Below are 288,358 nucleotides of genomic sequence, written 5' to 3'. Positions count from 1 at the left end.
TGGCGAGATCTGGCCTGTCTCCCTTAAATACATGAAATTAAGAACAGCAGTATTTTAGCTCTGTAAAAATAACTATCAATAAGGACTCTGTATTTAAAATCTTCGACAAAATTTCAGAGAGACTGAAAAAAATTTTAGGCAAAAAAAAAATCAACCCTTCCAGTACCGTTAGGCAGACCATCAACACATCAAGGGACACGAAAAGCACTGGATGGTTCACAACTGTACCAAGTACAGCTTGATAGAAAAAACCCTAGAAAGCAACAGTAGAACCACTAGCCACAGTTCCTTCAAGCACAGCCAGCTGCAAGTTTCATCAGTTCCCTAGGGAGAAGAATTCAAAGTAAATACCAAAATTATTTGTAAATATTATTTTGTTCAAATTATCTGTTTGGTAAACTGCATAGAGTTCTCATAACTTTATGCATATTCAACCCTTTTTCAAAAGCTCTGTTATGAAAGACCTGCATTAGTACTATTTATTTTTGCTAACTGAAAGAAATTTGAAGAGGGTTTTCACTTTTACCAAAAAAACAAAACAAAAACAAAAAACAGAGAGAAAGCATTGTTTGAAAGCAAAGTTAGAAAGAGCCACTGGTGCTCCTTCTCCATTTTTTTTTCCTATGGCTCCAGGCTGTGAATGGCCATGGCCCTGAATACCCTTCAGGTAACCATTAAAAAAGTTGATTCTGCTGCTTGGGAAAGTCCTTCATAATAAGATATACGAAGACACCCAAGAGAAACAGTAGTAACACAAGAAGAGCAGTCACTCTAAAAATCACTGTTATACACTTGACACTAACCTATTGTATGTTAACTATAATTCAAAATAAAAATTTTTGAAGGGGAAAATTCCTTCAACAAGCATTTGTTGAGTTCCTGACATTAAAGAAACAAAGATAAAAAACATGGTATCAGTGAGCATGGAATGAAACACGCGGGGGGACCCCTCCCAAAATAAAATTATCTTCTGGAGGGAGGGCCCCTTGTAATGCAGGCTTCCACCACTAAGTGAGTGTTCCAGGAACCAATCCATATCGGTGTAATGGCTGGCATTGTTGTGAGAGGCTGTGTTCAGTTTCAGAGAATTTTTTTTGAACAGTCTTTCAATGCATTTGCCATTTCATGATGGGTGAATTATGCATGCACCTGCCCACACTGTGCTGAGGTTTTGGCAGTTTTTGACCAAAAACAACATGACCCCTGTACCCCACCCTCCCTATTCACCCAATCTCACCCTGAGCGACATTTTTTTTGTTTCTCCAGATGAAAAAATGTCCTCAAAGGGAAAGGTTTTGCTGATGTGGAAGAGGTGAAACAAAAAAATGGCCGAAGCACTAAAAGGCATCAAAATCGATGAATTCAAAAACTGTTTTGAGCCGTGGAAGAAACGTCTTGATAAGTGTGCTACATCAGATGTAGAGTGCTTTGAAGGTGATGAAGTTTAAACATGTAAGAATACACAAGTTTTTAATAAGTAGATTCTTGTTTTAGGGGTCCCCCCTCATATATCTCAGTGATAAACAACCACCCACTTTCCAGTGACTTCAAACTGGGAGTTTCTGGTGCTGTCACTACATATCTACTGTGGTTTGATTGGGTCTCTGTTTAAGAAACCCTCACTCTGGAAACCGGGCTAACGAAACACCTCTCTCTGGAATGTGGCCGGTCACTGAGGTGGACAAAATGAGAGGAGCCAACAAATTGCATACTGCTCTTAAAGAGCCCACTTGGGTGAAACACATATCCTTCTCTTTAATGTTATTTTCCAAAACAACAAATAGCCACAGCACATGACCACTCCAACACCAGAGAAACAGAGAAGTACAAATGTGCTGGGAAGGAAAACTGGAAACATTTGTTGAACAAGACTAAATGACTCCCGAACATCTGCATACTCCTACAGTAGATTCCAGGGGCAGAGACACATGGGTCTCCCCAACTATTCTACATAGCTCTTCATGTCCCTCGGCCTCCTTTACGATTGGGTTAGAGCCAGATGACTAGTTAAGGCAAATGAGCCGTGAACAGAAGTAACATTTGTAACTTCTGGGCCCGAGGAGTTGACAACTGGTCTGCCATTCCATCCTTTTCTTCCTATGCCAGGGAAATCTCAAAAGCCAAGTGTTCCAGGTGGTGTTAAAAGACCAGTGGAGCCTCCATTAGCCCAGTTCCCTGAGTGATTGCGTGGAGGAGCTCATTCCCTCTCTACCAACTCCTTCTGGGCATATAATACAAACACGATTACCCTTAGGTTGTATCAGCACTGAGATTTCAGAATGTTTGTTGTGGCAACTAGCATTGATTATTCCAATAAAGAAACATCTGAATGCAGGGTGTTGGTGTAACAAAAAAACCAAAGTATGGGAATCTGTTTAGGAGGTAATGAACATCAAGGAAACTGATGTCAGAGGTTGAAAATATGTTTCGCCATGGTAAAATATTTGGTGTAATTATTGTATGCAGTGACTTAGAAGTCACTTTACATGGGTATTTTATGCAGGAGTTTGAGAGTAAGATTGTGGGAAACAAAGCATTTGCACTATTGGTGGCATTTTATCTCATTTAGCAAAAAGAAGTAAGCTCAGAAAAAAACCACTTGAAAGCAGGCTTAAAGAGTATTATAGGGACAGACCAGAAATCTGGGCCTTCCAGGTTGGAAAGCCAAATGCTTCTACATCTCAAAAGTGAGTAAGAAACAGGACTAAAAACACTTTTAATGACAAATACCAAATAAAAAATCCTTAGTTGATTAAAGTAGTCACAGGCAAAGTCAGATTAAAGGTGTCATCTTTCCATTTGAGCTCAGCAGCCCCAGCGTCAACTAGAGAAAGCAAGGTGTGGAGGAGCGCAATGCCCATTTTAGGTGCACTGAAGAATAACGAGAAAAGGACACATCCTGCAAAGGTCTATGCCCTAAGAGGTTCCTCAAAAGAATGGGGTCATAGCCCAATGAATGAAGGAAGCTTTCTGCACCACACAGTGTCCACTCAGTGGGATTTCAGAACTTCCACAGCTCAGTGATTGCTGCTGACTGTCTCGCCCCAAATCAGTGTGTATACTGCTGTTCCCTGTCCTTTTTCCATTGTTATATATTGGGGGGTAGGGAGAAAAAACTCTTCTGGGATTCTTAAGTCTCCAAACAAGTGGAGCCACACATGGGCCTACAGGCAGACTTCACTGTAACGGCACACACTCTGAATCACCACTGACATGATACAAAAGAATAGCAAAATTCTTCTTTGTAATTTAAAGACAGCATTTTGAGCCTTTCCACTGTTAGAATTTAAAACACCTGTATTTTGACTTTTTAATGGGTTTTGTTGAATTTTGAGAAAAATTTGGAGATGATTGGGAACCAATATGGATTATCTCTGCTTAGTCTCCCTGATCAAGAATGATGGAGCCCTGGCTGGTGGCTCAGTTGGTTGGAGCATTGCCCCACATGCCAAAAGGTTACAGGTTGGATGCCAGTGGGCGTGCATACAGGAGGCAACTTGTCAGTTCTTTCCCTCCTCTCTCTCTCTCTGTCTTCCCTTGTTTCTCATTTCCTCTCTCTCTAAACATATCCTCAGATGATGATTAGAAAAAAAGAATGAGGTAAATCTCCTTAACAATAAGAGCTGATACTTCAGATCCCAGACTGCTGTTCAACATTTCCCCATATTGTTACACCATTAGGCAAAGGATAACTCAATGAGTTAAGACTTTTTTTGTTACATATGACCACAATCCAACAAAAATTAACATAAGCAAAAGCAGAAATGAGTTGATTCCTCTCATTAGGAAGCAAATTGAGATAAGGTCATGAACTTGGAAGAGAAGCCACAGAAACCAGTCATTCCGAGACCAGGTCAGGGGCCTCAGTGCCACCACAGTGTTTCCTGAATCCAGTTCTTATTTCTTTTGGTCCATGTTTCTCTTTATATGCTGGCTTCTCTATTTTCTATTCCATGCATAGTCTCTCCATGTATCAGAGTGGATGGCCACTGGCAATCCTGCTCCATGTCCTTATAGTTTACTAAGTAAAAGAAAAGACCCCTCTCTACTTCCAACTGCAGAGTTCTGGAGAAGAATTCTGATTGACCTAATTTGGTTGTTAAATACACCCCTGTGATTAATTGTCCAGGTAGATGTGGTAGTACTATGATTGACTCAGCCTGAGTTATGTGTTCAAACATGTGCCTTGGATGGTAGAACATAGGAGGGCACTGATCAGTATATACACCAGGACAGAGTAGAAAGAGAGTTTCCCCCAAGGACAGAAAAACCTGTGGCTATAAAAAGAAAGATGGAAAAGATAAGTGAGCAGAAACAAGAGCTACCAGATTCCTCTATGATAATCTAGATACCAATAGCAATGCCCACCATGAAATACACTGAGAAAATGTACCTATGAGGAGGGGCCCAGACACTTTCCTGCAGGGCATACCCAGCTTTGGTCAGTTCTGTTGGCTACCCAGAATCCCTGTCATGGTTTCCCCACATTGATCCACTCCCCATCTTCTGTAGAATAAACAGGTCCCTTGGGACAAGTAGTGTGATTATAGCGGTGTTCTACTGCCTCCCTCTCATTATTCTTACAGTCTTGGGAGTGACCTCAGATTAGGTTCACGTGCTCTCTTCAGCACTGAAAACCATAGTATTTACCTAAGTCTCATATACAATATGATTAAATGGTTAAGTGTTTTATAATTACCAAATGCTTTCTTTTTTTAAAAATTTGTACATTTTTTTGTTTATTTATCTTTAGAGGGGAAGGGAAAGAGAGAGGGAGAGAAATATCAATGTATGGTTGCCTCTTGTGTGTCCCCTGCTGGGAACTGGCCTGCAACCCAGGCATGTGCCCTAACGGGAAATTGAACTGCAATACTCTGGTTTGCAGGCCCACACTCAATCCGCTGAGCTACACCAGCCAGGGACCAAATGCTTTCTAATACTTCTACCAGATTAATGTTTCTACAGTGCCACTTTGTATCACTTCTTAATTTTTTAAAAAAATTGTAGTTTCTCTAAATCTTCCCAAATAAACAATTAACTCAGGCCTCTAAAGCTATAATCTAAGCCCCAAGTATTTTTGCAATCTGACCTTTTACTACTCCTTCACTCATGCCTTCCTTTCCAAAGTAGAATATTCACTGTTTCTGACGCACATATAACTTTTCCATTCCTCCTCATTTATTTACTAAATCAGCATATATTGGGTTATTTCTATCTTCCAGGCACTGTGATGAGTACCAACGATGCAAAGATGAATGAAACATGAACCCTGTCTTCAAAAAACTTACTCTAATGATAGAAGAAATATACATTATAAATAACTATAATTCTCTTTTGAGCATGTGGTAGGTGAGGATATGAGGAAATGGCTAAACCAATGGACTGTATAAAGAAGTAGGAGAAATTTCCCCTTGAATATTCTATTTAGGCTGAGACTTGAAAGATAAGTAAGTCTGCCAGGTGAAGGAGTAATAAAGAGAATTACAAGCAGAGAGAAAATTGTGTGCAGAAGTCTTGCATTAGGATGACATGTAGCTTGCTCAGGATTCACAAGTAAAAGCTTCCTTAAAACTAATGTCCACTAACACAACACAGGAGACTAAACAGTGCACTGTACTGACTGTGTTAACACTGGCTGATGTATAGGACATGCTAAATGCTTATAAGCTAATAATTGGCTTACATTTATATTCTCCTTATCCATAGAATTCTATAATTGCTGGTTGAGTTTACATTTATTAAGAATAAGTGGTCTCTCACAGAACTGAATTAAATTATGTAAAGCAGAGTTTTTCAATTTCTGCACCATTGACATTTTGGAGCAGACAATTCTTTGTTATGGGAAGCTATCCTGTGCTTTGTAGGATATTTGGGAGCAGCATCTTTGTCCTCTCCCACCAGATGTGAGGAGCGCGCTCTCTTGAATTATGATACTCATTGTTGAGTATCATAGCCACTCATTGTTAAATGTCCCCTGGAGGGTGCAAAATCTTAACTGGTAGAATTGAGCCAGATTATCAAAGACCCTGTATACAGACTTTGTTTTTTAAATATGCAGTGAAAAACATTTAATGATCTTTAGTAGTAGAGTAACATATGTGGCAATATATTTCAGAGGATAAATTGGAAGAGGCAAGAGTGGAAACAAGGAGACCTATTAGTAAGGTGATTGTCATGGGCAAGCAAGAAGAAACATGAGTACTGATGAACACAGTAGCAGTGGTGTTAAAAGGCAAATCAGAAAGATTTTTGGAGGTAAACAGATGCCATTCACTCTATTTGTGATTCCCCTCCACTTTCTCTTCTGCCCTGTGCTTCACCCATTCAATCCAACTCAACCTCAAGGTTCAGCTCAAATTTTATGTCCCCAAATCAAGCCACAGGAAAAAAACACTTCCTCCTGTGAACCCTGTAACTCATTATTACTTCAGTTTCTTTTAGGGCACTTTGTGACATTGTTAATTCAATGACCAGATTACAAACTAGGTTTTAATTCTAGATTATAAAATACTTAAATAGAGGACCCTAATGTCTTCATATTTGCCTTTACTCAGTGCCCAATATCATACTTTCCACATAGCAGATAATGGATATTATTCACTAAGTAAATTATGAAACTCTAGTCTAAATTACTCCAATAGATTTATGTGTCTCTTAAATTCTCCTAGCTGTTAGCATTGGGAGAATCTGGGCTTAAGTTAACCAGTACTGCATTCTTTATAGATCTGTTTCCCACAGTTCCTATCTACTCACATTACTGGAGGAAGTTTATAGTCATTAATCTTACAGCTTTTTTTATAAACCACTCCTTGGAGAAACAGCAAAATAACATTCACACATACCCTTAAAAATAAACAGTACCTGGAGACTAGCTGGTTTTGAAGTAGTGAAAAGGATATTGAACTGTGGTGAACAAGATACGAATGAGTGCAAAGTATAAATATCCACCTGGATTTTCCCGAGGAGTTAAGTGTTTTTCCTGTCCGAATGAGTCACCAAGACCATTACTCATCCTTTCAGCTACGTTCTTATCTGGTTGCCCATACCTATCCTATTAGTTTCCATGAACAAGTGGCAGGAAATTTTAATGGTGATCAAAGCTTTCATTATATTTTGGGAAATCAGGTACCTGAGGGATACATCTCTGCTGATAAAGATTAGGACAGACATATACAATCAAACCAGACCTCAGCCACTCTTTGTATAAGAATCATTTTTCTGCATCAATGAAAATGTCCTTGTTGTTCAAATAGATATTTTTGAACATGTATTATGAGCTTCATAGTATATTGGTGAAGCAGGAAGTACAAAAGGAATAAAAGTAAAAATCTCTGCTAACGAGGACATCACAAGGGCCCAAAGAAAACATATACAACTTATAATGGCAGCACAAGTGAGGGTGTAATGGTTTTCCTGGTTACATCTGCTCCGAGCTCTTTGTACTATTTCAACTTGTGAACTATCTTGAGGTTTTACATATGTTGTCTCTATCCCACACCAGGCAACCCACGCATCCTATCTATGTGATTTTTACCAAGTTAACCTCAGTCACACAGTGTGTGTTACTAGTTGTAGAGTATACTAGTGAGTTAAGGTAACACCAATGCTAAAAAACATATATAATATCAGATACACTAGTGTTTTCAAGTCCCTGGGTATTTCCATCCGTTTTGCTTCAATCTCTCACATCTAGCCTTCCCTTCAGCCTCTTGCTTAGCTGCTCTACCTTTACTTCTTCTTTCTCAAAGGCCAAAAAAAAGTCACTGTTTAAACAGTGACTGTTACTGTTACTGTTTAAACAGTCACTGTTTAAACAGTAACAGAGCATTTCCACCTTCTTTTTATTGTCTTTTTCTTCCCAACTCTGCTCGAGGGCCTCTCTGTCCACATTCATGAGGACATTTTTCTTAAACACATACACATCTTCAATAGGTGAAGTTCTGGTACCAGCTGTTAAGATAATTACTGTTTTTCATCTGGTTACATTGTAATAAGCACTACCAAGTGAAAAACTAGTGTTAATCAAATGTGAGAATTCAGAACTGAGAGGAGAGAAGAATAGATAGGATATCATTCCAGATGAAAGGCAGAGATCAGCTAAAACAAACAAAAAAATAGCTTGGAGGAAGTGAGTTTATATGATCAGGAAAAATAAAAAACTGAACTAAAGACTTTAAATATGAATTTGAAATAATAGTGTTTATTTGTCATCAATTAATATTTACTTAGTAAGTGAACAATATTATAATCAAAAAGTAATAATGAAGCAAATAGTAAAATATACTATGTAATAGGCACTAGGCTAATTTCTAGAGTTACAAATGAAGGAAGTACCATATTCTTTTCATTCTTCAATACATGTTGCCCCCCAAATTTTAATATCTCTGAAATTGGAATTAGAATTAGCATTTATCTTACTTTTAAGTTATATCCTTTTTTCCCCCAGAACAACTGTTATTATACAGATTCCTTAGACAAATGGAAATACGTCTGTTCCTCAACTCAGCAGGCTTGCTTGCCGTCTAAAGGGTATATCACTGAAGGCAAGTGAGGAAAAATAATATAATAATGAGCTAAGGAAAATGTATCTGCAAATGAAAGCTTAAGACGAGGGGGAGTCAGTGGCAGGAAGTAATAGAGAGTTAAATAGATAGGAAGTGGGATACGCCGGGCCTAGAGTTGTGATGTAGCAAAGGAAAGGCGGAAATTGACATAATGGTTAGACGTGTGTTATTTCAAAGAATGAATAACTAGCTATCACATAATTTTTGGATAATTTGAATCAAAATTGAGAAATAGGTCTAAGATATTTCTGAGTCTTCAAATATGGCTGAGCAGGAGGATGATAGTTCATTAAAACATTCAGAGATTTCAGATTCAGCATGTGGGCATGGAGGTTTGCTCAGATGTGTTCAATAACCAAATGAAACAGTTCAATAAGTAGTTGAAAATATATTTGTGAACAAAAATTAAGAAATACATTTAAAGGTCTTGGCTGTTCCTTTGCACTTTGCATTATCCTAACATGTGAATGAATTCCCAGAAAATTGCTGTTTTTCTTTCCTAACATTCAAAATGATGGTGTTTCTGGTATACTTCACCATTGGAGAAAATATCTTTTTCCCAAATAAACAAAAAGTATATGACACTTTCCCACAGTAGTATGGCATTATAAATATAATAATAATAATTCACTGAAAACTTCTAAGTGCCAGACATGGGTTAGGTATTTGGGATAGAATCCTAATACTAAGTCTTCCAAAATCACTAATTGATACTTAGAAAAAGTAAGGTGTTTTTTATAGAAGGATATTACATGCCAAAACCAACTGGGCTCACCATGGGCCATTTGTAACCACAAACTCTGGCAGTTCCATTAGCCTGGCAATAGCAAACCGTTAGAGAGGGGTTTCTTACAAGTGTATTTGGTTGCCAAAAAAATCATCTTAATTCTGTAAATACCAACATTAGCAGTTTTACTAGGAAATTCATTTTGACGATCACAGCTCAGCAGATGAAACCAAGCTAAACAAGTTAAGTAACTCAAGTCCTCCCATGAAATGTTTTCTGAAGAGAAGCAAACCTATTTGTAATTTGCCACTGCTTCTTAACCTAATCACAGCATTTTGGCTTTGAATTTTTCTGGAAGCCTAGAGGACACAGGTTGATGTACAAATTCTACCACTTCTTAGTATATTGACACAGTAGATATACACAGTGATATCTCCAAATACAGTCACACTAGGTATTGAGGTTTCAACATATGCATTGAAGTGCAGAGGGGAAGGCGGGCAACATAATTAAGTCCGTAGTAGTCTCTTTCCACCAATTCTTGAAATGAATGAAATCCTCTAGTTCAGGTGCTCCTACTGGTCTACTCTTCAAAATATTTTTTTTTCATTTTAATCATTTACATCACCTATGCACTACTCCCAACTTCCAAGTTTTTCACTGTGTATTTCACTTAGTATATTGACACAGTAGATTAATCTTTTCAGGAATTGTAATACCAGGATTCCAGTAAGGCTGAACTGAGTGAGTCCTAAAGAGAAGGCAAGAATGACCCCTTTGGGATGATCCCATGACAGCTGGCCAGTACTTTTCTAAGTCCACCCCAGCTTGGGGGCATCAAAGCAGGTTCTTTTCCCTGATATTGATTTATCCAAATTACTGTTTTATTAGGACACAAAGTTTTATGTCATTGAAACAAAAGGAATTGTAATATTAGGAATAAGGCATCCTCCAGAATTTAAACAATAAAACTGAGTGGTAATTCACAGGGAATATAAAAATCACTATATCTGGAGTCTCTTGATGGTTATCTAGGGAGCGAATCTTTTGAATATTTTTATTTGAAAACAAAAGCAAATGTCTTTTCGGTGTATGAAAACCCAATTGGAGGATTTCCAGTTTATTAAATGAAAGTGAGAATCATGTGATTTAGAGGCTAAGTGCTTTCTAGGGTAGTTAGTGCTTATCACTCTAATGGTCAGACTTTGAAAAGAGGAAAGCTCTGAAAAGAAAAAAATATTTTATTCTTATTAACAACCAATGCTGATAGTGCTCAGGAATTAATTTAAGCACTTTACATGTATTAACATAGCTATTCCTTTCAATAAACCTTCATAGTAGGTAGATTATAATTATCCCATCTTACAGATGAAAAAAGTGCAAGTTTAAATAATTTGTCCAAGGTCATACAACTAGCAGATGTCAGTGGCAAGCTTTGAACCCAGACATTCTGGGGCCAGATCCCATCCTACTATGCTTGGCAGCCTCTCTACTCCAATAATACTTTTGCTGCTGCTACTTCTGCCTCCATGATTTGTCAAAGCCTTGAATTACCATGCTCCACTTCTTCAACTCTATCCACTATTCCAGTAATATTTAAGCAGGGACTCTCAGGTATACTGCTTCCCATTTGGCCATGATTGCCATAAATGGGTATTGGTACCATCCAAACAGGAAGGCCTCTGTATTAGTCTCTTGTATTTCTATAATGAAATTCCATGGATTGAGTGGCTCAAATAGAAATTAATTTTCTTCCATTTCTGAAGGTTAAAAGTCTAAGATCTGAAGGTGCCCTTAAGGTTGGAGTCTGATGAGGCTTCTCTTCCTCTGTCTTCGCCATGTCCTCATGTGGCCTTTCTTTTGTGCAGGCACAAAGACAAAGAGAGCTCTGATCGCTCAGATGTCTCTTCCACTCTTGTAAATACACCAGTCTTATTGGATTAGGAGCCCACTCCTATGATCTTATTTAACCTTAAATACCTCCTGAAAGTCCCTGTCTCCAAATACAGTCACACTAGGTATTGAGGTTTCAACATATGAATTGAAGTAGGGTGGGGAAGGCGGGCAACATAACTAAGTCCATAGTAGTCTCTTTCCACCAATTCTTGAAATGAATGAAATCCTCTAGTTCAGCTGCTCCTACTGGTCTACCCTTCAAAATATTTTTTTTCATTTTAATCATTTACATCATCTATGCACTACTCCCAACTTCCAAGTTTTTCACCTGTTGGGCTAATAGAGTCAAAGGAGTTTTTGCTTCGGGATTTCCAAAGCTCAATGCTCATATGTACACACACAACACATACATACTATTTTGAAATACAAAGTGGGAATATTAACTACACTTAAATATTCAAATAAAATGATTCTGAGGTCCCATCCCTCTTGTTGCAAGAGTGTTCCTTTTCTCTTCTCCAGATCTCCCTTCTAGTGTTCACACTTCTGCAATTTTTTATAAGAACTGAAGCAACTTTTTTTACTAACCCCTAAAGGAGAGCAATCAGGAAATATGATCAGATAACTGAGGGGTTCCACTGTTTTCTACTATTGCTGTTGGAACACAGGTTTCTCCAGGTTTGGAGTGGAAGAAGTCTGTGTTGAGCATCATTTATGATTAGGCTAACATTACTATAGGTTGGGACTCTTCAGTATTTCAGCAGTTTAGTTTCTGTAGCTCTTTCAAATAATTCTCACAGATATGTTCCTTAATGCTAACAGTGCCAGAGTTTTGGGCTCCAGAGGGGCCTTTATTGCATAGACCCAGCTCCACCTACTTTCTCTCTGCTTCCACAATCTAACTCCAAAAGTAGAGAGATTCCTTCTTTTTTCATGTTTCAACGTCCCCCCCTTTTTGTCTCAAGATGAGTGACATTTATTTCCAGGGAGAACCCTCTCTTATTAGGTTCCATTATACCATAAGTAGGAAGCATCTTTTATTATCATTTATACTGAAGAAATAAGTAAATTGGAGGTCACAGAAGTTAAATGACTCCCATGAGGCCACAACACCAGTAAATGACAACCTAGCCTCAGACTTAGGACTTCTGATACTACGCATGCTGCTCTCTTTACTACCAACTTCATGTTCTCTCTGTTCATCGTAGGGTGATGTCACCCTAATGGCAGTGAATCCTTCTGGTAAGTCCTGTCTTTTCTCAACAACATATCTTTTTTTCCCTTGATACTATCCAAATACTCCCAATAATACCTACTAGCTTATCAAATGCCTCTTATACATTAACAAATAACTCTTCTATATGCAGTCATTGTTAATCTTGTAAATGTAAATGGTCAAATTGGAAATTTCAAGTAAAAATTAACTTCTAACAAAATAAAACTAGCTAGCAAGCTAATATAACTGTGTTTAAGAATACTACATTTGATGTTATTGTTATGTAAGGTCTTCTGGTAAAACAGCCCTCAAGCCAAAGGTTCCTAAAGGACTAGGTCTAATAGCCCCATACAGCATCACCTACCAAAGCACCATTCATTTTACCCATGGAGAGAAAAGATTCTGCATGCCACAATTTTTGTCAGGGAAAGAGCATTCCCAACAATTCATGTTGGCAATATGAAATGCTTCTGCATATTTCTGGGACATGCTGCCTCTAACTCAAGGGGTCTGTTATCAATCCTAAGGAGAGACACATTCTCTGCAATCACAGTGAGCATCTTTTACCAAAGTCTAAACAAGAGCTTTTATAGTTTCTAAATTTTTAGGTCATAAAAGGTCTTACAAAGAAATACACACTACTCAACTTTTGATAAGTACCCTAGATAATTTAGCTACAATTAGTTTTTGCCCAAACAATTAAGGTAAAAGCAAGTTGGTCAACATAATTTTAAAATTCTTTTTTATTTTAAAAAACATTATAATTTAATTTTAATCATGACTTATAAAAATAGATATCTTCAGTGTTTGGCATCTTGTTCAAATTTCAGCAAATTTGCCCTTCTTTAATAATTTTGGTATGATTTTCAGAATTTGGCAGGAATAGGGTGTTGTGAAGCTCTCACCTTTTTGCTTTTTAATTTCTAATTGACTTCCTTACAATTATTCCTGCTGTGAACTGTTTTTAGTAATGGAAAGTTGGAATGTCAAAGAACCACACTGCAAAACTGCAATAAATATTTGTTTAATGTAGAGGTGATCCAAACATCCACCTGACCAAAGGCATTTACTGTGGGTCTTTCCAGAAATACCTTCTACACGCTTATTTTAATTTAATTCCACAAAATAATATGAAAGTATACTGTTTGGTAATTTTTCATAATTAAAGTCACCTATAAAATATTTGTATTATGACTTTATAGATGAAGAATTCAGAGACTCAGAAAACTTGGTACTTCCCACCCATTTGACTTTTAGCAGCTTAACTTCAGTAACTTGTTTCCAGTTTTAAAAAGCTGATGCTATTTCCAGTCTACCTATTTACATGACTTATTTCTTGCTAAAGCCATAGTATTTAGTAAGCTATTTCAGTCTTATATCTGTATTCCCTTTAGGTTCTTGTGTGGTGTCCAACTAAAATTAACACATAATTCAAACTTTAAAATTTTTTCTTCAATTTACAAGGTCTAGTGTATATAAAAATTAATCTATTGCCTGATTTAATTCAATTTAATTACATTCAGCAAGTATTTACTGAATGCTTAATGTGTACTTAATATGTACTTAAGTCTGTATTAGATGCTGTTACCATAGTACCTAATACAGAAAAAAAGGAAATATCTACTACCGAAAGAAAGGAATTACTTTTCTTTCCTCTAGACATCTTATGTGCTTTTTTCCTCTTTTTTTCCCTTTTCATTCCCATTTCACTGGCATTAATCTTTGCTCATTTATTGTTGATATTGCTGTGGTGGATCATTCTCTCCAATTTGATTCCTATTTTTCAGTATTATTTACAAATTTTTTAAAAACCCATACTTAATTCTTTGTTTTCTTACTCCATTTTGCTTTCTGTCTTACCCTTTTTATTATGATGTAAACTCCACTTTCTTCCTTTCTTCACCTTGTTTCTATTCCCTACTCTTAATATTTTCCTCCCTCTACACTCTGAAAATCACTTTTCTTTCAGTTAGTCATCTCATATTTGTTTTTCCTTTCTTATGATAGTCTTATTCTCTTTACAACTTTATTAACTTTTGCTCATTTGCTGTTGATAGTGTGGTTGTGGGTGGGGATTATTACTGCAGGTATGGCTTTTGTCTTCTGGGTTGTTTTGTTTTTTTCTGGTAACACCTGTACAACAGCATGGAAGATATGATGGGTTGTGTGACTCAGTCAACCAGAGGAAAGAACCCACCAAAGAATAACCCAACAACAACAAAAACCCAATTACAACAAGAAAGCCCAAATAAATGGCACGAAGGGCATCCCAAGAATATCCAGCTCAGGAGATCAAGGAGACTGCACCACTGAGTCCCACAGGTCTCCTACCACAGGTCACACAGTGAAGATAGGAGGTGAGAGCAGATCAATCTAACATGTAGAAACACACAAGAAAAGTCACTTAAAATGGGGACACAAAGAAACAACCCACAATCAAAAGGAAAGGAGGAATCCCCAAAAGGAGTGCTAAATGAAATTAAGACAAGCAATCTATCAGACATTGAGTTCAAAATAATGCTTATAAGGATGCTCAAAGAGCTCAGTAAGAACTATGAGAAACTCTATGGAAGCCACAAGGAACTTACTTGAAACTACATCAGCATGAAAAAAAGACATAGAAACTATCAATAAGAGCCAGGAGCAAATTCAGAATACAATATCTGAAATGAAGACTACACTAGAAGCAATTAAAAGCAAGCTAAATGAAGCAGAGGATCAAACCAGCGAGTTGGAGGACAAGATAGGAAAAAACTCCCAGATAGAGCAACAAAATAAAAAAAGACTCCAAAAGAACAAAGAGGGCTTAAAGGAGCTGCAGGACAACATGAAACATAATAATATTCATATCACAGGAATACCAGAAGGAGAAGAGGAGCAAGAGATACAAAACCTGTTGGAAAAAGTAATGACAGAAAACTTCCCTAACTTGATGAGGGTAAAAGTCACTCAATTCCAGGAAGCATAGAAGGTCCCAACCAAGATGAACCCAAAGAGGCCCACCACAAGACACATCATAATTAAAATGGCAAAATTTAAAGACAAAGAGAGAAATCTTAAAGGCAGCAAGGGACAAACAGGAAATAGCATACAAGGGAGCCCTGAAAAGGCTATCAGCTGATTTCTCAACAGAAACACTAAAAATTAGAAGGCAATGACAAGAAGTATTCCAAGTAATGAAAAGCAAAGGCCTGCAACCAAGACTACTCTACACAACATGGCTCTCATTTAAAATGGAAGGCCAGATAAGGAGCTTCTCAGATGAAAAAAAAAAAGAGCTAAAGGAATACACCTCCACCAAACCAGCAAGAGATGCTAAAAGGGCAGCTTTAAGAAGATGATGAAAAAGAGAGCAAGATAGAGTAACACAGGAATAAAGGGGGGAAATGGCGATGAACAAGTACCTATCGATAATTACCTTCAATATAAATGGATTAAAGGTCCAATCAAAAGATATAGGGTAGCTGAATGGATAAGAAAATATGACCTGCACATATGCTGCCTAGAAGACCCACCTCAGAACAAAAGATCTACACAGTCTGTAAGTGAAGGTATGGAAAAAATATTCCAAGCAAACAGACATGAAAAAAAAGCCAGGGTAGCAATATTTAGCAATATTTATTTATCAGACAATATTTGTCTGATATTTATATCAGACAAAACAGATTTCAAAACAAAAGCTATAAAAAAGACAAAGAAGGCCACCACGTAACACTTAAAGGAGTAGTCCATTAAGAAGATATTACCCTTAAAAACATATATGGACCCAAAATAGGAGCATCCAAATATATAAGGAAAATCTTGGAGAACTTCAAGAAAGATATTGACAGCAACACATCATTGTAAAAGATTTTAACACCCAATTGTCAACAGTAGACAGATCTTTGGAGCAAAGAATCAAGAAGGATATTGTGGCACTGAACAACACTCTAGATCATATGGACTAATTGATATATACAGAACCCCCCATGGAAAAGAAGCAAAATACATTCTTTGCAAATGCACATAGGATATTTTCAAAGATAAACCATATGGTAGAACACAAAACAAGCCTCAATAAATTCAAGAATATCGAAATATTAACCATCTTCTCAGATCACAATGGCTTGAAACTAGAAACTGACCTCAAGGAAAAAACTCAAAAACATTCAAATACATTGAGACTGAATAATATGATATTAAATAATGAATGGATTAACAATGAGATTTAGGAAGAAATCAAATCTAGGAAAATTTCTGGAAAAAAATGAAAATGAACAAACAATAGTCCAAAACCTATGGGACACAGTGAAGGCAGTCCTGAGACTGAAGTTCATAGCAATACAGGCCTACCTAAAAAAGATAGAAAAGACACAAATAAACAACCTGACATTACATCTATAAGAACTAGAGGAATAACAACAAACAAAGCCAAAAGCGATCAGAGGAAAGGAATAATCATATCAGAGAAGATTTAAATGATACAAAGACTTAAAAAAAGCAATTCAAAGGATTAATAAATCCAATAACTGGTTCTCTGAAAAGATAAACAAAATTGACAAGCCTCTAACCAGGATCATCAGGAAAAAAAAAGAAGACCCAAACAACTAAAATAAGAAATGAAACAGAAGTTACAACTGACACCACAGAAATACAAAGGATTGTAAGAATTACTACAAACACCTACATGCCAAGAAATTGGACAACCTGCATGAAATGGACAAATTCCTAGAAACATAAAATCCTCCAAAACTGAATCAAGAAGAAGCAGAAAGCCTAAATAGACCAATAACAACTAGAAAAATTGAAGCAATAATCAAAAAAATTTCCCAGTGAACCCTAGTGTACTGTTGGTGGGAATGCAGACTAGTTCAGCCACCATGGAAAACAGTATGGAATTTCCTCAGAAAACTAAAAATGGAACTGCCTTTTGACCCAGCAATTCCACTGCTGGAATTTTATCTTAAGAACCCCAAAATGCCAATCCAAAAGAACCTATGCACCCCAATGTTCATAGCAGTGTTATTTACAATAAATAGCCAAATGCTAGAAATAGCCTGAGTAAATGAATGGATCAAAAAGCTGTGGTACATTTACAAAATGTAATATTATGTAGCAGAAAGAAAGAAGGAGCTCCTACCCTTTGCAACAGCATGTATGGAACTGGAGAGCCTTATGCTAAGTGAAATAAGCCAGGCAGTAAAAGAGAAATGCTATATGACTTCCCCTATAAGTGGAACGCATTCAGTAAAACAAACAAGTAGATAAAATATAACCAGAGACAAGAACAAACTGAAAGTAACCAGAGGGGAAATGGGAGGGTATAATGGAGGCAAAGGGAGAAGGGTTTTCAGGAACATCTACAAAGGACATATGGACAAAACTAAGGGATGGGGAGTGGAATCAGGGGTGGGAGGTGGGGATGGCTGGGGTGGGGGGAGTGGTGGAGGAAAAATGAAGACAACTTTACTTGAACAACAATAAAAAAGTTAAATAAATAAATAGACATACAATTACCTGGTTCCCACCTTTCCCCTACATACTCAACTTTCGAACACAGTGGTGGGAACCACTAGGCCACAGAGGTTCACCTCATGCCTAAGGCAGAGGTGAAGAGCAGGTTTTTGAGACAGGCAAACATTTTATAATTAAGGGAAACATTTACAATAAGGCTATCATTTATTTGTTTAGATGACAAATAAAAAAACTCTGGAGAAAAAAAAGTTCCCAACATACAAGAGCCCTGGACCATATGGCTTCCCAGGCAAATTTTACCAAATATTTAAAGAAGAACTAACTCCTATCCTTCTCAAACTATTCCAAAATAGTCCAAGTAGAGGGAAAACTCCCAAACTCTTTTTATGAGGCCAATACTATCCTAACTCTAAAACCTGGTAAAGACACAACAAAGACAGAAAACCACAGGCCAATATCTCTGCTGAACATAGATGCTAAAATCCTCAGAAAAATATGGGCAATCTGGATTCAGACATATAGTAAAAAGATCATACTCCACGACTGAGTGAAATTCATTCCAAGGATGCAAGGATGGTACAATATTTTCAAATCATTAAATGTAATGCATCACACAAACAAAGTAAAAGAAAAAATCACATGATCATAAAAAGAGATGCTAAAAGCATTTGAAAAAGTCCAGCCCCATTCATGATAAAAACAATCAGTAAAGTGGGAGTAAAGGGAGAATACCTCAACATAATAGAGGTCATGTATGAGAAACCTACAGCCAACATCATACTCAATGGGCAAAAACTAAAATCTTTTCCCTTAAGATCAGGAACAAAACAAGGGTGTCCACTTTCCCCCCTTTTATTCAACAAAGTATTGGAAGTTTTAGGCACAGTGATCAGACAAGAAAAAGAAACAAAAGGCATCCAAATTGGAAAGGAGGAAGTAAAACTCATTATTTGCAGATAACATGATAGTGTGCTTATAAAATTCTAAGCCTCCACCAAAAAACTACTTGATCTAATAAGTGAATTTGGAGGACTTCCGCCAAGATGGAGGCATAGGTGGAAACACTGTGCCTTCTCCCACAACCAAGTTTGAATACAACAAAGGTTTGGAGACCAAAGACACAGCAAAAAACAGAAAACTGAGTTATACGGAAGTCCGACAACCACTAACCATTCAACGGGGACGGTAAGAGGGGCGGAGCCAGCAGCGAGCAGGGTTGGGCAGGACAGATCCCCCGACCTAGGTGCACAGGCAGCCCGGAACCAGTTGGGGTGTGGGGCAGACTGACCGCGGTCTCACATTCACGCACAGTGAGACGGACCACGCAGGCCCCAGGGGGTGAGGGCTGACGGCAGTGGCACACTCACGTGCAGTAGGACGAAACGCATGGGCCCGGTGACGGTGGCAGCTGCAGCACCTGTGGGGGCCATGGTGGAGGCAGCAGATGGGACGGCATAGTTCCTCATTGACCCCGCCCCCACATACAACGTCACAACCCAGCGACTGAGTTGCCCTGCTCTGGTGAACACTTTAGGGCTCCTGCTATGGAACAGGCATGAACAGCCCAAAAGATGGTGCAAGAAGAACTCAAAGTCCCAAAGCCAATAACTCTCATCGACTGAGAAATTGCCAGCCTCTCAGAAGCACAATTCAAAACACTGTTTATCAGGATGCTAACAGAACTGGTTGATTCTAGTCACAAATTAGAGGAACATATGAAGGCTAAACTAATTGAAATGAAGGGAGATGTCCAGGAAACCAATAGCGATGGAAAGGAAACAGGGACTCAAATCAATGGAATGGTCCAGAAGGCAGAATGAAACATCCAACCAGAAAGGAATGAAGAAATGAGAATTCAAAAAAATGAGGAGAGGCTTAGGAACCTCCAGGACATCTTTAAACATTCCAACATCTGGATTATAGGGGTACCAGAAGGGGGAAAGAAACAGCCATGAGTGGAAAACTTATTTGAACAAATAATAAAGGAGAACTTCCCCAATCTGGCAAAGGAAATAGACTTCCAGGAAATCCAGGACGCTCAGAGAGTGCCAAAGAAGTTGGACCCAAGAAGGAACACACCAAGGCACATCATAATTACATTAGCCAAGATTAAAATGAAGGAGAGAATCCTAGAAGCAGCAAGAGATAAGGGGACAGTCACCTATAAAGGAGTACCCATCAGACTGCCAGCGGATTTCTCAAAAGAGACCTTACAGGCAAGAAGGGGCTGGAAAGAAGTATTCCAAGTCATGAAATCCAAAGACCTACAGCCAAGATTGCTTTATCCAGCAAAACTTTCATTTAGAATGGAAGGACAGATAAAGTGCTTCTCAGATAAGGTCAAGTTCAAGGAGTTCATCATCACCAAGCCCTTATTATATGAAATGCTAAAGGGACTTATCTAAGAAAAAGATGATGAAAAATGTTAACAGTGAAAGGACAGCAAACTCACAGTTATTAACAACCACACCTAAAACAAAAGCAAACCAAGAGGACAGCTAGATCAGGAGTGGAACCATAGAAATGAAGAACACATGGAGAGTTAGCAACAGGGGAGTGGGAGGAGGAGAAGGGGGGAGAAGGCACAGAAAATAGCATAGAGGGTAGGTAGACAATAGATAGGGGGGAGGGCAAGAATAGTGGGGGAAATATAGAATCTAAAGAACTTGAGACATGTGGTTATAAACTAAGGGAGGGAGAATGGTGGGGGAGGGAGTGTGCGGGTGAAGGGGAATGAAGGGGGGGAATAGAACAACTGTAATGGTATAATCAATAAAATATATGAAAAAATAAAAAATAAATAAAAATAAATAGAAAAATCCAAAAAAAGTGAATTTGGCAAAATGGTAGGAAACAAAGTCAATATTCAGAAATTGAAGGCATTTTTGTACATCAGCAATGAATATCAGAAACAGAAATTAGGAAAAAGATCCCATGTACCACAGCAACAAGAAAAATAAATGCAAAAAATTAAATGTAACCAAGGAAGTAAAAGACCTGTAATCAGAAAACTATAGAAACTGAAGAAAGAAATTAAGGAAAATACAAATAAGCAAAAGCACATGCCATGTTCATGGATTGGAAGAATTAACATCATCGAAGTGTTCATACTACCCAAAAAAATCTATAGATTCAATACAATCCCTATTAAAATACCAGTGGCATATAAAAGATCTAGAACAAATATTTCAAAAATTTATTTGGAACCACAACAACCCCAAATAGCTTCAGCAATCATGAGAAAAAGGAACAAAGTAGGAGGGGTAAAAATACTTGATATCAAACTATACTACAAGGCCACTGTAATCAAAACAGTCTGGTACTGGCATAAGAATAGATACACAGACCAATGGAGCAGAATAGAGAGCCCAGAAATAAACCCAAGTCTCTATGGTCAATTAATGTGGGAGCAACTTTTCCCGTGAGTCCCCCTGTCTATCATGGATGAAAGTAAACAAGACATGATCTGCTTGGACAGGAGAATTGCCCGATCCCTCAAAGGAGAAGGGTCTCAAGCCCCTTCCTCCAGGGGCTTTTATTGGATTGTAATACACAGGAATACAGGGTGGCCAGGATCAAACGGTAGATAAGGAATTTCAAAGAAATCTGAGGGCTTAGTCTGAGTCAGTGTCTTTCAGGAAGGGGGTTTTGCAGAAACTTTTAGGGTTTCCTGCTCGGACTCTCAACATATGAATGAAAGCACTCTTAGCAGAGCAGGTTTCACAGGTTTATCAGGAAGTCTTTGTGATGCCAGATTTTTCCCTTGGGATCTGCTCTGGAAAGGCAAGGAGCTGAACCCCTCCCCATCAGGTATTCAGGCTTAAGTGGATTAGAGCCAGGAAGCCCTTCTCCCAGAGAACATGGGGACTCAGGCTATGTCACATAGCCAGGGGGCACGGGTCTATTGCTTACTTTTTGTTGCAGTCCCCCAAGTCCTTCCATGATGGCCTCCCAAGTGATCATTTCTGGCTTACGTTGTTCCTCCTCTGAGGGGACTTACCTGTCAACAACATAGACCATGCTTGGGGGGGCAGGGAGAGGAAAATGAGGCAGCATTTGCTACCAAAGACAAGCTTTGTCTCCTGAGGCTTGCATTCCAGATGTCGTTCACTCATCCTTAGCCATGGGGGGTAGTTACAATTTCTAAAGCCAGGTGGAGTGGTCTACAACAAATTAGTATGTCACAAATGGGCAGGAGCATAGAATGGAGTAAAAATAGCCTGTTCAACAAATGGTGTTGGGAGATCTGGACAGGTACCCATAAAAAAATTGAAACTAGATCACCAACTTCGACCATACACCAAAATAAACTCAAGATGGATAAAGACTTAAATATAAGTCTAAATATAAGTCTTTTGTGGTAATGACACCACAAAAGTCATAGAGGAAAACATAGGCAGCAAAATGTCAGATATCCCACACAGCAGTATTTTACCAATATATCTTCTAGGGCAAGGGAAATAAAGTAAAAAAATAAATAAATGAGACTACATCAAATTAAAAATCTCCTACACAGCTAAAGACACTGTCATCAAAATGACAAGGGAACAGATGGTATGGGAAAACATTTGCCAATGATACCTTGGATATGGGTCTAATCTCCAAAATGTACTAAAAAAACTCATACAATTCAATACCAAGAAGACAAACAATCTAATTAAAAACTGGGCAAAGAACCTGAATACACACTTCTCCAAGGAGGACACACAGAAGGCCATAGACATCTGAAAGGATGCTCAACATCTGTAGCCATCAGAGAGATGCAAATTAAAACCACAATGAGATACCACTTCACACCAGTCAAAATGGCCATCATAAACAAATCAACAAACCACAAGTGCTGGCAGGGATGTGGACAAAAGGGAACCCCAGCGCTCTGTTGGTGGGAATGCAGACTGGTGCAGTCACCATGGAAAACAATAGGGAATTTCCTAAAAATCTATAAATGAAACTGCTTTTTGACTGTGATTCCACTGCTGGGATTATACCCTATGAATCCTAAAACACCAATTCAAAAGAACCTGTAAACCCCAATGTTTATAATAGCACAATTTAGAATAACCAAGTGCTCAAAACAGCCTAAATGCCCATCAGTAAATGAATGGATTAAAAAACTGTGGTGTGTTTACACAAGAGAATATTACACAGCAGAAAGAAAGAAGGAGCTCCTACCCTCCACAACAGCATGGCTGGAACTGGATAGCACCATGCTAAGTGAAATAAGTCAGGCAGTGAAAGACAAATACCATATGATCTCGCCTATAAAAGGAACCTAATGAACAAAACAAACAAAGGAGCAAAATAGAACCAGGGGCATGGAAACAAGAAAGAGATTGACAGCAAGCAGATGAGGGGGTGTGGATAAGTGTGGAAAGAAGGGGGAGGCACCAATCTAGGAACATATATGAATGACCCATGGAGAGGGGCAACAGTGCAGGGATTGACTGAGGAAGTGAGGTGGGAGGTGTGAAGGAGAGCAAAGAAAAAAAATTGGAACAATCATAATAGAACAATAAAATATTTGATTTAAAAATAAAAATAAACAATTTTATAAAATTCATGTTTGCTTTCAATAAATAAGATGTTATATTGCTCCAATTTCTAGCATTGCATGGTCATACATGATTTGGAGCTAGGCAAATGCACATGCAAATCATTGCTCTGTGACTTTAGGCAAGTTATTTAGATATTTATGCACCTACCTCAGAATGTCACTACAATCATTAAATGATAAACATTTAGAGCAGAGCACATAAAACACTTAGTACAGTGCCTGGCACATAGAAAACATGTCATAAAGGATGTGTAATATTAACTTTTTAAGTTAATATACAAAAACTACTTTCCATACTTGGATTTCTTCAGAAGGTCATTCCTTTCCAATCTTCTGTCATTTGGGAATTTTCATAATGAAACCATGAACTCATACAGGGCTGTTTTACTAAACTATTTCCACTGCAGGATAGATTATTCATATAATAGTCTGTAGCTTCATTAAGGGATGTCTGTTTTTCTAGATTTGCTACTGGTCACTGATTAGTTTCCAAAGTACTTATTAACTTTTTTATTTAAAAACAGAATCATATTTTCTTCTGAGCAATCTTCATATAACATCAAATCAAAAATAGAATTTCCACAAACTCCAAACTTTTGCCAAGTAGACAGTAAAGATAGTCAATACAGTATTGAGATTTCCAGAACATTTCCAGATTATTATTAGAAAAATAATCATTACAGTGCCATTCATTCAGATTGTACAGAAACATTTCACATCTCCCTTTCCTCTTCTTCTGTGCATGTATGGTGGAGGTGTTTGTGTTTCAGGCACCAGTTTTTCTCACCTCAGTCATTGTAATCAGATGGATGCACCCAAGTTCAAGGAGTCGCTACTGGAAGAGTGTGAACACTGTCGACATAAAAAAATTCAGTCTATTTTGTTGGAGATGGGGAACACTTTATTTCCAGGCTTAATGTATTTTTCTCATAGAGGTTTGACTTATATTGGAGGTAACTAATAACTTCCCTTTTACCAATTTTAATAAATTGCAGAGGCAAGAAGACCAAATGTTCCCAGCGTGCATCTCATTTATCAGAAGACACCCTCCCCTGCATATCTCTTATTCACCACTAATTTTTAGCCTGGGTAATTTTTTCTCATTCCTACAAGTCATAAATGATCCATAGACATTGCCTACTAGAGTTCATCTTGACTAATTATTGCATGTGATTCAGGCCTCAGGTCTGAGGGCACAAACCTGGGTCTGTGGCTAAATTGTTCAATAAATGAGAATTTCTAATGAGAAAACATTTCATTAGTCACCCAACCTCCACGTATACACTGTAATCTGCAGCTCTCATTCTAACCAGCAAGGCACAAATGTTTTCATTCATCTCATGTAAAATCTGCCTTGAATAGTTGCAAGATGAGAGGGGCAGGCTCCACTTTCGTCGAAATGATTCATATACTTCTGTCATCTTGAGTATGCATGTTACTCATCTGACTCTCTGGAGCCATTGCCCTAAATTAGCTAATTCATCAAAAAAGACACATCCAGATCGAGAGTTTTAATTTTTTAAGGAAATTTCTTACATCAGCTTTGCGCCTGACTAACTAGTTGGTCAGTAATGTCAACACAGTTTAAATATGTCATTCTATTTGTGCACTGAGCAGATGATTCATAAACTTACTTATGATTCATAAACTTAATATATTTTTATTATTAAAAAGAACAATCCTACTATAAATCTATAATATATGAGGGATTATATGCACATTTGAAATTACCCAATAGTATCTAAAAAAGGAAACAAAGAATGACTTAATAGCATTGAAGTTGCTGTTGGCTACCTCCAAAGGAACCACAAGAGTCACATATTAAACAAGGAAGGACAAACTGACATTTACCGCCATGTGCTCCAAAGCTGTTTAGTATGATGACAGGGTACACTGGCATGTAACATTCTTTTCACAGTTCATTATTTGACTTAAAGTCTAACAAGAACAAGATGGGATGTACAGCTATTTTGTGAGCAGAAAATTTATTTTCAAGGAAAACAAATTAGTTAGGATATGTTGATATTGTTTTAGTCTTTTTCATGTAGGGAAAAATATATTATTTTATTGCAGATTATGTCTCTGTGATTGATTCCATAATATGGTTTTAAGAATATTCCTCATGTTCAAGTTGATGAGAAAAAAACAGTGAGGCAAATGAGCTGGGAGGAACTCAACTGGCTGAACAAAAGTCTGTTACAAATTAATCCACTCTCTTCAGCTCAAAGTTCTACTTTTCTCAATTAAAATGAGATTAGGAGAATGAGATTATAATTCTGTTAATTTATAGACAAATACTACATATGCACAAACTAAAAATACTATTCAATAGGTTTATTTGGTCCTGGTGTTAGGGTTACTTCCCCTCTAGAGAGCTGATAAAAAAAGCTGAGCCAGGTGAAGCCAAAGAAAATATATCCTGATCCTTACTAATCTGTCTCTTATCACCTTAATTTTTATGGTTGTTTATTTTCTTATGCTAAACTGAAAATCTAGCAGCAGAATATCCTTGTTCTTCTCTGCACATGATCAATATTCAAATATGAAGTAAAAATATGTTTTTCTATGCCTTCTGAAAATGTCTCCCTACGGGCATAGGCATCCTGGCTTTATGTGACTTCTTGTAGCCCCATCAGCTATACTCCCTGGGCGCAGCAGATGAGATGTTACTTTTTAAATTTCTCATGTCTATTTACATGTAGGGTACAACTTTATAACAGTATTATTAGCTAGGCTAGAAATTTCCTATTGGAGTTCTTAAAGACATCACTTAAAACAACTTTTCATATATTTTGGCAAGAGATCTAGATATTTTTTAAAAACTGTCATCTACATCAAAATGTCCCAATATAATTTGTCCCTTAATAAATGTAGTCACAGGAAAAGGTTTTATAATAATGTGTATAATAGGTTATTCTTGTAAACTTTAATGTTTTTCTGTAAGTCCAGTCTATTGTTTAAAAATTTGGGAAGGATTTAAATACTACAAAATATATAAAAACATTCTTGAAGATACAAAAACACTTTTAAGATAATAAGTGAGCCCTGACTGTTGTGGCTCAGTTATTTGGGCATATTGCCATGAAGCAAAAGTTTCACCAGTTTGATTCCTGGTCAGGCCATGTGCCTGTGTTGTGGGTTCTGTCCTGGTCAAGGCATGTACGTAAGGCAGCCAGTCAATGTTTCTGTCCCCCTCTTTCTTTACCCCTTCCCCTCTCTCTAAAAATAAATAAATAAATAAATAACTTTAAAAGATAATAATGAATTTTATTTTTTGAGAATCCAGCTTAGCTCCTTAAGTGTAAAACTATCAAAAATTTCTGACTTCCGCCAAGATGGAGGCATAGGTGGAAACACTGTGCCTTCTCCCACAACCAAGTCTGGATACAACAAAAGTTTTGGAGAACTAACACACACCCAGAGACCAGAAAACGGAATTATACGGAAGTCTACGAACCGTTCAACGAGGATGGTAAGAGGTGGAGCCAGCAGCGGAGCTGGGTTGGGCAGGACAGACCTAGGAGCACAGGCAGCCCAGAACTAGTCCGGGTGCGGAACAGACTGACCAAGGTCCCACATTCGCGTGCAGTGAGACAGACCACGCAGGCCCCAGGGGACGAACCCAGTGGTGGAGGGCCGACAGCGGTGGCACACTCGAGTGCAGTGGAACGAAACACGTGGGCCCAGTGACAGTGGTGGCTGCAGTGCAGGTGGGGGTCTCGGCAGCAGGCGGCAGAGGGAAGCCATTGTCCCTCTTTGACCCCGCCCCCACATACAACGTCACAACCCAGCGACTGAGTTGCCCTGCTCTGGTGAAAACCTACGGCTCCATTCCTGCTACTTAACAGGCAGGAACAGCCCAAAAGATGGCACAAGAAGAACTCAAAGTCCCAGAGCCAATAACTCTAAGCGACCAACAGATTGCCAGGCTCTCAGAAGCCCAATTTAAGACACTATTTATCAGGATGCTCACAGAATTGGTAGACTACAGTCACAAATTGGAGGAACATATGAAGGCTAAACTAATTGAAATGAAGGGAGATGTCCAGGAAACCAATAGCGATGGAAAGGAAAATGGGACTCAAATCAATGGAATGGTCCAGAAGGAAGAATGAAACATCCAACCAGAAAGGAATGAAGAAATGAGAATTCAAAAAAATGAGGAGAGGCTTAGGAACCTCCAGGACATCTTTAAACATTCCAACATCCGGATTATAGGGGTACCAGAAGGGGGAAAGAAACAGCCACGAGTGGAAAATGTATTTGAACAAATAATAAAGGAGAACTTCCCCAGTCTGGCAAAGGAAATAGACTTCCAGGAAATCCAGGAAGCTCAGAGAGTGCCAAAGAAGTTGGACCCAAGAAGGAACACACCAAGGCACATCATAATTACATTAGCCAAGACCAAAATGAAGGAGAGAATCCTAGAAGCAGCGAGGGATAAGGGGATAGTCACCTACAAAGGAGTACCCATCAGACTGTCAGCGGATTTCTCAAAAGAGACCTTACAGGCAAGAAGGGGCTGGAAAGAAGTATTCCAAGTCATGAAATCCAAAGACCTACAGCCAAGATTGCTTTATCCAGCAAAACTTTCATTTAGAATGGAAGGACAGATAAAGTGCTTCTCAGATAAGGTCAAGTTCAAGGAGTTCATCATCACCGAGCCCTTATTATATGAAATGCTAAAGGGACTTATCTAAGAAAAAGATGATGAAAAATATTAACAGTGAAAGAACAGCAAACACACAGTTATTAACAACCACACCTGAAACAAAAGCAAACCAAGAGGACAGCTAGATCAGGAGTGGAACCATAGAAATGAGGAACACATGGAGGGTTAGAAACAGGGGGGTGGGAGGGGGAGAAGGGGGGAGAAGGCATAGAAAATAGCATAGATGGTAGGTAGAAAATAGATAGGGGGAGGGCGAGAATAGTGGGGGAAATATAGAATCCAAAGAACTTGAGACACGTGGTTATAAACTAAGGGGGGGAGAATGGTGGGGGAGGGAAGGTGCGGGTGGAGGGGAATGAAGGGGGGCAATAGAACAACTGTAATGGTATAATCAATAAAATATATTTTAAAAATTTCTAAAAGTCTCTTTTTGCTCTAAAATTATATGATTCTAACTTCACATTTTATTTCACTTTTTAAAAAGATTTCATTTATTTATTTTTAGAGAGAGGCTAAGGGAGGGAGGTAGAGGGGGAAAGAAATATTGTGTGGTTTGCCTCTCCCGTAACCCCCACTGGGGACCTGGCCTGCAACCCAGGCATGTGCCCTGACTGGGAATTGAACTGGTGACCCTTTGGTTTTCAGCTCATGCTCAATTTACTGAGCTACACTAGCCAGGGTGGTTTTACTCCTTTTTTTTTTTTTAAATATTGATTTAGCTTTGCAAGTTTCTTAAATTCATTCTTATCTTGCAATCTTCTTCGAGTTTCAAAATCTGGATCATGAAAAGCTGGTCATCCACAACATTTTTTCATTTCAGAGAAAAGTGAATTCCTGAGAAAGCCCCTAGAACTAATTAATCTAAGTTTACCAAGGTCCTCATATTGGCGACTGGTCAGGGCCCAACAGGATTACCACCAACTGCAGCAGACTTCCTAATGCTTCATAAGCCAGAGTGAGGGTTATTTTTCCATCTTCCACTTAGAATGCCTAACTGATAAACATAGGACTGGTACCCCCTAAAAGGAGCTTTAAACAACCTTCCTATAGAAAGATTATAGCCCTTATCACAACCTTCTACTTTGCCCCTGTTCCTCTGTATATATCTCCTCACCTCCTGGTTAGATCTGGTCTTTACCCAGCTTTTTAAAACTTTATCTCTAGTACTCAGCTTCCTACTTTCCCCTATACTCTGAAAATAGATTTAGTTTCTTGAATTTTCAGCTCTGGAGCTCTTAATACCTTCTGATAGTTTGTTTTGGCTCTATCTCATTTTACTATCCCAGGGAATAGCGCTGACATCAGTTAGCTTGACTGGCATCCCTTTAGGAGGCAAAAATGGTCCATCCTGTGTTACATCTGCTCCATTCTAGGAATTGTGCTTCAGCCTTTTAACCATTCTCCTAAATTTGGGGTGTCTCTTTTCAATCCATTCTCCATGTTTTTGCTAATATCATCCTAAAACATTTTAACATATCTTTAAAATCACTCATAATTCCATGTTGCCTTAAGAGATCATCTAAACTTCTAAGCCTAAAGGTACCCCGCTACCTACCTAACTCTTCTCTACACTCATTTTTTCCAGCCACAGCTGTCTCCTCACTGTCTCCAGAACATACTGAACTGTTCCCACTTATATGTCTGCTCCACCCAGCTTTCAGGTCCTACCTCAAGCTAACCTCCTTTATGAAACTTCTCTTCAATGGCCCATGTTTTTCTACCCCTGCTTTAATATATCTAGCAAAGGAATTAAAAGGGTATGTGTCTATAGTATTCACTGTGATACTGAACCAAATAGAATTTTATGTTGTTATGTATAGTTATCTAATGTATAATGTGAATGACAAGTTTTCCTAAGAAAGATTCCATTAAGGTAAGAATTATATCTTAAAATTATTTAAACTTTTCATTATGCTAACAAGTAAATGCTGGTTGATAAAAACCTAAAAATTCAAATGACTCTCAATATTATCATTCTAGTCATCCTTGGTTTAGGACAAAGAATGGACTAGATTATCTTACAAAATATCTTCTCTCCCTGTATTTCTCAGATACTAGACTCTCAGGTTTTTGGTTAGGTAAGCTATAATTATAATTCTTACTTGCAAACAACCAAATGGACTGATATCTCAATATATCTGCTAAGTGTGCCTACCAACTATGAGTTGTATATCTTAAGCAAGTACCTTAAGCTTGCTCTGCTTTTATCTTCATCCATAATGGAAATATTAGTAAGTGGAACTACCTTATTAGGTGGTGTTAAGGATTATATGACAAGTACCTTCAGAAGCAATTATACATAGTAACCACGGAGATACATGTTTGGTCTTACTGTTACTAATCATTTTCACTACAGGCTAAAAATCAAACATGGAGGAAACACACAGGCCTTGATATAATTCTTTTTCTGGACCAGACAGCTGCTATCCATATTTTTCATAGCCTGATCTGATTCACACTTTTGGAGCAGACTAAAGATAATTAGCTTTAGTCGCAGAAAGGGAAAGAAGTGAATTCCCCTCATCCACGTGGCTCCAAAGCACAGAGACAAGGGGGCAAAGCGAACAGACCGGGTGAGAGTGGAGAATACGGTTTTCTGGCATTCTGGGGAGGGAGGGGTACCCACCCAGAGATATGTTGAAGCCTATACAGTCAAGTATTGAGTGAGTAAAACATCAGTAGTTCATACTCCAGCCATCTGATTTCACTGGGCTTTGTTTCAGTGAACTGGCATGTTGGTTAGCTGAATTGAATGAATTCAGCACAACCAACTAGCTGCTTTTGCCCTAAGTCCAATCAACCCTACATCAGTATGGCCACAGAACTTCTCAAGATAAAAACTGGGCATTTAAAGTCAAATCTCATGCAAAATCCCCCTTGTTTTAGCAACCCAGTGATTCTTTATACCTCAGGTAAATAAATAAGAATCAATATTTAAATGTCTTTCAAAGTCAAGTTAATTATTATTAATTCTATTCAATTAAAATAAGATTAAGTTGCCATGAAAATATATTGTCTTCAGTACCAATATTTCTCCATTTGTGTCTTAAGCTGCAGTGGAAATGATATAGAGTGAAGAAAATATAATTCTGGACAAGAAATGTGGATGTTGAGATACTGAGACTGTTAAATGTTGAGAAAATCATTAAAGAAAAAGTTTATTCCAAACACATTCCAACTGGGCCATTTTACTTCCTTTGTGGCTTTTCTTTTACATCTTCATCCCTTCTCTGAGGTTCTCCCTGTACCACTTAGAGAGCCTCATAAATCAGTGGGAATACATCATTAATGATCAGTTTTATGTGGTTTAACTCAAACATGTTAATAAACTACTTGGAATGACAAAGGAATCTAAATATTGCAGTGCTTTCCCCCCCTAAAAGATATCTGAATGGTGGGGTTCATAAAATCTTCATCAAATAGATCTAAAAGAATTATAATAATTTAAACATCCTTTGAAATGCTAGGATTCAGTTCCCTTCATTTAATATTGACTTTACAAAACACAGGAGGCTCATTTCTAGAATGGGCTCAGTCACTATCTTAGTTGTGTGAACTTGCACAAGTTAAACCAAATTTCTTTGGATCTTGGATGTGTTTTATTTTTTAATCTGCAAAACTAATGGGTAACTCAAATAATTTTTAAATTGCCTTCGGAGTTTATTTCCCTACCTATTTTAATAGGATATGTAAGATTTCCAACCTACGTAATAAAATACACCACATCTGTAAGTTGCAATTGTGTTATCTATCCTTTTGGTGTTGTCCTTACTGCAGAATCTGAGGTGGGAAAATAAAAACTTTCCACTGAGATATCTTTTACTTTATAAAAAGGTACTTAATTCAAATGACAACCAGTATAACAACTTGATTGTTTCTAATAAAATACTCAGAATGGATAAACACAAAGTTTGATATTAACAATATGCTATGCCTTTTCTAAAGAAAACTGAACTGTAACGAAACCTTATCCATAACTGTGTCCTATAGCTGAACATTTTCAAGCATCTGCATTCTAATTCAGAGTCAATGTTGAATAGAGTAAAGAGCAAGAGATTGATGAAGTTAGGAATAGAAGTTAAAGCAATTCTCATGGAACTGAAATGTGGCCAAGAAAAATACCAGTAATAGTGGCTGAGTGCTCTCCAGGAACACTGACATCAATTCAGTCGCATCATTTAATCTGCAAAGGGCTGAGAGGGCACGTGGCTCTGCTCCCTGATGCTGAAAGGAGAGAATTCTCTAGATACATTGAAGTAGAAACTGGGTCTCACATGATGCTTCTACCATAGCAGTAAGTAAAAGTTTAAATTTGACAAAAATCAGTCTGGTTGGTGAAAATCACTCGGAGGGCCTAAAGAAAACTAAGCAGTGACCGTGAAAGAGTGCAATGAACTGCTTTCTGCCCTTCCACCCCAAATGGTGGTGCAATACCTGAAACCACAATTCTGGTGTACAGCAGGATGGTTCATTCTGTCTGTCCGAAGTTCTGTCTGTCCAAAGGGAGTGTGGTCAGTCAATCTTGGGGACATGGAGCCCAGAAGTCTGTGTGTGTTTGTTTGTTTGTTTGTTTGTTTTAAAAAGCTCTCATGTGATTGTGATGTACCCTCAGCTTCCAAAGCCACAACACAGAGCCTATAGAGTTTCTCCATGCTTAACCCCACCTCTACCCACCAAGAGTAACAAGGCTTAAAATGAACAGAGATGTTAGATTAAGTTTCTAACTTCATGGGTTCTATTTCATTAGAAGAATCACAAAAAAAGATATGATACTTGGTTTTTAAATCATTATTAAAACTCTCTAAAATATCACTATTAAAATCTAAGCATTCTCTCCAATCAATCAAATATTTCAATAACCGTTGATTTCAGCAACTTTATCTTCCAGACAATTTTGAATTAAAGGTAGAGTTAATGATAATGAATTTATCCTTTTCTGTTGAAAAGAACCCTAGCAATACGCTGCCCCAGATGAGGAGAGAAGACAAAAAAACACAACAACAAAGAAACCTCCCTCTCTTCTCTGCTTTGCTTTTCTAAAAGTAGCAATAATTCTCCAGAAATGTTAACTTTTAGACAGTGGACAAAAGAGTTATGTATACAATAATACATTTCCTGCTATATGGTAAGGATTAAAATGAATGATGCATCAGTAAAGATAAATTGTCCTGCAAGTAGATTAAACTACTTAGAGACGTATTTGCCTCCCATGTAACAGGGTGGAGGCAGGCCGCCCGGGGCTCATAGTGCACCCCCTTTCTTGCCCTATTGCTACCCTATGGGCGGATTTCAAACTGTGGCAATCATGGTTTCAAAATAGCCACTGATTTGGTTTAAATCAAATACACCTACCTGCCACACCTACATTCTGAGCAGCAGGTGTGAAAACATTCCAGAAACTGCACATAGCATTACACTTAGAGCCTATTAATTTTTTATACATACCATTGCTTTTAGATCCCATTTTTAGAACTCAGTTATAGTGCCACGTCTAGCTGTACAAGATGTTGGAAGAATAAAGCACTACCCCAAGCAGCCTTGTGTCCAGCTAAAAGGAAATGCAAGGGAACTGTCTATCGAGACTGAGCCACAAATGATAGTAACTACAGCTGACAAAGGTGTCGGGAAGTAGGCTTTTTTTTTTAAGCATTTCTAGTAGGAGTGTAAATTGGTACACTGTTTCTGTGAACGGTTTGGTGATATGAAACAAACACTTTAAACGGGACCCCATCACTTTAAGGAAGTTGTTCTAAAATATGGATATTTATTACTACGATATTTACTATAGTGCTTTTTTCTGGTTGTGGTAAAATGCACAAAAGATTACCATCTTACTCATTTTATGTGGGCAGTTTAGTACAATTAATAATAATTTCCAGTGGCTCTGCAACCAATCGCCAGAATGCTTTTCACTTTGCAAAACTAAAACTCTATACCTGTTAAACAACTCCTCGTTCCCTGCCTCCACCTCCCCTCCATCTCCCGTCCCTGACAACCACCAACCACCATTCTACTTCTGCCTGTGTTAATCTGATTACTCTAGGTGCCTCCTGTGGGTGGAATCACGCAATCTTTGTCCTTTCATGTTTGGCTCACTTCACCTGGCATGGTGTCCTTAAGGTTCATACAATGGCATGTCATTCCATCGTATGTATATACTACATTTTGTTTGTCCATCCATCTGGTGATGATCACTTGGGTTGCTTCCATCCTGTGGGCTCTTTGTTAAAGTATCTGTTCAAATGGTTTGCCTGTTTTCTCATTGTTGACTTTGGAGGGTTCTTTGTATATTCTCAGTGTTGGATATGTTATTTGCAATTATTTTCACCAAGACTATAGCTTTTTTCATTCTCTAAACAGGGACTTTCACAAGTCAAAAAGTGTTTGATTTTGTGAAGTTTAATTTATCAATATTTTCTTTTAGGGATCATGCTTTTTGTGTCATATCTGAAAATTCTTGACCTAATTCAAGGTCATGAAGATTTTTCTCTAGTGGTTTTTTTTTTCAGAAAGATTTAGGAGTTTTTTAAATTGTATATTTAAATATATGATTCCTTTTGAGTTAATTCTTGCATAAAGTATGAAACTTAGGTCAAAGTTCAATTCTTAGCTTATAGCTTTCTAATTAGTCTAACACCAATTATTGAAAAGATTCTGCTTACTCATTAAATTACTTTTACACCTTTATTTTTAAGATGTTACTTATTTATTTTTAGAGAGGGGAAGGGAGGGACAGAGGGAGAGAAACATCAATGTGTGGTTGCTTCTCATGTGCCTGCTACTGAGGACCTGGCCCACAGCCCAGGCATGTGCCCTGACTGGGAATAGAACCAGCAACCCTTTGGTTCATAGGCCAGCACTCAATGCACTGAGCCACACCAGTGGCTTTTGCACCTTTACTTTTGCACCTTTATTAAAATCAATTAACCATGTATGTGTGGATCAATTTTTGGACTTTCTGTGCCAGGGTGTGTATTCCATTGCTAATATCACACTATTTTTATTGTTGTAAATTCATTGTAAGTCTTAATATTAGGTAGTGTGAGTCTTCCACTTAATTTTTTTGAAATTGTTTAAAATATTCTACTTTCTTTGCCTTTCATATGAAACTTAAACCAGCTTTTTGAAGTCTACAAAAATTCTGCTGGAAGTGTTATCAGAATTGTGCTAAATCTGTAGCTCAATTTGAGGTGAATGGACTTCTTAACTATATTGAGTCTTTCAATCTACAAACACAATGTATTTCCATCTACTTAGTTTTAAGAAATGCTTATCTCCTCTTGTGGTTTTCAGTATCTAGATCCTGATCATTTTGTTAGATTTATACACAAGCAGTTCTTTTTTTAATAGGGCTGTCATGTATGGTGTTGCTTTATAATGTTATTTCCAATTACTCATCGGTGGTATATAAAAATACAATTTATATATTTATGTTGTCTTTTTAACTTGTAACTTGCTAAAGTCACTTCTTATATCCTAAGTCTTTTTTAGTAATTTTCATAGAATTTTCTATGCAGATAATCATGTCATGTAAACAGGGTGATTTTTATATCTTTATTTCCATTTACACGTTTTTCCTTTCTTTTACTTGTCTAATGGCACTGGCCAGAACTGTTAGTACATTGTTGAATAGAAGAGTTAAGGGTAAACATTGTTACCTTGTTTTTGAAACATTCAGTCTTTCACCACTAATTATTCAATTAGCTGTGGCATTTGTATAGATGCCTTTTACCTGGTGGGTAAGTTGCTTTCTATTCTGAGGTTGATGAGTTTTATAATAAATTAATGGTAAATTTATCAAATGCTTTTTCTGTGCCAGTTGATATGAACATGTGATTTTCCTTCTGTAGTCTGTGAATATAATGGAATTCATTATTTAATTTTCAAAAATTGAACCAACATTGCATTCTTATAATTAATCCCACTTTATTGTTATTATCCTCTTTTGATTATTGCTGGATTTGCTAATATTTTATTACGTATTTTTGTGTATATTTTCATGAAACCTACTGGTCATTAGTTGTTTTTGTTTGTTTGTTTGTTTGTTTTTAATCTTGTAATGTCTTTACTGGGTTTGGGTTTCAGGTTAGTCCTGACCACATGTAATAAATTGGAAAGTATTTCCTATTCTATTTTGTGGAAAGGATTGTGTAGAATTGGCAATCATTCTTCAACTGTTTAGAAGAACTTAATAATAAAAGTATCTGGACCTGGAGATTTTTTTGGGGGGTGAGAGGTTTTGGGGCAGGGAGAAGTTTAAATTATTAATTCTATTTTTAACAGCTATAAGATTATTATAGGATTATTGAAATATCTATTTCATATTTGGTTGTTTGTGCTTTTCGAAGAATTGGTCCATTTTAACAAAGCTGTTTATGTGTGTAGAGTTGTTTGTAATATTTCCATACTACCCTCTGTGTCTGTGGGGTCTCTAGTGATATCCTTTGTTTCATTCCCAATACATATAGGTTAGTTTTCTCTCTCTTTGTAGTTCTGTTAGTTGTATTAGCAGTTTATCAATTTTATTGATCTGTTCAGGGAACAAGCGTTTTGTTTTACTGACTTTATTATTTTTCTCTTTTCAAGTTTATTGATTTCTGTTCTTATCTTTATTATTTCCTTCCTCTGCTTTTTGGGGGGATCATCTTGCTATTTTTTTCTACTTTAAGATGGGAAGTTAGATTTGGATTTGAACTTTTCTACAATAGGTATTTAATGCTAAAAATTTACTCTCAGCTCTGCTTTAGCTGCATCCCACAAATTTACATCTACTGTATTTTCATTTTCATGGAAGTCTATGAAATTTTCAGTTTCCTTTGAGATTTAGCAGCATGGCAGATATTAGCTTCCAGGGCTGCTTGCTTTATAATGATTTGTACAAGAACTAGAATTACATAAAACATACAGACAATATAATTTCTTGGTAATAAGATTACGTTTTCTTTAAAATTTAGTCTTCTGTTATAATTATTTCTGTATAAATTATGAAAATAAAAATGGGGATTATATAATTTATGTGCTGTTGACCCATATTAAATTGTAGTATCTCACTTATTTAACCTACAAAAATAGTTGCATATGGTTCAACTTAATAATTATTATAATGAGATACATATACTTCTCCTTTAATAATTGACTCTCAATATTCCATTTCAGGATTTAGGATAACAAATAAAGAAAAAATATTGGGGGCAGACCAGAGTCATCAATATGACTTATGACAACGTGAAGTCATAGGTCTCCTAAGTTTCTCAGAGAAGAGAATAAATTTTTGAGAATGAATGAAAAGAAAAAGATGAAGCTTTGACTGGCTAGTTCTAGTTTTCTAGAGGCTTCATGGTGTCGGAAGTAGCTTGAAGACAACGTCAAACATGAGGCCTTAGGTAAAGGCTATGTACTCCATTTCCAGTTACAGATAAATGTGTTTCTATGCTTACAGTATAACATTATGCAAGTTTTTACAATTTGTCTGTAAAGTAGGGACGATAATGCCTAACCTGTAGTGTTGTTGCAGAGATCTAAGTAACACATGTTGACTTCCTGAAAAAATTAGGGGCCCAGTATCTATTAGCTTCTTCTTCCTCAGACTGTAAAAAAGTCAGTGCTTTAGAAAATCCTACCATGGGTCTCCAACCTGCGGTCCACAGGCTTCTTGTGGCCCAGGATGGCTACAAATGTAGCCCAATACAAAATCATAAATTTACTTAAAACATATTTTTTTTGCTCATCAGTTTGTGTTAGTGTTTGCGTATTTCATGGGTGGCCCAGGACAACTCTTCTTTTTTCAGTGTGGCCCAGAGATACCAAAAGCTTGGACACCCCTAGCAGAGGAGGAGTATATGGTTCAAGCATGGACTTTGGCACCACAGTGCCTATGTTCAAATGCTATTAACCACTGAGAGTGTTGGCAAATTATATAACCCCTCCATGCCTCGGTTGTCTTTCTGTGAAAGGATGTAACAGTACTGTGTACATTCTAGGGTCATTGAGAATATTAAATGAGCCAATATATGAAATGAGCTTAGAACACTGCCTGGCATATAGCAAGTACTATATAAGTGGTGTTTTATTAGTAGTATGAGAAAATGAATTGGGATTGAAGGAAATTTTATTTTCAAGTTCTAGAGGTGCAAAAGAAAGGAAAAGGAAAAGGAGAGAGAAAGAGGGAGACGAGTGGGGGAGAGGAGAGAAGGATAGAAAGAAAAAGAAGGGAAGGGAGAGAAAAGGAAGGGAAGGGAGGTGAGGGGTGAAAACAGAAAGATGAAAGAGAAAAATATTTTAAGACATTCCCTTTCTTTTTAAAAAAAAATGGGGAGAATCATACTAGCATTAGCTTGCTACATGACATGTCTCTGGTAACGAAATCTTAGAGTACTTTTATTGTTTGTTTTTGGAAAAAAAAAAGCAGGTAATGAGGAAAGCCGAGAGCAAAAAAGGCTTCCACAATGAATGAATGAGAATGTGGGTAAAATTGAGAGCACAAGGAGAGGGGAAAGCTGCTATGCAGCAATGTCGCAGCTATTGTGGATTCTGTTTCAGAGAAGAGAAATCGTGAGTGACAGATAATCACTTCATTTACTTCTTAGGTCTCTGGAGAGAGTCCTTGATGCAAGAGTGTCTTGGAGGAGCTCCTTACTGATTTTCCCCTTAATGGATTGATGTATTCGTAGTGCACATTGTGAAGACTGGTTTTGCTTTGTCTCCCAAATGTATAGCAGTTTGGTTTTCTTTTTAATAATTGTTGGCAACCAGCTTTGCATGACAGCATTGAACACAAATACCACTGATGATGATGAATGGATGGAGGTATGTGGGAGGCACCGCACTGAATGGGTAACACATTATGTCCATGTAATTGCTTCATCTCCCTTAGGGCCAAGTTCAAAGAAATGCGAACATAGATGACTCACAGACATGTTCTTTGGAGCTACCCAGAATTCATTTCTCTAATTACATTAACCTTTTCTCCATTCCTCACTCATCACATGTGCACTCGCTGTACAGGGCATCTTGACGGGGTGTTCAGCCACTCAGCCACTTAACTTACAGATTTTTATGTATCGCGGCATCTTCCTGAAGACAGCACTTAAAAATACCACAGTGACTGGAAGCATACATTGTAAACCGGGTTTCCACATTTTTGCAAGCACACAATAAGCAGTTTAGAAGTTTTATTTTAAGTGGTATTCTTTCAAATTTCATGGCAATATTGCCCATCATCATGTGCTAATATGAATTTTGAAAAGCCTACACTAATATGACATTTTCTAGTTAACAACTGTGTGGGGAACTGTGTTCTGGCTAAAAACTACCTTTGAAAAGTCAGATTCCTAAAATAGGTTTTTTGGAATTGTATTTCAATTATTATTTCCAAACAAATGAGACATTCAACAAATGGTCATTCAAAAAGTTTCTGAAATGTTTTCCTGTTTATGTTCTCCTCTAGAACTTTTATGGTGTTACAATTTATATTTAAGTCTTTTATCCATCTTGAGTTTATTTTTGTGTGTGGTGTAAGTTGGTGGTCAAGTTTCATTTTTTTTGCATGTAGCTGTCTAGGTCTCCCAACACCATTTGTTGAAGAGGCTATTTTTCTCCATTTTATGCTTCAGTCCCTTTGTAAAATATTAGTTGACTATAGAGACATGGGTTTATTTCTGGGCTCTCTATTCTGTTCCACTGATCTATGTGTCTGTTCTTATGCCAGTACCAGGCTGTTTTGATTACCATGGCCTTATAATATAGTTTGATAATCAGCCACTGTGGAAAACAGTATGGAATTTCCTCAGAAAACCAAAAATGGAACTGCCTTTTGACCCAGCAATTCCACTGCTGGGATTATACCCTAAGAATCCTGAAACACCAATTCATAAGAACCTATGCACCCCAATGTTCATAGCAGCACAATTCACAATAGCCGAGGGTCGGGAGCAACCTAAGTGCCCATCAGTAAATGTGTGGATAAAAACCTATGGTACATTTACATAAAGGAATACAATGAAGCAGAAAGAAAGGAAATCCTACCCTCCACAATAGCATGGATGGATCTGGAGAGCATTATGCTAAGTGATAAGTCAGATGGTAAAAGAGAAATACCATATGACCTCACCTATAACTGGAACCTAATCAACAAAACAAACAAGCAAGCAGTATATAACCAGAGACATTGAAATAAAGAACAAACTGACAATAACCAGAGGGGAAAGAGGAGGGGATGACAGTAGGGAAAGAGGAAGGGTCATCAAAGAATGTGTATAAGAAACACATGGACAAAGCCAAATGGGGGTAGGATTAAGGGAGGGAGGTAGGGATGGGTGAGGTGGGAGAAGTAGTGGAGGGGAATTCACTGCATAATTTAGCTGTTTCTCTCAGCATTGGGGGGCAGGGAATGGAGACAATTTCATTGGAGACAATTTTATTGGAATAATAATAATGATGATGATAATAAACAATACAGAGAAGAAAAAAGTTTTTGAAATTTCTGTTGCCTCAACCTCAATGCATAATAAGGCAGTCCTGATGGTTATATAAGGATTTAAACATTTAGATGGCTCATCTTGGTCTTGAGATAATAACCTGGTAATCTCATAGGCCATACCTTTTCCTTAGAATAGCTTGAAACTGCTATTGCATTACCCTTTTTGACAAGCTTCTACTTCACTTCATAAGAAGTGGTCACTGGACATGAAAAAATGCTCAATATCACTAGCTATCAGAGAGATACAGATTAAAACCACAATGAGATATCACTTTACACCTGTCAGAATGGCCATCATAAACAAAGCAACAAACAACAAGTGTTGGAGAGGTTGTGGGGAAAAGGGAACCCTAGTTCATTGTTGGTGGGATTGCAGGTTGGTACAAGCATTATGGAAAACAGTATGGAATTTTCTCAGAAAACTAAAAATGAATATGCCTTTTAACCTAGCAATTCCACTGCTGGGACTATACCCTAAGAACCCCAAAACACCAATCCAAGAGAACCTATGCACCCCAATGTTCATAGCAGCACAATTTACAATAGCCAAGAGTTGGAAGCAACCTAGGTGCCCACCAGTAAATGAATAGATAAAAAAAAACTATGGTACATTTACACAAAGGAATTCTATGCAGCAGAAAGGAAGAAGGAGCTCCTGCCCTTTGCAACAGCATGGATGGAACTGGAAAGCATTATGCTGAGTGAAATAAGCCAGGCGGTAAAAGACAAATACCTTATGATCTCACCTTTCACAGAAACCTAACAACAAAACAAACAAGCAAGCAAAATATAACCAAAGACATTGAAATAGAGTATAGGCTGACAGTGACCAGAGGAAGAGGGAAGGGAATTTCAGGAGAAAAGGGGAAGGATTTACAGGAACTAGTATAAAGGACACATGGATAAAAACTAAGGGGATGGAAATGGGAGAGAGGTGGGGAGCACTGGGGTGGTCGGCTGGGATGGAAGTAAAAGACAGAAAACTGTACTTGAACAACAGTTAAATAAATTTTTTAAAAAGTGGTCACTGGACTGAACATCATTTTGGCTAATATCCTAGACATCTTAGGTTCGGTAACATTGCTCGTGAACTCTGACACCAGACTTAGATGAAATATTCCAGCATAATCTATTGGTCAGAGTAGTTAAACTTTAGTGGGACATTTACCACCTCTCTGCTGAATCATGTTTTTCTTTGTCAGAAGTCTAAGGTTATATTGACCTTTATAGAACAGCTTGTTCCTGTTCAAATCCAGATTACGACCAACTAAAACCCTGTGTCATATAAACTATTATAAAGCCAGTCTTTTCCCTATCTTTTGTTTTCTGCCCCATATCTTAGTAAATCTAAAGAATGTATTCTAGCCTGGCTGGTGTGGCTCAGTTGGTTGGAGCATCATTCCATAAACCGAAGGGGTCGTAGTTTGGATTTCTGGTCAGGTACAAGCCTGGGCTGTGGGTTTGGTTCCTGGGCAGGATGTATATGAGGTACAACTCATCACTGTCTGTCTTTCCTATTGATGTTTCTCTCCCTTCCTTGCCCAAGAGTGAGGATAAAAAAAGAATCCATTCTATTGGCTTAATTATTATTATGCCATGTTGAGGACATCAAAACATGTACTTAAGAGCCAGTCTAGGGCCCTGGCTGGTGTAGCTCAGTGGATTGAGCACAGGCCTGCAAACCAGATGATCGCGGTTCAATTCCCAGTCAGGGCACATGCCTGGGTTGCAGGCAGGTTCCCTGCAGGCCAACTCCCAGCAGGGGACGCATGAAAGGCAACCATACATTGATGTTTCTCTCCCTCTCCTTCCCCTCTAAAGATAAATAAATAAATCTTAAAAAAAAAGAGCCAGTCTACTTGAGTTCAAACCTTAACTTGCTGTGGTTCTGAGCGAGTAACTTAATACCCCCATACCTCAAGTGTCCCTTATTTAACTCTCTCTGAAATAAGAGTTAAATAAGCCAATATACGTAAAGTACATAGAAAAATGCATACAATAAACACTAGATAAATGTTTATAGCTATTATGTTCAGCAGTTTCTCTCAGCATGGGTCATCTGCAGACTAGAATACCATGATTTCTGTACATTAACCCAAGTCATTGATAAAAATGCAAAGATGAGACCTAGTTAGAGCATTGTCCTGATACACCAAGGTTCAGGGTTTGATTCCCAGTAAGAGCACATACAAGAACCAACCAATGAATTCATAAATAAGTAAAACAACAAATTGATGTTTCTCTGTCTCTCTCTCCCTTCCTCCTTCTGTCTCTAAAATCAATAAATAAAACAATTTTTAAAAAAATGCAAGGAGGATACTAATAAGAGCAGACCCACAGAATTTTCCTCAGACTTTACGTTTCATTCCCAAGAGTAGAGTAGATATTTGCCTAGCTTTCTGTCTGGAATTTCGGGAGAAGCAGTTTTACAAATTAACATGGAGGGCTATAGAGTTAGCACCATAGCAGATCTTGTCACAAGAGGGCCATAGGTTTCCCTCCTCACCCTCCCAAATCTTCCATAACTTAAAGTAGTATAGAGAGCCTTTGAAAGTTCCCCTGTGCTCTGAACAAAACATGGGGTTTAGATGATAGTACTCTGGAGAGAAAGCAAGATAATGTGCCTATCCAGAATTCTACAGTTCAGATAAGGGGGGTGCATGTCGGAATGATGCATGGTGGATAGTCTACCACTAAAGTTTGGATTAGGACGCAGCTGTGTCTTTGCAGGTTGTAAAGGCAGGGGCAGAGCACAAGTGGTTTGATGCCTACCTACAGACCATCCAATTGTCAGTGAGGTGAGGAGAGTACTATGATCACCCATGCCAAGCACCAAACCAGAGAGTTATTTCTGGAGCTAAATGCTACCTTCTAGCACCTTAGATCAAAGCCTAAAAGCAGTCAGCTCCCTCCCAGTGATGCCTCAAAGCAGCTGCACTATAGAGCCGTCTAATCCCATTTCTTGTACACCTGAATTTTTCTGAACAATTGTAATTCCATAAAATTAATACACTGCATAATTAAAGACTTCTCTCACACACTCCCTTTGCATCACCTTTTTTTATATCTCACCACTATAAAAGGGTTCAAGGGCACTTGTACAATGGGATCAGAGTGAAAAACACAAATTATTTAACCTCTGTAGGTAAGACAAGGTATAAAAATATATTGTTATCCAGTTACACTGAGATAACCTTAAAATATTAAACCATTCATTTAAGTATTGCCTATCATTCCTCTCCTTTTAATGTAGTACAAAGCACTGGTTCTCAGACTTTGAGGGTCACTGTGTATGTTCATAGATAATTGGTTAAAAATAACAGAAAAATCTATTTGAGCTCCTTCAAATGAACATATTTATTAGTTACAAGAAAGGAAGTCCAAATATAGGCCAAGCTTCAGGACATTGTTGAACTAGTGGGTCAACCATGTCATGAGGACTCGGTTCTTTCTCTCTCTGCTCTTTCTTCAAGAGTGTCAGATCCATCCTCTCGTGGTTGGAGGCTGGTTCCCCAGCTGGGCCACTTGCTTCCTCTGAGGTGAGTTTAGAGGAGGAACAACTTTTTTCTCTCAGGAGTCAAAAAAGCTGAGTGATGGGTACATCAAGTATATTTTTCCACTCTTTCTAATTTTAAACCAATTATTATAAAAAGGCATGCAGTTATTCTTAGATCAAGCAAACCTCTCTAGAACTGATATTAATCCCCAAAACTATATTGCTGCGACACAATGAGGAAGCCATAGAGTTAATGTTTTGGAGTTAACTACCAGGGCCACTCTGTTCTGTCTGAAAAAAGCAATGAAGCCTGTTCCCAGAAAACACAAATGTAGCAAACTTTTCACACAATTTCAAGGGGTATACAGGGCCTTGAAGCGATATTTACAGCTTCTTTAGGAATTCATGAACCTGGAGGCTATAAACTTCTCACTGACCCATGGGATGCATTGTTGTACTGGTAGGCCTTTTGTCTTCTGGGGACAGAAATTGCCACAAGCCCCCTTTTGATCCCCAGAGAAACAAGGACTTCATGTATATGCCAGGATGCTCTTCGGCCTTAACCCAATATCTGAAATCAACTCCTCCAGGAGTGGCCAGCTTTACTCCTTCTTCTTCCTTCTTTCTCCCAGCTCTGCACACACTCCATAGAACCCCACACCTGGAGACCCAGACACTCGCCGGGTCACATTGACGCTGCTTTTCTTTTTGCCGTAGGCTCTTTCTTAAAAATTAATTACTAGTTCCTACACTCAGCATACAAATATCCCAGATTCTACAATACAAGTTTCTTAAGCATTTACTGTGGAGTATACATAAAATTTTTAAATCTTGACAACAACTTCAGAAGGAGAGTATTATTTACCTTGTTTTAACATGACAAAGTCAATGTACAGAGAGGTTAGTTAACAAGGGGCAGAGTGGGGATTTGAACCCAGGTTGACTCTAGACCATATGCTCTTTCCACAGCCCCACCATATTTCTAGACTTGCTCTCTTAATGCTTTTCTCAATTGCAATTCTGGGTATGACAAGAAAGGCATAATCACCCTGGTAGGATAGCTCAGTTGGTTAGAGGATAATCCCAGTACTCCACGGTTGTGGGTTTGATTCCTGGTCAGGGCACATATAAGAATTAACCAATGAAATCATTAATAAGTGAAACAGCAAACAGATCTTTCTCCCTGTCTCTTTCTCTCTCCCCCCACTCCCTCCTCTCTTTCTAGATAAATCAAAAAGTTTTAAAAATTAAATTTAAAAAATGAAAGATACAATCTTCCAACAGAAGTCCTTGTTAAAACCTCTTGGCATTTTAAATATTTCTGACCCCACATTTATATAAAGTCATAAAAATATCAGCTCTTGATCCAGAGCTCACCATAGGAGAGTAAAGAATTTCATCCTAGTTTATTATTTGATGGTCTCAAAAAAGAAAGACTTCCCCCTCAATCACAAAGTTTTAATTCTCTACTGCTTCTGGAAAGGTCTTAATGTGAGACAGAAATCTGAAGTATTTGGCATGTGATTTTTAAGCAAAAGATACAGTAGTCTTCTATCCTCTTTTAGTCATTTCTCACTTTGAACTTCTCCTTTAATTTTCCTATTGTTATTCATGTAGACCAGTCATCTCCTCCACATTCCAGTCAGAGGAGTGGATTCACAGAAAGAAACAATCTCTCTACAGTGCTGTGATTATGAAGAGAGACAGAGCTCTCCTTTCAAAGCTGTTGCTCAAAGTAGTCATAATTACACTGTAGTTCTCTGATGTTGATAAGAAGACCAAATACCTTCCTCTCCTTGAAGCAGAAAAATATCTTGCTATTTATGATGTGTATAAATAGCATCTATAAAGTTGAATAGGAGACATATTACATAGGGATGAATTAGGAAACTGAAATGGGTATCTTCACAGTCCTGGAACTGGACTCACAGAATGACAAAGTAAGAAAGAAAAAGGACTTTGTGATGAATAGGGAGCGTGTTTAGGAACTGGTATGGCACAGGCCTCTGTCAGAGCAGAGCCCTAGAGACCTCTGGGTTGCCGGTTTGGATGATGGAGAGTAGGGAGGTCTGTAGAGTCCTGAGGGCAGTGCCATGATGGTGAGGACACACTGAGGGGCAGTAGGATGATGGCTACTTACTTACTAAGCAGAAACATTTCAAATGATGGCTTTATTTTTTAAAGTGTGAACCTACTGTATATTGCCTTAGAGAAAGTAAAGGGTAGGTGATCAGACAACCCAGGGTGCCCGGGACAGTCCACATTTATATCTGTTACTCCAGTGTCATTATCAATAGCTTCTTCTTAGAGGATCATGTTAGGTCTTTGTGTCCTTCTATCAGGATGATCATATAATACATCTTAAACTGCCCCTGATTGAACAATATATAATATAATCACCCTAATAAAAGGACACAAAAATAAAATACCATTCTATTTGAAGCAAAAAGTCATAGTCAGGGGAAGACCTTGGCATCAAGAAGGAGAAAAAAATGGTAACACAGAGGAAACATCTCCATTAATTATCCAGTGAAGACTGTTGGTATGTGAATCCCAGTATTCAGGGCAATCTGGGGAGTTAAGGACATAGCCAAAGACACCCCAGGATAACAGACCTACTAAGAGATCCCATTGCCAAGGCCCCAGGAAACACTGAAGCTAGAGGAAAGGCAGAATACACAGGGACATTTGGCAAGGGAGACCCCCTTCAGCCACAGTAAGAAAAATAAAAGAAAATCCAAAGAATGACCAAGTCTACCTTGTATAGCCTTGGAGGCTGTGCACCACCCAGCTACATGGCTGCCTTTCCATGGACCATGATGTAAATGCCACTCTCTAGGGTGGAATGATGCACAGTCTACGTGAGACTATCTCAAAAGTGGCATTATTCCGGCTTCTCTGTGTCCAAATATTGGCCTAATTTTTGATATATACACATATGTATTAATTAAATTTCTTTTCTGAAACCCTTAGACTCTGCTCAATCATTTGAATGATATCTTCAGGTTATGTGCAAAAAGCCACATGGTGTTAAGTACCCGGCAACCCTGAAGAAAGGTAATCTTTCTGTCCCATTGTGAAGGAATGATGTCATAGACTGCATTTAAAAAATAGGGGGAGAGACTTCCAGCAAAGATGGAGGCATAGGCAGATACATTTTGCCTCCTTGCACAACCAAAACAAAGACAACAACAAATTTAAAAATAAAAAATAACCAGAACTGCCAGAAATCAAACTGTATGGAAGTCCGACAACCAAGGAGTTAAAGAAGAAACATTCATCCAGACTGGGAGGAGGGGCAGAGACAGGCAGCCAGGTTGGAGAGGACTCATGGCAAGCCAGCAGCTGGAGGACAAGAGTGGGCAAGGCAGCAGCTAGCTAATGGGGTGAGGCAGTGGCTGGTGGAGCAGGTGTTCCCACATTTGTGTGCAGATAAACCGAGAGTAACAACTGCGGAGCAAGACAGACCATGAAACCCAGGGTTCCAGCATGGGGAAATAGAGCCTCAAAACCTCTGACTGAAAAAACCTGTAGAGGCTGCAGTGGCAGGAGAAACTCCCAGCCTCATAGGAGAGCTGAAGAGACCCACAGGGTCCTAGGATGCACCCAAACCCACCCACCTTGGAATCATCACCAGAAGGACCCAATTTGCCTGTGGGTAGTGGGGGAAGTGACTGAAAGCCAGCCAATAGCCTAATAAGTGGTATTGTTCACTCTCGGACCACTCCTCCATGTACAGGACCACAACACAGCAACATGGGTTGCCCCACTCAGAAGAATACCTAAGGTTCTGCCCCTTACTATGTAACAGGTATGCCTAGGCAAAAAAAAAAAATATGGCCCAAATGAAAGGACAGATCAAAGCTCCAGAAAAAATACAACTAAGTGATGAAGAGATAGCCAACCTATCAGATGCACAGTTCAAAACACTGGTAATTAAGATGCTCACAGAAATGGTGGATTGTGGTCACACAAAAAAAAGAGGAAAAAGTGAAGGCTATGAAAAGTGAAATAAAGGAAAATGTACAGAGGACTAACAGTGGGAGGAAGGAAATCAGAATTCAGATCAACAGTTTGGACCAGAAGGAAGAAATAAACATTCAGCCAGAACAGAATGAAGAAACAAGAATTCAAAAAAATGAGGAGAGATTTAGGAACCTCCAGGACATCTTTAAATGTTCCAAAATCTGAATCATAGGGATGCCAGAAGAAGAGGAAGAGAAAGAAATTGAAAACTTGTTTGAAAACATAATGAAGGAGAACTTCCCCAATCTGGCAAAGGAAATAGACTTTCAGGAAGTCCAGGAAGCTCAGAGAATCCCAAAGAAGTTGGACCCTAGGAAGAACATACCAAGATATACCACAATTATAGTACCCAAGATTAAAGATAAGAAGAGAATTTTAAAAGCAGCGAGAGAAAAGGAGATAATTACCTACAAAGGAGTTCCCATAAGACTATCTGTTGATTTCTCAAAAGAAACCTTGCAGGCAAGAAGGGGCTGGAAAGAAATATTCAAAGTCATGAAACACCTCCATTCAAGTACCTCCATCCAAGATGACTCTATCCAGCAAAGCTTTCATTTAGAATGGAAGGGCAGATGAAGTGCTTCCCAGATAAGGTCAAGTTAAAGGAGGTCATCATCACCAAGCCCTTTTTATATAAAATGTTAAAGGAATTTATCTAAGAAAAAGAAACTGATCAAAACTATGAACAGTAAAATGACAACAAACTCACAACTACCAAGAACTGAACCTAAAAAACAAAACAAAGACAAAAACAAACTAAGCAAACAAGTAGAACAGAAAAAGAATCACAGAAATCCAGATCACATGGAGGGTTATCAGTGGGGAGGGGGGAGGAAGGAGAATGGGGGAAAAGGTACATGGAATAAAAAGCATAAATGGTAGGCACAAAATAGACAGGAGAAGGTTAGGAATGGTTTGGGAAATAGAGAAGCCAAAGAACTTACATATACGACCCATGGACATAAACTAAGGTGGGGGAATAATGGTGAGGGGGTGGGTACAGGAGTGAGTGGAATAAAAGGGAGAAAAAATGGGACAACTGTAATAGTATAATCAATAAAATGTATTTTTAAAATAAAATATATAATTTGTAAAAAAAAGAAAACATTTTAATTTTCAATGTTTGTAATGTTATAAATTACACTGTACTAAATAAATACTGGTTTTACTATAAAGAAAATAGAGAGAGAAAGTAGCAAGCAAAGATTCATTAGTGATTCTCCCATGCTGTGGAACCATTCACCAATTGCACACTCTTACTAGTTCACAGGATCTATCCTTTTTATAATATTCTTTTCTTGATGAGAAGAGCCATTAAACAGCATCACACATTATAAAGTGGGCAAGGATAGTCAAGGAGATTATACTTATTATAGTCTTGATATTATTCAAATAGGCACCTTTCAAATCACCATGGAGAATAAAGATGTATTTATATATTCCAAACTGTTCCATAGACTGTGGGTGGAGGTAAGGAATTCATTTACATTAATACCCTCAAATTGCAATCTCTTCAAATCCCTACTTTCAATGCTAGAACTAAATGGAGAAACAAAAATTTTCTGTGACAAAGGGGCCAGAGGTGGCTGAATTAAAATGAAGGATCTCAATGATCTAAATGATATTGTAACAGTTGTCAGAAGCTGGGGGAAAAATAGAATAGCTTATATGGTAGTTAGTAACTCTGAAGATCATACTTTGCGTGTCCTCATCTTCATGTCTTTGTTATACCATTCTATTGTTTGATAGTGTCCTAACCTTTCAACCTACAGAAATCCTGTCTATTCCTTAAGGCCTTCTCAATGAAGCTCTCCAGATTCCTCCAACAAAGTGCAATGTCTATATGTGTTACATCTACAGCCATTGCACAGTGTGCAGGTATGGTATGCACTAGACACTGGACTACACTTTGTATCATACATATGTGTGTGCGTATCCAGTCATCCTAACAAGCTTCTTGAGCTTATTAGACTTTCCTAATTCATATTTATCTATGATATAGAGGACAATATGTTTGACATGTTAGAAATTAATACATATTTAATCAGATTAGGGAATAGGAAATGACAGTCTCACTATATAATTTTATACTCAGCATTAATAAAAGAGACTGTTATACCAATTTATAACAAATTCTTTTCAACACAAAGTACCCTTAGGGTTCTGTTGAATGTGAATATGCCTTATATTGTGTTTCATCAGATTTAGGTACATCCCTCTTTTATAAATACATGTTAGGATTGCATTTGGCTCCAAATAACAGAAACCTAAGCATGTAGACTTAACTAAACAGAGGTTTATTTTTTGTTTTTATCCTGTAACATGGGCCTTAGGACATAAGCTAGTGGAATTTAAACAATAAGATAATTTATCTGAGTCCCAAAGACTCACAATTCTTTCATCCATACATTATTCATTCACCAAGCCTTTATTGTAAACCTACTATGGTGCTTTCTATGGTCAAGAGACACTATTTTACAACATTATGTAAAACAGTCCATGGTGTCTAACCAGTAAATAATTTAGTAATTTAGGATGTAAGCATGTATGTAGGATAACATTCACAGTTAAGATGAGCTTGGCTCTTAAGATGCCCTGATCTTAAAGGAATGGTCTATGAATCACTTCACAACAAGATTTAAAAACAAACAAACAAAAATCAAACTCTTTGAAGGGATTCTCTAAAGCCTTACACATATGCTAAGACAATCTAACAGTATAAAGTGATATTTGTAATTTCTAGGAACTCTTCATAGTTTGTGCCATGCCCCTCGCTCAAACTGTGAAGTGTAAGTAGGCTTCATGGAGTTGGATGTAGCAAACAAACCATGTTGAAAGCATGGAGGAGGAGGAGCTGGGGCAAAGGAGAGAGAGACACAAGCATGACTTTTGACAGAAAATTGCTCCCTTTGGGGGTTTTGGTGGTAAAGGGCTATGCCAAGATCCACCAATCATTGAGAAAATATGCCATCAGGACTCTGTTAATTTAGTCACAAAATTCTTGTATGCTTCATTAGAAAATTTTATGTTTTTATGTTGCCAAACTGGCTCAGTAGGAATCTCAGGTTAGCTTGGTACCAAGTCAATACATGCTCTTGCCACCTAGTAAGTAGCTATTAAAATGCAAACAGGGCTTTGAGACTCCAGAGATCTGGGTTGAAAGTGTTCACTGACTACACCTGGCACACTGTGACTCACGGCAGGCCCAAGACAAAATCGAAGCAGCGTGGATAGTGATAGCATGCCAGGCTACTCCAGAATCTCAGTGAAGTTTCGGAACATCCCATTTTTTTAATCCTCACAGAGATCATTTTTTTTTTGCATTGTTCCTAGAGAGGAAGGGGAAGGATGGGGAGAGAGAGAGATGTGAAAAACTTTGATTGGTTGCCTTCTCCTACACACGCCAACCAAGGATCTAACCGGCACCCTGGGCATGTGCCCTGACTGGGAATTAAACCTTTAATCTTTCAGTCCATGGAATGACGCTCCAACCAACAGAGCCACACTGGCCAGGGCCCATTAATTTTTTAGATACACATTGTAACCTCGTCTTTGGGACTGTGAATGCTGGATGGTAAAAAGTTTGACATACAGGCATTCACTTATTGTCACCCCCCAACTCCATTTTCAACTTTGATTCTTAAATTCCAGCCCTTCTGCCTTAATTTATAAAATTCTAGTCCTTGTCAATATTGGTACACGCCTTCCAAATTCTAATGTTATTTTAACATCATTTTCAGGACTGGAGGAGGGAATAAATATTTGTGGTCAATCCATATACTTTTATTTGGAAATTTATCTCTCAGATTCTTTAAGCCTTTGCAAGACTACATTTGGCAAACATTAGGAATGTCAATACATTCTGTGTACACTAAATACAATTTTACACAACTCTAACATCTGGGCCTGTGCACCTTTCAAAATATTCAAAGCTTGATTTTTTGATGAAATTTCAAAAATGCAAGCTATAATGCACATTTACTAGCACAGTTTTCAAAATAGCCATTTGTACCAAATAAAAATTTATTGACAAAAAATGTACTTTTATTAGGTACTTGTCATCTGTTGGTAGCAGGGTTTGGAAAGAATCCAGGTCACTGAGTAATATAAGCAAAATTTCTAGAATAACATTGAGGCAGTGTGGTCAAGTGGAAAAAACACAAGCTCTCACATTAGATTGGCCTGGAGTCTCCACCCAGCTGAGTCCTGGCCTACTCAGTGAACCACTGTGCCCATGTGTGAATAACTATACTAACCTCACCAAGATGCCATGAGACATTAATATGGCATGTGTCAAATGCCTAGCAGAGGTGGAAGTTCACTAACCATGAAACCCCTGCCATTTTTCTCCAGGCCAGGGTCCTTGAGCATGGGAGGTGACCGATATTAGAGCTCACAATTCTTTAGTTGTTCTAGGAGAGTACCTCATGCTGGTCACAAACAGCCTTCTGAGGAATCTTGGTGACAGGAATTGTATGCAACTAATTCCTACAATGAGAAAGCTGTACCCTCTGTGACAGGCGATCTGCTTGCAGAAGACAGAGGGGCCCATTAAGCAAGCACCACATTTGACCTGCTGATGGGATTTAGACCATCCATAGCCTGGCTGGCTGCCCATTGCTCTCTGGGGCTGTGAATCAACATTATGAGAGAGAGGGCACTGGGTCAATAGCATTCCATTAAAATATCAAAGTGTTTCATTTAGACTCTTACAGCAAAAGAGAAGCAATATGGAAAATATACAGCTTAGAATGGGCATAAACTTGGCAGAAACAGACACATAAGGATTTTAAAATATAAATCTGAAAAAGTCAAGGATACAAATAAACTCACACAGTCTGGTCATCAGAATTAAATCTTCTCACTCAATGGTTCTCAATATTTTTCCCTCCACTACTGAAAGGAGGTCACAGATTTCCATAGGAACTCTCAGAACTTGTAAATCCCCATCAGGAGATTCTTTTGGTAATTACCACCTAAACACAGTAGCTCATCTTATTCTACAGTCCATAAAATTATGTCATAATTTTTATGGAGCTTGTTTTTAAATCAATATGGAGAGCTGATAGAGAAAAATTAACATTCATTGGGTAAGATGTAGATTTCTGAGGTTCCCTGAATTTTTTTCCAAGGACATTTTATGTTCTTGAGATATTTTCAGTGAGAATTCATATTGCCTTTTCCTAAATACAGTTTTCTTATCATTTATTAGCTACATTATCTATGAAGATGGTTTTTGAAGAAAGCTATTTAGAAGCTATCTACTCTGCCTTTCATAAAAGTTAGGCACCTCATATTCATTTGGGGTGGGAAAATTAAGGTGTTATTTAATATGACAGAATTGAATGAGATCCACAATTGTAAAAATGATGCCAGAACCAGAAAAATGGTTTGTTGATAGGTCAAGAAGAATTTAAATTCTCTACACACAGAATATTCAGACATAAAGTTTGGGAAGCAACTTTTAGAAGCAAGCATATGATTACAGATGAGGTTTGATTATAATATTTTAACATATCATCAAACATGGCTCATTTGTTTCATTTTATTTTCTATTAGGGCACAGATGGTGTTAAAATTTTAATTCTGGGACATGTATAACTATAATTCCTTTAAGTGGGTGGCTGCCATATGTATGCATGAATGGCTGTATGAGTCTCTGTTCACTTGGAGAGATTTTTAATTTACTTATACCCACTATTGTAGTTATTCAAATAAAATCTAGGGACTGCCTTTTGACCTGGCAATTCCACTGCTGGGATTATACCCTAAGACTCCTGACACACCAATTCAAAAGAACCTATGCACCCCAATGTTCATAGCAGCATTATTTACAATAGCCAAGTGCTAAAAACAGCCTCAGTGCCCATCAGTAAATGAATGGATCAAAAAGCTGTGGTGCATTTACACAATGTAATATTATGCAGCAGAAAGAAAGAAGGAACTCCTACCCTTCGTGACAGCATGAATGGAACTGGAGAGCATTATGCTGAGTGAAATAAGCCAGGCTGTGTAAGACAAATACCATATGATCTCACCTATAAGTGGGACCTAATCAACAAAACAAACAAGTGAGCAAAATAGAACCAGAGACATGGAAATAAAGAACAGACTGAAAAAATAGATTTCCAGCCAAGATGGAGGCATAGGTGGATATACTTTGTATCCTCTCACACTCAAAAGAAGGACTACAAATTTAAAAACAAAAACAACCAGAACTGCCAGAAAACCAAACTGCATGGAACTCCTACAGTAAAGGAGTTAAAGAAGAAACATTCATCCAGATCAGTCAGAGGGGTGGAGATGGGAAGCCAGGGCAGAGAAGATACACAGCAAGGCTGTGGAGCATGCAGGTAAGGCAGGGGCTGGCAGACCAGGAAGTCTCACATTCATGCACACATAAGCCAGGAGGAACATCTGGGGAATGAGACAGACCACGAAATCCAGGGTTTCAGCACAGAAAACTGAAGACTTAAAACCTCTGGCTATAAAAAACCTGTGGGGGCTTAGTAGTGGGAGAAACTCCCGGCCTCACAGGAGAGTCCATTGGAGATACCCACAGGGTTCTAGAACGTACACAAACCCACCCACCTGGGAATCAATACCTGAAAGGGCACAATCTACTTGTGGAAAGTGAGGGAAATAACAGAAAGTGGGGCAAGAGACAAGCAAGTGGCGCTGTTTCCTCTCAGAGCCCTTCCCTACAGACAGCGCCACAACGCAGCAATGTGGGTTGCTCTACCCTCGTGAATACCTAAGGCTCCTCCCATTACAATGTGACAGGTACACCAAGACAAAGAAATATGACCAAATGAAAGAACAGACCAAAACTCCAGAAAAAGAACTAAGTGATGAAGAGATAACCAACCTATGAGATGCGGAGTTCAAAACACTGGTAATCAGGGAACTCACAGAGGATTGAGTTTGGTTGCAAAATGAAGGAAGAAATGAAGGCTATACAAAGTGAAATAAGGGAAAATATATGGGAATCAACAGTGAAGGGAAGGAAACCGGGACTCAAATCAACCATTTGGAAGAAAAGAAAGGAATACCCATCCAACCAAAACAGAATGAAGAAACAAGAATTCCAAAAAATGAGAAAAGGAAGAAGAACCTCTGGGACAATTTTAAACACTCCAACATCTGAATCATAGGGGTGCCAGAAGGAGAACAGGAGCAAAAAATTGAAAACTTACTTAAACAAATGATGAAGGAAAACTTCCCCAACCTGTTTAAGGAAATAGACATACAAGTCCAGGATGCTCAGAGAATCCCAAAGAAATTGAATCCAAGAATAAACACACAAGACATATCATAATTTAGTTACCCAAGATTAAAGATAAGGAGAGAATCTTAAAAGCAGCAAGAAAAAAAGGAGACAGTTACCTACAAAGGAGTTCCCATAAGACTGTCAGTGATTTCCCAAAAGAAACCTTACAGGCAAGAAGGAGCTGGAAAGAAGTATTTGAAGTCATGAAAGGCAAAGGACCTCCATCCAAGATTACTATCCAGCAAAGCTTTCATTTAGAATGGAAGGGCAGATAAAGTGCTTCCCAGATAAGGTCAAGTTTAAGGAGTTCATCATAACCAACCCCTTATTCTATGAAATGTTAAAGGGACTTATTTAAGAAAAATAAGATAAAGAACTATGGACAATAAAATGACAATAAACTCATAACAGTCAACAACTTAACCTGAAACACTAAAACTAAGCAAAGAACTAGAATAGGAACAGAATCACAGAAATGTAGATCATACAGAGGGTTATCAGTGGTGAGGAGGAGGGCCAGAATGGGGGAAAAGGCACAGGGAATAAGAAGCGTAAGTGGTAGGCATAGGAGGCATAAAATAGACAGGGGGAGGTTAAGAATAGTATAGGAAATGGAGAAACCAAAGAATGTATATGTACAACCCATGGACATGAACCAAGGCAGTTGGGGGGAATGCTGGAGTGTGGGGAAGTGCAGGGCAGAGGAGGATAAAAGGAAGAATAAGGTGGGACAATTGTAATAGCATAATCAATAAAATATACTTAAAATTAAAAAAAATGAAAATCTAAGGTATTACAAGCAAAAAACAACAACAAAAAAAACCCTACACTGACAGTGACCAGAGAAGCGGGGGAGGAGTATAACCAGGAAAGAAGGGGAAGGATCAAATCAAAGAACATGTATGAAGGACCCACCATGGACAAAGACAATGGGGGGAAGATTGAATGGAGCAGGTGGGGATTGGGTAGGGCAGGAGAGAGTAATGTGGGGGGAGGGTGGAGGGGACAACTGTAATTGAACAACAATAAAAAAAAAAGAAAAGAAAAAGGAAAAAATCACTAATGGTGAAATACATGCAGTTCCATTCTCAAGGCCTGTAATCTTCAGGGCACTACAGGAGGGGATATTTTGTCTGAAGTTATCTTGTCTTGTTTGTTTGTTTGTTTGTTTGTGTGTGAGACGTAGAAGGGAAAATATGGAAATACCAAAAATTTAAAGTTGCTACTAAGAATTTAACCATTCATGTTTGAAAACCAACTGGGACACTTGGCCGTGAAGTAAACAAATTTTGTAAAGAAATTTGAGAGCTAGAAAGTCCTGTAAAAAGAAATCCTGAAATTATCCAATAGACTTTATTTTGGAGGGGGGAAAAATCTAGGGGCTGATTCGGCATGGTGCTGTGGTGTGAATACAGTTTTGTAGGTGATTTAATTAATTGCATGCATATGCAAATAATAGTACCTAGAGTGAATGGCTACATTTATGTTGTGTTAATGAAGTACTTTATTAAATTAGTTATTTGTCAATAAGAGAAAAATAGCAAATAACAAAAAGACTAAAGTCAATCCTGAATTACCTTATACCTGGTCATTGATTTGGGGGAAATAAAACAACTTTCATTGTTTCAAATCAAGCTGCTAAACGAATAATTAAATTTTGTCATTAGATGAGGCTATTAATATCTGAGTGTCTTCCAAATGAGTCTTAAATAAATAGAAAATCCATGAACGTTTTGACTTAATAATTTACGTCTTTTATTAAGATCTGCTTTCTCCCTCTGTTTTAGCCAAGTCAGCAGTATCAAACAAATATAATGATTATATTCACCAAAAATAAATGGACAGATTTTCAGATCTACAAATGAGAGCTAAATATTAATTTATAGATATCACCAGTAAACAATGCCAGACAAATAATAACTCATCCTATTTGTTCAAAATTCTATGAGTCCTAGGCATGTACAGTCAGTCCAAGATTAAAAAAAAAAGCTAGGTCATGGAAATTATATTCTCCTTTGTTTGTCTCCTTAGGAGTTATCTTGGTCTGCAATCAGTCCTTCAGAAAAATCTCTCAGTATGTTAACTATGAACAAAATGATAGAGTATGTTGGCCAAATGTAAAGTATTATTTATATTGACATTAAAGCCTGGATATTAATGCAGAAGCTCATGCAAAGTCAGATTAATCTGAACTACGTATTATTTCCTTTCGGTCTACAATCTGTTGTTCTGCAAACCATGGTAAATGGAACGCCAAAAATAAAAGGATCTGTTTAAATTAAATGTATAATATATTTTGCATCTCACTAATGTTTTATTGTGTTAAAAGGCCGACTAACATCAGGTATTCTATGACAGTAATATAAAGGAGATGATATTGCTTTTTGTTTTAAAAACTTATCTATTCCTTTTAAACACTGTATTTTCAAAGGTTTGCTATTATTTAAAATACTAGTTATTATTTTGACTTATTAAATTTAAAGGCTCTAAACTAACACTTAATTAAACAATTGAAAAGGAATCATTGAAAGATGTGATCTGCACATTAAGAAAATCCCAATGTCTGTTCTCTTGGTTCTTAGAAAATTAAAAGTAGAACTATTGTTTGCTTGTCTTAGTGTAATAATGGCAGCTGCCTGAATGATTGCAAATCTGGGGATGGAAATCTAGTCTCTTGTCAAGAGGACAATGAGTGGCAAGGCCGTTTACATTTGCCACAACCTCTGGTTCAGGAATCTCCTATTTTGTCTAAATTTTTGATTTCCGCTTTCATTTCACTTCCCGAGGATGCTCTCTTTCCACATAGAATCAAGAAGCTGAATACCAAGCTGATTGTCCCTCCCCCACTCGTATGCTCCTTTTTCCCCAAAGTTTCACTGGATCAAGCCTGTTACTAAGGTAAACTTAATGCAGAGTTTGGGAGGAAGATGGGGGGAAGGGTGCGAGGGTAGGGAGTGGCTACAATATAGCGCATACAGCAAACAGCTAGAATTTATTTATTATCTATCTTTATCAAAACATCTTTGCATTCCAACCACTGGGGAATGTTCACTACTTCTCCCCTCTCCTCTTCTCCAGCTTCCAGCCACAGTGCTGGCCAGCTTCATCTCCTCTGACCTCCCCATCTCCTTCCTGATAAAGTCACCCTCCTACTCTCAGGCACTGTTTACTTCTTTCACAGAGCAGAACTGGGGCTCTTCATGGAGCTCCCGTTCATCAAGGCTGTGCTGGGCTGGGGCTAGGGATGTGAAGCACAGCCTTTAAGGTGCACTGCTGTTCATCGCAGACACTGCACTCCCAGAGAGGAATTCTGGGGTCATCAGCTTTTGTGTCCTCTTCCTCCATGAGGTAGCAGTCTAGGAATGAAGGACTTTGAATGTGTCTGTGAGATGAAAGGGAGCAGTGGATAATGGGAACTTGGAAGAAATGTCAAACTCAAAACCTATAACAAGATCCAACCATCCTCTGTTGTAGACAAAGAAGCAGAGGCCTCGAGAGGTTAGGAGACTTACTGTAGGATATACAGCACTTCCAAGTGGAAGCTGCATACCAGAGTCTGGTCCAGGGCTGTTTTCATGGTCTCATGAAACAACTCAACTTCAGAAACCAAACAGCATTTCACTCTGTATATTTAATTCTCGACTATGTCGCCTGCTTACGTCCCACAGGAAAGAACACAGGTGCATAGCAGGAGAGGCACGCAGACACTGTACACCTAAATCATATTATCTCAGATACTCTGGTGTGTTCACTATTCATGAATAATTAATTCTCTAGTTTCTGCGTGTGATGTTGGTGTTATGAAGGGCGCCTTTCACGTTTTTAGTAAAATATTTTGCAGCCTCCAATCAGAGATAAAAAATATCAAGCTGAAGCTTTCTTATTCTGACCCACGAGAGAGTGATTTAGTTCAAATTATTTTATTAAGTTCCTAGAAAACACAAAGGAAGGGAGGAGAGATATAAAAAGGAAAAAAAAGATGGTTGTAGAAGGCAAATGGAAAATGATCACAGTCAGTCATGTTGTTGAAATATGCCAAGAAAATACGTGTAATGTCACTATTCACTAGTAGAAATGAAATATTTCTAAATATTCTAAAATATACTAGTTCCTCACACTTGTCTTGAATTTGCTGTAACAGATACCTAAAGAAATAGTTTATAAATGTCAAGAAAATATGAGCAATAAACCTGAAAGCTGGATTTGACTGAAATGACTAACTGAAAGAAATGTGCAAGATAAAGAGAAAAATGTATCCAAATGCGTTCTGTTCACAGAAAGGAAGAAAGTCTCCTCAGCAGAATTCAGACATTCAGCCACAAACTTGGCTGTAAACACTTGTCCAAACAGTCAACAGGACAATGCTCCTGCAAGAACAGTAACCAGATCTTAAGGTCCTAGACCTTGAAGTTTGAAATATTTCCCCAGAAATGCCACATTCTTCTTTCTCTCGCACCCCACTGGAAGATCACAAAAATAAATTCTTGCTTCTTCCCTCTTTTTGTTATCCTGCCAAAAATATACAGTCACTGATAAAGCCCACCAATGATTCATCACATACCATCATCCCAAGGTTTCCGGTATAACTGCTATATTAAATGAGCTTCTTCTGTTTTATTAATGCTTAACAGACATTTAACAGTGATGATGCTGCCAAAGATTTGTACTTTATCATACCATTAAAACTCAGATATTTCTGTATGAAGCAAAGGCACCAGCCCCCAGGTTTTTCTCTGTCATTCTCATTTCTTCAGAAATGGCTAAGCTGAGATTCATTTGGAAGCAGATATAGTGGGATGGAGCAATTCTTTTCATAATTCCATTTTCTCAACTGCTCTACTCTTTATCAATGGAAGAAAGAAGAAAGAAAGCAAGAAAATGAGGGAAAAATGGAGACAGAAGTGGGACAGGGGTAAAAGTTCTGGTAAATCGAAATTTAGATTGAGAACCTATATTTATGTTTAGCATGGAGTAAACAAATACATTACAATAATACACAGTTTATATACTTCATATATAACTATTCTATGTGTCCCTTTCCTGAAGCCCCAGTCTTTCCCAGAGCCTTTATCAAAGCATAAATTCATTTACCAGTCAAGGAATGGAGTCAACCACAGCTGCTACAAGTCCTAGCACAAGTAGCTCCATCACCACCATTCCCCTGTAACCCAGCGTCCTTTGCCTCTGACCTGAGATCGTCTTCCTTACTTTGTTGTCTTATTCAAGATGGCTGGTTTCATCCTTGCCATAATGGGTTCCTTAAAATCCTCCCAATGTGGCATTGTGGCATCAGTCCATATTTCCAACATGACATAGGTATCAATGGATTTATTTACATGGTTGCCTCCTCTGATTAAACTTTGCATGCCCATTGCCTACATTAGGACTAAAGGATAGCAGGGTTTGATAGGCATCCAATAAATGCTTATTAAGTAAATTTGGTAGAAGGGTTTAAAGCATGAGGGGTCTGCAGGGGAGCTGAAAAAGATGACTTCCAAAGTCCTTTACAATTTTCACAGTTTCATTTGAAGATATCAGTCTCCTCCATAGTTTTGAATGTTACCTCTATTCACGACTCCCCCCTCCCCCCCATAACTTCAAGGCACTCACTCCTCATCCTAAGCTTTAGATCAAAATGTCCACCTGTTAAATAGCTTCACATTTTAGCCAGGTGGACAGCTGAAATGCAGTATGTCCCAAATTAACTCACTTTCCCACACACCCTGCCCCACCTTCCAGCTTCCTGTATTTATTAACAAAACCGTCCTCCTTAGAAGCCCATGTGGAAAACATCCAGGATAGCACCTCTCTCCCCTCTAAAACCAGTCATCTAGTCCTATGGATCCCGATTTCCCGACAACCAGTTGTTGGGTTTTGTTTTTTTTTTGTCAATCTATCTCCTGACAGTCTCCATCAAATTGTTTGTGACTCTAATTAGCATTTTTTATTTTGCCTTTCATGATGTATTTCCATCTCTGCCCTTACATTAGATCCTAGAAGACGTCTGTGGATTATAGCTGCAACTCCTGCACCTCATAACACAGGGTTTACAGGTGCTCAACTCTAGAACGGCTGAGTGAATAATTTACATTACTTTGGGGCATAGCATAGATCTTGTTATTTTTTGTACCCCCGCCCCTGTTTAATAAATATAGTAAAAGACATTGGAAACAGCAAATACATACATCTTTTTAATTGAACACTGATCTGTGGTCACTCGGAGTGGCCGCAATAATTGTCAGTAGCTTTTATTTAAGAAAAAAAACGCTCTGCTATTTTTTTTACAAAGAAAGCAAAAAAAGTCCTTCAGACTCAGTTCCCAGCTAAAACCATCCATGATCCAGGTTTCCCACCCCTTCCAGTGGCCTGATGCGCGGTGGGGGAGGAGCAATAAGCAAGCACAGCCTGAGGAGCGGAGAAAGCGGGATGGGGGAAGTCCCGGAAGTCATTGACCAAAGCGAGCTTGCCTCCGCGGGATCAGCTTGGGCTGAGGTCCCAACAATAACAAATCTCGGGGCCAGGCGGGGGCTGCCAGGGGCCGGAGCTTGGGGGAGGAACCCAGATTGGGGAAGGCGGGTGGGACGCTTCTCAAGACCTCAAGGGATTGGAGGAGAGAGATGAGCTCGAGTAGCGGGGCAGCAGAGCTAACTGGTCGACCGAGGGGAGAGAGTGTTGATTGGGTGATGAGGGGAGGAGATACACCGGAGCTGACGGGGGATTGGCGGCGGCGGCCGAGGAGGCGTGGCCAGAGCGCCTTAGAGGGAGAGCGAGGGAGCCGGCCTGCCAGCTAGCCAGAGCAGCGGGAGAGCTAGGCGAGCAGAAGTCGGGTTGAGGGACAGGGTGCGAGACTCTAGTTTTTCGTCTCCGCCGCAGCCATCCTCCGCGTCTCTAGCACCGCGGTCCCTCCGCCCAGCACTACGGCCTGGGGTCTCGGGCCGAGAACCCAGGGAAGGGACGAAGGAGGAGGCAAAAGCGGAGTGAGGGACAGAGGGGGTCCCGGCGCGGGGCGAGGCGCGTGCTGCCTCTTGCTCTCTCGCTTCAGCCGCCGCCTCCTTGCTCCGTACCGCGGCCCCTGAGCGCGCGGGACCCACGGGGTGCTCGCACTATGCAGGCGGACTGCCGGCCGCCGCGATGGCGAGCGGGACGGTGGTGAGATCAGGGCGCAGCCCCCACAGTCCCCAAGTCCGGGCCGTGGCCGCCGCCTCCGCCCGGGCCGCGCTCCCTGATTTTCACTCCTGCCTCCTCCCACCCCGCTCCAACTGCCCCTCCTTCCCTATGCCTCTGTACCTTCTGCTCTTACTTACCCTTCTCTTGCTGCTTAAGAACGCTGGAGCCCAGCAAGGTGAGTGGTCCCCAGGGAATGCGCCGGTGCGTGGAGCCCCATAGGCGGCGGCGGGGGGGGGGGCGCCGGGAGAGCCTGCGGGGAGCCAGGTCTGCAGGCCATTAGCAGACACGCCAAGAAGGCGCGGTGCGCTTCCGTGCGTGGGCAGACCTGGCGGGGCAGTCAGAAGGTTGAGTTGCAAAGGTGAGATCAGCCTGTGGTCCTCCAGCTTGGCGCGGATTTACTTTTTGGCAAGGCCATTCATTTTCCTGAAAAGAAGGAAGTGAGACCCTGCTATCAAGGCCTCCTTTTTGGTATTTGATTCTTTTATTGGAGAAAAGAATTGGGAGGAGAAAGAGAAGTTTTGAAGATGTTACGCCTAAAGTAAAGCTAAAGGGATGGGTAGACAGGAGGAAGGCAAGGTAATTAAATAGCATCTTAAATCTGTTAAAGGCAAATTGCGATAATTGTCTTTTGTGAAATTGCTCAGGTTCAAAAGCAAACGAAATTCATTCTAGTTACCTGAGTCTTGGGTTCAGAATGTCCCCTTTATAACCCCTCCCTACCTGTTGGTCAGGATAGTGGTTTAGGTTGCCTGGGTCAGGCGCTGGCTCTGATCCACTGAAACCTCCTATGTTGCCTGAATGGGACGTTCCACGTTAAAAGGGTAAAGCCCAACCAGAAAGGGACAAAAGTTCGTTGGTGTTTTTTCTCCCATCAACAATCCTTGGAAAACCTTTTCCAGTAGCAAGCAAAACTGTTTATTGAATACGCACTGTGATGGAGAGAGAAAGCAAAGCTGATTCCTCCTCCACCTCCCACCTTTTAGTTCAGGCAGTGACCAGAATTTTTGAATGAGTTTGGTGTCAGTTATTGAATACATTTGCTACCTTATTGCAGTGAGGATTGTTACTTTTTCTGGGAAGAGTTTTTTTTTTTATTGATCTCCACGTTCTCAGTAAAGAATGGAATCATGACCACAAGCCTGTCAGTATAATGCTGAAACTTTAACAAGCATATGGAAATACAGTATCTCCTCTAAGAAAAAAACGTATTTGGTAAACCGACCTCTTTTAGATCTAGACTAAGTTCTGTGCAATGTAGGTGTTTAGCATTATGGTTTCAGTTAGATAATCTCCACTGAATTTTTTAACATCAGCCCTTTATTAATTACAATGGGAAATCCTTCCCTGCATTGACATTTTAGAGCCTGTGCTTATATTGGGTTGGCCAAAAAGTTGGCTTAGTTTTTCCCTTAGGACGCTTGGGGTAGTGCTTAGTTGTTTTTAACTTCATTTGAAATAATTTTGTTAGACTGTATTGTGACAGCTGTCATATCAGTGTACATTTTAAAAAAAACATCAAAATCTGTGAATTTTTGTGCAGCCATTTTAATATCGAAGATGGAAGAGAATACACAACATTTTGGAGTATTATGCTTTATTACTTCAAGAAAGGTAAAAACGCAACTGAAATGCAAAAAAGATTTGTGCTGTGTATGGAGAAGGTGCTGTGACTGATGGAATGTGTCAGAAGTGGTTTGCAAAGTTTCTTGGTACTATAGACATTTTGGCCAAATAGTTCTTTGCTGTGGGACTGTCTTATGCAGGGTGGTTGGCAGCACCCTGTCCTCTGCCCAGTAAGAGCCAATAACGGGAGAAAGTCAACGTACTTAAAGTGTCCAAATCAATAAAGTAACTGGTGAAAATGAAAAATGTGTCTTTTATTTTATGGAAAAAAACCCAGACTTTTTGACCAGCCCAATATTTTCCTCCTAGTAGAAAAAAAGAAAAGACAGGCTTATATATGGCTCACAGCTATTGGGGCTTATTTTGTGGCATGCACAGTACCAGTGGTATACACGTATTAGCTCAATCCTCACCACAGCCATTTGAGATAGATATTGTTCCATTTCAAATACAGGAAACTGAGACAAAAAATGGAAGGTCACTTGATGCAGAGAGGAATATAACCACCTACACGGAACACTCTATTTTGCTTATTTCCATATCCGAAAGTGTTTATATCATGTTTTTAAAAAAATCTTTCAGCAGTATAGAATCTGTTATCTGTCTCCCTCCCAAGTGAGACAATTGTCTTGTTTTTAGAATTTCTCAAGCCTGGTCTAATTAAACTTGCAACATTATGGGTTGTTTTTTTTTTTTAGATTTCATATATTTATCTTTAGAGGGGAAGGGAAAGAGAGAGGGAAAGAAATATCAATGTATGGTTGCCTCTCATGCTTCCACTGCTGGGAACCGGGAACTGGCCTGCAACCCAGGCATGTGCCCTGACTGGGAATCGAACCGCGATCATGTGGTTCGCAGGCCTGTGCTCAGTCCACTGAGTTACACCAGCCAGGGCCAACATTATGTTTTTTAAAAGATTAAATTTTAGTTTTTACAAGAGTATTTTAACGAATATACATTTGTCTTTCACAGTGTCATCTTAATATAACACCAGTGTTGATTAAACACAAATAGAAATGCTGGTAATTTAAAAGGCCTGATTTCTAGTTCTAAGTTGATTGGGTGAATATTGTTAAGTTGTTTAAATTCTTCATACCTCAGTTTTCTACATCTTTGATACAAGAATATATACATATCTTTTAAATTTTATTTTTAATTGCAGTTGACATTCAGTATTATTTTGAATAACATAAAGTGATCCCCACCCCATTTCAAGTACCCACCTTGCACCATACATAGTTATTACAATATAATTGACTATATTCCCCATACTGTACTTCATATCCCTGTGACTATAACTACCCATATGTATTTCTTAATTCCTTCATACCTATTTTATAACATAATGAAAATGAAATGATAGTACATAGGAGTTTTGCAAAGCGGAAAACTATATAGCTGTAACTGATTGTCATTGTTGATCTTATTATCTTGAGCTCTTATCTTGAGCTTATTAAATTATCTGATAAAGTAAGGCCCAGTTAGGTACTATCACCTGAAAACTCAGGAATTGTGTGAGATTTAAACTCCTCGATTTTTATTTTTACTAAAAATATTTTTTTCTTTGTTGATTTTAGAGAGAGGGGAAGGGAGGGGTAGAGAGAGGGAAAGAAACATGTGAAAGAGAAACATTAACTGGTTGCCTTTTGTAGGCACCCTGACTGGACCAAACTGTGAACCCAGGCATGTGCCCTGACTGGGAATCAAACCAACAACCTTTTGGTTTGTGGAGACACCCAACCAACCGAGCTACACCAGCCAGAGCAAACTCCCTGATTTTTAAAAATTATAAATTTTTTTACCCAAAGACCCTGATGCAGTCTGTGGTGGAATTTCTTTTAAAAAGAGTCTTCCGAGGCTAGCGGATGTGCTTCAAGGGTCCACTGGTGGGTTTCCTTACAGAACCCGAAAAGAGGTGTAATTTCAGAGTGAGAAGCAGTGCTTTAAAACACCAATAAAATTTTTGATAATGGCAATGTCTAAATGTTACAAAGTTAAGTTACAAACAGGAGTTTTTACTTTACAGTAAGTATTAGAAAAAAGACTGCAAAGAAGTGAAAAGAAAACAGTTGTCTTTCGCTAGTATGGTTGTGGGTAATTTATGCTTTTTCAAATTGCCTGCAGTGTGCACATAGAATAAAAAATAAGCTGTGTAAAATGTTTTGTGTACATTTTTCTTCTCAGCCAGCCTAGATAGGCAGATTGCATCTAATATATAGAGTGGGGGAAACGTGGGTTTACAGTTGTTCATGTGGAAAATAATAATACAAGAATAAACTGTTTCACATACTCACAGCTGTGAATGTACTTTTGCCCCAGCCTATAAATGTTGAGGTATATTGGTGATTTGGGTTTTTTTTTCTAATCTTTCAGACATCATTTTGAAATAGGAGATACTACCCTCATTCCAATGAATGCCATGCATACTATTCTTCAGCAGGTTTTGTGCTGACAGAGTGATTTTTCTTTTTATTTGGCTCAGAATAAAAGTTATCATTGGTCTGAAAACTTATCAGCCTTTCACAGCACAGATATATTTTGACCAATTTCATAGGATTAATCTACTTATAAATTCATTCTGTTTATTCACATCTATTGTACTGTTGTGGTATTTTAGATATGGCTTAAATTTGTATATTTTTGATTTATAAATTTAATATTAAGTTCATCTTCAAAATCTTTATTAAAAGCATTTTTTCTGTAAAATGTACATCTTTCAAAAAACTTAAATTGGTGAAACTTAGGCTGATTGCATATTAGCTACTGTAATAAATTTACTTAGCAGGAAGTTGAGGGTCTCCTACGAATGACATTATGTCTTTGGTTTACAGTGTGACTAGGAATTTATGTCACTGCAGTAATTTATGTCACCTCATTTCAGGAGCTCAGCCCACTTGTGTCATGGATGCTTTGCCTACCTTTCGGGTTAGAATTGTATTTGAATGTGAAGTGAATTTTAAAGTCCATTAGGACTGACTTGTTTGTGACTATTAGTGTAAAACATTTGTGAAGATAGAGATTTTTGTTTGCTAATTTAATAAACCTATAAAATAAGTCAGGTTCTTTTGTAAAAAGATTTCAGTTCCACAATGGTATTTGGAACTAATGTGTGGGGAAAAAATTATATTCTGTCAAGTCATGCTTTTATTTTCTAGTGATGTAGGAAAAATTTTTGAACAATATTTGTAAATAGTCAAAATTGGAGAGCACATTACTCTCTCTCTGCAAAGAACATTTGTAGTGTTACCATTAAGTTAATTTAGAGTTTTCCATTGTCTTTCTTGGTGTGATAAAACATTAAGATTCTTTATGTAGTTTTGTTCAGAGACAAAAATCAAAGCATCTTATTTCTGCTGTATTTCTGATTAATTTTGCACAATAGAAATTAGAAATATAACATATTTCATGTATGCTAATGATCAGATTAAAGTGCACATTTGAAAACCTTAGAAATGAAAAACTAATTGTGAAATTACACGTTCATGATTTTTACATAGTTTCCTACAGTTATAAACAAAATGGAAACATTTTTTTTGGAGATAGTTAATATGTTTGAACATCTGAGCTTCATTCTAGAAGCTTAACATGAAATCTTAAAATAGTGAAATTGGTATAAATGAGAGTAGCAGTACTAGAAATAAAATGACAAGTGAATTAATTAATTTCTAGAAAGCAGGATGGAATTTCAATATGATGAGGAAAGCTAGATATACATAGAGGTAAATTTTAAATTTAGGACTACACTTAATAAAATGAACCTGGGATATGAAAGCTCAGGTGGTAATATTGAACATTCATTAAATGCTTGCAAATAGTTTTTTAATTTCCATCTTTAATTTTATTTTTAATATGTTTTATTGATTATGTTATTACAGTTGTACCATTTTCCCATCTTTATTCCCCTCCACCCTGCACACTGCCCCCACCCGCATCCTCCCCCTTTAGTTCATGTCCATGAGTTGTACATTCAAGTTCTTTGGCTTCTCCATTTCTTATACTGTTCTTAACCTCCTCCTGTCTATTTTGTACCTACCATTTATGCTTCTTATTCCCTGTACCTTTTTCCCCATTCTGCCCTCTTCCCTCTCCCCACTGATAACCCTCTATGTGATCTCCATTTTTGTGATTCTGTTCCTATTCTAGTTATTTGCTTAGTTAACTTTTGTTTTTAGTTTAGTCATTGATAGTTGTGAGTTTATTGACATTTTACTGTTAATTTTTTAAATTTCTTTAGATAAGTCCCTTTAACATTTCATATAAGAAGCCTTGGTGATGATGAACTCCTTTAACTTGACCTTATTTGGGAAACACTTAATCTGCCCTTCCATTCTAAGTGATCGCTTTGCTGGATAGAGTAATCTTGAATGGAGGTCCTTGCTTTTCATGACTTCAAATACTTCTTTTCAGCCCCTTCTTGCCTGTAAGGTCTCTTTTGAGACATTAGCTGACAGTCTGATCGGCACTCCTTTGTAGGTAACTCTTTTTCTCTTGCTGCTTTTAAGATTCTCTGTTTATCTTTAATCTTGGGTAATGTGATTATGATGTGCTTTGGTGTGTGCTTCCTTGGGTCCAACTTCTTTGTGACTCTCTGAGCTTCCTGGACTTTCTGGAAGCCTATTTCCTCCTGCAGATTAGGGAATTTCTCCCTCGTTATGTTTTCAAGTTCTTGGTCCTGATCTTCTCCTTCTGACACCACTATGATTCAGATGCTTAGTTGTATTTTTTTCTGGAACTTGGATCTCTTCTTTCCTTTTGGCCATTTTATTTTGTCTCGGTGTGCATGTAGTAAGGGGTATAACCTTGGGTGTGTTCACCAGGATGGGGCAACCCACATTACTGTCGTGATGCTGTATGTGGGGAGGGGTCTGATGGAGGGGTGCTGCTTGCTCAGCTCTTGGCTGTCTTTCATTCTCTTCCCCGGCTTCCCACTGGTGCTGATTCCCGGGTGGGTGGTTTTGTGTACATTCTAGGACTCTGGTCTCTCCAATGCACTCCTGTGAGGCTGGGAGTTTCTCCCACTGCCTCAACCCTCACAGGTTTTTTCAGTCAGAGGTTTTCAAGCTTTATTTCCCCACACTGGAACCCTGGGTTGCACAGTCTGTCTTGCTCCCTAGTTATTCCTCCCAGTTTATCTGCACTCAAAATCAGGACTGCCCACTCTGCCAGCCGCCACTTTGCCAGCCTGGGTCCTCCAGCCACCATCTTGCCCGGAGTCCTCCCTACCCATCTCCACCCCTCCTACCAGTCTGGATGAATGTTTATTCTTTGACTCCTTGGTTGTCAGACTTCCATACGGTTCAGTTTTCTGTCAGTTTTGGTTGGTTTTTTGTTTTTAAATTTGTCTGTATTCTGGTTGTGCGAGGAGGCACAGTGTGTCTACCTACGCCTCCATTTTGGCTGGAAGTCCAAATAGATCAAGGGTGTCAAACTCTTTTTCACTGGTTGCCACATCAACCTTGAGATTGCCTTCAGAGGGCCCATTGTAATTTTAGGGCTGTGTAAATGTGACTACTCCTTACCAGTTAAGCGAGAGCTTAAAATTCCTTGTGAGACATTTATTATTTATGAAATAATTACTATGTTGTTCAGAACTGCTATTATTTATTTCATTGGATTAGATTTTTCAGGATAAGATCTTTGAGAAAGTACAGTAAGTGCTCAATTACATTGATAGATTATGCGATTTTAAGCAAGATGATGTATTAATGAAACCAGTTTTACCATAGACTAATTACTATAGACAGTATTAAGTTCCTGTGACACCTCATCATTGTTAAAATGTTGAATGAAAAAACGTTATTCAATGACCTGTATTCAGTTAAAAATAATTAGTTTAGAAACTTACCATGCTAATTATCCCGATTTGTAGATTAAATCAATATAATCCATGAGGACAGAAAATGTATGTAAATACTTGAATAAACTAGTATTTAATTGATACCAGGGTCCATGAAGTAGATGAAATAATGGGGTGATATTAAAGGCTGCTAAAACATCACCTGTTAGGGTACACTCTGAAGGGTATCTAGTTGGAGAAAAACTTTAATATGCTACTGGAATTGTAGGGGAGACCCCCAAGGTGCAAACTCTCCACTGCTTTCTAAGGGAGTGGGGCCACAGTTACCTGGGAAACTTTTGCTGAGTACAGTGTGCGCAAGTTTGTGGTCCAGATGGAATTCCTTGGGCTCAGAGAGAAGATGCTGGTACTGTATCATTCTGTCATGAAGAACTATCAGCATGAAGGGGTGTCATCAATTATGAGCTCCCAGAATAGTGCTCATGTATGTCTGTACAGACCAAGGCTATTTAGAGAAGAGTTGAAACAATGTCATTGTTTTCAAAGAACCTATAGTTTAGGAAATAATCTCCAAGTTGGAATAGATACAAAAATAACCAAGGAAGACTACACAGAGTTGTGGGTTTATAATAGAAGGAGAACTCACAACAGGTAGGAAAGTAGAAGCTTTGCTGATAAAAGAGTTTTTAATGTATGAGTTCTAAAGAATCCCTAGATTTATAGTCCACAGCAATGGCATACATTTGAATAAGGAACGCAGCTTCAGAATAGCAAGGAGTCGGGAAACAATGGAAGTTTAAGTCCTGCCCTGTTGCAATGAGTAGCAAGCCTCTGGTCTTGGGCCACTGCTTTTTCCTTGAGCCCCATGCTCTGCACCATTGCCTAGTCAATCATTAGGTAAGTGTTGAACATTTGTGGGCTATGGTTCTATGCGCTGGGGTACTGCCTTCCTGGGGCTAAGTTAATACTACCATAATGTGGCCAACAGCCTCTTTGTCACCTATTAGATAAAATCCAGACTCCTTTGCATGTTATATATATGGGGTGGGAAAAGTAGGTTTACAGTTGTTTGTATGGAAAATAATATAATAATAATAATACAAGAATAAACTTTTGCATGCTCACAACTGTAAACCTACTTTTGCCCACACCTCTATAATTTTTGGACAGTCTGGTCCCTCTCTTCCTCTCTGATTTATTAATACCATGCCAGCACCCCTCATTCTTTATAGTTCAGGTGTAAGACTGAACTACTTTTTTATTCTTCTGATATGTAATTTTATGCTTTCTTTTCTTGTTCCCTATACTGACCTCTTTACCTGTGCTGCTTTCTCTACTTGAAATGTCCTTAATTTATTTCCTTGTCTGCTTGGTAAACCCTTTTCTGTTTGTTTGGGGGGTTTTTTTGCAATTTATTTTTATTGTATTATTTTCTATTATCATTTGTCCCCCTTATACCTCCCTGCCCCCCTGAAAATCACCACACTATGTTCTATGAGTCCTTTTTCCTTTTTGCTTGATCCCTCCACCCCCTAACTCTTCCCCAAAGTTGTCAGCCACCTCTCTATAAGTCTGTTTCTGTTTTGTTATTTCAGTTTGTTCATTAGATGCCACATATAAGTGAAATTATATGGCATTTGTCTTTCTCTGACTAGTTGGTTAATTTCACTTAGCACAGAGGTGTCAAACTCATTTTCCTGGGGGCCACATCAGCCTTGCGATTGCCTTCAAAGGGCTGAAATAATTTTAGGACTATATAAATGTAACTACTTACTAACTGTTGAGGAGTTGAAATTATGTTTGGCCCTTTGAAGGCAACTGTGAGGCTGATAATGACCCCTGGTGAAAATGAGTTTGACACCCCTGATCAGCAAAATGTTCTCCAGGTCCTATCAGTACTGTTGCAAAGGGTAAAACTTTCTTTCTTCTCATTTTTTTTACAGCCTAATCATCTCCGTTGCATAAATGTCCCATTTTATCCACTCACCTATGGAGGGATGCTTGGGCTGCTTCCATATCTTGGTGATTGTAAATAACACTGCAAGGAACTTAGGGGGGCTTATGTTCTTTTGAATTAGTGTTTTATGTTCCTTTGGATATATTCCCAGAAGTGGGACTGCTGGGTCAAAGGGCAGATCCATTTTTAATTTTTTGAGGTACCTCCATATGGCTTTCCACAGTGGCTCCACCCATTTGTATTCTCACCAACAGTTCAAAAGACTTCCCCTTTCTCCACATCCTCGCCAGCATTTGTTGTTTATGGATTTATTGATGACAGCCATTCTGACAGGTGTGGGATGGTATCTCATTGTGGTTTTAATTTGTATTTCTCTGATGATTAGTGACATTGAGCATCTTCTCATCTGTCTATTGGCCACCTGTAGGTCCTCTTTGGAGAAGTGTCTATTCAGGTCCTTTGCCCATTTTTTCATTGGGTTGTTTTTTCGTGTTGAATTTTATGTTTTTTATAATTTTGAATATTTTAACGCCTTTACAAGACATACCAGTGAATATGTTCGCCTATTCTGTGGGTTGTCTTTTTATTTTGTTGATGATTTCCTTTGCTGTGCAAAAACTTTTAAGTTATGTGTAGTCCCATTTGTTTATTTTTTCTTTTGTTTTCCTTGCCTGAGGAGATATATCAGAGAAAATACTGCTTATGAGCAGTGCCCAAGATTTTGCTTTCTATCTTTTCTTCTAGGATTTTTATGGTTTCGGGTCTAACATTTAAGTCTTTAATCCACTTTGAATTTATTCTTGTGTATGGTGTAAGAAGGTGGTCTAGTTTCATTTTCCTGCATGTATCTGTCTAATTTTCCCAGCACCTTTTATTGAATAAACTATCTTTAGCCCATTGTATGTTGTAGGTTTATTTCTGGGTTCTCTATTCTGTTCCATTGATCTGCGTGTCTGTTTTTATGCCAATACCATGCTGTTTTGATTACTATGGCCTTATACTATAGATTGACATTAGGTAGTGTGATTTCTCCAATTTTATTCTTCTTTCTCAATATCACTGTTGCTGTTCAGGGCCTTTCATGGTCTCATATATACATGATACATTCTTAGTCATCCTTGAACGACCCTTTTTGGGTCTTTTCTAACCATCATCAAACATTCATTCTTGGTGTTAGTTGCTAGGCACCCGCATACCCTTCACGCCATCGTCCTTTGTCTAATCTCCACAGTAGTGTGCAGTCCTAGCGTCTGGGCTTCTCAGTCCCGTGGGAATAGAGCCATTTCTTCAGGCTACTTGCTCAGAATCTGACATCTACCCCGTGTTTCTCAGCCACTCTGTAGAGGCTACACCTCTTTGCTGCACCCCCTTAATAACGAGTCCTCCTTGACTAGGAGCTCTGGACATAGCCAGGGCTACTTAGAAAACACTACTGGGCCCACTTGTCTGAGCAGTGACAGCCTAAATTAATGTATGCACGTTGGGTGCGTTCCTTTTTTCTCTTAAGTTCTCATTTGAAGAGTCACCTCCACCATTATGAGTCCCCCAGTTTTGATTCCAGTCGTTGCCTGCCTTCATTTCAGTCACCAGCTGAAATGCCTGGAGAGCACTCAGGTAGCTTTAATAATCTGGTGCCAGGAAAATAATGAAAAACAAAGCAAAGTTTAGTGGGAACATTATTTTGGAGGGCTTTCCATTACGGGGCAGAATGAGGAGTTTGTACCTGGTATATTAGGCATGGCCTCAGCCTTATGTTCCTCCATCTTTATTAGGCCCATTTGTCCATCTGCTGGTTCAGTTGTCTCTTACCAAGCCCTGGCACCCTGGTCTGTCCTCTCAGTGATGTGCTGCCCCTGTCCATGACAGACTCCACACAGGCTCATGTGCCAGTCCCCAACGTCTGCTTCCTCAGGTTCTGGATATCTCAGGATTACTGAAGCAAGTCATGTGTCCATTGTGATTAGATCTGTCACAAATGAGGACTACTAATCAAATCTCAAATGGGGATTACCTCTCAACAGCAACATTATGACTGGCCCACTTTGTACAGCCGAACTCCTGCCCTTGTGTTCATTCATGCACAATATAAATTTGCCTCCTGCCTCACCCTTCCTTCTTCCTGAAACTGTCCACCTTGTCCGGAGCATAGCTCCATCAGGGAATATAAATTGTGCTTTAATGTAATTTAAACTTATGTAGTGCTTCTTAGTCCATCCTTGGAAATATGCTCACAACACCACTGGCTTTTAATACATCTTTCTTTTGACCAATTTGCCTTTCAGGTACCTTTTATCTCAGCTTTTTTCAGTGACATACTTTTTAAAAAGTAGGCTACACTTGTGCTGTACATTTCTTAGTGTCTGGCACACAGCAGGCATTTGTTACTGATAATTTTCTTTTTAACCCTTGTAGTCTAGCCTCTGCTATACTGAAACTGTCATTTGGTTTTGTTTTGTTTTGTTTTGTTTTTGTTTCACTTTCCAAAACCTGAGAGCTTTGTCTTCACTATTTTTTACCCTCGTGGACTTCGAAAGTATGGAGACTTTGGACTCAAACGTGCCTGGATTTAAATACTAGCCATGGTGACTTTGGGATTCATTTACCATTCTCGGTGTAATTAAATATATAATAGCTCTCTTTCTAGAATGTATGAGGACTGGGACCAAATCTGTTTGGGTAGCCGGTAAATTTTGTTCAGTGAGTGAATCAGTATATGAATGAACATTTTGTTTCCCTTTTTCCTGCTCTGCAGTTAAAATATCTATCTTCAAATGTTTGCTTTCTACTGAGATCCAGTGTTTTCCCATCATTCTGCCCCTTACTGCCATCCCAGTTGCTGTTTAGGAAACTTGTACCTCTAGCTCACAGAAAGGGGCCAGACTGCAGTAGAGGAACATGACAACAAGGTGGTGGTGTTCACGATGGATATTTTTACCTGGCATCTAGCCCACGTAGACCTTAGTGCTGATTTTGATCCTTCCTTTTGACCTCTGCTTTCTCTCTGCAGCCTCTGTTGATGTTTCGACTATCTTTGATCTTCGTCCTCTCAGATCATTTTCAGGTTAAATGGTTCATCTCTTTCTGTTGTACCCTTGTTTCTAGTTATTCTTTGGATTCTAGAAGCAAATTTTACATGTTTAAGACAGATGGTCTGAGAGGTGGGGGGGAAGGCAGATAATTGTACTTGAACAAAAAATAAAAATAAAAACAAATGAACAAAATCATTAAAAAGGACACGTTCTATTGCATGGGAGGAGGAAAAGTATTTTAGTTAGGACTCCAGAGGTTGTAGGAAACGTAAGTCTAAATCTGCTTATGGTAGAAGGGAAAAGTATTTGGAGGGTTCTAAGATTACTTGTGGAGTCTTGGGAAGAATGGAACCAACCTAAGCCAAGAGGGAAGCAGGAATGCAGGTGGACCTCAGGCACTAAGGATTCAGCTTAATTTTTCTCTCTTGATTCAGTGGAGTCATGGAATCATGGCTTTTGGCAGTCCTCGAGGCTGGTAACCTAAACACTGGGAAGAATTCTGAGATATTCCCTAATGTACAAGGTCCAGAAATTGGAGGGAAGGGGAAGTTGGCCTCACATCGGCGCTGTGTAAGTCAGACCCACACTTGAGCCTGTCAGAGAGCCAAGGGGCTTGACATACAGAGAAACTTGGAAATTCAGGGCAGTTCCCGGAAGGATAAGGGGGGCACTAGATAGACAGAGGCATGCATCATCTTCAAGGAGGAAGAGGCTCACATTTATAGAGTCCACTGTATTTTACATAAGTTATTAACCTCCCAAGTACCTTGGGAGGTGGGTGGTGAGGATATGGAGGCTTTTAATGGTCATGTGCTCAGGATCTCAAAAGTTGGCGTGGCTAGAGTTTAAATCCAAGTCTGTCTGGCTCCAAAGCCTATGTATTGTGTACTTTCTACTAAATCACTTGCCTATCAAGTGCCTACCACTAGCTAATTTGTATTTGTTACTCGTTCATTCATTTGTTCATTCATTCATTTATATTTTAATTGTTGTTCAAGTACACTTTTCTGTCTTCTAGTCCCATCCCAGCCCACCCACCCATTCCTCCCCCCTCCCTCCCATTTCCACCCCCCTAGTTTTTGTCCATGTGTCTTTTATACTTGTTCCTGTAATTTTTTTGAAATTCAACAGCATGTGTTAAGAGCCTATAGTATGCCCTATTTCTCTGTGTGTGCCTGTCTTACAATATTACAGCTTGGTATAGTAAACTGACAAATGTGTATATAAAATTAGGCACATTAAGCAAAGATATTTTGATAATAGAAATGAAGAGAAAGACCAGGACTCTCAGCATATTTCACAAAGGACGTAAACATAAGGAGGCAGACGAATTTTCTAGGTGGATGAGAGGAGGAAGCAGAGTGGAATAGCATGTGCAGTGGCCCAGAGGAGAGAATGTGGAGCACGGGGGGAGGCAGCTATAGTTCGACAGCTGGAGCAGAAAGGCTGTGGGAAAAGTCCGAAAATTAGACTGAAAGGGGATTCGAGGAGAGGTTATAATAGATTTTGTATCCTTGCTGAAGAATACGACTTTCGTTGTATCATCAATGGGAAACAGTGGAAGGAATTTTAAATATGGGACAGGACCCAGTGGGTGTTTCAGAAGCACCGACGAGTGTGGACAGTGGATCGGGGGGGAGGACAGTTGTGGGAACAAGGGCCTGCACTTGCTCAGAGGGACTAAATGTAGGGATATTGAGGAGATAGAAAGTGTAGAGCATAATGACCAGTTAAATTTGAGAGAGCAAAGGTCAAAGTGCTCTTCTAAAAAAACCTCTGGAATCCTGTTCTCCCTGCTTCCCCAACCAGGATTTCTGTCTGGTCGACTACAAATAGTTAACTACAGTTTATCCTACACCCACATACACACAGCCGTAAAGTTCCCATTACTTCCCCGTAGTGTTCATCATCCATGAAATGACTTGCTGCATCTATTTTACTGTGTGGTAAACTACAAGGGCAGGGGCCTTGTCTGTCATTTTTGCTGTTTTTTTTTGTAGCAGTTGGTACAGTGCCTGGCATATGGAAGATGTTCCTTGAATACTTGGGTCACATTGAATTTGAATGCAGTGGAACTTCTTAGCAGAGGTGCTTAATATATAAGTATATAAGTAGGGGACAAGTTTGAGGATTAGGAGAATGGTTGGTGGCTTTGGAGCTTTCTCCATTTCACTGAAATCATAGGAGTAGATGAAATTGCTCAGGTAGAATAGAGTGGGAAAACAGTGCTGAAGACCAGCAGCATTAGCAGGAAGAAACCAAGTCAGTTAAGATGCCAGAGAAGTTGCATTTAGAGAGTTGAAGAGCTAAGACAGGGAAGGAGAGTTTTAAAAATGAGTGAGGGAAGATATGAAGGAAGATAGAAAAATGGGAGGGCAGGAAGGCCTAGCAATACCAGTTGCTGTAGAAAGGTCCCAAATGATAAGGATAGAAAAGTATCCACTGTATTTGGCAGCTCAGAAATTGACTGCTTGAGTGAATAGAGTAAATGTTGAGAACCACTGAATAAAACACTCCTGAGGAGCTTTGGGTACCCATCAGATTAGAACTCATTACTCTAATGACACATATCCCCGGATTTTGTGATTTTTTTTTTTTTCAGTAGTGCTTAGCTCCTTGGCAAAAAGAGATAATGATTGGGGGGGAGGGAGGACGTTGCCAGGATACTTAGAAGAACACAGTAGCTAGGAAGTGAATGTACCAGAGAGTGTAGTTAATCTAGTGTACATGAGGTCCGGCCTGGGTAGAGAAAGAAATGGGGCCAAGACACAATACATAGGGAGAAGAGAGAGATGTCAGGTTCACAGAAAGTATGTGGTATCCAGGGGGTAAGGGAGCTGAAAGGCCAGAAGACTGACCAGTAGAGTAAGATGTTAAAGTTCTGGGTATTTTGGAGGTGGGAGCAGTCGATAACAGTAAAAACCAAGTCCAGGTTGTGGTCCTGAGAGTAACTGAAGTGAAGTAGAGGTCATAGGGTAGAAGATTAGTGAGAATTATTGTCTAATGGATTTATACTTTTCACAAGACACCCTTGAGGCTTTAAAGCCACTATAAATTTTCTAATGGGCCGCTGTTCTTTTACTTCAGTTAGGTTGTGGTCAAGCGCGCTGGATTGACATATGATGGGCCAAGTGTTTCTGGCCTTTTATGTTGGTGATAGTACCCTCAAACATTTATTGAGCACTTTCTCATGGATTAGGCTCTCCATACTAGGTCTTCTCATTCGATTCTTACCCTATGTGGTTTGAATTTTTAGTCTCCCCATTTTATAAAACTGAGGTTCAGCAACAGTAAATCACCTTCTCCAGGTCATAGTGCCTGGTAGCTAGGGCATTTAAATTCATTGTATGAAACCAAAATCCATTTGCTTCACATTATGTTCTAAGCAGAGTATGTGCTTGGCAGGGGTTGAAGAGGCTTTATACATCTCACATTACTTACTTTTGTAAATTATCACATATGCAGAGATGAAGTTGGGCTTAAAAAAGAATGAAGCTGGGAGCTACTATTTTTTTCTAAAAAAAATATCCACAGTGACCCTCTCAAGGCCCCCAGTTGCATATCCATCCTATGCAGTATTGGACAACCTGTACAATATGGATAAATTCCTAGAAACATACAATCTTCCTAAACCAAATCAAGAAGAATCAGAGAATCTGAAAAGACAGATTACACCTAATGAATTTGAAGCAGTTATAAAATAAAAAATAAAAAAAACTACCAACAAATAGAAGCCCCGGACTGGATGGCTTTACAGGTCAATTTTACCAAATGTTCTGAGAAGAACTAACATCTTTCCTTCTCAAACTATTTCATAAAATTCTAGAGGAGGGAATTTTATGAGGCCAGCATTATCCTCATTCTAAAACCAGAAAAAGACACTACAAAGAAAGAAAATTACAAACCATTAACCCTGATAAACATAGATGCTAAAATCCTCAACAAACCATTAGCAAACTGAATACAGCAACGCAGCAAAAAGATCATACACCATAATCAAGTGGGATTTATTCCAGGAATGCATGGTTGGTACAACATTCACATATCAATATATATGATATGCCAATAAACAAAACAAAGGATAGAAATCTTATGAATATGTCAGTAGATGCAGGAAAAGCTTTTGATAAATCCATCATATAATAAAAACTCTCAGTAAAGTGGGATTGGAGGGAGCTTACCTCTATGTAAAAAAGGCCATATATGACAAACCCACTACCAGGATCATACTCAACTGGCAAAAACTATAAGCGTTCCCCTTAAGGTGGGGAAAAAGACAGGGATATCTGCTTTCACCTCTCTTATTCAACATAGTACTGGAAATCCTAGCCACAGCAATCAGACAAGAAGAAATAATAAAAGGCATCCAAATTGGAAAGGAAGAAATAAAACTCACTATTCGCAGATGACATGATATTGTACTTAGAGAACCGCAAAGATTCTGCTAAGAAACTGCTAGAACTGATAATGAATTCAGCAAAGTACACAGGATACAAAATTAATATCCAAAAATCAGTTGCATTTTTATATGCCAATAACAAACTAACAGAAAGGGAAATGAAGAAAATAATACCATTTACAATTGCTACAAAAAGAATAAAATGCCTAGGAATAAACCTAACCAAGGATATAAAATACCTGTACTTGGAAAATTATAAGTCACTGAAGAAAAAAGTAGAAGAAAATACAAATGAATGGAAGTACATATCATATTCATGGATAGGAAGAATTAACATAATTAAAATGCCCATACTACCCAAAGCAATCTATAGATTCAACACAATTCCTATCAAGATTCCAATGATGTGTTTTGTAGTAGAACAAAGATTTCAAAAATATAAATTCTCTACAGAATAGAGAGCCCAGAATTAACCCCCCCACACACCTTTAGAGTCAACATTTGACAGAGGAAGCAGGCACATACAATGAGTTAAAGATAGTTAAATGGTGTTGGGAAAATTAGACAGATATGTGCAGAAAAGTGAAAGTAGACCATCTTCTTATACCACACACAAAAAATGAATTCAAAATGGAGCAAAGACATAATGTTAGATATGAAGGCATAACAATCCTAGGAGGAAACATAGGAAGCAAAATCTTGGATGTTGCTCCTAGCAATATTTTATTGGTTATAGCTTCCCAGGCAAGGGAAACAAAAGAAGAAAAAAAAACAAATGGGACTACATCAAACTAAAAGGATTTTGCACAGCAAAGGAAATCATCAACAAAACAAAAAGACAACCCACAGAACAGGCGAACATATTCACTGGTATGTCTTGTAAAGGCAGTAAAATATTCAAAATTATAAAAAACGTAAAATTCAACACGAGAAAACAACCCAATGAAAAAATGGGCAAAGGACCTGAATAGACACTTCTCCAAAGAGGACCTACAGGTGGCCAATAGACAGATGAGAAGATGCTCAATGTCACTAATCATCAGAGAAATACAAATTAAAACCACTATGAGATACCATCCCACACCTGTCAGAATGGCTGTCATCAATAAATCCATAAACAACAAATGCTGGTGAGGATGTGGAGAAAGGGGAAGTCTTTTGAACTGTTGGTGAGAATGCAAATGGGTGGAGCCACTGTGGAAAGCAATATGGAGGTACCTCAAAAAATTAAAAATGGATCTGCCCTTTGACCCAGCAGTCCCACTTCTGGGAATATATCCAAAGGAACACAAAACACTAATTCAAAAGAACATAAGCACCCCTATATTCATTGCAGTGTTATTTACAATCACCAAGGTATGAAAGCATCCAAAGTGTCCCTCAATAGGTGAGTGGGTGTAATTAATAGGGGACATGTACACAGTGGAATATTATTTGGCTGTAAGAAAAAACGAGAAGAAAGAAAGTTTTACCCTTTGCAACAGTATTGATAGGACCTGGAGAACATTATGGTAAGTAAAATTAGCCAACTAGTCAGAGAAAAACAAATGCCATATGATTTCACTCATATGTGGAATCTGTTCAACAAACTGAGCTAACAAGGAAAGTGTGGACAAACTTTTAGATGGAGAACAGGATGACAGCTATTGGGGGTATTTGAGGTGGTGGAGGGATTGAGAAAAGAAAACTCGTGGACATGGACAACAGTGTGGAGATTGGTGGGGGTGGGGATATAAAGGGGGTAAATGGTGATGGAAAATATACAATAAAGATGAAGTTTTTAAAAAGTGAAAATATTGAATGAAATTAAAGTGCATTGAATTGTCTATTTAAGATTTGTAGTGTTAATAATACTTCTGGTCTGAAGATTTGTAGTGCTAAATAGTACATTAAAAATATTTATTGTAGCCTTGGCCAATGTGGCTCTGTTGGTTGGGCATTGTCTAGCAAACCAAAAGGTCACAGGTTTCATTCCGGATCAGGGCACATGCCTGAGTTGAAGATTCTGTTCCCAGTTGGGGCTTGTGGAAGAGCATCTGATGGATGTTTCTCACATTGATTTTTCTTTCTCCCATCTAAACTTAGCATGTCCTTAGGTGCAGATTAAAAAAAAAAAAAAACCTCATTGTAGCNAAAGTGAAAATATTGAATGAAATTAAAGTGCATTGAATTGTCTATTTAAGATTTGTAGTGTTAATAATACTTCTGGTCTGAAGATTTGTAGTGCTAAATAGTACATTAAAAATATTTATTGTAGCCTTGGCCAATGTGGCTCTGTTGGTTGGGCATTGTCTAGCAAACCAAAAGGTCACAGGTTTCATTCTGGATCAGGGCACATACCTGAGTTGAAGATTCTATTCCCAGTTGGGGCGTGTGGAAGAGCATCTGATGGATGTTTCTCACATTGATTTTTCTTTCCCCCATCTAAACTTAGCATGTCCTTGGGTGCAGAGTAAAAAAAGAAAAACCTCATTGTAGCCAAATAAAATATAGAACGTAATAGGTAAGACTCAGAAATTATTCTTTTAAATGCTTTTCTACACCCTTAATTGTCTGTTTTCCAGTTGAGTATAAGATCTCACAGGTGTATTATAAGATATGACAAGAAGTGACACTTAATTTAGAGGAAGTTGTCAGATGCACCAGTTCACAGTGATAAGTAATCCTTGAAATCTCACAGAAAAAGTATAAACCTTTCATGGCTTATAATGACTGGTGAAAGCTACATTGCTCTACAGTTTTGACGTATTTGTGCAACTTTCTGTGTTTGTGTTTCCTGTTAAAGTTTTTTAAGAAGGTGCACCATGTCCATAGTACTATAATTCAACAAGTAGGAATTTTGTTATTTATTAGTTGTAATGTGATTAATATCTGGGGTGACTAGAGGGTCATATGAAATCAGCAGCGCAAGCACATATTTATTTTTTAAAAACCCAGTTGATTTAAGTTTAGAGCATCCTAAAATAAGCCATGCATCTTCTGTTGTATTAAATTCATTGTCATTCAGATGTTTAATATTCCTTTTACTTTCTCTGGGGATAAGGAGTAAAAGAAATTACTCAGTTATTTTCCTGGAACAATATCAAAATTTGTGTCTGGCTTAACACATCTGACCTTACACTCCTCAGAGGAAGTGAACACATGTTCTGTGAGCAATCCCCTAGATAAACCTGCAGCCAAGCAAAGGAACAATGAGGTCAAATTCCAGTGTTTTTTCTCCACTGAAATAAAATTTAGAAATTACATGAAAAGGCCTCTACCCTTCGTGGTCAGTTATAGTCTGGTGGAGACCATCTAGGGAGAAGTTGACAGTGGAGATGGTGGTGACTGAGTTGGAGAAAGAGTTGGTGGTGTTGTAATTCCTGATGAGAATGTCTGGATCGCTCCTGTGATATCCATTTTGAAACTTGTGTTTCCTGTAGTAGTTACGCTCTTTCTGTCAGTCCACCGTTTGAATGGACGTGCCTTTTGACCCAGCAATTCCACTCTTAGGAGTATATCCTAAGAATCCTGAAACACCAATCCAAAAGAACCTATGCACCCCAATGTTCATAGCAGCACAATTCACGATAGCCAAGAGTTGGAAGCAACCTAGATGCCCATCGGTCAATGACTGGATCAAAAAACTATGGTACATTTACACAATGGAATTCTATGCTGCAGAAAGGAAGAAGGAACTACTGCCCTTTGCAACATCATGGATGGAACTGGAAAGCATTATGCTGAGCGAAATAAGCCAGGCGGTGAAAGACAAAAATACCATACGATATCACCGTTAACAGGGATCTAAACAAAACAAACAAGCAAGCAAAATATGACCAAAGACACTGAAATAGGGAACAGGCTGACAGGGTCCAGAGGGGACAGGGGAGAGAATCATAGGGGAAAAGGGAATGGACTCACATGAACAAGTATAAAGGACACATGGACAATAACTAGGGGTGGGGGGTGGAAATGGGAGGGAGGTGGGGAGCATGGGGTGGGGGGCGGGCAGGGTTGGGAATATAAGACAGAAAGCTGTACTTGAACAAGAATTAAATTAAAAAATTATTAAAAAAATAAACTGAATCAATGTAATTTTACAGAGACATGTCTATTACAAGCTGTACAGGCCAGCGATCATAAATAAAAGGCACGTGTTTGGAAAAAAAAAAAAAGAAAGTGAGTAATAGTAGGTAATACAGACTGGCCTTGTATCATTATTCTTCTTTCCAGTGCACAAAGCTAAGTAGAAGATTTAGGGGCTGTTACTCATGACCCTATTAGTAACATTTTCCCCTTAATGTTAAGAGCTCCTGAGTGAGAAAAAAATCATTTGAGGGCTGTAGACAAATAAAAAGGAATTATTTTCTTTAACTTAAAGGAAAAATAAAACATTCCATTTACTTGTTTTAAAAATTGCGAATTGGAAACAAGATTCTTTAGTGTGACTGCTGACCTTTGAAGGGAAACTATTCCCTGGGTTGTACCCATAACAAGTAGACTAGCATTACCCTTGGGCCAGATGAAACCCAGCCGAGAACTAACCAGGATCTTCTGTCTGAGATAGCCTAGCCTTTGCTCTCGCTACTTCTCGACCTTGACATTGTTGACATTATCATGCATCAGCCTATGGGGTGGGGGTTAGGGGCCTGCTCTGTGCATTGTGAGATGTTTTACCAGCATCTCTGGCCTCTATGCACCAGATGCCAGTAGCATCCCACCTCCTCGAGTTGTGACAACCAAAAATGTCTTCTTCAGACATTTCTAGCCGGGAGGTAAAATCAGGCCTGTGGGGCCCTTCCCCTACTCCATTGTACATTTGTGAGCGTGTGAAACAGTTACTCTTGCATTATTATGTATCAATTATTGTATTATTTCACATGAACAACCATAGGCCTAGCTTTGCCCCACCCTGTGTATTAGGTGATTTGTTGATCAAGAATATTTTCTAGATTTTTGCTTTACTTTGTAATATTTTGTCACATTCTAAGTATTTTGGTGTAGAATAGGCTTCATTGTTAAGAACTATAAAAATGAATGAGGAGCACGTTTTCTAATTGGGGAGTAAAAGTGAGGAGACAGTCTTTCTTTGATTTGAGAATTGAACATCATGACCTTTGGGTGCCTAGTAGTTCTTTTCAGACTGTATTAGGTCGGGGCTCTTTAGTATGTCAGGAATGTAGAGCCAAGACCTATACATGTTGGAGTGTAGAGGGTTACAATGTAAAAACTGGCCTACTGCATATATGTAAGCCCAGCTTTCCCTTTTGCACCGGAATATTCTAAACACACCTCATAGCAGTAGGTGTTAGGCCAGTCCAGCTAAACTATTTAGCTAGTTAGGTTCAGTGCAGTTAGGTTCAAACTTGTTCAGTGCAGTAGATTTGAGATTTTCTTTTAACTTTGATTTTCGGTGTGTATCATACTGTTTGCGAGAGGAGGAAGCTCTGAACTCCATCACATATTTTAAAACATTCTTGGCACGTTACTTGTGGGCTACTCGTGCCCTCCCCCTACACAAAATGCTGTTAGAAAGACAACCCCATTTTGTTTCCTTCATCAGTGTGCACATTCAATTCCTGATTTTCATCAGTTAGTATTTATTGTGTTAACTTCTGTAGAAATGCTTTATGGAGGAAAGGGCAAGAAATATTTTGTGTATTTGTTGAGACTCAAACATAATATGAACATAAAGACATCTAGAAAATTACTACTAACACTCTGCTTCTACTTTCTATGATAATCATTTTAAAATCACAACCTTAAGTAACACCCTTGGGGAATACATTAAACGTGACAACCTGCCATTATTTAGTCAAGAATTCAGCTGTTAATGGGAAATTCTGGGCTTTCTGAAATCCATCAACACTTCCAATCATTTAAAAAGCTGCCTTAGTTTCTGTTTACTAAAGAAAATGCATTTGTATTCTGAGTTATTTCATATATTTAATGGCTACTTTTTAAAGATTGAAACACAGAAAGCATTTTTTATGTTCTCATTGGTAAAAGAACATCTTAGACTAATTTCATGATTTTAGAAACTCTATCTTAGGATATCTGGTTTTTTTTTCCCTTGAAAAAATGTTAATGGTTGTTTAAAAGTTATTTAAATTGCAGTTCATTTATTTTCACAGTGAAGGTTGTGTACCCCTATGTTTTCAATGTAGTTGACATCCAACAGAGATATCCAAGGTATTTTTGTCATAGTTTCAGGGAAGATTTGGGGTTTTTTTCCCCTCTGAGTTGTATAACATTCTAAGTTCTATATTTGTAGACTGTCAGTGGGTGTATCACAAAAATCATGTGTTTATTTGATGGCGCCCTTGCATGTTATATTTTTGAGCTGCTTTGCCTAATTCTTGTGTGTGGGATGAAAGCAGGTGTAGAAGATAGGTCAAGTTTCATGTTCATTAAAAAGCTGAGCTTTACATGAGAGAGATATGTTTATAAAGCCAGGTTGCTGGTACTGACCTTTAAAAGTAGACTAAGTAACAGTACTCACATGGATCTGAGAAGTAAAATTTTTATCAACAAAGGATTTGAAGTATTGTCACCAGAATCTAGGTATAGTTGTTTTTCATTAAAGTTACTTTTGAGAAGAGTTTGAATTTTTTTGTGGGTTAATAAATATTTATTTTGCAAGTACTACTTGCTAGATGCCAGGTTAGGTTCTTATTCATAGGCCTTTAAAGCTTTCATCTGTTGTAGTAGATGATACCAGCACTACATTGTTCTTAAAAATAATTCAAGATAATAGGAAATTCTTTTACCGCCCTCTGTAATAGAAGGTTAAACCATAGCAATGTCCCTTTCAATACTGCTTTTTGTGTAAGTACAGAATTATTGCAAATGATGATTATCGATCATTCTTTTGAAGGGGAAAATACTGTCATTTTAAAAGGCTGTCTTAATCTTCCTATTAGAAAGAATTTATTTAAATCCTGTCATCAAAGAATGTTCAACTGTACGATTGGAGCAGTGGCTGGAACCTCTTAATCAATATTACACACCTCCCACTCAGTACAATAAATTTTATGATAAAGGGAAGGATGCACATTTCTTTGTTTTTACAAATAATATGTTATCTGAGTTTCCATATCTAGTTTCTGGAAAAAATTTCTAGAGCAAATAATGCTGCTACAAACACATTTTTCCTAATCTTTAATAAGCATTTAATTTAATTTTTTCTTACCATTTTGTAGGGAAACAATGGGGCTTTGGAGAAGGATTACTAAAAAAGTCAAATTTCAGTAGAATATAAAATTAAACTTCAATAACTATTATTCAGTGCCTCCAAGGAGTACCTTGCATGTGTAATGTGGTCAGTAATTGCGTAATTGTTAGTATAAAGTACTTTTAGAAATCATTCATCTCACAGATTTTAGAAGGGGTTTGTGATATTTGTAAATAATAGGTGAATCCAATCACATACTTTCATTTTTATAGTTTACATTTACTTTAAACAATTACTGTGAATTGATACTTTTAAAGATTGGATTTAAGACTTGTATATATATCATTTCTTTTGAAAAATCATGTGTACTTCTATTCCAGTTCAGATTGAAAGGTTTTTTGAACTCATAAATTATAAAGATAATCATTGAGTATTTTGGCCTAGCCTGGCTTCTTTCGGCTCCTGTGCATCGATATACTAAGCACTGTGTCCTCTGCTTTTTATCTTGTATGAGGAGGATTAGTGGTATAAAGTATCTAATATCATACATATTTTAAAATCTTCACATAAATCCTAAGTCTATATGGTATACTTAAAGAGTAAGAATAATTTATTGTTCTTTTGACTCTTTTTAAAGGTGATGGATGCGGGCATACTGTACTAGGCCCTGAAAGTGGAACTCTCACGTCCATAAACTACCCACAGACCTATCCCAACAGCACCGTTTGTGAATGGGAGATTCGTGTGAAGATGGGAGAGAAAGTGCGCATCAAATTTGGTGACTTTGACATTGAAGATTCTGATTCTTGTCATCTTAATTACTTGAGAATTTATAATGGAATTGGAGTTAGCAGGACTGAAATAGGTAGGAAATTTTCTTGTGAATGTACATGTAATATATTATTGCCCCAAGTTTTAAAACTAAAGCAGTTTTTGGTACTTAACGTTGAATAACTATGCTGTGTGGATGATACATGGGAAATTATTGAAAGCATGTGTGAAAATCTCAAATTTGAATCTTTTGGGAAGAGAAGATTCTTGTCTCTTCATTTACTTTTCTTATAAGCCTATATTCGTACCTTGGCAACAAAATATCACTTAATTTATTTCTAAGAAGGAAAAGTTAATTATCTCACTTTTTTGTTTTTCTTTGATTGTTTTATTTGCAGTTAAAGAATATAATTATAATTCACACTTAAGAAGCAGTATATCACTATCATTAAGGGATGGGCTTTTTATCCAAACCTCTTGGTATTTAATCCTAACTTTGCTGTTTCCTTGCTCTGTGGCCCTATACAAGTTATGTGACCTCTCTGTTTCCTCACTTGTAAAATGGGAAATGAACTCATACGTGCTTAGAACAGTGTATAACATACAACACATACGCTTAGTAAATATTAGCTGTTACTGGTTTTACCCTTAGCCAGGAGCTATGGTTCTCAATTACGGCTACATATTGGAGTCACCTGGGAAGACTTTTAAATAATACTCCCTGTATACCTGATCCTTACCTTAGACCAGATGAATCAAAATTGTTTGGGTGGGACCCAGGCCTCAGTATTTTAAAAGGATCCCAGGATCATCTACTTTGACCTTTGGCTTAGAGAGCAGCCCTTTTCTCTTAAGCAAGAAATGTCAAAAATTTTGTAAGGTAGTTTTGGTGAACTATTGAATTCTTTGAGTTTGTTTGGAAACGTTTATTCGTACAAGTGTTTAAAGTGTCTTTTTAGAACTATAATTGGAACCTTGTGTCTTATTCTTTATGCATCTTGTTCATCCTCTGTGGCTTCCTCTACATGTACAATCAAATACTTTATCTCCTCTACTTTTTGGCCTCTTACCTACCAGAGGTACAATTTCTGTCCTGCTTCTCTGACTGTTAATTGATAACCTCTGTTGTCTCTGAGTCAACTCTTGATTAACCTGGTACCTTGATCACCACGTTTGCATTGCCAAGAATATGTGGTGTCAGATAAGCTTTTAGGACCTAGAAACCTGAGGTCCTAAATACCTGAGGACCTAGAAACACCAGTAATGTAACACTAATCGAAGAAGACAAGTGGATATCAGATGCCTCCTGAGGTGACTCAGTAGAGAGTAAATAGGTTTACTGCAGTAGATGAGCTATCTTGAAACAACAATGAAAAAAGGTGAAACACAATGTGATCAAACATGTAACAGTTTACAGGAAATAAAGGAGCTAGAGAAACACATTATATCAATCCTAAAGCCTATATAGGCATGCTTTGGTTTATTGCACCTCACAGGTGTTGCATTTTTTTACAAATTGAAGATAAGAGTCGCTATTAGCAAAAAGCTTACTTTAGGGCAATACTTGTTTATTGCACTCGTCTGGAACCAAACTTGCAATATTTCTGAAGTATACCTGTATATAAATGGAATTTAAAAGAAAAAGAAAGGGGAGGAAGTAGAAAGAACTGTCAGACATTGAGATACATCTTCCAAAAGTAATGTGTGCACCTGGTTTGTATCTTAATTTAAGCTAACCCAATGAAAGGAGACATTTTAAAGATAATTAGAGAAATTCTAAGAGGAATTGTATATTCAGTGATTGTCGAGAATGATTGCTTTTGGTGTGGTAAATGTTATTATTTTTTTTAAGATCTAATTTGTTAGAGACAGTCTGAGGTGAAATATCTTGGATTTGTTTTTAAATATTTCAGGGAGAAGAAAGGTAGGAAGAAGGATAGATGAAACAAGAATGACAGGTAGATGGAGCTGATCTGTGGGTGCACACACAGTTGTTACACTCTCTGCCTTCACATGCTGCATTTGGCCGGGTATAATGCACACCCACATTTTTGTGCACATAACCATTGTTTTACTCATGGTCTGTAATCATTACACCCAGTATAATGCACATTCTTATTTTCCTCTCAAAAGTTTGGTCAAAAGAGTGTGCATGATACAGTGCAAAATGCTGTCATTTTGAAAATTTCCATAATGAAAGGGTTTTTTTTAAATAAAAGAAGAGGATTATACATGTATATTTGGACAATAATTAATGTTACTGGAAAGATTGAGTGTCATGAGAAAAATCTAAGTGTTACTGGAAAAATCTGAGCACAGCCTTGGCTGGTGTAGCTCAGTGGATTGAGCACAGGCCTGCGAACCAAAGGATCGTGGTTCGATTCCCAGTCTGGGCCCATGCCTGTGGCAGGCCAGTTCACAGCAGGGGACGCACGAGAGGCAACCATACATTAATACATTGCTCTCCCTCTCCTCTCTCTCCTTCCCTTCCCCTCCCCTCTAAAGAAATAAAATCTTAAAAAAAAATCTGAGCACAGGTTTTAAATCGCTCACTGGGTTCTCATCACAGCTCCAGTACATACCAGGGTACTGGCTAAAAGCCCTTTCTGCACGTCATTGGCCCTGTCTGTAAATTCAAAGGCATCATCTGTATTGTAGGAAGATTAAATGCAATAATACTTTGAAGTACTTGGGATATAGTAGGTGTACAGTAAATCTCCGCTTTCTCTCATTTCCATTGTTTTTTGGTTTTCCTTAGTCTCTCTTCACCTGGGCTAATGAAAAGCCGCAGAAAGGTGAGGGGCACTAAGTAATGATGGTTCCTGTTGGATTCAGTTTGCCCCCTTCCCCTCACTTCCTCCTGTAGACCCCTGGTCCTCCATTTGGGTAGCAATGTATGGTCAGTGGGAGAAAGAGTTTAACGTTGATGTTATACTAGCCTGCAGACATTATGCAGATTTCTCCAATTGTCTAAAATGCCCTTTATAGCGAAATTAATTCTCAGATCATACATTGCATTCAAACTTCCCTTGCATTCAGTTGTCACGTCGTCTTTTAGTCTCCATTGGTTTTGGAAATTAAATGCAAGGGCAGTTTCTGTGTTTCTCCTTGATTTCATGATTTTTACATTTTTGAAGTTTATGGGCCAGTTTAAATTCCTAATTTGGTTTGCTTGATGTTTCCTCATGATTTGATTCATGTTAAGTGACTTGGCAGGAAAACACCGGAAGTGATACCTTCAGTGTGTTGTATCAGGAGGCACACAGGGTCAGTTTGTGCCATTACTGGTGATGTTTTGGATCTCTTGGCTGAGACGGCATCTCCCAGATTTCTACACTGTAGCCGCTTCCTTTCATCAGTACTCATCTTGTGGGAAAGTCTCCCTGAAATGATGTAAATATTCTGTTACTCATCAAACTTGTACCCATTACTTTTGGCATCCGTTAATGATTCTTGTCTGAATCAGCTGTATTACAATTCTCATCAAGTGGTGATTTTCTAATTTCATCATTCCTTCTGTGTCTATCAGTGTTTTTCTGCTGAAGGGATGAGCTTTTTCTTTTATATAAGTGTGGACTCATGGATTCTTATGTTACTCCATGGTTTATAATCCTTTACTTACTATTTATTTTGATTCTCAGATTGTCCTAATTTTCCAGTGGGAGCCTCTTTAAAGCTTTTATGATGTCCTCATAATTTTTTGAGTACTCCCTTCTGGTCTGGCATAGGACATTCTAGATGTATTGTGTACTTGCCCTACCCCAGCTCCGAAATCAGCCATTTCTTCAAGGAATCCTTGTTCTTTTAGTGGAAAATTGTTATTAGAAATCTGATCTCTAAGTTTAGACCAGTGAGCTGTTATGCCCTATCAGCAAACAAATTTATTAAATAGATGTGTATATACAAAATATATAGTGCCCAGCACAAATAATGCCCTTTTTTATACAAAATCTTGTATTACAAAATTATAAGCATGTAATTCTGTAACATAACAATATCACACTCAAGCACACCATATGACATTTTAGGTGAAATGTTCAAATTAAAACTCTAAATTATTGCACCCATATTATTACCCTACTAACCACACTCAGGTGGGCGTTACTTCTACCAGACCCTGTATACATTACCCATAGTATATCTGTTTTTATAATTACCAATATTTATTAAAAAGCATATATTCTTACTGAGAATGTTTAATTCTAATCCAACATCACAGGGTTAGAATTAAAGGTATTGGTACCTTTTTATATCGGTAACCACTATGTTGATGAGATATCTAGCTCCTGTTTATCTACAATATAAGTACTTATTTTATTTACTTGTTTCGTGCTGTAATACACAGAAAATAGTTTCAGGATAGCTAGCCTATGCTTCTTAGTCAGGGAAGCCTGCTACCTGTAACTGAGGAGTCTAAATAATGTTCAGAATTGCCTGGGCTACTCTTTCCCCACCACCTCCCACCCTCCAGTGTGCTTATGTTACCCATTCCTAATAAGTTTTGGTTCATTTACTTTTGTGCATGTTCCATTTTAGTTTTGTTCCTCTATTCTTGTTGGTTTTCTTCTGCTTTTGTTGAGTTTCACATTAACATGGTTCTCAGAGTTAGAACTATACAATAAGATAGTGACATCACTACACTATTTTTTTAATCTTTATTTGAAGACATGCTTACTGATTTTAGAGAGGGGGAAAAGGAGGAAGAGAGAGAGGGAAAGGAACATTGATGTGACAGAAAGATTGATTGATTGCCTCTCACCATGCGTACTGACTGGGAACTGAACCTATATAGCCCAGGCAAGTGCCCTGAAATTGAACCTGTCGTCTTTTGGTTTACTGGTCAGTGCTTCAGCCAACTGAGCCACACTGGCCAGGGCTGCACTACATTACCTCCATCCAACCCTTCTAGGTAACCAGTTCCATTAGTTTTTGTTTTTTCCTTTTCCACGTTTCTTTTTTTTTGTATAAATGATGCATTTATATGATTTTATTTTTCCCTTCTTATTCAAAATGTAACATACTATTGATATTCCTTTGTACTTCCTTTCCCCTACCCTTCAACAACATATCTACTAGCAATCATTACAGTTCATAGAGATGGTCCTCATTTTTTTCACAGCTGCATAGAACTGCAGAGTGTGGATGTACTACTACAGTTTATTTAACCACTCTTGTATATATGGGTATATAGGTTGCTTCCAATATTTTACAATTACAATAACTCTGCAGTAAGTAACATTATACATATATGTTTTTTGTATTTTTGGAGATGTATCTTCAGAGTAAATTCCTGAAGTAGACTTAGTGGTTCAAAAGGTTTGGCAGTTTGTAGATATTGCCAGATTCCCTCATACAATGGTTGTGCCGATTGCATTTTCACCACAATGCATTAAAATGCCTGTTTCCCACAGCCTTGCCAATAGAGTATATGGTGATGATTTGCCGATTGATAGGTAAGAAATGGTATCCCAGTATAATTATATTCCTCTTCACTATGAGTCAAGTTGAGCTTTTTAAAAAAATATGTTGAAGGTCCATTTTTCCCCCTCTTTTTGTCTGTTCTTATCATTTCCCATTTTTCTGTCAAGTTTTTTTGTTTCGCTGGTGTATTCAGAACTTCCTTACTGTCTTTCAGTGATGTTAGCCTTTATGTGATCTGTGCTGCAGTTTCTCTTAGTTTATTTCCTAGTGTTTCAATTTCGTTAATGGAGCTTGTTTATAAGTGGGATTTTTTGTTATGCAAACTTTTAAAAATGTAGTAACTGTATCAGTCTTTTACTGCATCTGTATTCTAAGTCATAATTGAAAATTGAAAAGCTTTTTTGTACATCCTAATTAAAAATAAATTTATCCATATATTCTTTTAGTACATTTACATGGTATATTTAGATCCCTGGTTCATTTGAAGATATTCTTTTAAATCGTATTGGTGTGTAGATCTAATACTATGTTTTCCAAATGGCTAATTACTTATCCTAGCATCATGTGTTTAAAAGTCTGTCTTTGCCTCAATGATACCTATGTGTTACTTTTATCATATACTTCAGTTTTATATGTACTTGGTTCTATTTCTGGGTTTTCTGTTGTATTCCAGTGGTGTATCTATTCATGTATCAGGATCTCACAGTTTTAATTATAAAGGCTCTGTACTGTTTTAATGTCTGATTGGGCTAGCTGCGTCTTCACAGATGTCCATTTTTAGTGTTTTCTTGGCTCTCCTTGCTGTTCATCTATAAGAAGTTTAATATCAACCTGTCCAACTTCATTTAAAAAGTTTGTTGGTATTTTTATTGGGATTATGTTTATAAACTATTTTTATAATGTTGAGCCGTTCTGTTCAAGAATAACAGCTGCTTTTTTCCATTTTTCAAATCTAGTTTTGTTTTTCTGGAGTGTGTTAAGTGTTTTCTCATATAGCTTTTACACATTTTTGTTAAAATTATTTCAAAATATCTTCTTTGCTGCTGTAATGAGTGGTGGTGTTTTTGTTTTGTTTTGCCATATGTCCTCTAATTAGTGTGTACTAATGATCATTGGTGTCAGTTCAATGCCAACGGGAATCCCCTATTTGGGGTGCAGTGAAGAAGGAAACTTGATTCAGTGCACACAGCTCACTTGTATTAAAGCATGGCTGTGTCATCAGTACTGCTCTTAGGTGGCCCTGGGGCAAAGCAGACTTGAGGCCATGCCGTCTTTGGTTAGACAGCTCTGCTCCCCTCTGCCCTGCTCTGTGCCCGGACAGCCCTGCTTCACTGTACTCTGGTGAGACAGACATCTTTGGTGTTTAGGTTCTAGCCAGGGTAACACTGTCTTCACTGTTTGGTGGAAAGAGAGTGTGCTCCCAGAGCAAGAGGGGAGCTGGCGTGTATAGACAGAAGTCCTTGCCCCTGGTCCCTGATTGGTCCATCCTCATGTAAATGAGGACTCCAAATCCTTATAGCTTGAATGGTCCAAAGCCACTGTCCCGATTAGTCGGAATAGAGGCACTCTCATTGGTCGCTGAAGATGTTGCTAGGGTTTTAGCTACAGGGTTCCAGTTGGCGGGGAGAGAGTCTCAGTCCTGTTGGTTGAAATAGGATTCCAGGAACTATTTTATAAGGGCTGGTTCAGATGGCAGGAACAGAGTGCTGGCAGGCAGTTCGATGCAGAGGAAGGTAGTTTAGTGCAGATTTCCCCAGAAGTGCAGTTTGCATGAGGCCCCTGTGAGAAATGGCTGCTAGGTTGTTTATTACATGTGACCCAGTTAAGCTACCAGGAGTCCTTCCCAGTAGGTGTCTTCTTCAGAGTCCACATTGGTTACTAAGGTTATGAAAATTTGATTTACATGTCTTGATTTTATATTCTGCAACTTTACTGAGTTTATTGTTTCAGTTTGATTGTTAACTTTCTAGGGATTCCCAGGTACACAATCTTATCTGCAAATGGGGGTAGTTTTATTTTTCCATTTCTTACACCTGTGATTGATTTCTTTTCTCTAATTACATCAGCTAAATCACCAGGGAGTACTCTGTGTAATAGTAGTGTACGTAATGGGCACCCTTCCTTTGTTCTTAATTGTTTAGTGATTAGTTTAGGCTACCATAACAATATATTATAGACTAGACAGCTTATACAACAGACATTTATTTTTTTCTCAGCTCTAGAAGTCCCAGATCAAGGTGCCAGATTTAGTTCCTGGTGAGGGCTCTCTTGTAGGCAGACACCTGTCTGTGTCCTCACATGGTAGAGAAGGGGAGGGAGAGGAGCAGGGGACAGGAGAGAGAGAGAGAGAGGGAGGGGGCAAGGGAGGGAGAAGGAAAGAGAAAGAGAGGAGCGAGTTTTTTTCATATTTCTTCTTTTAAGAACACGAATCCTGTCAGAGTAGGATCTACCCTTATGGCCTCATTTAATCTTAATTGCCTCCATAAAGGCTCTGTCTCTAAATACAGTCATATCTGGGATTGAGGCTTCAACATAATGAATTTTGGGGAGGATACATTTAGTCCATAACAGGAAGTATCTCTTGATTTCAATTTTATTGAATTGGTTTTATTAGAAAAATGTTGAATTTTGTTGGAAAGTCTTTTTTATCACCTCTGGTGAAAACTATTATTTTTCATTAACTCTGTTAGTATAGTGTGTTATGTTAATGGATTCCCAGATACTGAACCAACTTCACATTCCTAGAATAAATAGCATTTGATCCTGGTGGGTTATTCTTTTAATGTGGCATTAGATTTGGTTTCCTAATATTATATCCTATTGCCTAAATATTTATAAGTTACAATTAGTTAATAATCAGTTTGCATTGTCTTTATTAGGTTTATGTATAGATGTTACGTACCTAAATAAAAAGAATTAGGAAGTTTGTCTTCCTTTTCACTTTTCCAGAAAACTTTATAGAACATTTAAACAAGCTAGACTTTGAAGGCTTCAGTTTGTGAAACCATCTGGTCCACGTGCTTTCTTGGTAAAGTAGTCACTGAATGACTTTTATTTCTTCTAAGGAAAATGGTCTGTTTCAACTTTATTGCTAAGGAGTTCAGTTTTAATAAACTTTATTTGATAAATTACCCATTTTGCGTAGGTTTTTAAATTTATTTGCAGTGGTGTCTACAAAATATTATGATTTTTCTCTGTAGTGGTTATTTCCCTCATACCTTTTCTTGTTTTGTATATTTGTGCTTTTTCTTTCTTTTTATTTTCCCTTTGGTTAGCTAGTGGTTTGCCTGGTAATTTATTCCAAAACATAGATTTTAATTTATTAATTATATTTAGATCTATTTTTTCTTCTTCTCTAATCTCAGTTTCTATTTTCTTTTTCTCATGTATGTTTTCTTTTGGTTTATTTTGTTGTTTGTTTCCTAGCTAAATGCTTTAGCATTTGCAATTAGCAATTTCCTTTAGCAATTTCCTTTAACTAGGAATTTAATTCATTTATATTTATCCTTTTATTTTATTGACTTTTTTCTCTTTTATTAAATTTATTCCTAGATATTTTATGCTTTTTGATGTAATTATAAATGAGATTGTTTTCTTAATTCCTTCATAATTAGTTATAAAAATGAATCAGATCTCTGCACATTTATTCTATATCCTACAACTTCACTAAATTCATTTATTCATGGTAGTTTTTTAGTGGAAGTCTTCAGAGTTTTCTATATATATGGTATCATGTCATCTGTAAATACTTAGAGTTTTACCTCTTCGGTTCTGATTTCAATGCCTTTTATTTCTTCCCCCTTTCTGGCTGCTATGAGTAGGACTTTCAGTACAGTGGTGAATGGAAGTTACAGTGGGAATCCTTGTCTTGTTCCTGGTTGTAGAGGAAAAGCTTCCAGGTATCACCATTCACTGTGTTATTAGCTGTGGGTTTTTCGTGTATGCCCTTTATTACACAGAAATGTGTTCCTTCTGTATCTACTTTGTTGAGAATTTTTTATCATAAAGGGATTTTAAATTTTGTCAAATTTCTTTTTCTGCATCTATTGAGATGATCATATGGTTTTTATCTTTTATTTTGTTAATGTGGTGTATGGAATTGATTCACAGATGTTGAGACATCCTTGTATCTGTGGGATGAATCCCATTTGATCATAGTAATTCTTTTAATGTATTATGTAATCCAGTTTGCTAATATTTTTTTGCAGAAATTAAAAAAGTTTTGATCTGTATATTGCATTGTGTGTCCACCACCCAAAATCAAGTGATTTCCCATCACCATATATTTGGCACCCAGGTATGCTAATATTTTGTTGAGAATATTTTCATCTATGCTCACCAAGGATATTGGCCTATAATTTAATTTTTCATTTTTATTTTTTGTAATGTCTTTTTTGGTTTTGGTATCTAAGTAATGTGGCCTTCATAGAATGCATTTGGAAGTATTCCTGTCTCTTCAGTTTCTTGAAAAAAACCTAAGAACAAAAGGTGTTAATTCTTCTTTGAATGTTTGGCATAGTTCACCTGTGAAGCTCTCCACAGAGGAACTCTGGTCCTGGACTTTTGTTTGTTGGGAAATTTTTTTACTGTATGGAATCTGCTGCTGTTCTCTTTGTAACCTAATATACAGTCATTTTTGTAAATGTCCCCGTGTATGCTTGAGGAGGTTTATTATCTCAAATTAAGGTGTAAAGTTTGATAGGCATCCAAAAGATCTATCTTATTTACTGTGCTATTTAACTTTTCTATATCCGTATTTTTATCCATTTGATCTCTTATTAGTGTTTCTCTTTTTGCTTTACTGCATTTTCTTGGGTGTTTGCTTTTCTAAGGGGGATGCCGTATTATTGCATGGATATTATTTTAATGTCTTCAATTCAAATTGTGACTTCTAGCATTAGAAAGTTTCTCCATTGTCAAATGTGGTACTTTTAAGTTTGAATTCTTATTTGTCTGGCATCAAGATTATACACACACAGTGTTCTTATTTTGCCTTATATACCTGTTTTTACTCATCCCTTTATTTTTAGTTTTTCTGAATCATTTTGTTTGGGGTATATTTCTCAGATATAACATATTTTTGGATATTTTATGAACCAAGTTCATTGAGTTTTTTAAATAAACATTTTATTTATGTATTTTTAGACAGAGGGGAAGGGAGGGAGGAAAAAAGGGAAAGAAACATGAATGTGTGGTTGCCTCTCATGTGCCCCCTACTGATGACCTGGCAGGCAACCCAGGCATGTGCCCTGACTGGGAATCAAACAGGCAACCCTTTGGTTCACAGGCTGGTGCTCAGTCCACTGAGCCACATCAGCCAGGGTGTGGGGTTTTTTTATAATAGCTAAATTAATCCCATTGCATTTATTTATGGTTCAATTCCAAGTTAGGGCACATGCCTGGCTTGCAGGCTAGGTCATGTGAGAGGCAACCACATATTAATATTTCTCTCTTGAGACTTCCAGCCAAGATGGAGGCGTAGGTGGGAACACTGTGCCCCCTCCCACAACTAAATTTAAAGACAGCGAAGTTTTAGAAACAAAAACGCAGGCAAAACAGTGAAAATTGAACTGTACGGAAGTCCAACAACAACGAACCACTCAGACCGGTAAGAGGGACAGAGTCAGCGGTGGAGTGGGGTTGGACTGGAATGGTCATTTGGTCCATTCTGACCCAGGAGTGGAGGCAGCGACAGGAGGACCCAGTGAGGGTGCAGGTCAGCTGGCTGACTGCAGTCACACATTCGCACGCAGATAAACCAAGCAAAGGAGCGAACAGTGAGACAGACCGCTCAGGCTAGGGCCCCAGCAACAGGAATTAGAGCTGGAAAGCACCAACTGGAAAGACTTTCTTGGGGTCTAGGGGCCGGGAGAGGCTCCCAGGCCCACAGAGAGTACGTTGGAGAGACCCACAGGGTCCTGGAGAGTACACAGGCCCACACACCAGGAACCAGCAGCAGAGGGGCCAAATTTGCTTGTGGGAAGCCTCAGAGGGGACAGAAATCTGAGAGCAGAGTGGAGCAAAGTGCCATTTTTTTCCCCTCTCTAACCCCGCCCCCACATACAGTTTTGCAACCCAGTGACTGGGTTGCCCTGCCCTGGTGAACACCTAAGGCTCTGCCCCTCAAACATAACAGGTGCAAACAGACCAAGCATTATGACTCAAGAACAGCTCAAAGCCCCAGAGCCTGTAAGTCTAAGTGACCAAGAAATAGCTAGCCTTTCAGATGCACAGTTCAAAATACTGGTGATCAGGATGCTCACAGAATTGGTTGATTTTAGCCACAAATTAGAAGAACATATGAAGGCTAAACTGATTGAAATGAAGGGAAATGCACAGGAAACCAATAGTGATGGAAAGGAAACTGGGACTGAAATCAAGGGAGTGGACCAGAAGGAAGAAAGAAACAACCAAACAGAAAAGAAGGAAGAAACAAGAATTTAAAAAAATGAGAGGAGGCTTAGAAACCTCCAGGACATCTTTGAACATCCCAACATCCGAATTATAGGGATACCAGAAGGGGAAGAGGAACAGCAACAAGCAGAAAACTTATTTGAACAAATAATAAAGGAGAACTTCCCCAAGTTGGCAAAGGAAATAGACTTCCAGGAAATCCAGGAAGCTCAGAGAGTCCCAAAGAAGGTAGGCCCAAGGAGGAACACACCAAGGCACATCATAATTACATTAGCCAAGATTAAAGACAAGGAGAGAATTCTAGAAGCAGCAAGAGATAAGGGGACAGTTACCTACAAAGGAATTCCCATCAGACTGTCAGCGGATTTCTCAAAAGAGACCTTACAGACAAGAAGGGGCTGGAAAGAAGTATTCCAAGTCATGAAATCCAAAGTCCTACAACCAAGATTGCTCTATCCATCAGAGCTTTCATTTAGAATGGAAGGGCAGATAAAGTGCTTCTCAGATAAGATCAAATTCAAGGAGTTCATCATCACCAAGCCCTTATTATATGAAATGTTAAAGGGACTTATCTAAGAAAAAGAAGATAAAAAATATGAACAGTGAAAGGACAGAAAACTGACAGTTATTAACAACCACACCTAAAACAAAAGCCAACTAAGAGGACAGCTAGATCGAGAGAGGAAACAGAAATGGAGATCACATGGAGGGTTAGCAACAGGGGAGTGGGAGGAGAAGAGGGGGGGAAAAGGTACAGAGAATAAGTAGCATAGAGGATAGGTAGAAAATAGCAAGGAGAGCAGGAATACTATAGGAAATACAGAATCTAAAGAACTTGTGACACATGGACATGAACGCAAGGGGGGAATGGTGGGGGAGGGGTGTGCAGGGTGGAGGGGAGTAAAGGAATGGGACAACTAATGGCATAATCAATAAAATATATTTTAAAAAATATCTCTCTCTTTGTCCTTTCCTTTTCCTATCTCCAAAAATAAATAAGCCAAATCTTTTTTAAAAATTGGTTTTGTGAGGCTGAACGGGGCAGAAATAGCAGGAGCATGGAATGGGAACAAGTTGTAGCAAGAGAGGAAACAAAATTTAAAACGAAAATAATGAGAAGAAGGTAAAATGGGATGAGAGAAGGGAGGGGCAAAATAAGTGAATTGAAATAAACTGTAGCATAAAATCTAGTGACAATATGCACAGACTTGATGGACAAGAAATGAATGTTAAAAAGCTATGCAGGAAAGAAAGTATCACAAATCATGGAGAAGACCACAGTGGACTTTGTCTCAGTAGCTTCTAGTATTTATCACTGTTTTTTCTTCCTGGATCTGCCTCTGGTGATGTCAGATGTTGACCCTGTCTGACTTTAGGCAGCCTGTTCGAAACTTCCAGGGATCTATTGTCCATGGCTGTCTCCTTCAGTTGTTAATCTAGTCATTCTGTGTTCAGCACCATAGGGTGGGGCAGAATCCCTCTCGGAGTTGGGGTCATTGTTTCCCCTCAGGCTGCAGCCACTCATAGGGGAGTGGTCTCCCTGAGCAGGGTGGCTGCTGTGTAAGGGGGGTGACTCCACTTATCACACAGCTACTCTCAGCTCTCTCTCCAAAGCCTCTGTCCCCAGTCTCTCCCCAGGTGTCTGGAACCCACTCTGCCCCCACCTTTGCTGGAACCCCAGGTGAGTGGTTGCAAATGAAAGTTTGTGCATTGGCCCTTTAAATGGCTCTTTTTGTCTCTGGCAGAGAACAACCCTTCCACTTTTCCTCGATGGTTGTTTCTGTACTTTTTGGTCTCAGGTGCTCTAGACTGTGGATCCCAGCTTTGGGTTTAGACCCCACTCTTCTCTGGGGCGTCCAACCATCCACTTCACTATCCCTCCAGTGCTGCCACCTGTTGGTACCCAGCCTGCCTTCTTGAGTCTCCACCACACTTCTTATCAGTCAGGTTGGGCTGAAGCTGATTCTTCTGTCTGTCCAAGGATCTAAGGCTTCTCTCTCACTGTGGTTTAGTTGTTTGTTCTGGGTGATTTCTCCATAATTTAGTTGTGATTCCTGGTTGGTGCTGGGAGGAGTTTAGTGAGACTTCCATTCACTCCTCCACCATTTGCACCATCCTGCTCCTTGTTGTTTTTCTGTCTGGAAGACATATCCATTGAAGTCAGTGGGGTGTCAAAGTCTCCTGCTATGTCTTTGTTTCTGTCCATCTCTCCCTTTATGTCCATCAAGAGTTTCTTTACATGTTCAGGAGCTCGTATATTGCGTGTGTAATTGTTTACTATGGTTATATCCTCTTGTTGGATTGTTCCCTTTATTATTATGTAGTGTCCTTCTTTGTCTTTATTATAGCCTTGGTTTTAATATCTATTTTGTTGGGTGTAATTATTGTTACCCCAGCTTTTTTTTTCTTTTCCATTTGCGTGAAGTATCTTGTACCATCCCTTTACTTTTAGTCTGTGTGTAGCTTTTAATCTGTGGTGGGTCTCTTAAAGGCAGCATATATATGGGTCTTGTTTTCTTATCCATTCAGCTACCCTATGTCTTTTGGTTGGAGCATTTAAGGCATTTACATTTAAGGTAATTATTGACAGATATATATTAAGTATCAGTTTTTTGTTAGACTCTTTTCCTCTGGTTTCTTCCTCCCCCTCCTCCTTCTCGTCCTCCTCCTCCTTCTTTTTCAAGTAAGCCTTTTAACATTTGTTGCAATATTGGTTTGGTGTTAATAAACTCCTTTAGCTTTTTCTTATCTAGGAATCTCCTTACTTGTCCTTCAATTTTAAATGATAGCCTTGCTGGGTAAAATAACCTTGGTTGTAGGTCCAGGATTTTCATCATCTTAATTATTTCATGCTACTCCCTTCTGGCCTGAAATGTTTCTGATGAGAAATCAGGTGGCAGTCTAGTTGGAGTTTCCTTGTATGTAACCACCTGCTTTTCTTTGGGGGCTTTTAGGATTCTCTCCTTATCTTTAGGCCTTGCCAATTTAGTAATGATGTGTCTTGGAGTGGGCTTCTTTGGATCCAACTTGTTTGGGACTCTGAGCTTCAGGACTTGTGTGTCTTTTTCCTTCACCAAATTAGGGAAGTTTTAGTCATTATTTCTAAATAGGTTCTCAGTCCCTTGCTCTTTTTTCCTTCTAGTATTCCAGTGATGTGGATGTTGTTATGCTTCATGTTGTCCCAAAAGTTTAAGCTCTCCTCATTTAAAATTTTTTTTTCTTTTGCTGCTCTGTTTGGGTGTTTCTTTCTACCTTGTCTTCCAAATCACTGATTCAGTTCTCTGCTTCATCTAAGCTACTGTTTATTCTTGCCAGTGTATTACTTATTTGAGACATTGCATTCTTTTTTACTGACTGGTCCTTTTTTATGGTTTATATGTCTTTTTTCGTGCTGTTAAGTATCTTTATAATCATAATTGCTTGCCTCCATGTCATCTAGGTCTTCTGGGGAATTCTCTTGTTCTTTCGTTTGGGGCTTGTTTCTTTGTCTTTCTGTTTTGGCCTCTCTTTGTGTTTGTTTCTCTGGATTAGGTAGATCTACAAGACCTTGGTATGTGTCTAAGTCAAACCCTGACTGCGCCTGGCCCTGGGCAACCAGTTTAGATATATCAGCGACCCACAGCATGTGGCTCCCTTTGCTGGGCCTGTTCGTGTGCAGAAAGAACCAAGGTGTGCACCAAGGCTGGTTTATTTCAGCACTGGGCCTGTGGGAGGGTCAGCTAAGTCTCAGAGCTCCCTGAAATCAGACTCCGCCTGCAGGCTTTCTGTAGGGTTAATCAGTGAATGTCTTCCAGCTGTGCTCCTCAGCAGTCAGGCTTAAACACCATAGGGTGGGGTGGAGTATTTCTTGTGGGTAGGGCTATTGCTTCCCCTCAGGCTGCTGCCATTCAGAGAGGAGTGCGGTGCCTGAGAAGGATGGCTTCTGCAGTATGGAGAATGACTCAGCCCAGGGATCTTGGCAGCTGATCCTTCAGCTCTCTCCCCAGAGCTACCAGCCCCAGACTCTCCTCAAGAATCTCTAGTCCACTCTGCCTTCCCTTGGCAATGGATGCAAACAGAAGTTTTCTGTATTGGCCCTTTAAGAGGCTCTCAGCCTCTCCAGCTGTTTCTTCCCGGTGGACGCAAAGTCTGCCACTTTTTCACAGCTGAATGTTGTTTGCATTCCTTTCCTGGTTCTGGTGTTGTAGGCTAGGGAGCCTGGCTTGGGGTTTAGACCCCGCATTTCTCATGGGGAACCCCCTTGGCCACTGGAATATCCCTTTGTGGAACTTCAGCTGCTCCAGTGGGAGCCCAGCCAAGCCTCTTGTGCCTCCTCCCCACTCCCTACCAGTAACATTGTGGTAAAGTGGTTTCTACTGTCTGTCCATGGTTATATGTCTTCTCTCCAGCTATTCAGGATGATTTTTCTATAATTTAGTTGTAATTCCAGTTTGTCCTAGGAGGATGTTAGTGTAACTTCCACTTACTCTTCCGCCACCTTTAAGCCATCTTTGACTTTTCTAAAACCACAGTGAAACATATTAAATGCTCTCTGTCAGTCTTGCTGCTCAAGTTCACCTAGGCAGTCTTGAATGAAGTTCATTTTTGAATAGATTGATTCCTTAAGACTGTCTTATGAGTGCAAAGTCCCTTGCATGTTTAAAATTGTTTAAAGTTTTTTATGATTTTGAGAGCTTGATTACATATATCCATGATTCACATCTTCCTTTGATGTTCTGAAAAATACTTTCATTATTGTCTTGCTTTTACATTTATCTTTGAGAAGTGGATAGCAGTTCACTTCTGTTCCCCTTAAAGGTATTTGATCTTTACATAGAGGCTGTGAGACTTCACAGTTTACCTTTAATGAAGTCTGACAGTTTTACAGGTATATATGTTGAAACCGATCACTGTGGGCTAGTTTTCATTGGTTTCCAGCGAGCGCTTTCAGTATGCAGATTCATATCTTTTATTGGAGACCATTTGCTTGAATAATAGTTTTAATATTATTTCTGTTCTGTTATATATCTTTTTTGGACACCTTAATTATTAGAAAATTGTGTGTGTGTTTGGCAAGGTACTATTTCTCCTTCTAGCTTTATTTTTAACCCCTTTACCATGCAATTTCCAAAGTATGTATACATACTTCTTTCACTAAAGTGTTTCCTTTCCAAAATTGCCTGGTCAGGATTTCTGCATTCTTAAGTTCCTTTCCTGAAGTCATTATTCTCATCTATCAATGTATTTTTAAAAATATTTTCTGATTGTCTACAGGAGTATTTTGGTCATCTTTTCTCCCCCAAAAGAGTCTTTCATTAACTGTGCCACATAAGTTACTCTTAGACTCCATGAATTCCATTGATATACTTCAGGGACCTATGAACCTAAGAAGAACAAAATATTTTCTGTTCTCTACTTTCTTCTCTTTTTTTAAACTTTGTGAAAAATTATGTTGTAGTGTTCAGTATTCTTTCATTTGAAAGAAGTGAGACGATTCACAATATTATTAGCATTCTTAACATTGCACATTTAGAGTAGTTCCCCATGGTCAGAAATTAAAGAAGTAATCATTATAGGTATCTATCTATAGGTATCTCATCTTAATCATTATAGGTATCTTGCACATTCGATATGAGCCACAGAGGTTCATGTGAGATACAGTCCTAACCTATGAAAACATGACGTTAAGAGGATAAAGGATCTCATATCTACTTATCATGAAAACACAGTGATTACTGTGAATGTTTTTTCATGACAAGACTTGGTAGGAACTTAAACTTACCTTGGATTTGACCCTAATGCAGAAGCATCAGATGAGGTCGTTTTTTGCATTGCCATATACAATTCAAAAGATGTTAGTGAATCTTTGTGCCCTGGAATAGTTAAGTTGGTTTGTGGACTGGAACAGAGAAGAAATACTGAAGCTTTGTCTTTATAAATGATAAAGTCATCACTTTATCATTGATAGAGTCATCACTTCAAAATGTTTCTTCTCATGCTAAGAGACAGGTCAATGACAGATTGACATCTGTCCCATTTTCATCAGTATTCAAATGGGTGAAACTTAATCTGCTATGTGATGCTGACTCCATCTAGAATTCCTGTTTGTAAGCTTTTGTAGGAAATATGAGAAGCCTTTTAACATCTCCTAAGTGGTTAAAGTTTGTTTTTCTGGAAAACCTTTGAAAGACATTTCTTGGTGGGTTGTGTATGTCTCACCTGTGATACTTGGCAACACATCTGGTTTTGCTGAAGACTACACTTTATTATGACTCATTGTTTTTACAGTTGTATAGTTGGCATGAGAAACTCTGCCAGCTATCCTGGAAAAATTTGTCAACTTAATAGGAGCCAGGGCTTTGGGTCACCATCTTTTTAAGTTTTTTTCTTTTTTTTAAAGTATATTTTATTGATTATGCTATTATAGTTTTCCCCCTTTTTTTCCCTTTATTCCTCTCTGCCCTGCACCCACTCCCCCAAGTTCATGTCCATGAGTCATACATATAAGTTATTTGGCTTCTCCATTTCCTGTACTATTCTTAACCTTGCCCTGTCTATTTTCTACCTACCAGTTATGCAGTTATACTTCTAATTTTTTCCCATTTTCCCCTTCCCCTCCCCTCTGATAACCCTCTGTGTGATCTCCATTTCTGTGACTGTGTTCCTATTCTAGTTGTTTGCTTAGTTTGTTTTTGTTTTTGTTTTTATTTTTTTAGGTTCAGTAGATAGTTGTCATTTTACTGTTCATAGTTTTGATCTTCTTTTTCTTCAGTAAGTCCTTTTAACATTTCATATAATAAGGGCTTGGTGATGATGAACTCCTTTAACTTGACCTTATCTGGGAAGCACCTTTTCTTCTCTTTCATTCTAAATGATAGTTTTGCTGGACAGAATAACCTTGGATATAAATCCTTGCCTTTCCTTGACTTGGAATACTTCTTTCCAGTCCCTTCTTACCTGTAAGGTTGCTTTTAAGAAATTGCTGACAGTCTTAAGGGAACTCCTTTGTAGTTAACTTTCCTTTTCTCTTGCTGCTTTTAAGATTGTCTCCTTCTCTTGGCTAATGTAATCTTATCTCTGTAATCTTGGCTAATGTAATTATGAGGTGTCTTGGTGTGTTTCTTCTTGGAGCTAACTTCCTTGGGTCTCTGAGCATCTTGGACTTGGATGTCTGGTCCAGATTGGGGAAGTTTTCCTTCATTATTTATTTAAGTAGGTTTTACATTTCTTGCTCTTCCTCTTTTCCTTCTCGCACTCTTATGATTCAGATTTTGGAATGTTTAAAGTTGCCCCAAAGTTTCCTCAGCCTCTCCTCATTATTTTGAATTCTTGTTTTTTGGTTCTGTCCTGGTTGGATGTTTGTTTGTTTCTTCCTCTTGTTCCAGATCATTGATTTGAGTCCTGGTTCCCATCTCTTCACTGTTGGTTCTCATACATTTTCCTTTATTTCACATTGTATAGCCTTCATTTCTTTATGTTTTGACCATACTCAGTCATTTCTTTGAGCATCCTGATTACCAGTGTTTTGAACTCTGCATCTGATAGGTTGCCTGTTTCCTTGTTGCTTAGTTCTTTTTCTAGAGTTTTGATCTGTTCTTTCATTTGTGCCATATTTTTTTGTCTCTGCGTACTTGTTATGTTGTAAGGGGCGGAGCCTTAGGCATTCACCAGAGCAGAACGACCCTCTTTGCTGTGTTGTGGTGCTGTCTGGGGGGGAGGGGTCTGAGAGAGAACAGTGCCACTTGCTTAGCTTTTACCCTACTTTCCATCACTTCCCTCCCTTCCCACAAGTGGATTGTGCTCTTTCAGGTGCTGATTCCCAGGTGAGTGGGTTTATGTACGTTCTAGGATGCCGTGGACCTCTCCAACAGACTCTCCCATGAGACTGGGCATTTCTCCCACTGCCACTGTAACCCCCACAGGTTTTTACAGCCAGTGGTTTTGAGGTTTTAGTTTCCCTTGCAGGAACCCTGGTCGCAGAGTCCGTCTTGCTCCCCGGTGGTTCCTCATGGTTTATCTACAGGCAAGTATGGGATATCCTGGTCCACCAGCCACCATCTCACCCACCCCCACCTGCCAGCCCCTGCCTTGTGATGCCCTCTTCGCACTGGCGTCCCACCTCCACCCCTCCTACCAGTCTGGATGAATGTTTCTTCTTTAACTTGTTGGCTGTGACTTCCACACAGTTTGATTTTCTGGCAGTTCTGGTTGTTTTTGCTTTTAAATTTGTCATCCTTTTTTTGGTTGTATGAGGAAGCAAAGCATATCTACCTATGGCCTCCATCTTGACCAGAACTCTACATTCCTTTTAAACACAGGAAATATGTGATTGTTACTTGTCTTTATAAATATATAAGCAGATAGTAAAATAGTTTAAAAGGAGTTTAAATTTGTAGCCTCTTATCATTCTCTGTAGGGTAGTCTTCATTGAAGCACTAAAGCTAATGCTAAATCCAGTCAGAAACAGCAAGTTGTTGTTGGTCACAGTATAACAGAAATCATTATGCAACTCTATCTTAGACATTCAAAAAGAAAATATGAAATTACTCCTGGTCAGGGGGCTAAATTTTACAACTCCATCTCGCTGTTGCTCACCGAGCACAAGGCAGTGATCCTTGAAGCCCAGCTTTTTAAGGAAACTTTACTAATGGATGTTATTTAATGACAGCATTTTCTCTAAACATTTTCTTGGTATTATAATGGCCTCTCCTGTACTATAGAGACCTCAACTGCGTGCCCTGTCCCACCACACTGAGTTTTCTGCAGGCAACACTGGAACTATGGGGTTTCGTCACTGAATCCCCAGCACACACCCAGCTCAGTGGCTGGATATTCAGGGGCTTGATAATATATACTCAGTAAGTGAGTTCCTTTGAGAATTCCATGTTTTGTTTTTGAGATTAAAGGTGTTTTTGTATATAGGCAACCAAAAATTATCCCTAAATCTGTAAATTAGTTAAATGACATTCTCCAAGCAAGCTACATTTCCATCTGTTGGAGGTAGACAGCCTTGATGTGCTTTTGCCCTAGCAAATAGCTCCCCACTCTCCATTTTATCTCTCTAACTTGAAAGTTCCTAAGAGAAGCTCTGTTCCGTGGCATGCCTGGCAATAGTTTCAATGATCTTCCATTTCATTAAGAACATAAAGCACGTTTTATGTTTCATTACAGTATTAGTTCCACATGGTAGTCTCTTTGAAATTAGATGCGTCTCATCTTTCTATTTAACATCTTCCAGAATTTAATATGTTCTTCATCATTTACTAAAAGTACTTTTTATATGGACATAGGAAAGAGGCAGAATACAGAATATTTCCATTTAACATCTTTCAGAATTTAGTGTGTTGCATTTTACCATCTACCAAAAGTACTTTTGATATGGACATGGGGAAGAAGCACGATAATCTTATGATCTCTAACCTCTATGCAGGCGGATACACACTCATTACCAATAGGGACAAGGCAGGTAAAATAACTGACTGAAATGGACTACATGTAATAACAGCATTGCCATAATGAAAAAAATCATAAGTAAGCTTAAGGATTAGAGGCATTAGGGAGTACTGGGGACTGTGGCAAACTGGAGCATGACTTTTTCTTTCAAAGAGGACAGCTACTACTTTGAAAGGACAAGTACAACGATTTAGAAAACTGGCCCAGGTTTTGTTTTTTTTGTGTGTGTGTGTTGATTTTCTAAGAGAAGTCAGAAATTCAGAACTGATATGAAGTTTCCACACTTTCAAAAATTTGGCAACTGCCCTGGCTGGTGTAGCTCAGTGGATTGAGCACAGGCCTGCGAACCAGAGGATCACGGTTCGATTCCCAGTCAGGGCACATGCCTGGGTTGCAGGCTGGTTCCCTGCAGGCGAGCCTCCAGCATGGGGCATACGAAAGGCAAACCATACATTGATGTTTCTCTCCCTCTCTCCTTACCCTCTAAAGGTAAATAAATAAATAAAATCTTAAAAAAATATATATATATATATTTTTTTTTAATTCGGCAACTAATTCAAGCATTTTTGAAATGGTGCATAGCCTAAAACTGCTGGCCAAGAGGCCAAGTAAAATACATCTGCCTCCTAATTTATATTCTGAGCCATAGATTCCAGCTTGTGCCTTATACTTCTTTCAGATTTCATCATGCAAAAGCAGTGTATTCTTACCATACACCAAAGTAAATTTCTGGTTGTATTAGTTTTTGGTTGTTTCATAACATTACCACAGACTTAGCAGCTTAAAACAACACAATTTAGTATCTGAGTTTCTGAAATTCAGAAATCTGGGCATGGCATGACTGCTCAAGGTCTTGCCTGGCTGAAATCAGAATACCAGCTGAGGATAAAGGGTCTCTTCCAGGCTCACTGGTGGTTGGCAGAATTCGTTTCCTGGTAGTTGTAAAACTGGGCTCCCCATTTTCCTGCTACTTGTTGGCCAGGAATAGCTTTCAGTTGCTAGAGATAGTCACCTGGAGAGATAGGTCATAGCTCCTCCCGTTTCTAAAAGATCGCATCATTCTTTAACACTCATCACCACCTCTCCATGTCAGTTTACCCTAGGAACTGCAGAATGCTGCCTAGGTTGTTTGTATGTTTTAGCGATTATGAATAGTGCTGCAGTGAAATACGATGTGCAACTGTGTGTGGACATATGTTTACACTTGTCTTGAGTATATGCCTAGGGGTAGAATTGCTGGGTCTTACGGTAGCTCTTTGTTTAACTTTTTGAAGTACAGCCAGGCTGTTCGCGAAAGCAACTGCACCATTTTACAATGCCATGAGCAGGGTATGAGGGTTCTGATTTTTCAACCTCCTTGCCAACACTTGTTATCTTTTTTATTCTAGCTATCCTAGTGGGTGTGAAGTAATACCTCATTATGGGTTTGATTTGCATTTCTATGGCTAATATTTTGTGTGTGTGTTGCACATTTTGTGGATTTTAACAAATGTAGAATGACATATATCCATCATTGTAGTATCATATGGAGAATTTTTCACTGCCCTAAAAGTCCTCTGTGCTCTGCCTATTCTTCCCATCTTCATAGTTTCACCTTTCCAGGAATCAAACAATCCGTAGCCTTTTCAGATTTCCTTCTTTCACTCAGTTATATGCAGTTGAAGTTCCTTCTTCTCTTTTCATGACTTGGTAGCTCTTTTTTTTTTTTTTTAAGCGCTGAGTAATACTTCATTGTCTAGATGTACCACAGTTTATTCATTCACCTACTATAGGACATCTTGGGTACTTCCAGGTTTTTCCGATAATAAATAAAGCTGTTATAAACATACGCCTGCAGGTTTTTGTGTGGACATAAGTTTTCAGCTCCTTTGGGTAAATACCCAGGAGCACAATTGCGCGATTGTACAGTAAGGCTATTTAGTTTTCTAAAAAATTCCTAAACTATTTTCTAAAGTGGCTATACCATTTTGCTTTCCCACCAGCAGTGAACCAGAGTTTCTAATGATCCACATATTTGCCAGCATTTGGTGTTGTGAGTGTTCTGGATTTTGGCTGTTGTACTATTTTATCACTGTTTGTAATTTGTGTTTCCCTGATGACATATGGGATAGAGGTAAAGCAGCTTTTCATGTGTTTGTTTGCCATCTGTGTATCTTCTTTGGTGAAGTCTCTGTTAAGACCCTTGGCCTATTTTTAAACCAGTATTTAAAAAACTGGTTGTTGAATTTTAAGAGCTCATTGTATAGTTTGGATAAGAGTCCTTTATCAGGTGGCCTTGATCGGATGTGTCTTTTGCAAATATTTTTTCTCAGAAGTTCAGCTTATTGATTGTTTCCTTCCTGAATCTTACCTTTGGTGTTGTATGTAAAAAGCCATAATCGTACCCAAGGTCATCCATATTTTCTCCTGTGTTACCTTCTAAAAGTTTTATAGTTTTACATTTTACCTTTTTGCTTTTTAGTTAATTTTTCTGAAGGGTATAAATAAAGGACTGTGTCTAGGGTTTTTTGTTTTTGCATTTGGATGTCTGATTGTTCCAACACCATTTGTTTAAAAGACTACCTATGTGCTCCATTGTATTTGCTCTCTTGTGCTTTCAGTTAGCTATATTTATGTGGATCTATTTCTGAACTCTCTATTCTGTTCCATTGATCTATTTGCCAGTTTTTTTACCAGTATACTGCCTTGATTACTGCAGTTTTATATAGTATTGAAGGTAGTGTCAGTCCTCCAACTCTGTTCTTCAGTCTTGTGTTATCTCTTCTGGGTGTTTGGTCTCTCGATATAAAATTTAATTTAATCAGTATACATAAAATGTCTTCCTGAGGTTTTGACTTGGGCTTCATGAATCTGCAAATCAAGTTGAGAGGAATTGACATCTTCATAATATTTAATCTCCCTGTCACATGAATATGGAACATCTCTCCATTTATTTAGTCTTTTGATTTTGTTCTTCAGAACTTCGTAATTCTCCTCGTGTAGATTTTATATTTCATTTGGGGGGTGCTAATGTAAATTGTGTTTAAAATTTTAAATTTCACTTGTGCATTGTTTTTATATAGAAAAGCAATTGACTTTTGCATACCAACCTTGTATTCTTCAACCTTGCTGTAAGTACTTATCAGTTACAGGAGCTTTTTTGTCAATTCCTTTGGATTTTCTACACAGACAGTCATGTCACCTGTGAATGAAGACAGTTTTGTATCTACCTTCCCAATCTGTGTAATTCGTCTTACTGCGTTAGCTACTAAGTATTTCCAGTATGATGTTAAAAGAGTGGTGAGAGCAGACGCCTTGCTTTGCTCCTGATCTTATTGGGAAAGCTCTAGTTTCTCACTGTTGGACGTGATGTTAGCTGTAGATTTCTTTTTAATATATATTTTTAAAGATTTTATTTATTTATTTATCTTTAGAAGGGAAGGAGAAGGAGAGAAACACCAATGTATGGTTGCCTTTCGTGGGTCCCCTGCTGGGAGTTGGCCTGCAGGGAACCAGCCTGCAACCCAGGCATGTGCCCTGACTGGGAATCGAACCGTGATCCTCTGGTTCGCAGGCCTGTGCTCAATCCACTGAGCTACACCTGCCAGGGAGCTGTAGATTTTTTTTGTAAATAATTCTTTATCACACTGAGGAAGTTCCCCTTTATTCCTACTTTACTGAGAGTTTTTATCATGAATGAGTGTTGGTTTTGTCAAATGCTTTTTGTGCATCTATTGATTTGATCATGCCTTTTTTTTTTGCCTGTTGATATGATGGATTTCATTAATTGATTTTCAAGTGCTTAACCAACCTGTATATGTGAGATGAATCATACCTGATCGTGGTGTATAATTCATTTTATACATTGTTGGATTCGATTTGCTAATGCTTCATTAAAGATTTTTACATTGATTTTGAGGCGAAACATTGGTCTACAGTTTTCCTATAATGTCTTTGGTTTTGGTCTCAGGGTGATGCTGGTATCATAGAATAAGGAAGTACCCCCTCTGCTTCTCTCCTCTGAAAGAGATTGTAGAAAATTAGTGTAATTTCTCCCTTAAATGTTTGGTAGAATTCACCAGTGAATCCATTCGTGCCTGGTGCTTTTTCTTTTGAAATATTATTAATTATTGATTTAATTTCTTAAATGTAGGCCTATTTAGATTGTCTATTTTTTTTGTTTGAGTTTTGGCAAATTATGCCTTCCAAGGAACCTCTCTGTTTCACTTAGGTTAGCAAATCTGTGAACATAAGAGTAGTTCATAGTATTTCTTTATGATCCTTTTAAAAGTCCATGGCATATGTAGTGAGGTATCCCCTTTCATTTCTGATTTTAGTGATTTACACCCTCTTTTTCTTATTTAGCTCTACTTATAAAGGCTTATCAATTTTTTAATTTTTTTCTGTGGATTTTCTGTTTTCAATTTTATTGATTTCTGTTCTAATTATTTGTTTTCTTCTACTTACTTGGGATTTAATTTGCTTTTCGTTTTCTCATTTTCTAATAATTTTTTTAACATTTTTATTTTCCTGGACACATAGATTCTTTTAGACTGTAATCCAGAGTTTCAAGGGCATTATGGTGACTAAGATAATATTTGTAATTTTTATATGTATTCACAAACTGTTTTGAAGTATGTCACTTATTTGTTTATTCATGTGAGTTTCAGTAGATGTTTTGCCTAACTTTGAGAACCATCAGGAGGACCTATAATTGTTGTCTATTAAATGCTTTATTTTGATTTAGGAATACCTTTGAATGGCCAAACTGGGGAAATTGTATTAAAGAATTAACAAGCATATCAGAAGGGGACCCCCAAAAAGCGGAAATTGTCTTCTGAAGGGTGGGTCCTTTGTAGTACAAGTTTCCCCCACTGGGTGAATGTTCTAGGAACCCATCTCTATCAGTGTACCCGCCGGCATGGTTGTGAGAGGCTGCACTGAGCTTCAGTGAAGTTTTTGAAGGCTCTTTCAACAGATTTGCCTATTTCATGATGGTGATTTACAAGCACACCTGCTCACACCACACTAAAGTGTTCAGCAGTTTTTGATCAATAATGGCATGACCCCCATGCCCCACTCTCCCTGTTTACCCAGTCTTGCCCTAGTGACTTTTTTGTTTCCCCCAAATGAGAAAAGTCCCCAAAGGCAAATGTTTTGCTGATGTGGAAGAGGTAACGCAAAAGTCAGCAGAAGCACCTAGCATCAAAATCAACAAGTTTGAGAAGTGTTTTGAGCAGTGGAGAAAACGTCTCAGTAGGTGTGTTGCTTCACGTGGAGAGTACTTTGAAGGTGACTAAAGTTTAAACATGTAAAAAGAAATACACAATTTTTAATAAGTAAATTCTAGGTTTTTTGGAGTCCCCCTCTCGTATTGGCCAGATTAGGAATGGTTTTTCTTCTGCCTTTCCCAGAGTATTTTGCTGGGAGTGTGCATGATTTGTATAATGGGTAAAACCTGTGATCAAAGGCGAGCCAAGTGAGGCGGGGAGAGTCATCTTGGCTGTGAATAGCAGGTGAAGGCAGGAGTTTATCTTGTACTTTTTGACGCATTTAAGCACTTATGAGGTCAGTTATTGTACTTTTCTTTCTCTGATTTTTAAATTGTGATTATGCGTTCTTTAGCACTGCCTTTTGAGTTTCACAGAATAGAGTGGTTTAAAGTATGGTTTTTTTTTCTACCACAGATTGAATTTACTCACACTTTGGAGGATAGCATAACCTCAAATAAAGAAATGGTGAAACTGACATGCTAACAAAAAATACTTTTATGGTTCTATCCATATTAAACGGGTTAGAAAGGTTTTTAAAACATTGTTTCACATACATTTGTTTATTATTTTATAGACATTTTTATAAACATCTTTGTAAAGCATGATGATGGGTATTCTTTAAATATAATCATTCTCCTTTTTACCTAAAAGGATCTGAAGTCATTTTTGTACTGAGCACCTTAATTAGCCTTGTAATAAAATCACACATACATACACATATCCTTACATGGCAAAAGACAGCTATTGCTGATGAACCCAGATGAAGCTGTTGTTCACAATTACAAAAGCGAGTCTTGTGTAAAGATGATGGTTGACATAATTTCTCTTGCATTTACCTATTCCCACTGGGCTGTAAGATGTGATAGGCACTGGCTCTGCACACATTTGGTATGCTAACAAATATATAGCATTGAAAAATATTACCACTTTAGTTAATAGTTGGAATAATGTGAAATATATATTACTCCGATTTTAAATGTTTCATATCCAAAAATAATATAATATTTAATATTTATCCTCTTAACTAGACTATTTCTGAGTTACTTGTAAAAAACAAGTGTGATGATTTAATCATCTTTATTTTCTGCATATTCAGATAACTGGTAGGGTCCTTTGATAATGTGTTATCTTGCTTGAATGTTAGAAATGTTGATGACTGTTTTTGAATTACATTCTGTATTTAGAAATAGAAGGTGTGGGGGGTTTTGCACAGTTGATATTTCTAAAGAAGAAACAAATGGACAAGATGTATTTTATATTGAAAACCATAGCAACTAAGATAAGTGTATATGTTTACCTTGATGTTTGATATTTATTCACTAAATGGTAAATAAATTGAGACTTTAAAAATTTTTTTTCAATATAAATGATTACCTGGAGTGATTGACCAAAAATTCAACAATCCTTGGAAGAAAAATTGAGAAGGTTCATAAAGGTTTAAGAGGTGCCCCGAGGCCAGGAATCTAGGTGCACTGGTGGGGAGCGTGTGAAGAATGTTACTGATTGACTATCAATTTATTTGTGGGCCACCTGCCTGCATGAAATGCTTTAATTTTTTAAAATTTTATTATTATTTTAAAGAGTATAAAACTGTATTTCACAAGAAACTGAATCTTCAAAAGGCCAGTGATACTCGTGCTTGCTGTGGGTTTGTTTGTTTGTTTGTTTGTTTTAATCTCTTGAAGAGTTACTACTTTTTTTTACCCTCCAGAGTAATGGGATTTTTAAACACTAAATATTCTAGTTATTTTATACTGTTTAGGATGCCATTTGGTATATTATTCTTATACTTTTCTACATTGACTTCATAAGAATCACAACAAACATCTGTTTTTCTTTAATTTTTAGGCAAATACTGTGGTCTGGGGTTGCAGATGAACCACTCAATTGAATCAAAAAGCAATGAAATTACAGTGCTGTTCATGAGTGGAATCCATGTGTCCGGACGAGGATTTTTGGCTTCTTACTCAGTTATAGATAAACAAGGTAATTTTCACTTTATACTGTAGCTCCAGCATTTTAGAGTCTGTGAAAACAAAAACAGAATGCTTCTTTTAGTACCTGTTATCTAAATTTGGAATAGAGTAGAAGGACTGAGCAGTTAATAACAAGTACATAAATTTGACAAATAAAAATAGATCACTTTTAGAGTCTAGTAATTAAAAATGTTAACTTTTACATATAAAAGTACATATATTTCCTTCTCACTAGTAGAGGAAATACTAATTTTCTATTCCCTATAACATTGGAACGCAAAAAACAAGTTCTAAAAGCCTGTCAGTTATTGAAAATGTTGTATATCAATTTAAAGCTGTATTATCTACATGTTACTATTTCATAGTACTGGGTTAAAGACAATGTTACCATTTTTCTCAAAGAATAGAGTCTCATACCATCAGAAGTACACTGATTAGTATCTGCGACATTATAAAATAAACATGAAATATTTTCCAAAAGTGTAATGTTTAGAATCTGAAGGACGGGCTAAAATCAAGGTTATTAAGTGTAATAGAATGCACAGTTGGTCCAAATCTCAAAGACGGAGCACCAGACTTGAATGAAATCTCTCATGTGTTTTGGCCCTTTGGTGTGTATCCATTCCCCTCTGCCATTAAGGGTGCTGTGGTGAGGAAAGTCAAGAAATGTCACTAGTACAGGGATATATCAAAACAGTTATTTTAGTATTCAACAATAATTTATCTGTGTTTACCACTTAAAATTAAGAAATTGTTTTAATTATACAAGTGAGAAAATTGTCAAGAACCTCCCAGGTGTGAAAATGCTAGGCATTGGGAATGACCAAGGGAAATGCAGGCTGCTCCTTCTTGGCTATGATAGGTTTGAAATACATACTATATGTTGTATTAAAGTTTTTGTTTAGAATGTGTTAGAGAATAAACTTGTTCTTTGTGAGGAGGAGCTGCTTCCCTTAGTTTCTAAGCTGTGGAACAAGGTATGAAGGCTAATCCCTAAGGGAGCATGAGAAAGAAAACTCATTGGATGCAGTAATAGGAAGAGAAGGAATGTATGCTAATGAGCAATTAATGTCTTTGACAGAACCAGGAAAACTAAGGGAATGTAGGGTTGTAGAAGGGGCACTAGGTAGCCCTGGAAGTAAAGCCAGGTGACCTCTAGCCAATCATTGACCTCTGTGAACCTCATCTGTAAATGGATTGGCTGTGAGGAATAAATCTAAATACATGTATAGTGCCTGTAGGCACACAACATAGTAGGCACAAAACAAATGTTAGTCACCCGCCGCCCGTTCACCACTGTACACACAAACACATACTCATTTTCCCCATCCCCTAACATCCAAACAGTAAGTTAAAAAAGAATATGATGATAGATTTTCATCCTTTCAGTTTTATTTCCTGAAAGCCTTTGGTCGATACATGAGAGGATAGAAAATAAACATTTAGTTTGCTTATTCAGTTTCTTGGTCTTAATATCATGTTAAATTATTATTTTGCTTCATATTTCCCCCTTCTCTCTTTGTTATTTGTTGAGATGAAGGTTTTTAAAAAATAAGTATTGTCTCTTTAAAAGAAGGGGAGTTGTTACATTGGATATTTAAATTATAGAACTTTTTGGTCCGTAAGTGTTCTGCATTAAAGTTTCTTAAGAATTGACTATTATTTCAGACAACAGAATCAATATGTTGTAAACTTACATATATTGATGCCAAATTGATTCCAAATAGCTATGATATTATTTTACATAAATCCTCACTTCCATAGCTTTTAAAAGAATTTCCGCCATAATCTGCAAGTTTTTTATAGTAACACTTTCAAATCTTAGAGTCATCTTGGGAGATCCTCATTTCACAGCTCTCTCCTGAGGGCTGTGTTGCTTTTTTTGAATATCCTTGTTCCATCCAATGAGTATTTGTTTTATTTGAAGTTGAGTGAATTGGCTAAATTCAAGAGAAGATGAGTTAAATTTCTTAGTACTGCTTCTTGGGTGGCTTTTTAGTCACAATTTATTATAATGACTCATTCATTTGAAGGCTGGTTGGTTTTGCTTGAGAGTTTCCATTTGTTTCCATCCAGGAAACTTAGCTGCTGCACTGAATTCCATGAATATTTTCAGGGACCATCGCTGCAGGTCCCCACATTAGAAACCTAGTTGAAGGTTTAAAGTTTTTGAGAATGAAGGTTGTGGAAAATCTTGCTTCAACAGTGTCTTCACTTGTTAAACTCTCACAAAGACTTGTTAATGTAATAGGATGTGTGATAGAGTCCTGATTTGTTTGATATAGACTGATTTTCATTACTTTATGCAAGAGCCCATTGCAAAATTCTGTTCTTTTTAATGGCTTATTTCCATTATGGTTGCCATTGAGAAAAGAGCAATAAATAATACACACACACAATCATACCTTCATGGGCTTTACAGCACAGAGCTGGACAGAAGATCTCGAACACACAGTTACTTAATTGTAGTTGTGGTATAATGTATTATTAAGTCCAGTAAGTCCAGTAAAAGGATACAGTCACCAGATAGGGGCCAGAGGGGAGTGGGGAGTTGAAAATGGATAAACAGTAAAGTTCTCCTGAGGACATCACTTATAAGTTGAGAACCGAAGGATTCATTGGAGGTTCCAGACAGACAAGGAATTAAGAACATTCTAGGGGAAAGAACAGCAAATGCAAATGTCTCGTGGTGGGAAAGAGTTTGGGGAACCAGAAAAGAAGCCAGCACAGCCGGGGTGAAGTGAATGCATGGCAAGTAGGTCCCATTATTCGGGACTTGGTAGAAAATGTAGGGGTTGAAGCCGGACTGGATTTGTGTTTTTTATAGCTTTCATGGTTGTATTCTTCTGTTATTTTTAATAATCTTTGAGCAGTAGTTTCTAGTATTTTCTATTACCAGTTATTTTTTTAAATTTTCACCTGTGAACATCATTTTGAAAGATGTTCAAAGATGTATCTGCCAGTGAAAGGGAAAGTTTTCCCATTTCCCCACTGGGTAGCAAGCAGAGACACATAAATGTCAATCAGCACTTTCAGTGGTTATGAGAGGATTGGGATTTCCACTTGGAGTTAGTGTAATTCCATCAAATTAGACTAGTCTCTATGACATTGAATTTTTCACCTGAAAATTGAAGATATGTGTGTACCTTAAAGATAGTCTAGACATCATATTAATAACCACTATTTAGAGTTCTATAGAGAGAAACTCCTGAGTTACTCTACTCCCAGTCTTACTGAGAGGCAGAAAAACCAGCCTGTTACTCAGAGGTCCAGACTTAGTAACTCAGATCATGTAATCTAGTATGCTAATAAATGCAGACATTTTCATTCTGAAACATAAACTTAAAAACATAGCATTTACCACTGAGCTTGTAAACTAAATTTTATAGGTGAGTGACCTAAATTTTTAGTTTTGAATCTGTGTAGCATTGACCATTTTCTAGGAAATGCTCAACATTTCTAGAATCATTCTGGGCCATGATTTTTTTTAAGTTATTTTATTTTTTTAAATCGTTTTTTAAAAGATTTTATTTATTTACTTATCTTTAGAGGGGAAGGAGACAGAGAGAAACATTAATGTATGGTTGCCTTTTGTGGGTCCCCTGCTGAGAGTTGGCCTGCAGGGAACCTGCCTGCAACCCAGGCATGTGCCCTGACTGGGAATCAAACCACGATCCTCTGGTTCGAAGGCCTACGCTCAATCCACTGAGCTACACCAGCCAGGGCTTTTTCTTAAGTTATTTTAGTTTTACAACAGGTTGCTCAGAAAACGTTACCTGCATTTGCATGAAAGCTTCAAGTCCTTCAAGTTTCTGTCATGTGCCCTAAGTTGGGTGGTGTATCTGTGCACAATTGAAAAGTAATAGTCTGGTATTTCTTTTGTGGAACGTGAAATCATAACTTAGCATTACTTTAGATTTCACCTATCCAGAGTGTGTAGTTGTCAGTCTGAAGTTTGCCTTTGTTTTTGTGAGGAAAAACCATAAATAGTTTTAAATTTCCTGTGAAGTAAAATGATCCAGTGTACATGTTAACCTACTTCTTAATTGGAACTCATAAACACTTGTTCACTCATTGCCTGCTGACCCCTTAGAATCTGAGGTCAGTGCTTAAGACTTGTGAACAGCTGGGCCTGGGGAGTATTTCCGTTTGACAGTGTTATTGTTGCTATATGTTAGGTTATTTTTAGAGTTAACACCAGTAGTGTAACAATTTTCTGATTGCCACATTTTTAACCACATTTTTTGCAAATATTTTCTATTTTATATCAGATTATACCAACTTATAAATGAACCATAGGGCAAAATAGAAAATTTCCTTCTAATAGAGTCCAGATTTCTGTACTGGTTGTGTGTGTTTCTTCTTTCCTTCATGGAATGTTTTTGGTTTTGAAAATAGTATGAATTCCTTAGATTGCTTGCTGCCTTAATTATACAGTAATTTTATAGAATCCTTTCTGTTTTGAGTACTACACTTACCTAGGTTTCCATTTTTAGTTTTTCCATTGTCTTCCTAATTTTTCTTATGTTGTATCTGGCAAATATTTCAAAACTTTTAAGCCATCTAGTAAGATTTTTTAATGCATTCTCAGTTTTCATAGATATCTTTAGATTTATCCTTATTTATGCAAAAATGAATGTGTATAGTGTTTGCATAATATAATACACATGTAGAAAAATATCTGTATTTTGGTGTCAGTTTGTAAAAAAAAATGGTGATGATGAGCAAAGTGTTACCAATTTTTCAGAGAAAGTATTTACAAACAGAATTTGTTAAAACAGTGTTAACCCAAAGAAGCAATTCAATTTAAGCGATAGAGTTTATTCCAAGCTGACAAATAACCTGAGAGCACCTTAATGATTTTAGTGTTTTCTGCATGTTTCACTTTTTGAGTACGTTAGGAATGCTGTGATGGGACTGGACGTCTGTACGACTTAGTGTCTGTATTTGTTCACCGATGCTCTTCCTAATGTCCTCATTAGTGCCCAAGATACTATGTAGGGCACAAAAGATTTGCTCAGTCTTTTAATGTCTTATATTCACTTTTTAGTATGTAGATTTTAGGTGTTGACAGGGTTTGACTTACTCATCTGACCACTGGGTTGAGAGTAGACCGAAGGGGAGGAAGGACAGAAAAAAAGGTCAGCAAGAAACCTATTTCCATAATTGAGTTATGATTACTTGAACTAGCGTGGTGGTAGTGGAGGTGTCAAAAACGATCAGATTCTGATATATGTGTATATATGTTCTGAGAAGAGGCTAATGGACATGAAGAAGAGAGTCAAAGATATCTCAGGTTTCTGACCTGAGCAACTTAAAAAAAGATGAACTTACGTGTAAAGTGCTTAGGCCAGTGATTATAACAATAAATATCAATAAAGCTCTTATTTATCAACTCAGTCATTATGCTGGATCCACTTTAACCAGTCCTCCAATACCAGCAAACTGGTGATATGCTTAAAGTGCAGGACAGTGTACAATTTACTCTATTCATTTTTAAATAATTTAAATCAAACATTTAACACACACACAAAATATTTACCTTCCCTGGACTGTGTTCTTAGCAGCTGCGAGCTTTACAGTGATAGTGGTTTTCTGGACAGCTGTGTACTCGGGGAGAGATTTCAGGAAAGACACATTTGAAGGCTCCTAAAATTCCTGGATTAATTGATGTTTTCTTTTCCTTTCTGGAGTTGTAACGGTCAGAGTCTATAATCATGACTTGCTTTCTCTGTCTTTAGTCATCTTGGCTGCCCTAGTAGCTGTCCATTTTGAATTCCTATTTTTCTTCTACGGAGCTCTGTTGAGCTCCCATGGAATTTTCTTAAGGTAAATCATCCAAGTAGTTTTCATTCCTTAGTATTCATAATACACACAGCAGTTTCTTTAGGGATCTCGGTTTTCCTCTTCAGTTTGAATGGGGAGTGTTAGGAGATCGTTTTGCGTGGCAAGGTACAGAGAGCAGAGGCCACCCCTGCACTGCCACCTACATTTACCTGCTAGAAGTAAAAATTCAGTGGAAATGATTACCATTATATATTTTTCTCTTCTTTTTGAATGTACACATGTAACAACAGTGACAGACCTGAAATTACAATCACCAAACAAACCCAAGATATGTCCGCTTTTGTTGGCAAATTCAGCACAGAGGACATTGTCTGAGAATTGGGATCAAAAGAGGAGGTGCTGGAGGCTCCCTTTCTTTATTACCCTCTTTTAAATATAGGTTTTCTAAAGCAGCACCTAAAAGCATAAAATAGCTACACAGCCTAAAGCACCACAATGGGCCATCTTCCCTGTTCGCCCTCACGTGAGAAGGAGCTCTCTTCATGCGCCGAGTGGACAGAAGGAGCCTGTGCACAAACAGGCCGTGGTCTGTGCACTCACTTTCCATGGTCTGGTGCTTGGTTTCAGACACTTTAGGATCGTTCCACCTTGTTAAAAGAAACCGGGAGTTCTGGATAGTTTGCTGAGTGCTCTCTGTATTGGTGTGTTGGCTGTTGCTGTGGATTGTGTGATTGATGGTAGTGGTGACATCCTTAGAGTGACGACTTGTGTTGCATGCAGTCTCCAGTTGCTGCCCTTGTAGCTCCAGTGACACCTGCAGTTTTCGTAACTGAGAAGTGCAAAGGCCAGAAGAATTAAGCTGTGTTCCTATAGAGTGTCTCACTCCTGGTAACCGAGATAAAGCTCAGCTGTAAGATTCATGGTTTCCCTGTTGCTTGGAGAGTGAACTCTAAGGACAAGAAAGTCCTCCAGTAGAACTGTTGGTAAAGTGCATGTTTGATCTATGAGCAGCAGGACCTCCTCATCTCCAGCCAGGGTGAAACATTCGATGTATGTCAAACACCACTCAAGTCATAGGGCCCTGGGTTCAAGTTCATCTGTGACATGATTAGGATCACTTCCAGGTAATGCTGGACATTCAGGGTACATCACTTCTGTTGATGTTTCTGCATGTTCAAGTGTAGCTTGTTCTTGAAGAGATGTCTTTTATAGCCCATTTTTCCACAATAGGGGCAAGTAAGAGACTGGGCTACTCTGCAGGGAAAACTTCCCCACCATAGTAGAAATCAAATCCACCCTTGTTAATATGCACTGCATCTGCAGGGGGGAGAGGGGGTCAGTTGCATGCATTGCTGCTGCTGTTATACCACTTTCACTAGAAGATGCACAAAAACCATAGCAAATTAAACACTTAGATCTGCGGCCTTGAAAATTTCCTTTTAAACATGCATCACAGTTGACACCTTCATGTTGGGACATCCTAGTTTAGACAGTGGTGGCACAGCCCCCCCCCCCCCCCCCCCGCAGGTGAGTCCCCAGAGAATTTGAGAGCAAGGACAAGTGAGTTGCACACAGTTGCGTGTCGTGACTGGAGTTTCAGCACTGCATGGACTTGACAGTAAAGCCCTGTTCTGATCAAGTGTATCAGTAGTCGCCAGCATCTGGCATGTGGCCTGAGGGAATGGGGCCAGCTGGCAGGCTCCTTGTGGTTTAAATACCCTGTTGGACCACACAGGTACCTTTTAATCTCAATCTATTAATCTTTTTTTTCTAAATCCTTTTTCCCATTACTATTTAGTGCCCTTATTACCTGCCCCCAGCCCCACCCAGTGATTTGAACTTATGAATCAGAAGTTCAATTTCTAATCTCAGAAGCTGGAAACTCTTTTGGTAAGGCAGGAAACTAGAAAATTAATTCTTATTAATATAAGGTAAAGATTCACAGAAATAACTAGAGTATATACAATTCAGTTTGTCTGCTTTTCTCAGTCAGTAAACCTAGTGGTAGTGAACCCCTATCCAAGCATGTATCCTTTTGAATTCCTAAAAAACAAATATTTAACCTAATCACCATCCAAATGCTGCTGCTATGTAGATAATAACTCATATAATTGCTCTCAAAATACCACTTTTCTATTGGTATAACAGATTTTGTGCTCTAGCTCTTTCAAGAAACATTTTAGTTGAATGACAACATGATTTCTTCGGAAGTGTAGAATAGAGTCATCAGTTATCCTATTGTTGCTGTGGTGGCCATTAATTTAGCAAATTAATTGACTAAATTAACGGCCACCATCAGTATACCAGGACCCCTGCGAGGCACCATCCCCCTCAGTGTATCGGTTGCCCTCAACAAAGTTGTGTGGCCAAGCATCTGCATGTGAAGCCAGTTACCTTTGTGATCGCCTTAGGACGGTCTTCCAAGTTTTCCTCCCTACTGGGCCAGTACATGGTTGGACTTAGCCAAACCTTCTAACAATCAGATACTTACTCATCCATGTATTTAATAAATGGTGATTAAAAGCCTCCTTTTATGCCATGTGCTAGGATTGCTGCTGGCAACACAGAGGTGAGGACGAATGGCCTCAGTCTGTGTGCAAACCAGGCATCATCTAATGATGTTGCTCATGACTCTGTGATGCACCAACAAGCCATTTTGGCCTCTCTGGGACCTTAATTGTTGGAGGCTTGTTAGCGTCCTCCCTGGCTTTCAAGAAACGGAGACGTGTCACTCAGACAAAAAGTGTTAATAAAACTAGGATTCACTAGCAAAAAAAATTGTTCACATGTAACACATGCTACTATGAGAGTGTGATAGTCATCCATTCACTAAAACAAACACAACAAACTTAAGTGTCTACCGTGTGTTAAAGGTGTTTCATTTGCCAAGGTTGGGCAGCTTCTGTGAGGAAATGACAGTTAAGATGAGACCTTCGAGAGGAGTCAGTTTATCTAAAGGGCAGTTGAAAAGCCTCCCAGACTGAGTGAACAGCATGTTCCAGAGAAGACTAGTGTGGCAAAAAGCCAAGGTGGTACCAGATGAGGCTGAGGCAGGACCAGGCACTTAGAGACCTTGTGGGTCATGTTGAAAACTTGCCCTGTGTCCTAGGAGCAGAAGTTCCTGCCGTGGAAATGTTGAAACCAAAGCCACCTTGTACATACCCTGTGAACTAGGTCTTAATTAGACAGCTTAGCTTTTACTCAGATTTGTTGATTTCAAGACAGAAAATTTCATATTTTAAAGTTTTGTTGTATTTAGAGCACTGGTTCTCCAACTTTAGTGTTTAAGAATTACCTGGAGGGCTTTTTTAAAAAAGATTTTGGGGCTCCACTCCCAGAGATTCTGTAAGTCTGGATGGCGTTGGATTTGAATTTCTAGTTAAGTTCCCAGAAGATGTGATGCTGCTGGTTCTGCTGTGGACCGGATTTTGAGTTGCAGCTATTTGAGTTAACTCACCTCTCTTCTAGCATCGTTTTCCTGGTGTGTAAACCACCAAAGGATCTTTTCTGGTCATACAATAACTAAAATAGTTTTTCTTTTTGGAGGGAGCTATATTTTGTAGAAGCCATTTAAAGGCTGTAAATTATACTTATCTGTGTGCCTTCTGTATACAGGGTGGGGCAAAAGTGGGTTTACAGGGTTTTTTTAATGGAAAGTAGTGCAATAATGATACAAGAATAAACTCAGTTTCATGTACTCACAACTGTAAATCTACTTTTGCCCCACCCTGTATGTATGTGACCATGTGAGGAAATATGGTAGCAAACTGCATGGGGGAGACCTAGCCCAGAAATCAAGATATTTAAAATGAGAAAGAAATGTTGATTAACAAAAGTTTGTAAAATATTATTAGTACTACTTTGATAGCTATTGAGATTTTGAAAATTTAGAACAATATTATTTGGGATTTGGAAACAGTGTTTCATCAAGGATAAAACCTATGTATTATTAAGTCAATTTTTTATTTTTGTTTTTCTAGATCTCATTACTTGTTTAGACACTGCATCCAGTTTTTTGGAACCTGAGTTCAGGTATGAGCATGTTTGTGCTTTTTTTCCCCCCTTAAATTTACTCTTCATTTACTTCATACTCATTCTTTATACCCTTAAGATTAATGTACATGGTGACACGTAGGAGGGGGAACTTCCCAAAAGAACAGGAATTAGCTTGTGGAAGGCAGGCGCCTTGTAGTACAGGCTTCCCCCGAGAGGTGAATGTGCTAGGAACCCATCTGTATCTGTGTACCAGGTGGCATTGTGAGAGGCTGCATTTGGCTTCATTGAATTTTTTTTAAAGGCTTTTTGAACAGATTTGCCCATTGCATGATGGGTGATTTTATAAGCACACCAATCCACATTGTACTAAATGTTTAGCAATTTTTGATCAAAAGTGGAATGATGCCTATCAGCCCCCCTCCCCAACTTACCTGGTCTTGCCCTGACTGACTTTTTTTTTGTTTCCCCCAAATGAAAAAAATCCTCAGAGGGAAACATTTTGCCAATATGGAAGAGGCAAAACAAAAAACAGCAGAAGCACCTAGCATCAAAATTGACAAGTTTAAAAAGTTTTTTGAGCAGTGGAAAACACTTCTCAATTAGGTGCATTGCATCAAGTGCAGAGTATTTTGAAGGTGACTAACATTTAAACATGTAGGAACAAATACATGATTTTTTGTAAATAAATTACTAACCTAAATAAGGTATTCTAAGACCTCACTCCATAAACCAGAATCTATTTAAAGCCATTGAGTTGCCGTGTTTAATTTTTTCATTCCTTATAGCATTTGGATCTTCTTCACAAAAGTGAAACTAGTAGCTCTTCAAATCTGGGAAAACTGCCGATAAATGTGGAAGAATTATTTAGCTTTTCTTTTTTTAAAAAAGAAGATTGTTGAGCGCGGGCCTGCGAACCACACAATCGGGGTTCGATTCCCAGTCAGGGCACATGCCTGGGTTGCAGGCCAGTTCCCAGCAGAGGACCCATGAGAGGCAACCATACATTGATATTTCTCTCCTTCCCTTCCTCTCTAAAGATAAATAAATAAAATCTTGAAAAAAAAAAGAAGAGTGTGGTTTAGGCTATTACAGAATTTCAGTATTTTTACCCAAATAGCGTTGCTACAATGATTTCCCTGCTTTATGCTCTTATCTCTTGCCTAGACTACAATCAGCTTCTCATGGTTTCCTTTCCATGTCTGACCTTTGCTGGCTTTATTCTGCTATTGCATTGCTGCCAAGTTGTTTCCTCAAATATGTATCTCATCATTGCCCTGCTTACAGACCTTCAGGTGTGCCTAATTAGGACAAAAAGCCATCCAGATTCCTTAGCTTGGTTTTGGGGATCCTGTCCCAGGTTCTTACAGCATTTTTCTAGTTTTATCTCAAGCACTCGTGTTAAAACAGCTCAGGATCACTCACACTGCTGTGAGCTCTATGATCTTTTGCCTGGAATCACTTCTGTCTGCTTGGCAAAATCATTCTCATCTTCTAAGATCATCTCACTACCTTGCAACTAACTTGCTACCTCTTCCACAAAGAACCTTCACTTTGTCTTCAGAAATGGTTTTGTCTATACAGGATGGGTGCATTTTTCAACCTGGTCTGTGGAGGTAACCCTGGCATCAGTGTATTGCACACAGCCCTGCAGAGGGTCAGGTGTCTGGGGCCCTCCACTCTCTAGCTCCCCTGTTACCGCCCAAAGACAAGGTGCTGACATTCTGTCGCCTGGACTACTAACTACACTGTCCGCCTGATTCTGTCCCAACTTTCACCCAGGGTTCCTTACAGTCTTTTTTCTTCCCAGGAGTCACAATTCTCTTTTTAAAAAATATGAGTCAGATTATATATATACACAGTCAAAATCCTTTATTGACTTTCTATTATTATTCAGAAATATATTCCAGACTCCTCACCCTAGCCCACAAGGCCTCTGCATGGTCTGGCTCCTGTCCACCACGTCAGCCTTCTCTCAGACTCACCTTTGCTGACTGCAGTCTGCTGCACCAGTGGTTCCCAGTTCCAGACACACACCGGCCGCCCTGCCTCGCGGGCATGGTGTTCCTTTCACCGGGGCTGCATTTCCTTCCACCTGCTCCAGTGACTGCCGTTAGCTCTCTGCCGAAGTCTCACTTCCTCAGGGCCCCATCCCCTGACGGAGGCGGTGCAGAGGCCTGTGTGTGAGCACAGACTCAAGCCCATCTGCCACTCACCAGCCATGTGACCTAGGCACACATATTTTTGGTTTCCTCGTTTATAATATGAGGACAATAATACCTTCCATGGCGGGTTCTTACATGGATTAAAGTACTTAGGATGCTGCCTAACCCACAGTGAGTTTACTGAACATTTGTATTACTTTTATTAAGTTAGATTCCTGCCAGTTATTTCAGAGAATCCCTCTTCCTCGTAGTGGTATCATAATCTGATTATTTGTATATCAGTTTAATGTCTTCCTCCACCACTGGCATGTAAACTCAGTGAGGACAGGGGCCATGGGCATCTGGCTAACTTTTGTAAATCTAGTTCCTGGCACAGCCCAGCACTTAGACCATGGTAGACATTCTAGTAAATGTATTGAGTGGGTAGGTGAGTGAGTGAATGAATACCAGACATTCTTTTAGGTCAACATAAATTTGATCAATAGAGGGTTGGTAAAATAAATTACGGTTTGTCCACAAAATAGAATATCATGTACCTACTAAGTATGGTAGATAAATCTTACAATAGGAGTGTGTCTGTATTCATTATGAAGTAAAATAACCAAAACTGTAAAGTGTGAGACAACTTTTGTGAATTTGCGGGTGAAGTCGTGTCTGGAGGGACTGGAGGAGGTCTGAAGGGGCGTTTTAAGAGTGGTGGTTCTCAGAGTGGCGTGATGATGGCACTTAGGTTGAACTGCAGAATGAATGTGTGATGTCTTTGGTCTTTCTTCCCCAACACTGCAGCCATATGTGAACTTGAACTTGTGTTTTGTTTCATAGTAAGTACTGCCCAGCTGGTTGTCTGCTCCCTTTTGCTGAGATATCTGGAACAGTCCCTCATGGATATAGAGATGTAAGTTGGATATAGACTTACGTTCAAGTTGTGATAGGACTTTGTTATTTATTTAAACTTCAGAATAGGTAGGTGTGTACCTATGGTATGTCTTCGATATTTTTTCTAGGAATTACTTCTTTTTAGTACTAGGTAATGTTTTTATTCTTTTTCTTCTAAAAACTTGTTCTGTGTTATAGCATCAATAATCTGTCCAATGTTTATTGAGAAAACCACCCAGATAAACTAATTTTTTGAGGAAGTGTCTATTTTGTGAATTATCAAAAGAAAATAAAACAATTGATCTTTTCTTTTTCCCTCCCTCAAGTCCTCACCGTTGTGCATGGCTGGCGTGCATGCAGGAGTCGTGTCAAACACCTTGGGTGGCCAAATCAGTGTTGTGATTAGTAAAGGCATCCCGTACTATGAAAGTTCTTTGGCAAACAACGTCACGTCTGTAGTGTGAGTATATGTGCTATTTACAATGAGCGTGCCGAGCAGGGGTTGGATAGGGATCCATGAGACCTCAGCAATGCAAGTTAGTGGTGTTCAGGAAATACCATTTGTGCACTCAGCACTTAACTTTTTGTGTGTACCTGCCCGAATATATTGAAAAGTACAAGCAAGGTCAGACTACTGTGGCTTATTCTCTGTCAGAATGGTAGTCATTTGTAAGTGTGATTGGTTCGTTTCTTCTTTTCTAAGTATTAAGAAAGCCTGGAATAAGAGTCTAGAAGTATGTTGTCAAATCTTCACTTCGTATTAAAGATCAGAAGGTGTAAACTGCTCTGTTCCTTATAGTTTCTGTGACCCAAGATGAATTGAGGATAATTGAAACACTTTGAATGTAAATTCAATTTGAAATATATCAGAGGTTGGTAGTATTTTGAATCCCCCTTCTTATCCCTAGAAAATATTTTCAGAATGTATTTTCATGGTTTACATTCTACTATTTTACAAAATTTAGAGTAGGCATAAAAAGCAGAAGTTCGAACATTAAATAGAAATGCAGAACTCCTGATCTGTTTCTGTAAGTCTTGCCTCTTCGATATGCCCAGTCCTGCTCCCTGGACTACACCTGTTTGAAACGAGCATCTCTTCAGGGGTCCTAGGCCAGTTTTCAGTCAGAAGACCGGAGCGTGGTCCACAGCCGCAGAGCAGAAAGCGGGAGGAAGCGCACTTTTCTGTGAAGGACCAGCTAGCAAGTAGTTTAGGCCTTTATGGGCCACATGGCTCTGTCGCTCTTTTTTATGTCATTTACAATTTTCTAACCATGTAAAAACCACTAGCTCACTGGCCATAAAAAACAAGCCATACATGGGCTCTTCACCCATCGCTAGTATACAGCCAGCTACCTTTCCTTCTTTTAGTTTCTAGGTACATTTGTGCTAATCCTTTATTCTTTTCCCCTGTTTTACCTTTAGACATATACTCTTTTCCATGAATTCTCTTTTTTCATATTTAAAAATCAAGGACAAGTTGCATCCACTTGTAATACTGATTTAAATCTTGAGCCAGCAACAGGAGCACACACTGGTAATTTCTGCTCCTCCAAGCTCCTTAGAGTCCTCTGACATACCACATGGCGGCCCAGTCACTTGTCTCGCCCATCCGTGCTGCCGCATACTTTCAAATCCAAAAGCTGCACTCTCACACGGAAACTTAAACATGCCGATTCCCTGTGACAGATGCAGTCTCAGTAGCAGTTAGCTTTTCTGCTGTCTACCCCAGGACACCAGAGCCTCTTTGTCGAGAATTACACCTTTCAGTGCACATCCACCAGATGCAGTGCCACAGAACAGGTGTAGGAGTCAGCTCATTTCATGAAAAATAGGAAATATATATTCAAGGTTACGTGGATGCATTTGCATAATCATGTATGAAACAAGGAACCTAGGTACTTGTAGAGAGTTAATTATTCTGACATCAGGAGTTCTGCTTAGGAATGAGACTTTTTGTTAACTAGGAACGTATCAGTCATTCGATATATAACTGGAGAATGGTGTTAGTTGTTTATACAGCAAAATAAAAACAAGAAAGGCTTTACTAGGATAAATTTGGGAAAATTCTGTGTTATATGATATGTCACCAAAAAACTCTCTCTCTTTCAGGGGACACTTATCTACAAGTCTTTTTACATTTAAGACAAGTGGTAAGCTTTTCATGGACTTTATAACTTATTGTAATTTGTACAGTAGCTAATATTTTTTGTACACTGCATGTCAGGCATTGTGCCAAGTGCTGTTTCCTGTACTTTCTATTTAGCTGTTATAATAACACAGTGGGGTAAGAAGGGCATTTAATATATAATGGATGGAAAAAGCTGGATGTTTTATATTAATAGGAAATGAAAATGTAAGCAAGGAAAGATTTTTGAACGTGTCTAAAGAGGTAATTTATTCATTTCACTGAGAATGTTTATTGAGTGCCTTCTTTTTATTTGTCAGATATTCTACTGGTCTTGGAATATAATAGCAGAATAAGCGAAATTCTGCTTTCTTGGAGCTTACATTCTGGTAGCGAGAGATTGACAATAAACTGTGAATAAGTTAATTATTGTTTACAATGGATTATTTATAATACAAAGGATGTAGAAGGATGTAGAAAATAAGAAAGAGTGAGCAGTGCAGGAGGCATCATGGAGGAGGATGTGATGTTTGAGCAAACGCCTGAAGAAGTTAAGGGTGTGAGTCACCCAGTGACCTGGGAGCTTGTCCCGGGGAGAGGAAATGTATCTCCATTAAACCAATGGTTATGGCCCTGGCTGGTGTGGCTCAGTGGATTGAGCATTGGCCTGCAAATCAGAGGATTACCAGTTTGATTTCTGATTGGGGTACCTGCCTGGCTTGTGGGCCCGGTCCTCAGTTGGGGGTGAGAGACAACTGATCCACGTGTTTTTCTCCCTGTCTTTCTCCCTCCCTTTGCCTCTCTCTAAAAATAAATAAAAACAAAATCTTTTTAAAAACCCTGCAAACTAATGGATATGGCTAATGAATAAATATATACAGTTTCTCATAAGACACAAAATGTAGACCCCAGAAACACTTGCCAAGTTTGGAAATTTTGCTATTACATTGTTATTATTTGCATAATGTATGTTGATTAAAGGTACAACAGAAAGTTTGTAATGGACCAGTTTGGGCAGAGTTGAAATTTATAGCTGGAAACCCAGTTACTTTTCTTTTGTTGCTGTTTCAGGTTGTTACGGAACACTGGGGATGGAATCAGGCGTGATTGCCGATCCTCAGATAACAGCCTCGTCCGTGCTGGAGTGGACCGACCACACGGGCCAAGAGAACAGTTGGAAACCCGAGAAGGCCAGGCTGAGGAAACCAGGGCCTCCTTGGGCTGCTCTTGCCACTGATGAGTATCAGTGGTTACAGATAGATCTGAACAAGGAAAAGAAGATAACAGGTTAAGAGGCATACCTTTTTAGAATAATTTATGATACTGATTTTATTTGAAAACATCGTGACATCCAAGATTTTTATAGAAAATTCAGTCACTGCAAATTTAATTATGTGGTTTTAAGTTTTCTTTACTGTTGTTAATATTACTGAAAATGGTTTTATAAAAACATGACAGGAGAGGCATTCATATTTGAGTGTTACTAGCTTTTCTTATTGTAATAAGATTTCTTTCAAGGTAGTGTTTTACTAAAGTGATCTTGAGGCATCTGATACCATCTATTATAGTCACTGAGTGAAATTTATGTTGAAGGAGTCTAAGTTCTACAAATAATATTCCACATGAACTGCATACAGATTTAATTATTTAAAGCAGTTTAGCAAATGGTCAGAATAATTTGTTGGGATTGGTTTTGTTAAAGATGTATTTAGCTTTGGTGCTGAAAATAATACCAGTAATTACCTTTAATATGTTCATTTCCAGAAAGCCATTCTTACTCATACAGGTGCAATGTATTTTACAATGATAGGAACCCAAGTTGCTAACATAGAATGGTCCTTTCCTTTTGTGTGCACGTAATTCTCCTGTCTCCACAGGGAACAAAGGCAAGGGTTCCATTATTATTATAATGAAAAGCTTGCACTTAGGTAGTGCAATGTGTCATAGGCAAAAAATGTTTGAACAGTGTATCTTAGGTGTTCGTGTTTCAGTAGATTAGAGTGTGAACACTATGAAAGCAACTCTCCATTCCCCACCAGGCATCGTGACCACTGGCTCCACCATGGTGGAGCATAATTACTATGTGTCGGCCTACAGAATTCTATACAGTGATGATGGGCAGAGGTGGACTGTGTACAGAGAGCCTGGTGTGGAGCAGGATAAGGTAAAATGATTAACAGTGTGTTTGTAAAAACATTTTAAAAAATGAGCCTTTGCAAAAAGTCACAGGAACAGTCCTGTGTAATTTAAAAAATTAAATGTCATTTGGTCTTACTCTGCCCTCTTCTGGTTATTTTAGGTAGTGTTAGTTATTGACCTTAACCCTTCTAACTTCTGGATAAGAAATTTTCAGTGGTGGTTCTAGGTCCCTTTTGAAGATTGTAGGGGTTAAGTACTTTACCAATTCGTTTTTTCAACACATCTTAACTCATTTGTTTTTACAATAGATGATTTGTAAGAAAATTCTAAAAGGGAACGTACCATTTCTTGTCTCTAAAAAGCTTTTCTTTTCAATGCACAGAATGATGGAGAAGCCTAATTTGTTCCCAGATTTCTACTTTGTAGACAAGGGTGACAAGAGCTAAAGGCAAAAGTACATTAATTTGTAGGGTATTTTAGACCAGAAAGATCATTTCAAGATCATCTCAGCAACTTTGTCTTAGAAAAGTTCACTGTTTTTGTACCTGACGAATTTCATTCACTCCTGTAAGTTTTCCTATCTGAAGAATTTCCTTAACTTCTGTTATTATGAAATTGTTGTTTTCATGAACAAAACGTGACAGTGCTGAAATGTGTCAGATCAGATAAGGGGCAGAGAGGAGGCGCAGGTGGCTCTCGTCCAGCTGTTTCTCACTTTCACCTGGGCTCCGGTGACCTTGGCCCACCACACGGTCTCGTGTAACTGGGAGAGCCCTTGTCCTGAGGAGGATGGATTCCTCTCATCTAGAACTGAAATTCTGAGCATGTATTTTTAATGAAACTTCATCACGAGTTCTGTTTTAGCTATATGATACTATCAGTTCTCTATCATGTAAAATTTACTCATATCTTCAATTACCACTTTTCTCATCTCTCTGTTCAGTAACTGCAGGAGCTTCCTCTAATCTTTCACATGGATCTAAACTCTTCTGCTGTTATTCAAGGCCTTCTTTCCTCTCTTCTACTTGATACCACATGAACTTCATCTTTGGTGAGCCTGCACCCACTGAAGCAAGTAACAGTATTGTCTCCACTTCTGGCTTCTGCCTAATGCCCCCAAACTTAACTACTTTTTACTGTTAGCACATCCATATTTATTTGTAACCTACTTATTACATTTATGGGATATAGTTAACTTTTTGAAGTTATAAGAGTTATCCATGTTTATATTATAAAAACATCTAAAAACATTGAATTATAGTTCTGAAAAAGATTTTTTTTTGTTTCATTTTGAAAGATAATTTCACTTGAGTTGAGAATTCTAGATCAACAGTTCTTTGTTTCAGTGCTTTAAATACCCTGGTGTATTCTTTTCTGGTTTGCATTGTTTTCAGCAAGAATTCTGTCATTCTTAATTGTTGTTTCTCAATATGTAATACATCTTTTGTTTCCCCTCGGCTGCTTTGAAGACTTTCTTTTTATCTTTTCTTTTTGTTTGAAATGATTTGATTATGATGTGTTCTCTGTAGTTGTCTCCCTGTCTTCTGCTTGGGCTTTTCTGAGCTTCTTGGATCTGTGGGTTATAATTTGCATTGAATTTGGAAGTTCGATTGTAGGCCATTTTTTTCTTCAAATAGGTCTCCTCCTCAGCTCTAATTACGTGAAGGTTACGACTCTTGAAGATGTCTTAACAGTTCACTGATGCTGTTCGTAGTTTTAAACTTTCTCTGTATTCTATTTTGAGAAATTTCTATTGTTTTGTCTTCAAGTTCTGTAGTCTATTCTGTAATGTCTAACCTGCTATTGATCCTATCTTTTAAGATCTCTCCCGTGTCTGTACTCAACATGCTCGTGCTTTTCGTTATCTCTGAGAGATATGGAGTGTGTAATAACGTTTAATGCCCTGGCCTACTAATTCTGTCTACTGATATGTCATATCTAGACCTTTTTATATTGATTGGTATTATGGGTCATATTTTACAAGTCTGGTAATACCTGAGTGGTAGCTAGACATTGTAAACTTGACACTGCTTGGTGCTAGGTTTCACTTTTTGTTATTCCTTTAATTTTGTTTGAGCTTTATTCTGGGATACAGAGTACTTGAAAATCATTATCTTTTCAAGGCTTGCGTTTTAGCTTTATTAGGCAGGACTTGAGCAGCCTTTTGTTGTAATTTTCCCCACTGCTGAGGTAATAGTGTTTTAAGTACTCAACCCAACATCCCAGGTATTACAAGGTTTCTTCATTCTGCTATTGGCAATGTGAGCCGTTCTCAGCCCTGTGTGCTCCTCAGAATTATTTTACTGTCTCCTACCTAGTGTTTTTTTTACCCGTCCACAGATAGTTTCTTCATGTAAATGCAACTGAAAATTTAATGGGAAACTTCCTACAGATCCTAGAAGTCTCTCTGCAGCTTTTTTCTCTTCTGTGCTATGCCCTGCAGATTCTCGCTGCCTTGGCTACTCCATCTCTGAGCTGTCTCCCCAGTTCCCTGAGACACCGGCTCTCTCTAGGCAATATTGGGTCAATAGAAGGGCTCACCTCATGTGTTTCCCGTTCCTCAGGGGTTATTGCTACCTGCTGCCTACTGTCCGACGTTGAAAAACCATTGTGTCACATGTTTTATTTGATTTCTCAGAAAGTTAAGGCAGAAGGTTAAGTCCAGTTACAGTTAGTGTATCATGGGTAGAAGTGGATGTCCTTGCATTGAATTATGTGAAGTGACAGTTTTCTTGTCTCTCATTAGCCCGTCTACTTCCTCTTCGAACTGATAAAAACAAACCACTTTGATTTTAAGTGGGTGTTCCTTTATTAAGGGTCTTCAGAAACTACCCACAAGGCCGGGCCTGAAGGAACAAGGGAGGGCCCTTTTTGGCTCACTGGAGCCCTCTGCACAAGCCAGAGGTCACAGGCTCCAGTTACTGCTGTTCAGTGACTGGCCGCGCAGTCCCATTCTGCAAGCTGCAGTTTCTGGATTCTGTCTGTTTCATAGGGTTATCATGAAGAGCAACTGAGTTAATTATATAAAATGCTTTGTAATTAAGAGCTCTCCCTTTGTAAGGCATTATTATTGTTTGCTTGAAGTAGATGAGGGAGTGAGATGGTACTTGAGATCGTATTTTTCCATAGGGATTATTCATATAATGCATTTGTTGCTGTTACAGTCATTAAATTCGGCAGGTAACAGTGTCACTATTCCGGCTCAAAGAGGGACAAGAAAACAGAACTTGAGGACTGTGTTTACGTAGTTTATCCAGTAGGTGGGGGTGTGTATCTGTTGTGCTAGTGTATGTTCACTTTCAGTGTTTACTGAGAAAAAAACTATGATCAATAGTACACAGTAAAGCATTTCTTCTGAGATCTCATATGTTCGATTATACTTTACTTTGAAAATAAAATCAGCATGTTTAAATAGTTGGTAATTCCACAGAACTGGTGTTACTAATTTATTAATAACAATATACCATCTCATTACTATTGAAGCTCTTCCCAAGTTAGCAAGTTAGTGCTCTTCTGTTATCATCTTAAAATCATTTTTATATTCTGTATTTTTCTTTTATAAATTTTTGATGAAGAGTGTGCAGCTCCTTAATAGTTCTCCAAATTCTCATTAAATTATTTTCTTGAAAATCAGTTTTTATTGTCACACCTTGCAGATCTCATTTAAGCCCCACAACAAAACAAAACAAAACAAAACCATGTCTCAGTGGAGCAACTTAGCTCTGGTCTCTGTGGAAGTAAAGTATTGATATTTCTGTTGTTTTTTTTTAAAGATATTTCAAGGAAACAAAGATTATCACCAGGATGTACGTAATAACTTTTTGCCACCAATTACTGCACGTTTTATTAGAGTGAATCCTACCCAATGGCAGCAGAAAATCGCCATGAAAGTGGAACTGCTTGGATGTCAGTTTATTCCTAAAGGTAAAGCAACAGTGTGTTTCAGGCGTGGCATTTTCATCAGATTAACTAAAAATGCTAAGTGCTGTTCTCGGAGAAAGTAATCAATAATCGGGGGTTTCAACCCCTAATTACATTATATTAAGGAACTTTTAAAAAGAAACAGTTACCCTCTTACAAAGTTGGATATCAAAATGATTTCCAGAATTACCAGTACAAGTAGGAGAGAGGGCATCATTGATGAGATGATGTAATGAGCTTGCTTTCCAAATCTCGTCTCAATCTTAATAATTTTTAATCAGGTCTCATGTGATACAGTATTTATCACATAAGCACTGATGATTGCTTATAATAGTAATCTCAGTCTCAGTGATTTTTACTTTGAATAAACAGTGGGAGTAACTTCAATACTGTATTGTAACACTGTTTACTGTTGTGTTTCTAAGAACCACCAAAGTGACTGACACATAGTGGGCCCTCTATAAATATTAAATGAATTGATAACTAGTGTATCAAATTGCAGTGAAATTTTTATAGCTTTAGAGTTCAGCATCATTCACTTCTCCATTATTTTCCTTCTTAACAAGATTACTCCCAGTTTAATTATTTAAAAACAGAGAAATCCCAGTATGTTTTTGCAGGTAATACAGAGGGTATTTATCCTTCACGTATTTCTCTCTAACATTTAAAATTACTGTACAGAGTTAAGTATTATAGGAGATAGTAGATAAGAGGAGATAGTAGATAAGAGACATTTAAGTTACTATTTTAATTATGTTTTTTATAAGCAAAGCGTGTAAACTTTTCTGAACCATTTTGCAAGGTCGTCCTCCAAAACTTACCCAACCTCCACCTCCTCGGAGCAACAATGACCTCAGAAACACTACAGCCCCTCCAAAAATACCCAAAGGTATGCTTCCTTTAAATGTGAGAATTTCATATTCCCTGGATTTGTGGTATAGATTTCCATAAATATGTACAAAGTATTCTAAAGTAATTTTATTTGAATCCAGTTGATGTAGATAAAAGAATAAAGAGTTTTAAAACCTTTTTTCCAAGGTCATGCCCCCAAATTTACTCAACCGCTACAACCTCGCAGTAGCAGTGACTTTCCTGTGCAGACGGTGCCATCAACCGCCACTCCTGAAATCAAAAACACCACCGTAACGCCGAATGTAACCAAAGGTGGGCGAACCCAGACACTCACACTTGTGACCTGGCAGTGTTTTATTCTGCTTCATTCTGTTTCCAGCTTTTCGACATTCCTGGCTTTTAAACTTTCGGTTTCTTTTCCTCAAACTTGGGTTTTTTAAGTATAGCAAAAAAAAACTGATTTCCCTTCCTTGGGAAAATTCAAATTCCTTGGGAAAATTCAAATGCTTTGCTCCAAGTTCTACTCCGCGGAGCCATGTAGAATTGTTCTTTAAATATTTAGAGATTGTTGCTGTATTCTAGGCCTCCGCTTGCATTTTTTGTCTCTATGTAGCTATTTTGAATAGCTACATAGAGACAAAATGAGACTATGTAGCTAAACATGTGGAGTCTCATGCCTAGAAATGTTTCTAGAAATAACTAAAAGCCTAGCAGTAAACAGACCTTTTTTTTTCTTTATAAATATATGAATTTGCCAGATAGGGGACCTGGCCCCCAAAAAGAGAAAAAAACAGACATTGTTGTGAAAACTGATACTTTTTAAAAAATCCTCTTGAGTTAACATTCATTTTTTTAAAAGTTTTGTCTCTGTTTTTAAAATGTTTTCAATTACAGTTTTTCAGATTATAAGTGTTAATGTTAATAGAACTTACTTTCAAACTTAATGATAAGTAACATACATGTACAAAACATATAAGTTGTTGAGAAAGAAAATTTCCGTTGAATACAGGGGAAAAAAGCATCTGTGTTCTAGAGGAATCAGTTTCAGTTTTGGCAGATAAATAAAGTGCACTTTATCTTCAAGACTGGGCAGAGAAAGCAGTTCATTCAGAGTAACTTGTACCACTCAGAACTTTAATCATTCTCATTTACCGAAAATCTATCTGGATTCAAATAGCTTTCTCCGGCTTTCCACGTGTCAGTTTCTTTTCTGTCTTCCAAACAGACCAATTTCTTGTGCTGCAGGAAAATCTACAGAAAAGCAAGAGTTCTCATAACCAGGAGATCTTAGTATCCACAAAGAGCTTCTTACCAGTTTGCAAAAGGCATGTGTTTGGGCAGAATCCCAGACCACGTGCCTGGATGGAAGAACAGTCATCTGAAAGTATTGCTCATCTTAAATTCAGATTATAGGATCTTAAAATCCCAAAACTGAAATTGTTGGAAAACACTGCCTTCAAGAACTAGGATCCCCATAACATTAAAAAGAATAACAGAGAGAACTTCAAGATGGCAGCTGAGTTGGTAGACCTTGTATTCACCTCCTCCTGGAACCAAACTGGAAATTCAGCTAAATTGGGCGGAAAATCACCCTGAAAGAACAACTGAAAACTGACTGAAGAAATTTATAACCAAGGAACTGTAAAAGAGGCCACGTCGAGACTAGAAAGAGGGCAGGCAAGTGAAAGGACTGGTCCTGTGCACAGGCAGAGGCTAAGGCACCAGCTATCAGAGGGATGATAGCTCAGTGGTAGAAGGTCCCACCTGAGAGACGCAGGTCCTAAACACAAGGACAGGCTCCCCAGCCCAGAACAGGATGGCCAGGAAGAGACACCCACACAGCATTTGTGTGGAAAAACTGGGGGGGTTCTGTCTGCCAAGGGGAGGTAGAGGCCACTTGAGGGATGGGCATTCTCTTAAAGGGCCAACATACAAAACTACATTTGCCACCACTAATCCTGGGCTCTGATGGAAGGAGGGCGGTAAGATTGGAGTCATCTGAGGAGAATCTCAGGCTTGTGGCTCTGAGGAGAGACATAGGGGGATGATGGCTGCCAGGATCCTGGTGCCAAGTCAATCTCAGATACCTACAGCAAACATCTCTTCTAGGGGGTCAGTCCCCTCCCAGCAGCTTCAGCCTGGAGGAATGCAGTTACCCCACCCTTAGGGATTTCACTCACCCTGTGGGAGGAGGCAGCGACATAGGCCTGGGTACAGCAGCCTGGGCAGACTAGGGGAGATTGGGGCCTCGCTGTGGAGAGGGGCCACGCCCCCCACCCCTAACTTCCCTGTGAAGCTGACTGGTGCCTTCCCCTCAAGGGCAGATAAAGAGCTTCCCAGACAAGAAAAAACTAAAGGAGTTCATCATCACCAAACCAGAATTATATGAAATGTTAAAGGGTCTTCTTTAAGAAGATCAAAAGTATGAACAATAAAATGGCAATAAATGCATATCTATCAACAATTGATTCTAAAACCCAAAATAAGAAGCAGAACAGAAACAGAATCATAGATACAGAGAACTTTTTGATGGTGCCAGCTGGGAGGAGGGTTGGGAGATGTGTTAAGGTGAAGAGATGGGGAAGTACCAGTTGGTGGTTACAGACTAGTCGTGACGATATAAAGTACAGCATGGGGAATGGAGTAGACAGACAGCATAAATGCATGACCTATGGACATGGACCTCAGTGTGGGGTTGCCTGAGGGAATGTGGGGGGCTGGATAGAGAGGAACAAAAGGGGACAACTGTAGTTGCATAAACAATGAAATATAGTTTTAAAAAATTGATACTCTATTTAAAAAAAATAAATTTGAGTTATTAAAAAATCAATAGCCTTTATATATACCAATAATGAACTGTCAGAGAAATTTTAAAAAGTCCCATTTACTATTGCAGCAACAACAAAAAATTGAGGTACTTAGAAATAAATTTAAACAAGGAGTTAAATGATCTGTTCTTGGAAAACTATAGGACACTGAAAAGAAATTGAGTAAGATACAAATAGTGGAAGAACATACTGTGTTCATGGATTGGAAGAATTAAAATTATTAAAGTGCCTGTACTTTTCAGACAATTTTAGCAATCCAAAGCAATTCAGACAATCCAAAGCAATCTATAGATTCAACACATTTCCCATAAAAATGCTAATGACATATTTCTAGATCTAAAAACAAATATTTCAAAAATGTACATGGAATCAAAAAAGACCCTGAATAGCCTCAGCAATCTTGAAGGGGGGAAAAAACAAAATTGGAAGTATCACAATAGCTGATTTCAAACTATACTATAAGGTCATTGTAATTGAAACAGCCTGGTACTGGCATAAGAACAGGCATATAGATCAATAGAAAAGAACAGAGTCCAGAAATCAGCCCATGTCTGATGGTCAGTTAATATTTGATAAGGGAGGTGAGAGCGTGCAGTAAAGATTGTCTCTTCAACAAATGGTGTTGGCAGAATTGGACAGATACATGCAAAAAAAAAAAAGGAACTTGACTGCTAACTTACAGCATACACAGGGATAAACTCAAAATGGATAAAAGACTTAACTCTAAGTCATGGAACGATAAAAATCCTAGAAGAAAACAGGCAGTAAAATCTAAGATATATCTTATAGCAGTATTTTTGCTGATACATCTAGGGCAAGGGAAGTAAAGGAAAAAAGAAACAAATGGAACTACATCAAACTAAAAAGTTCCGGGACAGCAAAAGAAACAATCAAATGGAAAGGGAACCCTCTGTATCGGAGAACATATTTGCCAGTGATACATCTGATAAGGGGTTAATTTCCAAATATATAAAGAACATATACAACTCAACACCAGATAGACAATCAACCTAATTTTAAAAATGTTTAAAGGACCTCAATATATATTACTCCAAAGGGGATATACAGATGGCTCGTAGACATAGGAAAAAATGTTCAATGTCACTAATCGTCAGAGAAATGGAAATTAAAGCCACAATGAGATAGCACCTTGCACCTGCTAGAATGGCTGTCATCAGTAAATGAACAAACAAGTGCTGGTGAGGTTGCAGAGAAAAGGGGCCCTAATGCACTGTTGGGGGAATGCAGCCTGGTGCAGCCACTGTGGAAAAGTGAGTTACCCCAAAATATTAAAAACGGAAGTGTGTTTTGTCCCAGCAATCCCACTTCTGGGAATATATCATAAGAATCCTGAAACACTGATTAGAAAGGTAGTGTACAGCTCAAGTGCCCGTCAGTAGGTGAGTGGATAAAAGATGTACATTTATACAATGGGATTCTACATGGCTGTAAAAAAGAAGGAACTCTTACCCTTTGGGACAGTATGGATGGACCTGAAGAATACTATGCTGAGTGGAATAAGCCAGTCAGAGAAAGACAAATACCATATGATCTCACTCATATGTGGGATCTAATGAAAAAAAACAAACTGATGAGCCAGAGGCATGAATACATGAACAGACTGACAGATCCCAGAAGGAGGGGGAGGAATTGGAAGAAATTAGCCAGAGAACATATGCATAGCCCATGGACACCGACAACAGCTGGGGGGGAAGTGGGGTTGGATGGAGGAAGGCTAAGGGGGGAAAGGGGGGACATCTGTAATAGTGTCAACAATTTATAAAAATGTTTACAAATAAAAGAAGAACAAGGAATGTTACAGGTCTTTTTAATTGAAGAACTCCTTTTTTCTGGAACAGTGATATACAGACCCAAACCTAAGCAGGTGTTTTAAAACCTCTGATTAAATCAGACTGCAGCCATCTGAACCTGATTTTTCTCCAGTTTCACGAATTTTAGGGATAAAAAAGTACATTTACTTTTCTGAATTCGTAGTGCTTTCTAGCCCGAGTCAGGATTTTTGTTGTATGCACTTCTTCATTTTTGCATTCAGGCTGAGAGTGACAGAGAGAAGCATGTCATGGTCAGATTGGTGCCAGTGCAACTTCCAGCTGCTCCTTCAGTGGGGTACCAGGCAGAGACTGTGGCCTCTTTCCTGGGGTAGCTGCTCTGCCTGTTCTCAACAGTTGCCTCCATATGTTTTAAATGCTTGACCCAAAGATCTGCACTCACTCCCAATAACCTATTCAACTTACAAAGAAAGCAGAAGCCTTTAGAAGGAAACTCCCTTTTAGTGGAACCTGTAAACTCCCTGTACCCTCTGTCTAATGCACTAGAAAAGGGGATTCTTGGTACTACCCAAGGTTGACCACTTCACCCTGCCCTATGCCCACCCATCCAAGCCTCTCAGAAGCCTCATGTTATTGATCATCCTCTCCCTGTCCTGTTATGGTCTGTGTGTCTTTCTGTTACAGTTATAAGTGAATGAGGCCTATGTCTGGCAATGAACCCTCAGGAGACAGGAGCAGTTGGCCCCATCCTCATGGACAGGAGGGGGTTGATGGATGAAGAAAGAAACTGTTGTGGCACATGACCTTAGGCAGACCGTTTTCTGTATCATGGGCCCAGGATGCTTTATCTGTGGAGTGAGATGGGGGATTAAATGACCTACTCCCTGCAGGCTCCAGCATTGTGTCAGTTTCTGCCCTGCTGATCACCTGTTGGCTTTCTACACTTAACACACCTTCCTGTGTTTGTGAATACTGTGCCATCGTGTTGCAAAATCATTTCCTTTTGCTGGGTAATATTTATACTATAAGAGGCTACCATGATATACTTACTCCCTTTCATTGTTGGGCATTTGGGTTATTTCCAGTTTTTCACCCTTCTTCAGATACAGAAGCAAGCCTCTTTAAAGATACATCCTTGAATGTTACCTTAATTTTTTCCCTAAGATAAATTCTAGATATTTAATTGCCAAGTAATCGTTGTTTATGCATATCGCCCCAAACTAATACAGGAAGTATCAATTTTTATATTCCCATGAAAACATCTTTTTCCTAATATTCTCTTCAACAGTCAGTTATTTTAAACATCTGCCAGTTTGATAAGCAGAAATAGGATCTTATTCTGGTTTTAACTTTCCTTTCTCTGATTACTATTGAGCCTATCATGTTGAATGGTCACTTGCTTTTTTTTCCATGTAGTCACTCATCTCCTCCAACTTTTCTTTGTTTTGACTGTATATCTGTAATATGTTAATTATAGTAACCCTTATTACATGCAGAACATATTGTCTCAGTTATCCTTTGTCTTTCAATCATTGTTTTGGTTATTTAAGAAATTACTATGAAAAATTTCAAACGTAATACAAAGGTGGATCAAATAGTGTGTCAGACTTCCGTGTATGCATCAAAGTTCCCGAAGTTACTAGCTCATGCCTAGTCTCATTTCATAAATAAAGTTGATGGTATTTTTTGAGATAGAAACCTTTGAATGCTGATATGGTTAATCTTCACTCTTTCCCTTCAAATTTCTGCCTTTGGTACATTCCAGATGTAGCCTTGGCTGCCGTCCTTGTCCCCGTGCTCGTCATGGTGCTCACCACCCTCATTCTCGCATTAGTGTGTGCGTGGCATTGGAGAAACAGGTCAGTATGCGAGGAGCTCGCCTCACGGGGCCTAGAGGGGGTGATTCCGAGTGTGACACAGACACTAGGTAGAGAAGATGAACTGCAACTCGTCTCTTTGAGAGGGAGAATTAAGATAGCCATTAAAATAAAAGTACATGTTTCTCCTTTATTCCCATAAAAAGTGAGTATGTTCAGTTAATTACGGAGTACCTTTATTGTATCAAGTTTTGCAGTACACACTGTCATATACACATTAATAAAAATTTTCTAACACATAGTCAATAGGTGCTTTGTAATACTTACTGAAGGAGTGAAACACACTTGCTGTCTTCCAGGTGTTTGGCAAGATGGCACAAAATGAAGAACTGTAATATACGTTTATGAGTTATTTATGAAGTGCTGGAGAACACAAATGCAAGAACCCTGAGAGTTTTCTGAAATCTTTTCTTCGGGAAGGACTCTGTTTTACTAAAAAGAAGGGATTGCATCTGGCTAGATAGTGGAAGGTAGAGAATGGCCCAGACTGATGGAACTGCTTTGGGCAAAAGCACAACTCTCTGGGGCGTCGGCAGAATAGCAAGTCAGTTCCTGGGGTTTGGCATGGGAGAGTGCTGAGGAGGAACCACAGAAGGATAGCCTGGGCCAGGACCAGGGAGAGCTGTCTGGGGGAGAGAAATTGGGCTTTCACTCTGTAGATTGGAAATCGTTGGAGTGTGTTGAACAGACAGGTGGTATTACCAGAGGATTGTAGAAACATAGTGTCAGGAGTGTTGCAGAGTAATTGAAGAAGAGGTACTAGAAGAGACAGAAGAATTAGGAAACAGTAAAGGGTGGGCAAGGACATATCAGTGATTCTGGAAAAAAGAAAGATGAAGAGGGAGAGACGTCAGAGTCTCATCAGCGAGGTGCATGACTGGCTGTCACATCCAGGGAGCAGGAGGGATCTGGGATGATCGGAAGTTTCTGGCTTCTGCAGTTAGACCAGTAGGGATGTCATGAGTTGAGGCAACAGAGCAGGAGGGACAGTTTTGGTGGAGCAAGAGAATGACTTCCTTTGGCCATCCAAGAAGTATTTGAGCACTTGCCCCGTGCCTAGTATTGAGTGATGAACCCTAAAATTGACAGAATGGAAGAGGATACGGTGCGGAAGACTATTGGCCATGGTACCGACATGGATCCCAATGGATCCCAGGTTCATGATGTTGGGAGGTCGTCTGAGCAGAAACCCAACAAGTTAGTCCGAGGGCATTAGGGGAAGATGGAGGGGGACAGTGCTTTAGAGAAGATCAGGGAAGACACTCCGGACGCTTCCAGGGAGCTGGACAGCAACAACAATAACAATGAGAACAGCAGCAACAGTTCACTTTTATAGAAAACTAAATGCTGATTTTAGGTATAACTCTAAATGCCTTGCATGTTTTAACTAATTTGATCTTCACAACAACCTATGAAAAAGGTACTGTTACAAATCCCATTTGACAGAAGAAAGAAACATGGGGAGCATATATAACTTGCCCAAGGTCACCTGGACAGTGCATGGCAGAGTGGAGTTTTGGACCTGGATGCAGAGTCCACGCTCTTAACCACTGCTGCCTCTGAACGTGTCATCAGTCAGTGAGGTCAGACCCACTGTGGTTAAAGCACAGGGACGTGGGAGTGAGGGTTGAGGAGTAGAGGTGGCGAGGCGGGGGGTAGGAAGCAAGTCTTCAGATTTGTTAGGGTGGTGTTTAAAGAACACTGGACATTCAGACTCCCCAGAGGCACATGCAGTATGTGTCTGCTCAGGACACAGGGTCTGAGCTGCAGAACTGAAGTTACTTCTAAGCATGGTGGTTGACATTGCTGACAGCTGGCTTCACGAGAGTAGAAGGGGAGATACTACTAAAGGTCTGTGGAAAATAGTGGGGAGGAGAATAATTAAAACAGCTGCAATGGTTGGAACCTGAACTCATGCCAAGCACTGTTCTAAGCACTTGACATGTAATGAATAAATAACCTGAAGCTTTGAGAGTAGGTAAAATCTTTTATAGTACAACCCTTGGCTAATAATCATACCATTCATTGTCCTAGGACATACCATTCGTAGGACAATTAATTGTCCTAGCTATGTAAGGCATCTAACTTGCATTTAGAAATGATTGTTGATTTCCTTTTATTTAGAAGTCTTATGGTAATTTGAGGATTTTTCAGGAGAAATGTTACTATTAAACCAGTATTTTAATATAACATTGCAGTTTTGGATTAACACCTTCAGCACCTGCCATCTCTTCCACAAATTTTACATTGTACTTTACTTTGGAATAATGAAATGTTTCATTTTAAATACAGTCAGACTCTAAAATAAGGAAGTCTTTAATATCAATACTGTAAGCATAGTTTAATACTGGAGGAGAGTTTCCAGGTGGGAAAAGCACATGGCTTGGGCTCTTTGAGAAAACCACATTTGTGATCTTAAGCAGATCACATAACCGTCTTGTCGTGTTTTATGCCCTGGTATATGTCTGCTTTCTCTCTAGCTTGCAAAGCATTAACTTTAATTAGATTCACATCCTTGAATCAGACACTGTCCTTCGTAAAAGGCTCTTGGTAGATGGTAATTCTTAATGAAGGGATGGGAGCTTCTTCCTGGGGTGGGAGGATAGACCAGGATTCTGAGGGGTGGGCTGGGCAGCATCTTCTCCGTTGTGCATGTAGCTCTCATCTTGCAGGCCTGGAGAACCCTGTTTCCTTCCCTCAGCTGTTTGTCACCATTGATGACCGAGTTGATTTATCCTGGATGGTTGGGGGAATTTAGCCTACGCAGTTAAGGAAGTGTGACACTTGAAACTTCTCTGGGACAGAGGACCATAGGTGAAAAGTAGAGAATTAGAAGAATAACAATGCAGAAGAAAAAGTGGGGATTTTTGTTGTTCTGTGAAATTTGTATTTGAAACCAAATCAGACCTAACCATGGTTTTGCCGTACAAACCCATACATCAGGGCTAGATGATTTGATTCAGTCTTTTTACCTACAGACTAAGCCTTTTTTATTTATTCCTTTTGAAATAGTTGGGTAATGGGATAACTCGTTCAGGAGACAGTTAATATTTATTGAGAATCCAGAATTTATTAACCTCAACAAAATCAAATGGAATACAGGACTCTGCCAGGTGAGCAGCGAGTGGAAATGTGTGCTCATGACTAATCATTAACTTTGGTGTTTTTCCTGCAGTTTCAGGGCTGTTTTACTAGTGCATTCACTCTATTTGCTAACTTTTTTCTGTACTTTTCCAGAAAGAAAAAAACTGAAGGCACCTATGACTTACCTTACTGGGACCGGGCAGGTAACTCATGACTTTGCACCTCTTTCTGTCAGCAGGAAGCCCCTCCACTCCAGGTGGCCGTAGTGAGAGGAAAGTTGTTTTCAGGCCCACTTAAAGGCCTTGGCACTGTTAGAAAAACACATCCCTCCTCTGTCTGTTCATTTTCACTCTTCTGTTAAATCTCTTCTAGTCACTAAGTAGTGAAATGGAAAGGAATTCTGTTTCCTCTGGAAAACCTGTCTGGGTTTTATCGTCTGTTTCTCTTGAGGAGACCAGCTTTCTTTAAGGCCCATGTGAACACTGTAAGAAGCAAAGAATTTGGGTCCCAGCGGCAAACACACTGTACTGTGGGTGTGTACCAGGTGGAGTCCGGCAGTGCAGAAATCCATGAGCTCTGCCGTCTCTGCCATGTTGAGTTGTCGTATTCTGAATTCCAACTCTGTGCGGCAGGCGGCAGATTGCTGCAAGATACACCAGAGGCCCCTACAGGTCTCCCACTTCCGGACACTACTTAAGCAAATCTCAGGAACCAAGGGTTCACCACTGTGACCAGGGTTAAAAAGAACCGTGGCAGATGTTCATCACATGCTGCTAGCTCCCCAAGGTGGATTTTGGAAAAAACAGACAATATTAAGAATCACCCCTACCACAGACAAACTATATCTGGCTAGTAATCTGCTTCTGTATATGCTTTTGATAGAGATTTCTACTGTGTTCTGCTTTGCACTGAATGTGTTCTATCAAAGCAAAAAAATAATCTTGAACAACTTAAGGAACTGGAAACAGAAGAAAAACTAAACCCAAAGCTCCCATAAGGAGGGAAGTAATACAAATTAGAGGAGAGATAAACAAAATAGAAAATAGGAAAACAATAGAGAAAAATCAGTGAAACCAAAAGTTGGTTCTTCAGAAAAGATCAACAGAAGTGACAGACCTATAGCTAGATGGACTAAAAAAGGGAGGAGAAGATTCAAATTACTATAATCAGAATTAAAGTGGGAACATTTCTACCAGTTCTCTGGAAATGCAAAGGATTATAAGACACGATGAAAATGTGTACACCAAGAAACTGAATAACTTAGATGCAGTGCATCAATTCTGAGAAGCACAAAACCTACCAAGACTGAATCATGAAGAAATACAAAACTGGAACAAACCTAAAACTAGTAAAGAGGTTAAGTTAATAATAAAAAATCTCCCAATAGAGAAAAGTCCTGGACCTGATGGCTTCACTGGTAAATTCTACCAAATATTTGAAGAAGAACTAAACCTTAAAGATTCCACCACAAGAAGCTATTAAAACCAATAAATGCACTCAGCAAAGTGGCAGGACACAGAGTCCACATGCAGAGACCAGTTGTGTTCCCATACGCAGTCAACAATCTGAACAGAAATTACAGACACAATTGCATTGGTAATAGCATCAAAAAGAGGAAAATAGTTAGGAATTAACCAAGGAAGTGAAAGACGTATACAATAATGAAAATACTGCTAAAAGAAATTTTTAAACCATAAATAGAAATGCATCCTGTGTTCAGGGACTTGAAGGTTTAATATTGTTAACATCACCACTGCTCACAGCAGTCTACAGATTCAGTATGAATCCCCATCACAATCCCAGTGTTATTTTTGCAAAATTAGAAAAATTTATCTTAAAATTCTGGCACTCTAAATAGCCCAAACTATCTTTAAAAAGAACAAAATTGGAAGACTCATACTTCCTCATTTCAAAACTTACTCCAAAGCAACAGTGATCAGAACTGTGTGGTAAAGGGAACAGTGTGATAGTGGCAGAAAGAGAGAGAGAGGCTAATGGAATAGAGAACCCAGAAACAAACCCTCATAAATATGGGCAAGTGGTTTTTGACAAGGGTGCCCAGACCATTCATTGAGGAAAGGACTGGCTTTTCAAGAAATGGTGTGGGGAAACTGGATATCCACATGCAAAAGAATGAAGTTGGACCCTACCCTAACACCATGTGCAAAAGTTCACTCAAAAGGGATCAAGGACCAAAATAAAGGCCTAAAAACAATAAAACTCTTAGAAGAAAACCTAGTACAAAAACTTCATAACATTGGATTTGGCATTGATTTCTTGATATGACACCAAATGCCCAGATAACAAAAGAAAAAAGTAGACAATTGGACTTCATGAAAATTTCTAAGTTTTGTATATCAAAACATTATCCACAGAATAAAAAGGCAACCCACAGAATGGAAGAAAATATTTGCAAGTCATATATTTGATGAAGGAATAATACTTAGATATGTATGGAATTTCTAAAACTCAACAACGAAAACAACAATACAATTCAAAAATAGGCAAAGGACTTGAATAGTCATTTCTCTAGAGAATATCTACAAATGGCAATGAGCACATGAAAAGATACTCAGCTGATCTTTAGGGGAATGCAAATCAAAATTACAATGACATACCACCTCACCCAGACCTATTCGGATGATGCCTACTTAAAAAACAAGTGTTGGTGAAGTTGTAGAGAAACTGGAAATTGTGTACTGTCGGTGGGAATGTAAAAAGTTAACAGCTGCTGTGTAAAACACTATGGTAGTTCCTCAAAAAATTAAAAATAGAACTGCCATATGATTCAGCAATTCCACTTGGGTATATACATGCCTATGATAATTAAAAGCAAGGTCTCAAGGAAATGTTTCTACACCCATTTTCATTGCACTATTATTTACAACAGTTAAAATGCAGAAACATCAACTGATGAATGTATGTGTAATATATATACATGCAGTGGAATTTTTTTTAAATTTTCTATTGTAGACGTTATTACAGATGTCCCCCATTTATATTATCCATTCTTAAGAAGGAAATTCTGTATCATGCTACAACATGGATGGACCTTAAAGACACTGTGCTAAGTGAAATAAGGCAGTCACAAAGACAAATACTGTAGGATCCCACTCCTACAGGTTAGAGTAGTTAAAATCATCAAGACGGGAAGCAGAATGGTGGGTACCAGGACCTGGGTGGAGGGGCAACTGTTGTAATAGGTATAGAGTTCCGTTGTACAAGATGAGGAGTTACAGAGATGGATAGCAGTGATGGTACTACAGTGTGAATGTATTTAATGCCACTGAACTGTGCACTTAAAAGTGGTTAAGGTGGTGAATTTTGTTATGTGTATTCTACAGTAAAAATGAAGCTTGGCCTTGATTGGTTGGAGCATCATTCTGTGCACCAGAAGGTTATGGGGTTGATCGCTGGTTGGGGTGCATATAGGAGGCAACCACTGTTTCCTTCTCATATCGATGTTTCTGTCTCTCCCTTCCTCTCTAAAATCAATTTTTAAAAAACCCTCGGGCGAGGATTAAAAGGAAAGAGGCTTGTTTGAACATAAAGGCTAGTTGGTCTGTGTGTTACAGAAATGGCTTAAATGGAACAGAACTTCATATACTGTCACGAGTTCAGACAAAGGTTTTTATTTAACGGTCTCTTTTGCGTACAATCACATTGAAGGTTGGTGGAAAGGAATGAAGCATTTTCTCCCTGCCAAATCAGTGGAACATGAAGAAACGCCAGTTCGCTACAGCAGTAGTGAGGTTAATCACTTGAGTCCGAGAGAGGTCACCACGATGCTGCAGACTGACTCTGCAGGTAACTACGTGGCAGCCTTCGGCCTGGTCCAAGGAGAAGCTGCCATGCTTGCTGTACGGGCCTTTGGGGTCTGCAGTGTCTTTTATGTTTTTCCTGTGTGAGAGATCAGCGACTTTCGGGAGGTAGAGCACTTTTTAAAAAGTTGGTCTTGACTAATTTCTGTGCCTCAGATGTTCTAGCCATAAAATTGGGGCATTCACTTCAAAAACCTATGGACATTTTTTGTCTTTTTACCTGGAAATTTGGTTTTATTGGGAATATAGAGATGTTAAAAAATGAGCAGAAAAGATATAGTGAGACTTACTGTATTTATCATATTAATATTTATTAATATGTTTATTAATATATTTAATATCATATATTTATCATATTAACCTGGTGTATATTTATTGTAAATATTCCCCCTGAAATTATATTTTCATATTACTCAAATAATGGAACATTTCTTTTCCAGTGAAATACTATCTATTATAACTGAAGAATTTATACAAACACTCTTTATATAATAGCACACGAGTGAGGCTTTCTGGCATATTAACTTATTACTGTACCATACAAGATAGCATCTTTCATTTTAATTTTGGTTTCTACAGTGTCTGTGTTGATAGCAACAAAAGTTCCGTTAAGAAGTGTTTGCTTTTGGTGTAAGCCTGAGGCTTCCACCCTAAATTGTATAAGCTGTGTGTTAGTGAGGTGACTTCCTGTTGTTTGTCTTCCGCACTGTCCACAGAGTATGCACAGCCGCTCGTGGGAGGACTTGTTGGCACACTTCATCAGAGGTCTACCTTTAAACCAGAAGAAGGAAAAGAAACAGGCTACGCCGACCTCGATCCTTACAACTCCCCGATGCAAGAAGTTTACCATGCCTACGCTGAACCACTCCCAATTACTGGGCCGGAGTACGCAACCCCAATCGTCATGGATATATCGGGGCACACCACAGCTCCGGTTGGTCTGCCCTCAACGTCCACTTTCAAAGCTACAGGGAACCAACCTCCTCCTCTGGGGGGAACGTACAGCACTCTCCTCTCCAGGACTGACAGCTGCTCCTCAGCCCGGGCCCAGTATGATACCCCCAAAGGTGGGAAGCCAGGTCCCAGTGCCCCGGACGAACTGGTGTACCAGGTGCCACAGAGCGCACAGGAGGCGTCGGGAACAGGGAGGGATGGTGACGGTGGTGTTTCTAAAGAAACCCTTTGAAGGTGATGCTGCTCTTTACAAAGCATCGTTTTAAAGCACATGGCCTTTTTGTCCTATTAGTGGTAGTAATACATAGAATGTACTACATGTCTGTCATGAATGTCATTGGGGGAAATGGGGTGACCGAGGTACAGAAACTACTAGTCTTGTCATCTTGCTTTGAAAGTGTTACTGTGGCACACTTACTGCTTGCCTGTTAGGTTTTGAACATCCTGTTTGTTACTACTGTAAAACGCTATTTTGAACACAGAAAAGGCTCCCTACTATGCACTTCAAAGAAATTAAAAATCACTGAGTTAATATTTATTACCAATGCTGCAGGTACATGTGATAAATTCGAGAAGTGGCTTTGTGAGCCTGACTGGCAATAATGCATGGTACTGTTCTTGAAATGCCTAATGGCTTGAAATTCTCCTCTTTGTGGAAGATGGGTACTGCCATGATTTCCTCCTCTCCCATTCCTGTATTGCTTTCTGGGTTTTTGAAAAAATGGCAACGAGTGATAAAATCATTGTTTTGATTGCAGTCTTACGCACTTGTCCATTTTTCCTTAAGAGAGCTCTAGGTGAGAAACTCTGGCTTGTGATGAGCAGGGTGACTGATTTTCACTTTTTCACACTCTTAAGTGCTTTGACATTGACTGTACATGACCCAGTCCCATCCCTGCCTATTCCACCTGGGACCCATGAAATGTCCTTGTGTTTATAAAATGTTTGGGTTTTTTCAGGGGGTCATGATCGCTTTATCAGACCTCACAAATTCACGTTTTAAGTTTACTTCTCTATGTGGAAACGGGAACTTTACCATTTAAAAAAGCTCTGAAAGAGATGCCGTTCCTCCCCTCCATCTTGATTTGCAGTGGGGTTTTTCCTGAGCGAGTTGTGAAAAGTTGAGGGCTTCCAAGCAGACACTGTAAACACGACCCACTTAATATTTATCCCAGTGAAAGGCAGAACCATTCTTCAGAAGTCATATAAATTACCTATAAAAATAGTAGCTAGAATTTGCTCTTTCATTTTACGTGTAGATAGAATTTTTTTTAAATCACAAGGTGTTTTTTACTTTTAATTAAATAAAAAAACTTTGTTTTCCATAAACTATTATCAGATCTATAAACCCAGCGTGCACTCTTCAGCTCTGTGTGACTGTGCTGCTGTGTGGCGAGCCGTGGGAGTAGTTATGTGTGTCGTGTCACGCCTAGGAAGAGGTGTTGCGGCGTCCCAGCACGGGACCTTGCACGTGTAGTTCTTGGTACCTCTGGGCAACTTGTTAGTCGCCACTTGCCCAGAACTAGTTTCAGGTTTGTGAAATAGAAATCGTCTGCAGTTTACCAGCCTGTAATGTAAAAACCATGTTTAAATGTCTTTAGACGGGCAACATGACGTAAGCTGACCATGTGATTAAAAGTTGACCTTCTTCTGGAAACCTTAATTTGTGGACTTAATAGAAATGTACTTTTCCACTGGGTCCAAGTTACCTCTGTTGGCTTGGGCCACCAGTTTATGTGGTGGCCAGCATTTGCTAAATTGGACTAGCGGGGAACAGTCTTCCTCTGTGGCTTCCTGAGTATATCAGTAAGCTGAATCGTTGCTTCAAAACAGAGCTGTTTATTCCTACAGCCTCCTTGCCCTCTACTCGACGTGGTTGGCTTTATTTTCATTGGCTTTTGCTTCTGCAAATACACTGAGGCATAATTTTATTCATAGAAAAGCCAATACATACTGTTTCAAAACATTTGAGACAAAAAGCACAGGTATTGAACTTTTATTAGAACATTAGAGTGTGTGAAGCACATGTATTAATGGAGTCATCCCCTTTCAGAGGGGAAGAGAGTAAGCCAATTGCTTTATTTTTTTAATTCATCCTTAGTACACAGAGAATATACTTTCCCTAAAATCGTATGCCTGAAGCTTTAAGAGAAATGTTTTCAGTGACTTTCATTTTCCCGAAGATGCTCGCTATTTTTGTGTAATTGTGTGCACCTATTTTTCCCATAGAACTTTTTTTTGAGAAGCCAGTGTTTTCTTAAACGATGCGTGTTTGAAGACTTGATTCATGTTGCCACTGTGCTGGCCTTGAACTGCCAATGATTTTTTTTTTTTACAAAATACTGAGTTTTTACTACTTTTATGTATTTGACTTTCCAAATGAAGAGCTGAGCCTGATACAAAGGGTTGTTCTGGTTTTGTACTTTTAGTTTGTTTTCATAGTTGAGTTTTAGGGTTTGGGGTTTTTTTTTAAACTACATTTATATGTCTGATATATAGCTTTGAAGACAATCAAATAACAACTGAAAATGTGAAATCACCCATTTTTTACAAAATTTCCTTGAATCTTTATTCTTTGCTTGAAACATGTAAAAGACTTAAGTCACTGTGGTTTATTGAGTTACATGTTTTTTCCTGTTGATACAACTATAAAAACAGAATCAGACAACGGTGCAACGAGTGTGGCTATTATGTGTTTCATAAAATAACACTGACTTCACTGTTCCTTGATCTTAGGAACCAGCACAGTTAAAGATATTGTGAATGCTGATTATATTTTTTTGAAAGCTGTATATCCAAATAGATCCTTTTATATGCTGCTGGGTCTAGTCCAGTTATTTAAGTTCATGTTTCACTGTTTGCACTTTGCATTGAACAATGGGTTTAGTTCACTGATGAAATGGTTCTGGTAGAGAAATTATACAGTAATTGAAAATATGTTGTGTGTGTACTTGCCCTTGCCCTCACAGGGGGAGGGGCAGAAAATGAGCTCATCTAAATATTGATGTGGCTGAAATTCCATGGGAAGTGATAAAGCTTGAACGTGTTGCCTTGGCTTCACATTGTCATCTGGAGAACGGGCCGTAGCAGCACCATGTCAGATGACACGATGAGAAAGAATAGATTTGGCTTTTCAGACCTTTTTTTACTCTTAAAGGTGAAATCAGTGAAGCTCTACCTGAAAGTTACCTATTAGCTCTGCCTTTCAGTTCTGAACTTGAAGTCCATAAACTGCAAAATCTAAGAGTTGGGTAGTTACTAAAATACTTTCTAGGTCATGTGTGGTACCAATTCTCATTTAATCCAGCTTGTGACTAGTTTCTTCTTTTTTTTCCCCATTTTTTTGGCACTAGGAATGGTGGAGACAAAACATATTGAAATACATATTGGAAATAAAAATGGCTTGAGTGTCAGTGATATTTTCCCAGAATGTACTTTTCTTACCTCGGCATGTACTGTAGTCACTCAGTATTTGTATATGTTGCTAGAATTTAGATTGTATAAACAGTGAGGTTTTAATGTGTTCATGTGTTTTAATAAATTGTATATATGTGTTTTGCTCAGATTTTTTGGGGGGGCTTAACTAAAACCACCTTGAAGTTTATACCCCTCCCTTATTCTACACAAAATACCAAATTCCTCAGTTTAAACATCGGTCAGAAAATTTTATGGCCAATATTATAATACACACAGTAACATCTAGAAATGCCACCATACTGGTTTTTGACTTTGACTTTTTCTGTACCCAGCAGTATCCTTGTCGAAGCTGGAATTACTTCACATCAAACTGAACTCACCGGCCAAGCTTCAGCCTCTGGCTGGCTGTGTGGTAGGAGGGAGAGGTCACACTAACACGTGGACTCCAGTCTACTGCTGGCCTTCCCCGCCGCCGATTAGGAGGATCACATGAAACTGGTACTGTGCAAACGTACGCTATTAACAAAACGTCGTCCATATTTAATGTCTGGGTCTGGATTAAATCAACTACTTTCTTCCCTTACCTGCTTTGTCAGTACTTCATTTATTCCTGTTTCTGGTCTAACATTTCATCCTTTATACACTTCAGAGAGGCCGGTTGGTTTTCAGTAACATCAGTGTCTCCTAGTGATACTAATTTGTTCAGCACAGATTTCTTCTGGTATAACTTCTGTTCTCTTCCCTTCGTCTTCACCACTGTCCCCACCCCACCCCACCATAGCCTTTAGCCATAAGCAGTCAAATGGGAAGGGAGACCAGCTCCCCACTGTTGGTAGGGCTGGCTTGTTTGCAGCTTGGAGGGTTCTTCTCTGGTGAACCCTAAGTAGCCAGGGAAGCTTTCCATTTGAAGACGAGAGATGAAAATACCATTTGGATCCAAAAATACCTTGACTCTTCTTCAGGGGTTCCTTACTTCTGCCTTTTTCATCTTTCTAATTTACTTCAAATCGTAAAATTGTAAACTTAATGAATTAAACCAGGCAACACACAAAGTTTAAGGATTTTTCTCCTTGAATGTGTCTAACTCAGCTTCTTTGTATAAACTTTATTTCTTTGAAATAATGCAGTCGCAAGACTTTAAAAACTGCATTCTTTGGTTATTTACTCACCTACAATTTCATGTTTAGCCTATTTCCATGTAAAAACAAAAACTGCCATCTTTATTCTACCTAATTACTCATCATAATCATGGTTTACTTAATTGCAGGACAAAAAGCCTAATTGTACCACATGATTTTAGATTTCCATTACCATCCCCACTGCTGTATCAGAGCTGGTTTAATATCAAATCAGGTTCCTTAAATAAAACAAACAAACTGAACAGCCATCCAGGTACAGACCTGAAGTGCTTCCAGTTTGCCATCCCAGAGCACGGCCACACGCCCGTTTCCCCTATTTACGATAGCTGTATGTCATCTTGTGCTTCGTTGCGGTGAATTTAAATTCTCAGACTTACTAGGAAAAAACATCCCTTCAAAGGTTTAAGATGAAATAACTAAAAAGATGTTTAAAAACACCGGAAAACTAGCTTATTTTAAGATGCAATTATAACTTCTTTCCCTGATATCCTGATATCTCTTGGTTTTCATAAATTAAATACAGTCGTAGAAATTAAGCTGGTGGTTATGAATCACCAGGCGGCAATAGGCTTAATATACAGGGTCCAGCGCAAAAAAACGCCCCCAATTTATTACAAAATAATGAGCATGTCATTCTGTAACTTCGCAATATCACACTCAAGCACACCATGTGACATTTCAGGTGAGATGTTCAAATTAAAACCATAAATTATTACAGCCAAATGGTCCCCAACACTCAGGCAGGCGTAACTTCTGCCGGACCCTGTACCTCAGTTCTTGACAAGTACATACATTTAAAAATAAACTAAAAATTGCAGTATAAAAATAAAACTATGCTGTTAGTATGATCTTCGCTGTCCGGAGGGTCAGTCTTGAATCAGGTTGACTACAAAGTTCTTTTCCGTAATGTCCTTCAGAAAAAGCTGCTCCGCGGTCACATTGTGGTACGCGCTCTAGGAAGTAAAAGTAAAAGAGAGTCACCACTTACCCGACTCTCAGGTGAGCAGCAGTGGAGTATGCCGTGTCTCAAAAGCCTAGGAATGAAAACCTCAAATACAGCAAGCGGCTGTGATTCCGTGGGATATAACCATATCCTCCGTGGAAATCACATTTCAGTATTAAAAATGTACAGATAACATTTGCATTTCATCATTCAGGATGTGCCACTAGTTCAAGTTAGAATTAGGAAGACAGAACACTCCTTCCCGGTCTATTAAATAAAAACTTTGAAGATTCAAATCAACTACCATTGATCCCTAATTCAAGAGAAGCATGACCGACTGTTAAAAGATTATAACCTTTCTGGCCATAAAGATGCTTTCATGGAGTTAAAATGTTACCGATCTTCTTGTCTATTTAACTGCAAAAATAACACGAAAATAATTACCATGGAAATGGCTATGCTTTTAGGTGAATTTGTAATATCTCCCAACAGTAGATTGATTACATGTATATTTAAATGGTGCAAATTTGGGACAGTATCTAAGATAAGGTTTGGTCCCTATGTGGGTTTGATGATACTTGACCAAAACAGATTCTCCCACGGGTCTGAGGCCCACAAACTTGGAATTGCTACTGTAGCAAAACACTCTGGACTGGAGCCCTAATTTCTGCACTTGGCAGCTCTAAAACCTTACCAAGCCCTCGACCTCTCAAAAGCTCTTCCCTCAGTAAAGTGTCAGGGTGAGAAGAGAGAAAATGGGTTTTCCAACTCTAAAAATCAAAGACTGCACGCACACACGCACACGTGTATTACCTTATTCATCAGAGACATGGTGGCGTTTCCATAGTAGTGCAAAGGACTCTTGAGGTCAGAAAAGTTGTATTTAAAACCAGCAAGATGAACTTCATGACATATATGAAATGCCAACGTGATGGCAATAATGCCTGTTGTTGGGTGTTTGGGTTTCTGGGAAAGGGAATTAAAATTTTTCTTAAAATCCAAATGAGACACTTGCCCCCAAAGCCTATGTGGGTGTCCTGATCTTACAAATCTGATTATTTAGGTCGAGGGAAAGACTAACTTTAACCAAAGAACCTCAGTGATAAGTTATACTAGTAAGCCTTACAACTTACTAGTTGTAAGAAAGTACTACTTACAACCAGTAAGTACAGCATACTAATTTCTGACTAGAAAACAAGGATTCCAGACATACACATAGTAACGTCACAGTCTCAACCGGATCCTCATTCGTTTGAAAACAAAGAAAAAGCACCACATATACATATATTCAGAAAGTGTGCTATAACGAGTTTGACGGGAGGATCTTGGCATTCAAAGTTTTCGTTCTTAGTAGGATTGCCTTCAAAGGCATAAACAAAATGTATCAAAGGGTTGGTTTATTTGGGGTTTTTTAGAGGAAGAGGGAAATAGGAAGAGAAACATTGATGTGAGGGTAAAATATCAATTGGTTCCTCCTTGTACCCACCTCAGTCAGGGGACTGAACCCACAACCCAGGCATGTGCCCCGACTGGGAATTGAAACTACCTTTGTGGGATGAAACCCAACCACCAAGCCACCCCAGTCAGGGCTGTTACCAAAGTGTTATCACAACAATTCAAGGAGATTCCCTTTTGCTTAAATGTTTTTTTACGGAGCCCATGGAAATTACATGTGACTAATCAGGATTTTGAGGAAGGAAAAGAAAATCAAAGCAGCACGGTACAATCAAGTAAACATCAGGAGGCAAAGAAAGCCTAGCAGCCTTTTATACAAGATTTTCTTTACCCCATGCACTACTGTGACTTCACCATAAGCCTCCACCATATGCTGGAAAAGGAGGTTCATGGCTGGGTTAGAGAGACACCCGTACAATGTCATGGACCCATCCCATCTCTGTTTCCATCTCCTGTGCCTCCCCGTGTCCTGACTTCCTTTCATCACACCTTAGACCACTTTGTTAGGATTATTGCCTTCAATTCTCTGGCACCTGTCACCCACAGAACCTGCATTACACCTGACAGAATCTTAATCCTGGCTAAACCCACACCCGAGCAGAATGGGGCAAGAGAAACAACATACCTGCCTGGTCACATGTAACATTTATGACCAACGTTTCAAGCAGGCGTTCAGTTGGTCCAACAGTCCAATTCCATCCCCTAGTAAATTTCCATTCCTACTACTCTCCAAGATGACACTTATTCCTCTCTCCTCCAACAGCCCTGGCCTTCCTCCTACTTCAACAATTTGATCCTTGTTTTCTAACAAGAAATCGCATAAAAACTACATCATCTTCCCAACTCCAAATCTACCTTCATCTTTACCCACATCTTCAGCACTCGCTCCTCTTAACGGGGCTGAGATATCCCTGTTTCACCTACGGCCAGCTGCTCTGGCCAGCTGCTCCGTGAGCGCACCACGTGCACCACACCTCCCCTCCACCACTCGGCTGCTGCCTCCGGCGAGCCACTTTCTCCCCCCTTCCTTCGACACACAGACACACCTTTCACAAAGCCAATCCTTGATCCCATGTTCTCTTCCACCCATTTCTCTCTCTCTAGCAAAACCCCGTTCAAGATTTGTCTCTGCGGTTTGTGTCCTGGGTCCTCTTTCATCCGTTTCAAACGCCTTCCTCCTTCATTCCAGTTCATGCCCTTCGTATGACTCCATACAGAACCGAGGTTTACTGTGTGTGCCCAAGCTCTGCATGGCACCTGACCTGGGCGGCCTCTCTGAAATACTGCGGTGTCCTCTTGGGCTCCAGGGACACCCTGTCCTCCTGGGCCTGGGATCTAGTCACAACTAGTCCCAGTACCATCTCTAAGTAAGACGGGGTCTCCTGTGCTTTTGGAGTTAAGATGCTACCAAAAGCCAAGCACAAGTGATAAATCTGATCTTACCTTTCAGGAAAGTAAGACCTGAAAAGTCACAAAACATATTCATACACTCAGAAGCCTTTTCATCTCAGAATTTACTAAAAAATTATTAAGAATCTATCCTAGCCCTGGCTGGTGCAGTTCAGTGGACTGAGCGAGGGCCTGTGAACACACGATCGTGGTTCAATTCCCAGTCAGGGCACATGCCTGGGTTGCAGGCCAGTTCCCAGCAGGGGACTCACGAGAGGCAACCATACATTGACCTTTCTCTCCTCTCTCCTTCCCTTCCCCTCTAAAGAGAAATAAATAAAATCTTTAAAAAAAAGATACTTGGATAATTTTAAAAAGGAATCCATCCTTTTCTTTCAATACTAAGAAACAAGGTTTAAATTTAAACACTTACGTTTTTTGATTTGGAAATTGCACTTTGAGGGTCTAAACTACAGAAATCACACAAGTGCACAGAAAACCCCCATAAGCGCAAACGTCCCTCTGGTACCTAAGGAGGGAAAAGCTAGACACAAACCCTAATGTCTCTCAGTGGGGGACTCATTAATTAAATGGAGGGGAAATAGAACAATACTGATGGTACAATTATAATTATATTGAACAAACAGAAAGTATATGTGTTTATAAATACACAGAAAAGTCTAGAAGGATAGAAAAGGCAAAAAAATCTCAGGAGATAATGTGAGTTATTGAGGGAAAGGAAGGATATCCTTTTTTAAAAAAGATTCCTTTGTAAGTTATTTGATTTCAAGCACATAATACTTTAGAATTTTTTTATCATTCTAAAGAAAAGACACAAGATGCATGTTTCTTGGGATTTTCCTGGATTCCCAAAAGATTAAAAAAAAACCCTCATTTCGGCGGTGAGCATATGTTACAAGGTAACTCAGGCCTCACATGAGAAACACATCTCTGCCACTGGACAGACCTAGGGACTAGATCTTCTAGGGACTGCAGACAAACAGGGCCACAAAAGTCACAGTCGATGAGCTTTCTTTCAACTAAAGAATTGGGAATTTCAAGACCCCTCAGTATCGCTGTAACTACCGTCTTCCGTGAATTCTGTGCCAGTGTCTCCTCTGCAACCGCAGCAGCATCTGAACTCCCTTCCCGTCCTTCCTCCGCGTTCCTCTGTTGTCCACAGATCACTTCAGGCCACTCTCTTTAGCCTGAAAGCCAGGCACTGTCCTGAAACTTGTCCTGCTGCTCCAAACACAGCCTGCCCCTGACACCCCCCAGCTGCAGGGCCTTGAAGACGCGGTTATCAGAGATGAGCCATCCGGGCGTACAGATGGAGGCCCCAGAAAGGCCCCCACAAGGACAGAAAAACCCTTCACTAAAGGTTCTTTTGCTTGCAACCTGAAGAAACACAAAGATAATATCCACAGATACCTACTTTCTGTAACTCCAATGAGGCCCTTAGAAGCCGCCTCATGTGTGAGTCTCGGTTCTCACAGTTTCCAAGCCCCACCCCTTGGGTTCCCGTGGCCTACACTAGCCAGAGTTCTAGTTTGAAAGAGTGCACCAAAAAATACGTACCTGGTTTTTGGGAAACACTTTTGGAAAATTAAGCAGTTCATAAGCTGCCATTCTGATAATGAAAGGATCTAATATTCTGATTTGATACGGTTTATAGATCAGGTTTAAGGCTGGTTTCTTCCAAAAACCATTAGTGTTCTGAAATGAACAATATAAAGAATAAAACTTAGTAGTTGTCGTTTTGGGGCGGGGGGAACCTGAAGGTAATGTGAAGGCAGATCAACGTGCCAACTCACTATTCTGCCGCCGGTCAACAGTTCCCACAGCCACTTTAAATCGTGCGGCTTAAAAGCAGTGAGAATCACTGTGGAGTTGGGATCGTTGTGTTTGGGATCTGAAAAAACAGATTCTGGATAAAAAAGTCGGAAGGTTGTCCTTCTCCCAACTTCCTCTTCATGTCCTACAACAGGACCATTGTTCATTCTGTGGAGAGTAAAACACCAAACATGTAGACCACCGGCAGGGGGGGCCAGTCCCACCGCAGTCCCCAGAATCTCAGAGTGCGCCAAGCCGCCCGCCACGCGTCCAGTCCTCGGAGGCACAGGCAGTCTGTCAATCGCTCACACGGGATGGCTGAGGAAATAATTCCCTTTTCTGAAACAGCTGCTTGATCAAAGCAGAAACTTGGGCTTGTATTTGAAAATTAATTGTGGGGGGGCACACTGGTAATTGAGTCTTACCTCCAGGAAAGCTGAAGGCTGAATAAGACAAATGTGAACCTAAGAACCCCAATAGTAGAATTAAAAGTGGACTTGGAAGATGCTCCAACACAACCTCTTGAATTTACAGATGAGGGCCCTGAGGTTCGGAGGGAGAAAGTTACTTGCCAGTGCTGCACATTCATGTAGCATGCAGACATGTGTCTAAGTGACTGACAGGCAGGAATCGCATTGACCATGAAGACCCATCAAAACCATTCTGCTCTGCAATTAAGTAACAACGTACAATTGCCATACCATACCCAACCACAGGCAGATGAGCACCTACTGCTTAAGGAAGAACCACAGAGGACCTGCTGGGTTTGTGTATGCTCAAAACCAAGGTCACATTTTGCACATGCTATGAAGGTATGCTATGAACAGGAATACTTTGTTTCCAAAACACTGTTCCAAAGGGGAATAAATACTCTTGTACCCTTTGCTGCTGACTCTGCGTAAGAAGTCAGTCTTAACATGCTCTGCCCGTGGCATTTCCCCCAAGGGCTTGCTGTGGCTCCCTTATTCCCATCTCCACTCGTGTCTAATCCATTGACAGAGCCTGATAACACTGCCTCCGAAACATGACTCAGTCTACCCACTTTGCTCCTCTGCTAAGACAACCCCGTTCCCAGTCACCACCATCTGCCTGCAGACAGCAACCTAACCGGCCTCTTCGTGTCCACCCCTGTCCCTCATATTCCATTGTTCCCGCCACAGTCGGAATGTTTTAAAGGTAACCAAACCGAATTGCTCTCCTGCTTAAAAACCTTCCAGTGTTTCCTGTCATACTTCAAGTAAAATCCAGGCTCACATGCTAGCTTATAAAGTCTAACCCTAGCTTGCCTACCCCTCTCTCCCAGCCTGTGCCCTTCTGCCTCACTGGTTTTCTTGTTCAAACCCGGGGTCGCATCCTCCTGAGGACCTGCAGGAAACACTCCCTCGGTCTACACTGCTTTTTCCTCATCCCCCCAGGGCTAGCTGTGATGGGTCACTCGGTCCAGCTTCGAGGTCTTCTCCTGAAAGTGGCCATCCATCCTAAAGGGGCCCCTCAATCCTTATCACATATTTTGAATAGTATGTACGACTCTAATTACTATATTTCTTATTTAATGACTGTTTCTTCCCTTATTAGATTGAAAGCTTCACAGAGAACAAGAACATTGTTTATTTACTGCCAAAGCCCCTGCAGCTAGAACTGCCTGGCATCTTAAGGGAACTTAATAAATACTTGCTAAGCGAGTGACCTGAAATCTAGCCTTACTCTAGCCGACAGCTGGGAGACAAAGTTGTGCCATGTACTGAAGACCAAAGCGATCCCTCTCCTCCTTTTAAAGCACAGCTGTCCTAAAATAGGAAACCACATTCTTTTGAAACAATTCCAGTTTAGCAAATGAGAAATATTTACCTTATTATTACATCATAGGAGTCAATTTTTTCTCCTAACGTCTTATTCTTCAAAACTCCTCCGTTACCGACCACCACGCACTTTTTACACGGCACACTGTCGGGCAAACAGACAAAGGAGAGATCGAGTCATCAGTGAAAACGCTGGGTGAGCGCAAGAACCCATTCATACTTTCAGGAACCCAAAGCCAAATTTCACTTACTACAAAGCAGGAATACAACCAACTGTGACTTACAGGTTCAGGATGGGTCAGAAAGACACCAGCTTTGAGAAGAACAATATGTAGGAAGTACATCATCACTGGCAACTATTAAGTCTAACCAGCTCACTCATGTTCCCTCATTTGGTTCTCATAACCACCCACTGAGAGAAGTAATCCTGATTGTTTTATTTGACAAATGAAGAAAGAGGTTCAGAAAACTGTTAAGTGACATTTCAAAATCATACTCCGAAGAGATACAGGACTTCGAGTAGAATTTGGATCCAGGTCTTGGAGCTACAAAAACTCCCCTCAACACAGGATTCTGCGTGTTAATATTGATATGAGTGTGTGTTCACCGTACCTGTGCACACAGTTTTCACAGTGTCACCCACCTCCCTGCGCATCTAGCTCTGGGTTGCTACTGTATCTTGTGAGTGTACAGACAGACAGGTTGGTATCAGGTGGGGACAGTGCAGCTTCTTCGTACCTACCCATGTCACACAAGTTTCCCAAATACGTACTAGTCCTTCCAGCTTAACCAATACAAATTAAAAATTCATTCTGTGTTCCTTGCAAAGGGCTTTAAAGTAGGGCACAGTGGGACCTCCTGTTGCTGGCAGGGACCAGCCGAGGACCCCAGATTGGGTCCTGCCAGCTCTCAGCAAATAGCATGGCCCATCTGTCTCTGGACTCCCGCCACCACCCGGCCAGACCCCGAGAAAGGATGAAACAGGTGTTGTGGTTCTCCTCCAAGGACAAAGCCACCGAGGGGAGGGCCGCTGAGACCACCCTCATGACATGAAAGTATAAAGAAAAGACTTTTTCTGGGAACCTGAGAAGCACCACACTAGATGAACTCGAGATTGTAGGGCTTTTAGAAAATGCCAGGTAGCAAAATTGCACAAATGCTGTAGAATATTTAAACAAGAGAATGCCCTAGTACAGGAACCATTAAAAATGCCAAGCATTGGCCCTGCCAAACAAGGCACACATTCCTATAGGCATAAGTTTACCTGTTTTATTTAGAATTTGTTTAGCTCATCTATTTGATATTTTCAACACTATTTTAAGAATACTTTTTTACATGTTGTGAGACTCTTAGCTCCCAAAATTTAAGAGTCATGTCCAAATCGGTGTCTACTTTGTTAACAAAAATAAGAAGACCCAGAGTTTCCCAGGCGCAGGGTTGGCGGGGAGAGGCGGGTGGGGGACGCTGACCCACAGGCCTGGAGGACACACCCCAAAACTTCTGTCATGAAGATGTCACTCTGTGTTCTAGGGATGTTTATTTTCAAACTGTTTGCCTTTCACTATGAAAATGACATCTCTAGATGCTTTTCTATGCAAGTTTGACATTCCTCCTAATTCCAGGAAGGCAGCTTTGTCAGCGGTGCCCTGCTCTGCAGCCAGGTGCAGAAGACTGGAGCCCTGGTAAACATTCAAATCCCTTCCTTCGCCCAGGGAAGAGCAGGTGCAGCTCTTCCCAACAGCGGGTGGGGCATTGTCCCGCAAACCACGGAGGTCACCAGTTTGATTCCCCTGTCACGGCCTATGCCGGGGTTGCAGGCCAGGTTCCCGGCTGAGGGCGTGGGAGAGGCAACAGGTCCACTCACCGTTTCTCTCCCTCTCCCTCTCTATCTCCCTCCTTTCCCTTCTCTTTAAAAATAAATAAATAAAATCTTAGAGAGAAAGAAAGCAGGAATATTGCCGTGTTCCAGACCAGATCCATCCATGAATGCTCTGTAGCAATTCCCACAGACACAGCTTATTTGACTTTTTCTTCCATAACTTTGGGGTTGGCTTAATGCAAATGAGGCTGAACTTGAAGCTGGCTCCATCACCTCAGTGGAATGCTAAGTATACTGGGCAACGGGCAGGCAGTCCTAGGAAGGGACAGGATCGAGATAACAGCTGTGCTCCTGCCAGGTAAGCTTCCAGGGGCGGAGGCGAACATCTATAATTATGACAGCTAGACAAACCCTGTGCTTCGAATGAAGGCTGAGGCCACCTCCCTGTCAAGGGAAAGGGCAGCCTTGCCCTGAGGTCAAGTGGACCCAGGGCTACAGATTCCATCCTCGTGTGGGGCCTCCAGCCTGACCCAAGCTGCCATCACCAACATACCATGGGAGGAGCAGGAGCACAGCCCACCACCGTGTCTCAGGGTTCTTACCCTGGAGTCTCCACAAAGGACTTCTGGCACCAGTAAGAGGTCAGCTCAGCTCAGTTCCAGTTACATAAACAGCGGTTACTACCCACTGCTTGGCGGTGCACTGACGGGCTGAGCCTTGGTGCTCCCAGGAGCTCCCCTCAGTGTTATCTGCATCAGACTGGATTGCAGCTGGTCATCGAGCCCTAGATCATGCGTGGCCGAGGGAGCCACACATAATAAAGGCTGCCATCTTGTTACAGAACGGAGGGGGGGGGGCAATACTTGGCCCACCCAGGGATACCAAAAGCTGCTTCAGAAAACAGAGGCCCCTCCCAAGGACTGTATACTAATATCTATTGGGCTCTTCTGTCCACCGCCAATTGGAAAGACATCTCTCAAAGCCAGAGATTTGTGAAAAGGAAATGTTTATTTAATGCTATTCAGGCCTAATGCCTTCCTTAAAATATTAAAGTCTTTAAGGGTATACACCTACACACACCCACACACAGCACTCCCTTCTCCCACTGTCCCAACTCCGGGTACCGTAAATCAGGAAAAGAGTACACGTCTGTTTTTCAGGTCACTGGCACTGTCAGCTGTGTCGCCTGTCCAGGCAGGATCTCCAACTAATCCAAAGTCATGCGGCACCTTCCACTGGCAAGAGTTCTTTGTACCAAGTTCCAGTCAAAGTCTCTCCTGGTTTCCAGGCCACTCAGCCAAAGGGGGCGCCCCAAAGCCGTGTGGGCCTCTTCTACCAAAGCCGCACTCTACCAAAAGTGCGTCTTTCTTCTTCACCTGGCCGCAGGGATCTCCATTCTGGCAAAGCTGCGTGGTCTTCCCTTTCACCTGGCCAAGAGGGAGTCTGCACTCTGCTGAAACTGCATGGCTCTCTCCTAATGGCTACACAGGTCTACATCTTTCCAAAACAGCGTGGCTCTCCCCCTCACCTGGCCAAGAGGGGTTCTCACTCTGCTAAAGCCACATGCCTCTCCCACAGGCACTCTCTCTGAGCATCAGCCCCCAGTTACATCCTGGGTAGCCACCACTCACTTCTCCCTGGCCCAAAACTTGGCCACAGCTATTTAACATATCTATGGAACTAGTTAAAGGTTATAGATATGTTAAATGACCATTCCAGAGGTTAGCTGCAAAACTGTTGCTATGCAACACAGCTCTCAATGGCCCTGCTCCATTTGTCCCTTCCCCCAACTGACACCTGGGTGGGGTGAGGACATCTTAATATTTCCTCCAGTATTCCTGTACACTTTGAGTTCTGGACACCATTTCAAATCTTTTCTGCCCCCCCCCCCCCCGCTTGGCTGCACCCTGTATCAGTCTGTCATACTAATATGTTGTATCCCTGCCCTGGCTGGTGTGGCTCACTGGGACTTTACCAGAAAAGTCCCTCATCAATTGTGACTGTGTCTCAGCTCAGTGTTCAGAGGAAGGGAAAAAAGAGCAGAAGTTTTCCCTGGCTGTGGGGAACCTCCCAGAAACCCTGTCTGGGAATCCCAGAGCCACAGGACCGAGTGCACATCCTCACAGGAAGCACCTCTAGGTGCAGCCACATCTGTCATCCCCGCCTCACTGAAACCTAGGTTGCAGGAGCTCACAGGTTGTTGTCCTGTTTGCTGAAGAATCCCAGCACCTGTGCCTGGCACTGATCTGGCCCCTGCAGGCATTTGTTGAATGCATGAATAAATCCAGCCACGTCCCTCCACAGCTGATGGGGGCAGCTGGACAGGCAGGCTGTGCCTCTGCCTTCTCTGCATGGGCTTTGGGTCTCCAAATCGTTACAGTGTCCTGCACTCTGGATGGCCTGGGAAGACCCCCACCGAAATCCCAGTGGGTACAGAACTGCTTTATGGCATCAGGTGAAGTGCCCAACACCTGGGCTGCTCAGAAACCATCTCTGCCCTCTTCCAGAATTAGTGTTGCTGCAGGGACCCAGGGGGTCCTAGCGGGTGTCTCAGCTGCCTGGATTAGGGATCCCTCTCCTCCGAGTGTGGACCCAGCTGGAAGGAGAAGTCCCAAGTTGGTGGGATCAGAGTGATGGGAGCATCCCACCAGAACATCCACCTTTGGGCTCACAGTGGGTGGGGAAGGTCACCTCCTCACAGGCCCGACACATGCTAGTCCCTGATCGGTAAAGGAAAAACGGAGCATTTCTCCATCATCTGTTCCCTCCCACTGTGTTATGGGCTAACCTATGCCTCCAGCCCATTCATCAGTTGAAGCCTCCAGCGCCCCAGAATGTGACTATATTTGGAAATAGGGTCTTTGAATAGGTGATTAAATTGAGGTCATTAAGGTGGACCTTAGAGAACTCCAATTCTAAACATGCTTTACAGTTCAATCATCATTACATTTTTGGAAATTTCACTTTTTGTTTCCTTCTCTGTCGGCTTGGAAGGGGGCACGTGGAAGGTGAGAAGGCCCTTCACCAGAAGAAAAAGTTTGCCGGTGCCTCTGAAAGGAAACCTTGTCAGTGAAATTTCACTTTTCCTCCTGGTAAGAAGGGATATTGCAAAGGCCCACACATCTTCCTGGGGATCATATATAACACTAGAAATGGTTTTAGCCCCTGGCTGGTGTGGCTCAGCGGGTTGAGCATCATCCTGCAAACAAAAAGGTCGCCAGTGCAAGTCCCAGTCGGGGCACACACCTGGGCTGCAGGCCCGGTCCATGCTCCACCCCCTGCATCCCCTGGTTGGGAATCTGTGAAAGGCAGCCGATCGATGTTTCTCTCACATCAGTGTTCCTCTCCCTCTCTTCCTGCCTCCCTCCCCATCTTTCTATAAATAGATAAATAAAATCTTTTTTTAAAAAAGAAAGAAACAGTTTTGGGGGTATCCGTATCCCTAGGACTCCTCTTTGGCACTAATATCTTATCTACAACTAGCATTCACCATGCTGCCATGACTCTGGGAAATACAGGATACCAACACATGGTCTGAACCACACGCCTCCAAACTCAGCACTTCCCTCTCTCCCCAGCAGGTACCCACCTATCACCAAAGGAGTGATGCATTCTCTCCTTGGTTTCAACCACCAGGGCTAGGTTCCCAGCTTTCCCTGCTTCCTTAGATGTGAAACAATAGCTTCCAGTGCCCTTTGGGTGAGTGCCTAACTTCATCACCCATATTTAATTAACACAACTTTCATGCACAAATAGCTGCAGGGAACTGTGTGTCCCTAGAGGACGAGAATGGTATTCTTTATATTTCTGTAGTCTCCAGTCTAAAACTTCCATTCACACACTGCACATTTTAGAAATCGGTTTGGTTGTTACATTAAGTGTAGTGCTCATTTTCCTACTCTGAGTCTGGAGAAGCAGGTACCTGTTCTTCCTTCCCTGACCCTGGAAGCAGACAGTGAGATGCACATGCCCCAGACCACTCATCTAGAAAACAAAAACGCTCCAGGAGGGCCTGGACCCATGAGTGGGAAATCTGGAAGGCTGTTGACGTCGTAACAGTTAGGGGACTACACTTCCCCAGGTGACAGGCATGTTCCTCATCAAGTCAGACAAATGCAGAAGAGTTTCTCCTGTGTGTGGAGGGAAATAGCAACAACATCAATGTAGAGAGAGGAAACTTCAATTGTTTGTTTCAAGTGATCTTCCAAATGCTCTCTGACATTCATTTTCCCTTCAGCAGCATCCTGTGCATTAACATATCACTCCATCTTCCCCAAGCTAGGACGGATCCCAGTGCTCATATTACCAACAGCCAGTGTCCCTTGTGGCTTGCTAGCAGGGCCCCACTCTCGTTAAGTCTGACAATGGTGACTACATCTCCCTGCCAATGGTTGGTCTAGAGGTGGCCATGTGACCCATCCCGGGGCAATATGATATCTGGAAAGTCTAGCCCTGGCTGGGTGGCCAGGTGGCTCGGTGGGTTGGAGCTCATCCCATACACCAAAAGGCTGGGGTTGGATTCCCAGGCAGGGCACATACTTTGGCTGCAGGTTTGTTTCCCGGTTGGGCACATATGGAAGGCAACCAATCAATGTTCCTCTCTCTTTCTCACAGATCAATAGAAAACATATCCTCAGGTGAGGATTTAAAACAAAAAAGATATTGGGGAAGTTCTATTAGATGCCCTGAACAAGATTTTACTCCGAGCAACAGAATGGTTTGAGCAGAACTCTTTTTTTATCCACCTCTTCCTTTCTGCTTAGATGTCAACGTGTGACCACATCGAGTTGGAGCAGCTGCTGTCATCTCGCAACTAACAGGAAAAGGCAGAGCCCGCCAGAGAAGTCGCCCTGACACCCCTGCCGCTAGTGCCGTCTCACAACCAGGGCTGCTCCTCAAGACGTGCAGGCTGCACACGGTCCAACTGCAGAGCAGGCCACTCGGTAACCACATGTGTGAACTGGCACGTCCCACCCCTGCCAGGGGGACCACCAACCTGCAGGACCACAGAGACATCACACATCTCTGTGGTGTGGGAGGTAATAGTGTGCTCTGTTTCAATGACTTCTTAGCCTGCAAGATGGCTGCTTGCTGCCCAAAGATCCCACAACACCGTGCAATGGACTGTGGTTGGAGATCTGACCGCTGGTTCTGGCCCCCTTAACCAGCACCTCTGGGCCCTTGGCATAGTGACATAACCTTTTGCCTCGGTTTGCCCTTCTGTGAAGCAGTGAATCACCAAGGTCTTGAATGTTGTTATTCTGTGCGGCCTGTGACCATTTCTTCCCACACACGTACCAGGTGTCTGTGGCTCTACCCAAGAGCTAGCAACTGTAGTGGTTACCACAAAACTGGGAGTGGCAACCTTCGCCACACGTGACTCACTCTGTTGACACAGAATCACAGCTTCCCCTCACCCTCAACTTCTCCTCTTGGCTGGAAATGCTGCCAAGTAAAGAAACCCTACAAACCAGCAAGACGTCCAGAGCGGATATGCAGGCACTGGCGCCTCTAACAGAGTCCGGGCTCTATGTAGTCAATACACTGCTGGATCTAAATCTTCTTCTTCTTTTTAAGTTGCCCGAGGCCTTGCACGGGCCCTGGCTGATTGCCAAGCTAACCAGACTGCTGACGCTGACATAATGGTTTCTGCCTGGGTGAGGAACTTGGCAGCCTTTGCGAATCCCCACCGGTGAGAGGCGACTAACTTAACACAGGTGCTTCCGTTCGGCGAGGTGTTTGTGTGTAACCAGCGATGCAGGCCTCACACACTCTTCACAGAATCCGGTGTGCTCTCAGAACGGAATGTTGGCCGTTAGGGGTGGGGAGCTAGTTCATGCCTTTTTTTAATTTTGTACATTGATGTTGTAATCTCACACGAGAACACACTTACTGACTTTACAGAGGAAGAGAGGGCGAGGGGGAGAGAAACACCCATCAGTTGCCTCTCATACACACCCTGACCAGGGACCGAACCTGCAATCTAGGCACACGCCCTGACCAGGAATGGAATCCGTGACCTTCCGGTTTACAGGACGACACTCCAACCAGCTGAGTCACACGGGCCACAGAAGTTCATGCCTTTTAAGTGGAAAGGGAGATTGTGTGTTTCAGGGTTTCTGCTGCTCTGGCTGTGGGAGAATGTGCTCCCACTGAGGGGAGAGAAAGCAGCAGCCCCCAGGGCCAGGGTGCAGCTGGGAAGCACCAGAGCCTTGCAACACAGGCACATTTTAAGAACTGATTTTCTGCGATGCAATCCCCCTTAAAGTGTCCTCAGTCTTATAGTGAAATTTGTAACACATAGTCGCCTTGTGTGAGCTCTGCTTTGGAAAATAAAGAGAGGAACCGGAGGCCTGAGGAGTCATCCACAGCAGCAGGACACAGATGGAATGACAAGAGAATGGCATCGTGTCACTCACTCCAAATTGGAGATTGTAGCCCTCATTGAGGTTTTGAGGCGTGGCCTCAATGTGCCCTCCTAACAGAGCACTGTAGAGCTACTTCCCTAGAAAGGAAGCTAGGGGTCACCTCAACCACCTCCCCTTTTAATCAATTTTTTTCACTGAAATATAATTCACATGCATAAAATTCACCATTATACGTAATAAAATCAGTGGCTTTTAGCATATTCACAAAGTTGTGCAACAATCACCACTATTACTGGTAAATTCAGAGCATTTCATCACCCCGCAAAGAAACCCACTACCCACAGCAGGCGCTTCCCATGCTCCCCTTGCTCCAGTCCTGGAAGCCCCTAGTCTCCTGTCTGTCCCTACAGATCCGTCTATTCTGGCGACTGTTCGTAAGTGGAATCATATACATGCTCTTCTGTGATTGGCTTCTTCCCCTGAGCATAATGCTTTCAGGGTTTACCCGGGCTACAGCAGGAATCAGCATGCTATTCCTTTTTGTCCATGAACAGTCACCTTTACATGGCCACACATTTAGCAGTTGCTAGACTTTGGGGCTATTTTGAATAATGCAGCTATGAACATCAATGTGTAAGTTTTGTGTTGTCATTCGTCTTCAACTTGAGCTTTCTATTTTGAAAGAACCCTAGACTCGCAAAACAGTCCCGAGAAACGGCGCACACCCTTCCCCCAGTGTCCCTGGTTGTGCTGACACGACTCTCGCACACAGTGGCTCCACCAACGTCACTCTTCCCAGTTAAAACTGGTGTTGGTGTACGTGCACACACAGTTCCACGCCACCCCCCCCCCCTTTACATGGAACCAAGGCTCACAAACTCAAAAACCCGCCCGAGGTCACAGAGCAGTTCAGTGCTTTTTTACCCAGGTGCTGACCCCTCCGTCTAGGTGGCCCACGAACACCCACCCCCTCCCCCCTTCGCCCCTTCTCCAGAAACAAAACCAGCCGTTTTCAAGCTGCCCCTTCCTAGCAGGTTCGTCATCAGTCCTCGGCTGCCAAAGTCCTGGTCTGAGAACTACTCCGAGTGTCTCCATAAAAGGAAGAACACAAAAAGAAAAAAATGAAAAAGACTGCTCTAATAATCCTTTTCACATGGTTTATTTTTTGGAACTAGCTCAAGGTGGTGGCGGCACAAGTTTGTGAACTCGCTAAATGCCACCCACTTGCTCAGTTTGAAGAGTTCATTTCATGGTATGCAAACTTGACCTCCATTAAAGAACACATCTGTCAACATTTCTGTGAGACCTTTTTCCTTTCCCATACCTAGTAGGGTCATCTGGCTCAGAGGCGGGTTCAGAGAGAAGGCCACTCGGCACATTCACTATGTAGGATGAGGAAAGAACACATTCTTCTGTAGTACCTGTTCAGAGAACATTCTATCAAGAACAGATATCTTTAAGAGGAAAAAAGAGAGCCTATTTAATATATGTGTTTTCAATGAACTTACACGCATGCCCTGGAGATGTTTTAGTTGAACCCTATAAAAGTACTAACAATCATCTGGTTAAAAGTGGCTTGCGGTTAAGGATGAAAACCTAAGCTGTATTAAATAATGGGGGCAATTTTTAGCCCTGGAAACCCTAGAGTATAACCAAAAGAATTCACAATTCTCCTCCCCTTGCCTCTTCAGATGGTGCTCGGTTTAAGACAGTCACCTGTGGCGTTGTTCCTGGCCTTTCCGTGCTTTTTGAAATGTGAAGGAGGGGACTGGAGAATGGGAGGTGTCTGGAAGCCTCTTAACTCTCCCGTCCTGCAACCTTCCTGACCTGGGTTTTCTCGTCTTTACAATGAGGGGGTTGGACTCCATGATCTCCATCCTTCCTGCCTCTGACCATCTCGATGGCCTCACTACTTCAGGGTTTGAATTTGGCTCGGTCCACACAACACATCAAAGACAGGCTAGCTTAGGTAGTTAGGATTCTTTAGAAAACAAGCCAGCAGCCTCAACATTTACCCTGCCCCAGCCTGCCTGGCCACTGCTCTAGAGAGAAATGGTGAAAGGCTATAAAGGAAAAAGCCCAAGACTGCACCTTCTGTTAAGAACACATACCAAAAAGATAAAAAAAAATAAAATGGGCAGTGCACATGCCCTATTGCATGGTATCTTTTCACAGAGAACACAAAACTGTCACAAAATTAGGGGGAAAGGCAATTTTCTATAATGTGAATGTTTTTCTAACAGACATGATTATAGGAAGGGAGATAATTATTATAATTATTACTATGACAAAAACTGTGAAAACTGAGGAAAAAACATGCAGGGTTTTGTTGTTGTTGTTGTTGTTTTGGGGGGAGCGTGGAATGATTAAGGAAGGGAGGAGGCAGAGAACAAGCATGGAATTGTTAAATCTCCAAGGCTCTCTCACACGGTTTTATGGCCAAACACACACACTCCTGTTCCCTTCCCTCTTTACTTCCAGCCCAAGTTTTTCATGGTATTAACCTTAGAAAAAGGCCCTCCCTGCCTCAGAGCTACTTACTAAAATTACCCTGCACCTGGGGCATAAATTAGACCTCCGTAAGAGATGCCACCTCAAAATGACTGACACCACCAGTGTGTTTCCACAGCCAGCACAACGTATCAGGGCTCCAAGACAGAAACCAGGGCTGCGTGGAGCCCCGAGCTCGGTCGCTCCAGAGTTACATACACAGCAACTGAGCTCAGAATCCTGGCCGTCCCAGGCACAAACAGGTGGGGACTAGGAAAACAGTGGGGAATGCTGATGAAGACCACTAGTTTCCCCTCAATAATCATGTTTCCTTTGTTCGTTAAAATAGAACTCAAAAAAAAAAGGTGGGCATACAGCCATATAGAATAAGGGCTACAATCTCCAATTTAGTTAGGTGTGGCCTTGTGATTATATTCCTAGTCAACTGGATATAATCTGTATTTGCTAGCAAATGTTTAACAACCACTTGTCTTTGGGAGGTGGGAGAATATGTTATGCTTGCCAATTTCCATGGTATCAGTTATCCCGCCACGGGTGATTTCAAGCTTCCACCATCATGGCACTGAACACAGAGTTGGGAAGAGCCACAGCCCCCATCACTTGGTACCAACGGGCTCCAGCACATCACAGAATGTAATGAAGTCCTTGCTATATGTGACTTCTGAGAAACGTCCTGAAAGGAGGAAGCAAGTCTTACTGGTTGGGAGCATGGCCTTCCTGCTTCCTCCTCCTTGGTGGCCAGAATGTAGATGTGATGGCTGAAAGTACAGTCCTCAGAGTGGACCAAAAGAAGGAAGCTGTGTCTATAGAAGTGGCTGAGCCACAATGGAGAAGCCTTGGCCCCAGTGCTCCCAGCTGCTGGGCTGGCCCTGGAATGCTCACCGGCCAACTTCATTTACGTAACAGCTGTGAAAAAGTAGAAAACTTCTATCTTACCAATGCAACTGGTACAATATTCGGAGTGTTCCAATTCACAGTGGAGTCTCTCATAAATGAGGGTGTCATGCACCCTGATTAGTTAACTAACCAAAGCTAGGATTATATCTGGTAGGATCATAAAGGGTTCAGATTTGAAACAACCACAAAAAAAAACCTGTTTGAACCTTTCTGGACAAAGAGGGCAGAGGAAGAATCACATGCTGGTGAGGGAAGAAGCCGAAGAAGAAATCGATGTGAGAAGATGGGTCTCAGCTCTCCCCACCTCAGCCCCTCCTCTCCAACCTACACACCCACCACAAAGAGTGAACACGTTGGCTTGTTCACACATGTGGGGCCAGCTTCCCAGTGCACGGCTGGGGGCTCAGGAAGGACTCCCCCACTGGGGGCGGTCCAAATCCCCTGCCTGAGAAAGGAAGACTGTTCTCAGACCTCTGTCTCCTAGAGCATTTTCCTCAGGTCTAGAGGAGAAATGGTAGATGGAGGTCACTTGGGGGACAGTCTGAGTTGACTTGGGCAGCACTAAGGCAGGTTGGTGTACCTGCCCGTGTGGAATGTATGTACAATGGATTGGTCAGGCATAGGCTGGTCTCTGTGTTGTACAGTGGGTGCCAGACAAACACAGAATGACTTACTTAAAATATAGATGGACTTTATCACATGTGAAGCGCTGGCAAAAGTTGACATGCAAAGAGAAGGTAATAGCATCACAGGTATCTTCTTACTGTGGCCGAAGAATGAGCCATGCAATAAACCTGCCAAGCTCAGTGGGGCACATGGCTGACCTAACGAGGTCAGTGACCAAAAGTTACTACCTGGCATGGTCTGATCACGGATTCCTAACTGGGCAGGTCATAGCAGGTAGTCATGTCCCAGGCTGATAGCGTTCTTAGCAAAGGTCAGTCCTTACCTCAAGTGAGCTCTGTCTATCACTCTTAGGCGTGTAGGATAACAGACCTTTGAAATGCCAGAGTAATTTTCTTTTCTGGCTCCTGAAGGCGCAACCGCTGGCACCAGAGCGCAGGCCACAGAGCCCTGTTGTTGCCCAGCCCCTTGCACTCTCTCTCTCTGCGCCATAAATGTCACAGTCAACGGCCCTATACCCACCCACATAAAAGTAGGTGTTTCTCCGTGTTGTCTTTCATGCAGTCCTAGAGACTTCCCGGCTTTGCTTTCTCCCACCTCCTTAATCTACCGCCAGTGGGCTTCATGCACCTTCCTGAGACCTCCTTTTATTCTAACATATAAAATAAGCTACGAAAGTGCCGTTCTCCAGGCCATTTGAGGTCTTGCTCCCAAGCATTTGTTGTCATTTGGGCTCAAACAAACTCATAAAAATTCTCTACAGGTTGGATGTTTCTGAACTCAGTCAACATTATGGAATTTCAAACTACACTTTCCGAAGTCCCTGAGGAGCTCAGCAGTGCTGAGTGTCCGAGTGTCTCCTAGGCTCACTCCGGGGCCCCACAGGGTGTTTCCGCTCACTCTCCATTTGAAGGGTCTCTGACTGCGTTTACCCAACCTCTGTGTCTTAACAACTTCAGGCTGAAGGACTCTGCAGTCAGCGTGAGTACTGACCTCTCTTTACCACCCACACTCACCTCCCTCCCAAAGCAGGAGATGCTAAGAAGCCGACATGGGTTGATGGTGCAAGGACGGGGCACTTCTTCAGTGACAAAGGACGGAAGGGTGGGGAGAGGAAGGGCCAAGTCAGCCACGAGAGGAAACGGCCTGGCCCAGGCACACAGATGATGAGCACCTGTGCCAGAAGTGGTTCTGACAGCAACTAAATAAAACACAGTCTGGTTCTGAGATAAAAACAGGGCAAGAAAAATTTCACTCCCATAGCCCCAAGTATCCTGACACTGGCTCACATTTACAGGGCCAAGAATCTTTTCAAATATTTGCAGATATTTAAGGTATAAAAAGCTTATCATGTTTAAGTCAGAAACCCAGGCACTGGATTAATCTCTCTAGGTCACATCCTGGCTCTGGCATTTACCAGCTACGACAAACTATGTATGTGTCCCTGGCCTCAGTTTCCCCAGCCAAAGAGTGAAGATGACCAAGCACACTTTGCAGGGTGGTTGTAAAAATTAGAGAGAACTGACATAAAGCACAGATGCCAACGGTCTGTGCCAACAATATTCTCCTAATGAGAGCTATACAAACTTCAGGTTAGAAAAGAATATGTGATGTTGATATGCAATCAAAAATTGATATTGAGATAGGTCAATGGCGTTGTTTTAAATGATAACAAGTACAGGGTTTGGGGGCCTGAGTGAAAAAACTGAAGGGATTAAGCAAAGAAAAAAGAGAAAAACTTCAGACAAAGACAACAGTATGGTGGTAACCAGAGGGAAAGAGGGTGGGGAAAGTAAGAGGTAAAGAGCCAATAAACAGTGATGGAAGGAGACTTGACTTTCGGTGGTAAACACACAGGACAATATATCAGATGATACATTACAGAATTATGCACCTGAAACCTACATAATTTTATTAACCAATGTCACCCCAATATATTCCATAAAAATAAAAAGAAGAAATCAGAAAGCAAAAAAAAACACAACAAAATAAAATAGATTGTAACAAGTACAAACTGAAATGAGCCAACATATACAACATAATCTACATGTCAATAATCTGGGCCCCCAAAAGAGAAAACGGAGATAAACTCCAACAAAATCTAGCATTGTTCCTGCCACCGTTGGGTAAACTCTATCTTCAGTGTCACGCCTCTGTCACCAGTCCATTTCTGCACCACCCTCCCTGCCAAACAGTACCTCTGTCCCCTTGAGCGAGAAGCGATATTCTGTATTTTACTTGTTAATGGAAGTCTGACATCTACAGACTACCCATATCATCCCCTAGACCACTGGCCAAATTCTGAATGGTGGCTAAAACTTTGCAAATAAGTTTGCCTCTGTAAAGTAAGTCCATCTGCTAATTCAACTGGCAATTCAACTCTGACAGAGTTAACTCGACATAAAAGTTTTCTAAAAGCTAAATTACTATCTGTGGTCAGAAAACGTGTATCTAAGCAAGCTGTTTGCTCCCCTCAAATATAATTCTGAATAAAAGGAAGGGAGCTGCTTCTGAAATCCAATATTCAAATAAAACAGAAAGAATCCTTATGAGCAGTTTAAAAGATATATGGGAAGGTATGGGTGACAGCCCACAGAGGGAGGCTGAGAGCTGATTACCAGGGGGTGTGAACTGACTCTTTAGTAACAACAGCTTAGAAAAGATGAACATGGGTTAAAAATGACCTCAGTTTGCACCAGCATCACACATCACAAGCCCTTCTGCAATCTTTTAGGCCAACCAATCATACAGCTTCTAAATTAACTTTGTAGTTTATTTCAAGTGTCCTAGAAATAACTACTAGATGTGTTAGTTATGCACAAATGCTATGGAATTTTCCTGAGTGACTGCATTTTACAGCGGGGGCTTGCTTTGAATCACTTCAGAGGAAACTAAAAGTCAAACAGAAGCAAGGAAATGAACTCACCTGTCAGACGCATCGAAGAGGTCGCAGCTCTGCAGTTTTGAAAGAGCAAGTTGAAAATGTCCCGCTAGAAAACAGAGGAGTACTGTGAATGAAAGAAACTGTGTCTTCTTAGGTACACAGTACGCTACCTCACCCCCTCGCTTCCTCCAAGGCCCCTTTCAGCTGGTACACCTACATTTCATTTCTTCTGTGATGAGGATTCATGACACAATTGTGTTTAGCCAGGACTACTTAATAGGCATACTCAAATGGGAAACACTCCAAGGACATGTGCCAGAAAAACCCAGAGAAATAAGAAGCTTAATGGGAAAGCAATCATAAAAAAGTAATGTAACCCCCAAATTAGAAGTATCAAATGATTCTGAAACTGACCTCAGTATAGAAATCAATATGCAGAAAGTTTAAACCTTATTGAATTATCAAACTCTGCAATATATATTTAAAACAGTCACACACACATACACACAGGGTTAGTTACATAAGAAAAATCTAACTCAGAAAACTGTAGGCTTCTCACCTTCTGGGCTTTTAGAGTCTCTCAGAAGTTGAGACGGTAAAGAGGTGTAAGGCCCATCACAGGCAAGCAGGGGGAAAGTGTTTCATTAGTAGATGGAATATTTCTCTCTAAAGTTAGCAAATATAAATTATCCATCAATTAATTTTTTAATTGGTCAAGGAGCTAAAACTTGCTGACGAAATAAATAAAACTCGCAAGTAAAAAGGTGAAATGGGAGATGGGAAGGAACTTAACACACAGACTTATCCTACTAATTCTAAACTGGACTAAGGTAAGGCATCAGAACTCAGCGACAACACGGTGACTGAAGAAAAGTGAAAAGCAGTGTCTTAGCCACACAACAACACCACCTACCTTTTTAATTCTTTTATTCTACGTGCCTCAAAGGGATTTATATGTTAAAATCAATTCCCTTCTTCCCATTCCCAAATCAAATCCTTTAGGAATCATTATGAAGCAGAAAGATTACACGGCCTTAAAATTATACAAACATGTGGTCCCCATCAAACCCCACGCATACTTCATAGGGCAGGCAAGGATAACGCTACTGACCTGATGTTCTTATCCCATAGGGCAAATCAAACTTATCACTGCCGTACAAGGAAGCAAGCTTTTTAAAGTCGGCAGCACAAAGGAAAGGATGAAACTGATGAAACCTGGAAGATAAGGATGAAGAATGACTTTTCCCAAATGCCTCCAACACCTCTAGGCATTTTAAAGTCACAACTGAACATAACTGTAGCATATCACCCATACTGTTATATTGACTACCGGAATGTATAATGATTTGTTTTAAAGTTCTTTAAAATCACTTAATCAGCATTTAAATATTACCTAGAATGGGACACAGCATGAAAATACAAACCAGCATAGAAACGTGTTCCAGGGAGTGGAACCCAAGTTAGACCACAGCTAAGGGGGTGGGGTTTGGGGAAACAAAATTGTAAAACAAACTGACACCAAGTGGTAAAATGTTAGCCACATACAGGAAGAAAGAAAGGAACTAATACAGGAAAATAAAAATATTGATGCTGAGCCACTTCCCAATGTAAAGGCGTCATATGTATGAAAGTGTCCGCTGTGAAAATAAAAAAATACATTAAAACGAGATGTAGCTAGAACTACACTCCTGATGTCATGATATGAAGATCTACTCAAGAATAAGAACCAGGGGCATTCGTCTTCTTTTTGCCTGCTCTAGCCTGAAGGTAACCCCTGCTTGGGGCCTCTCTCAGGCAAGAAAGTTTGATGAAGACAGGGGCGCCTCCGGTTTTTCTCACTTTTAGTGCCGAGCAGAGGAGGCAGGCAACATACAGTTAATAAATGACTGAACGAATTCGAAGTCCAAATTAATTCTTGATGCAACCATGATCTAATAGAAAATATTGTTTTAATTAAAGAGAAGCAGGTAACACTCATATTAAAATGCTACTGTTACCTGCCTGAAGGATGGCACGCCACAGAACAAATCAAGCTAATCCTTAGCCCAAACCCCACACAGGGCTCCGTCTTTCCAGACTTGTCACTTTTGCATTTTCTTAGTCTGAAAACAGCAGGTGGAGATGAGGGTGCCCCTGAGGTTCAGAGGCTACTACATGCTAAATCAACAGCAGTAGACTAGGGGTGACCTAGCTGCAGTTTTAAGGGGGGCTTTGCCACTCACGTGCCACTGGCCTAGGGCAAGTCCCAGAGTTTCAGATCTCCAGAGCTGAGCTAAAAACTCACAAGCATTCAGACTAAGGAAACAGGTGAGAGACCAGCCCTTCCTGCTTCAGACATGATGTGTTTCCCAGATTCGGTTCTTCACACGTATACCAGGATCGATGCTCAAGTTTGGGATCTGCTCTGAGAAGATAAAGTGTCAGGTCCCCTGACATGGGATCGAGAGGAGACTCAAGATCTTCACAGCTTGGGAAAGTGAACCATGGATGACTTTGCCCCCGCTCAGAGCAACACAGTAAAGGACTCTGTTCTTTGGAGGTGAAGGGGGCGATGAGGATGATGACCAATGATTAAGGCCTCTTGCCGGCCAAGCCTTGTGCTAAATGACTTCATTTTCTGAATGAAATAGTAGTTTAGTACCATGTCTCACACAAGGTAGGGGCTCAATAAGTATCAGCCTTGTCTGATACCTTACACTGTATATGACATTGTATTGTAATGTATCATATCACATTACATTTCTGCTACTGTAACACCTACAAAAGCCTGGGGTGGTAGGTAAAGTCTATCAACCAATTTAGACAAAGCAACTGAAGCTATGAGAAGTGAAGGAACTACACAGTGTTATCTGGGGTCACTGACCCATATCTGACGAAGCTGAAATCCATACCCAGGCTCAACTCTGAGGAAAGGCGTCCTCTTCACAGTCCTGCAGGCAACCCTGCAGGCTTCCCAGCGGAGCTTCTCCTGAGTGCTACCGTCCCTCCTTCACAATTCACATGATCTGCTCTTCAAGTAAACTGTAGACGTCTGCTCCCGCCGAGCAAGACTACGTAAATACTCTAAGCCCTTAGGGTTTTCTCAGAAAGGAAAGACCCTTTTTCACTAAAGGCCAAGAATACCTTGGTTCTAGAATAGCCTTTTAAACATGCAGTCTGCAATCCATAGGTGGTTCATGAAATCAATTTTGTGAGTCAAAAGTAACACATTTTTAAGTAAATAGAACAGAATACAGGGCATATGGAATAAAAAGGGTAAAAATTCTTTCTTATTATAAATATGCATGTAGACTAAGTTACAAAGTAAAGTGTATTTCTTAGTACAGGGCATGGTTGAAAAAGCATAAGGTGGCCACTCTTCAATCTCCCAGTGGCCCTGACTGGACACAACCCCTTGGACAGACTATGAGCAGCTGTGGCTCACCCATAACCATGTGCAAAAATAGTTCATAGGCCTGCGGATTTCCAGAAAGTTGGTTGACATTTTCAGGGGACCTGAAGCCCCCAAAATGTAAAGAACTGGTAATGTAAAGGTGCAATAATGTAATAAAACAAAATAAAAACTGAAAATTTTATTTTTGATCCTTAATAGACAAAATGGTAAAAAAAAAATTTATACCCATTTTACACAATTAAGCATGCCCCAACTAAACCGTCATTTATTCCTTTTTCTCTAGAATTATTTTGCCTGTTAAAATCGAGGTGACGGGGAAAAATACTTTTGAATGGAAGAACAAACTCCCTGCAAGTCCTGATAATCATAATGAACAATCATTATTTACATTCCATATAGATGAATATGTAGGCCGTTAAAAGTCAGCGGAAGTCAGGAAAAATTTCTCAGTGTCAAGTTTCAGCTAGAGGCCAGGGAGAAGAAGGCACAAAATACAGATAAAAATAACGTGGGAAAACAAGGGGCTGGAATCCAACCCTAAGCACCAGTTCACTTTTTTGTGATCGAACACAAACAGACTCTCTAATCTCACCTGTGTGAACAGAACACTAGTCTGAGGGAGCTCTTCAATGCCTTTTCTTAAAATAGGCGCAGGGCTCTGACTAAAAGCACAAAAAGACAGGATAGTCAAACTGTTCCTTAAATGCAGGGTGTCCACTTTCTTTCTACTGCTACAAGTTGTATGAAAAAAGTAAGCGCACGTGGAAAATGACTGCACGCGCATTCTGAGCCTTTTGCATGCCACGGTTTCTATTCTATGTTTACCTCAGGAGAGAGGCAAAAGCTGGCTTTGAGGGGCAAGGCTGGATCTTATTTCTCCGTCTCATTTCCACAGGTGGCACCCTACAAGACAGAAACAGGAACACCATCAGAAAGCAGAACCAGGCAGCCCAGCCCAAAGGGAAGCAAATGCCCTGGGAACCCACTTGGCGCGCCACCACAAGAGGCTTCTCAGGCAGGGAACGAAAGCCCTCACAACCACCCCTGACATAGGACAGTAGCTTCTCCAAGTCGTGCACACATCTGAGGGTTCATGGAGGCAAGCAACAGAAAGAGAAAAGGCTGAGATGATGAGGTGAATCATAGGACCCTCCCAGAAGGGCCTTGGGTGCCGCCCTGTGGAAGCCACAAGCTGGCTTGCTTTTCAGAAATCCCCAAAGGCCTGAGAAACCTGGTTCACCCACATGCACATGGCCAGAGGTCCTCCACGCCCCATCTGGGTCACCTACCAGCTGTAGACCACAGACGCCCCAGCCTGAGCGGGTTGCACACACCCGGCCTTGTGATCTGGTGACTCCACAGATCACACTACTGAGAGTCATATCTAACTCTCCTCAGTTCTTGGCACAGGTTGGGCCTGTGTGTCTCCTGAATGGAGCACTTGTCTCCACAATTTAAAAGGGTATTGTGAAAGACAGAGAAAACAAAAACAAATGAAGGGGATAGGGTAGCAGGATGCAGACTTAGCCAGGAAAGAGGAAAACAGCTTAGTGTAACAGCATATTAATGGCAATCAATTATGTGAAAAAATCAATCTAAAAAAAAAAAAACGAATCGATTTTCTTCTATAGCTCACAGGATTCAAACTGAAATAGTCTAAACTCCCCATGGATAGACTCAATATTCAATTTTGAGGCAATACAAAATCCTTATGGTTAGAAGTGCTAAGTTCCCGAACTTTGAGGGGGGATCCTAAAAAAAACCCAGAATTATCTTCTGGAGGATGGGCTCCTTCTAGTCCAGGATTCCCCACTAGGTAAGTGTTCTGGGAGCCCATCTGTATCAGTGCACCAGCTGGTGTTGTTGTGAGAGGCTGTGTCTGGCTTCAGTGAATTTTTTTTTTAAGATTCTTTCAACACGTTTGACCATTTCATGATGGGTAATTTACGAGCACACCTGCCCAAACCACGCTGAGTTTTCAGCAGTTTTTTACCAAAAATGAAATGGCCTGACCCCCAGGCCCCATCCTCCCTGCTAACTGGATCTCACCCCAGCAACTTTTTTATGTTTCCCTGGATGAAAACAGTTTTCAAAGGAAACTTTTTGCCAATGTGCAAGAAGTGAAACAAAAACAGCAGAAGCACTAAAAGGCTTCTAAAAGCTTGATCGAAGTCAAAGAGTCCAAAAGCTGTTTTGAGCAGTGGAAAAAAACATCTCAATAGGTGTATTGCATGAAAAGGAGAGTATTGAATTGGCCCAAAAATCCATTTAGGTTTTTTTTTCTGTGAAATAAAAGACATTTTTCATTTACATAAATAATTTTATCGATTTGGATATTTTGAGTATGTCCACTATCTCCTGTGTGGCATAACATTGTTCTCAATTAATGTCTCAGTTTGATCGCTATCGACTTCAGCTGGTCTACCCAACCACGAGCAGTGTCCAGAGAGAAATCTCCAGCATGAAACTTCTCAAACCACTTTTGACACATTCAATTAGTCACAGCACCTTCTCCATACACTGCACAAATCTCTTTTTGCACTTCAGCTGTGTTTTTACCTTTCTTGAAATAATAAAGTATAATATGCTGAAAATGTTGCATATTTTCTTCCACCTTCAATATTAAAATGGCTGCACCAAAAATTCACTAATTTTTTTTTTTGGAGGCGGGGAGAGAGTCAAGTCCCATTCTGACTTTAGAGAAATCTAAGCAGTTGGCTGGTGTTCTCTTGATCAGTTGTTTTAAACACACACTGACATGACAGCTGTCACAACACAATCTAACGAAATTGTTTTGAATGAAGTTAAAGACAACTAAGTGCTATCTTACAGGGAAACTGAACAAACTTTTTGGCCAACCCAATACTTTGAAAGTGACTTAAGTTTAAACATGCTAAATTTTAATACACAATTTCTTAATAAATAAATTCCATGGCTTTTTGGGTCCCCCCTCATATGCAGCTAGTAACACCCTCGTGCAAATAAACATTTTTTGTGAATACCATAAATGGCAAGAATTCCTTGATTTATACATAAGGAAGATACTCAAATATGGTGGACCAACACATCAGGTCATAAAAACCATATTCAGCCCTGACTGGTGTGGCTCAGTGGATTGAGCACCAGCCTGTGAACCAAAGGGTTGCCAGTTCAATTCCCAGTCAGGGCACATGCCTGGGTTGTGGGCCAGGTCCCCAGTGGGGGCACTCAGGAGGCAACCACACATTGATGTTTCTCTCTCTCTCTCTCTCTCTTTCTCCTGTCTAAAAATAAATAAATAAATAAATCTCTAAAAAAATTATATTCAGAGGGCAAAATAAAGGTTATTTCTAATGTTGTTAAGAAATATAAAGCAAACTATTTTAGACTGTGAAGACAAACTCTAGGTGGATTTAACAAAAGACAATGATCTGTCTTAACAGTTGTATAAGTGAAGAGATCTTTTTATCACCAGTGCATTCATTATACCTTTTTGCAGAACAAGTATAATTTACAGAAATTATACATGGCAGCTTTTATTAAATATAAGTATTTAGCATTGTTTTGTTTAGCTGAGACAATTATAAAACCATCTCTGGTTACAAAAAATAATCAAAACTCTTACTGAAGTTCATTTGCTTCTACAAATGCCCTAAGAAGTCTTAAGCTAAACAATATAATATTTCAAGTAGAAAAATGCTAATTTTTAAATAGTTCAGTATACTACTTCTGTGGTTTATATTAGCTGGTTTCTTTTATAGAAAACCTGACTTGAACTTATCACATTAAGCATTGTAAAATAAAGGGAAGAGCTAATCACCATTTAACAATACTCTATAAGCAAAAATTGCAAGTATCAAAGATATTTCTTTACTGGTTGATAATTAACCGCTACAAAATATGAAACAGAATACATTTCCTGGATTGTTTCTCAGAGTGCAGCTGCCTTTGACGCCCAAAGTGAGGATTTCCCATAAACAAAAGCTGCAAAGCAATTCATTAGGCAGCAGCTCCTTCGGGTCTGTGCTTTCTTTCCTACGTTTCTTCTCTCCCACCGTCCTCACCTCCGCAGTGGCCCCACATTCAAAACATTAAGTACCTGGGATTCACGCCTCAGATAAAGACATCACTTGAGTAATTTCAAATGACCTACAGCTCCTCCTCATGTAAGAAAGATGTTTTGTGGTCACAATTACTTCAAAAAGCCATTATATTCAAATAACCTAACATCTCATGCTTTAGCAATTACGGAACCATAATTTTACACATGGTAATTTACAGGTTAGGCAAATGTAAATTACCTAAATGCTAAAAGATGTGAACAGCTGCCCTTCCCTTTAAGTTCAGAGAGCTGCCCAATTACAGTAATGACTTATTTTTTCAGTTAACACAACCAGCCCACGATACAGGAGCCTAAGTCATAAAGTACAAATCCAAGGAAGATAATACTGTCACTAAGTTACAAAACTTGGGCAAATAACACAGTACTCTTTAAATGTCATAAAATCATATTTTTGAGCCACTTGAGTGATGATTTTCACTCCAAAAATGTCACTCAACTACCAGAGTAAAACACTGTCTTCTTGGCCCTGGCTGGTATGGCTCAGTAAACTGAGTGCCAGCCTGCTAACTATAAGACACTGTCTTTTTTGTTAACGGTAGTTTATAGAAAGTTACTTTATACAAATTAATATATCTTTTAAAACTAGATAATTTCTCTTTCGAAAGTGAGCTCCCTCTTGCAGTTCACTGCCGCAGGGCGACCATGGGGATTTAGAGGTGGCTCCGCTTTGTTCTGCGGTTGGTCCAAAGCCAGTCACAGCTGCAGTACAAGGAAAGCCTTAAAGTTCTACTTTTGGGAGACTGAATATGCAACTGCCAAGCACTTTCCCAAAAGTGTTATCAGAAACCCTGTACCCCTTTGTTAAGTCGCATAGCCTTTCTTCAGCCTCTTTTTTTAACCGTACATAAAATAGACTTGTTTCTTTAAATAACAAATAAGTATCATGCCAGCCAGGAGAGATCCTGGGCACTGGGTGTCCTATGGCAACTTTCATCACTTCTCTGCAAAGGCGGCTGCTGCCGTCAATGTCCTTGTGCTCCCTCTCAGTGACGCTGTCAATCCGCAGTCTCGGTGTGCAACTCATGTGCGCGTCGCCCATTCCATGGCTTCTCCGCCTCTACACGCATCGGGAGATATTGGACTTGCCATCATGTCTTCCAGAGCACTACCGACTCCTTTCACAGTGATCCTGGCCTCTGGAGTCAAAACAATTTTTTTCTGGTTCCTGAGATGTGATATGTGATTTTGTATACAAGTCTCTCATCTACTGAAACCCTTTTCGTAAATAAAATTTAGTGGGTTTAAGTGGCAATGTTTTCTCTACAGGATCAGCCGCAGAATGTTCTTGCACATTTGTTTTGGTTCTTGCTGCACCCGTAAGAGACTGCACAGTAGAAGGCAGTCCCCACTCTGTGCTGAGAAGGCTGTGTCCGTGCAACTTTCCAGAAGAATCTTTGTCTGTCCAATACCTCGACTCCAACCATGTCTGGGCTCTGCACCAACAGTTTCCCATGCGTGATCAAAGACATGCTCCAAAGTTAAGACGTTCATGATGCTGGCAACCTGCACGGTGACCATCCACGCAAAGAGGCCAAGAGGCCACACTGGCCCCTGCCCTGCCCCCTGCCACTGTCTTAATAGCTGTCAAGGAAGCAAATTCACAGCAACATGCATTTGAGGTTAATTTCTGTGACTGGAGAGATGTATTAGTTTAGGAATAACATGAACATTCCTCAAATCCTGACCACAAAGACTGTGGCGGCCTTGGCCAGGTAGCTCAGCTGGTTTGAGCACCGTCCTGGTATGCCAAGGTTGCAGTTTTAATCTCTGGTCAGGGCACATACAAGAAGCAACCAATGAGTGCATAAATAAGTGGAGCAACAAATCTATGTCTCTCTCTCTCCCCCTCCCTCCCTCCCTCCTTCCCTCTCAAAATCAATCAATTTTTCTGAAAAAAAGATTGCTGAACTAAGACCTTTCCATTGTCTTTATCATCTCTCCTATGATCGAGAACGGCATTAATAGGGAAGTAGCTTCTTTTTCTTTTGTTCTTGTCTTCTATTACTAAGTGTGGGAGGTTCCTGTGGTAGATTTTTTTTATGTACTGTATAGTCAGACTGAGTTCTCTAGCTCAATATTTAAGTCCAACACCTAAATGTTATGGCAAAACCCACCCACCTGGCATTGGGTGTTTTCCAGTGACCTTTTGCTAACTTCCTTCCATAAAGAGTATTTCAATTATTTTCAATCAACCAGTGATGATATTACATGCAGAAGTATTCATTTATATTTTTATCTTGGAAGCACAAGCTAGACACATGATCTGGGATCTACTACTGAAACACAGGCAAAAGAGCTAAACTTCATCTAGAACAAGAAGTTGTCCTGTGATTTATTTTGATATAGTCATATACTACCACTCATTCAGGTTTAAAGGTCATCAAAACTTTATTCCTAGACTAAGGACTGACAATGGGGAAAGGGGTAAAAATTTTATTAGCGAACTTTTCTCTGCAATAAAACTTTTCTCTGCAATAAAACTACCTTTACCTCCTCAAAGTTTTATATATGACATTTCAAGTCGAAGTTGTTCCAAAATATACATATATCATCATCTAGCAAATATTTTTAAACAAAGAAAACTATATGTAATATCTACATTTTATCAAACAATTTCTTATCCAAGCATTTTAGGCTCTTAAAGTCAAGTACCATTTAGGTCCAAGAACCACTCCATCAATTCAAGGACATAAAATAATATATAAAGAATGTTATATTCCAAAGATGGTCAATACCACTGCTTCACTGGAAAGTCAATAAAAAGGTGTCGCTTATCAGTTAAACTGTTAGAGATAAAACGTACAGTGCAATGGAATGGTAAAACCTCCATTTATGATGGAAAGCCAGAAAAGTTTCAAAATGTTACAGGGCTCTTTGATGGGTCCCTCTCCTATTATTTGTGTGTCTGTGTGAAAGGCTAGTTTGGACGTTATTTTCAAATAGCAAAAATGAAACTCACCCATAGACATCTGTTCTCCATAAAATACAGTACAGCACATAGTAGAGGCAGACAGCACTCAGGAACATGGCCACGAGGTACCCTCGCATGGCTGGCCCACCTGCAACACAGGGAGCAGAGTCCGAAGGCAAGGCTGTCATACAGACGGCTTTACCCACCGGCCCCAACATCAGTACGGCGAATAAACATGTGGAAAGGGAAAGCACAAGAGAATGATACAGGCCTACTATTTTCAAGATACCCACTAAATATGCAGGAAAAGAGTATTTTTTCTATTTCTCATCCTCTTATCTTTCATCCGCACAACATATCACATGTGTAGGCCATTCAATAGTCCCATTGTTTCAAGTTACTGTCTCATGTTAAGTGAGAAAGAAACCACTCAGAACAAAATTTTAAACATCTACTCTATACGGAAAACCTTCTTCCAGAAACATTAAAGAGTATCTGCTTTCTCTCAGTAGGAAGCGAATATATACCCTCAGGCATCTGCTTGTAAACAGTCACTTCTGTGCTTGAAATGACTGTTCACTGTTGCACACTACAATTTTTACAAGTCCTTTTCTAATTTCATAAAAAACTGAGAAAAAAAGCCATTAAAAATATTTCCTACATTCTCAACTTTAATACACCTTTAGATGCATCTTTGTGATTTTTCAATTTCATAGCACGGGTAAATTCAGTTAACTGCTTGCCTGCTTTTTTATTAAATGACAGTATAGTTCATTGCACATCGGTAGGCAAAAAAACCTTGACACAATCCTTCCTCAAATATAAAGGAAAAAAAAACCTTTAGAGAATACACACACACACACACACACACACACACACACACATATATATATTTTAAAACCTGAAACATATTTATTTGGTTCCCAATTATACTTCAAAGACAGAAATAAGTTCTCATTTCCATATACGATTAAATGCAAAAACCCCAAATGTATTACATATGGCTCCATAATAGATCTTCTATTTCTATGCACGTGGCTTTAAACAGATATATCATTTCTTTGCGCCTTTCTTCAAGTTTCTGGTTCATCTAGACAACTGCGCGTACCACTCACTCTCTCACTCCTAACTATTAACCTCAACCAGGGCAATGCAGTGTAGAACACACAAGACTAGTTGCAGACATTTCCAAATATGTAATTCTGCCTCCGTTTTAATGGTTAAATACGTGTAAATGGAAATCTAAATAAAGCACTCCTTTGCCTTCATAAGTAGAACACACTGAACAGAATTCATCTTAATGAATATGATAATGAAGCTCATCTTAACAAATGTCATAACTGCGCTGGGCTCTGTTAGAGTTGGAACTACTGAGTGTGGGGGGCTGTTTGCTAACCTGTAATAATTCTCCAGTCACGGCTACTAATCTCGCCTCCTGGGCTGCACCTGTTGCTCACCACGGCTCTGAAGACAGCCACTGTCCTTCATGCCACTATTACAAATCAGTTAAAAATGAAAGCTACATCAGAGGCAAGCAAATAAACAAAATGAGCCAATTTTAGTTTACACACACTTCTAATTTAGTATACACAATCCCTATGAAGAGTCAACACTCGCTGAAATCAGGGTTTACAGCCCAACACCACGTAGTTCCTAGCTTCACGGACCTTCGGTGGTGTGCTTACTGGTGAAAGCACACACGCTGTGCCTTTGGGCTACTAGATGGATTGCCCAAAGTGACAGGCGCAACACATGACACAAAACAGCTGCTGAGTACATTTGTGTATTTTATGGCTGTCTGTTTTCTCAATGTAAAGAATAGAAGAGACACTATTCTATAACATAACCACTACTGGACCCCCAAACTGGACCCAAGGCAGAAGCAGGAGATGGCTTAGTGCAAACCCCACTTAGAGACTGTCTGATCAGAACCAACGTTCATTCTGACATAAATCAGCACCCCTTCCCCTGCCTCACACTGCATGCTGAGCCCCGGAACAGGCTGTTGCCCTGACCTGGTCAAGCACATTATTCCCCACCCTTGGTAGCATTCACGTACTAGTACTGTGGCTATCCCCTCGCCCCCACCCCTTTTTACCCTATATAACTCTTTGGCACCTGCCAGGTGGGTGCAGGAATCTATTTTGTCTTGCACTTGCCCAGGATATATCTCCTATGTAAGTTTCCCTTAATAAACTTTATTAATTGTCAGACTGGAGTGGCCAGCCTGTTTCTTTGGTCTTTTCCCGCCCTCCACTTGAGGAGGTAGCTATTTACTCTTAGAGCTTTCCCCGGGTCTGTGTATACGAACAATTGGTGACCCATCCAGGAGACCAAAGAAATGACCTTTGGCGGGGGGGGGGGATATCTGCAGGAGGAACTGGTAAAAGAGCTACATTTAATTGGCTTACAGGAATTAAGCACTTATATAAATTGGGGAATGGGTATTCTAAAATTTTCAGGAATATAGAAACCAATCCAAATGCTTTATAGGATCAAGAGATTTAGGAAAATACCTGGTATTAAAACTAGTTTAAGTTTGTTGGTTTAATTAAAACAGACATGTCTTTACCTTTACTTTACCTAAGTTTATAAATTGATCAGCAATAATAGAAACTTAAGAATGAAGGCTGATCTTGTCTAAAGTCTCAAGAAGTTTTGCAGGTAATGTAAACATAAATGTTAAGAACTGACAGATAGATTTAAGTAGAATAAAAGGATTATAGGTGAAAGCCTTAGCAATAATTATAGAAGGTTTCTGAAAAGAAATCTTCGGAGGAAAAAAATGTAATGCATGGTCTGGCTAAGATTAAAATGGATTTAACTAAGTGGACTTAAATATTATAAGTCAGGTCTTTGATTACTAAAGAAAAGTGAATCTTCTCAATAGTAAAAGCCAACCTTCTGCTTTTGAGATGCCCGAGCTGACTCTCATCAAAGGGCAGCAGCAACGAAATCTGCAGAGACTGCGGCACCTATGGATGAAGTCCATCCTCCTTCTGCAAAAAAATGACCCCCCACTGCCAGATTTTTGCCATCCCGATGTCCTCGTAATGTGACAATACTCTGCTCCTCAATCGAGGAAATCAAAATAGGTAAACAATGGTTGTCAATTAAAGAAATGGTTGGGGCCTCGGGAAACCCAAGACAGCCACTTGGCTCCTACAGGCTCCCTGGAAAACCCCATCTCAGTACTTGGATTCCTTCATTCACTTGGTGCATTTAAGCTGGACTTCATTCAGCTGCCACTCAGTGTGGGTTATCCATTGTGTTCTTGTATGTATATCTTATGGAGGGCTTGCAGCCCTCCCCTGCTGCAGGGCTGATGGCCTCACAGTGACAAATTGCTAGAAAAATGTTTCCCACTTGGGGCATACCTTCCAAGTGTTCCCTCAATGCATTATTAGCCCTACGATATGCCATGGGATGGTGGCTTTGAACTTGCCATTTTTTTCCTTCCTGATCTCTGTGAAATGGGCTCATTATTTTGATGGTATAATGTCAACCTGTGAAGATTGATTTCTGCTACAGAAAACCTTGCAGGTTTTACTGGACCACCTACAACAGAGAGGATAGACAGTGAATATGCAGAAAATTCCAGGTCCAGGCACCACCGTCAAGTCCTCTGAAGTCACTTGGTAAGAGTGGGTCTTGGTAAGACCCACATTATCTGAGGCTGTCACAGCCAAAGTACTAGCCTAACCGATCCAAAAAAAAAGAGTGAAAGAGGTACAGGATTTTGTGGGAATTGTGGGGTACAGGCAAGCATTTATACTGCACCCAGCACAATGCCTTCACAAACTGTGTCACCTCGTTAAGGACATCTGTGGGGGGACTGAACAACAGGCTGCCTTTGAGAAGGTAAAAGTACTGGTGAAACCGATTCAAGTTCTTGGAGTCTTCCAGGCTTGGTTGCCATCTGAGTTGGATGTCTTAGTAACTCTGAAAGGCATGGGCTGGGCATTCTGGCAAAAAACAAAAGGAAAGAATGCCCCTTGGATCTTGGTCCCAATACTAGAAGGAGGCAGACATCAGATACACCCCAACAGGACAGCAAGTATTGATGATGAATGCAGTGCTCCTACAGGTGGAACCTCTTACCAAAGAGCAGCCAGTTACTGTAAGAACCTCCCTCCCCATCACGCAGTAAACAAACAACATGTTCCACCGACCTGCCTCTCCCCAGCTCAGACTCCTACACTCACTGAATGGTACTCTGCCCAAGGGTCCTCTTTCTTTAGAGATGCAGAAATTATTAGGCCCTGTTGAAGGTACAGATCCTCCAAGTGCCCCTACTCCTATCCCTGAGTCTGCAAAGAAGGAATATGGAAAGTACCAGCTGGAGCTTGGTGGACTATGGCTCTAGCCAGCATAACCCATCTACCTGGAGGGCTGCTGCCATCCAACCATCTCCCAGTGCTATCTGGGTGGAAACAGGAACAATGGGCTGAATCAGGAGCTGTCTGGGTGGTAATCACGCATGACCTTGACCACTGATCCTGTATACTAACAGGTGGGCCATTTTAAAGTCAATAACCTTATGGTTTGGACAATGGAAATGGAGGGGTGGACAATTATAAACACACCTTTATGGGGACAAGATTGGGGTTCACGAGAGCATGATCTCGTCTCCCACATGCCTGCCCAGGAGACAGCTACACCCCCAGGAAAACAGGAAGCAGATGGTCCGGCAAAAATACACACTTTAACAACTAGCCCACCAGCTGACAGGACAGTTTGGGCACACCAGAAGGGTGGGTGTGGCTAAGGACCAGCACTGCCTTTAAAAATGCAGTGACCTGGTCAACACAGTTGTTGAATGGAGGTTCCATCTCATATGTCAGCGATTTTCGACCTTTTTCATCTTGTGGCACACAGAGACTACCAAAATTCTGCAGCACGCCAGAAAATGTATTATACTTTCAGCCAGTCTGACCAGAAAGATTGGTACACACTGGATTCATTCACATGAGACAGCTATTGTTGTGTTGGTTTTGTCGTTTTTTTTATTTGACAGTCTGAGGGAAAAGAGGTCAGTGCCCCTGACTAAAGAGTCAGGTTTTGTGTGTTTTAAACACTCCTGTGACACACTGGTTGAAAACTGCTGCCCTATCTAACCCACGGGCAGCTGGGTTGGTGGAATGGAAAAACGGACACCTTAAGCAACAGACTGAGTTACTTACTAACTAGAAAACCCACTTTGTCTGGTGGGCAAAGGTGCTTTCCCAACTGCCGATACATTTAAATGACTAACCTGTGGACCCTGCTCCTCTGTACACCAGGCTGGCGATTGAGACTGAGGTGCCCAACGGGGTAAAAGTATGAAAAACAGAGGACACAGCAACAGTCCTAATGTTTGCCCTGAACCAACAAACCATGATAAAGAGAGCAGCAAGCCCTACAGTCTGTGGGATGTTCCCCGAGGACGAGTCAGTTACTTCACACCCGTGGGTGGGGAGAAACTGCTCAGACTCCGGTGGGTTCATTACCCTAAATGCAGTCGGGACGCATGGAAACACACTGCACATGGGCTGGGACTCTCACTCTTGAAAGAAGGGAGAAGCAACTCATGACAGGAAGCACCCCGTCTCTCAGCCAACTGCATGGTTTAAACAACCTGGCCAGGGTCCAACGACTGTGGCCACACTAACAACTAAAACTCAGCTGCAAGTGTAGTTCTCACAGCAGGAGAAGATCAAGTCAAGTACCTACTAAATATTTTTCTTTCTGATCTTAGACTCCTGCTGTTCTGGTTGCATCCAGTTTGTCTTGCACCGTATGTCAGATTCCCTTAATAAACTCTCTTATTACCAGACTGGAGTAAACAGCCTTTTCTTTAGTCTTTTCCCACCCTCCACTTAACGAAGGCAGATTTTCAGTCTTGGGATTTTTGCTGGGTCTGCGTGCATAAACAAAAAGTCAGCTGTTCTCTTTTGCTATGCAGCTGAATGCACGTGTTTGGAGAAAGCCAAATTGATATTTGGCCTACCCTGAATGCAGTCTGTGCTGTATTCTTATTGGTCTGACAGGAAGATGCAACTGGGCGTTGCTCCAGCAGAAAGCCCAGCCTTCGCCGATGCCAAAGGGAGTAAAGCATGTGAGAGATATACAGGGCTGCTGCTTCCATCCCCTCAGGCCTGTGCCTCCCTTTCCACTTTGGTCTGTCTTCCTCACACAGTGTCATGTATGCTATCTTGATGTACTGTGGGGTATTTTAAATATCACCTTAAATTTATCTTGGTAAAAAGCAAGAAATAAATTACATAATATTTAGTGGGGGAAAATAGTGTGGTTCTCTGTTTCTTGAGAAATCATTGGTAAAATCTAAGTGATGGAGAGAATTAAGGCTTGGGATTGTCAGAGTAAAAGTTCAAGACAGTGAGGTGTCTGGGAAGTCAAGTGCATCACTGAAGTGGTTAATGACTCAGAGACAGACAAGACAGCTGGCCCAGAGGCTGCCCCTTACAATGTGTTCAACAAATGGTAGCTTTCCTTCCTCCACTTGTGCTGGATGAACTGAGAACAGTCAAGGAACTGGACTCCAGCTTGGCACTGAAAGGCAATTCACTGTCTATGTGAGAGAGGGGACACCATTAAACACTGTGACCAGAGGCCATGCACCACACTTTATGATGACAAGATAGAGCTATCGGTGCTGAGGGGGACGTGGGCTTGGTGTGTCTCCTCCCTTTGCTGGACCTCAGCAAAATGCTGGTTTTTTTCCATGTAGGTATCACCCAGACATGAATGTAGAATATGTTTAAGACTGTAATGGAAGGCATTTTACCATGGGCCAAAATAGTCACCAAACAACTGCTTAAATACTCAAATTAAATACTTAAGGCTCTTCTCAGTATAGCATCATTTATTCAAACACCCAACAAGGATGACACCAGTATCAGCAATTTTTTTAAAGACATATTTATGTCTAAGATAAGATAGCATGTGACCTAGGGAAAAACTCAGTATTTACAGCTCAGTTTGCTTGCTAGTCACCCAAAACACATTCTTTGGGAAATTTATGTATTATTTCACAGACCTCAGAAGTTTGAGTAACAGACATTTTCACTGCTTTTCCTTCACAAATGTTGTTTAGCTGAAAACAAAGAAGTGTAAGGGAATGTTCTTTTCTCCTTCAAAAAGTAAAGTGAACCCACTCTTGAAGACCCACTGCAGACAGCACCTGAGGAAAACTTCAGAGGCTTAGCCACATTCTCGAATTTCATGAGCAGTTCAAAGTATCCACATTCAAGCTGCAAAATAGCTGGATCAGCCACGACATCGTTGTGACAAGCGTATTGTTCCCCTACCTGCTCACAGGGAAAAACTTCCATAAATAAACAAATTCTCTAATTATATTCTATACATTGAATGACCACTTTGCTTTGAGCAAAATTCTTCAACGGAAAACCAGGTAGAATGCCTGCTTTAAAAAAGTTATAAGGCCCTTCAAGACAGCTTCATTTACTAAAACAAACAAGTTTCCCAGTTCTTAATGTTAAACCGGGCTGCAGCTGATCCTAAGGTTGCATTCCCTAAGACACACTTTACAGTTATATTGGAAAAGCAATTATCCATCTAAAGTGTGAATAGAGGGCCTCAAGGACTCATTGGCAGAGATCAGACATTTATTTCTTCTTAAATTATATGTAACCCAATATAAAAATAACCCACATATGTGTAAGGGAGCTCAGTCTTGGCCACAGTCTTGTCTTTTCTTTAAAAATAAAAGTACATTTTATTTGTTCATAAAACACTGTATGTCCATTTCACTTAAGGATCAAAACAGGCTTTATAAGTGGATGTGGGGGAATGCTCTTGATTACTGAGGGAACTGAAAGTTTCTGAAGTGAGTTGTCCCAGGTCACACAGTTTCAGAGACAGAAACAGACGTAAGGTCTGACCACTTTATTCTCAGGGTTCTATTTCTGGTGTCATCCTGTCTCTTAAAATAAAAAGCATTAGGGGAACTCAAAAAAGAGAATTCTAATCAGTAACTTCCTGACAGAACGCCAGTCAGTTACTGGTGTAAGAGAAGTCACTCCAGGGCCACGTTCTGCAAGCGGACACAGCAGGTCTGTGGGTCAGCACTGGCCTGGACTTGTTAACATTCCCTACTTGATCTGAACGTCTGGGGCTGAGGTAAGTGCGCTGAAACAAGCACCTTTCAACTTGGTTCTTACGCATACTAAAGTGTGAGCATCGCTGCTCCTAGGACATCAGAGCATGGAGGGAAAGAACCATGGGAGAGGGGGCGGAGTTACTGAAACATGGAGACCACGACAGAAATTACAGTGGTTACCCCACTGGACGGAAAAGGTCTGTGACAGCAGGACTGTCTTGTCTATCATTTTATTTCCAGCACCTCTGATAAAACCTGTCACATAGAAGATGATATGTATATAGTTCTTGAATACAGTTACAGATCCCATAACTATAAGCCTGTATTACTATTTTTTATCCAACATGCCTAGCACATGGAAAATGCCCAGTAAATAATGGCTGATTAGAATCATTGATATAAAAGCACTAAATTAAAAAATAAAAGAGCCCTGACTGGTGTGGCTTAGTTGGATGGGCATCATCCCTCAAAGAGAAAGGTCACCAGTTCTATTCCTGGTCAGGGCACTCGCCTAGGTTATGGGTTTGGTCCCCAGTTGGTCCCCCAGGAGGTAACCAAGCAATGTTTTTCTCTCACATCAATGCTTCTCTCCTTCTCTTTCTCCCTCCCGTCCCCCCTCTCTAAAAATAAATAAATGAATAAATAGTATGAGTGCTTAGCATGTACCAAGGCCTGTGATCAATGCTTTGGGTGAACTGTCTCATGTAACCATCACAATTGTGAGGGGTGTGGTAAACTTACAGTTCTCACTGTCAGATGAGGAAACCAAAGCTCTGAGCATAGCAGTGTCTTTCCTGAGCTGATAAGCAGCAGAAACAGGACTCAAACCTTTATCTACCAGACCAGAGCCCATGCCTCTCCCCTAACGTGAACTTTTGCAAATGCGCACAGGCCCAGCCTTCTGAAACCACACGAAACATTACAGAATGTTTCTCTATCTGTGTATCCCATCAGCTCCTTAAGCAGTATCAATTCCAGGGGTTGGTGACATGGAGAGAAAGGCTACAGTCACAAACTGGGCTGAAATTAAACTGTATTACTCCCAACCTTGTTCTTCCCAATCCCATTCTTTTGGAATTTAGTAAATCCATTCTCTTTTTCTCTGTGGCTCTGTTGAGTGTCTTACAGTGGTGACTCTCAACCTCTGGTATGCACTAGAGTCAAATGAGAGGGCACCCCTGAGTCCCCGCGCAGCCATGGCAACATGGCTTACAGAAACCACCACGCAAAAAAAGATAACCTATGGAATCTCACTTGAAAATGGCCATATTTTTATTTTAGGCTCTCTTACTACCTGTTTGGGTTTTATTTCCCAACAATATACTAGAAAAAAGTACATTCAGCAATAATTCTGGAAGTATTTTTCTATTCACCACATGTAAAAACCACTTGGGTATCTCAGTACCATACAACACCAAGGAAGAAAATCTTTCAAGTTCACTTGTCCGGAAGCTCAGCACAAACGCACAGACCCCGCCCACCTGACCTCTCTGCACCCAGTTTCCTTTAGACCAGGCTGCAGGAACTTCCTGTGATGCCCACGTGCAATGTCAGCCCCGCCCCTGGCTCTGGGGCAGATGCTGGCCCCATGAAAGGGGGCCTGAGGAGCCCTCCAGTAACAACTCGACAGCTTCGTCGGGTTCCTGCTGATTCTGTTAGGCTGGATAAATTGAAAACCAAGGCAGGGAGTGGGAGGAAGACCTGTCTCACTCATTAATTCAGCAGTCCTGAGCCTGGTCAGATAAGATTGTCATCTGGTTGTGTTCTGAAAATTTCAAGAAAAAAAAAAACCACGAGAGCTGAGGAGGGGAGCCCTTGAAACTTTCTACATACCATTTCCACTATCTGAGAAAGACAGCCTCTGAAACAAGGTCTGGAGAGGGGAGAAAGAGGGGAACCTAGAAGTCAGAGCACTCAGACTAGCTAGGTGCCTGCTTGCAGCTTCATGCTCATGTTCATTTCTCAAAACTTGCTATCTCACTTCCACAACATGTGTTGTCTCTGGCTTGAGTTCATCTCTCACAAACAAGACAAGAACCAAGAAGGGGGCATCCCCTAACTTGGGTCTCCCCAGTAACAACTCCACCCTGAACCTGGACATATCTTCTAGGCCTGGGTTCCTGCTGCAAGGTCCTGGATTCAGCCCTAATTCTTCAGTGTCTGCGTTCTTCTCTTTCAGCCACCCTGGCAGCTCTGCAGCCAAACTTCGAATCCCTAGTAACTAGGATCCTAAACTAGGCCCTCATCCCTTCGGTCCCCTTATGCTACCTATTTCCTCTGTGACAGATGTCCTGCCCTTCTGCTGCTCTGTCTCCCCTGACCCTCAACACACTGCTGCCCAACAGTAACACCCAATCATTTCATCGCCGTGAAAAACAGAAAAGGACCCCTCTCTGGCTCTACAAAGCCCCATGACCACATAACTTGGCAGAGGCAGGATTTCAGCCACAACTTTCCCCTTTGCCAGGTGCCCCTGTTCACACTTGTCCACACAACCGTACCAGGTGGCCCTGCTGTTGGTCTGTGACCATTGAGCCCTGGAAGAGGCCCTTCTCCATTCAGGTGTCCACCACTCCTCAGCTCACAGTGACTCACACCCAAGACTGTCAGAACTGAGCCAAAAAACTTACATCCTGCCTTCTCTCCTCTTTGTTCGAGGTCAGGCACAAATAATGCCCCCCCTTTTATTACAAAATCTTTTATTACAAAATCAAGTATAAGCATGTAATTTTGTAACATAACAATATAACACTCAAGCCCACCATATAACATCTTAGGTGAAATGCTCGAATTAAAACTATAAATTATTACACCCATATTATTACCCTCCCAACTGCACCAAGCAGGCGTTACTTCTGCCAGCCCCCTGTATGTGTTACTTGGTTGATGACTATTCTCTGCAATCACATGTCCATGTGAGTATTGGCTCCAGCTCTAGCTGTGCATTAATGTCCAGATTCCAGTCCAGCCCCACCGTCCCCTAAGCCTCCTGTACCTGGCCATCTTCACAGAGCCCAAGCTTTGACAGAGACACAAAGGATGCCCCATGATGGATACAGAGACCTCAGTCCTCTCCAGCTCACTCACTACCCCTATTTTAAATGTGGTCCTTATCACTAATTGGATGATCCAAAGGTGTCCATCATCTCATTGCCATACCAGGGGCCTCCGCCACTGGTACTGATGATCCTGTAAATGACAGGTCGTTCAGTACTTACCAAATGCGAAACACTGAACCCAAGCCCTGTGCACACATGAGCAGGAATGTGGGGGCATTATCACCCCCATGCTGGAGATACTTAATTCCCAGATCGGTGGCCAGAACTCAAACTCAGTCTGTCTGGGGTTTTCACTTGTACATCATAGGAAACTATAAAATTATACCTAAACTATAAAACTATGTTTTTAAACTATAAAATTGTGAATGTAATATATTCACTTAATAGCTTTTTAAAGTAAAGCAAGAGAATAATATACATTAAATATATACATTTATTAAAATATACTTAGAAACATCATAATATGAAAAACTATTGATTTCACAATTAAAGGGATAAATCTTAATGTATCAATAGTCTGGCTTATGCAATTTTGTTATACGGAGCCAAAAATGCTCAATAGACCATAGTAAAGTATAAAATAGCATACATAAAATTAAGTAATATGCAATATTCCACCTGAAAAAGCTAAATTTAAATTTGAAGTGTTGAGCTACTGCTATCTGATACAAATTGAGGGGGGTAAAAGTCTGACATTGCTGAGTAAATTAACAGAAAATTATAAGTGGATTTATGTGCCCTCCAAAAAAAATTATTTGTACAGTTTCAACAAATTGGACCAACAAAATTCTGACTGATTTCTAAATTCATCATTATTTTTTTCTTTCTGCAAAGCAGAATGTGTACCGTTAACTTACTCTCTCTCCTTTGCCCCAGTTCTGGGAAAACAGTGAGGTGTTGCTAGTTTCTGCACACCCACCCAGACACGCTTCTCCTTCAACCTTGCAAGAAAGCCAGGGCTTTTGCTAGGCTTCATCCTGAGCACATGCAGCCAGATACTTGCACCTCGTTAGAGCTAAGCTTTCACTACCAACATAGACAACTGAATCCTCCCCTGCAAATGGGGTATGCTCACTGCAAAGAATAGAAAAAGGAGAAAAATGACATTTTGGCAGAATCTGGGTGTTTGAGTAGCACCGTTGGGCACACTCAAATCATTCCACTAACAGCATACTACACTGGGCGATAAAAATAAGGGAACTAAACTTCCTGTTTTTGAGATTTCTCCCTTTAGATTCAGTGGCATTGAAAATACATAAAGTTGTTAAGGGAATTTCTTGTGTTCCTACTGTTTATTCATATTTTCTGCCAGAGACCCATTTCTTCTCCCAGAGTGGACATTTTCTCTATTTCCTTATATTTAAGTCCCACTAAAGGAAAAGATAGCCTCCAAGAAGTATTAGATAGTGTCAACAGTTTCAGGATTGCAGCCAATTTTTTCAATTAAGTTTACCAAGATAAAAACTTTATACAATAAAATTAGCCACTGTATCATGTACAGTTTGATGAGTTTTGACAAATGCATATAGTCGTGTAACCACCACCAAAATCGTACTAAACATTTCCATCAGCCCCATTTAGCTGACTTCCTCACCCCAGTTCCTGTCTTTGATCTGTTTACCACTGTAGTTTTGCTTTTTCTAAAAGTATAAATAGAATCATCCACTATGTTGTCTTATTTATGGCTTATTTCAAGTAGTATAGCACTTTTGAAAAATTTCCATGTTGTTGCTTCTACCAGGAAAAGTCCTTTTTACTGCTAATATTTCATTGTGCATCAATTCCATAATTTGTTTATCAGTCCACCCGTTAACAGACATTTGGTTTCTCCTCAGTTTTTGGTTACTGTAAATAAAGCTACACTGACCATTTAAGTACAAGTCTTTGGGTGGGCATATGTCTTCATGGGTCATATAGTAAATGTACATTTAAATTTATATGAAAATTTTATATTTCATTCTGATGCCTATTTCTGAACAACAGATTTGCTTCATTCCCTCAGTTAAAAGGAAAAAGCCCCCACCTATAACAATTCAAATTACTGACACAACTGAATAACACAAACCACTGAGAGAGGTAAGAAATGAACTATGAACTAACCTGTTCATAATATCTAGCACTCATCTACGTCAGAACACAGGGTACACAGTTCACGGTCTGGTGAGGGAGCCAAGTTACACTGTTTCAGAGTATCTGTTGTGAGAATAAAAGCCAAATGTCTTGGACCCCTGCTACTCAAAGTGTGGTCCCCTGGCCAGCAACATGGGCATCACCAGGGAACCAGACAGAACTGCAGCATCTCAGCCCCACCGCTTTATCCTTCGAGTCAGATCTGCATTTCAACAAGGTCCCAGGTGATCTGTGTTGGAGAACCACCCTGGAGGTGTGAGGAGAAAAGGAATGACCGCCACTCAGAGGATCGGGGTTTCACCAAAACAATCTTTCAGAGGAACTGAAGCTCATTCTAAATTCCATGCTAGCTCTTTTTATTATTATTATTATATTTTATTGACTACGCCATTACAGTTGTCCTGATTTTTCCCCCTTTTCCCCCCTGTACCCAGCAACACCCACTCCCTCAGGCACTACCCCCACCAGTGTTCATGTCCATGGGTCGGTCTTGTGTATATGTTTCTGGGCTGCTCCAATAACTCCACTGTACTTTACTTCCCCACGACCATTCTGTGACTACCTATTTATACTTCTTAATCCCCTCACCTCTTCACCCAATCCCCCACCCATCTGGCAACCATCAAAATGCTCTCAGTATCAATGATTCTGTCTCCGTTCTTGTTTGCCCAGTTTGTTTTTTAGATTCAATTGTTGAAAGATTTATGTTTTTTTCTGCCATTTTATTGTTCAGAGTTTTGACCTTTTCTTAAATAAGTCCCTTTAACATTTCGTATAATAATGGTTTGGTGATGACAAACTCCTTTAGTATTTTCTTGTCTGGGAAGCTCTTTATCTGCCCTTGATTTTATCTCTTCTAAAAGTCCTTTGGGCTTGATCTTCTAAAATTTCCAATCAACAGAATTTTCCCTCCAGAAGCTAGTCAGAGTCTCTGAAAAGCAGCAAAAACTTCCCCTCGCCATTGTACGGGATGTTTATAGTTTCTTTATAAATTCACTAGACATTTTCCTTTGCATATTGTTTTCTTATCCTTCCATTTACTACCTGTATCACTAAGACACTGCTGGTATTTCTGAGAGGAAATACAGAGCAGTGGGCAAAAGTAGGTTTACAGATGTTTGTATGGAAAAAGACAAATTAATTGATAATACAGGAATGAACTCCATCTTTAGAGTATTCACGACTGGAAGCCTACTTTGCCCCACTGTACAGAGGACTCCTCTCAGCTCACACCTACAGGGCACACACTTCCTTCTACATCGCCCTCCGAATCACCTGCGAGTTTTAGCCAAAGCACCAGCCAAACCTTTACACCAATTTCCAATTATTGCTACTCGCAATTTTCACCCAAGCACTGCAGATCTGAGAGCTGGAAAATCTCCAAGGATTCAGGTATTTAATTAGAGTAAGGTCTTAAGTCACCATATTCCGGGACAGGCAGCCAAGCCGTAGAGGAATTTAAAATCTTGCCAAAGGTTACCTCACTTAGAAGCGGCACTGTCTGTCGCTCAGCAGAACGTTTTCATCCTCTCTGCTCCCTGTGGTCCTGAACCACCTCCCTTCGGTGGCACTGCTCCAGCCTGGGTCTCACCCTCTAACTCCTCAGCCTGGGCTTCTGGGTCTCCTCTTCCTCCTCAGCACACCTAAATACAGGTGTTCTCCAGTTCTTATCTTCATCCTGTCTCCTAAACCCACGTTCGCATGACTTCTCAGCTACTAGCAATAATTTCCAATCTTTCTTTCCTTTAAACCAGCCAACATGTTGCACCTGGCATGAAATCCTCTAAGCCCGACTCTCACGTGGTCACCCATCCACGGGGGCTTTCATTGTCTGCCAAATACACATAAAATCACTTAGCCTGGCACTGAAGACTTCTATCAGCTGTCACTTCATCTTCTCATCTTCATTCAACTTATTCTTTGTAGGTAGCAGCATAATTAGGGTCAAGGTCATCTGCTTGGCTATCAGCCCTCAGGTTTGAGTCTCAGCCCTGCCTCCCACTGGTTCTATGACCCTGGGAGGTTGCTTAACCTCTTTATACCTCAGTTTCCTCTCCTGTAGAATGGGAATAATGGTGTAACCTAACAGAGCTCTTGTAAGTAGTAAATACAGAACACTTAGATATACGTCTCTAAGACATATAAATATTAGCGGACATATTAGCGGTAAAAAGGACTTTTCCTGGTAGAAGCAACAACATGGACATTTTTCAAAAGTGTTACACTACTTGAAATAAGCCATAAATAAGATAACATACTGTATGATGGTAAGAACTGTCCTAATCTTGTTTTAATTCTTCTTTTAAAAATAATGAAGTATTGAGTTGGCCAAAAAGCTCATTTGTTTTTTTCCGTAAGAAGGCTCCAGTAGTGCTTAGTTGTCTTTAACTTTATTTGAAATAATTTTGTTAGATTGTATTGTGACAGCTGTCGTGTCAGTGTGCACATTTAAAAAAAAACTTACCAAAATTGGTAAATTTTTATATAGCCATTTTAATATTGAAGATGAAAGAAAATAGACAAGATCTTTGGCATATTTTGCTTCATTTTGAGAAAGGTAAAAATGAAACTGAAACACACACACACACACAAAGATTTGTGCACTGTATGGAGGAGATGCTGTGACTGATCAAACATGTCAAAAGTGAGTTGCAAAGTTTTGTGCTGGAGATTTCTTGCTGGACAATGCTCTACATTTGGGTAGACCAGTTGAAGTTGATCGTTTTCAAACCGAGACATTAATTGAGAACAATCAACATTATACAGGGGACAGCCAACATACTCAAAATATCAAAATCAATAAAGTTATTGGTAAAAGTGACAAATATGTCTTTCATTTTACAGAAAAAAACATATGGCCTTTTTAGTCAACCCAATATTAGCTGCCCATTCACCAAGACCTCATTAAAAAACTATATAATATCCTTAAAAAGATCCTAAAGAACTTGAAATATTGAGTGAATAATGGCCTCAGAAAAACTAAGCTTCCATTACTATTGCTATGATTTCTGCACATTCATTTCAACATTTCAAAATATCTGTGATAGGAAGCCTTATTTATCTTCTTCTGAATGGGAAATGAAAGTCATTCAACATAGTAATAATTCACAAGCAAAACTCGTCTTAGAATTATACCCTATTTCTGGCTTTAGGACCCACACCTTTTTATGCTTTCCATAATAAAACTGCTCTGAATCAATAAAAACAAATAATCCAGATTTGTAATCAGCATATCAAATTGAAGCAAAGAATAAAATCAAGAACTCTACAAACAGCCTAAGCTGCAGAGTAGGTTGTGTGTGTGTGTGTGTGTGTGTGTCCATTTTTATTTATTTTTTTATTTAATTATTGTTCAAGTACAGTTTTCTGTCTTTTACTCCCATCCTAGCCCACCCCCAGGGTGCTCCCCACCTCCCTCCCATTTCCACCCCCCTTAGTTGTTGTCCATGTGTCCTTTATACTAGTTCCTGTAAATCCTTCCCCTATTTCCCCTGAAATTCCCTCCCCTCTCCCCTCTAGTCACTGTCCCCCTGTTCTCTATTTCAGTGTCTTTGTTTTTATTTTGCTTGCTTGTTTGTTTTGTTGTTTAGCTTCCTGTTAAAGGTGAGATCATATGGTATTTGTCTTTTACCACCTGGCTTATTTCACTCAGCATGATGCTAGGTTTCATCTTTCACTCTGGTTTGGATCCATTCTGTTGAGAAGGATTCAAATGTTGTGTTCTATGCTCAGAAGCAAATACCAGGGTCAGTCCGCAGTGCCTAACAAGATAAAAAAGAGTTGACTATCCTTGGCCCTAGACTAGAGAATGAGGACAGAAGAATAACCACTTGCTATGGAAGGCAATAAAGAGTTTAAATTTTCTGAACACTATATGAAAAAAACTATTTTAAATGCTTTAGATGAATAATCCTTTTAATCCTCAAAACTGCCCCCTTAGGAAAGGTACTAACTGGCACCCCTATCATACAGATGAAGACAGTAAAGCCCAGGGAAGTTACAATGTACCCAAGACCAGCCAAATAGTAAGCAGCTGGGATTTGAACCCAGGCACACACCAGAATCCATGCTCTTCACCATTATGCTATAAAGATTGAAAACATTTCCATGTTCTGGATGCCAGGAAATGTAAAGATTGACAGGAAAGGCAGTTCCACAAATAACTAAGATGATTAGAGCCCAGATCCTACTGAATCACGACGTTTCTGTCAGAAAGAAACCTGAAGATCCAGCCCTGCGTCCAGCCTGGGATCACGGTCTCAGGAGTTCAGCAAAACCCTGCGGTCAGGTCACTGGGAGAAGGCTTTGCAACCACTCACGATAATTCTGGGTTGAATTACGAAGAGATCAAGAGAATCTCAGGGACTCAATCCCAAAATCATTATAAATGTCCAAATTCGCCAGCAGCACTGAATCATGAAGTTCTCAGTCAATAAGTGCCCTTCACAAAACGATTCCCAAATAAAACAGTAATGAAATAAGTCCACACTAGGGTAATTGTTCCCTGACAAACCTTAACAAACCAGAAAGACTGTATGGATTCATTGGTAAAACATCAAGCTAATTCTGGGTGGACATTTGAGCTCCAGAGCATTCTCAGAATAAATTTATAAATTGAGATTCCAGGGATACTAAGGAGAATATACCTAAAAATTTTATTAAGGTACTTTAATAATAAAATCATTATTAATTGTAGCATTTAAAGGCAGAGAGGTAATAAAAGTTTATTCTACTGAGGAAAAAAAGGCATAGAACGGCTAAGTAAGCATCTTGCCCAAAGCTACACAGCTTCTTAACAGCAGCTTCTGTAATACTTGTGATTCACGTAACGTTCTAGTTTCAACTTCAGAGTTTTCTTACTCTTTCACTTCCAGATTGGTTTAAAACAGTCCTAAGAAAGGCCCATTCAGATTGAGAATAAAAATAATATTTAAAACTTCCATAACTCAACTTTGGGGTATGCTGTAGTAGAGTCATTGGTTATATTAATAGTCTCACGGGCCCTTTGGCCTCATGTTCAATTCATAACAGATAAGCAGGCAGTGATAGACAAAGGAGGGGGTATTTTAAAGTCACCTGCTTGAGATGGAAACATTGTACCATTGTATAAGAACATTTCAAGTGTCCAAGCTTAACTGAGACAATGGCAGTGGTGCCTTTGCCTACCTGCACTATTAAGAAATCTGTTTCCCAGCGGCCCTCCGGTCCCGAAGGTGGAGGCTGTGGTGAGCGTGCCGCAGTTTTCAGGAGGCTGTCTGCGAAATTCTGGTACCGCTACAAACTATCCAGGACGGAGGCTGTGTCGCTTCTTCTCCGGCAAGACCTGAAATAAAACACAGAGACAGCATGTGTGTAAGAGTGGCTCCGCTATCCAAGAAAAATTGTAATCCATTAGAAACCTTTTAATAAAAATACTTTTATTAAACTCACTCCTGATCCCTCCTAAAACGCTTTACAGGATAATGAAATTACCCAAAACAAAACAAAACAAAAATCCAACAGCAAAACCAGCAACATACAAGTATATTACATTACTGTAGTTCATGACTGGTTAGCCACAGGATCCAGCTCAGTCTCCTTAAAAAAAAAAATAACATATCCAGCTCAATTAATCCAAAGCAACCTGGTAATGAAAGAACCATCTGTCTTATTTTTCAGCTTCTCTCCACACATACACACAGCTTTATTGTTAAACGTAGAGGTGAGAGGTGGGGCTGTTCCTCTGCAGGGGAAGGGAAGGGAAGGGAGGGGCCCGAGAAGGAGGAGGAGGTCAAGGAGAATGAAAATATCAGGAAGAAAGTGGTGAGAGAAAGCGTGGGGACATCAGTAAAAATAGCAAGCAGTTTAAGAATGTGCTGTGGCCACTTTCTGAAAAAATTTTTTGAAAAGAAGTCTTTAAATGCTCCTGCGACAGCTTGTCTTCCATGAGACTAACCCGGATACAAAAACCACCATCAACAGCAAGACTTGCAGCTCTGCATTTCCTGTGTTAGCAGAAAATGGTTTTTTTTTTTTTAATTTTGAGAAACAAATATGAAAACCAACAAAAATATGTCAAAGGTTTGATTTCAGAAGCCACCTATGAACTCTTCCCCACAAGCAACTACTTATGCTTTATTATGAAAATCATATAGTAACATGAAAACATGTTTAGATTCTACGGAGTAAAGAAAGAAAATTTTCAAAAGCTGAGCACACTAACGTTATTTCTACGTGTTCGGTGTGTGTGTGTGATACATTACTGAAAGCTGCTGAAGAAAAACAAAATCAGTTCATCTGCTGACTTGTGGACTACAGCAATTTTTCTCTGAAAAGTTTTAAAATTTTAATGTCCATCTAAAATCCAGATCTTAAAACTAAAATCTTAAATCTTAAAATTTAGAGAAACAGAAGAATGCCTATTTTCATATATTCCTACAGATGCACTTAACTTTTCAAGTGCTAAGTAGCTGACACACTTATAAACTGGAAGGCAAACTGCCATTGGTTAGAGGCCAGGCTGTCGTTAGAACAGAAGTCTCCGAAGTCTCCACCCTGACACAGACTTTCGAACCTCAGGAAATCACGGCTAATAGTAAGTGTGTGTGCCTCGGCAGCATTCTCCCTAAGCGCATATAAACACAGCTCCGGAGTTTCTATGGCCTTCTGCCTATTGCTCTTTATCACCAGCTGAGGCAAAGGGGGCAGTCGCAATATTGAAGTTGGAAGTGCCCTTTTAAGATATTCTAGTCCAAGTCAGTGAGTAAAGAAACCCGAGCATCTTGTTGAAATTTGATTCAGTAGGTTTGGGGGACCTGAGAATCTGCATTTCTGCAAGCTCCCATGTGATGCCAGTGCTGTGGGTTAAAACTGTGAGTCTTGTCAAGGCTGTATGTAGCTTGACTGCAAGCACTAGAGTGTTATCTAAACCGGTGTTTGCCAAGTGCAGTCTTCAACCATGTGACTTTAAAAGTCCTCTTTACCCCTGATTTTGGGGCAGAGGATTAATAAATAGGTTAACTGGTTACAAGCAGGACTTTGCAAATCCACACACTCCAGTGTCCAAAAAAAAGGTGCCTTAGTATCTTGCAGGACTGGCCGATCATACTTCTGAGCAATAAGTAATTCTGCACAATTCTAAGGAAGAGATAAGATGTTTCAGTTCCATTTTTTTTTAATGGTGCTCTTACTGCAAGCTTGGCAGATAAATAAGCATATTCTGATGAATGAGTGAGAGCATGAATATATGCATTCAGAATGCAATTATTTATGATGTCAGTATACTACAGTTAACAGTACGAAGAGAAAATACAGCTACAAAGTAATAGTTTCCACTGTTTTGTGCTATAAAATCTCCAAAGGTGGGGAAGGGGAAAGTCTTCCAAGGCTATAATCTGTAGTGTGCTTTATCAAGGTAGAGTTTTGCATTATTTTTCTAACCCTGGAATTTCACCTCCCTACCATCCATCTGAGTCATAAAAATTCCTTCAATGCTTAGAAAGCCCCCACCCTTTCTTGCTTGTATTTTTGCTCTGCTTCCCTACTTAGCTAATAAAGTTGGGCTTACAATCAGCTCAAAATCCCATGTGATATCTTTCCTGGATAATTATACTAATATCTTAACACAAAAACCTTCCTCAAAGCATTTTAAAGTATTTTTAGGTTTCTCTCCCAGAGTAAACAAGCCCACAACTAAGGGGGAAGCAGTTTCTTGCCTTTTCTTCAGCTTTGAAAGTCTCCCTTCCAATGGGCTTACTGTTTTAGTTTGCTTAAAAGTTGTAAGAATTCCACTTGACTTACAAATCCCTTTTTCATTACATCAGTTTATTCTGATTGAGCCTAGTTTATTCTGCTCCCTGGGAAGTATCATCTCTTGTTTGCTAATTCCTCTTTTGCTATTTTTAAAAGAAAAGATGTGATGCCCTGCCTAGTGTGGCTCACTGGATTAAGTGCCAACCTGCAAACCAAAGGGTCACGGGTTCAATTCTCAGTCAGGGCACATGCCTGGGTTGCAGGCCAGGTGCCCAGTAGGGGGCACACAAGAGGCAACCACACATCAATGTTTCTCTCCCTCTCTTTCTCCCTCCCTCCCCCTCTCTCTAAAAATGAATAAATAAAATCTTTAAAAAAGGAAAAAAGTGAATTAATTTAACAGTGAACAATCTGATAAAGTAATCAAACCGTAAGATCAAAGTTCGAGAAATGTTCCTGCTCCCCTCCCCGCGCCCCCCAACACCAGATGATCCTCTAAAACCTCTGAAGTGACAAAAGCGACGCAACCCTTCATTGGGTTACCTTAGCATTTATTATGGCAAATAAACCAATACATGTGAAACATATTCTTATACAATTATATAATCCTAGATTTATCTCTTTTAGTCAAAGTACATTGAGTCAAGTTCATTTCCTGAAAATATTCACTCTAAAAGTTTTCACCTTCTGGGGTAACTTTATTCATCTAGTCAATAAATAATTTCCCAGTGCCTACTCTAAGTCAAAGATTGGTGTAGATACTGATGATACAGTAGTGAAGAAGACAAAGTCTACAATCCAGGACAGAGTAGTTCACGAGTACTGTATTTGGCCATATATAGTGCACACTTTTTGCCCAAATTTTTGAGGGAAAGAGAAGGATGCACATTATATGCGGAGAGTACTAATCCCATGTCTGTATATTTTTAATTCTTTTGTTTATGCTTATGCATTAAAAGTGTAAATCTAAAAAGCAATAATGATATCCATGGGCAAAATAATGCCCTGGAATATGATAAATCAGTTTTGTTTCTAAATATAAATAAATAAATAAATAATTGAATTTAAAAAATTAAAATGAAGGATTTTTTTCCCTGAAAGTCTGGGCCAAAAACATGGGTGAACACTATACACAGGAGTGCATTATACATGGCAAAACACGTAACTTTTTTTATGAGTATAGTACTGTTTGCTCTATTATTCTCTTTATTTTTGAAACTTTTATCCTTTAAAAATAATTATAAAAATCTTTCTGCCCTGGCTGGCGTAGCTCAGTGGATTGAGCGCGGGCCTGCGAACCAGACGATCGCGGTTCGATTCCCAGTCAGGGCACATGCTTGGGTTGCAAGCCGGTTCCTTGCAGGCTAACTACCAACAGGGGATGCACAAAAGGCAACCATACGTTGATGTTTCTCTCCCTCTCTCCTTCCCCTCTAAAAATAAATAAATAAATAAAGTCTTTAAAAACTGTTACCCCCAAAAGAGTTTGTTTAAAAAAAAAAATCTTTCTGACAGGTTGTGATGAAATGTTAGATTAAAATAACAGAATACAAAAATCTGCAGTATAATTGCAATAATATACTATGTATCACTTTAAGTAGGATGGTTTTTTAAAACTAGTTTTTATTGAGCAAATACTACATGCTAAGAGGCTTAACGAGAGGATAAATAGCCTGTCCGAAGTCACAGAACAAGCTGGGAGGGAATTTTACTTTGAATCCATGTGTCTGTACCTCCAGAACCTGTGCTCTTAACCCCTCTGGGTAACTTTTAACGAACAACTGCGGTTTGAGTAGGAACTGGCCCAAGGTGGGGAAGAATGGGAGGCTTCTCTGAAGAAGCTGAGAGAGTTCTTGGAAAACCCCTCTGCGAAAGAAAGAGTTCACCAGATGAAATTAGGGTGGAAATAAAGAGCATTCCAGGCTGAAGAAACAGCATTCACAAAGACTCAGGGGTAGAAATGAAAGTACTGCACTGAAAGAATCGAGGCTGCTCATAGGCGTGATGATGAAAATATTGATAGCTAATCTTTGTTGCATAGCAACAATCTCTGTTGTGTGGACTGATAGGATCCTCACAACAGCGCCGAGACGTGCCTATCTCATTCTACAGATAGGAAACTGAGGCTAAGAGGAGTTCACTCGTCCAAGATCTCAGAGCTAGAAGATGTCAAGCCAGGGTTTGGCCTAGGCAGTCTGCTGCTGGGGTCTGTATTCCTAACCTGTGAGCTGTTTCCCGAGAGCCAGGTCAACCCGGAGGTTTCCTCTTGTTCAAGATGCATTCTGTCAACTTTCATCTTTCACAGAATAACATCATAAAATACAGACGTATTAGAACAGCTTCAGTCTCATTCTGAGTCGTGACAAATGTATACCTCTGAGTTGGAACTTTTCTCCTTAGGAAATACCACATGGAATGTTTTATCATGAAAATGTTAATAGAAGCATATATGTCAATATAACAAATGCCCATGAACCCGAAAACCAAAATAACCATATCTTTTAGAAATTTTCTTAAATGTAGATTTAATTCCCCTCCCTACCTCAGTTACTCTTCTCCCAGAGGCAACCACAACCATGAATTCGATAGAGAGCCAGTCCAGTTTTTATTCATACATCGGCACAAGCACATACATTCATAAATATCACATGGTATGCAAGACTGTTTTCTGTGGTGTTTAACATTTGCATACACAACATTCTGAAATTTGTTTTTTTCACTCTACACTTTGGGTTTTGAGGTCCATCCATATTGATGAACAAAGGTCTATTAATCAAATATATCATCATTAACCATTCTTCACTAATAGACATTTAGTTGTTTTCAGAGAATTGCTCATCTGAATGTCATTTTGGAGTCAAATTTCTTTTCTCCAATCTACAAAAGCTAGTTTACAAAGTCAATGAATCTTACAAACTGCTAAAAAGAGACTCAAAGAGAAGCCCTGGCTGGCGTAGCTCAGTGGATTGAGCGCGGGCCTGCGAACCAGACGATCGCGGTTCGATTCCCAGTCAGGGCACATGCCTGGGTTGCAGGCTGGTTCCTTGCAGGCCAACTCCCAGCAGGAGATGCACGAAAAGCAACCATTCACTGATGTTTCTCTCCCTCTCTCCTTCCCCTTTAAAGGGAAATAAATGAATAAAATCTTTAAAATAAAAAAAAAAGAGAGACTCAAAGAGAAATTTTATTTTAAGCACAGGAGTTTCTTCCATAAAAGACAAACCTTTAATAAGTCAAGTCATATTAAATTACCTAGATATTTCAAATACAATGAATCTCTGAAAAAGGAAAGTAAATAGTATTTTAAATGAGACAATAATTTCTAGTTAAGGTAAATCTATAATAATCCTGTTGAAATGAAACACTGAAGAGAAAATAGATACAGGAAATGTCTTCTTACAACTGCTTTCTTTTCCGGATAATCACACTGACTGGACAAGAATAATCAGGGTGTTTGAGCAAGTAAATGAACCAGAAGCTCCTCCGAATGCTTTGTTTTGTGCTCCAGCCAGAAAATAATCCAAGGCGCAACCCCACAGAAAGATAACCAAGACTTTTTTTAGAATCAAGGGATTGGGAAATGCCAGAGTCAATATTGAATAAAGCAGACAATCAAAACAATGTAATGTTGGTCTTTGATCTTTAAATGGTTACACCTATAAACCATATGATTATAAATGTTCTATGTTCATTAATGAAAACTTTTAACTCAAGGGTATCATAACAAGGTTTGTTAGCAAGTGTGAACTAAAGTCAAGTCTACAAATATGTGTAGATCCATCTACAGAATTCCTATACTTTTAACATTATTTTCTATTTAAAAAAAATAAGAATCTGAGCTCTAACCAGAGTAGCTCAGTTGGTTGGGTATTGGGTATTGGTTGGGTAAAGCAGAAAGTCACCAGTTTGATTCCCCATCAGGGCACATGTGCGGGCTGCAGGTCCAGTCCCCAGGAGCACATAGGAGAGGCAACCGACTGATTGATGTTTCTCTCTCATATCAGTGTTTCTCTCCCTTTCTTTCTCCCTTCCCTTCTCTCCAGAAAATAATAAATAAAATTTTTTAAAAGATTCTGAGAAAATTTCAAAAGGCACATGTTTTAAAAAATAACTGTTTACCAACAGCTGCATTCTTCACACTTTAAAATAACCTAGCCTAAGGAAGGTTATTTTATAGTGTGAAACACCAATGTGTACAGGGGCATTCTCTTTGGAGGGAGGGAAAAGTCTCTTCTTCTAGTAGATTTCCAAAGAAGAGTACAGCAACCTCAAAAAGGTAAATTTTGAATATATATATCTGGGTTTCCAGTGAAAGAAGTCATTCCAGCATACTAGGAGTCACCATGAAGTCATGCTGTTCAAGCCCATTTCAAAACAACTAGCCAAATGTTTTAGTATGTTCATAGGTAAGCCAAAGAGATATCACGTCTAGATCCCCAGCTTCCAGCTCACGAAATCCTCTTTGGCTTAGAAAAATCCTCCCAGGCGTCAGGAGGCAGCCATGGACTCTACTGAAATTTATCCTACCAGTAATTCACTGAAATTACTGGCCAAGAAGGTAGAGCAACGCCATCATCCATTTGTCCACCTGTCCATCAATCCAACACAGATATTTATTACCCATTTGTCACATGGCACAGGATCTCAGGGCACGAGGCTTTTCTGAGCTGAGTGAACACAGGTGTACAAAAGGCAAATCCACACAGCCACACATTTAAACACAGACAATCCAACATACTAAACATAATTTTTTGCCCCAACCTAACTCTTAACCTCAGCTTCTGAGCTCACTGTTTTATTTTTCAATTACATAAGTATATTTTACAGAATATATGATTACCATACAACATGTGGCTTTTTTTGCATTTTCCCCTCAAAGGACAAAATATAAATATTATTAATATAGTATAAAACCAGCAGAAACTAAAAGTTGAGGAGGCTTGGCAAGAGAATAAGGAAGCACAAAGAGACTCAAAACAAAAACAAAATTTTGAAACTTCCCACGTCTGTAATTTTTTAAAAGTGTTCTGAAGACTTCCCCACATTTATCAGCAGAAGGCAAAGGCTTCTGAAATGAAAGAGGCGATTTAGGAGTGCAGATCCACTCTGCAACTGAGCTAGGCTCTGGACATACGAGGCTACGGGGCAGAAACTGTGTTAAGGGCATTTAGGACAAAAGCTTCCCCGCAAGTCCTTACATCCCAAAGGAAGGGTGCAAAAGAAAAGTGCAGGAAGTAGCCTGAGTCTGTGGAATAACCCTGGGGATTTCAAACAGTTTGGTCCTTGTGGTTCCCCTAAACCAGAAACTCATCCCAGGGGGGAAAACACAGACGAATGGTGAGGCAATCTAAAACCAGTCCTCTGCCTTGTTCTACATAGTTCCTTACTACTGAAGCCTCATTGTTGGGCCACCTTGGGATTCAATGGCTTTCTTATTTTCTCAATTGAGAACAGGTCTTTAATATGCCTACATACAGCAAAACGAAACCTTTATCTGCAACATGCCAAACTATCTGAGAGTAGGTATTTCATTTAAAGAATAAAGTTGCATTTTTTTCCTGTTAAAGGTGATTCTGGACCAGAGGAACTGGGGAAAACTGAATGGAGGATGTGGCCCCAGTTAGAGTCTGCGAGGGTGGGTAAGGACACCTCAGCACAGACCCAGACGAGAGGCAATGAACCCAGCAAAGGTGGATTTTCAAGGTTGGCTCTGAGGCATGTCAGTAAAAGAAGCCGGCTGGGTCTGAAAGTGCTCGTGAAAGGCAGAGTTAAGAAATAAAGAAAAAGCCATAGAATGGTAATGAAACCTCTGTCCTCCTATAGGGCACATCCCAGACATGGAGCAACCAGGGGCAAGAGAGGACACTCTGGGAGCCAGTCCAGACAGCAGCTGGACAGGGGAGAGCCAGGGCAACTCCAGCACCAAGGGCCAGGCGTGCTCTGGGGGAGACAGAGCAGAGGGTTCAAGGTGCCAGGCCCACCATCAACCCTCTGCATTCATTTCCTAGGGCTGCAAGAAAAAAAGTGCCATAAACAGGGTGGCTTACAATAACAGAAGTGTATCGTCGCACTACACACTTGTCACACAGTACACTGTCTCTGGAGGCTAACAGTCCAAAATAAATGTGTCGGCAAGGTCATGCTCCCTCGGAAACCTGTGAGGGAGAATCCTTCTTGGCCTCTTTGGAGCAGCTGGTGGTTCACTGGCTCTCCTTGGCATCCCCTGGCTTGCTGATGCAGCACTACAATCTGCTGTCTGTCCTCACATAGTGATCTCCCTGTGTCTGTCTTCACAGGGATGCTTTTTATGTGGACATCAGTTACACCAGGGGCCCACCCGACTGCAGCATGACCTCGTCTTAACTCGTTATATCTGCAATGACCCCATTTCCCAATGAGGTCACATTCTGAAGTACTCGGAGTTAGGACTTCCACATGTCTTTTGAGGGGACACAGTTCAACCTATCATATCCCTCCTGGGCAGTCTAGTCCTCATGCTCAACCAGAAGGACTCTGAGGCTCCAAAGCCATTCAGAACACCTGGGGGCTGTTGATTCAAGTCTCACCAGAGAAAAATCAAAAAATCCCCCTGTGGTGGAGAAAGTTTGGGGAGTGATTACATCTAAGGACAGAAGCTGTGACCGGGTGGAGCCTTTGGTGCACTTCCAGAGGGCAGTCAATATTCCAATTCTCCCAGCTGGAGGAGATTTATGTGGGTGTGTTCACTGGGAGGAAATGTATGAACTATATGGACACACTCTGTGTACTCTGTATGTCTGATATTTCCAGAAGAACTTTAAAAAACATTGGAGAATATGAGCTTCCTGAGAAACAGGGGTCTTAGCAGCCTAGGTAGACCCTCAGAGAGGAGCATTATCTGGGAGGGGCCACAACAAAAGAGTTGGCCACTCAGTCCTGCTGGTGCAGGAAATACCAAAGTAATTCACTTATAATAAAAATATAAATGCTAAGGGGTCTATACATTTGAACTGGTAGATGGGCAACTTCTGTAGGCAATCCCATGGGTGACGATGAAAAAACTGTTTGATTCCAGCTGGGTGGCTCATTTGGTTGGAGTGTTGACCCAACACCAAAAGGTTGCAGGTTGATTCCCCCACCCCCTCACCCCCAGCCCCCAACCCCCCACCCCAGGAGGTGACTGATCCATGTTTTTCTCTCACTTTGATGTTTCTCTCTCTCTCAAATCAGTACGGGCTGGTTGATGTTTCTCTCCCACATTTCTTTCCCTCTCTCTCTCCCTCTCCCTCAAATAAACAGACATACCATCAGGTGGGGATTTTAAGTTATTTGATAAGCACAGACCCACATTCAGGGCACTCCCCCCTTCAGCAGTGCGGGGCGTGGTGCACAGACACGGCTTCCTTGGCCCTGTTTCCCGGCCTCCTCGCAGACAGACCTCTCCCGCACATTCCATTTCAGGCTAATTACAGTTCAAGCAAGTTCCAGTGTTTTTAGTTTCACATCTAATTCTTCTCTGGAAACTTTAAGCTCTTGTAATTTTGATATTTTGTGTCCTACTGCTTAATTTGTTACCAAGAGAAATCAACATAAAAAAAAGAGTTAAAATTACTGACACCACTCACACTCAGTCGAAAACATATATCTTTGGAGTAAAAACATATAAGATTTTCTAGAATTAAATATAACTGGCCTTTACACATCAGCTCTTGCATAAACTCTGAATAATATATTGATACATTAAAAACTGAGTAATGCCCTTAAAAATGAGAGAGGAGAGGGGAAGCCAAAATTTCATGGCAATGCAAACAAAAAAAATCAAATATCGATCAAAATTTTACAGATATGACATCAAGTACATAATTACAGAAAATAAAGTGGTGACTGGAAGCACTTGACTTTCTATTCTGTAAAATGTGTTTAGAGAGGCCCTGGAAGAAGGCCATGAACTTCAGTGATCCTCTTGGCTGTTCTCCTTGGGTATCTCTGTCCTGCTGAAGACCATCTCTACTCTCAAACTTCATAGAGAATCCCATGCTTCAGAAGTCTCCATGCCTGCCTAATATGCCTGTATTTTAAATATTTGGGTTATTAAAAATGAGAGCTCCAACATCAATTACATATTACCATAATTAATGTTTTCATTATTTTCTTATGAAAACAGCAAATGGAAGAGATGTATTCCATGCCACATGTAAATCCAAGTTCAACTTCAGAAGCAATGTACAGAACTGGCCAGTTATAACTTGTCTATATAGACCACAGGTAGCAAACACAAGGCCAGCGAGCCGAATCCGGCCCTCCACCTTGTTTTAACTGGCCAGGCACTTTGTTTCTACCTGGCAGCAGTGCCAAGCTCTCACTCAACTGTTAAGGAGTAGTTACATTTACACAGTCCTAAAACTACATTAGACCCTTTGAAGGCAACCGCGAGGCTGATGTGGCCCCACCAGTGAAAATGAGTTTGACACTGCTGATACATAGACCTACATCCAGTAAGGCACATAACCTTAGAGGAAGATGTAAATGCATATGCCATAGGTATCCAAGTCTGCTGAAGCAGACTGCTACATTCTCTCCTGCATCATCTCCCAAAATGCTTAATTTTTATTTATTTATTTATTTATTTATTTATGTTTTATTGATTATACCATTACAGTTGTCCCCATTTCCCTTCCCTTCATTCCCCTCCACCCTGAACACCAACTCCCCCCACATTCTCCCCCTTTAGTTCATGTCCATGTGTCACAAGTTCTTTAGATTCTACATTTCCCACACTGCTCTTGCCCGCCCTCTGTTTATTTTCTACCCACTGTCTATACTATTTATTCTCTGTACCTTCTCCCCCCTTCTCCTCCTCCCACTCCCCTGTTGCTAACCCTCCATGTGATCTCCATTTCTATGGTTTCCGTTCCCAATCTAGCTGTCCTCTTAGTTTGCTTTTGTTTTAGGTCTGGTTGTTAATAACTGTGAGTTTGCTGTCCTTTCACTCTTCACATTTTTTATCTTCTTTTTCTTAGATAAGTCCCTTTAACATTTCATATAATAAGGGCTTGGTGATGATGAACTCCTTAAATTTGATCTTATCTGAGGAGCACTTTATCTGTCCTTCCATTCTAAATGAAAGCTTTGCTGGATAGAGCAATCTTGGATGTAGGTCCTTGCCTTTCGTGACTTGGAATACTTCTTTCCAGCCCCTTCTTGCCTGTAAGGTCTCTTTTGAGAAATCCACTGACAGTCTCCTGATGGGCACTCCTTTGTAGGTGACTGTCCCCTTATCTCTTGCTGCTTCTAGGATTCTCTCTTTCATTTTAATCTTGGCTAATGTAATGATGATGTGCCTTGGTGTGTTCCTTCTTGGGCCCACCTTCTTTGGGACTCTCTGAGCTTCCTGGATTTCCTGGAAGTCTATTTCCTTTGCCAGATTGGGGAAGTTCTCCTTTATTATTTGTTCAAATAAGTTTTCCACTTGCTCTTTCTCTTCCCCTTCTGGTACCCATATAGTTCGAATGTTGGAACATTTAAAGATGTCCTGGAGGTTCCTAAGCCTCTCCTCATTTTTTTGATTCTTCATTCTTTTCTGTTTGGTTCTTTTTTCTTCCTTCTGGTCCACACCATTGATTTGAGTCCCAGTTTTCTTTCTACCACTATTGGTTCCCTGTGCATTTTCCTTCATTTCACTTAGCATAGCCTTCATTTATTCATCTAATTTGCGACTAAAATCAACCAGTTCTGTGAGCATCCTGATCACCAGTATTTTGAACTGTGCATCCCATAGGTTGGCTATCTCTTTGTTGCTTAGAAGTATTGGCTCTGGGGCTTTGAGCTATTCTTCTGCTTGAGCCATAATGTTTTGGTCTGTTACGTGTCTGTTACATATAAGGGACAGAGCCTTAGGTGTTCACCAGGGTGGGGCAACCCAGGTCACTGGGTTGTGATGCTGTATGTCGGGGTGGGATCAGAAAGGGGCAATGACATTTTTTTCTCCTCTCTCTCAGATTTCTGTCCCCTCTGCAGCTTCCCACAAGCAAATTGGGCCCTTCTGGTGCTGGTTCCCGCGTGTGTGGGCTTGTGCACCCTTCAGGACCCTGTGGGTCTCTCCAGTGAACTCTCTGTGAGCCTGGGAGCCTCTTCCAGCACCTTAACCCCCTGAAAGTTTTTCTAGTTGGTGCTTTTAGGCTTTATTTCCTGGCACTGGGACCCAGGGTCATGCTATCTATCTCACCGCTCGCTCCTTTGCTTTGTTTAGCTGAGCACGAATGTGTGACCACAGTCAGCCAGCCGCCCTGCGCCCTCACTGGGTCTGCCTGTTGCCACCCCACGCCTGGGATCTGCCAACCACTGCCTGTGCGCCTGGGTCCCTCCTGCCGCTTTTTCCTGCGCCACCTGCTCCTGCCAGCCGCTGACTCCGCCCCTCCTACCGTTCTGGGTGAATGGTTCATTGTTGTCGGGCTTCAGTACAGTTTAATTTTCTCTGTGTTTTGGTTGCATTCTGGCTTTTAAAGATTTGATGTTCATAAACTTGATTGTGTGAGGAGGTCCAGTGTTTCCACCTACACCCCCATCTTGGCCGGAAGTCCCCAAAATGCTTGATTTGGGGTGTTACGCTCTAAGAGCACCAAACTTGGAGCGGTTCTCAATCATACTCTGTTTCATGCTTCAGCGCCTTTGATCATGCTGTCCCTGCTACCTGGAATGCCCTCCCTCCCTCTCCACCTGCCTGCCGGCCTCCCTCACTCCCCACCACCACAGCCCTGTCATAAATTGGAATCATCTGTTGGGATTCTGCTCTGCAATGAGCACCTCCCTATCTCCACCTTGCATTTCTGTGAAGATATAAGAGCGTCTGAAAAAAAGCATTCATAAAGCTGTTTCAAGAATAGAAATAATTCTAAATCATATTTTAACGTATTAAAACTCAAACTAAAAGATATTAAGTTTTTTAATGGACATCTGCATAGTTTTTGCTTTTTTTTTTTTTAGTTTTTGCTTCTTAACCCTAGTATATTCTGAAAAACTCATAGTGCTATTTTACCAAAAGATTTCATCCCCAACTTCACTAAAAGCCCATGTGCACATGTCCATACATAACAGACAGTATGCACACACACACTGCATCCCTGCACTGTGTGCCCGCAGATCCCCATATGGACTACATTATAGATCCCTGCGCCGGGCACAGGATAGGTGCCTGTGGACTAGCTGCTGTTCCCAGAAGAATAATTAAAGAAAAACAACAACATGAGTAGATTAATGCAGTCCAAAGTGAAGTTAGATGCTAAAAGGAAACAGACCTGAAAAGAATTAGAGCTAGATAAGATCAAACAGAGAGATATTTTGGAAATAGTTAATTTTTAACATTTGCTGAAGAGTACCATTATAATATTAGTACAATAATAGAGTTATAATGGCAAGTAACAGTAACATTGATTAAGCGTTTGATATTCGGCAGAAGCTATGCTGAACTAATTATATGTAATTACTTTTAAAAAATATATTTTATGATTATGCTATTAGTTGTCTAATTTTGTTGCTCCCCTTTGTACCTCTCCACCCTGCACCACACTCTATGTAGCATCCTGCCCCCCTTAGTTCATGTCCATAGGTCGTACATATAAGTTCTTTGGCTTCTCCATTTCCTATACTTTTCTTAACCTTCCCCTCTCTATTTTGTACCTACCAATTATTCTTATTCTCTGTACCTTTCCCCCCATTCTCCCTTCCCACTCTCCCTACCCACTGATAACCCTCCATGTGATCTCCATTTCTGTGAATCCGTTCCTGTTCTAGTTGTTTGCTTACTTTGTTTTGTTTTTTTGTTTAGGCTCTGTTGATAGTTGAGTTTGTTGTCCTTTTACTGTTCATAGTTTTGAACTTCTTCTAAGTCCCTTTAACATTTCATATAAGAAGGGCTTGGTGATGATGAACTCCTTTAACTTGACCTTATCTGAGAAGCACTTTATCTGCCCTTCCATTCTAAATGAAAGCTTTGCTGGATAGAGGAATCTTGGATGGAGGTCCTTGCCTTTCATCACTTCAAATACTTCTTTCCAGCCCCTTCTTGCCTGAAAGATTTCTTTTGAGAAATTGGCTGTAGTCTTATGGGAACTCCTTTACAGGTAACTCTCTTTTTCTGTAGCTGATTTTAAGATTCTCTCCCTATTTTTAATCTTGGGTAATGTAACAATGATGTGTCTTGGTGTGTGCTTCCTTGGGTCCAAATTTTGGGGACACTCTGAGCTTCCTAGACTTCCTGGTAGTCTATTTCCTTTGCCAGATTGGGAAAATCTCCTTCATTATGTTTTCAAATAAATTTTCAATTTCTTGGTCTTCCTCTTCTCCTGGCACCCCTGTGATTCAGATGTTGGAACGTTTAAAGTTCTCCCAGAGGTTCCTAAGCCTGTTGTCATTCTTTTTTGAATTCTTGTTTTTTCATTCTGTTCTTGTTGAATGTTTCTTTCTTTCTCCTGGTCCAAATCGTTAATCTGAGTCCAGATTTCCCTCCCTTCACTGTTGGTTCCCTGTATGTTTTCCTTTATTTCACTTGGTATAGCCATCATTTCTTCCTTTAATTTGCAACCATATTCAACCATTTCTGTGAGCATCCTCATTTACTAGTGTTTTGAACTCTGCATCTAATATCTCCTTGTCACTGAAGAGCTTAGTTCTTTTTCTGGAGTTTTGATCTGTTCTTTCATTTGGGCCATATTTCTTTGTCTCAGTGCACCTGATACATTGTAAAGGGTGGAGCCTTGGAGCCTTAGCTATTTGCCGAGGCTGGGCAACCCTCTTTGCTGCATTGTGGCGCTATCTGTGGGGGAGGGGTCAGAGAGGGAACAATGCCCCTTGCTGGCCTCTCACCCACTTTCAGTTACCTCCCCTGCTTCTGACAAGCAAATTGGACCCTTCTGGTGCTGATTCTCAGGTGGGTGGGTCTGTGTACATTCTAGACTCCACGGGTTCCTCCTATGGACTCTCCTATGAGCCTGGGAGGTTCTTCCACTACCAGAGCCCCCACAGGTTTTTACAACCAGAGGTTTTGAGGCTTTATTTCCCTGCACTAGAACCCTGGGTTGCACGGTCTGTCTCGCTCCCTAGTTGCCCCCCTTGGTTCATCTGCACACAAATGTGGCCACTGCCTTGCTATAAGTCCTCTCCACCCAGCTGCCCCTCTCTGCTTCTCTTACCAGTCTGGATGAATGTTTCTTCTTTAACTCCTTAATTATTGAACTTTCATGAAGTTCAATTTTCTGGCAGTTCTGGTTGTTTTTTGTTTTTAAATTGGTTGTTGTCCTTCTTTTGGTTGTGCGAGGAAGCAAAACGTCTACCTATGCCTCCATCATGGCTGGAAGTCCCTATAATTACTTTTCAATGACCATAATGATTGTGATGTGGACATTATTGCAAATGTATAGATAAGAAAGGCGATGCTCTAAAGTTAGGCAACTTGTTCAGGCTCAGGCCATTATAAACCATCAAACTGGAAAACATAATCTGGTTTGGATATGGGAGCGTAGAATGGAAGGAAGGAGGTGCCAAGTGTCAAAAGCATACCCCAAGCGAAAACACTGAGAGGCTTGCAGTGACTATGGGTTCAGCTGCAGAAGTACACAGAAAGTCAGCAACACGAAATGGCAGAACGCATCAAAGACCAGTGGGAGAAAGTCTTCGGATTTTCAGCAGGAAAAAAAAATTTCCTAATGACAACCACACTTGAAGGATGTCATTATAAAAGGAACATAGACAGGAATATTGGTGTTCATAGGTGAAGAGCTTAGGAAGAATACTTTTGTAAGAATATAATTATATTATTTTATGGTTAAAGCAGAAGAGCCTGGTCCACCAAATCTGTAAAAAGAGTTTTTTGGTCTTTGTTATAGATGAGCAGATCTGTCCTCCAAAAACGTCAGGGCCTGGACAACATGTATAGGTGCTGCACGATCAGAGAGCACACGTATTTCCTAACATCCGGCCCGTGAAAAATCCAATTATTTCTAATTTACTTATCGTATAGCTGGAATAATCTAACAAGAGTGGTTTGCTACCTTACTTTGACATTTCCCTAAAACCTTCTGTTGGAAATATTTAGGCCAGCACCATAGAAGGTGCTGCTATAAAAAAAAATTATAAGAGTGTATTTGAGGCAAATTGACAATATACGCCAGGGATCAGGATCTCAAATGCTCCCCAAAGCGATGCTTTTATTAAAATGATAAAATATCATAGTCAAATAAAATGTAAAATAAAAATAATACAATGAATGAAATAAAATTAAATTAGATTAAATGCTTTTATTCAAAACTGTGTACCCCTTTAGTAAGACTCCTGATACATTAAGGGATGGAGGAGGCAGCATAAGGAAACATGGACATTTTCTATGCTCAGCGTAGAGCCAAAAAATAAAAAGAGATTAGAGACTTCTTTTTAAATTTTGCAACTCTTTTTTATGGTTAATCTAAAGTTCATATAAAATGTAGATAATATAAGATAATATATGCTAAGTATAATAATTTCCAAACATCCACAGTATTTTGACAGCAGTTGTGAGTATGTGAAGCAGTTTATTCTCATATTATTATTTACTAACTATTGTATTCTTTGCTATACAAACACCTGTAAACCTACTTATTTTTTTATTTTTTGAAGATTTAATTTCTTTTTATTTAGAGAGCAGGGAGGCAGGGAGAAAGAGGAAAAAAGAAACAGCAATTGGTTGCCTCTCACACTCTCCCTGCCAGGGACCTGGCCCACAATCCAGTCATGTGCCCTGACTGGAAATCAAACCAGCGACCTTTCATTTTGTGGGCCAGTGCTCAAGCCACTGAGCCACACCAGCCATGGCTGTAAACCTACTTTTGCCGCACCTTATATGTTAGTGATGTTAGGTGTGCAGGGTAAAAATGAGCGAGACAGCCCTGGCTAGTGTGGCTCAGTGGACTGAATGCTGGCCTGTGAGCCAAAAGGTCACCAACTCAACTCCCAGTCAGGACACATGCCTGGGTTGCAGGCCAGGTCCCCATCTGTGGGGTGCATGAGAGACAACTATACACTGATGTTTCTCTCCCTCTCTCTAAAAATAAGTAAATAAAATCTTCAAAAATGAGCAGGGCACCTGGCTACAGAATCCTAGAAAGAAGTTTCTCTCTAGAGAGTATACCAGGCTTCCCCAGAGAGTAATACACTGGTGCTGGTGAACTAACCTGGAATCAAGGGATAGCGGACAAAATGCTGGGTAAAGTGCTGGGCCTTCTCTTCATTTCTGATAAACCAGCACTACTAGGATTTATTAACTTGGACATAAATGTTCATGTTTTAAGAGCTACTCTAAGACTGCCAAGATCGCCTACCGAGACCGATAGAAATGAAATTCCAACAGGCACAGCACACTCCCCTGAGAAATATTGCAAGTCCTGCACATTACCACAGAAAACGTACTCGAAAAAGAACATGCACCTCCACTACAGACAGACTGCACACGGGGCAGCCTGGGAACGAGGAACTGGGAGTTCAGAAAAGGGCAAGACCTTTGGGGTTATTCGGATTATCTCCTCTTGCAACAATCATTTTCTTGCAAAAGATTGATTGTGATATATTTGACTAAATAATTAACTTCATTTTAAATATCTAGTTTCAGATGTCACCAGCCAACAAGAGGCTTCTTAGATACTACTAGCTATTCAGTCTGGAGAGAAGGTGAGATGTGAGAGCTAGTGATGAAGAGTTTTATGCATGAAGGTAAAATTAAATATATGCATTTCAAAGGATAAGAGGAACATTATGCAGGGTCTTCTCTGTGTGGATACGTCTGTGTCTGTGTCTTGGCCCAGAGCAAGGAAGGGGCAATCGGTGATGGCCCTTTGAAGGGGAGAAGAAAAACCAACTGAGAGCGAAAACCTGTGTGGGGCAGGGAGGTAGGGAGGGAGAAACAGGAAAACCAATTGCCCACTGGGTAAAGACTAAGTCTCTAATTGGAAATCCCCAGTGTCATCCTGTTCTAATTAAAATACAATTCAAACTCCTTTCTAAGCGTTAAAGGCTTCCCAAAAGCTGTCTCCCACTACCTCACTGGCTTCATCTTCTTTTGAACTCTTCTTCTTCGAGTTTTCAAAACTCCCCCAATTCATTCATGCCTCAGGCACTTTGTCGTTGCTATTCCCTCTGCTAGAATGCTCTTCCTTCTGCTCTCCACTTGACTGGCTCTTGCTCACCATTCACACCTCAGGTCAAATACCACCTCCTCAGAGAAGCTTCCTGACTGCCCTACAGTACCTTCCCCCATCTCCTCTCTAGCACACCCCAGGCTGTATTATTGTCTTTGTCACACTCATTCTATCCAAAAGACATTTTTCATTTATTTGCATCTTATTTAATGACTCCACTTTCCACAAAAACATAAGCTCTATAAAAGCACAGGATTTGTTTTGTTCAACACGGCACACCCTATCCCCACCACCAGCACTGAGAACATCTCCTATTCCATGGTGGATATCCAGGAATATTGGCAGAATCTCAAGTCCCACCTTATGCATGACCATGCAGAAAGATACCCATGATCCACTGAAAAGCCACTCTCTGCTCCCGCCACCCACATTTCCCAGCACGGTGACTGTGACCCACAGCCACACCAACTCTGCAGCACCTTCTATAGCCTGTGGAAGGCAAGAGTGATGCTGCTTCCCTTGGAAGGATCTCTAGCTTGTCTGCCATCTCTTTATCTGGAGACCTTATTCTCCTCATTTTCTACAGATCTTTCCACCACAGGAAGTCATTGTTTAAAGAACTCTACAAAGACCATGATTACATGCTACTGAACAAAATGATGCCATTTGCACACTGAGTCTGAGCTATAAGGGGGAGGAGAGAACAGGGAGGAGAACCTTTACACTCAGATTTCTGGTGTTTAGGACAATTCTCCTACAAGTTGGCTGCTCTCCTTCCCCTCTTTCCCAGCAGTCCAGGAAGAGGAAAGCCCCTGGCCAGATACAGAGGGGTGTAGAAGTAAACAGTGAGCCGGCCTCTCCCCTCTGAATAAGCAAAAGCTCTCCAAGAAAAAGAAATACGAATGTGGAGAAGAGACTCAGATCCTACTTCTCCCTACTCCCCTCCACCCTGATGACTTCACTCCCAGGATCTCACCCCTTTTTATCCCACCAGCATGGCAGCCAGGCTTCAGACGAAGTCTGAGACCCTGCTGACTCCCATGGTGAAGACCTGCGCTTCTGACACCCCGACACGGAACCACAGAGCGTTCCCCGCTGCAACCTTCATTCTCTTCTATACATTAAGCACGCTCCAAATCAGACACAGTTTTATTGTTAACCCATAAGGTTCCACTTGGAAATTGTGATGTGTGCTGTCATCCACTGTAGTTGGGATAAACAGGAGAGGTTAATTTTATCTGTGAAGGCAAGGATGTAGCCCTGGGAAGACTTCTAGACAAGAAGAAGTAGGAACTTCAGTGAAACTATGTTCAGAATGAAAAAACTTTTTGGAACACAGGCCATTGGAGATGACATAACCTGAATTTGTCAAGACACAGCACACCTACGCAGCCTGTCAGAAATGTGGAGAAGACAGAAAACATCTGATCGGTGAAAGTCTGAAGTGATCAGACGGAAAGGCAAAGTATGCAGACCACCTGTTCAAGAAGCCCAGCCTAAAGTGTAATGGAGAAAGTGTATTCAGATAGAGGGATGTAGCAGTTGAGTGCGCATGACAAAGGAGAAAGATACAAACGCAGGATGAAAGAACTTTTGAGTGATGTGTACCCTGGAGGCTTCCTGGAATTGCACAGGGCAGAGGTGAAGCAGACCATGTTACCCATTCTGAGTCACTTAACCTAGAGCAGCCTCCGGTTTTTGGTTTGTTTGTTTTTTTTAACTATGAAACGGGACTAAGCCTTCCTGTCTCATAGTTTTGTCAAGAAGACTTAATAAAGCAGCCTATGTGAGCACACTGGGCGTCACAGTGGGCACCACACGACTTCGAAATGTCTTTGCCTCCTTGGCGAGCGCAGCCTAGAATGCGTGTTACACAGAACTCTGGCCTCCAACCTCGGATGGAATCAATTTCCATGGAAGTCAAATGGTGATCCGCATGGTTAGCAAATGACGCTAATCGGTGAAGTATGGGAAGCAGCATTATCTCATTGCTCTCCCACGATGCCCCACACAATGTGGAACACTCCCACAGAAGAAAACAGCTGCTAAGTGCTGGAATGAGAGAACTTGAGAATCCCAATTTTCACAAAAGACAGACTGATGTTTTTAACAGTATGTCTCTTGATGGCATTCTTCTGTCAATACTATCTGTTCCCTTCTGAGCCTCAAAGTGATAAGAAACACCCAAACCTTTAGGAATTTTTTACTTTACTTGAGCCAAACTGATGACGATTGTTGAGAAGCAAAATCTCAACAGATTGAGAAAATACTCCAGAAAATGACGCCTTATTTTATACACTACAATCAAAAAAGTAGGTTTTAGGGGGTCATGAAATCCTCTGGTGATAGATTAGGGGCACAGGAGAAAGTAAATCAGAGGAATTTCTGGGATTGGATAAGAAATAAAATAACCCTGGCTGGTGTAGCTCAGTGGATTGAGCACGGGCCTGTGAACCAAAGGGTCGCTGGTTTGATTCCCAGTCAGGGCACATGCCTGGGTTGTGGGCCAGGTCCCCCGTAGGAGACACATGAGAGGCAACCATGCATTGATGTTTCTCTCCTACTTTCTCCTTCTCTTCCCCTCTTTCTAAAAAAATAAATAAGTAAAATATTTTTGAAAATAGAACAAGTTTTTTTTAAAGTAAAATGAATAGACATATACTTCTTTTACACAGGTAGGTATAGAATAATAAACAGTCAACAATTAACGTGATACCAATAACAATGGGGGGACTTGTGGTCTCTGCTCTGGCCCACCCATTGTGCTTTCAAAGGTATATTATCGGGTATGTTAAAGAGACAGGCTCAGTTTTGGTAAAGACTGACCTTTGGGAGGGAAAAACACTGCTCCAGGGCATGATGACCTGCCATAAACTGCTTTTAGTTAGAACGTTTTAATTTCACACTGTCCTGTGTGGTTACTTTGGTCTCTGAGTTTGTAAGGCCACCATGCAGGCCCCTTTTTGTCCAAAAGCACAAGAACAAACTATGTCCTAAAAAGCTACAGAAATGTAGTCAACATAGCAGCCGTACTTTATTGCACCGATGTTAGGAAATGTGGGACAGTCTGGGACAGACATTCAGCGACTATGGTAAAAATATCCCTCAGGGAGACCCCACCAGGTAACCAATGAAGACCTCCTTCTCTAGCTCCACTTGAAAGATCAAGGACAGCTTATGAAACCAGAACCAGGTAATACAAAGAGTTTCCAGAAAAGTTCTGTACATATAAACCAACAACTGTCTCCGTATTCAGAGATAGCAAATGAGACTACGAGTCTCTTTTGCAGATCTGAGTATGAAGAGCAGTCTTTGGTGTTGAGAAAAGACAGTATCACAAACCAATTTACGAATGTCAAATAAGCAATTTTTCAAACGGAAAATAACCCAGCATCCAGAGCAAATCGTCCCACGTAAATAAAAAGAAAGCATCATGGTCTGCAGCCGGGAGAGAAAATGTGAAAACCTGTAAGCCAAATATCCAGGCCTGTGACACAGAGCGACCATCTGAGACCTGGAGACCAGGGTGGACATGTGCCCTTAGGGCCACAGATGGAGAAAAGCTGCTGGCCAACCTCCTTTCCCTAACTGCAACTAATCATGTAATCATACCACTCAGGGATGTTCCTCTTTAAGCACATGTGACTTTGAGTTTAGAACCTGTGGCCTGTGTGGTTGCTGATACTCTGGCATTCACGATATTCTTCTTATCCCCACTCCTCCGGTTTTTAAAATATTGCCTTGAATAGCGAACACCAAGCCTCCGCCCCCAAGCTTTCTCCCGCCCCTTCTCCTGAAGATCACAAAAGAAGCAGCTTTGGAAATCACTTTTTATAATTTTCCTTTAAAGCCAATATAACAGCACACAAGGAACGGGGCTGAAATGTCGGCCTCGGAATGACAAGGTTTTTTTCTCCCTTATCTTGAAAACTAACTCCCGAAACACCACAATTTTTTCACTGCCTCCTTTCCCCCAAAGTGCCTCGGGGCTCGCTTTGTTAGGTCTAGTTCTCCTGTGGCGGGAACCAGGATTTCTCGTAAATTTTTGTTTAAGGTCAAAGATGGGAAACTTGCTCTCAGCCCTGCTCGAGTACAGATCCCTAAGTAAGAAAACAGTGTGAGCGAGGAGCGCATTACTGCTCCGGCGCCCAAGCCTCCCTGCGATTAGAGAATAGGATCCCAGGCAGGGTCCACCCGGCGCCCAGAGCCCCTCGGCCCGCCCGCGGGCTGCACCTCTCCCGTCCTTGCAAGGCTGGCACGGGGCTCCGAGCGCCCCGCGGCACCTCCCAGCGCCTAAACCCAGGCTGGTGGGGGGCGAACACACGCCACGATCCAGGGCTGGGAGGGTGCGCGGAGGGGCGGTCTATCAGCTACAGAGGCTGCAAAACCCCGGGATCCAAGCAACACAGACGCGGGCAGCCCCGATCCCTGTCGCGAGCTCGGCTCCCGCCGCCCCTAACCTCCCTCCCTCCGCAGTGCAAACCCGCCGGGAACCAGCCAGGGAGAGTTACCCGCCGAGGCCCAGGAGCGAAGACTGCAGAAGCTGGCCGAGTTTCGCCACCGCTCCCTCCAAGGCGGCTGCTGCCTCTCCCGCGGGTCCTGCAGCATCAGGCCGCCGAAGCCCGCGGCCGGCAGAAACCGGAGGAAGGTGGCGTGGGTCAGGGGCGGCGCGGACACGATTCGGTGCCCCCTGACCTGACCAGGGAGCCAGCCAGGGAGGGCGCAGTGCCGCCCGCCGCCCGGGGTGCGCCCCGGTCAAGATCCCAGGCGACCGCGCTGAGTGCCTGCAGAGCCGCGGGGAAGCTCCTCCTGCTCAGCGGCTGGCGTCGCGTGGGCGGTGGCCACGGCCGCCCCTGAGTTCGCAGAGGAAGGTGCCGTGCGGCGAGGGAGGCTCCGGATCCCCGGAGCAGATGTGAGGCAGGAGCCCAGCGGAGCCCCTTCCTTCTGGGCTTGGCAGAGGCCAGCAGCGCGCCCTCGCAGGGCGCCCAGGGCAGGAAACTCACCCCGAAGAGAAGGCTAGGGAAAGCGGCGGGTGGCTCCAGGATAGGGTATGAGGATCAACTTCCACAGCGAAGAAGACACTCCCATACCGCCCTGGTCTCCTTGGAAAACTGCCTGGCAAAGGTGAGGGGCGGCCCGAGTACTCCCCTTCCCCGCCAGCTGCCGAGTGGCAGGAGTAAACACGTTTGTTTGGCGCACCATCTGTGACAAGGGGCGGAGCAGGCGGTCTGGTTCCTAGCATGAAGGGCAGGGCATTGAGAGAGCCCTAGAATTCTTGGACTCCATCCGTCAAGGGCAAACCTGCTCGTGATTTTTATCTTTTGGAGATGTTATTTCAAGAAGAAAGAAGGTGGGACGCGCAGTTTAACAAGTAGCTCTCCCTTGAGGAAAGCATATAATGCCCTCACACTTGGATGGCTCTGAGTGCTTTTTAAATGTCATTGTGTAACATGGTCTAACAACATTCAATTAATAACGCCAGCGTTTGGGAACTGTGCATCATCATCACATGCCATCGGGGACCCCAGGGAGAAGAGCCATGGACTTGGGTGTAATCCAAAGCGGACCATGTGTCATGCGCTGAAACAAAGTCCTTCTGTGAAGGACCTTACGGTATTTGTCTTAATGTCAGCAACAGCCCTAGGAAGCAGCACTTGTCATTTCCCCAGTTTTACTAGTCAAAAACCTCCAGGAGAGGGTTCAGAAAAATCCCTTTCCTTTTCTTGAAATTGCCTTTGGAGTAACCCACACAGATTTTGTCACTTTAAAGATTTTATTTATTTACTTTTAGAAAGAAGGGATAAGAGGGAGAAAGAGAGAGAGAGAAGCATCAATGTGTGGTTGCCTCTCCTCTGAGCAACCCAGGCATGTGCCCTGACTGGGAATTGAACCCGAAACCTTCTGGTTTGCAGGCCAGCATTCAATCCACTGAGCCACACCAGCCACGGCCAGGTTTTGTCATTTTAAAGGTAGCTCTGGAGACATCAGGTTAGTGAAAGATGTTTAGGGAATTTGTCCATCTGAGCCAATTTTTCTTGAGGTTACTTTACTTTTCTTGTTTCAGGATTAAAAGAGTGTTATACTTTCCTAGGTATACCTGTCATCTTTCTAGCCTTCCTAGGATTGGGGGATCTGCAAAGTCATGGGCAGACAGAAGAGGAAGACATCATCCCCCTGTCTTTACTTGACATTTGTGCTTCTTTAGGGTCAGTAGTGGCGAAGAAGGCACAAATTCACAGTCCGCCTCCTCCACTGGCCTGCTGTGCAATCTCCTGCGTGTTTCCTACCTCCCCCCCGCCACCTCCCTAGGCACTTCCTTCTTGTCTCATAGAGCTAATACTTGTCTTCAAGGTTGTAAGGATTAAGAATAGATGATGAAATATAGAATTCTTGGCCAGTGCGTGTCCAAAAACCATCCATTCAGGAGGTAAGAATGTTAACATTGTCCATGGTGAGTCAGCCCACCATGAGCCAGCGACCCTGTGTGGGTCATACCATCCCACAGGCCAGGAAAATCTCATTTTAGAGCAAAAAAAATAGAGTCAGGAAATTAAGTAAGGTGCCCAAGGTCATACCAGCTACTATTCAAATGCAAGTGCCTGGGACAAAACCAGTTTTCTTTTCAGGATATCTCACCGCTCAGCAACTGTCTGGGGCAGGGCTTTTGACTCGGGCAACATCACCTGTCTGAAATACAGGATGCATTGTTGTATGGGCTCATGATCACAACCCTGTACAAATGCTCAATCCCTTTGGAAGGGGTTGAAGAATAAAGTTGGGTGGTGGAACTATAGGTTTTTATCCCTCTCTGGTTATTTGGGGGGAAATATTTTTACAATGTAACTATATTTAACTCAGCCCTTTCCTAGAAGATTTATTCTAACAAGGTGTGAGGGGAGGGGCCAGGAAGTAGGCGAGAGCTCTGGGAATGTGCAGGGTCTTTGAAAGACCCCTGAAATCATGGCATTTAGGCCGTGTGCATATAGGGCTGACTCTATTTGCTCTGCCTGTTTTTTCAGTTATGGATGCTTCACTGTCTGTAAATTAAAATGACGTCGTTTAATGGGACGTGAACTCAGAGGTCCCAGGGACAGGTAAAACCAGGTTCCCCACACCACCCTGGGTTGCCATTCAGCACCGGTAGACTCAATATTTAGCATGAAGTTAAAGAAAGTCATATTTCTTCCTCGTCCCCAACATAGGGCCTGTCCTTTAAATTCCAAACACAGGCCTTCGTGGCCTGATTGAGGTAGGACCATTTTCGAAGAGGAGACCTACGCACAGGATGAGCTCTCAGCAGAGCGGTCTCGTCAGATCAGAGCAGGTGCACCCCAGCACGGGATAACCCCACAAAATGACGAAAGGTCACTTTCTTACAATATCCCCTTGTATGTTCATAAAAAGAAGTTGTTTGTTGTTGTTTTAACATTTCTTAAGCCTTGGGTTTTTTTTCCATTTTAAACAATATCTGGCTCAAGACTGATCTTGGCTAAGCTAATCCTCTTCACGCAGAATTTTTCCTACCATCCTATGTGAATGTCCTGCCAGCCACCTTCTAGCTGTCCTGGGGTTTTATCTCCTGTAATCAATTGTATTTCAAGAATAGGTTCATCTCGGTAAGAATAAGCCACAATGCCTAGTAGTCTAAATCCTAACTTAGAGCTATGCCTTTGCCTACAGTGTGGGAAAACTACTGCATTAGCGAAGGCAGTTCGTTCTTTCAGGCAGAGCTGTAACCTCTCCAACATCTCCATTTCAGGGCAGAGTCTCAGCGATATATTTGCATATGTTAGTAACCACCTGTTGATTTCCCCAGTACCATATTGTGCATGCATGAAGAAGGAATTGGGGTTTCCCAGAAAGCTAATTTGCAACTTCATATATGATAGTGTCTCCATGTTCTACTTGTCCTGTCAGGCTTTCAGATGTCTCAGTAGCCCAGGCTCAGGAACTGCATTCGCTCTCCGACAGGCTGGAAGGTGAGGGGTGGTGGGAGGGTGGGACTAGGGGTCAGCATGTCCTAAGCACATGAAAGTGTAAGACGTAACGTCTGTATGGTGGGAGCCACAATTAAGACAAATGACAGGAAGCGATGGAAGCGTATTATTTAAAAGGGTTAATATCTGGAATACATAAAGGATTACTATAGACCAGTTAAAAGAAACAGACAGTTCTCCCTGGTTATGTGGATCAGTTGGTTGGAGCATCATCCTGTGCACCAAAAGGTCATGAGTTCGATTCCCAGTAAGTAAACATGCCTAGGTTTTGGATTTGATCCCCGGTAGGGGCAAGTATGAGAGTCAACTAATCAACACTTCTCTCTCACATCAGTCTCTCTCTGTCTCTCTCTGTCTCTCTCTCTCTCCCCCTCTCCTTCCCTCCCTACCTCTCTCTAAAAAAAATCAATAAACAAATCCTAGCATGAGTATTAAAAATAATTTTTTTAAAAAAGACAATTCATTTTAAAATAGGGCACAGGCCATAAAGGAAGCAATTCACAGACATATTGTCCACAAACATGTGCCAAGATTTTAGCATCTTTTTATGACACTGTGTAAGAAAATGTACACAATGATAAGAAATCAGATTGGCAAAACTAAGGTTAATGAGTTTTGTCAAAGCTGTCAAGGAAACTATTCAAGAAAGCGCAAAGTGGTACTTCCGTTTCAGAAAACCATTTGGAGATTGCGATCAAATTTACAAGGTTGTTCTGGGTTTGAATTTCAGAACCCTAATTAAGTTTCCTTAACTTTCCTCCTTTGAAGACAGTTTGCCTCAAGCTAACAAGCGAGGTAGGAAAGAGTACGGGGAAGGAAGAGACAGGAACTCTCGCCAACTCTCTGTACAGAACACACACACAGTGGCAAGGCTTCTGGAGTTGTGTGGGGCGGCCTACAAAGCTGCCACGCCCAGAGAAGCTTGCTCACTGTCCTCTCCAGTCTTGGGAGGTGCTGGAAGCTGGACCTCTGCCCGTGCTGATTAGCCCCACTCCGTGGAGAGAAGTGAGAGGTCCCGCTCTCCTCTTCTGTCTGTGGGGATGCTCTCCTGATTTCCACTCTGATACTGCAGTGATTCTGTCAAAGCTCTGCAGGTAATTTTTTTCAGGCCACTATTATACCTAACACTTTTAGCTGCCATCTTTGCCTCTCTTCTTATGTGGTTTATAGACGGAGTTATACTATTTATAAAATAGATCTCTAAAAGTGGAATTACTGGGGGAAATGTACACAAATCTACACTTGAAGAATTTCCTACTTTATATTCCCATGTTCAGAAATTCACGTTGTTAAAGAAAACTGTTTTTCTACAGCACCCCATGAGCAGAATGCAAGGTGGAGTCACCGCAACGGGCTGTGAGTGGTCCACAGGCTTCTCTGCGTTCCCCATCCCCAATCTGCTGTGAATGCACGTGTCCTTCAGACCAGCCGTGCGGTTTTCTAGGACTTCATTCAGTAGAAATAATGACATATAAACACAAAAATATACGTAGGGTGGTCAAGGACGCATTGCTTGTGTGTGGGAGAGACAAACATTCCTCTCTCCTCAAAGTTCTTCTGGCGGGTCTAATAATCAAACAGATTAACAGGAGAAAATAACCAAATTTAACACATACATATGCATGCGAACCCCCATACATGAGAGAGACCCCACATGCAGGAGAGGTTCAGACATAGAGAACATGGGTGTATAAGACATTCTGAGCTAGGCATGAGGCAAGATGCCTCCGGGGATTTCAAAAGGCCGTGGCAGGATGATAAGAAGAGCAGAACTTTCATAAACAGAAGCTTGCACTGCCATATAGAAAGGTCAAAAAAACTGTATCTGATCATCTGTTAGGGCCTGTAATTTCAATTCTTCTAGGTAGTTGTGGGGTGGGGAGGGAGAGAAGTGTCTCTTGAGCCTTCTGCGAAAGTTGTCTTTGGCTCAATACAGTCTGCATACCACAGAGGCACACGTAGGGTGACTCGTCCTGGACCCCCACACCTGTCGGGTTCAAATCAGGAAAGCTGTGCCCAAGAATAGCGTGACTGATTAGATTAGGGCACATCCTACCAGTGAACACAGATACTGCAAGGCTGTTATAAACATGACGGCAGCTAGCATAGATTGGCTTTAGAAACTCCACAGTCAGAAAATATTCACTGTGCAGTTCATTTAGGTCAAGCAGAAAAAGAAGGACCACTGACATGTGTGAACACACTTGTGAATACACAGGACATGGTTCTGAAGGCTACACATCAAGATATGGGCAGACATTTCTTCTGGACAGTGGAACTGTTGGGCCAGAGAGAGGAAGTGAGGGAGGAGGTCTGCCTTTTACTCTAAGTATTTCCAATATCTTCAACTTGTTATAACGTACGTGAGTTACTTTTGTAATTTTTTTTTTAGAAAACTGTGTTTGGGCAAAGAAAGTAAAAAACCCAAAATGAAAATGCATCGGTGTTTTGGCACAAATTCGAACTCTCTAACTTGGTGCATCCCTACCTGTGTTCTCTTCGTCCTATATAATGCATTGTTTTTTTTCAGTCAGTAGAGATGAAAATAGAGATACAGGTGTAAACAAAACAAAGTAAAGCCCTTACAACAACATTGAAAGAATAATAAGAAAACCCATGTGATCCTGTTTTTATTGTGCAGTAGGAAAGAAAAACAGGCATGGAAAAAGATTGGAGAAAAGGTTAATATGTTTGACTTCATAAAAATGTAGAGTTTATAAATGGCAAAACACCCCAAGAAATGAAAAGATAAGCAGGAAAAAAATATTTGCAACACATGGCAAATGCCTAATGTTTGTATTATACCAAGAGCTCTTTGGAGGAAAAGATAAGTATTTACTTTTAAAAAATAGGCCAACTACATAGATAAGCAACTCTTTGAAGATAAAAAAATCTTGTTTTAACTTTATTTAATTAAGCAAATGGGTATGCCTACGGTTTCAGACACTGTTCTGAGCAGTTATACGACAGCAAAGGAAGGACACAGATGATAATTCTGGCTCCCATGGAGCTTACATTCTAGTGGATTTGAAGAGTCTTGAGTTCACTGATAAAATTTAAAGTTACGTATAATTTGCACTTACTGGTAAAAATTATTATTATTAAAACTCATTATTATTATTAAAATTCATATTATTAAAACTACCTTACCAGGTAGCTCAGTTGGTTAGAGCATTGTCTAATATGATAAGGTTATGGGTTTGAACCCTGGTCAGGGCATACCTGACAAGAATCAACCAATGAATGCATAAATAAGTGGAACAACAAATTTCTCTCTCTCTCATAATGAATATAAATAAATAAATAAATAAATAAATACACTGTGGAAATAGAGATTCTTTCCTGTGCTGTTGGTGGAAATATAATTTGGTGCTGACTTTTTGGAGGATGTTTTAGAAAAAGCTGTTACAACTTTAAACATTTATATTCTTTGATGTAGATGCCTCTGATAGAAGCTTCTGTTACAGATTTTCCTGCACAATGATACAAAGTTGTATATAAAAATTGCCATTTAACCCTGGCTGGTGTGGCTCAGTGGATTGAGTGCTGGCCTGTGAATGAAAGGGTCACTGGTTCAATTACCAGCCAGGGTACATACCTGGGTTGCAGACCACATCCCCAGTAGGGGGGCACAAGAAGCAACCACACACTGATATTTCTCTCCCTCTCGTTCTCCCTCCCTTCCCCTCTCTAAAAATAAATAAACAAAATCTTTTTAAAATTTGCCATTTAGATATTACTTATAATCTAAAGGTAAACTAAACCTAAATCCACTAAGGTGCTGAAATTACTGGGTACCTGTATACTGTAGTTTAGTTCTATACCTAATGACTTGGAATAATTCCAAAGATACTACTAAATTTAAGCAGTATGTTGCAAAAAGAGGTTACCTGGTAAGATCCAGTTATATTGTTAAATATAACAAGTATTAGAAACATTGATAGTCACAATAGTGTGCGAGCTTATGTTAGCACACACACAGAGTGTCTGAAGGAATGTACATAGGCTGTGAAGATTAGCCATCTGTAGAAAACTCATTCATGGGAGGACTTGCCTTTCATCTCATTCAGAAATGAAATGTTTCTGAATGTTTCATTTGCACAATCATCACCTACTTATTGGTAACTGGAAAAGGGGGCAGAATTTTGGAAACATTTTAGGTGTTAGGAATTTCCCAATGGATTGCTTAGAGACGTAGCAAAATGCACTTTGCTTGTGAGGGGAGTGGAGGTCAGCAGCTTTTCTGAGACGGAACGACAAAGCTATGTCATAGAGGGGTGATGATGCACCGTTTTCATCAGAAACTTGATAGTGACAGTGTGTTTAGTTTCTGGTGTTCTCAGCCTCAGAATTTTGCAGAGGAACTCACCCACTGCAGACTTGCAGGGAATCCTCACATCACCCATGGATATTTGTAAGACGCTGACTCATCAAGCCAAGAGACACTGTGACACAAAACTGGTTTTGGAGAACCCATCAGGAACCACTGCCTGTGCATACCCAGAAACCTCTCACAGCAGTTTGCCATCGTGCCTGAAGATAAACAGAGGGGCACAAAGGGAGTAAGGGGAAGAAAGGCAGTGTGGTGGCCACTGGATGCATCAAACGTGAGCTCATATTTATTATGCCCTTGCCAGATGCTAACTGATTTTATACAGATTATGTTGTTTACTACACACAGCACCCCTGTGGGCTGAGTATGATTAACCCCATTTTCCAGATGAGGAATTAAAGTCTCAGAGAAATGCCCTGGCCAGGTGGCAGCTCAGTTGGTTAGAGCTTTGCCCCATACACCAAAAGTTTCTGGGTTCAATCTCCAATCAGGGCACATACCTAGGTTGTGGGTTCAATTCTCAGCGGGGCCCACATAGGAGGCAACCAATTGATGTTTCTCTCTCACATCAATGTTTCTCTCTCCCTCTCTTTCTTTCTCTCTCTCTTTTGGTCTCTCTCTCCTTTTCAGTCTCTCTCTCTCCCTCCCTCCCTCTCTCAAAAATCAATAAAAATAGCCCTGGCTGGCATAGCTCAGTGGATTGAGCACAGGCCTGCAAACTAAAGGATTGCAGTTCGATTCCCAGTCAGGGCACATGCCTGGGTTGCAGGCCAGTTCCCAGCAGGGGACACAATAGAGGCAACCATACACTGATATTTCTCTCCCTCTCTTTCTCCTTCCCTTCCCCTCTCTCTAAAAATAAATAAAGAAAACCTTAAAAATAAGACTCTGAGTAATCACACAATTTGTCCAAGGGCCCAGAACTACATGTGTCAATTCTGGGATAAGAACCCATATTAAACTCCAAAACCCTGTTTTCACACCAACACATAGTGCCTTTCTATTCAAGAGATGAAGGGTGTGAGAAATCAATGACTCTTACAGCTAGGGTATGACTTTTCTGAAAAACACAACCATGATTAATCGAATGGGGATTCTTTGAAAGATTAATTGGCCTTTAGTGCGTGGGTAATCGAGCTATTGACTGAAATGGAATTGCAGTGAGTTCCAGTCCCATTGTTTGAGTTGTGGTTCCCCAAACTAGAATATTTTCTCCCGAGATACATAGGATGTAGACTATAGAAACCTCCTTCAGGACCAGTTGTCATTTCTCCTCCCCATTTTGGCTCTCTCCTTTACCCTTGAACTCACTTCAGGGGATAGATCTCATGTTTAAGGTGATGATCACAGCGGCAGTAGTAACTATGGTGGCATCATGGTCATTACAGAGAAAACACGTTCAGCTTCCCATAAGCAGGCCAACCCCGGCCTTCACCTCTTTATCTCGGCTCCTCCCTGGGCAGGGCTCACCACACTACAGGGCATCATGAATGCCAGAGAACCAGTATCAGTCATAAGAGCTGTAGCTACAGGAACAACTGAAGCAGAAATAAGGGTTAAAACTGACAACTATGTCTCAGTGACTTAAACTAGTAATCTTACTACAATTTGACTTCGTACAACATCTTCGTATAAGCTTTGGGGGTTTTGTAGTCAGAAGGCCATGTGGGCAGCAGTTTTCCCAAATCCTGCCCAAAACGGTCGATTGTTACGAGTGTCTTAGCCACGTGATGATGCACTGACCACCCAGACAGCTGCCTGGAGGGCTTCAACGGCAATAAAATAGACACTACTATCCTCTGTCTTCATCGTTTTAGTATTATTGCGTAAACTGTGGGTCCTCTGAATCCCTGCTTAAGGGACTAAAAAGAAGCAGATATAATTTTGTGTTTGCTTGAAGAGATGGGACTATGCAGGCTTCATTGTATGCCTCTGTGGCTACGGCATAGTACATTAATTTAACTAAGTCAAATAGGTTTTGAAGTTGGGATTCACAAAATTTTATGCAACTGGTAGGAGTTTTATTGACTATGGATTAAAAAGTCAATACCCCCGAATTTCCTGGGCACTTTAGAGTGAAGTCCTGCCACTGAGATTCTAATCTCTCAGACGAAATTCTAATTCACAATGTGGAAAACAATAAAACTCCAATACGAAATCTTTGGAAGTTGTCCCTAAAATCTACTTAACTCCATGAGATCCATAAATTCATTTATATGTCACTTCGGAAAAGGTGCACATTGCCTGCAGCTCAGTTCCCCTCCACATTCTCTCTCTCTCTCTCTCTCTCTCACACACACACACACACACACACACTCTCTCTCTCTCTCTCTCTTACTCTACACCTAGGTCTCTCAGGCACTCACTCACCACTTCCACAGAGGAGCCTGGGAATCATCTGCTTCTAGCTCTGACTGCTTTATGACTTCCCAGTCTTCTTTTCCAATGGCTATAATTTTATTTTCCATACAAGGTGCCATTGCAGATAACCATCAGAGAACACATTGATGTTTTCAGGCACAAAGAATTGAACAAAGCCATTTTATTTTTTTCATTTCATTTTTTTAACCCTCACTTGAGGGTATGTTCATTAATTTGAGAAGGAGGGGGAAGAGAGAGAGAGAGAAACATCGATGCGAGAAACAGGAATCCGTTGCCTCTCACATGCAGCACCCCAACAGGGAACAGGACTTGCCACCAAGGCATGTGCCCTGGTCAGGGATCAAACCCGCAACTTTTTGATGTACAGGATGACATTCAAACTGACTGAGCCATCTGGCCAGGGCTGAAGAAAAGCATTTTTAGCATACTGCCTTACTGTACATAGAAAACTGGGGAACATTTTTAGACAGGATGACTAAGAAATAAAATGTGGCAATGCCGTTTTGGGGTATGTTATGAATCACTCAGCAATGTTGTTATAGGGTATCTTCACCTGAAAGCAAAATCCACAGTCACTGACAGCCTCTGGGCACAGGTCTAATGAAGGGTACAAGCAAGAGAAGCCAGAGACAGACAGCATGTCCCCAGTTGAAGGGAGACCATTTTGGAACCTGGCTTGGCACATTTTGAGAGTTGATATAGCCATGTTAATAGCTTCAGATTGAACTCAATCTGAAGGTACTAAAGATTAAAGGTACTCAACTCTTATCACATCGGTTGGCAATCTGCATAATTGGGAATTTCTGAAACGCTAGCTAAATAAGCCTAGGGTTAAAAAAAAAAGTCCATGTAACAGAATTGCTACTTCACGTTTGTCTAGTTTTTACTGGTCATCTTGCAAAAAACTCTTCATCTAATGAACATTAGTGAAAGCCTCTAGCAACTGTATAACCTTTCTTAACCCAGCTCTAGGTCCTGAGTATCAGAAACAACTGCCTGGAAGTGGGTGCCGCCACGGGCAGAGGCCACCTTTCTCCTGCGGGTAAGGCTCAAGTCTCCTCTCGATGTCATCCAGGGACAGTGCTCCACATGTCATCAGCCTGGCCCTGTTGCCACAGCTCCTTCTGTTCTGAGGATAGAAAAGGCTGTGCCACCCCGGGGAACTCCCTTTGGGAGGGGTGTGACACCTCCCACATTTAGGTGTGAGTGGCTTTGACAAGGCCAAACTGTTGAGGTCTTAATCCTCAGAGTCTCCATCGCATGCCTCTGACTGCTGGCTGAGCATCAGTGCAGTATGCATTTACCAGTGCCCACTGTATGCAAAGCACTTTACAAAAAACAGAGTCAACAAATCCAAAACCCAGTTTCTAGTCTTCCACTCCAATCAGCCTTTTCCCTTAACTTGCTCATTTTTATTACCGATAATGCTTCTCTCCCACTGTGAAAGCTCAGAATCATCCTTGACCTCTCCACCTTCCCCATTTTACCAGAACATCCTCTGTCTTCATCATTTATGATGATTAACACACTCCTCTTTCATTAAATACATGTGTATTAAGTGCTTTCAAATAGGTACCAGGCACTGCTCTAGGTGCTGGGAAAACCTTAACAGGAGAAAACAAAGAGCCTTGCTCTCCTGGAGCTTACCTACTAATAATTAAAAGTGTCCTGAAAGAGTCCTCAAATATTATTTTATTGAGCCCTTCATCTCCATTTCACCTGTGCTTCTCTCTCACACAGAGTCCATCCCATTCCCCTGACCCCAGGCCTCGATTCCCTGAGCCACCCCATCAGATGTCTCATACCTAGAGCTGCTTTCTGTGTAATAAAATCCTAGAGATGCACGAGTCACTCTTTCGATTCCCATTCTTGGGCAGATCTCCCAAACTCCAGTTAGGTTTCTTTTCCCTCTCTCTCTAGAGCACCCCACTTCCCTACACTCCCCGCCCCCGACACAAAGACAACGGTGGACTCCACCTTCTGAGCCTCCATCAGTCTAGGCTTTTGCAAACAAAAACAGCAGAAGCTGAGTTGTTTCCCAGAAATCTGGTCAATTTGTGCTTTACCCTGTAACAGAAAATCAGGAGTCCCCGGAACACCAAAGCTTGGGCATCTTCTAGAGATGGAGGAGGGATAAATATTTCCAGCAGGGGCACATGGGAGGACATAAGGAGGTGTAAGAAAAATTGTTATGCACAGTCCTCTAACAACACAAGGCAGGCAGAGCATGGCAACCCCAAGTGAACAAAGGCCTTGGACCGACGTAGGAGGTCGGGCGAGGCAGAAAGTAAAGAGTGTTGAGCAACAGGGAAGGGCTTCACATTTATTATCACATTTCATAGTAACAAGCCCACAAATTAAATACTATCAAGATACCATGGAGATTTGAAAAGAGGACAAAATCACATTCACACGTAGGCCCCGGGCAGGTCCAAGGCCCTGACACAAACATTCATTTGGCAGAGGCAGAGGGATCCAATGCTTTTGGTAGAAAATCCCTGATTGACTCTGACATACACAGGGGGAAAAAAGATTAATTGAAGGGAATGAATAACATTTAATAGAAAAGTGTTTTGACTGAATTTGAATTAAATAATGATTCATTTATATCTTTAATCTTTTTTTAAATTTTATTTATTTATTTTTAGAGAGAGGGAGGGAAACACTGATGTGCCAGAGGAACAGCAATCCCTTGCTTCTCGTGCACCCTCGGCTGGGGACCTGGCCTGCAGTACGGGCGTGTGCCCTGGCCAGGAGTTGAACGGGCAGTCTTTTGGCTTGCGGGAGGATGCCCAACCCCCTGAACCACACCAGTCAGGGCTGTCTTTAATCTTCTACAAATTCTCAAACTAAATTCAAAATTTTTATTACATTGACATTTCTTTTTTTTCCCTAGTACAAATCATGCTCCTCTTAGCCGTCCTTACAAAATCCATTTAGTAGTAGCCTAACTAGTAAAAACGGAGTCTGTTGCAGTGGCCTGTGGGCCTCCCTAGCCCCTCTCTTTGTGAGTGGCGTTTCCCAAAGGACTGAACGTCCTCTCTCAGAACTGAGCAGCGTTTCCCAAACCGTACCTTGGGAGATGCTAAACTGAGTTCAAAGAACGGAAGGTTCCTGGGCAAGTACGACTGAAACCTACTCCCTTCTCCCCACCCAAGCCAAGAATCAGATCAAAACAACTATAAATAAAGGTGTTTAACTTTAGTTAATGGTTAAACAAATTTAAACAAGCTTGTTTTGGTGGGGAATACTCTTTTCAGTATCCTTTTATAATCTACTCTATCTCCTAAAGCAAACTAAAACAAGAAATAATTGCTAGAGATTGAATTCTCTATATATCCAATTAGAAAACCAAAAACTAGGATTATTTCATGGAATCAACCATGAATGTGAAAGAATAGACGTAGATGTCACTTATATCATGAAAAATATATTCAGAGAAAAAATGGCACGGCAAATTTGCACTGACAGATTATAATATAAAATCATCCCCATGTTGTTCTTGGAACTATACAGTTATCAGCATTTCTTAAAATTTTATTATGATCAGTTATTATTTTAAACATGTGAAGTTAGAAGGTGAATTGGTTCTGTGGACAAGAAAGGGGTGCTGTAATAAACCATAAATTCCTAACTGGGCAGGTCATGGTGGGCAGACACAGCCCCGTCCTACACCTTCTGTAGTGAAAGGTTTTGCGCCAGCCCTGTCCGTTGTTCTTGTCATGTAGGTTAATACACCTTTGAAATGCCAGAACTAATACCCCTCAAAGGCATAACCACCCTTAAGAAAGCACGGGATGGTGTAATCCAAGCCCTGCCTTGCTTTCTTCTACCCTCGTGTAATCTTCCTGGTATTCCCTGCTTCGTGTCAAATGCATAAAAGAAGCTGCAAAACTGTTATTCTTGGAGCATTTGAGTTTCTACTTCCCTGTACATGTCATCAGTTTGGCTCCAATAAACCCCAAAATTCTCTACAGATTTGGATGTTTCTTACGTCAACCGTTCAGACATAAAAAAGTGGATTCTGGTCAACATTGAGCTTTAATTTCTGAAATAACTTTTTGTCTTTTTCCTAGATGGTTTTTCTTTATGCTTGCAGAAGGATCTTGTGCAATCTGCTCTGAGGTCAAGTACTTAGTGCAACAGAAATTCCTTTGGTCCGTGTCCACTTATTTCCAGTAAAACGTTAAAATATATCAGGTTGTGAATTGATTGAGTAAACAATGGGGGTTGAGTTTGATATTTGTATTATGATTTTGTTCGTTTATTTTTTCAGAGATTTTATTTATTTATATTTAGGAGAGTAGAAGCGAAGGAGAAAGAGAGGGAGAGAAACATCAATGGTGGTTGCCTCTCACAAGCCCCCTCCTGGGGAGGGGATGTGCCCTGACTGAGAATGGAACTGGCAACCCTTTGATTTGCAGGCCAGCACTCAATCCACTGAACCTCACCAACCAGGGCCCATTTATTTGTTTATGTTTATTGAGAACCGATTGTTGGCATAAGAATATACAAACTTGTAGAACATTTCTATATAAGAGTTTATTAGAGTCTATTTGAGCCAAACAGAGGCCACACTGGAAGCAAGATCTTAATAGTCTGAGAAAAGCACTTGGCAGTTCCAGTTTCTTTTTGACATTTGGAATTAAGGAGGAAGCATAGGAAGATCACAGGAAGGTGGGAGAAAGCAAGGCAGGGATTGAATTGCTGGATAGTTAACAAGATTAGGTGCTCTCTTGAGAGTGGTTATGCTTCCACTTCCGAGGGTTCTGAAAAGAAGCATTTTAAAGGTATCTAACCTAGATGCCCAGTAAAAAAAAAATGGACAAGGCTTGCTTAAGGCAAAGTTAAACCTCTTACTAAAGAAGTTACATGCCTGAGATGCGGCTGCCTGCCATGACTTGCCCAGTTAAAATTTTATGATCAGACCACCATGTGATGTTACTTTTGGTCACTGGGCTTTTCAGATTTATTATAAAGCTCCTTTGTCATCCACCCTGTAGCAGGTTGCTCAGGCCAGATCACTGGGGAGCAGGGGAAGGGATCCCTGAATTAATGAAAAAAAACTGCATTTCTTGAGAGGGGTTCCTGAGGTGGGGGAGCCAGAAAATGTCAAGGGCTGAGGATTAATTCAACATCCTGCCAGAGCCTGTGCCTTACCAGAGAAGGGAGGGGCTGGAGGAGGAGGCTGCTGCCCAAGGCAGCAGTATAGAGTCAGTGTGCACAGCCCCAGCAGCTTGAGCACCTTGTGATCTAGCCAGAGGGAGCTTGTACTGGGGCTGAGCCAGCCAAAAAGGTCAAAACAAAAGGGTATGGTGTAGGTCAGAGAGTCGGCAGCTGGTTGTGCAACACCCCGCCCCTGGCTGAGACCCAGTATCCATTGCATGACTGGAGGCCTTGCCTTCTTGCAGAACATGGCAGCTTGGGAGGGATGAGAACACTGGGGAGCTGACAAACATGGCTGATGAGCCCACATTGATTGAAAAGCCAGATGCACATGGTGGACATTGGCTAGAATTGGCAGGCACAGGGACACTCCCACAGCGTGTGGGGTTTGAAAGGAAAGCCTTAAAACAGAATGCATGGAGAAGCCTCATCTCTTTCTTTGTCCCACCAGCAGATGCCCGGCCCGGGTGGGAGCCAGCTCACAGGGGTGGAGTCCTGTACTGGGATGTGTGTCTCGCCAGGCTCCAGCCCCTGAGACGCTATGACCCTGTGCGGCAAAGCACGCAGGTCCCGGACAGCTTTCATTCTCTGGCCCTGAGAGCAGCACATGAAGGCCTAGACTAGAAACGAGCACGAGTCGTCCACGGGGCGACTGCAGCCTGGTGCCTCTGGGCCCAGAAGACTGAGCCCTTTGCACAACTGGCAGTGACAGGCCAGCACATTCCAGACTCCAGGAGACAGGGTCTGCTGCAATGTAATGGCAACTCTGGAACCCACAAGTGTGCAAGAAAGAGAGAGAGAGAGAGCACCTGAGAATGGAGACCTGTTTGTGTAGCTGTCTTGAGCTCCACAAGGACAGATAAGAAATAACTTATCTGGGGAACTTCTGGGTATGGGTTTGCATTCAAATTTCGGTCTTTTTGTAAACGAGGGAATTTCTATGCTTTGAGGAAAAGATTGGCTCAGAGCAGGAATGCTGCCAGCCCCCTCAAATTGGGAACCCTGTTAATAAAAACCTTTTTCCTTTGCCACAAATCTTTATGTTATGTTTATACATGGCCACACAGGGCAGGACCCCAGGCTGCCCGGCTACAGCACTAATATATACTCAGCACAGTGGCATCTGAGGCACGGGATGTACAGGATTGTAGACAGTGGAGCTCCTGCCTTGAGAAGCAATATGAGGGAAATAGGCATGCAGACTACAGATACTGTGAATCTGTGTGTGTCGGGGATTAGGCTAGGTTTGAGAACACTGTGGGGAACAGACAGGATCCCCGTTGGATGATGCTTGCAGACTAGCAACCGTGTATACACATGCTCTTTATCAGAGTATTGTAACTCCTAGCCATACACAGAGTGTGGTGGAAACTGGAGGAATACCTTCCTAGGAGCATCTAGAGAGATGACATTTGCAATTTGCTTTGTGCAGAAAATAATTTTCCTTGTTTATTTTTTGCTTACGGATTTTTCCTGACTAGTGTTATCTTTGCTCAAAATACAGCATGCAGGTACTCAGGATTTGCCAGAAGGAAGTTTCTGCCCAGGGATTCTGAGGCACTGATTTCGATTCTTTTCTGAATAAGCCTTGTGGGTCTAACATCCGACACAGCTCCAAACCCTTGTAAAGGTTGTAGGGCCCTGCGCCAGGGGCTGCTCACCGGCAGGACGAAGGTGCAGCCTGAGCGTTTTTCCTTTCCAACAGGCTCCCGGAAGCTGTTGATGCTGTTGGTCCTGGGACCGCACTTTAAGAAGTGTGGTTTAGGAGATTAAATATACTAGCTTCCAAAGTTAAAATTATTATGGAAGAACTGTGAGACAGATAATATATTTTCTCGGTTTCACGGGAGGACTAACAAGGCATAGACTACTTCTAAAAGGCCAAGTTTTAAGTGAGTAGTCAAAACTAAATAATATTGATAGACAATTCCTATCCCCAATACAATGATCTATTAACTGTAAATCAGGAACCTTCTTCTAACACTGACTGTCAGGATTCAAAGTGCTTGGAAATTGAGATGCTTTATCATTGGACTTAAAATAACTCTTCTTTTTCTCACCCATAGGCATATGTTTTAGAAATTTAGATTTCAAAAATTCTTACCACACTTAAGCAGATAGTATAATGTTAGATTTTACGATGAGAAGGCAGCCCCAAGGATGTGAGGAAACTTCTTATCACTTGTTAATGGGTCTCTTGGGAAACAAACTTCTCCTAAGACAGCACCCGTGAGAGCAAACAGGCAATGTGGTAACAATCCAAAGGACTGGGCAGCATGAGGTTTACTGAGATGTCAACTAAGAGGTTTGAAGAAGAAAAACATAGTGAAAGAGAGAAAGGTCTATATTCTTAGGTTAATCTACTTGCAGTCTGAACACTCAACATGCCTTATATCAAGAAGACTACACTGATAGGCTGTTGTTAATAGAAACATAATAACCTCATCAAGAAAGTATCTTTGTGGTATTATTACCTCCTGCTGCTATACTCTGTTATAGCAAATGATAATTTATTGGCTTAAAACAAGACAAATTTATTTTCTTTACAGTTCTGGAGGTCGGGAGTCTAAAATCAAGCTCTCAGCAGAACCGAACTCCTTCTGGAGAATGACTTCAGAGGCCCCAGAGGAGAATGACTTCTCTTGCCTTTTGCAGCTTCTAGGGGCTGCCTGCGCCCCGGGGCTCATGGCCCTTCCTCCGTCTTCAAGGCCAGCAGCATGGCATCTTCAAATCTCTCTCTCTGACCGTGGCACCCGTTTCCCTCACTACTTGTCCTTCTCTGACTCTGACCCTCTGGCCTCCTCCTACTAAGGACCTTGTGATTACATCGCTTGGACCAACCCAAATAATCCAGGCTTATTTCCCCATCTCAAAATCCTTAACTTCATGCCATCTGCAAAGTTTCCTTTGCCATGTAAAGTGATAGATTCACAGTTTCTGGGAATTAGGGTGCACACGTCTTTGGGGTGCAGGAGGCATTATTTGGCTTCCCACATATGCCATTTATTTGGTTCTGGTCAAAAAACACTTGGAGTAGTGTTTTCAGTACTGAACATCACATTTTCAGAGGGAGATTGATGAACAGTGGTATCAGGAAGAGAATGACCACCAATTATTCATTCACTTAAACATTTGTTAAGTGTCCCCTATGAGCCAGGCACGAAGCAAGCAGAACTCTTTGGGGGTGCAGGTAAGAACTCTGGAGAGTGCACTGCTTATGAGCCAGGGGGCTAATCATCTGGTTTTGAATCCTGGCCTCACCATTCATACACTGAATGACCTTAGCAAATTGCTCAATCCCTCTGTGCTTCAACTGTGTCAATTGTGAAATTGAGCTAAAGTTTTAACTGCGGCATAAGTCCTCGTGAAGACTAAATGAGACTCTTGGTACAGCGCTTGGCACACCGACTGGCACATGGACTTCAGTAAGTGGTGGCACTTAGGAGGAGAGGAGGCGGGCTGCAAACAGGCAGGCAGCAGTAACAGCCACGGGTGGGGTGGGGGGGGGGAGGGTCGCTTGGAAAGGCTTTCCGGCGCGAGGTCTTGAAACTGAGTTGCGTGTAGTTAGCTGAGGAAAATGAGGATGCACAGTGAGAAGGCTCAGTGAGGGATTCTGGAACCGTGAGGAAGGGGTGAGGAGACTGGGGAGTTCAGCAGGGAAGAAAAAAGGCTTAGGAGCCACATAAGAGCTATATTTAAACACTGTTCTTAGGTATTTGGTACAAAAAAAAATGAAGCTTATTTACTTCCAAGACCAAGTGGAAATGACAAAAAATGATGTACATCTCAATATTTGAATGAACTTGTGAATACTAACAACTGTCTTGTTTTCTGAGGATGATCTAGCTCTTCTCTGGGCATCACTGCCTGTCAGAGTACACGGCCTTCCCCAGGGGATGGCCTGTCTTACCTCCATTTTCCCCTTTGCCCTTGTCAATAGGAACCAAAGCACTTTTAGGATTCAGCGGGCCATGAGCTTTAAGGGAGCCTGGGCTTTTCCCCAGCCTCAGGGCTCTGAGTCAGGATTGCTGTGAGCCAGCTGTGGTAATCGCTGCTTTTGTCCTCGGTTGGGTTCGGAGTAGAGAGCCACACAGTTCTCGCAATGAGATAGGAGAGGAAGACAATTGGAAAGGTGTTCCTGATCTCTTCAAAAGATAAATGATGCTCTCGGTAAATGACAACACATTTATAAGAATCCTTTCTTTAAAAACTAAGAACAGTAAAATTTGCTCTGGCATCCCCAAGTCTAGAAAAGAATGTCAGGTCAGACTCTAACTACAAAGCCTGAAACAGTGGGACAAGACTGGGTGTGTCATTTCTCTCAGGCCACTTCCAGAGAGAAGGTGGGGGCTTCCAGAGTCTGCAGTTAGCTGTCAATCATCTTTGTGGAGTTTATAGGACTAAACTGTATAAACTGTATCTTCTTATTTTTTATATTCTGTTTTTTGCAATTTTATTTTTTAGTCATAGTTTACAATCAGTATTATTCTGTATTAGATTCAGACATAAAGCACAGAGATTAGACAACCACATACTTTATGAAGTGGTCCCCCTGGTATTTCAAGTACCCACCTGGCATTGTACTGGTTATTACAATGTTTTTTAAAAAAATATTTTATTGATTATGCCATTATAGTTGTTGGTTATTACAATGTTGATGACTGTATTCCTATATTGTACTTTGCATCCCCGTGGCTATTTTGTAACTGCCAATTTCTACTTCTTAGTCTCTGCACTTTTTTCATCCAGCCTTCCAACCCCCTTTATATGCGTGGTGCTATGGCACTTGGGGCCTTGCCGACTGTGTGATGTTGTGATTTATAATAAGAAATATATATTTGGTCTTAGACCCCATTTCTGGCACAGAGTTCCTAAGACCTTTGGAATCTCCTAAGTGACCAGAGTGACAAAGGTGTTCTTCCTAATATTATGAGGTGGATTTGGACTGATCCTAAGGATGAGGGTTTGTTGCCAGGGGAACCAAACCTGTGATTAGAGGATTGGAACATTTAGTCCCACCACCCGCCCACTGGGGAGGAGAGAGAGACTAGAGACTGCGTTCAATCACCAGCATCCAATGATTTAGTCACTTGTGCCTCTGTGAGGAAGCCGTCATGGAAACCCAAAAGAATGGGGTTTGCAGAGCTTCCAGGCTGGTGACCATGCAGACACTGGGGAGAAGGCGCGGTTGCTGTGAGCCCTTTTCCCTTGCCTTACCCTACACATCTCTTCCATCTGGCTGTTCCTGAATTGTACTCTTTTATAATAAACCAGTGATCATAAGTAAAGTGTTTCTCTGAGTTCTGTGAGCTGCTCTAGCTAATTAATGAAACCGAAGGAGGGGATTGTTGGAACCTGCCCTCTGTAGCTGGTAGGTCAGAAGTACAGGTGGCAACCTGGACTTTTGATTGGCGACTGAAGTGGGACGAGTGAGTGGGTCTTGTAGGACCGAGCTCTTAACCTCTGGGATCTGAGGCTCTCGTCCCTTCCTGTGTCTTTTATTTTTTTAATGTTTTTAGGCTGGGACTGGGGAATAATACCTGTCCAATTTATTTTAAAATGTTTTAGAAGACAAAGATGTTGATACATACATACTAACTAGGGCCAGATTGAAGCCTTTGGAGACTCACGGCCCCCAAATGTTATTGAGACCATTCTCAACATGAAATTCTATATAAAATAATACTAGGCCATAATATAAGTGGAAGGGAGATCAGCAAGATCCTGTTTTTTTCCCGCACATGACTCCTTCTGTAGTTTGAAAATGTAATTTTGTGTGTGTGTGTGTGTGTGTATATGAAAATGATGGCTGCCTCTGTTTTTCTGGTGCCCTAAGAATGTACCTAATCTGCCTCTGGATAATTCAGTGCTAACTGAGCACCCACTGTGCGAAGCTCTGCACTCCATGCTGGATCGTGTGCAGGGGGACGTGGCAGTGAATGAGTGAGTGTTGGGCTGCTTGCTTAGGTCATCAGAAGTGGTTTCTGTGAGGAAGAGTCTTTCCAATTAAGGCCCAGATGATGAGAACTGAGCTATGCAAAGATGAGTGAAAGGACAATCCAGTGGGACTGTAGAACCAGCTCAAATGGTCCTATCCTGTTTGTAACAAGATGAACTGAGTTGCTTTTCAGATATTACAGACCCAAACTGCCAGAAATGCAGCCAAAACACAAGCAGTGGAGAGAATTTTGACTTCCAGCTGCACCTGAAACCAAAGTCTTGCCCCCACCAGAACCTAAGGACCAGAATATGACACCACCCATTTAGAAGCAAAGGGTCATTGTTCAAGAAGGTCCAGTGCTGAAGCTCTTTACCATATCTTACCACAAATATCCAAAATCCTAAGCTCTCCGATCACACCTTCCCGGCAGCACTTCCACATACCAGCCTGTTCCCCCAGACCCCTTAAACTCACCCCCCAAATTTGTGTGGGGGAAACAGATTCGAGGGCGTCTCCTGTCTCCTTACTGGGTGATCCGTGAATAATAAAAGCTCTTTCTTTATCTCAAAAGCCAGTGTCACCATTTGAGGTTCTATGAGCACTGGGCAGCGGGAAGAGGAAACCAAAAAGCAGCAGGACCCTGGGCATCAAGTCGCTCCACAGCTTCTCGGTGAGACAGACGTAAACCCAGGGAACTGTAACACAGTGGGGCTCCTGCTGTACTCGCCATGAGAACAGCACTCCGAGAACCCAGAGGAAGGGGTAATTAATCCGAGCTGAGAACTGTGAAAGGGTTGTGTCAGGTACGGTATATAAAAATGTAGAGTGGCACTGTAAAGACTTAAACTTTGCCTTCATCAGAGACATCTCTTAGCAACGGATTGCTGGGTTCCACCCCACACTCATTCAGGATCTCCGAGGGGGCTGCCTGGACGTCCGTATGTTTAACGAGCACTCTACTGAGGGGAAGATGCTTCGAAACGCTGTGGTTTGGGGAAGAGGGCTTTGGAGTCCGAAAAATGACTTGGACACAGGGTTTTCATCTCACTTTCCTCCTCTGTCAAATGAGGGTAATAATACAGTCTTCCTCATTGTGTAAATATGAGAATTAACTCAGATGGTATTTGTAAAGGGTCACTATTATGGCTATTGTAAGAAAAGCATAGCTTTGGGCACAGCCGAGTATAAAGCGCTGACCTAGTGTCCCAGAGCTCACTTGGCACGTCTCCAAATCTTACCTTGTGGAGGAAATGACAGTGGCAAGGTCACAGCTATGGGGATGAGAGGGGAGACTGGACACGCAGCAGTCCAGGCTGGGCAGGTGCCAGCTTCCACTGGGCGTGGAGAACAGTGAACAGCTGTGAAGTTGTCAGAGGTTTGTAGGGAGCAGCTAGCTTTGCTTCTTTAAAAAAAAAAAAAATTTGTATTGTTTATGCTGTTACAGTTCCCGAGTTTTCTCCCTTTCTTCACCTCCACTCAACCCCACCTCTTCTCCCCAGGTCAATCCTCACGTTGTTGTCCATATCCATGGTCTGTTTCTTTATTGTTTTCTTCTTCTTTTTGGCACATCTTCCTTTTATATGCAAATTGCTTAATGTCTTTCCCTCCCCAATACCCAAGGCTAGTCTTTGGCTAAATAGAAAGTCATCTTGTTTAAAAAAGAGGACCCCGTATAATATTGAATGTCAAGCACGATTGAAAAATACATAAACATTTTTTAAAAGAAAAAATCCAGATGTAAACAATAACATAAACGGAGCCACTTTAAGATGGAGCCAGAGCTGCCTGCCTTGCACGTATTATACCTCAAACATTAGAATGTTCAGAACAAGGTAAAATAGCCATTGGACTTGGGCCTCAGCAACTTTATTTCTCGAGAACTGTTTGCAAAGATAAAAAATCCATTAGTGTGACAACTGGACTGAAAATTTAAAACTTCGTTCATAATTAACATCATTATGTTGTATTACCTGCAGCAATAGAAATAAATGTCTTCCTTCTAAGGATGCTGTAATGGGTTGCAAAGGAGGGGAGGGCGAAAAGTAGCAAAGCATATTCCTCACAGCCCTGTGGGGAATGGTGGGGGATGGGGAAAGAGGATGAATCAGCAGCTAAGATGCTTTACAAAACAAAGGCAAGCTAACAGCTGTGCTGCCTCGCTGGGTAAAGGTCTCTGTGACTTTCAGACCAGTCTTATGGGAACTCCCCTGAGGGTAACTGCTTTTCTCTTGCTGCTTTTAAGATTCTCTCTTTATCTTTAACATTTGGCATTCTAATTATGATGTGTCTTGGAGTGGGCCATTTTGAATCCATCTCGTTTGGGACTCTCTATGCTTCCTGCACTTGCATGTCTGTTTCCTTCACCAAATTAGAGAAGATTTCTTTCACCGTTTTTTTTTCTTTCAGATAGATTTCCAATTTCTTGCTCTTTCTCTTCTCCTTCTGGTACCTCTATAAGGCAAATGTTGGACTTCCTAAATTTGTCCCTGAACCTATTTATGCTATCCTCATTTTTTTGGATTCTTTTTTCTTCTCGTTCTGCATGGTTGTTTTTTAGTTCTTTATGTTCCAAACCACTGATTTGATTCTCGGTTTCATCCTCTCTACTGTAGTTTCCCTGTAAATTGTTCTTTATTTCAATTAGCACATCCTTCATTTCTGACTGGGTCTTTTTCATGCTGCTGAAATCCTCACTAAGTTCCTTGAACATTCTTATAACCGCTGTTTTGAACTCTGTATTGATACATTGCTTATCCATTTCATTTAGCTCTTTTTTTCTGGAATTTTAATCTGTTCTTTCATTTGGGCCAGTTTCTTTGTCTCCTTGTTTTGGCAGCCTCCCTGTGTTTGTTTCTATGTATTAGGTAGAGCTACTTTGACTCTGTGTCTTGGTAGTGTGCCCTAATGTGTAGGTGTCCTGTAGGATCCAGTGGAACAACCTCCCTTATCACCCAAGCTGGGTACTTGGGGTGCACCCTTTGTGTGGGCTAAGTACACCCTCCTCTTGTGGTTGAGCCTTGGTTTCTGTTGACAGATCAATGGGAGGGGTTTATCCAGGCCATTCACCTGCAAGGACTGGCTGTGATCACTGTCCACCAACCTTCACCCTCTGTGGAGGATCAGCTGTGCAGGGGCAGAGTGGTGGTGCTCTGAGGTGACCTGTAGCTATGCACTGGATGTGTTGGCCCTGGGGTTTCCTAGGTGGTACAGGCCAAGGTCAGTCCCCACTTCTGGTTTGCCCATGGCACCCTGCCTGAGCTGTAAAGCAATCTGAGATGCCTGCTACTTGTGATGAGTTTGGAGATTCCCAGGTGAAGCCAAGCTGTGACTCTAATCTGGCTACTGCCACAGGGCTCATTGAAGCTAACTGTTGCTTATATTTGATAGGATTTAGGAACCAAGACCAGCCTTTCTTTTGGAAAAGCAGCTAGGTTGGGCCTGTGAGTTGGGTGGGGAAGAGCCTCTGTGTATCTCCAAAGTGGGTTATGCAGTGTTAGCCAGGTTGATGGAGTCTCAGATATGGCCCCAGCCCAGCGACTCTGAGGGTGTCGGGCTTAGCTAAGGGACAAAGGCCTCTGCTCACCCCCATGCCAGACACTTCAGTCTCTCCCTGTGTATCTCTGGTGCCCTTCAAGCTGCCACCCCAGTGCTGGAGCTCAGAGGGAGTGAGTCTGAGTGGATGAGCCCATGTGTGGGTTCCCCAAGAGGAATTGCTTAGGGCTCCAGTAGGTAACCTCCTCCGCTGACTCAATCACCATCAGTTTTTGAAGCCAGAGTTGTGGGAACTTATCTTCCTGACATTGGAATCCTGTGCTGGGGGCCCTGGTGTCAACCTGGGAATCCTTGCTCCCAAGGTATCCCTCCCAAATTTTTAGCCGTGTGAGCGCAGGGCCAGCCCGTTCTGTGCCTGTGCCCTACCTACCAGTCTTGATGGATGTGGTTTCTTCAATTTCGTAGTTTTCAGACTACCATTCAACTCGATTTCTGACATTCCTGAGTGACAGTTGTTTTGTATTTTAGTTGTATTTTCGATGTGGTTGTATGAAGAGGCGAGCCATGTCTGCCCACACTGCCATCTCAACCCGGAGCCTCCAGAGTCAATGCCATCATACTTTCCATAGTGAAACTCAAGAGTTAAAGATTCTAGCCTTATTTGATTGATAGGCTTACGTGACTAATGCATGTGGAAAGCTGTGGAGGCTACTTTCCTCCAAAGTGCCCCCAGCCACCACAGATGAGAGTAAACATGACTGAGACATGATGTGATCTGCTTAGGGAGGAGAGGTGGCTATTTTCCCAGAGGAAAAAGGCCTTGAGCAGTGGCCAGTTTCTCAGGGGAAAAAGGCCTTGTGCCCCTTCCTCCAGGGCCTTTTATTGGGTTGTAACACACAGGAATACAGGGCGGCAAGGATCAAACAGTAGATAACATTTCAAAGAAATCTGAGGGCTTAGTATGAGTCAGAGTCTGTCAGGAACAGAGTTTTAGGGTTTCCTGCTCGAACCCTTAACATATGAATGAAAGCACTCTTAGCAGAGCAGATTTCACAGGTTTATCAGGAAGTCTTTGTGATGCCAGATTTTTCCCCAGGACATGCTCTAGCAAGGCAAGGAGCTGCACCCTCCCCAACAGGTATTCAGGCCTCAGGGGATTAGAGCCAGGAAGCGCTTCTCCCAGAGAACATGGGGACTCGAGTTATCTCAAAGCCAGGGGTGGGGGCGAGAGTCCATTGCTCTTTCTTTGTTGCAGCCCCCCCCCAAGTCCTTCCACCATGAAGGCCTCCCAAGTGATCAAGTCTGGCTTAGGTTACCCCTCCTCTGTGAGAGGTCTTCCCCGTCATTGACTTCCGACCAAGCTTTGGGGGCAGGGAGGGGAAACTGAGGCAGCATTTGCTACCAGAGACAAGCTTTGTCTCCAGTGGCTCACATTCCAGAGGTCATCTCTCACCCTTAGCCACAAGGGGTCGAGATACAATTCCTAGAACCAGGCAAAGTGGTCTACGACAGAAAGCTATTTTTCCAGGAACTGAAGTAACATGACCTCATGACTCCAGGATGTCAACAGGCCGTCCAACCATTGTGCCACAAGGGGTCTGGAAGCCGTAGAGCAGGTATGTGAGTCATTGTGTTATAGGGAGGGAATGCCAGTGATGCCCGGATGCAAATGAAGAATTGTTGATCGACAGATAAAGAACTACTAGGAAGATGGCTGCAACTCTTATTTGACTAACCCTTTTTCCAAACTGCTTATCTATCCTTTTATCCAATTAAGTTTTTTTCCAAACCCCTTGCCCACCTTTTCTTTTCCTTATAAAAAGGTCGGCTTGAAATGAGATGTTAACATGGGTTTTGAGGTTACACAACCTTCTGCCTTCTCAGATTGCTGGTGTCTGAGGAAAGTGCCCATAAAGATTCGATTCTTGTTTCTGCTGACTGCTTCTGGTAGTGGCAGGCAGCACAAACCCTGACCTTTCTGGTTTCACTGTCCTCTTTATGCTTTGAACCATTCTGAGGAAATGAGAGTTACTATTCTATCAGAAAAACATAGCACATGAAGCCATTATTAGTTACTAATGACTTCGGGTAACCAACTAACCCATTTTAACAAGCAGTGAAGAAGTTCCCAGGATGTGAAGATTTCAGAGAAAAAACTGGGGATCCCTGGCCAAACCAGGATGAATTGGTCGCTGCAACTTAGAGGGTGACCCTTTTAACCTCTGACCTATATGGTCCAGTCTATGTATGAAGTCTTATTCATGGAAGCCTAGACCAAGTATCTATTAGTAATAGAAATGGAATTATATTCTAATTTGCTGCTTTAAAAGTGTGTTAAAGCTGATTCTTTAACAAAGAATTGGCGTATGTGTTCATACGCCAATATGAACTTTCAAAATCTTTTTCCCCTCTTTCCAATGATCTTATACCCACATTACTTCAGCTCCTTTCATTTTCCTTTACCTTCCAAAATTCTCTTATTCCTATATTTTGAAAACAACCCCTTTCCTTTCTCTTCCCCCCTCTTAGATTCTACTTTTACTGCCGTCTTTCCCGATAAATTCTGAGAACTGGTTGGCAGTGGTGGAGAAGACATTCCCCAGGGGGGCGGATGTGTGCAGCAGCAGAGAAGCTAAGCAGGCGTTTTCACCACTCACTTCCCTGAAGGAAGAAAAATCCCGGAGTTATTTACAGGTAATATCACATATGTATTGATTTACGAGCTTTTTCCTAGTAAGAATAGCTAGAAATGAAAGCGGGGGAATGATAATATCATAGCTGTTGAGTTTGGGTTGGATGTGAGAATGGAAAGAGAAGCTAGATCCTGCAGGCTTCCGCTCAGAGCAGCTGCGGGGCGGATGTGCGGCTGCCAGGGCTCAGTGCTCGTTCTTGAGTAGTTAGTAAGGGGCACAGGTCAAAAGTAAGGTCACATAAGGGGAATACGGTTTGCTGTTTTATAATAGTGGACAAAGGCAATGTTACCTTCTCTTGGTTACACCCTTATCTTTAGCTCCTTTCTCCCCAACATTGAGTCCTTTTAAGCCTAATTACCATTTGGCCAAGTCTTTTGCCTTTCCTTCCAATGTTCTGAAGTCACTAGGGTACCCACCACACAATTGTTTATATGGCAAAAGTGCTCTAAAACATAGGACATAAACTCTGAAAGGAAACTATTAAACTATGAGATCACTGCCATAATATTAAATGCCAATGAAATTAAACAAGAATAGAAACCCTTCTCGTGAATCCACTTTAGAAAAAGAGACAGTAGTTGTGGAATCTTACTCTGTGAACTTAAGTGGCTTGTTGCATTTCCTACACGTAAAATATCCCACCCAACTAACTCTCATGATTCATAGTTTGAATGCCATAATTGGGAATCACGTATTTCACTTACAAAAATGACTTCTTTCACTTGGGGCAAAAGATCAAAGCATCTGAGAGACAAGGAAGGAACTGGCTGCAGAGAGGGGCGGCGCCATCTATTTATGGACTCTGAGTACAGCAGGATGACTGAAGTTGTTTTCATGTTCAGGCTCCTAATGGCGCTGCTCCTCTTTTTCGTAAATGTCACTCTTAAAAAAACTTGCCCTGCCTTTTCCTGAGGCAGATGATGCTTTCCATTTGATTAAATCCAATTCAGTAAGTAAGAGTCTGTCAAACTCCTGAGGGGGTTGAGTATGGGTCTCATCCTAAAATTCGTTATATAAATTAATCTATTATCTCCATAGCCATTTTCTCTTACAATTCCATATTGAAATGTTCTGGAAATGTCTTCTTGATAAGGACTGCCTAGTTCTGGTGACAAGATAGAGTTAGGGTCTGGTAGGTTGGGAGCCCAGTAGCACCACCCCCTGCGTAGTCCTGAAAACAGAAACTCAAACCCACTAGGGGTCTGGAGATGCCCTGAGACAAGTGCTGGTTTCCTTTCTTGTTAACTCTTATGTTTCTCACTTTACATTGAGGTTGGATTTATAGATAACTTAGCATTCTTGCCATCTCAGAGAAACACTAAATATAACATACTTTTTTTTCATAAATATTTTATTGTTTATATTGATTGGAACATTTAAGATAGCAAGTGTTCTGTGATGCCAGAGACCCTACAGTTGCTCCTAGAAAATAAAAGTTTGGTCTGGTCTAATAATAGTTTACCTCCAATTCTTGCATGTGTAATAACAAAAATACAAACTTATCTGAGTAGCTACTCCTTTCCCCTCAGTCTATTTCTGACTTGCAAAGTTACAATAGAACAAGGGAACATTTTAGGCTTTTTTTCTTTCTTCTTGTATTTGCAGCTGTTGCTTAAGACTTATCCATCGTCAAGCACAAGGGGAAGAGAGAAAGCTATTTTCGTTAAAGTGTTGTCAAATAGGCAAATTCAAACATGAACTGACAAATACGAACAGTCCATTTCATTTGTGCCTTGTTACAGTCATTTGTACTCTCACACAGTGGAAAAATTAGAAATTTTAATTTATATTAACACTACAAATATAAAATATTTGAGTCATCTATAGTTTGATAGTCAGTTGGAAAAATTAGAAATTTTATATTAATTATTAAAATAGAAAGTACTTGTGAATAAATCTAAAATAGATACACAAAATATTTGTATAAAAATTATAAGGAAATTATTAGAAGAGACCAAAGAACACTTTAATAATGGAGAGATGTTTATGGATAAGAAAGAATCAATATCAAACATATGTCAGTTCTTCCAAATTTATCTGTAGATTTAAAAGATTTTATTTATTTTTAGAGAGGGGGAGGGAGGGAGAAAGAGGGAGAAAAACATCAGTGTGTAGTTGCCTCTCACATGCCTCCTACTGGGGAACTGGCCCGCAACCCAGGTATGTGCCCTGACTGGGAATCAAACCGGTGACTCTTTGATTCACAGGCCAGCACTCAACCACTGAGCCACACCAGCCAGGGCTTATCTATAGATTTAATAAAATTCCCAGTGTAGTGTTTTTGTTTCCTATTACACTTGATAAACTCATTCAGAATGTACAGAGTCGAACAAAAAGGTCAAGAGTAACCAAGACTCTCTTAAAGAAGGAAAAGCTATGTTGGGGGATGCCTGCCCCATCAGTTATCAGACACTGAATAACACAGTGTTGAACTGCTACAGACACAGACAAATAGAGTGCTGAGAGACTACAGTGCCCGAACGGACCCACTACTACATGGATTTATGGTGGAGAGAGAATCAAAGACCAGAGCACAAAGTATGGACTATCAATAAATGGTTTGGGGACATATGGGTGTCTTTATCACTTACCTACTGCTGTGTGACAGCATCTCCTGTCTCCTATTTTGTGCTTAAAATAAAAACCACTTGTTGATTTCAACAATTTGGGATGGGATCGGTTGGGTGGTTTTCTCAACTGGCTCAGTTAGCTCACTCACTTGTCTCTGAGCAGCTAAAAATGTAGGCCGATCTGCTTCTGTGCTTGTTGGCTGTTGTTGGAGTGACAAGCCTGATGGGGCTGCACGCCTCACATCCTGCAGCACGTAGTCCAGGGCTGCACACATCGTGTTGGCTGCCTGACCATGGAGAGCAGAAGTGGTCTAGGTCTGAGTTAGCATTGAGGGTGAAATAAATCACCAGACCAGTCTGAGCTCAGGGTTGGGGAAAGAGACAGCCCTTTATGGAAGAAGCTACAACGTATTGCAGCCATCTTTGCAATCTAGTACAGCCTGTCCTTTGGACAAAATAATGATCATTCCTTCCACATATAAGACCTCCCCAAATCTTCTCTAATTGTGACATCAGACTAGGGTGGGATCTTGTGATCTAAATTAGATTAGTTGAGCCTCCTCAGATGGGCATGTCTCGTTCTAGAGACCTAGGAACTAACAAATACTAATTATCTTCCCCCAACATACGCATGATATACAAAGATGAGGCACAGACAGGGTCGTGACAGTAGACAGTGCCACCAGGAAGGGAAAGCGTGTAAATCACATAGTGGCCACTGGTCTTTAACGATTCTGGCATCATTTGGATATCCGGTGCCAGGTCTCCCCATCTGGGGCCAGGAACTGTTTCTTGATTAGGTCCAGTTTCATCTCCCTGCTCCAAGGCTCTTGGCCGTGCCGTCTGAACTCTTGGCTCTAACTTCTGAGGTTATTCCTTTTCCATAAGGAAAGGCCCATATTTGGAGCTAAATAACTCTCTGATTGCTTCCTCCCAGTACAAACTGAGGATTCTAGAGACTATTATGTAATTTGAGCAATCTCAGTTTCTTCAATCCCAGTGTGTGATAATTACACAGCTCTCTTAAAACTTTGTGGTTTCTTTTACAGGTCTGACTTGCATCTACTTGGTTCAAGAAAATCCACACCCACAATTCTTTTAAGAGAGAATTTTGTGGGCCTGTCAGGCTGGTATGGGGTAACACCCTTAAAATATTTGGACTCTCTCCCCCTTTTTTAATTGAGAGGACCTACTAACTATCATCTTAATCCTTTGAAATGCCTTCGTAAGATTTGAATAGCCATACTTTGGTATGATCTTTGGCCTCAGGCGTCTTTCGCTTGGAGGATTTTTACTGACTATGCTTCCCAGGGTGTCCAACCTGAGCCCCTCGGGCTGCATGCAGCCCCGGATGGCTATGACTGTGACCCAACACTAAATTATAAATTTACTTAAAACATTATGAGATTTTTTTGTGTGTGATTACGTGTTGTGGTGTATTTAATGTGTGGCCCAAGACAACTCTTCTTCCATTGTGGCCCAGAGATGCCAAAAGGTTGGACACCCCTACAGGAATAGTGGTAAGAAGCAGTCTTATTGTCTGTATATTCACTCTCAATTCTTTCTTTAGATTTTTGCTTTCTTCCTAGACAGCTAGATGAAACCAATGAATACTTTCAACCTTTTGCCAGGAAAACATCTTGCAAGGTCCATAAATTCATTAGAAATACACATATTTTTAATCTTCCAAGTGAGTGCAGGCAATCATTTTGCCAGTTGTTTTTAACTATGTGATACACATTCTCACTTCTCCGGCCTGCTATAGAAATTTTCTCACTCTTTTCTAGCTACCATTAATACTTTGCTCACCCTTTTCTAGTTTTTGCTGCTGGGTTCTGAATGTTTTTTCAGCCTCTGCCCAATTCAGAGACCCAAGTCTCCATGCCTTAGGTTCCTGTTACAACGGCATCACGCTCCGAGGTACTGATTTCCACATCAGTTAGTTTTTGCTGAGTAACCAAGCACTCCAAAACTTAGTTGCTTAAAACAACAATTGTTTATTTAACAGCTCTTGATCCTGGGGGTTGGCGTTTTGACTGGCCTCAGCTGGGAAGTTTTCCTGCTGGTCTCAGGTGGCCTTATGCTTCTCGATCAACTGGTAGTCAATGGCCTCACTCAATATCTGGCAGGCAGATGGCTTCCATGTGACTTCTGTCCCCAGGTCACCCTCCAGCAGGCTAACTCGGGCTCATTTGCATGGCAGGGGTGGCCGGGTTCCCAGGAGCAGCAAGAGAGCTGGTCCCGATGCACACCTACTCCTTAATCTCTGTTTGTGTGATTATTTCTACTATTCCTTTTTCCACCTGCTCAAGTCCAGAGTCAAGGAATAGAATAGACTTTACCTCTTCTTTGGAGTAACAGCGAAGTGAAATTATAAAGGATATGCATATGGAGCATGAAGGGATACTTTTACAATCTATCAATAAAATGAAATAGAACAAATATATAAAATAGTAGTGTTCCTTTTATTTTGTATATTTACCCATACATCATCATGATAGTGCACATAAATTGATAATTTAGTAATATTCTCGATAATTTGTAAAGTGTCTGATAAGAGCTTGCACTAGAAATAGGAGTGTCAACTGAAGTTTTCTTACTATTTACTTGTACATGCATTATTAGCATTTTTAATTAGTTCCTAGAATATGTTTTTTTTTTTTAAGTCACCAACACCCAACACTTCTTTATTGGTCAGTCAAACTAAAAGGGAATTTATGAACTCCCTTCTTTCTCCCAGAAGCCCATATGAAAGAACCAACACAAAGCCTGATCTCATGAATTATTGTACCTTGGTCTGGCCTAACAGACCCGGAAGCACTTCTCCGTGCCCTGACCCTAGAGCAGCCCTGATAACTAGGGCAGAGGGCAAACCAGGGTGGCTGCGAGGCTCTGTGGGTGCCCCCTGCATTCTAAAGGACTGGTTTCCTGTCAGCCAGCCTGTTAGCACTTTTCAGTCAGTATCTGGCCTCACCAGGAACACTGCCAGCATCATTTCCTATTTGGCTTTACTGTGTGAAATCCAGAGGAAACCTGTTTATGTCACCTTTTCCCAGGAACCAGCCACACCATAGGCAGCAATGGCAGGGGGGCAGGGAAGCAAGAGCTGAGACCTGGGCATTGGAGAGGGGTGGAATTGGGGAAAGCTATGTGGAGCAGGTCCTCAAAGGGGTGTAAGAAAATGAGTTAGACTACGCCCCAAGTGCCCGAAACTGGACAGGGATCTTGTTGTGATCGGTAGTCCAAGTGCCCCGGAGGGGAACAGGAAGTGGGGCTGTCCTTGGGAAGGTAAACTAGGGCGATGCGATCTATGATAGAGGTTGGGTTTGGCTCAGTCCCTGCTAGTCCTTCTGCCTGGCCAGAAACACTGTGCTATTTCCTGCTCTGCTCTAGAGTTTATTCTGTCACAGCAGAATTAACCGTAATTACAGCTCTGTCCACGTTTCTCTTCCCTTGCCCCATATATACATTTCTTTCTTTCTTTCTTCCCTGCTTTCCTCCTGTTACAGAAAAGAAAAAGTTCATCTACCCAGCCCTAGCGGAGTCAGGCACTAGATACCAAGAACTACAGTGAAGAAAGATCGCCTATTTTATTCTGAATGGTGCCATCCAGGAGAAGGAGGACCTAAGCCTCAAGAGCCCAGACTCCCTGATCCAGGGGTTAGGGTAGGTTTTTAAGGGTATTTGGGGAACAGGCATGCAGACCAAGGCAAGGCAAGACTGGAATTTTCCTATGGATGGAGATGGGACACTGGGGAGTCAGGAGGGGAACCCCCTTAATTTTACAACATCAGTAAAGTTTACCACCGAGCCCCATCCTTCCGTGCAAGGTTTCAGGAAATTCTTTTCCTCTTGCCACTGCAAGAACTCATTCTCCACTGATAACGCTATGAGAAACTGAACTTATTCTAACCTTACTGAGAAATAGTGAAGACGGTGAGTAATTGTGTGTGCTAGATACATGGTCGGGGCAGCTGTAGGAAGTGCTGATAAAGAATTATAAAGAACAAAGTGTCAGAGTAATGAAACCACCCCCACCAAGGATTATTTATGATTAAGAATTAAAAAAAAACAGGATGTCAGAGTAAGCTCAGTGTAACTCCTGATACAATGTAATAACTGCTGAAGTTTTAGTAAAAAGGAAGATGACGAACTATAGCTTCAATTTCATAAAAAATAAAGCTGAAAGTCCACGTAGCTTTGCAGTTATTTGCTGGCTACCGGCATGAATTCAGGTTTTTGTTTTGTTTTGCTCAATAATAAAATCAACTCATTTGCACTTACAAATAGGCCCTTCCATGGGGTTTAAATGTATTTTTTGCTCCAACAATGTAGCACAAATATCATTATGTTTGTTGGTTTGGGAATCAGATCAGTCTGAGCTCAAGTATCTTTTTCTGCAATTTACCAGCAGGAATGTAGGGTAAGTTTTAACCTTCCTGACTTTCAGCTTCTTCATTCGTAAAATTAGAATGATAAAAGCTACCTTGCACCACTGTTCTCAGGTTTAAAGGTACTTTTGTAAAGCCTCTGGTCTGTGGTGCTTACTACTTAGTGGGTATTTCGTAAGTAAAAGGAATGCTGCTTATTACAAGTTAAGCAAATTAGGATGTGGCTTGTTTTGCATGGAATATTATGTCAGCATTTAAAATAAAATTTCCAAAGACTATTACTGTGGAACAAGTGCTTATGGTAAAATATTTTTGTGTGAACTGTCATCTGATTTATAAAAATATTAAAATGATAGAAAATATCATTTTCAGAACAACACCTAAAAAAAATGAGTATATTTGCCCTGACTGGTGAGGTCCAGTGGTTTGAGTGCTGGCCTGTGAACCAAAGCCCATCACTTTGATTCCCAGTCAGGACACATGTCTGGGTTGCAGGTCAAGTCCCCAGTAGGGAGTGTGTGAAAGATAACCACACACGGATGTTTCTTTTTTTTTAAATATATTTTATTGATTATGCTATTACAGTTGTCCTGTTCCCCCCTTCATTCCCCTCCACCTTGTACACCCCCTCCCACCCACATTCCCCCCCTTTAGTTCATGTCCATGTGTCATAAGTTCTTTAGCTTCTACATTTCCCACACTACTCTTGCCCGCCCTCTGTTTATTTTCTACCTACTGTCTAGCTACTAATTCTCTGTACCTTTTCCTCCTCTCTCCTCCTCCCACTCCCCTGTTGCTAACCCTCCATGTAATCTCCATTTCTGTGGTTCTGTTCCTGTTCTAGTTGTTTGCTTGGTTTGCTTTTGTTTTAGGTGTGGTTGTTAATATCTCTAAGTTTGCTATCTTTTTACTGTTCACATTTTTTATCTTCTTTTTCTTAGATAAGTCCCTTTAACATTTCATATAAGGGCTTGGTGATGATGAACTTTAATTTGACCTTCTCTGAGAAGCACTTTATCTACCCTTCCATTCTAAATGAAAGCTTTGCTGGATAGAGCAATCTTGGATGGAGGTCCTTACATTTCATGACTTCAAATACTTCTTTCCAGCCCCTTCTTGCCTATAAGGTCTCTTTTGAGACATTAGCTGACAGTCTGATGGGAACTCCTTTGTAGGTGACTGTCCCCTTATGTCTTGCTGCTTCTAGGATTCTCTCCTTCATTTTAATCTTGGCTAATGTAATTATGATGTGTTGTGGTGTGTTCCTTCTTGGGTCCAACTTCTTTGGGATTCTCTGAGCTTCCTGGATTTCCTGGAAGTCTATTTCCTTTGCCAGACTGGGGAAGTTCTCCTTTATTATTTGTTCAAATAAGTTTTCCACTCGTGGCTGTTTCTTTTCCCCTTCTGGTACCCCTATAATTTGGATGTTGGAACGTTTAAAGATGTCCTGGAGGTTCCTAAGCCTCTCCTCATTTTTTTGAATTCTTGTTTCTTCCTTCTTTTCTGTTTGGTTATTTCTTTCTTCCTTCTGGTCCACTCCATTGATTTGAGTCCCAGTTTTCTTCCCATCACTATTGTTTCCCTGCACATTTTCCTTCATTTCACTTAGTGTAGCTTTAATTTTTTCATCTAATTTGTGACCAAAGTCAACCAATTCTATGAACATCCTGATCACCAGTGCTTTGAACTGTATATCTGATAGGTTGGCTATCTCTTGGTCGCTTAGATGTACTGGCTCTGAGGTTTTGATCTGTTCTTCCATTTGAGCCATTTTTTTTTTGGTCTTGTTGCACCCTTTACATATGAGGGGCAGAGCCTTAGGTGGTCACCGGGGCGGGGCAACCCATGTCACTGGGTTGTGACACTGTATGTGGGGGTGGGGTCTGAGAGGGAACAATGGCTCTGCTCTCTCTTGGATTTCAGTCCCTTCTGCCACTTCCCACAAGCAAATTGGGCCCTTCCTTTTGGTACTGGTTCCTGGATGGGTGAGCTTGTATATGTTCTAGGACCCTGTGGGTCTCTCCAATGAACTCTCCTGTGGGGCTGGGAGTCTCTCCCGGCACCTCAACCTCCACAAGTATTTTTAATCAGTGCTTTTAGGCTTCGTTTTCCAGCACTGGGTCCCTGGGTTGCACAGTCTGTCTGTCTGCCTGCCTGCTTTCATCTGGTTTATCTGCACATGAGTGTGGGACTGTGGTCAGCCAGCCACCTTGTGTGCCTCTCTGGGTCTGCTCGTTGCCACCCCACACCTGGGGTCTGCCAGCTACTGCTTTTTCCCACCGAGACCCCTCTCTGCCGGCCACCAACTCCGCCCCTCTTACCAGTCTGGATGAATGGTTGTCGGACTTCAGTACAGTTCAATTTTCTGTATGTTCTGGCTGTTTTTTTGTTTCTAAATTTTTTTTTGTCCTTAATTTTGGTTGTGCGAGGAGGCACAGTGTATCTACCTATGCTTCCATCTTGGCTAGAAGTCCACAGTGATGTTTCTCTCCCTCTTTTTCCTTCCCTTTCCCTCTCTCTAAAAATAAATAAATAAAATCTTTTTTAAAAAAGTGAGTATATTTAACTATACTCAGCTCATAACAGAGCAAATGGGCGAGTGGAACAATAACAACTTATTCTGTGCCATGTTTAATAAACTGGCCCCAGAAAAAGTTAGTTGAAGGAAACTAGAGAAATTTTGTCTTTTAAGCATTAAAACCAAAGGTCTCTGTAATCATCTGGCATCCACTCCATGTTGTTCTTATGGTTAGAAATGTACATGACAGGAACTCCAGGGGTCTTCCTGATTCTTCGTTTAAGGTCCCAGTCAGCTGTGGCCATAATTCAACTCTTGCGTAAAGTTACTCTCTGTACTAAGCAGTCATCTGCGTAAGTTCATTTGTGTGTGCGTGGTAATCGTTCAAATCTTGGACCCCTGGCAATCCTTAGAGCCACTCAATGTTTCTCTCCCAATTTCTCACCTTCAGCCATTACGCAGTCAGTTATACAAGGGATATATACTTAGCTTGAGGATGTTCCATTATTGACTGCATAAGTCCAGTTTAGCCTTAATGGAAAAGTTGATAAAGTTGGTATCAGTCTGTGGGAAAGCAATAGCCCCACCTAAAGGAATCCCTCTTGCCCCACCCTGTGGAGCTTAAGCCATGATGCCGAGTGTAGCTGGAAGCTCTTTCAGTGATTAAACCTAACAGACAGCCAGGCAGATCTCTGGATATTTTGAGACTTTAGCCGACATGCCCCAGAAACTGTGCTGGCCTTGGTGTGGAGCTTGGTCCTTACTGCATGCACCCATGCCCAGCAGAGAAAGCAACAAACTGTGCATCTCTGATAGCTCCATTAGGTGCACAGGGCCAGTCACAGGCAATGTCTGACATAGGACTTGACCAGAGTCTTTGCAGATATACCTAGTACATAGAAAAAAACACAAAGAAGCAGCCAAAAGGAAAAGACTTCAAAAAAGGCCCCAAATAAAAGGATGAGAGAATTCTCCAGAAAAAGAGCCAAATGAATTGGAAACAAGCAATTTGTCAGCTATAGAGCTTAGAATAATGATCATAAGGATACTCAAAAGAATAAAAAAAGATATAGAAACTATAAAAAAGGACAGGTCAGAAAAAAAGACTGCAATGTCTGAAATAAATAATACACTGGAAGTAATAAAGTATAGATTAGATGAAGCAGAAGTTCAAATCAATGATTTGGAAGACAAGGTAAAAAAAACACCCAAGCAGAAAATAAAAAAAGAAAAAATAATTTAAAAAGTGAGAATCTTTAAGGAACATCTGGAACAACATGAAGTGTAACAACATCCACATCATAGGATACCAGAAGGAGAAGAGAGAGAGCAAGAGATCAAGAATTTATCTGAAGCAATAATGACCAAAAATATTTTAACCTGGTGAAGGAAAAAGATACACAAGTTCAGGAAGTGCAGAGAATCCCAAACGAGATGGACTGAAAGAGGCCCACACCAAGATATATCATAATAAAAATGGCAAAGTTTTAAGACAGAAGAGAATCTTAAAAGCTGCAAGAGAAAAGCAGTCGGTTTCCTACAAGGTACCTTCCATGAGATCTTCCAAGGAACCTATCCTCTGATTTTTCAACAGAATGATTTCAGAACAGAAAGAATGGGCATGAAATATTCACAGTGATGAAAAGCAAAGGCCTACAATGAAGGCTACATTAAACAGCAAGGCTGTCATTTAAAATTGAAGGAGGAATAAAGAGCTTTCCAGACAAGAAAAAGCTAAAGCAATTTGTTAACACCAAACCAGTACTACAACAAATGCCAAAGGGCTTGTTTAAGAAGAAAAAGTACAAGAGAAAAAAAGACAACAGAGAAAAAGAGTTTAACAATAAAAGGGCATTAAATACATATCTATCAATCATCACCTCAAATGTAAATGGCTTAAATGCTCTAATCAAAATGCATAGGTAGCTGAATAAATAAGAAAAAAAAAGACCCAACATATACTGTCTAAAGGAGACCCACCACAGAAAGAAATACAGACTAAAAATAAAGGATGGGAAAAGATATTTTTATACAAATGGAAGGCAAAAAAAAGCTGGGTAGCAATACCTATATTGACAAAAAGGATCGTATAACCAAGGCTGTAGTAAGAGACAAAGAAGGACACTACATAATAAAGGGACAATCCACAAGAGCATATAACCCTAGATAACCCTAGTAAACATTTGTGCACCCAACATAGGTGCACCTCAATATATAAAGCAAATCTTTGCACATCAAAAGATACCTTGAAACAAAAAAAGAGAAAACAACAAAACAGAATCTGTGGGACACAGGGAAAGCAGTCCTAAGAGAAAAATTCATAGCCTTACAGGACAAACTCAATAAATGAGCAACAAAAAGCTCAAATAAACACTCCAACTTTACACTTAAAGGAAATTTAAAATGAACAACAATCAAAGCCTAGAGTGAGTAAAAGGAAGGAAATAATAAAGATCAGAGCAGAAATAAACAAAATACAGTCTAAAAAAACAGTATAAAATATCAATGAATCCAAAAGCTGGTTGTTTGAGAAGATAACAAGATTGACAGAGCTTTAATCAGACTCATTAAAAAAAAAGAGAGAGGACACAAATAAACAAAATCAGAAATGAAAGAAGAAAGCTAATAACTGACACCAAAGAAATGCAAAAGATTTTAAGAAAATATGAACAACTATATGTTAAAAAATTGGACAACCTGAATGAAGTGGATAAATGCCTAGAAATGTACAGTCTTCCAAAATTAAATCAGGAAGAATCAGAGAATCTGAATAGATAGATTGTACCTCATGAAATTCAAGCAGTAATAAAAAATCTCCCAACAAACAAAAGTCCTAGACCAGATGGCTTCACAGTAAATTTTCCAAATATTCTGAAAAGAACTAACACCTTTCCTTCTCAAACTATTCCAAAAATTGAAGAGGAGGGAAGGCTCACAACTCATTATCTGAGGCCATCATTGTCCTAATTCCAAAGCTAAATAAAGACACACAAAGAAAAAAAATTACAGTCCAATATCCTTGATGAACATAGATGCTAAAATCCTCAACAAAATATTAGCAAACCAAATACAGCAATACATCAAAAAGAACACACAATACCATCAAGTGTAATTTATTCCAAGAATGCAAGTCTTGTACAGTATTTGCAAATCAATGAATGTGATTCACTACATAAATAAAACAAAGGATAAAAACCACATGCGCATATTAATAGATGCAGAAAAAGCTTTTGGTAAAATCCAGCACCCATTTATGATAAAAACTCTCAGCAAAGTGGGAATAGGAGAAACATACCTAAACATAATAAAGGCAACAAATGACAAACCAACTGCCAACATCATACTCAATGGGTAAAAACTGCAAGAGTTCCCTTTAAAATCAGGAACAGGACAGAGATGTCTTCTTTCAACTGTCTTATTCAACATAGTACTGGAAGTCCTAGCCACAGCGATCATACAAGAAGAAGAAATAAAAGGCAACCAGATTGGAAGAAGTAAAACCATCATTACTTGCAGATGACATAATACTATAAATACAGAGCCCTAAAGATTCCACCAGGAAAGTACTAAAACTGATCAATGAATTCAGCAAAGTAGCAGGGTAAAAAATTAATATCCAGAAATCAGTTGCATTTTTAAACATCAATAAATATCAGAAAGGAAAATTAAGAAAAAATCCCATTTACAATTGCTTGAGAAAGAATAAAATATCTAGGAACAAATTTAATGAAGGATATAAAAGACCTATGCTAAGAAAATTATAAGACACTGAAGTAAGAAATGGAAGAAGATTAAAAAAGTGTAAGCGTATACCATGTTCATGCATAGAAAGAATTAACATCATTAAAAAGTCCATACTACCCAAAGCAGTGCATAGATTCAACACAATTCTAATCAAGATAGCAATGACATATGTCACAGAACTAGAACAAATATTCCATAAATTTATATGGAACAACCAAAGATCCCACATAGCAACAGCAATCCTAAGAAAGAACAAAGTTGGAGGAATCATGCTACCTAACATCAAACTATACTATAAGGCCATAGTAATCAAAACAGCCTGGTATTGGCATAGAATAATTGAACAGAGTAGAGAGACTAGATATTAACCCACACCTTTATAGTGAATTAATATTTGACAGAGGAAGGAAGCATATACAATGGGCTAAAAATAGTCTATTCAATAAATGGTGTTGGGAAAATTGGACAGATATGTGTAAAACATGAAACTAGACCGTTTTCTTATAACATACACAAGAATAATTAAAAATGCATTGAAGACTTAAATGTTAGACTTGAAACCATAAAAATCATAAAAGAAAGAATATGCAGTAAAATCTTAAACATTGCTCATAGCAATATTTTTTCTGATATACTTGTGCAGGCAATGGAAACCAAGAAAAAACTGGGACTACACAATGGAAAATGTTCTTGCATAACAAAAAGAAAATCAACCAAATGAAAAGGGAATCCACTTAATGGATTTAAATCCCTTTAATGGAAGAACATATTTGCTGATACTTCTGATAAGGGGTTAATACACAAAATCGACAAAAAAACTTATAAAGCTCAACACCAAAGAAATAAACAATCTAATAAAAAATGGGGAAAGAGCCTGAACAGACACTTCTTCAAAGAGGCCATACAGACATATGAAAAGATGCTTAACACCAGTAATCATCAGAGAAATGATCATTAAAACCACAAGTCATCTCACATCTGTCAGAATGGCTATCATCAATAAATCAACAAAAACCAAGTGCTGGCAAGGTTGTGGAGAAAGGAGAACAATTCTTGCACTGTTGGTGGGAATGCATATTGGTGCAGGTCCTGTGGAAAGCATTAGGAAGATACCTCAAGAATTAAAAATGAAACTGGCTTATGATCCAGAAATTCTATATCTGGAACTTATCAGGACAAACTTGAAATACTAATTTGAAAGAATATAAGCAACCCTATGTTCCTTGCAGCGTTGTTGAAACTACCCAACATAAGGAAGCAGCCCAAGTGTCCTTCAGTAGATGAGTGGATAAAACAACTATGGGACATTTACACAATGGAATACTACTTGGCCATAAAAAAGAAGAAAATTTTACTGTTGGGACATGGATGGAACTGGAGAACATCATGCTAAGTGAACTAAGCCAGTCAGAGAAAGACAAATACAATACAATTTAACTCAAGTGGAATCTAATGAACGAACTGAGTTAATAAACAAAATAGAGAAAGACTCGTAGATAGAGAGCAGGCTGACAGCCCTGGGGTGGTGGGTGGTGGGTAGAGGAATTGAACAACAGCAACAAAAAAACTCATGGACACAGACAACATTGTATTGATGGCATGGAAGGGAGTGTGGTGAATGGAGGTGGAAGAGGGGGTATATGGTAGTAGAAAAAACACAAAAATAACTTTTAAAAAATAAATAAATTTTATAAAAGAGAAAATATTGACTGAACTCATTTGAGAGTAAATCTGAGGAATGATTTATATCTATAGGTGAAATTCTAATATCTGGTGTTCCACCAATTTTTCTGTGACACTAAAATCAACTAATTTTAGCTACATTTGAGTGTCAGTGGTACATGAATGTAACATTCTATATTTTTGTAATAAAATCTTTAAAAGAAAGCAGGGTTTTTTTCTTTTCCAGTAACATGGAGTGGTTTTTTGTAGATCAAGCCTTCCCTTGAGAATTAGAAATTCTAGACAATAGAGAAAGCCATCAGTTTGAAAATGTTAGGGAACTACAAGGCCATCAAGGGCTTTGCAGGGTCTAGATTCCTACGAAAAAGTGCACTGGATAAATTTTAAAACCTCTTTAAATCTTTTAGGTCTGTAACCAACCAAACTGGGGCTTGGCCACATGGTGCCTTAAAATGTGATCCAACAATTAGTGTTGGAGGAAGCAGGTTTTTATTTACAGGATTCCAACCATGGGCAGGAGAGCGGTGGTAAGAGCACTCCTGCCCAGAGCCCTTCTTCCCCCTGAGACCCACCACTTCCTCTGCTCTCTAAAAGGCTATAAGCCAAAACCATGCCCAGAATTTCCCCGTATCCTTATCTGTTCTTAAGCTGGCTGTACAAACAGGTTTCCACCCTCTCTGGAATGTGCACTTTTGGGTTTCAGAGTTTCCGTCATCTCATAGTGGCTCTCTCCTTCAGGATCTGATCTGAGATATGTTGTTCTCAGCCTGCACGTGGTGGTTCAGGGAAACATGTGCCATGTTGCACTGAATCATGTTGGAGTCAAGGGAGGAACATGTCCAGAGAGTGGCTTCTCCATACGTCCTCCAGAGATGCAGAAGTCTGTAGCTCAGCATATACATATTCCTGGTCACAGTTCAGTTCAGCTCCAAGCATCTCCAATGAATCTGTGGTTGGTTAGGCAGGTCCCACACAGCTCCTCCAGCTCTCTCTTTACAACCTTTTCTCCTGCATGGCTTCTTCCTTCTGTTTCAGACCTCATGGTGGAATCCCTCACACCAGACCACATGACCTCTTTCCTTACTATCCCAGGCCACGTGGCAGAGTCTGCTTCTTCCTTACTACCTCGAGGCCGCATGGAGGAATCCTCTTCTCTTTCAGCCCACCCTTATTTGTAAATGCTCAGCCTGGAACTTTCTATGTGACCTCATATCCAGTCCCTCCTCTGATGTGCTACTTTTGCCAGTTCCCCCATATCTTTACCTTCTTTTGGCTGCCATCTTTAGTCAGGGAAGAGTCCTCAATGATGCAGGGGCATCCAGGTCCTTCCTCTCATGCAGGCTTCCCTGGCTATGTCATGAGTCCTTGAATGCTCTGAAAGTCACATACACCTTTTGCCAGGGGTGGCAGCACAGCTATTAACTTGCCATGGTTATGCAAAGTATCTTTAACTCTGTATCATCATCCACTCTCCCTTCCCCTAGTCGATGCTTTCGGAGAATATGCTCTGCTACTTTGGGGGACCCCCACTCTGTACCCCTTTACTGGTCCTATCTCCCTAATCTTCAGATTTACCATGGATATGAGCTCACCACCATTTTAATCAATAAGCTTAGCTGATGCCTGAGCCTTTCCCAAGGTAAATGGTAGTCTCTTGCATGGACTCAATTGTACCTGATGTAGTATGAGCCCCTGCAGCTATGGCCCCAGGCCCCACTGTAACCACCAGACATCCGATTTCTATCACTTCTGGAACTGGATGAAGGAACATGCTGCTGGGTGTAAGATGTTGTTAACCTAGTGGGCCTGAAGAGGCCCATTGAAAATCTGGAAATGCATAGATGTTAATGTCTTGTAAGGTAAATTTCAACCAATTAAATTTATGTCAGGAGAGAGTCACTGCACACATTCCTCTCTCTTTCTGCTTCTAATAGACTATTTCAAGATGGTGTATTTATATACAGTGATCTGTGTCTCTTGGAGAAGCTGTGGTCGTGTGCAGAAATACACTAGTTTGTATTTGCTTCTCCTTTTATGCCCCCTTTTCGTTTTTCTTTACTATCTCAAGTTATACCTTCAGCAAATAACTTTTACCTCAGGATTTCTTTCCTGAGAAACTTAAGGTAAGACAGAATAAAAATGTAGAGAAGTGAGCCCAATTTGGCTCTATTGTCTCCTTTTGAGCATTTGTCCATTTGTAAGTAGAAGCCAAGAGGCTGAGAAGCTAAGTAGAGTTTCCAGCAGCCTTACTGTGCTGGTGGGCAAAACTGGATTTCAGGCCCACTGAGAAGGGGAGGTCCAGGCAAGCACTCCATTTCAACTTGTAACTCTAGACATCTTCTCACAGATAATGAAGACTGGCATCAACTGAATCTTTGATTGAATAAAAATTCATTTTCCTTTTACCTAATTGCCAAACAAAAATGAATTCTCTCTGGAAGATAACAGTGTTTAGAGTCTGAAAATACCGCTACATTTTACCATATATATTGTATAGTTGCCAATGAAAAATTATTAGACATACCAGAAGATGAGGCCACATAACTGGAAAGCAAGAATAAAAGCATGTAATAGAAACAACCTCACTAAAGATGCAAATATTAAAATTATTATACACAGACTTTTAAATAACAATAATATATTTTAGAAATCAGACAAAAAATAGAAAATAACATAAAATTCAAAAATTATTTAAATGGAAATTCAAAAACTGAAAAAACATAACCAAAATTAAAAAGTTAATAGAAGCAGATTAAAGAAGAAGCATAAAAGATATATAGGAAATGATAAAAATATCTAATTATATATAACTGAAACCTTACAAAAAACAAAGATGAAGCAGTGACAAAATGTGAAAATCAAAATGATAAGCCGCAAAACATCAAGCCACAAATTCACAAAGCTATAAACTCCATGTAAATTCAATATAGAAGATACAACATAGAGGTATATTAGAGTAAAATTGTTAAAAACCAAAGTCAAAGAGAAAATATTAACACAAGATAGAGGGGAAAGATGTATGATAGTTTTAGGTCTGTCTCAGCCTATCAACAGAGATGCTCTTGCTAGAAATGCCTAGGGGCACTCACCTGGGCTGATGGTACTGTGGCCAACCCCACAGACCTGGCCCCTTCAGGAGCCAAAGTTGTGGCCGAACCAACCCTTGTGGTTCTTATGATTACAAAACACACACCATCGAGGAACTTGGAAAGGACAAGAAGCTTTATTACTCATAGGTCCTGGAGTTTACAGGGCATGTCCATGGCCACACAGCAAAGCTACCAGTAAAGAGAGAGAGAGAGAGGGGAATGGACCTGGTGTTCTGCCTTTATTAGGGCTGAAAGTAGGGTACCTATGACTGTCTGGGTTCACTCTTTATTGGTGCATTTAAACATTAGAGCTGAAATTAAACTGCAGGAAGGGAAAAGCAGGGTCACTCAAAAGGTCAGTGATTGAGTCAACCAGGGCTTCCTAAAAGGGGGACTTTCTGGGTGGGGTAGCCTGGCTCTTTACCTAGTTGTGTAGCTGGCAACCTGTTTATTCAAAAGGCACACCTTTGAAGTGTATGCATCAGCAATCAAAATCTTCATGTCAGGCACTTCCATTGCAATAAAAAAAGCTAATTGTTGGGCACTTAAACTACAATGAGTCTCAAAATAGCCATAATAGGACTGATGCTGGATATCTCAACAAAAGCAAGTAAACCACAGACATCAAGATGGCAACCAATGTCAGAGCTAGAAAAAAATCACTGTGCTAGAATTCCACACCCACTGAAAATGTTTTTCTGAAGGGAAAGTGAAATGAAGGAAATGAAAAGAAGCTAGTTGTGGTTATGATAGAGGATGAAATGAGTATGTGTTGAAGACTTTTTACCCATAAGTATGTATTCACCATAACCTGATAGAAAACTATACTCAATGTGTCTATTTTACAAATAAAAATATCAAGCCTGAGAGAGAGAGAGTAAGCAACTTGTCCAAGGTCTCACAGCTTGTTTTTCTGTCTTCAAAGCCCTTGTTTTCTCCACTGTCAATGTAAGAAAAGTCCAAATCTGTTAGAATTTTTGAGTTTGTTTGAGCCCGGTTGAGAGCAGACCCCGGCAGCCAAGCTTAGAGCATGCGCAGTGCAGCGTGGCAGACGACGTGTGCCATGAAAGGTGATACCACCCTCTCAGAGAGTGAAGTAGAACAACATATGCCTATCAGAGCTGATGTGTATAACGTGTGCCTAGTGGGACTGCAGAAAACAACATATGCTTGTCCAAATTAAGGAAAACATGTAGATGAGAAATTGTGCAAAATCAACACAACTTTGCAACCAAAAGAAGCATAAAAGCAGAGGACTTCAGACCACCAGTGACACATCCAAAGAGCAAGTCACTTTGAGACGTCCTGCACGTTCAGCCAGGGGAGAGAAAGACCGACGCTGTGCTTCCTTCCCTTCGACTCTGCCTTGCAGGGCTCTGAATGGCTCACCTGGGGGCCTCCTGAACCTGGACCTGATTTGGATTCTTGGGGCTCGCATGTGCTACCCCCAGTTCTCTTATGTGATATTATTACTGATTGTTTCTGAGTGACTATTATTGTTATTAGATTAGTATAGATTTAGATTCAATCTGCATTAATAAAAGCTGGGTGAATAGCATAGCCACCTGTGTTGGCCTGCTGTTATCCCTCGGTGCTGACGTCACCTGTAGGGTTGGTGGTCTTATAGACAGGGCTTTTGGTTCTTAAGGCCTGAGTCAGACAACACAAGGTCGGGGGGTGGGGGGGTCCAAGTGCTGACTTATAGGCAAGATTCTATTGCAAAGCGTAAAGCCAAACCCATGACAATTACCGGGAAGCAAAATCTCAATGAATTGAGAAATGCTCTAGAGAATGGCAGTTTTGTACCTCATTTCATACCTTAGAATCAAAGGGGAAGACTTAAGGGGCTTACCTGAAATCCATTGGTGATAGATTAAGGAGCTGGAGAAAAGCAAAGTGGAGAAATCTCTGGAATTGGATACAAAGGTCATTAGATATCTTTTTTACCAAGGTGGGTTAATACGATAACAGTAACAAAGAGAGGTTTCTTGGTCTCCTACTCGGGTACAGGGATTGTGCTCTATGGGGTCTGGAGACAGGAAGTTACCTTGACATTCCAGAGATACGTTATCATAGATGCACAATAGACAGGCTCAGTTAAAGTAAAGACTGACCTTTGTAAAGATCCACCGGCCTAGGAAATGACTACCTGCCTTTTTAGTTAGAAAGTTTTTAATTTCAGACCATCCTCTGTGGTTACTGTAGGTCTCTGAGTATATGGCTGCCATGAAGGCTTCCCTCTGAACTTATCAGGTTTAGTATATGGCCTGTTTTTCACCCACAATTTACCGTATTTTGCCATGTATAATGCACAACCATGTTTTACTGCACATTATACAAGGAATTATTATACCCATGGCATGTAATCATTATACCCATATAAAATGTGCATCCTTATTCTTCCCTCAAAATTTGGGCAAAGAAGTGTACATAGTATGTGACAAAATATGGGGTACCTTGTCTCTTGTAGTTTTCTTCAGAGTTCACAGATTTCCTTGTCAGACAGTATTTCATTTGAATAACCTAGATGTTGAATATAATCATGTAAACACACACACAAAAGGATATTTGTTTTATATAAGTCCGTCTCTGCTTTTCAGATAATCTCTTGAGAATGCAACTTCTCACAGTAACAGAGAAGTTAATAGACCTTCTCAATAGTGAGCCTGGGAATACATACTGCAGCCAGAAGAGATGAATGCAGCTGAAGTAGGAAAGTAATCAACCTGACTCACTCAAAGGAAAATGTAGCTTCTTTAAATTTTAACTTTTCTACATCAAATCAGTCTGTTCTCTTCACACACATCTATCAAGGTTGGAAGAAAATCCAATTTTTATCTGGCAGAAAATTTAATTATATTTATGGAGTAGGTGGGTGGGACCCATTTTCTGTATCAGGGTTCTTTAAAAAATCCTGCGGCTTATTGGGAATCTGAGATGGACCTCCGAGCTTGGCTTTCATTGCCGCTGTCAAAATGTTCGTCGTCCAGACAGAGCTGCATTTGCTGCACCAAACCTCATAGCCAGGAACCTCACAGCCTCTGGGACACATGGGCATCTCCACGCGAGAGCTGGGTGGCCCCAGCACTGTGGGCTCCCTCCCACCACTCCCCTCCCTGGAGTCCAGCCGCTCCACTCTTTTTCAACCTGACCTTTTCTGACAGCTCAACTCCTAGGCTCCGTTCTAGGGTTTTGAAACAAAACCTTTAAGTTTTTTAAGCTTTTATATATTATTTAAAATTTTGTTTTTCAATTACATTTAATATTATTTTGTATTAGTTTCTGGTGTAAAGCATAGTGCTTAGACAGTCATTTACAAAGTGTTTCCCTGGGTATTTCCAGTGCCCATCTGACACCATACATATTACAATATTATTGACTGTATTCCCTATGGTGTACTTTACACCCCCTTGACTATTTCTAACTACCAATTAGTACTTTTTAATTCCCTTCACCTTTTCATCCAGCCCTCCTACACTATCCCCCCATGCCCTGCTCTGAGTCTGTTTCTATTTTTTTTGTTTGGTTCTTTAGATTCCACATATAAGTAAAAACATATGGTATTTTTATTTATTTGACTGATGATTTCCCTAAGCATAATAGGTCGATCCATACTGTGGCAAATAGTAATATTTTATTCTTTTTTATGACCAAGTAGTATTCCATCATGTACCATAGCTTTATTTTATCCACTTAATGTATCAATGGGCACTTGGGCTGCTTCCATAGCTTGGCTATTGTAAATAACACTGCAGTCAACAGAGAGGTGCTTATGTGCATTCAAGTTAGTGTTTTGGGATTTTTTGGATATATACACAGAAGTGAAATCACTGAGTTGTAAGTCGGCTCCATTTTGAATTTTTTGAGGAAACTCCATACTGCTTTGCACAGTAGCTGCACCAGTCTGCGTTCCCATCAACCATGCACAAAGTCTTCTTTTTCCCTTTTCTCTACCTCTTCACCAACACTTGTTTGTTTATTTACTGATAATAGCCATTCTGACAAAAGCCTTTAACTTTTTTCCTAGAAAAAGTGAAGCTTGGGCTCTCTATATCCAAAGCCTGGCCAACACTCTTAAGAACAGGAAAAAAATGGTTCAGAGCTCGTATCTTAGAAGCACACATACACACATACAGTTACAGGAATGCTGTTAGAAGAACCCGAGGGATTTATTGCCAAAATACTTTGGGCAGCACCCTGGGAACATGTTAAAACTGTCTTGGACACAGTTTAAGCAGGGCTGTATGGGTATGAGTATGGGAATTTCCAGCAAATAGATTGGGGGTGCTCTTGCTGAGGCAGAGCTTTAACTATATCCAAAAGTCACAGGCTTGTGTGGCTGGGTTTTCCCCAAGGACCAAGATCAACCTTTTAAAAGCTGTGGCTGGGGAACTGCAGACCCCTGTGCGTGGGATGGGAGTGGTACTTGGGTGGGGCAGGTCATCAGCACGGGAGGCAGGTTGGTGGCGGAGGTGCTGTGGATGCAGAACAGCTCTGTGGATGCGCTGCAAGCACACAGAGAAGGAGAAGGTGGTGGACTCCCCTCTGCTCTGGAACGGCACATGGCCTGAGTGGTGGTGCAAGAAGGTCCTAGGAAAGGGGGCGGGGGTGGCACTGAAATAATTCCTTAGGAGGCACTTATGCCCTTAGTTGGTTTTCTCAGGGTTGGTGTGGTCTGAGAAACAAGGGTGGTGTGTATTGGAGTTAATGGCAATATAACAAGGTAAAAAATTGCAGTCATTACACCAGTGAGTGGACCTGACCAACATTTCACTAGTGTGCTACGTGCTTTATATTCATCAAGTCATTTACCACCCTGAGAGGAAGTGCTATTAGCCCAAATTTACAGGTGGAATAACTGGGGCAAATAAACCTACGTGTAGTTAATAAATAGCAGAACAGGGATTCAAATCTGAGTCTAAACCCAAAGTCTTTGTGTTACTATTATTTCTCATTCATTCTTAAGAACAAAACCAATGCTACTTCTCCCTTCTGCTTACCAAAGCAGAATGCACTAGAGACTATGGGCCCTGGAACTGATGTTAGAGATGGTGGGTTTAAATGGTCAAGGGCCAGCCCTGGCTCGTGTAGCTCAGTGGATTGGGCATGGACTGTGAACCAAAGGGTCGCTGGTTCGATTCCTAGTCAGGGCACATGCCTGGGATGCAGGCCTGGTCCCCATTGAGGGCCATGTGAGAGGCAGCCACACATTGATGTTTCTCTCTCTCTCTCTTTCTCCCTCCTTTTCCCTCTCTAAAAAGAAGTAAAAATATATATATAAATGTTCAAGGACCAGCTGGTAGAGAATGCTAATCTTATATGAGCTGAGAAATAAAGAGGTAATTTACTACCAGCAATGGATTTGGATTTTTAAAAAACTAAAAATTGTTAAATATGCAGGTATTGCCTGCATACCTATTTGGATATTAGGCAGAAATTTATGTTTGCTGTATGGGTGTAGTAGCAGTAAATTTTCAGTATTCTTAAACAAATGAAATGTGACTCCTCTTTGTTTCAGGCAATTAGATCTGATCTCTTGCCTCATCTTTAAAAACAAAAAGAAAAGTTTTAGTAATTTAGTAATTTATTGTTAAAAATAAAAGTATACTTTCAGATCGAAGTTATTTATATATCTATATAGCTACTTCAGTCATATAGTATATACAGGCATTGACTTCAGTCATAATTAATTAGGTTTGTACTTATATTACTTTTGAATTTACTTTTCTCCAGTCATGTATTTGTGTTGTTGATGGTTGTACAGATTTCATGTCACTTGTCGTTGCTCAATCCGCCATTCTGCAGCTGTTGCACGGTTAGATTGTTTTCAGGGCTTTGCTCCTACAAACACCAGTTTTACAAAAGTATTTATGTGGAGCTTGTACTCGTTAAGATAAGTTCCCAATAGTTGCGGGCGGTGGGGAGGGGGGAGCTATGACTCTTTTTAGGTTCTTGTTATATGTTGCTTGAAAGTGCATCAGTTTTAATGCCACTAACATTTTGGAGTTCACAAATATCTCACTGGTTCTTCCAGCCTCTTCCTTGATTGATGTGGCTAATACTCTATAATTTTGGAGTTCAGCTAGTATTGCTTACTTTCCTCCTGTATACAAAGATGTCTTCTGCAAGTAAATATTTTAAAGACAAAGTATTTCTAACTCTTGGTTAAGCTAAAATGAAACACATTTTTGTAAACTTTCTAGTACTTAAAAATAATAAAATACTTCTTTTCTTTCTTACTCCCCCCACCCCCACATGTAGTACAGTTCCCTCTTCCTTTGTTGTGATAAAGATGTTTTTTAGCATCTCCAAACAACTAAGACAATAGTGTAGACTCTAAAAATGTAAGCATCCCACTTTCCACATTGCATTGAACTTTAGTACAAATGTCCACCAGTGTTTGTTATTTGTCTATTACCTTCACTCTATGAATTTAAGTAAGAATTAGTTTACTAAAAAAGTAGAATACATTTTAAAAGAGAGTGGGATAGTTCAGTGGATTGAATGTGGGCCTGCGAACCACACAATCGCAGTTCGATTCCCAGTCAGGGCACATGCCTGGGTTGCAGGCCAGTTCCCAGCAGGGGACTCACGAGAGGCAACCATACATTGCTATTTCTCTCTTTCTCTCCTTCCCCTCTAAAGATAAATAAATAAAATCTTAAAAAAAAATAAAAGAGTGGAAAATTAATGTGACTTTTGCCTTAGGCAAAGAGGAGTTTAAAAATTAAGACTCCAGCCCTGGCTGGTGTAGCTCAGTGGATTGAGCATGGGCCTGCGAACCACATGATTGGGGTTCGATTCCCAGTCAGGGCACATGCCTGGGTTGCAGGTCAGTTCCCAACAGGGGACTCATGAGAGGCAACCATACATTGATATTTCTCTCCTTCTCTCCTTTCCTTGCCCTCTAAAGATAAATAAATAAAATCTTAAAAAAAATAAAAATTAAGACTCCAGAGTAAATTTCGGCAATATGGATTTAAACAATGTTTTATTCTTATCTTGAAATTTTCAAAGTACACAGTAGGTGCTTAATAGGTTCTCATTTTTATCCTTGTACTGTTCTCTGATGTTTACCTTTGTCAGCTGTTGTCAATCAATCTCTCCCACAGACCACAGAGCACTGTAAGATTTTAGAGTGCTCGGAAAATAGATGTTTCAGCTTATCTCTACTTGGTGAACATAAACATACTGAACAGATAGTGTAGTGGCCTGGCCAGGAGAGGAGCTAGCCGCTGAATCAATAGGATGAATGTAACGGCTTATAGCCTACCCAGGAGGGGGCTTGCTGAGTCAGCAGGATCAGGGAGAGCAAGTAACTAAGTAACTAGGAAGTAAGAACAAAGAATTTCACATTAACTCCTATCAGCGGTTCCGCTTTCTTGCTTCTGTAAGCTGCTTCCTGCTTTCGTGCCAGAAGTAACAGTCCGAGTGACAGACCGCCCCCTTCACCGGAATATAAGCAATTGTTCCCCTATGATCCGGGCCCAGAATTTGGAGACTGCCTCTTCTCGGTCCGAATGGGTAAATAACGTTCCACTCCATACACCCGAAAGGGGCTGAGTTGTTTTCTGTAACAATAGCACTGAACCCTGGGGACTGATAAATATCAGTTCTGAGTANCAGTCAGGACACATGCCTGGGTTGCAGGTCAGTTCCCAACAGGGGACTCATGAGAGGCAACCATACATTGATATTTCTCTCCTTCTCTCCTTTCCTTCCCCTCTAAAGATAAATAAATAAAATCTTTAAAAAAATAAAAATTAAGACTCCAGAGTAAATTTCGGCAATATAGATTTAAACAATGTTTTATTCTTACCTTGAAATTTTCAAAGTACACAGTAGGTGCTTAATAGGTTCTCATTTTTATCCTTGTACTGTTCTCTGATGTTTACCTTTGTCAGCTGTTGTCAATCAATCTCTCCCACAGACCACAGAGCACTGTAAGATTTTAGAGTGCTCGGAAAATAGATGTTTCAGCTTATCTACACTTGGTGAACATAAACATACTGAACAGATAGTGTAGTGGCGTGGCCAGGAGAGGAGCTAGCCGCTGAATCAATAGGATGAATGTAACGGCTTATAGCCTGCCCAGGAGGGGGCTTGCTGAGTCAGCAGGATCAGGGAGAGCAAGTAACTAAGTAACTAGGAAGTAAGAACAAAGAATTTCACATTAACTCCTATAAGCGGTTCCGCTTTCTTGCTTCTGTAAGCTGCTTCCTGCTTTCGTGCCAGAAGTAACAGTCCGAGTGACAGACCGCTCCCTTCACTGGAATATAAGCAATTGTTCCCCTATGATCTGGGCCCAGAATTTGGAGACTGCCTCTTCTCGGTCCGAATGGGTAAATAACGTTCCACTCCATACACCCGAAAGGGGCTGAGTTGTTTTCTGTAACAACAGCACTGAACCCTGGGGACTGATAAATATCAGTTCTGAGTAAACAGTAGCTCCAAATCTTACATAAACACTTACATGGCTTACTCCACTAAAAAGGACATAAAATTCACTCGCTGAATTCTTATTTTGTTCTTATTCAGCTCTCAGGTTACTTTGTAATAGATCTTCATGGTGTTTTAAAGCAAAACAAACACCAAATATTAAAAAATATGCAGTCCATGCCCTGGCTGGTGTGGCTCAGTTGGTTGGCACATTGTTGCATAACCAAAAAACTGCAGGTTCAATTCCCAGTGAAGGTGCATGTCTATGCTGCCAGTTCCATCCTGGGTTCTGGGTGCATGTGATCCCTGGTCTGGATGAGTACGCAGGCTTCCAGTCCATATCTCTGCCGCTGATGATTCTCTCTCTACCTTCTTCTCTCTCCAGAAGCAATGAAAAACAATTCTTCCGTGAGGAGTTAAAAACACACCCTACTTACTACCTGAATTAGGAGTTGTCTGTGTCTCTGGGTCTCAGCAGAGCAGAGAAAAAGGTAGCAATCTAGAAAAACCTGATGGGGCACATGATTCTGATATCTTCTCCCTGTCTGTGAAACCCAAACCCAAAGGACATCCCCAAACTAGCTCGACCAGTTCTGCTTTCTGCTGTGGCTACTTGTTTGTCTGTATTATTGCCCCCTCCTTTCTTTAGGGAGCTTTTCTGCTGTTCATTTTTCAAGAACACACTTGCACAAGGAATCTTAAATCTTCTCCGTCAGTTTCCTCAATGTCTGCCTTAGCTCTTTCTAGGAGATAACATTTTACTTTTTAAGTGAGAGACCACATGGACTGTTGGTGTCAGTCATGCTTTATCAAGGGCACCGTGGACAGAAAAGGGGACTCTGTAATAAATCTGACTAACATAATCTCATAGGGTGATCTGATCGTAGATTGCTAACTGGGGAGGCCTCTAAAGAGATTTATCTCTGCTTTACGCATGCCCTGTCCATTGTTCTTGTGCATCTAGGCAAACACACCCCTGAAACACCAGAGTAAACCTCCTCTTTTGAAGCCCACAGAGGAGAAACCACCCTCAAGGGAGCACACAGTCTTGTTAATTATCTTGTAATCTCCCACTTTCATGTAATCTTCCTTCCATTCGCTCCTTAATTCCAAATGTATGAAAGAAACTGCAACACTGTCATTCTCTGGAGCATTTGAGATCTGGCTTCCCAGCATGTCATCAGTTTGGTTCAAGTAAACTCATAAAAATCTCTACAGGTTTGGATGTTTCCTACTTTGGCAGCATGGAGGAGTGAATCTGCTGCTGAAGGAAAGGCTGTCAGCCTGCGTGCATCAGAGAGACAACCCAGAAAGAAAACACACCAATTCATAATGACTATTTAATGAGTTATTATTTGTGAAATTGATACTGAGAGCCTGGCTGGCCTGCTGGAGCAAATGGAGAGGGCAGGAAACAGGAGGGGCTACTAGGGGGAAATTGTGAACCCCTTGGGGCTCTGGCAAGGCACTGGGCAAGGCCACACTGCCCAGGCAACAAAGCTTATGCCTTGCAGACACTCTGGTGGGGAGCATCGTGCACCTGAGGGCAGATCCCCCCACCCCCCAGGGAAGATAATGGCAGGAAAAAAATGTTCCACTGAGCAGGTGCAAGCCTAGTGAAATAAATGGACAGGGGGAAAAGCCCTCCCACCCACCTCCAGTACTTGACTGGGGGTGGAACCAGGGGAAGGCAGGCACACGTGCCCTAGAGGTTAAAACGGCAGCAGGAGAAGGTGCTGGACCAAAGAGGCCTATCAGCCAAGCCTGGGAAAGAATGGATTGGTTGAGGTGGTGGATCCTCCCAGAGTAGGGAACTTTGGGAAGTTAGCTTCCCATTCTGAGAAAGCACATGGTCCATCTCATACCCGAAACTTATACAAACCCAGGGAAACAAAGAAAGTTCTCTCTTGCTTGTGGCTGCCCCTTGGGACCTGCACCCAGTGTGCAGACTCAGTGTGGAGGCCCGTGGCCTCCATGAAGGAGTCTCTCTCACAGACCTCGTAGAGTACTTGCCAGTGCCTTCTTCACCAGCGCCACTGCCCAGGAGCACAGGACCTTGCTGCCAGAAGGTGCATGGCCAGTGGTGGTGCCGGCTCCACGTGAAGCCTCCAGGACGGAGCCTAAAGCCAGAGAGCAGCTGGGAACAAGCTAAACTACCTGGATGACTTAGCTGCCTGGGGCTCCAAAGGACAGTACTCTAAAATGGAGCAGGAATTCCGAGCACTGCCTTTGGTTTTGGTCTTGCTGGGCACTAATCCAGTGGGGTTTTGTCTGTGTTTTGTGGAAGAGATGAGCCTGATGAGCCTGGAGATAAGGAGCCCTCTCAGGTTGTTGAGTATTTGAATAAAAACCTCTTTCCTTTCTTACCAGCCTCTGCCTCTAGAGTTTGCCTTTTGATGGCCGCGCGCAGCCAGATCCCACTTTGGTTCAACAACAAAATGATCAGAATAATGGCTGCCAACATGGTAAGTGTTTGATGAAAGTAAAACATATCAATTTAGGGAAGACAAGTGGGCCGCTGGGGTCTTAGTTACAAAGAGGCTTTATCGATACTACAGTAGGTTAAATAATGTCCTCCTCAAAATTCATGTCTGCCCAGAACCTCAACATGTGATCTTATATAAGTCTCTTTGCGGATGTAATTAGAGTAAGGATTGAGATGAAATCGTACCTGATTAGGGGGGGGCCCTAAATCCCATGGGAACTTCAAAAGAGAGAAAAGGAGAAGCACAGGGAGACAGGGGTGTGAAGGTGGAAGCAGAGACTGGAGTGATGCTTCAACAAGCCAAGGAACACCAAGAATTGCTGCCTGCCACCGGAAGCTAAGTGGTTGAGCTACAAGCATGAAATGGTATTTCCCTCAGAGCCTCCAGGAAGAAGTAACCCTGACAACTCCTTGATTTTGGACCTTTGGCCTACAGAACTGTGAGAAAATAAATTGCTGTTGCTTTAAGTCACCCAGTTTGCAGTAATTCATTGTGATGGCCCTAGACATCTAATACGGATTCCTGGCGTAAGTCTAGACAAATTCTTTGCTGGGTCACAGAAGATTACAAACAACTTTTGCTCTAGAAGGGTGGGTTGAAAGAGTGTATTATTCTACAAATATCCTTGTGACCTTAATCCAAAGAGACTTGTATATGCAAAGGATATCATTGCAACGAACACATATACCAGTCTAATAATAGGTGCACTTTGGGTTTTTGGCCAACCCCCACACTTCTCTGAAAACTGAAAACTACCGTTTTCTTTTTTCAAATCCCTCACCCAAGAACATGTTCATTGCTTTGAGAGA

The 288,358-nt window shown here is 40.5% G+C and overlaps 3 protein-coding genes and 2 pseudogenes across 6 annotated transcripts; 2 read left to right on the top strand and 3 right to left on the bottom strand.

Moving 5' to 3' along the window:
• Window positions 1-62,125: 62,125 nt before the first annotated feature.
• On the top strand, window positions 62,126-155,512 carry DCBLD2 (discoidin, CUB and LCCL domain containing 2). Of its 2 annotated transcripts, XM_037058917.1 has the most exons (17): window positions 62,605-62,695; window positions 62,904-63,096; window positions 87,119-87,346; window positions 115,620-115,757; window positions 125,515-125,566; window positions 128,515-128,587; window positions 128,895-129,028; window positions 130,678-130,718; window positions 131,765-131,980; window positions 132,733-132,857; window positions 136,606-136,756; window positions 137,556-137,642; window positions 137,792-137,917; window positions 143,989-144,082; window positions 147,338-147,387; window positions 150,854-150,991; window positions 151,722-155,512. In XM_037058917.1, the coding sequence occupies exons 3-17, from the start codon at window positions 87,232-87,234 to the stop codon at window positions 152,189-152,191; spliced, it is 2,010 nt and encodes a 669-aa protein (XP_036914812.1). In that variant the 5' UTR covers window positions 62,605-62,695; window positions 62,904-63,096; window positions 87,119-87,231; the 3' UTR covers window positions 152,192-155,512. The 2 variants fall into 2 exon arrangements, with proteins under 2 accessions (XP_036914811.1, XP_036914812.1); XM_037058916.1 differs by lacking the exon at window positions 62,904-63,096 and having other exon boundaries at window positions 62,126-62,695.
• On the bottom strand, window positions 121,887-123,138 carry LOC118995700 (E3 ubiquitin-protein ligase KCMF1-like; annotated as a pseudogene).
• Window positions 155,513-155,524: 12 nt separating the features above from the next.
• Window positions 155,525-231,214, bottom strand: ST3GAL6 (ST3 beta-galactoside alpha-2,3-sialyltransferase 6). 3 transcript variants are annotated; one of them, XM_037058918.1, is made up of 12 exons: window positions 231,137-231,214; window positions 207,922-208,078; window positions 192,858-193,002; window positions 189,493-189,592; window positions 183,257-183,334; window positions 180,149-180,252; window positions 179,080-179,143; window positions 163,984-164,079; window positions 162,117-162,303; window positions 161,881-162,018; window positions 158,272-158,424; window positions 155,525-157,468 (listed from the first exon to the last, which is right to left on the bottom strand). In XM_037058918.1, exons 3-12 carry the CDS (start codon window positions 192,925-192,927, stop codon window positions 157,382-157,384), a joined length of 1,077 nt encoding a protein of 358 aa, XP_036914813.1. In that variant the 5' UTR covers window positions 192,928-193,002; window positions 207,922-208,078; window positions 231,137-231,214; the 3' UTR covers window positions 155,525-157,381. The 3 variants fall into 3 exon arrangements, with proteins under 3 accessions (XP_036914813.1, XP_036914815.1, XP_036914816.1); XM_037058920.1 differs by lacking the exon at window positions 192,858-193,002 and having other exon boundaries at window positions 179,080-179,161; XM_037058921.1 differs by lacking the exons at window positions 183,257-183,334; window positions 189,493-189,592; window positions 192,858-193,002; window positions 207,922-208,078; window positions 231,137-231,214 and having other exon boundaries at window positions 163,984-164,083; window positions 179,071-179,143; window positions 180,149-180,238.
• LOC118995826 (PRELI domain containing protein 3B-like) lies at window positions 185,978-188,239 on the bottom strand (annotated as a pseudogene).
• LOC118995727 (translation initiation factor IF-2-like) lies at window positions 227,621-231,505 on the top strand. The gene is made up of 3 exons (XM_037058824.1): window positions 227,621-227,668; window positions 230,813-231,035; window positions 231,076-231,505. The coding sequence occupies exons 1-3, from the start codon at window positions 227,621-227,623 to the stop codon at window positions 231,480-231,482; spliced, it is 678 nt and encodes a 225-aa protein (XP_036914719.1). The 3' UTR covers window positions 231,483-231,505.
• Window positions 231,506-288,358: the final 56,853 nt, after the last annotated feature.

This window comes from Sturnira hondurensis, unplaced genomic scaffold (assembly GCF_014824575.4).
Source record: "Sturnira hondurensis isolate 20B ecotype Veracruz unplaced genomic scaffold, ASM1482457v3 Scaffold0010428, whole genome shotgun sequence".
Taxonomy (NCBI): domain Eukaryota; kingdom Metazoa; phylum Chordata; class Mammalia; order Chiroptera; family Phyllostomidae; genus Sturnira; species Sturnira hondurensis.
This window is presented reverse-complemented; position numbering and strand designations above follow the sequence as displayed.

Coding starts and splice junctions, on each gene's coding strand:
- ST3GAL6 (XM_037058918.1), bottom strand. CDS start 192,927: ATGAGCCCATTTCACAGAGATCAGGAAGGAAAAAAATGGCAAGTTCAA. Junction 158,425..161,880: donor AAGTGTTTCCCAAAAACCAG/GTACGTATTTTT, acceptor TCCCTTTCCCAG/AAACCCAAACACCCAACAAC. Junction 157,469..158,271: donor CCATGTCTCTGATGAATAAG/GTAATACACGTG, acceptor TTTACTTCCTAG/AGCGCGTACCACAATGTGAC.
- DCBLD2 (XM_037058916.1), top strand. CDS start 62,485: ATGGCGAGCGGGACGGTGGTGAGATCAGGGCGCAGCCCCCACAGTCCC. Junction 87,347..115,619: donor AGTTAGCAGGACTGAAATAG/GTAGGAAATTTT, acceptor TTTAATTTTTAG/GCAAATACTGTGGTCTGGGG. Junction 137,643..137,791: donor CCCTCCAAAAATACCCAAAG/GTATGCTTCCTT, acceptor CTTTTTTCCAAG/GTCATGCCCCCAAATTTACT.
- LOC118995727 (XM_037058824.1), top strand. CDS start 227,621: ATGGCAGCCAGGCTTCAGACGAAGTCTGAGACCCTGCTGACTCCCATG. Junction 227,669..230,812: donor AGACCCTGCTGACTCCCATG/GTGAAGACCTGC, acceptor GATCCCAGGCAG/GGTCCACCCGGCGCCCAGAG. Junction 231,036..231,075: donor CGGGATCCAAGCAACACAGA/CGCGGGCAGCCC, acceptor CTCGGCTCCCGC/CGCCCCTAACCTCCCTCCCT.